General features: G+C 41.3%; 1 protein-coding gene and 1 long non-coding RNA gene across 2 annotated transcripts; one reads left to right on the top strand and one right to left on the bottom strand.

Annotated features, from left to right (window-relative positions):
- The first annotated feature begins 108,042 nt into the window (after positions 1-108,042).
- Positions 108,043-243,445, top strand: LOC132211001 (uncharacterized). The gene is made up of 3 exons (XR_009447276.1): positions 108,043-108,154; positions 155,037-155,149; positions 243,204-243,445. It is a non-coding gene; the product is annotated as an uncharacterized LOC132211001 (long non-coding RNA).
- Positions 175,064-178,173, bottom strand: LOC125464095 (frizzled-10-B-like). Its single transcript, XM_048556153.2, has one exon. The coding sequence runs from the start codon at positions 177,723-177,725 to the stop codon at positions 175,932-175,934; it is 1,794 nt and encodes a 597-aa protein (XP_048412110.1). The 5' UTR covers positions 177,726-178,173; the 3' UTR covers positions 175,064-175,931.
- Positions 243,446-263,700: the final 20,255 nt, after the last annotated feature.

Here is a 263,700-nt window from a genome sequence, read left to right on the forward strand (position 1 = left end):
GAATGAGAAGGACTCTTAAAGAAACATATGAACTTATGAAGGGAATAGAAGCAGGAAGCTTGTTTCCACCAGCTGGTGAAAGGAACTATGGGGCATAGCCTCGAATTAAGGGGAAGCAGATTTAGGACTGAATTGAGGAGAAACATCCTCGTGCAAAGGGTTGTGAATCTGTGGAATTCCCGGCCCAGTGAAGCAGTTGAGGCTACCTCATTGAATGTTTTTAAGGCAAAGATAGGTTTTTGAACAGCAAAGGAATTAAGGATTATGGTCAGATTTTGGCGGGTAAGTAGAGCTAAGTCCATGAAAAGATCAGCCATGATCTTATTAAATGGCAGAATAGACTCAAGGGCCCAGATGGCTTACTCCTACTCCTATTTCTTATGAATCAATTAATGGCTTTAACAGCAGTTAATGGGTATGATCTCATAGCCATTACAGAGATATGGTGATAAAGGGATCAAAACTGGGAACTAAATATTTTGGGTAAATGACTTTTTGAAAGGACATGCAGGAGGGAAATGTGATAGGTTAGCTTTGTTAGTATGGGATAGAATAAGTACTATGTCAAGAAATGACCTTGAGTCAGAAAATGAAGAATCCATATGAGTGAAGGTAATAAATAACTGGGGAAGAAGACACTGGTGGGCCACTAACAGTTGCTGTTCTGAAGGACAGAGAATAAATTGGGGAATAGTGAAGTGTGTAAGTAGTGTGTAAAGGCAGTGCATTAATCTTGGGTGGCTTTATCTTCATGTAGATTAGAAAAATCAAATTGGCCAAGGTAGCCACAAGGAAGAATTTATGGAACGTACTCAAGACAGTTTCAAGAACAATATGTTCTGGATTCAACCAGGTATCAGGCTGTTTTGCATGTGGTAATGTGCAATGAGACCTGTTTAATAAATGATCTCCAAGTAAAAGAAGCCTTAGGAAACAGGGATCTTAACATGATAGAATTACTCATTCAGTTTGAGTCTGCGAAATTTAGGTTGTAAACAACTGTGTTAAACTGAAATAAGAATAATTACCATTGAATGAGGGCAGAGTTGGTTGTATTGGACCGGGAGCAGAGATTAGCAGAAAGAACAGTTGATGCACAGTGGCAGAATGTTTAAGAAAGTAGTATATGACTGGCAACAAAGTTAAATCCTTGTGAGGAAGAAGGATGCTAGTAATGGGATAAACCGACAATGGTTAACTAATGACGTAAAGGATACCATCAAATTGGAAGAAAAAGTATACAATGTGGCCAAGATTAGTGGTAAACCAAGAGATTAGGAATGTTTTAAAATCCATCTGAAAATGATCAAAATAAAGGGGCAAAATAAGCTTTGAGGGAAAACTAGCAATTCTTATAGAAATGGATTATAAGACATTCTTTAAGTGTATAAAATGGAACAGATCAAAGTGAACACAGGAAACTCAGAGATAAATACCAAGTAATCAAGAGTCAAATGTTGGAGGAGGGGGAGGAATAAACACATTAACTTTAACTAGAGAAAAAAGTGTGATGGAAACTAATGGGCCTAAAGGCAGATTGATCCCTTGGGCCTGATGGCTTGTATCCTAACTAATGAAAGTAAGAAGCTTCAGAGAAAGCAGAAGCAATTGTAGTAATCTTCTAAGAATCCTTTCATTCTGGAAAAGTCCCAAAGGATTGGAAAATCGACAACCTAACACCCTAAATAAAACAAATGAGGGAGACAAAAAGCACTTAACCAAAGGCCAGTTAGCTTCACATCTATCAATGAGCAAATATAAGAGCCTATTATAAAGGATGTAAAACCAGAGCATTTAAAAAAACAATGCCATCAGCAGAGTCAGCATGGTTTTGTGAAAGGGAAATCATGCCTCTCAAATTTATTAGAATTCTTTGAAGAGATAACAAGCAAGATAGATAAATTGATAGATATAATATTTGCATTTCCAAAGGTTTTGATAAGGTGTCTCCCAGAGGGATAAGAGCCCATTGTGTTGGGGGTAGTACATTAATGTGGAGTGAAGATTGGCTAGATGGTAGAAGATAGAACATTAGGTTAATGGGACATTTTCAGGATGGTAACCTGTAATTAGAGTGATCATTGCTTGGGCCACAATTATTTACAATAGGCGTTGATGAATGGTTGATGGAAATGAATATACTATCACCAAGCTTGTCAGTGACACAAAAATAGATGTGAAGGCAAGTGATGAGGATCACATAGACAGTTTAAGTGGGACAGGGACATATTTAGTGAATGGGCAAATACTCAATTAATTTGGGAAAATGTGAGATTATGTACTTTGGCAGGAGGAGAAGAGGAGCTGTGTATTGTTTAAATGGAAAGATACTGCAGAAAACTGCAGCACAGAAAGATTTAGAAGTCCTCATGTGTAATTCATAAACAGCTAGCGACCAAGTTTAGTGACAAAAAGAAATAGGCAAATGGAAAGTGGGCCTTTATTTTAAAGTTAATAGAACATAAAAATAGGGAGGTCTTACCGAAACTTCACAAGACATTAATCAGGTAACACTTAGCGTATTGTGAACAGTTTTGTAGGGAAAGATATCCTGGCATTACAGGCAGCCCAGAAAGGGTTCATCAGGTTAATGCTGGAAATTGAAAAAAATTCTGACAAGGCAGGTCTGAGTAAGTTGAACTTGTACTCATTGAAGTTTAGAAGAATGAGGAGAAATCTCATTGTAAGATTTTTAGGGGGTTTGACAGGATAATTGCTGAGAGGTTGTTTCCCTTTTTGGGAGGATCTAGGACTTGAAGGCAGAATCTCAGAGTAAGGTGTCACCCTTTCATGATGATGAGGAGGAACCTCTTTTCTCAGATGGTGCTGAATCTGTGGAATTCTTTAATACAGAGGGCTGTTGAGGTCATATGGTGAAGAACATTCAAGACTGAGATAGATTTTAATCTGGAAAGAAGTCAAGAGTTATGCAGAAAAGGCAGGAAAGTAGAGTTGAGGATTATGGAATGGCAGAACATACACAATGATTGAATGGCCTACTTCTGCTTTGATATCCTACAGCCTTATGGCCTACTGTTTCTTTAAGCTGCTGAAGTGCCCATCATCATTCATGATGGGCTGTGACAGGACTTTGAGTTTAGATCTGATCTATTCATAATAGAATCAGTTGGCCCTGTCTGTCATTTGCTGTTTATGCCATTGGACACTGCAAAACGGCCTGGTATGGTAGCTTTACCAGGTTGACACTACCTTTTTAGGTATGCTTGGTGTTGTTCCTAGCACATTCTTCTGCGCTGTACATTGAAGCTAGGGTTGATTGTTGCTTGCCTTTCTGAGCAGTGTCCACCTGAGCTTCCTGACTTGCAGGCCCTCAGATTGGGAAGCAGCTTACATACAGGGTTGAGGGCTGTCCTGAACAAAATGGCAACTCTGGCAGCGGTTATTCGATTAGCTGGCACTGGGAAAATTGGGTGGGCACTCTGGCCAGACATCTGCACAAGTGGCCACCCCATTTTTCTGGTCAAGTCAGAAGCTCGATGATTTGGAGCAAATTCCTAGACAGATGTGACAGCCAGCAAATATGTTAATTTCTTTGCCTCACGCTGATCCCTGCCCAAAGCCAATGATGTCACCACCAATAGGCAGGAGTCACTATCATTGGGGTGTCAGACCATTGATGGGTGCCTTGGAAGCTATCCTCGGCAAGGTCAGTGAGCTGGGAAGCTGAGATCTAGGAAAAGAGTTGCTTCTGGAGGTTTGTGGCCAATGAGGATATGGTGCAAGGCATCCTTATGAAACTGGGAGGTGCACCCCTGATCCTGAAAACGTACAAGGCTCGTTTAGAATTTTTGAAAATAATTGAGCCTACATCATGCCAAGGAGGTCACACAGAATCATGAATTCAAATGTTCAATTTTTAACTTCATTGACTTTGCGCCCGAATAGCCCATCAGCAAATTACTGACATGGCTCACAGTTGACTGCTGGTCATTTTGTGAAATATCCATAGGAATCTGGTTCACAGACCTGTGCTCCAGACATCAGAAAAAAAGGGGAGGAAATCTGCTGGTGAGAATTAGCACAGTGGAAGAAAAACTGAATGGAAAAAAGCTTTGTAACAATAATAAAAGTTCAGTTTTGAACATTGAAGTTGACTGCTATGAAGTGTCAGAATAACTTGAACTTATTGGAACCATTCGATTTTAACCTGCTCCCATGCAGAGTTAAATCTCCCCCTGATGACAAGAGGAAGTAAAATTTGTGGGCAGAAAGTGTGCTTCCAATGCAGGGTGTATATGTATGTGCATGTTGTGTGTGTGCATGGGTGCATGCGTGTGCGCATGGCTCTTCCGTTGTCTGCAATTTTTTCCAGTTGCTGTAGATTGGTACAGAGGCCCTGTTAATATATGTATGCCACATAAATCAGACCGACACTTCAAAATTAAATAAGACATCGATATTATTGTATAACTGCCAAGTCAGATCCTTCAAAATTTCAGCCTCAAGCCATTCAGACAACTGTTCTACAGGTCTGCACACATTCAGCAGTCTGTTGTGTGTGCTGTTGTTCTTTCAATTTCAGTTGGGTGGCCCTCAGTCTTTATGGACATTGAAAGTAACGCACGTTGCATGGCCATACTCAAGAAAGTCTTATTATTGTTGCTAATGAATATCCTGAGAACACCTTTGTGCCAAACTAACATGTTTTGTGGAAAATGGGAGGGCTGTTGTACAGATTAGGCAAGCAACAGCTGACATAGACACAGTTCTGCTCCTTTATTATGTGAAGTGACTATGTCAGCTTGTGATTTTAAATAAACCTGTTGGACTATAGCCTGGTGTCATGTAAGTTCTAACTTTGTTCACTCCAGTCCAACACCAGCACCTCCACATCAAAATGCAGTTGAAAGGGGAGATAATGTTTTGTCCCCCTTGCAGTGCCCAATTCTCTCTAAAGGCATCAAGAGTATTGGTGGACAGCATATACTCCCTCTCCAAAGACAACTGGGTGCAAACATAGCCTTGAAAGGGGAAAAGAGAGTTAACAGCTATGTCTCCACTGATTACTAGCTCCCCATGTTAATACAACCAATTGAGACCCAACTAACCCTAAATTAATATATCCATCATGTATTCCTTCATTCCACTAGGTCTCAGGCATTCCTTCAGGCCATGTTAGATGATAACATCTCTCACCTAGCTGCTGTGGAATCCTGAGGTGGGAGGGGCTCGCTGTTGATTCTCCAGCTTTGTGATCCTGCCTGTCATCCTTATGGATGGGGAACCTGCTTTCTGGCCATGAATTGATCAGTTTGGGAGGAGTCATGTGTGAGTTACCATTTTCAACACAAAGAAAGCTTCTCATCCTTGTTTGAGCAGGAAAGAGGCCCACTGGGAAAATCTTATCCTAGTTTTTCATCTCAAAAGTGGTCTCTTTTACTGAAACAAACAGGGACTTTGGACAGCCAATAGTGCCACCTTTCAAAATTGAGTTGTCTGAATCAGTAATGGTAAGCTATTGACTCCATTTTGAAGCTGTTATTTTTGAAAGCCTATTAATGACACTTGTTGCTTAGTGAAAAGAATCCATCAAATGTGTGTGATATAACAAAACATTTGAATTCCTTCAATGTTATTTATTGAAAAGAGGGTAAGTTGTATCGAAAAAATAGCGTGTAACACAGGTCTCAGCAATAAAGCCCTGCAGGGGTTTCTTCTGTCATTTGATGCATTTGCTACTTCAAACATTTTCATTGGGCAAATTGTCTAAAATGTTTTTACTCAGAAGATCATCTAAATTATTATTCGTGGTTTGCTGATTCTTGGAAAGATTTAATTCTAAGCTACGACCAAATTGTTCCACATGTCCAGATGTGACATTATAAAATTCACAAGCAACATCTTGAAACAAACAGGAATGTGGAATTTATTTAGTCACTTCCAGATAAATTTATATTGCTATTTTAATTAGTACCAAACTTTCTGTGACATTTTTCTTTTACACACTCATGATTTCATGTAAATGCAGTAAGTGTTCTTATTTGGCAGGCATCCTATAGCATTTTTGCAATGTAATTAAATATGATGTGTGGTTCCGGCTGTTTCTAAACCATAATATGAAAAATTAAAGTATTTTGAGAAAGGTTATGTGGAAAATTAACTCATTTGTGACATAAAACCTATTTGGTTAAAAGTGAGTGCTGACAAGTTTGTCTTTTTTAAGTATATATTGTAGCAATGCACAGGAGACCGACTGGAAAGAAATAATGGACAGCAAGAAGATTGTTTCTCATTCTTCTAAGCTACTTGGAAGTTGAAATTCAGAAAAATCTCAATGAAGATAGAGTGAATGAAGCAATGGCAGATCGTTGAATAGCCATGACACTGCCCGTGGAAATTGGTTCATTGAACCACGATCCACAATATTTATACTCACCAGGCTAGATGCCAGACCATTGTGGAGTGTGAGAGACTGTCTGAATCAGAACTTGATGTAAGAGGCTGGATTTTGCAGTGAACAACCAAGCAACTATGAAGAATGTGACCCTTACAGATCAAATGATCTCTTTATCATGTTTTCTCCCTTTCGCAAAGGAAGTTCCCTGTCATGAACGTATCAAGTCATAGGGATCTGGAGGCATTTAAGACCAATGGTATCAGCAGGAAGGGTAAGCAGCCAATTACAGTGAAGTGCTTTCATTGTCAGCAAACCAGGAAATTAGAAGCAGTTAATCTGTACATTTTACATTTAATTTAAATTTTCTGATAATAAAATGTGACTAGATGAAGATAAATGTCACGAATAATTTATAAAGGCCACTTTATCATGTTGGACAAATTTGATTTCACAATTATCAATTTGAATTTTCAGGGCAAATTAGGGTATTTTGTATTAATTATTAATTTAGAACAATGCTGAAACTTCATTCAACAATTTGTAACTGTTCCAAGGGTTTTTACAATGAGACTAACAAAGTTAAAAGTAGATGTTTTCAGAAGTTCAGTGTATTGTTTAAAGGTTACATACAGGGAGATCTTAGCAGGCCTTTTCTCAAAATGAGACTAGATTAACTGATAGCAACTTCCAGACTTCTGCACTAATCTGTGCATGTGTGGACTCCTAAATTTGCAGGCAGTTTCCATGGAGCAATGGTACTGAATGTTCACAATTTCACTGTCACTACCTTGCAAAGTCTAAAGTAATTTAATTCACATCTCATAAGGAAGCCAGATATATATTGGTGGTACTGAATGATGTACTTAATTGCAGGATTAGGAATGAGCAGACCCAAGTAGTTGAACATTGGGAGGTTACATCGCTGGTTCTGTCAACCAAAAAGAAATAAATGCAGAGCATCAGCGCTGTAAGAGGGTCCTGCAAAGTCTTTTCTAACATGGGCATGTGAAAGGATAAAGAGTCCAATGCCTGTAATAAACAGCTTCTCCTCAAAACAGGGCATCTTGATATGAAGGCTTTCCTGCCAAAGTTACAGTGGAAGATGGACAGAACTCAAAGGAACTTTATGACTGGGATTCTAATGTTAATGGCTGTTCACCATTCACTTGAAATAATGCTTGTTCATGTTAAACAGACTAAACTCCTGGTTTTCAAAGTCTGGCAATACAGAACGGGTCTATCAGCTCTTCAAAGAGAAAAGGCAGCTTAATGTTTCAGTCTACGTACAGTGTCAAAATTTGAGAATTCTTTGTACTTCAAAAATAACACACATCATTTATATTCAGAGCAACACTCTTCTAACAAAACACTAAACTCACCCAAATCTGGGGCTTTTGTTTTCATTTCCTGCTAATTGTTAACGATTCAAGTATTCCTAAACCAGAATTTTGATGTTTTCATCTGGTTACCAATCCTCAGCAAAATCTACAGCTGTTTGCTTTGACTTTGAGTTAAACTGCATGGTGCTAATCGGTACTTCTCAGCTGTTTTTTTTCCCCAGAAAGTATTAAGTTCAATGTTAAACCAGTGAAGAATTAAATAATCACATCCTGAACATGAAACAACTCACACCCTTGTACATGCATGCATTCTCAAAGTACATGACAATAACTTACAAGTTAATGTTGCTCCAAAAGCAGGAAGCCACTGTTACCAATGCGATGTATGGGTTGTGTTGGGCTGGCATTTGGCCACTGTGATCTTGGTGAAGGCATTCAGAAATTTGAAAAGACCTGGTTAATGCTGGCATTACCACGTTTGATGAAGGAAAATCATTCAATTACCTGAAATACATTAATAGTAACACAACTTCCACCACAGACCATTCCAACTAATAAGACAAAGCAGGAAGATATCACGGCCAATGGCATTAACCATTTGCCAGTACCATTGATGTTAATTATAAAGGTTAAGTCAAGCTGAAAATTTCCAGCATACCTGCTGTTCAGTCCTGCTTCATCAGAAACAGGTATTTGTCCATCTCTCCTCCATGTCTCATCTTCCAGCAGATTCTTCAGAGTTCACTTTAGTTTTTGTCACTTTCCTCTCTTCAGCACTCTTTTGCTTGGGTGGGTAGTTAGGACAGTGTCACAGTTTCACAAAGCCACATGGTATCCTCCAGCGTTCCTGCTACTTGTTTCACCAATTACCACCGAAAGCAACCAACCACATTAATGCCACTGTGTATGTTGTAAATGGCAAGCTTATATCCCTAATGATTATTTCTGGACAATGCAGCTTCAGTTAGAAGGATGATTACCAGAAAGTGAATTCACATTCTGAAGTGGAATGCCTTATTCATTTTAACCACCAAAATTTGGAGGTTATTATTAATCAGAAATGTGAGTGGACCCAGCCATTCAAATATTAAGATTGCAAGAGCAGGTCAAAAATCAGGAATTTCTATGTTGGGTAACTCACATTGGCACTCATCAAAGCCTATCCATCGGATATTATGCACGGCAAGAATGAATTGCATTACTCTGTATTTGGTTGGATGAGTGCAGTTCCAACAACACTCAAGAAACCACATACCATCCAGTGTGAAATAGCCCAATTGATTGGCATTACCTCAACAACTCTAAACATTCACTCCATCCACCATCATATTCCAGTAACACACAGCACAGATACAGAGGTAATAAGACCATAAAAGCGTAGATACAAGAGTAGAACTAGGTCATTCAACCTACTGAGTCTGCTCTAACATTTGATGATAGCTGATAGGTTTCTCAACCCAATTCTCCTGTCTTCTCCCTGTAACCATTGATCCCCTTACTAATCAAAAATCTATCTATCTCTGTGTTAAAGACACTCAATAACTTGACCTTCACAACCCACTGCAGCAATGAATTCCATAGGTTGACCACTTTCTGGCTGAAGAAATTCTTCCTCATTTCAGTTATAAAGGGTCATCTCTTCACTCTGAGGCTGTGCCTTTGCGTCTAGTCTGTTTACTAGTGGAAACATTCTCCATGTCCATGCTATCCAGTTCTCTCAGTATTCTGTAGGTTTCAATCTCCCCTCATCCTTTTAAACTGCATCAAGTACCGACCCAATGTCCTCAACCACTCCTCACATGACAAGCCCTTCATCCACGGGATCATTCTTGCTAACCTGCTCTGGGCTCTCTCAAAGGGCAGCACGTCCTTCCTTAGATAGGGGGAACAAAACTGGTTGCAGTACTCGAAATGAGATCTGACAAGTCTTGTACAGCATCAGTAGTACATCTCTGCTCTTGTATTCTAGCCCTCTCAAAATGAATGTTAACATTTTATTTGTTTTCCTAACTGCTAACTATACCTGCATGTTAAACTTAAGAGAATCCTAAAGTAGAACTCCCAAGCCCCTTTATGCTTCAGATTTTTGAAGCCTTTCCCCATTTAGAAAATAGTCTAGACTTCCATTCTTCCTACCAAAGTGTATAACCTCACACTTTCCCATATTGTATTCCATCTGCTACTTTTTTGCCCTCTCTCTTAGCCTGTCCAAGTCCTTCTGCAGCCTTTTTGCTTTCTCGATCCTATCTGCCCTTCCATCTATCTTAATGTCATCTGTACAGTTAGTAATAATACCTTCAGTTCCTTTGTCCAGATCGCTAATGTATACCATGAATAGTTGTGGCCCCAACACTGACCTCTGTGGAACTCCAATAATCACCAGCTGCCATCCTAAAAAAGACACCTTTACTCCCATTCTCTGCCTTCTGCCAATCAGCCAATCCTCCAGTCATGCCAGTACCTTGCCCCAAAACCATGGGCTGTTATCTTATTTAGCACCCTCCTATGTGGCATCTTGACAAAAGCCTTTTGTAAATCCAAATAGATCACGTCCACAGGCACTCACTTGTCTAATTTGCTTGTTATCCCCTCAACACATTCTAACAGATTTGTTAGGCATGACCTCCTGTTGACGAAGCTGTTCTGATTCAGCCCGTTTTTACCACGAGTTTGCAAGTACTCCACAATCTTATCCTTGAGAATGGACTCTAGAATCTTACCATTGACCAAAGTCAGGCTAGTTGACTTATAATTTCCCATCTTGGCCTCCCTTCCATCTTAAACAAAGTGTTCACATAATAGTGGCGTTAAATCAATGAAGTTAGCAAATTTATTTTCTAGATTTCCTGTCATGAGCTTGAAAATTTATCTGGTCTGAAATGGAGCCAGTCAATTTCAACTATCTAGCTGGTCACAATGTAATTTTTAGTTGGAACAAGGTCCACTGGTCTCAACTGGTTGGAGAATCTGAATCAAGTCTACATTTATCTGATCATTAGCCTGCAGGACATACGCTTATTCTTTTCTACTCTTTCAAGATGCTCAAGTGGACCTGCGGTGCTTTTTGTGATATGAAGCAACAGCCAATTTTACCTTTAGCCTGTTGTCTATTCGTGCAACATTTCAAGTCTGCTTTAACAGCTAGCAATTGCTTCTGACTCTGGCTGCCAGGGGAGTTTAAGGGTGTAGACAAAATGGTAATGTTTGTGCATGAGACAACATCTGACCCATTTTTTGAGTCTATCTTTCTATTTTTGCCCCATACTGACCAACACTTGTTCTTGCGTAATTTTTGTTAAGGCTTGCAGGTAAACTGGAAACCATTTATTACTTCTCCCAACAATGTAAAAGCAAAGCTGAATTCTTTTCTGCCTTTGCATTTTGAATACATTGTTTGCAGAAAATTGTATTTTCCCGCATGCTAAGTGCTGATGACCTCAGAAACAGTTACTGCCAGAATCAAGGAAATCCAATTAAATCAATCGCTGTAGTCCAGGATTGTGGGAATGCTGCCCATAACTATTTTTCATCACAAATTAACCATTGGCAGCATTAAATCAGGTTTCAAATTATACCTAATAATGTCAGAGCGCTGTAAACCAGCTGATGGAAGCATATCCAAAGTAATATCTCTAATGCAATGGCAGCTTCACTGAAGAATTAAAGGCCCTTAGTTGTCACAGACTTATTAAAAGGAGAAACAAGGATAAGACTGAAACTGAGCCCAGAGGTTGCAATGCATGATTAACCCATCACTGTTGGTTGCAATATGGATATTACACACATCTCCTGCTGTCTTTTTATTGTAATGACAACACTGTGTAAGCTGGCACGACATACATATGTGACTTGCTGCACACCACAGCAAGGGGCCCTACCTCTGTGCGAAGCCAGAGCCACCTAAAGCTAGCCTGTACTTTAAAGACAGCCTGTGTATTAAAGCCAGCCCGTGTTATAAAGCCAGCCTGAGTTATAAAGCCAGCCTGTGTTATAAAGCCAGCCCGTGTTATAAAGCCAGCCTGAGTTATAAAGCTAGCCTGTGCTATAAATTCATCCTGTGCTGTAAAGCTAGCCTGTGCTATCTATCCAGCTTGCACTTCTTCCAGGGGAGGCGTATTCTTGCCAAAGCAGGTGCTGGAACTGTTTGTAGAAGAGTCTCTGGGCAGGAGGATGAGTGAAGTTGGTGCAAATAGGCCAGAAAGTGTGCTCCAAACTTCTCTGGTGTAGCATTGGAAAGTTTGGTGAAGGAATTGGACTGGAGGTGAGGCTCCCTCTGTACATAGTTAGCCATGCAATAAGCCCTAACACAGGCACTATGAAGATATTTAGAAAAAAATAGCCATCAGTCTCAAGGTCAGCAGAGCAACCCTGAAAAGCTGGATGCAGTGCAGGAAGATATTTAATGGCCTCACAAAAGTGATCACGGTCAATATATGGATTAGAAAATGCTATATCCATACACGGCAATTTATAGCCTCATACATTGCACTACACTCACCGATCCACTTGTGTTTGCAGAAGACATAGAAGACAATTTTGTTTCGGTGGCATTCTGAAAAACGCTGAAGGGTATGCTCATGTGAAACAAGGTGCATTTGCAGGTCATTCAGCAAATCTCCTGTTGCTGTCAAGAAGGATTGAATAGACCAACGGCAAATTGGTACAGAGCTTTGCACAGAGTTAGAACCCAATTTTTCAGAGTGTAAATGGAGACCAACTAAATTCAGGACAACACATGTGGACCCAATGATAGAGCACACTCAACTTCTAATGCAACATAATCAGAATTCTTTCAATATTGAAGTGTTGCGGTGGACATTGAGACTAAGGTCATGAGGCCTCAGGTTGTGGTTAAACAGGCTCAGGCTACTACTATCATGGCAGCAGGGTCACAGACTAGTCCAACAACTCATTCTTCAACATGGATTGCTGAGGTGCAGCCTCTGGGGAGTGAATGGCTCCATATGCCACAAAACTGCTGTCCTTCCTCAAAAGTCAGAATACAGGAAAGAAATAGAGAGCTTGTTGGCACAATGTAAAGAAACAAACTCTCCCCCAATGCCAGCAAAATGAAGAACCTGGTCATCAACTTCAGGAAGTGGAGTGCCCTGTCTATCAATAGTGCTGAGGTGGAGGTGGCTGAGATCTTCAAGTTCTGAGGAGTAAATATTACTAACAACCTGTCCTGGTCCACTCATGTTGACACTATGGTTAAGAAAGCACGCCAACGCCTCTAATTCCTCAGAAGGCTAAGGAATTTCAGCATGTCTGCAGGAACTCATACTAATTTTTGTAGACGTACCTCAGAAAGTATCCTATCTGGATGTGTCACAGTTTGTTATGGCAACTGCTCTGCCCAAGACTGCAAGAAATTACAGAGAGTTGTGAACACAGCCCAGTCCATCACCAAACCAAACTTCCATCCACTGACTCTGTCTGCACTTCCTGCTGCCTCGGGAAATCAGACAACGTAATCAAAGACCCCTCCCACCCCAGTTACACTCTCTCCCAAACTCTTCCATTGGGCAGAAGACACAAAAGTTTGGAAACACATACCAACAGATTCAAGAACAGACTATTCCCCATTGTTATCAGACTTTGAATGGATCTCTCATATATTAGTGTTGGTCTTTCTCTAGACTTTCTTTACAACTGTAGCACTATAGTCTATATTCTTTTATATTACCCTGATGTACATATGTATGTTACAATTTGCCTGGGTAGCACCTGAAACAAAACTGTTCACTGTATAAGGGTTCCCCTTATCCTCACCTACCATCCCACCAGCATCCACATCCTGAAGGTCATTAGACACCATTTTGCCACCTCCAGCAAGATGCCACCACCAGACACATATTCCCCTCCCCTCCCCGTCCGCCTTCCGCAGGGACCGTTCCCTCCGGGACACTCTGGCCCATACTTCCTTCACCCCCAACACCTCCCCACAGCCCTACAGCACCTTCCCCTGTAGCCGGCGAAGGTGCAACACCTGCCCATTTACCTCCTCCCTCCCCAGTATCCAAGGGCCCAAACATACCTTCCAGATGAAGCAACGCTTCACCTGCACTTCCAAGAATCTGGTCGACTGCATTCGCTGCCACAATGTGGTCTCCTCTACACTGGGCAAACAAAGTGTAGGCTTAGTGACGGCTTCGCTGAACATCTACGTTCTGCTCGCAAAAAAGACCCTGAACTACCTGTTGCCTGCCACTTCAATGCACCACCTTGCTCCCTGGCCAACATCTCTGTCTCTGGTTTGCTACAGAGTTCCAGTGAAGCCCAGCGCAAGCTGGAGGAACAACACCTCATTTTCCACATGGGGACCTTACAGCATTCTGGACTCAACATTGAGTTCAATAATTTTAGGGTCTAAATTCTCCCATGTCCCAGACCCCACCCAACACACTAGGCCTTGTTACCACACAGCCTGCCACTACATACCACCCTGTTGTTAGTTACTAACAGTCTCCATTAACAACTTTTCACCCTCCCAGCCTGATTGTCAGCAACTTGTTTGTCTGTCCAACTGCCTTTCCCTCTCTTTGGGCTCTGTCCTATCGTTTAATTCCTACGCCACCCACCTCCCTATTTTCTGCATATAAACTGACGTTTTCCCAGCCACCATCTGAGGAAGGGTCACCAGACCCTAAACGTTAACTCTGTTTTCTCCTCCACAAATGCTGCCAGACCTGCTGAGCTTTTCCAGCAACTTTGTTTTTGTTCCTGATTTACAGCATCCGCAGTTCTTTTTGTTCTTATCTACAGTTCCTTGTTTTATTTGTGAGAAGCACAGACTTTGATCCAGAAGGTGGTCACATGCTTTAGGATGGAGCAGTGCCATCCCATCTCTGGTAAGGGATAGGAGGACAGAGTAGCCATTAGTGAGGCAGATAAGCAGTTGGAGAATAAGGAAGTGCTAGAGCCTTAGTCTTTGCAATTATCCAACAGGTTCAAGTCGTGCAGAAGAAAGCAAGGTCTGGGGAGGAGCAGTGAACTGACCAGGGCACCTTGCTTCAGGATATTCATCAAGGTGGGGGGGGTGGGGGGGGGAGTACAGAAGAATGTAATGCTGGTATGGGGATAGTATAGAGAGTGGCATAGGTACTGTCCTGGATAACCCAGGAGCATGAATTTGGAAGGTTACCTTGCCAATCAGTGTCAGGGTTTGGGACATTTGCTGAGGGCTGGATAGTAACTTGGCGTGGGAGAAGGTAATTCCAGTTGGCGGGGCCAGTGTAGGTATCAATGGCATCGTTAGAACTAAAAAGATGTTCTTCCAGTCAGTATGAAGAGATACATAGCACACTGAAGCACAGAACATCAAGGGTAATCACCTCTGGATATTTACCTGAGCCATGTGCAAATTGGAAGACAGCACATAAGTTTTAGCGAAATTAACCCAGCTCAGAGACTGATATGGGAGAGACGGATTCCAGTTTGTTATGCTTTGGCATCAGTACTGGGAACTGTGGGGACTATACCTTTGGGATAGTTTAACCAAAAGATGTACTGTAGAAATTTACCAAGGATCCTCGGACAGCACCTTCCAAACACATGAACACATCCATCTAGAGGAACAAGGGCAGCTCATACACCTGCAATTTCCCCTCCAAGCTGCTCACTGTTCTAACTTGGAAATATATCAGCCATTCCTTCACTGTCTCTGAGTCAAAATCTTGGAACTCCCTGCACAGGTGGACTGCTGTGGTTCAAGAAAGCAGCTCAATACCACCTTTACAAAGGCAACTAGGGACAGGCAATAAATGCTGGCCCAGGCAGTGATGCTCCTATTCCACAAATGAACAAAAAAATGTTTTTAACTCTGACTCCGCGAATTTGGTCAGAGCACTTGCTCTGATACACAGGCATGGCAATTGCTATTCTCCTTGGGCTGCAGTTGAGAGGGAGTTCTAACAAAGCTGTACAGAAAAGGACAAGTTGGTCACAAAGGGATGTGGAGAAGAAGGAGGATGTAAGATCTCAGTGGGATCGACCTAAGGTCTTTCTTAGTCATTTCTCTCACCTCAACTTAAGGCACAAGTAGTGTTTGCATCATCTCCAATTTAAATGGGACATCCTCTCAGAAATCACCTCTTGCAGACAGACCTACAGAAATGGTAGAAAGGATAACATTGCCTGTGACTTTGAAGGTGGCTATTTTCCATTTCTGCATGTCAGAATCCTCCTAAGTGGGAACAGATAACTTCCATAACAACTCCTTATTCACTGTAATCTACTGCATTGATGTTCTTTGTGCCTGGAAATGTAGCCAGCAAGAAGCAGGCAGAATGCACACATAGTTTCATGAGGATACATAGCTTCCTATAGAGATGATGCCTTCAATGGCTAGGTTGTTCAGCTGATTGAGAGGTCTGACAATTGATTAGTGGCATCGGGTCTGGATTGAAAGTGTCAGATTTGTTGGTGTCTAAAATAAATTCTTCAACTTTAGGTTAGGCTATTGCAGAAGATCAGGATCTGCTATCACAATATCTATCCTCGGAAACAATTGACTGAGAGCGAGCTGTAACAGGACATCTGCATCTTTGCCCAACCATGGAACTGTACAATTCTGTCTTTCGTTCATTTAGTTTGTTGGATAATGTGCCATTCCACATTCAGGAGGCCAAATATATGACCTGTTCTCAGGCTTCTGTTGCGTAATCTTTGCCCCTCCCTTCCTCTCTCTCTCTCTCTCTGTGGAACGTTTAGCAGACTCACATCTGTCATGAGGCAGAGGTTGGGGGTGATGTGAGAGAATGTCTGTTTTTCTCAATAAGTTATCATCAAATAGTGAATGCAGATTCTCACCAATTGCACATTTTAAAATGTTGCTATGCTAGAATTTCATCACGAAGGTCACAAATGACCAAACACAGCAAACACTTCTACATCTTTGAGAGAATCAGAATTTAACTCCTGAGAGAGACAGAGATGGAACCACTGTACTCTCAAGGCAATGCAAGTACTTGAAATATGAAAATGCAATAAAGGCTCCAACAAAATAATTCTGAGTTATCTGATGTTTTTAATCCTTTAAGCAATACACTGGGCTCTACTCAACCAGCTCCCACAGTTGCCTGACTGAGATCAGAGAGAAACTCTGCGGGGAGGACAATTGTGAGCTTGAATCCAATCACTGCTGAAGCACCTCACCAAAATGGACAGTGCTGCTTTAATCAGTACCTGAATTGACAAAATGTACAAAACCTTCAAGTACAGTTTATGCGTTTTGAAGCAGCTGGGCTCTTGAATGCAACTGTGCCCCACACAACAACGTCACAGGGTTTGAGACAGAATGAACACAATGTTTCAAAGTACCTGACACTGTCGTAAGGAAATGAATGAAAATGTGATGGTTCATAACACTTTTAAAGAGTGAAATGTTAATGAAAAACTGACAGTGTAATCTGATAACAAATGATAAAACCAGTAGAAACAAAACAGTAATACTTGGAAATGAACACATTGGTCGGACTTGAGCTCCACTTTAAAGTACAGGCAATGAGTTGACCCAGTATGTATCATCTGCAAGCCTTACTGTTCATTTTCTTCTGGGGGAGAGCTGTGTATCCTTTTTCCTCATGGTGGTATCACATGCAGGATTCACAAAGACGTACTTCAGTGTTTAAAATGAACAATGCTTAACCTTGCCCGAAGGTAGTATGCCAGGGCACAACATGTTAATAAGCCTACACTGGGGAATCCATGATACTTTTAAAATTACCAATAACTCACCATTAATGTTAAGAGTCATCCTGAAAACTAATTCCATTTAACTAGGTTTGGCAAACTGGCTCTTGGCTTGTCCATTATGTTAACATGAATCTACTACTGGCTAGGACTTGTGTTTGGACCTCTTAAAGTCTTCACCTGGCTGGGGCTATATCTGAATCCAGATTCTACCCATTCACCCGCTAGTCAGAGAATTAGCTGCAATGGATTTTCATTGAGCTCTCAGCCTCAGCTGATAGCCTTTTGGATGATGACTACGTTATGGAGGTTGGGAAGCCAGCAGGTAGAGAATTAAATAGTCTGGTCTATAGCAATAAGGGTTTCTGCAGCTGATGAGCTGAAGCTATACCTCACTGCCCGCTCACTTGATCCATCTGCTAACCCTGATTTGTCCAATGATGCTTGTCTGTCATTCAATATTTGTATGAGGAGAAATTTTCTCCAATTAAATATGGGAAAACTATTGCCTTTAATGCTAAGGCCAAGCTCTAGCCCTTTTTCAGGTCACTGCCTAAGACTTAACCAGGCTATTTGTCACCACAACATTCTACTATTTCGACATCCATAAACATCACCTGTCTCTGCTTCTGCCCCAGTGCATTCACCACCAAAACACTAATTCATTCTCTTGATACCACTTATCTTGACTATCCTAACACTCCAGGCTGTCATGCCATCCTCCACCTCCTGTAGATTTGAGTTCATTCAAAAGACCGCCAACCATGTTCTGGTTACTCCCACCCAGCCCTGTTCATCTGGTAGGCTGTAATGAACTAACCTAATTGGCTCCAGATTTGGCAATGCCTAGATTTTAAAGTTCCCACTTTTTTTATGCTAAACCCTCCTCTCTCTATGAAACCTCCTCTTGTTCTGAAACCTGGGCTGAATGGTTGCTCAGTAGTTAGTGCTGCTGCCTCACAGAGCCAGGATCCTGGGTTTGAATCCAGCTTTGGGTGATTGTCTGTGTGGAGTTTGCACATTCTCCCTGTTTCTGCATGGGTTTGCTGCCATAGCCCGAAGCTGTGCAGATTAGGTGGATTGGCTATGCTGAATTGTCTTTCGTGTCCATCCATGGCTCGATGGATTAGCCATGGTAATTGTAGGGGTATGGAAATAGGGTGGGGGGCTTGATGTGTGTGGGATGTTCTTCACTGATTCAATGGGCTGAGTGATCTATTTCTGCACTGTTGGGATTCTATATACATTTCCAATTTTGTCCTCTTGTGCACTCCAGATTTTCTTGGGTTCCACCATCTTCCTAAAACTCCCTGCCTCTTTATCTCTTTCACCTCTGAGATGTTTCTTTAAACCTATCTCTTTTGTTGTATGTCCTAATTTCTGTTTAGTAGCTGTACAGTCAAATCTGGCTTAAGAATTGATTGAATGAAATACCTTGGGACATTTCACTATGGTAAAGGTGCAATGAAAATACAAGTTGCTGCTGCTACTCCAATGCAGAACCACAGGCAATCCACACAGGTAGGCACTGGAGGATTCCGCCAATGGCCAAAGTGATTTGGGAAGCTGTAGAATGTAGATCAAGGTGACCTAAGAAACATTCTTTGAAAATGGATCCAATTCTTGGTCCTCTGCCAATCCATTTACCACAACCTTCACTTATAACACACACTAAGTACCAGGGCACAAGTAGTTTAGTGATCAGGAAACAGAGGAAGGATACAGCACAGATGTCAGTAATGTTACCACCACACCCTAGATCCAGTACTAAAGCACTGTCCACAGCACCAGTCACTCACAAAAACTCAGTCACCAACCGGCAGAACTTCAGCAGCACTTCTGTTGTTGAAAATATGTTTGTAAAACTTGATCACTCAGATATCCCTCAATGCAGTTGAAATTAGTTATGTGTTGCACCTGTATTTTAGGTATAAAACAGATACAAAGTGTACCAATTGAAATGTGAGATAGCCTGCATTCAGTCTACTCTTGCATTTATCTCTGAATTATAAATGTGTCTGAAAGGGTTTATTCTGGATTAAATGCAGTTGGCACCACTCACTGTTGCGGTCTCATAGGGAGCTGGTCAGGGTAAAAAGGGGGCTTATAGGAGACAGAGCCCTGGGGCTAGTCTGCCTCTAACAGTATCTGTAGTTACATATAAAAACTGAAATTGCTGGAGAAACTCAACAGGTCTGGTAGCATCTGTGGTAAGAGAGCAGAGTTAATGTTTTGAGCCCAGTAACCCTACTTCAGAAGTCACTGGACTTGAAATATTCACTCTGCTTTTCCTCTACAGATGCTGCCAGAACTGCAGAGTTTCCCCAGCACTTCAGGTTTTTGTGTGTTTCAGATGTCCAACATCTGCTGTTCTTTGTTTTATTTTAAACCGTGTAGTAAAGTAGGTCAAATTCATGTAATCTGTAGATAGTTGCGGTTATGCAGTAAACTTGTTATTGTTTTCTCAATAAGACTGTTGCACTTGGACCAGCAATATGGATATCCTAATCCACATAAGACCATTTTGGGCTTAAAGGAACCCACATATGATAATCGCCACAATTGTGATTTTTAGCTGCTCAGGATCATTTCTATCCCAAGATCTCTGTAATAATATCACAAATTCTCCACTAGAACTGATAAAATGTTTAGTTGTCTTGAACTAGTCCTGAATAAATGCAATATAAATGCAGAATATATGCAGAGTGTGCTAATTTCAGCACAATGTGTGTGAAAAATGCTTGTATTACAGGATCCCAAGCCAGTAACGATAATAAACTTTCTACAAGGTGACACATAACTACAAGGTACAAGTTAGCAGCTAGAGAAGAAATAAACTTCAATGGAAACATTTGAACAGGAAAGCTCAGCAAAAAGATACAAGGAGAACTGTATAGATTATTTTTAAAAAGCAGGTCGTTGGGAATATGTTTGAGCATGTAGTATGTCTGGATTCAATTGACTGCACAAAGCAATTTTGCTCTTGTCTTTCACCAGTGTTGCAGCATTGGAACTCACTCCCAGCTAGGTTGTTATCCTCTACATAAATTAATTGCTTGCAAGCATTATCAGAAACATAGCACAATTTACAGTTATATATTGCCTTTCAAAACCTAAGGGCACTTCAAATTGCTTTGCACCTAATTAGATTCTTGAAGCATAGCCAGTTTTGTACTGTAGAAAACACAGCAGCCAATTTGCACAAAGCAAGCTCCCTCAAGCAGTGATAAATAAATGAATGTATCGAATACAACATTCGTTGGGACCCACATCCTTGCGGTTAGGTCTATTAATGCTGTTAGGAGGAGTTTAAGTGAGTTTGGCAGGGCAAGGGAACACAGAGCATGATTACAATAGGGGTACGGCATAACATATTAAAAGAACTAGGAAAGAGAGAATTTAGCCACATTGTAATTCAAGGGAGTAGGGCAAGGATAAATGGCCTTTGCTTTAATGCTTGGCGTATTATCTGTATGACAGATGATCTAACGGTGTGGATTGACGCATGGAATTATAATATTGTGGCCATCACATAGGCATGGCTGAGGGAGGTGGAGGACTGGCAACTCAACATTCCAGAGTATAGGATTTTTAGGGGGAGATAGAGCAGATGTAAAAGAGGTGGCTTTGCATTTTTAATTAAAGAGTCAGTTATTGCATTAAGGAGAGATGATATTTTGGGAGGGTGTTCATATAAGGCTTTTTGGGTACAGCTAGGGAATAGAAAGAGGGCAGCCACATTGCTAGGAGTGCATTATAGGCTACCAAACAATATATTTCAAAATGTAGTCAATTCATTGAAGTGTGCAACAATAAAAGGGTAATTACATGAGGGTAGTTCACTTCCCAAAAATCAATTGGCATAGTCATAGGGCAAAGATTGAGGATTTATTGAAATCATTCAAGTTTATAATATTTCAAATTATTCAAGTTCAGCTTTTTATGTCAATATGCAGAAGATCCAACGAGGGATGGTGCAGTGCTAGGAATTCTGGGAACAATACTAAGTTAGCGTCTGAGATGGCAATGGGGAAGCAGTTTAATGATAGAGATCACAACACCATACGATTTACATTTGTTATTGAAAAGGATAGGAAAAAAAATGATATTTGGATTAGAGAAAGGCAGATTCTGTTAAAATAAGGGAGGATCTGGCCAGACTAGACTGGAAACAGCTACTTGTGTGATAATCTACAGCAAGGGGAGGCAATGGCCTAGTGGTATTATCACAGGACTATTAATCTAGGGACTAAGGTGATATTCGGGGGCTCTGGGCTCAAATCCTGCCATGGCAGATGGTGAAATTTGAATTCAATAAAAAATCTGGAAATAAAAGTCTAATGATGACTGTGAATCCATTGCCAATTGTGGGAAAAGCCCATTTGGCTCACTAATAATGCCCTTTAGGAAAGGCGACTGCCATCCATACTGGCTTACATGCAACTTCAGATCCACTGCAATATGGGTGGCTGCCCTCTGGGCAATTAGGGATGGGCAATAAATGCTGACGGGTTTGACAATGTTTCTTATTGGAGACTGATAAAGAAGGTAAAAGCACATGGGATCCAGGGTAACTTGTCAAGATAAATCCAAAATTGACTTAGTGATAGGAGGCAGAGGAATGGTGGGAGAGACTGTGTGACTGGAAGCCAGTGTGCAGTGGCATGTCACAGCGATCAATGCAAAGTCTCTTATTGTTTGTGCTATATCCAAATGATACAGATTAGAATGTGGGGGATGATAGGTAGGTTTGCGGATGACACACTGATTGGTTGGGTGGTTAACAGGTCTAAGGTTACAGGAAGATATCGATGACTTGGTTAAATGGGTATTTGAATGGTAAATGGAATTTAACCCTGAAAAGTGTGAGGTGACACACTTTGAAGAAATAACAAAGTAAGAGAGTACTCAATAAATGGCAGAGCGCTAGGAAGCTTAGGGAAACAGAGGAATCTTATGGTGCTGATCTATAGATCCCTGAAGGTGGCAGGACAGTTTCAAAGAGTAGTTAAGAAGGCAAATAAGATGCTTGCCTTTATCAGTTATGGCATAGATTACAAAAGCAAGGAGATCACACTGGAACTGTATAGGACTCTGGTTAGGCCACAGCTGGAGTACTATGTACAGATCTAGTCACATCGCTATCAGAAGACATAATTGCACAGTAGTGTGGAAGAGATTCACAAGGATATTTCCTGGGATGGGAGTAGTTTAGCTATGAAGAGGAGCTGGATAGGCTCATGTTGTTTTCTTTATAGCAGGGAAGGTTGACTGGGGAGCTGGTAATGTGTATAAGATTATGAGGGGCATGGACAGGAAAGATAGGAGGCCAATGTTCCTCCGAGTTGAAGGGCCAATCATGGGGGTGAGGGTAGGGTATAATTTTAAGTGAATAACAGGAGGGTTAGAGGGGATTTGAGGAAAAGTATTTTTAGTCAGAAGGCAGTGAGAATCTGGAATGGACTGCCTGGAAGGGTAGTAGAGACAGGAACCTCACTACCTTTAAAAGGTATGTGGATGAGCACTTGAAATGTCATAACATTCAAGGTTATGGGTCAAGTGCTGGAAAGTGAGATTTATGTCGATAGTTAGACACAGATTAAATGGACCCAAAGGCTTCTTCTATGCAGTCTGACTCGATGATTGTATTTGCTTACCCTTCTACCTGGATGAGTCTGGAGCAAGTTGCTCAGTCTCCAGATTTCCCTCTTCTTCTTAAAGCTGTTACCAAGCTCTGTGGGGGCAGCACAAGGCCCAGGCAGCATTGCTACAGACCATGTGGTCCTGACAATCTCTGAACTGCACTGACATAAAGGGAGGCTGTTTATGAGGGGGACCAACAAGATACCTGCAAAACAAAGTCCCTGACTGAAGACCAGAGCAGACTGAAGGATCCATGATCATGAATGGAGCACTGCAGGCACTTATGCTTCAGGTAAGCAGCAATGCTGTGGTCCTCTGGGGGTTACAAGACAAGGATACCTGCCAAGGAAAACATTACTGTGGAAACGGTTCTCTACATGTTGCAGCAAACTTTGATAGCGCTCAAAGCATCCAGCATTGCAGAGAAAATCTTGCCTTATGCCATTTCTCAAATCCCAGACCATCCTCATTCTGCCATGTGGTGTGAACAGCTTTCTGCTGGTGGGGTGGTAACCTGGGGCCTCTTACTTTGTAAAGCATCTCCTTACCAAACAACACACTCCTCTACCTGGCTGTCTGCTTTTAGATACCCAGGAACTGTCGTCTGTCCAGTTAATGCAGGCCCAGGAGGAGGAGACAGAACAACATCACAGTACTGATGGAGAGGCTCCTTCCACTTGATTCGGCACTCTCTAACAACAGCTCAGACACCGTCATGGTACAGTACTAGAGGCTAGTCTTTTGTTAATAATCACGGTGGCACCAGCATGGTACGGAGTGTTATGTCTCTTGAGCCCTTATGCCCCAGGCCAGTCGCATCCTTCTATCACACTCTCCTTTTCTGCCTTTTTCTTTCTCTTTTCTTTTTCTTTTATCATCTGACACCGTGGGGAAAGTAAAGTGGTGTAGGAGGGTCATTGACAGCTGCAGTGATGCGATCGAGGACTCCCAGCTTCAGTCGGCCTGGAGCCTGGACTCATTAACTAAGTGGGCCATCATCTGTGGCAGATCTTGTGCCAGACTGGGGCTGCGATATGCCCACAGAGGGTACTTGATAGGTTGTGGAGACAATGTCCTGGTGCGGACTGGTGGTGAGGCCAGCTATGGTCCGGAAGTGAGGCCAGTGTGGATTGGTGGCAAGGCAAGGCCTAGCACCAAAGAACTGCAACACTGAACTTTTTTATTTTTCAAATTTATTCCTAAGATTCTCTACCTAGGTACCTTGGTACCTAAGATGGCACTGTAAGTGGTGATATTGCAAACTTTTCACTGCACTCAAGCGAGTACATGTGACAATAAACCTCATTCTAATTCTAGAACTGAGATTACCAAGTCGCTGGACACTGGTGAGCTGCAGGGTGTCCAGGGTGAAAGGATTGTTCATTTATCAGCTGCCTGGAGCTGAAGGCGGCAGATGAGCACTGCTGTTGAGGGCTCAATTGGGTGGTAAAGAAGAAAGCACTGAAGGGACATTTATACCAAGATGGTGGGTCCATCTGGAAAAAATCCTGTGGCTGTCAAAGAGTATGAGGAGGGGGAAGAGTACAGCCTTAAGTTTACCATCAATGAGGGTCTGCTCCATTTTCTGGTTTTGCTGCAGATTCTAAAGCAGTATTGTTACTGCTCTTTATCTGTTGATGTCTTTATGTGGATAAATTATCTATTCCTTTATCATCCCTGTAAACACAGGCAAAACTCAATGGCAAGTGCACCAAAATATGCCCAAAAAGGTGCAGAGAATTGTCCAACAGAAATTGCTCAAAAACGTTTAACCTACATGAAATTATCACTGAAAAGAATAGAAACCTCTATACAACGCACTGAGTTGCTTTGGATTTTCGAATGATATTTTAAGTCTGGCAGTAAAAACGCACACTACATTAAAGATGCTGAGAGAGTTGCTGTTGTAAGGCTCTTGTATGTCACAGGAAAGTCTTTCAAAGGAATAGTCTGGCCCCCAGCTGCCTCTCAAAAACAAGACACAAAGGCAACTCTGTGAAATTGATGCAATGAGAAGGTGTCCCAAAGAACACATGCGAATTTTGGACCCTGAATTCACTCCTGAATAAAAACTTTGTTGTGTCAGAGGCAAATTGTTCTGAAAAAAATCACACATTATTTTAACAAATATTTCAAAACACTTCACTAACAATGAGTTTCTTTGAAATACGGCGACTGACGTTGTGCAGGTAAACATGGGAATGTTTTGCAAGTAGCAAAACATCTTTCAAACACGAACAAGATGGATGGATAGCATTGTTTGGTGTAGGAAAGATAGTAAGATACCCAAGAAAGGACTGAAAATACTACTTTGAATAATGTCATGGCATCATTACCGTTCTGGTCCAAGTTAGATAGGGCGTCAATCGAAAGACACATCTACAGGAAAACATTTCCAACAGCACTGCAGAGTTGTTCAGCAAATCAATTTGAATCATGGAGTCGACTTGTGTCGTGTTGACTGAACCCACAAACTTCTGATCAGAGGCAAACATGCTATAAGTGAGACATACCGAGCAGTCTGAATAAATACTGACCTCAGGTTGATGACACAATCCATCCTTGGAGATTCTTTCAGATAAACATTTACTGCTGAGCATTGAGCTTTTCCTGGGTAGATGCAAAGAGGAATATCATGTGCCCATCATGAAACCCATTGAATTTTCTTTAAAGTTTATTGAACAGTTCTCTTACTGGTGTGCGATCCTCTCCAGCAGATACTCCTCTGTGCTCCATGAGGTGATGTGTACTGTCTATAGTTTTTTTTTAGCCATTTAAATATGCAAATAGTAGGAAGTGGGCAAATACAATGAAAGTGCATTACAGCATCGAAAATGATATGGGGTGGTGTGTAACATGATGCATAAATAGGGACACATACAGTTCACACAAAAGAGAAGCCTGCTAGGTGTTTTCCATGATTTATCATGAGTTTGAGTTTAGACATTTATACATGATCTACAGAAATAAATAAAATGATAAACACAATACAAGGCGCACGCTAAATTATCTATAATTCTATCATCTGTGTCTCTCAGTTACAATGAGAATCAATGTCATTCCTTTCCACATAAACCATTAAGGTCACATTATACTGCATTCCTGAAAAAGCAAGGGAGAACGTGTGAACTCCATGCAGGCAGGCTCCCGAGGCTGGGTCAAACCCCAATTTCTGGCACTGTGAGGCAGCAGTGCTAACCACTGTGCCACACTGCTACCTGAATTGTCAATTGACTTATAAGAAGCTAATGTTTCTTGCATGTCACTGTCTGTCATTCTGTCTCAAAATAAGTCTCACTGCTGGGGAACAGTTTACCCTGGAGATGATCAAACAATTCACATTTCATAGTTATGTCTGCATCTTGATATTTAAATAACTTGCATTTCCTGAAATTAATTTAACAAGAATGAATTTACCCACATCTCAAGTACAGGAGAGAGCAGACTTTAATTTGATCAGTTTAAATTGCAGTACTTCCCTACCTTGTTACAGAGTGATATGATGACATCAAACTGATGTCAGTCACCACAGCCATTCTGCAATTTCTAACATTATCCCAAATTTAGGTCTATTTAACAGCAGGAATCTAATCTCATGCCATTACAATAACATTGCTGCTGAAGAATCACCAAATACAGGTAACAGGGAAGGAGGCCAGCTGAATGAATCTGAGCATATGTGATGCGAGACATTTTAGCTACTTGTGTAAAATTGAAGGTGAATAATTGAAAGTAATCATTTTATTGTTGATAGAAATGTAATTTTTTTTGTAATACAGCATTGCCATGTGATTTAGAACACGCTTCCTCCCTCTATCAATATTATATGGATGTTTACATGCTTTCATTATAAGTTCTACAAAAAAAATGTCAATACAGGCGCAGTCTAACCAGCCAATATTTACCTGGCCTATGATTCTTCAATATATCTGCATAGATACACAAGAATGCATTTACATAGTAAGTTCCAATATATCTGTTGAGATTCACAAATGTGAGGCTTAAATGTACAAGGGATCATTCCTGCCCCACCGAACTCATCTCCACTTATTTTGACTCCATTAACTCCCCCTTAGTCCAGGAACTCCCCACCTACATCCATGACACCACCCACGTCCTCCACCTCCTCCAAAACTTCCGATTCCCTGGTCCTCAACCCCTGATCTTTACAATGGACATCCAGTCCCTAAACACTTGTATTCCCCATGCAGATGGCCAAAAGGCCCTCTGCTTCTTCCTGTCCCACCAGCCAACCAGTCTTCCTTCACTAACATTCTCATCTGCTTAGCTGAACTCGTCCTCACTCTTAACAACATCTCCTTCAATTCCTCCTACTCCCTACAGACAAAGGGGGTGGACATGGGTACCCACATGAACCCAAGCTATGCCAGCCTCTTTGTAGGTTACGTGGAACAATCCCTCTTCCGTAGCTACACTGACCCTATCCCCCAACTCTTCCTCCGTTATATCGATGACTGCATTGGCGCTGCCTCATGCTCTCACGAGGAGCTCAAGCAGTTCACCCACTTCACGAACACCTTCCACCACTGCCTTAAATTCACCTGGACCATCTCTGATACCTCTCTCACCTTCCTGGACCTCTCTGTCTCCATCTCTGGTAATCACCGGGAAACTGACATCTATTTCAAACCCACCGACTCCCACAGCTACCTAGGATACATCTCCTCTCATCCTCCTTCCTGCAAAAAGGCCATCCCCTATTCCCAATTCCTTCACCTCTGCTGCATCTGATCCCAAGATGAGGCATTCCACTCGCAGACATTCCAGATGTCCTCATAGTTCAAGAACAGCAACTTCCAACCCCCCACCAACTCAGTGGTCGAGACTGCCCTCGATCGTGTCTCCTGCATTTCCCGCAACTCATCCCTCACATCTCCTCCCCACAATAACAACCAAAACAGAACCCCCTCGTCCTCATATACCACACCACCAATCTCCAAATCCAATGCATTTCCCTCTGACACTTCCGCCATCTGCAATCCAACCCCACCACCAGAGAAACTTTTCCCTCCCACCCTTATCTGCTTTTCTGAGGAACCACTCTCTCCATGACTCCCTTGTCTGCTCCACACTCCCCTCCAGCCCCACCACACCCGGGACTTTTCCCTGCAACCACGGGAAGTGCTACACCTGTTCCTACAGCCCCCTTCTAACCTCCATCCCAGGCCCTAAGAATGCCTTCCACATCAAACAGATGTTCACCTGCACATCTGCTACTGCGGTATATTGTATCTGCTGTTCCCATTGCGGCCTCTTCAACATCGGGATAACCAGGCGGAGGTTTGAGGACTGCTTTGTGGAACACATGCTCAGTTCACAACAAACAACTACAACTCCCAGTTGTGAACCATTTCAACACCCCGTCCCATTCCTCAGATGACATGTGCTTCCTGGGCTTCCTGCATTGCCACGATGATGCCACCCAAAAGCTGCAGGAACAGCATCTCATATTTCGTTTGGGAACCCTGCACCCCAAGGATATCAATGTGGACTTCACAAGCTTCAAAATCTCCCCTCCCCGATTGCATATCAAAACCAGCCCAGCTTGTCCCTGCCTCCCTAACCACTCCTCCCACCTCAAGCCCCAACCCCATCTCCTACCCACTAACCTCATCCCACCTCCTTGACCTGCCCATCCGCTCTGGACCAAGCTATCCCTTCCCTAACTCCCCATGTACATTCACTTTTACTGGCTCCACCCTGCCTCTTTGACCGGTCTATCTCCTCTCCACCTATCTCTCCTTTATCCATCTTCTATCCGCCTCCCCCTCTCTCCCTATTTATTTCAGAATCCCCTTCACCTCCCCCATTTCTGAAGAAGGGCCTCAACCCAAAACATCAGCTTTTCTGCTTCTCTGATGTTGCTTGGCCCGTTGTGTTCATCCAACTCCACACCTTGTTATCTCATCATTTCACCATCTCCTGCTTCTAGTGGTAAACCACACTTTCAGAGAAATAGATTGGAAAATTAGGTCTACACCATTCTCTCTTCTTCATACAGCATTCCCTATGGGAGCATTACCCTGCTGGAAGTATGGTCTGATGCAATAATCTTTATAATTCCATGACCATTGGGAATATAACTGTTGCAAATATTTCATATTGGATTTTAAAGATTTTAAAAATATGCTTTTCATTCTTTTATGGGATGTTGGTGTCTCTGCTAAGGCTAAAATTTGTCCCCACTCCTGAGTGCCCTTGAGATCAGTTAAGAAACAATGGCATTGCTGGGAGTCTGGAGTCACATGGAGGCCAGACTAGGTAAGGATGGCAGATTTCCTTCCCAAAAGGACATTCAGGAACCAGATGGGTTTTTATGAGCTTGTCACAGGAAAAGTTGCAGTTTTACTCTGGTATCTTTGGGACCATAACTCCAGCATCTTTTGATGAAGTTGTATTTGTACTGAACTTGAGATTTGGAGCAGAAATAAAGGGAGAAAATGAGCTGAAATACAGAAGTGTGTATTTTTCTTTTGGAATACGGCCAATCTCAATGCCCTGTGGCCTTAAGTGTCTCTGTCCCATTTGGAAATTGTCATCAATTAATTTTGACACTAGAGCTGATTTATTTCATTTCAAATAGATTTGGATTAAACCGCAATCTAATTGAATTTATACTTACATAGTGTGAGCAGTCACAAAGCAGAGAAGCTTTCAGTATATTTGAAGATCGAGTCGGGGGAAAGATTACAAAGCCCAGGCAATGAGGTTTTGACACTTCTTGTGAAACACACTCTTTTTATGTGTCATGGGCAACATTTGTACTGTCACTGTAAACACAGACCACAAAGTACGTAATCAATTTCCATATTCAGACAAAATATTTTCTGAAGTAACTCCTCAGAGGCTAGTATCCCATCACCCTTTAGTTACACAGGCATAGTACTTGACACTGGTCTGGCTTCCTCAGAACCAGCTATCAGAGTGAACAGATACTCTGGCACTCCTCATCTGTCAGCCAGAGCTCCCTGATTGGACCAGACTAACAGCCCCAATGAGGGACCTCACATTCTTTTAGGTCCATCTGGCTGACCTCGTTACATTTGCTACATTTTCATTTTTCTAACATTGTTATTGATAAATGTCTTGGATTTTTTGTGAAATTAGTAATAGTTGAATGAGAAGATGACACTCTTCCACTTCAGTGTAACAGCCCTATCACATTGTGGCTTTACAGTGATCTGAACATGAAGCAGAGCAAATCACGCTGGAATCGCTCACACCCACACAAATCCACCACTTCTATTTCCCCAGTGAATAGTGGGCCCAAACTCCAGAAATGCAATCTCATAGCTGCCGCAATATTTTGTAGATATTTTGAATCAACCTGTTCAGGCATGTTATGACATAGCTCAGGAGCAGGTGGAAACAGAACCTGGGCCTTCAATGTCTTAAAATTTCTAAACCCCAACATCTGCTCCCTGTGCTGGAAAATCCAACTTGACATGACCCTCCCACTACTTTGTACAAATGTACTGCAAACATGTGCAGAGCTGTGGAATGCAATCTTCAGAACCCAGGAGAAAATTGACAATATAATGCTATATGGCTTATTTAGTCAATTGAATCAATGAATTAGACATTGCCTATCACATGACATTGCGTAACACCATTATCAAATGTTCTCTAACACCCAAAGAGCAACAAGAAATCTATTACAACACAAGTATTTCTTGCAGCTACTACTTCTCCCTCGTGAAAACACCATGTGGTTGAAGCTATTGTCACATTTTGATCTGATTGGGTGAACTATACTTTCAAAATAAAAACAAATCAAAAGTAGGTGAGGTTGGGAAACTATGAATGGAAACTCAGTGGGATTGGGGCTTCTGCTCTTGATCTTAATGTGCAAGCACCATAACCACATGGAAAACACATTTACATTCTATTCCTGGCTCTTGCTAGCCTTGAATTTGATGGGCTGGGTCATTGTGCAGGATTGAACTCCTTGTTGTGCTGGAAATTCAGGACTGAGGCATGTGGCTGTTGGACTGATCACTTACCTTCAGAATTTATGGCTGCTATTCTAAAAACAAGAAGCCTCAAGTTCCATTAAATTGATTGGACATTGTAATGTAAATTTCTTTGCCTTGCTGATTGAACCCTCAGATGCTCTACTGTAAGATATCTGAGACAGAATGTGCTCTGGCTGCTGCCTAGGACACCACTGACAAAACCATGAAAAAACTAATGCATGAGGTTAGGGTAATCCCCCACTTGACCAATTTCTATGGCAATGCTTGCTGTACTGTAGAGGGCATAAAACCCCCACCCCCACCCCCAACCCCACCCCTATCCCCATTTCTTTGTATGCCATCTGATCAGTCAGCTGCATACCCAACAGCTTCCACTTTTACAAACCAGGAAGCTCTGAACTGAGCCAAGCGTAAGGTCTTTGCTAATCAACATTTGCCCGATTCAGCCCACATTCAGGTTTCATCCTCAGGTTCATTGCTTTTTCTGTCTTGAAATTGTGAATTAATGAACATTACCTTTTATAAGACTGAAAAATGAATCTAATTAATATCCAATTAAGCTAAGTACTCGTTGCATTGCTAAATGATCCATTTTTATCAGTGGGACCATTACTATAGGCAGAATGTTTCAGCCAGACAATCTACACAAATCTGTCCTCAGTTTCAGTACAGTACATAAATGTAGAATCAAAGAGCTTACAGAGCACTAAGATTAGTGCTGCTGTATTCATTAGTCATGTTCATGACTATGCAACACAGCTCTTGAACTTTAAACACAATGGATACTTTGATTATTGCTAGTTAGTAAAACCTGATGGAAAGAATAAAGCTTGACCCATTTTCTGAAAGAAATGATTGTTTCTCTGTCCTGTTGTTGGCAGCCTTGGCTCAGTGGAAGCGCTCCTACCTTTCTGGGTCAGTAGACTGTGGGTTCACGTCGCTCTCCAGATGCATGGGTGCACAGTCCAGATTAACAGTTGAATGTAAACCTGACGGCGGGACACACCATAGGAGTGAATGTCCTTTGCATGAAATATTAACCAAACTGTGCTCCTTCTCATTTTGTAAATTTTTTTATAATATGCATTTAATGGAATTATTCCGATCACTTGAAAACCATTGGACGTAATAAGTGCAAATAGATCAAATTTGTGATCATAATGTCTAACAGTATTGCTTGTTTGAGTCTATTATTGCCTTATTCTGTAAACCCATGACTCATTTCAACATAGGTATTTGCCCGTACATTTATACTTCAGAGTCACTTTGAAGTGAGTCCTACATACTTCAGAGCTAGCAAGCAATCTGCTAATGCTAGTTTATTAATCTTTAGCAAGTTGCATCTCATTTAAAATTCCACAGATGTTTGACTGAAGGATTGACTGCCAGAATTGTACATCTGCTGACAAATAATAGCCACTTTTTCTTAAAGACTGATTGCTGTAAAACAGCAAAAGGTCTCTCCTTGGCACCAGAAGAGTTATAAAACATTAATTTTCTAGTTTGTTCTGATTTGGAACTGGAAGAGTTTGTTAGAAACTTTCCCTATATATGATTTGACATTCCAAGTATCAAATGCCCAAATCACTAGTCAGTGAACTATATTTACTTGTAATTTGTACTATATAAAATACCAAATTTATGTGAACATATAATTAAACTTAAAATCTTCAGTTGGCTGTAAGTTGGTACGTTGGAGCAGTAATGAAGAGAGGAGCATCTATTTTCTTTCTGCATAATGAAGTGTTTGATCTTCGTTGGTTAACTATCTCATCAAGAAACACGCATTTTACATTTTCCTGAGTTGTATCAATATGTTGCACTAGCCTCCAATGCTTACTATTCCTGATCCTTAAATGTGCCTTAGATCTGCAACATTCAGTAGGATTGCAGTTCTACCAACTCACTATACTGATGCACAAGTGTTTTCCTCAGATTCAAATTCATGAAATTTTCAAGTACTCCTGTGGGGATGTCTCTGAATTTGCATAATTGAGTTTTCCAATTCCATGCACTGATTGCCTCTAATAAGAACGTTGCAGGATTTCAGTTTTTGCACAATGTATGAAAGTTGCAAGTTCACTTAGAAGACAAGAGTTGTTGGCATTTAGTAGTCTGTCCTGCACTCCGAGCATTTGGACATTCACATTAGGTTTGATGAGCATCTGAATGAGCATCATTTGGATGAATTCAGATCCAGTGCAACTTAGTGATTGCATTTTAGATTTGTACGATATGGTCTGAATTCGATTATGGTCAATAAATAACACAATAGCATGACAGAACCATACAGCATGGGAAGAGACCATTCAGCCTATCACAACCATGCTGGCTCTTTGAAACAGTTGTCAAATTAGTCACACTTAAGACCATAAGACTATAAGACCTAGGAGTGGAAGTAAGGCCATTTGGCCCATCAAGTCCACTCCACCATTTAAATCATGGCTGATAGGCATTTCAACACCACTTCCCTGCACTCTCCCCGTAGCCCTTGATTCTTCCTGAGATCAAGAATTTGTTGATCTCTGCCTTGAAGGCATCCAACATCCCAGCCTCCACTGCACTCCATGGCAATGAATTCCACAAGCCTGCCACTCTCTGGCTGAAGAATTCCACAAGCCCACCACTCTCTGGCTGCTTGCTCTTTCCCCACAGCTCTGCAACATTACTCTTTCAAACTTATATCCAATTCACCTTTGAAAGCTCCTATTAATGTTACTTCCACTACTCATTCAGATTGTACATTCCAGATCACATTGACTGAGTGTGTAAAAAAAATCATGTTAGCTCACCTCCTCTTTGATTCTTAAATTAAATTTGTGTTCCGTTCTGACTGGAACATTTTCCTCTTATTTACTCTGTTTAAAAAAATCCCATAATTTTAAATATCTGATAAATCTTTCCTTAACTTTCTTTGCTCTAAGGAGAACACAATCAACTTCTCTTGCACCTGCCTATAATTTAAATCTCTCATCCCTGCTATTATTCTGGCAATTTTCCTTTGAACTTCTCCAAAGCCTTGACATCTTTATAACAGTGTGGTGTCATCAATTGGACACACTGCTACAGTTGGGGCCTGACCCATAATTCTCCACTTTTTGTATTGTATTCCTGAATTTATAAAACCATGGATTTTGTTTTCCCTTCTAACACTTTTATTGGCTTGTCCTGCCACCTCCCAGGATTTGTGAACGCAAAACCCGACAACTCCATGTTGCTCTACTCTTTGAAATTGTAGCAGCTAGCTTAAATTACATCTCCTCATTATTTCTCCTAAAACCCATCAGTTCACACCTTCCTGCATGACATTCTATCCATCACCTATCTGTGCATTTTAACAATCTGTCTGAAATCCACTGTTATCCCCTCACTTATTTACAATTATTCAAGTGGAACAAATTAAATTGAGGTGTGAATTACAAATTAATTGGTATGGATATTTTCATCAACGAACTTGGTTGGAGGCAAAAGAACTGCAGATGCTGGACGATGGCAGACAACAGGAGACTGGAAAAACAAAGCAAGCTAGTCAGCATTTGGAGGAGGAGAAGTGAATGTTTTGGGTATTGCCCTTCTTCATGACTGCATGAGGGGGTAGGAGGAGTTGCAGTAAAAAAGGGGGTGGGGAGGGCAGTGGAATGGTGGTGATAGCTGGACACTGGCAGTAGGGTGAATCTGGTTTGTAGCTGGACAGGAAGGGAGGAGGCGATAGGTGAAATGGAAGGGAGGAGGCGATAGGTGGAATGGAAGGGAGGAGACATTAGGTGAATGGAAGGGAGGAGGCGAGAGGTGGAATGGAAGGGAGGAGGCGAGAGGTGGAATGGAAGGGAGGAGGTGAGAGGTGGAATGGAAGGGAGGAGGCGAGAGGTGGAATGGAACAGAGGAGGCGATAGGTGGAATGGAAGGGAGGAGGCGAGAGGTGGAATGGAAGGGAGGAGGCGAGAGGTGGAATGGAAGGGAGGAGGCGATAGGTGGAATGGAAGGGAGGAGGCGATAGGTGAAATGGAAGGGAGGAGGCAATATGTGAAATGGAAGGGAGGAGGCGATAGGTGGAATGGAACGGAAGAGGTGATAGGTGGAATGGAACGGAGGAGGCGATAGGTGGAATGGAACGGAGGAGGCAGGGCTGTAAAGGGAGCCAGGGGATAGGTGGGAAGGTTATTTGAAATTAGAGACCTCAATTTCTCCAGCCCCACAACCCACCCCTCAACCACTCCAACCTCACCCCTCCTGAACATATGGCGCTCCACTCTTTTTGCACCAATACCCGATTCACGATCAAGCCCACTGACAAAGGTGGGGTGGTGGTAATCTGAAGGATGGATGTCTATGTTGCAGATGCCAAATGCCAACTCTCCAAGCCCATGTCCTAGCTCCGCCTTGACCACAACCCCATCATGGCCCATGAAGCGACCATCTTCTATACTGTCCATGACTTCATTGGCTCCAGTAATGTCCCCTCCACCACCTCCAGCCTTATAGTCCCTCAGCCCCACACTGCAGGGTTCTACCTGCTCCCCAAGTTCCATAAACCCAACCACCCTGGCCAACCCCTTGTCTCCACATACTCCTGCCCCACTGACTCATCTCTTCCTACCTCGACTCCATTCTCTCTCCCCTGGTCCAAGCACTGCCCACCTACATCCCGGACATAAACCACGCCCTCCACCTCTTCAGAAACTTCTAGTTCCCTGGTAACCAGCGTTTCATCTTTACCATGGACATGCAATCCCCACACATGCTCATGCCTCACAAGGACGGCCGACAAGCCCTCAGATTTTTTCCTCTCCGAAGGACCCATCCAGTATCCCCCACCTCCCAATCAATACCCTCTTCCGCCTCACCGAATTAGTCCTCACCTCAATAACTTTTCCTTCAATTCTTCCCACTTTCTCCAAATCCAGAGGATGGTCATGGGCATTCGCATGGGCCCAGCTATATCTGCTTCTTTGTTAGTTATGCTGAACAGTTCCCCTTTAGTATATGCACCATTACTGTTCCCCAATACTTTCGCTGTTACATCATTGACTGCATTGGTGCTGCGTCCTGCACCCTGGCTGAACAGGAGCAGTTCATCAACTTTGCTAACAACTTCCACCCCACCCTCAAATTCACTTGGCCTATCTCAGACACCTTCCTCCTCTTTCTTGACCTCTCTTTTTCCATTTCCAGCAACAGTTTATGAACCAACATTTACCCTAAACCCACAGACTCCCGTTGGTACCTAGACTACACCTCCCCCAACCCTGTATCCTGTAAAAACTCTATTCCATTTTCCCAATTCTCCGTCTCTGTTGATCTGCTCTGACGAGGAGATGTTTCACTCCCAAGCATCCTGGATGTCCTCTGAATTCAAACAATGCTCTTTAACCCCCTCTGTTATCCAGGTAGCCCTCCACTGCACCTCCTCCATTCCCCACTCCTCAGCTCTGAACCCCACCCACAAGCATAAAGATAGGGTCCCCCTAGTCTTCACTTTCCACCCCAACAGCTTTTGCATCCAAAGTATCATCCCCAAACACGTCCCCCAAATCCAATTAGACCCCACAACCAGAACATCCTCCATTCCACACCCCTGTCTGCCTTCTGCAAGGACCATTCTCTTTGGTGCTCCTTAGTTCATGCCACACTCACCACTCTAACTAACACCCCCCCTCCCCACCCCGTACCTTGTCTTGTAGCTGTAAAAGATGCAACACCTGCCCACACACCACCTCCCTCATCTCCATCCAGGGCCCTAAACAGTCTTTCCAGGCGCGTCAGAGTTTCACCTGCATCTCCTTCAACCTAGTCTACTGCATTCACTGCTCCCGATGTGGTCTTCTCTACACTGGTGAAACCTAATGTAGACTAGGTGACTGTTCGCTGAGCATCTTTGCCTGACCCAAAATGGCCAGCCTAACCTCCTGGGTCACTGCCCATTTCAACTCTCCACTGCCCCCCACTCCCCCTCTGACACGGAGTCTTGGCCTCCTCCAGGTTGCAATGAAGCAGATTGCAAATTTGAGGAAAAACACCTTTTCTTCTGCCTGGGCACCCTTCAGCCCAGAGCACTTAACACCGAGTTCTCTAATTTCAAGTAACCTTCCTACCCATCTTCTGGCTCCCTTTCAAGCCCTGCTTCTTCCCTTCCATTCCAGCTACTGCCTCCTCCCTTCCATTCCAGCTACAAACCAGATTCATCCCTCTCATTGACCAACTAGGTTATACCTACTACTGTTGTCCACTTATCACTGCCATTCCACTAACTTCCCCCACCACCCTTATCTGCAGCTCCCCCTACCCCTACATCCAGTCCTGAAGAAGGGTAATACCCAAAATGTTGACTTTTCCTTTCCTCCAGATGCTGCCTGGCTTGCTGTGTTTTTCTAGCCTCCTGTTTGTCTGTCATCAATGAACTGATTAGAGTATTAGCGTCTGTATTAGACTGAAACAATTATTTGGTCTTACGAATGGGATGGCTAATGTTGATGCTGAAATCTAACTTGCACTATGCTGTCACAATGCATGTAATTGGTGTTTTTTTGGGGATAAGTGGGATAAGATGCTAACGAGGATTGATATACAATATGAACCAATAGGCTGGTTTAAACAAAGGATGACATGTGTAGCGTGGGAGGTTGTTACCAGCTTTGTTACTGAAATCAAGGGCCCTTGCATGGACATGTGTGTGCTAGGTGTGTACTCTATCTGTTTGTGTGTGCATTACTTGTGGGTGAACTTACAAAGCATGCGCTGAAGAAATGTGCCTTGAGATCAGCATATCTGGGCATCGGTATTACTCATTCAAATGGTGATGTGTGAACAAAATGACTAATACTTAGCTTGAACAGGGTGTATGTGAGCTGTGGTTATTTGGGATCATATATAGAAATTTGAGAATACTACCTCAACACCCCTATCTTTTTAATTTGTATTTGAGAAAATGGAAACTTTAATTTTGAAGAAAATTGGAACTTGACCCTAAAGTTTCAGAATATGGCAAATGTTCTCAATGTGATGGCAAATTACAAAGTCCAGTCTTTTCATTTTACCAACTTGTCTCCTGAGAAGCTAATAAACTAATACAGGTTTCTTGAGAATCTATGAGTTCAGTATTTATGTTAATATACGTTATGTTGATATAATGTTATATAATTACTTCAACTGCAGTCAACTGAATAAACAGTAAATCAACAAGTGATTGCAGCTGCAATGTGGTACAAACTTATTGATGTGCCAGAAAGCTTTTGAATAATATCCAACATGCACACAGGTTCATAAAATGCAATGTCTTTAGAAAATTATTTTTTCTTTCCCAGTAAATCCACAGGGGATTTCTGTGAGCCATCCCTTTGAAATCCTAAACTGATGACACCCAGTCAGCAGTGCCAATCACTGTGTATTGACAAAATAATTTATTAAAAGAAAGGAAAGGAAACTTTTGAACTCCAATCCATCCACAGCAACACCACTGCTTCACAGCTGTTGCCAATACTGCTTTCAATTCTTTCAATGTAAATGCTCTGAATTCATCCTGTTTGGGTTAGCAGTGCACAATACAGGACATCTGTCCCACAGCAGCACTCTCTCCTAAATAACCACAGACTTCTTGGTTTCCGCAATTTTTCAAGATTGATGTGGATCTTAGCTTTGTGTGATCATGTAAAACAGGCGACAGTGAGCTGACAACCCTTTTATATCTGGCTGATATCGAGAACAAAAGAAATAGAAATTAGAAAGGATGCAAAATGGGCCCTCGATTCACTTGTTGCATTCCGTCTCACGAAATCAAGCTTTAACTCACTGAACCAATCAAAAAACAAATGGTGCTGGCATAACTGAAGTGAAATCTCTCTTGTTGGTAATTAGAGTGGGAAAAGTCATCTCCCGTTCTGTATCTGAGCCACCCTTTTCACAAAATGACACAAAGAATTTCACAGTGACCCACCACAAAGCATTAAACTGCTTCGGACCTTATCTAGAGATACTGGCCACTTGTACTCCTTCTGGTTTATCCCCTCTGCCTAGATTGCCTTGTTAAGCTCACGGTGCTTTCAGTGTAACTTTAATAGAACTCTGCAGAAAGAGAGGGACACAAATTAGACTGGGACTGTGACCACACATTCACCACAATTTCCAGGTGATCTTGTGGGGTGGGAGGTTGTCCACTTCAGCAAGGACATTGGTATACTAGGTGGGACTGGAATTGGGGCTGGGTGTTATAATCCTCTTGTCTCAGCCTTGAAAGGGATCCACCGTTAGAAGTAAATCTGTTAGTACAGACAGATCAACCTCCTGAAGGGAAGGCAAGGTTCACTGGAATTGTGGGGAAGAGCTTCAGCCTGGCGTCTTGGCTTGGACTTGCAAAGACAATACAACATTTAAGAAATATGTTATTTCATGGTGGATCCCCTTCACAAAGGAATTGTGGGCTGCTGAGAGAGATGCATTTACAGGTGTATTCTTCACCAGAATAGTTTCCCTATTCGGGCCTCTGGTTAAATTTGTAGTCAATGATATCATCATGTCAGTGACACCATTGTCTTACAGTGGTTTCTTGATCACTTACTCGGGTGAACAGGTTACAGTTACAGCCCAGGAGGAGATAGTGTGGTCACAGAACTACAGAATTGTCACAGAAGGAGGTCATTAGGCCCATTACACTTTTACTCAGAGAGTGGTAGGGGTGTGGAATGTATCGCCAGAGAGGGTAGTGGAGTTGGCCTCATTGGGGGCACTTAAGTGGCTTTTAGATAGCATACAGATTTAGGGTAAAAGTTTGGTGCAACATCATGGGGCGAAGGGTCCGTACTGTGCTGTACTGTTCTGAGTTCTATGTTTCATGCACCAGCTCTTCAAACAAATCCAGTGCCAATCTTCTGCATTTCCCCATATCCTCATACTCTATTTCCATGCATTCAGTGATCTTTGAAGCAAGTGTCACATGAAAAGCAGTGCACTTGGAAAACAGTGACACGATTGGACAGACCCAGAATTGATTAACGAAAGTGAAATCATCTTGGCAAAGTGCATTGGAATCTTTCGAGGGTGTAACTGTTAGGATTGCAGATGTGGTGTTCTTGGATTTTTAGAAGGCTTTTGATAAGATTCCATATAAAATATTAGCATGTAAAATTACAACACATGGGATTGGGGGTAGTGCACTGACATGGATAGAGAACTGGTTGCCAGGCAGGAAACAAAGAGTAGGGATAAATTGGTTGTATCCAGTGGCTGGGTGTGTATCACAGGGATCTGTGCTTGGACTCCTGCTATTTACAGTATATATTAATAACTAAATGAGGGAATTAAATGTAATATTTCTACATTTGTAGACAATACAAAGCTGGTTTGGGGAGGGTGAGTGGAAATGAGGATACAGGGAAGTTTCAGTGTGATTTGGACAAGTTGACTGAGTGGGCAAATGCAGGGCAGATAAAGTATAATTTGGATAAATGTGAGATTATCCACTTTGGTAGCAAACACGGTAAGACAGAATACTATCTGAATGGGAATAGATTGGGAAGGGGAGGCCCAATGAGACCTCGGTGTCCTTGTGTAGCTGAAAGTAAGCATGAAGATGCAGCAGGCAACAGGAAGGTAAGGGGCATGTTAGCCTTCAGTGAGAGAGATTTGAATACAGAAACAGTGGGGGGGGGGGGGGGTCTTGCTAATATTGTAGAATGTCTTTGTGTTACCACTCCTGGAGTATTCTGTCTACGTTTGGTCTCCTTCTCTGAAGAAGGATGTTCTGGCTATGAAAGGAGCACCACAAAGGTTTACCATCTTAGTTCTTCAGTTGGCAGGACTGATGTATGAAGACAGACTGAATCAGTTTGGCCTATCTTCACTGAAGACTAGAAGAATGAAGATCTTATAGAAACTTATAATGTCTTAACAGAAGGGTTCAGAAAAGATTTACAAGGTTTCGCAAGGTTTAGAAGGTTTGAGCTACAAGGAGAGGCTGAATAGACTGGAGCTATTTTCTCCTGGAGCGTCACAGGCTGAGGGGTGACCTTATAGAGGTTTATAAAATCTTGTCGGGCATGGATAGGGTAAATAACCAAGGTCTTTTCTCCAGGATAGTGAAATCCAAAACTAGATGGCATAGGTTTGAGGTGAAAAGGAAAAGAGTTAAAAGCGACCTGAGGGGCAACTTTTTCACACAGAGGGTGGTCCGTGGAATGAGCTGCCAGAGGAGGTGATGGAGGCTGGTAAAATTACAATATCTAAAAGGCATCTGGATGAGCATATAGATAGGGAAGGATTTGAGGAAATAAGGACCAAATGTTGGCAAATGGGATTGGGTTAATTTAGGATATCTGGTTGGAATGGATGGGTTGGACCAAAGGGTCCGTTTCCCTGCTGTACATATCCGTGACTCTATGACTAGACAAGGTGGATACAAGAAGGATGTTCCCGCTGTCTGGGGAGTCCAGAACCAGGGGTCACAGCCTAAGAATAAAGACTAGGCCATTTTGGACTGAGTTGAGGAGAAATTTCTTTGCTCACAGCGTTGGTGAGCCTGTGGAATTCTCTGCCACAGGAGTTAGATACAGTTCTTAGGGCTAAGAGGATCAAAGGGCATGGGGTGAAAGCAGGAACACGGTACTGAGTAGGATGATCAGCTATGGTCATATTGAATGTTGGGGGAGGCTGAAAGTACAAAATGGCTTACACTTGCTCTGTTCTTATGGAATGTAAGTTGGTTTAACAGCATGTGTGGGCTCAGCAATGTGGATGGGGCTAAAATTGAACTCAGAGTATTCCTTCAAATAGATAAAAATGAGGGTGGAATATGCTATCAGGTTTAAATTAAGAGGGCCTGTGGCCACTTACTCTGTTAGGGACTTAAAGATGTAGTGAGCGGTTGCAGAATGAACTGTAGAAAAAGATACAACAGTTCACAGGGCATTCCGAATGGGAAGACATGATTTAGTGATTGGAAAAGGTGGGAAGGTGAATGGGTAAGAGATACATAGACAGAGGAGTGCAAAGTGTGGGGAAATCGCTGATGATTTGAATAAAGAACCACTAATAACTAATAAGGTATATTTCCGTTTGTACCATACCCTGAAAACTGGCTATTACTCTAAATTGCCACCTTGCTGCTGAGCTCCACTCATGATATTGAAAGCATGGAGAGAAGCTGGCGAGGACAGAGAAACTAGCAAAGAGAAGAATAAAAAGGAAGGAAAAGGGAAGTGAAAGAGAACTAGAAACAAAAGAGAGGGAGAAAAGGAAACAGCTCCGTAATGAACTCAGAAATAAATAAGAGCAAGCACATTCTCTAACTTCCTCAGTACAAAGCTGTAGGAGGTTACCACATTGATTTAAAAAGCAAAACCAGGGCCCCTGCACAATTGGTATCAAATGCTGATGTGACAATAACATTGACACGTTATTCAGTGAGAAATATTTCATCAATTTTTTTTAGTTCAAGATGATTAATGCAAATCTCTTTGCTTCTCAAGTCACTTCACACAAGCAACAACTTGGATATTGTTAAGACTAGTAAGCCTTATTTTATGAAGACTTTCAACAATTGGTGCTGAAGGTCACTAACAAAGCATTTTATAGCCCCATGTGACTTCAAAGGTGTTTCAAAAGCTGATGATTCTTAAATCTGTCATAAATGTAAGGATCTTACACCTACCAGTTACTGTCGTCAGCCCAGAATTTTTTTTTAAACAGCCCTTACCTGCTTAGACCTGTACTCTTGCTCAGTCTTGTCATGCCAAAACTTCTTGAGCAAAGCCATCAGCACTTCCAACCCAATTTATGTAAACATTCCACGTATTTTCCATTTACATGTTTCATACCAAAAAAAGCATCATGTGGAGTCTTTTAACGTTAGAAGTTTGATTTGCATAGCTTTAAAAGAGCACTTACACTGAAGAATTTTACTTTTCCCAAACTGCTCAAAGTAATTATTGTAATACACCATCAAAATAAATAATAAATAATGGCCCAAGGCCTGTATCCTTGTTGTTCCTTTGGCTCTGCATTTCAAAGTTTTGGCCCCAGTGGGTGGGGTGAGGTAAAGCAGGCCCCCCTGAGGAGAAATACTCTTTGGTCTTTGGTGAAACTTTTTCGAAGCTCCACAGGCCTGTCATTCTTTTCTTTCTGGAGTTGTCTGATTTGTGCCCTTGCTGTTACTTTCAAGACTTTCGTATTTGCATATTTTGTAGTTGGCTCATATAGCCATTGAAAAGTTGGAGAATGCATACCCTGTGCCCTGAGCCCTGTACAGCTCCCCCATTTTGCCTTCACAGTGATTAAGCTGTAAACATCTGAGTGATAACAAACGATGCTATTGTACACTATTACAAGCGATCTAATCTTCTCCAAAAAGATTAAATGCATTTTTATCATGCATGATAATACACGAACTACAATGTACCTCAATGCTGCAGAGAATGATATGCTTATTGCAGCCTGGATGAAGGAATTCTCTGCTAGTAACATTTTTTTGACAGACTGAAACAAAATGTATGCAGCTGCTGGGAATAAAAGCTTGACTTTCACTGACACTGCTATTAAATTGTTACTAGTCCAAAACCATTTAAAACAACTGAAGGCAACATCTGGAAAAGTGGCACAGAGTCAAACCGTCCTGCAGAGAGACCAAAGGTTTGTTGGAGAGTTTGACCATGTGACGACCTCACTAAAAGCCTCCAAATGTTTGATTCACTGTGGAAACGAAGGGGGATTTTCCCTTTTTTTCATTGTAAAACATTAATTTTTCAGCATCCATTTTCAGGTTGAAAGCACTGTGCAGAATTTAGTTGGAAAAAGGAAAAGCTCCAGGGAAGTTATGAAAGGAGCAGAGGGATTTCCAAATGATCAGAATATGTCAGTTGTGTTAAATTCTTGCTTTTATTAAAGCTGCCCCTGAGGACATAACTCTATATAATAAACCCCATTTACTGTTTTGTAAAGAAATGCACCAAAATTTGGATGCGGATTTACCAAGCAATATTGACTTTGTTCAATTCAAAGATGATGCTATCCGCTTTGGCAATAATTTGTTGTAGAGCTCTTAATGAAATTTTGGTTGCTACAACCACTTAATATTTGATGCCATAACGGAGGAGCTTGAATTTGTCATGGAACTTGCTAGAAAATTGTTTTTTTTTTAACTGGCCTGACCTCTCCTGCCCTAGCTGGGTGTGTTGCTTCACTCTGTAGCTGTTCACAAAAGGAGATGAGGACTGGGCTTGATTTGAACAAATTAGCCACCAGCTATACACTCAGGCAGTAGGAGCCTGCTACTGGGATCTCATTGGGAAAGACCCCAGCACAGTGTCAGAGAGCACGTGGCACAGGAGATCCAAAGATACCTGTGAGGCCTGGTGAGCCAGGCTTCTTCCTTCTGATCCAACATCAAAAACCTGTAAATAGATTTTTAAAACAATCTCAATGAGATGTTTTGGACCCTGGCTGCTGTACCTGACAACTTTGGCTCAGCAGGGAAGCAGTTATCACTCAGACCTAGGTCCAGACTAACCTTTCATCAGGTTCAGCGAAAATAAAAATATAAGTTTTAAAGCCAGTGGAATGGGTTTGGGAGGAGGGGGGGTGCTAGGTAAGGGAAGTGGTGTGTGTAGAAAGATCAAAGGAGAAGATTAGTGTTAGGGTGAGGGCTGTAGAGACTGAATGAGAAAAAGATTTCAAAACGCATAGTCAAAAAATGGGTAATGGATATAGTGAGGAAACAAACGTCGTGTTGAAATGAATCATAAATTGTTGCATAGAAACCACCTGAAAACAACATGAAGTGGTAAAGAAAGAAACCAAACTAGCAGCTGGGAAGATAAACACTTAGAACAAGATTGAGGCAAAGGTGCCGATCCAAATTTGTTGAACTCTAGTAGGCTGAGTTGAAAGATAAGGAGTTTGCATTGAGCATCACTGGAACATTGTAACTGGCCACGGACACTGGGGCACAATGGTTTAGATTCTCCATGTGCTCTGTAAGTCAGAGAGGCTCCCGCTGGACGCACATGCTTTGGATAACTGGCTCCTGTGTTTGTGTTTGGGCTGCACAGTGTAAATGCAATGTAAATGCACTGCCAATATGTCTCCACAAGCAGTACCCCAATAAGTTTCATAACACAGCATAGGATTTTCAATACAAGTGTTTAAGAGCATTAGACCATAAAATATAGGAACAGTTAGGCCATTCAGCCCTTTAAGCCTGTTCTGCCATTTGATTATAGTTGATGTTTCTCAACCCTATTTTCTTACCTTCTCCCTGTAAGCCTTGATTCCCTTACTAATCAAGAATGTATCTATTTCTGTCTTAAATATACTCAATAACTTGACTTCCACAGCCTTCTGCGGCAATGATTCACCATCCTCTGATTGAAGAAATTCCTCCTTCTCTCAGTTCTAAAGAGTTGTCCCTTTACTCTGAGGCTGTGCCCTCAGGTCCTAGCCTCTCCTACTAGTAGAAGCATCATTTTCCCATCCACTCAATGCAGGCCTCTCAGCATTCTGTAAGTTTCAATCATGTTCCCCGTATCCTTCTAAACTCCATTGAGTACAGACCCAGACTTCCGAACTACCCAGCTCTTCTTCCAGTTCTCAATAGGGTCCCTGAATGGAAGAGGGACCTGATGAAGATCACTGGGACCACAATGTTACTTCTGCTTTCTTTCCACAGATGCTGCAAGACTTGCTGAGCTTTGCGAGCAATCTCTGTTTTTCTGTCAAATCTCCAGCATCTGCAGTTCTTTGTAAAAAGTACTGTTTGTTTTGCTTTTCAAAATTTGGGGGAGAGCTGGCGGGCAGTGTGGAAGACAGAGCAAGCTTCCAACTACAAAATATTATTGAACAAAGCAATTCACCTTCACTCTTCCAGGATGCTAATTAATTTCAGCACCCTGTTAAATGGAGGATCTCATTTTTCTCAAATGGTACTGTAAGTGTAAACATATGCCAAATCACTGTACTGCGTGTTCCATTGTGCCTGGTGCTGTTTAGCAGCATGCCTATCCCAAGATGTCATTTAAAAATATATCACAGAAACCATTTGTTTCTGTAAAACTAGAAGACAGCGTTGTGCCCCTAATATTGTTTCATTTCCTAGTTGCTACCTCTCTCTAAGAGTGACTTTCTGCAAAAGGATTGAGCTGTGCATTTTCCTCAGAGCACTGGCTGTGCAGTGATGTCATGTGAGTGCACTGGCACTTGGGTTACCGAGTTCTGGTCAAGCGTTTGTATGACATGGGCACCACAGATGTGTGACAGATGTGTGCTGTTTGTCATATGGGTCTTACAATCGAGAATTGAACTTATTCATCATTCACTCCAGAATTAAAACATAAGGGTGAATCTTCCCATTCTCTGAATGACAATGGGCTTGGATAAGAAATTTGGGCGAATTGTGTGAGATATTGAGTGAGGCCCTTTTCGATGTCAAGACCAACAAAGTTGCATTTTCCAAACCATTCCCAAGTGTTGAGGCAAAATTCCCACTATACAGCAGTGGGAGGCCTCTTAATGGGTAAGATATCACTCTCGTGAATCTCACCTCATTAATACCAGTCTCGCATTCTACCACCAAACAGACAAAAGCAACACAGTGAGAATTCCCAACACGTAAGTCTGAGGGGCTACCTGGTGACTCTCACTCACTGCTTGGCCACGGTCAACATGGAAACAGGCCCTTTAATCCAAACAGGTCCATGGTGACCATGGTGTCCACTCAGCTAGTTCCAACTGCCTGCATTTGGTCCATATCCCTTTAAACACTTCCCATCCATATACGCACCACTCTCTGGTGTGAAGAAGTTGCCCCTCAGGTCCTTCTTAAAGATTTCCCCTCTCACCTTAAAACTATGCCTTCTAGTTTTCATTTCCAATCTCTGGGAAAAAGACTACATGCAGTCATCCAATCTGTGCCCCTCATGATTTTATAGACTTCAATAAGGTCATTCCTATTCTCCAGTGTTCCAAGGAATAAAGCACCATCCCGACCAACCTTCCCTATAACTTAGGCCTACTGGTCCTAGCAACATCCCAATAAATCTTCTTTGCACACTTTCCAGTTTAACCTTGTCTTCCCTATAGCAGCGCGGCCAAAGCTATACACAATACTCCAAGTGCGGCCTCACCAACAATTTATATAACTGTAACGTAACGTTACAACTCTTATACTCATTGACTTGACCAATGAAGGCCAGCATGCTAAATGCCTTCTTCACCACCCTGTCTACCTGTGACACTGTTTTCAATGAATTATGTACTTGTATTCCTACATCCCTCCATTTCACAACACTCCTCAGGACCTTACCAATTTACTTTCCAAAGTGTAACATCTCACACTTATCTGTTTGGAATAGTATTTTCTAATCCTCAGGCCACTTCCCCAGCTGATCAAGAACCCTCGGTAACTTTTCAAACTTTCTTCGTAATTAACGATACCTCCTAGTTTTGTTTCATCCACAAACTTACTAATCATGCCTTGTGCATTCACATCCGGATCATTTATGTAAATAACAAATAACAACGGTCCCAGCACCGACCTCTGTGGCACACCACCAGTCACAGGCCTCCAGTCCGAGAAACAGTCTTCAACCATCATCCTCTGCTGCCAACCATTGAGCCAGTTTTGAATCCAATTAGCGAGCTCTCCCTGGATCCCATGCGACCTAATCTTTATGACTAACCTGCCATGTTGGCAACCTTTGTCAAAGGCCTTACTAAAGTCCATCTAGACAACATCCACTGCCTTACCTTCATCTATCCTCTTGGTTACCTCTTTGAAAAATTCTAAAAGATTTGTCAGACATGACTTCTCACACATAAATCCATGCTGACAATCCCTAATCAGATCAGGACTATCCAAATGTTGGTTGATCCTGTCCCTCGGTATCCTCTCCAATAACTCATGTCAGGCTCACTGGCCTATAGTTCTCTCGCTTGTCTTTGTTCCCTTTCTTAAATAATGGAACAACATTAACCACCCTCCAGTGTGCTGGAACTTTACCAGTGGCTACAGATGAAGGAAAAATCTCTGCAAGGGCTGTTAGCTCTGATTTCTTCCCTAGCATCCCTGAGGAGAAATATTGATTAAAAATCACCCCCATCTCCTGTGGCTCCACAAGTAGACGACCATGCTGATCTTTAAGGAGACTTATTTTCTCCCCAGACACCATCTTACTCTTAATATAGTTATAGAGCCTCTTGGGATTATCTCTAACCTTATCTGCTAGTTCCATCTCATACCTTCTTCTGGCTCTTCTGATTTCCCTCTTAAGTGTGCTATCACACTCTTTATAGTCACCTCGGGATTCACTTGAGCCCAATAGCTTAAACTCAATGTATCCCTTCTTCTTTTTCCTGACCTCAATATCCCTCATCAGCTAGCTTCCAGCTTTTCCCTTCACCCTAACAGGGACATAATGTCCCTGGACTCTTGATATCACACTTTTAAAAGCTTCCCCTTTGACAGTCATTCCTTTTCCTTCAAACAGACTCACCTGATCGATTGCTGCTAGATCCTGCCTAATGGCCCCAAAACTGGCCCTGCTCCAGTTCAGCATCTTATCCTGCGCACCTGTCCTATCTTTTTCCATTACTATGTTAAAAGTAAGAGAGTTATGGTCGCTGGACCCAAAGAAGTGCTCTCCAACTGACTCTTCAGTCACTTGCCTGACTCTGTTTCCCAGAAGGAGATCCAGTGTTACATGCTGCCATTAAACCATGCTGCTCACTTGCTGTCTTTACACTCACTCAGTATCTTCACCTTACCCCTTTGAGCTTTGTCCTATCAATCAGAGCTGACAGACTTTCAATACTTCTGACTTGCCTTGGCTTTTAGCACAGACACAAAGCCAAGCGGTTTGTTATGCTTGTCGGCAGTGATCAGGCAACGCTTTTTAAAAAAATTTATTTGTGGGATGTGGGCGTCATTAGCTGGCCAACATTTCTTGCCCATCACTAGTTGCCCTTGAGAAGGTAGTGGTGAGCTGCCTTTTTGAACTGCTGCAGTTCTCCTGCTATGGGTTGACCCACAATGCTATTAGGGAGGGAATTCCAGGATTTTGACCCAGTGACAGTGAAGGAATGTTGATGAATTTCCAAGTCAGCATGGTGAGTGACTTGGAGGGGAACTTGGAGGTGATGGTGTTCCCATATATCTGCTGCCCTGTCCTTCTGGATGGAAGTGGTCGTGGGTTTGGAAGGTGCTGTCTGAGGATCTTTGGCGAATTTCTGCAGTGCATCTTGTAGATAATACACAGTGCTGCTACTGGACAGCAGTGGTGGAGGGAGTGGATGCTTGCAGATGTAGTACCAATCAAGCGGGCTGCTTTGTCGTGGATAGTGTCAACCTTCTTGAGTTTTGTTGGGGCTGCACTCATCCAGGTAAGTGGAGAGTATTCTATCACATTCCTGACATGTGCCTTGTAGATGGTAGACAGGCTTTGAGGAGTCAGGAAATGAGTTACTTGCTGCAGTATTCCTATCTTCTGGCCTGCTGTTGTAGCCATTGTGTTTATGTGGTGAGGCCAGTTGAATTTCTAGTCAGTGGTAACCCCCAGGATGTTGATAGTGGGGGATTCAGTGACGGTAACACCATTGAATGTCATGGGACTGTGGTTAGATTTTCTCTTATTGGTGATGGTCATAGCCTGTCATTTGTGTGGCATGGATGTCACTTGCTACTTGTCAGCCAAAGCCTGGATATTGCCCAGATTTTGTTGCATGTGAACATGGATTGCTTCAGTATCTGAAGAGTCATAAATCGTGCTGGACATTGCCCAATCATCGGCAAACATCCCCAAATTTGACCTTATGATGAAGCAGCTGAAGATAGCTGGGCCTAGGACACAACCCTGAGGAACTTGTGCAGAGATACCCTGCGGCTGAGATGATTGACTTCACACAGCCATGACTGACTTCCTATGTGTCAAATATGACTCCAACTACCTGAGCATTTTCCCCCTGATACCCACTGATCCCAGTTTTGCCAGGGCTCCTTGATGCCATATTTGGTTGAATGCAGCCTTGATATCAAGGGCTGTCACTCTCACCCCACCTCTGGAATTCCGCTCTTTTGTCCATGTTTGAACCAAGGCAGTAATGAGATCAGGAACTGAGTAGGTCTGGCGGAACCCAAACTGGGTGTCCACTGAGCTTTGGACATGTTGCTCTGTGCCAGTGTCCTACGTCAATTGCAAACCTTCACCATTGTGCCAGCAGTTTTCATGGTAAACACACAGATGTTCTTCAACCAAATGTCATGGTTTAAGGTCTAAGAGGAATAGTCCTCAGGTAAGTCAATGCTGCCACCCTTCAGTCAGGGCCTCCCAGCACAGTAAGACAAGGGTTGTCTCTGCTATCCATCCAGGGGCTTGGGGATAATCAGTCAGCTGCTTGGGGTGATGTGTGTCAGGACCCTCTCCTCATTGAGTGTGAGGAGCCAAACATGAGGCATCCCACCATCTGCCTTGGCTCTTTCTTTCCTATTGTGTCAGGAATGAGAGGAGGAGAAGGATTAGCCAGATGAAATTGGGCACCACAGCTGCTAGTGCTAGTGCAGTTGGGGAAATGTTCCAATTGAGGGCAGCAGACAGCACATGTATGGTTAGCGGTCTTGGGGGTATTGGGATGGGTGAGAGTGAACGAGGGAAGATGGAGCTGACAATAGTAAAAGTAACAGAACCTGAGTCTTGGTAAGATGTTGTTGCAAAAGGAGAAATAGAGAATAACATAGCAGAAAGCAGATGGCGGCACTAATACTGGTGGAGCAGTGAAGGTCATTGACCTTGTGCCTACATTGCTGTGCATTCTGTTATGGACTAAAATCCTCTCAAAAATCAAAGAGATAGCCTAGACCCTAACCTTTATCCAACTTAAAGGCAAGTACAAGGTGCTTTGTTCCAGGTGTAATTCAACCAGTCAAACTATGAGGTTTTAAGTAAAACACAATTTATTCTTACACCACAGTTAAAATACAAGCAAAAAAAAATGAATTGGCTCAACTTTAGCTGTATTGAAATATTTAACAAAACAATATATATTTGAACAGCTACTCATGAACTGTTCCTGCCAACATCATTGTGCTGTTGAAATGTATTATTATTTGATCAATATTGAAATATAAATAAAACACTAATCCACATGGACTGAAATATGTAGCAGTACTGACTACTTACAATAGAAAGTTTCAGACACAGAAAGTTGCATTGAACTTTAAAGCTATTTTTTGCTAGATTAATTTTGTACGTTTTGAAAAGTGAATATCAACGCAATAATGCTAAGTACTGATGGTAAGTTGCTCCTCAGCATAAGGTCACAATTCGACAACTTGTTTTTACGTGTCACGCAGACCTCCTCCCACTCATCTCCATCTAATCCAACCAACATAAACATTCTCTTCACCTAACTCAATCAGCATAACCTTCTGTTCACCTAACTCTACCAATATAAACCTTTTCTTCACCTAACCCAACCAACATAAACTTCTCTTCACCTAACCCTACCAATATAAACATTCTCTTCACCTAACCCTACCAATATAAACATTCTCTTCACCTAACCCTACCAATATAAATGTTCTCTTCACCTAACTGTACCGATATAAACCTTCTCTTCACCTAACCCTACCAACATAACCTTCTCTTCACCTAACCCTACCAATATAAACATTCTCTTCGCCTAACCCAACCAACATAATCTTCTCTTCACCTAACCCAACCAACATAACCTTCTCTTCACCTAACCCTACTAATATAAATATTCTCTTCACCTAACCCTACCAATATAAACATTCTCTTCACCTAACCCAACCAACATAATCTTCTCTTCACCTAACCCAACCAATATAAATGTTCTCTTCACCTAACTGTACCGATATAAACCTTCTCTTCACCTAACCCAACCAACATAACTTTCTCTTCACCTAACCCAACCAACATAATCTTCTCTTAACCCAACCATACCAACATAACCTTTTCTTAACCTAACCATACCAATATAAACCTTCTCTTCACCTAACTGTACCGATATAAACTTTCTCTTCACCTAACCGTACCAACATAAACTTTCTCTTCACCTAACGCAACCAACATAACCTTCTCTTCACCTTACACAGCTAACATAAACCTTCTCTTCCTTTTTCCTTCATGCAGTTATTTAAATTTCCTTAAATACATCTATGTCACTGACCTCAATTACTGCAATAGGACAGTGTTTCACTTTCTAGAGATCCTATGGGTAAAATGGTTTCTCCTGAATTTCCAATTTACTCTTGGACCTTAAAGGTCCAATTTGTTCCTGTTTATTTTTAAATCATTGTGTTCCATTTTGTATCTTCTTTACGTTAAAGCTTGAGTAATTTATTTAAGTGCAATTGTGATTGAAACTAAGTAACATGCAAGTTATCAATTATTGCTTAACTGATAGGAAGCACATCTACAATTTGGAAATGTGGTCCCCTAATGGGGAAAGCTCCCTTCTGTGAATGTCCTTAAAGCTGAATTACTCTTGTAGATAAATATTATTCATACATCACCTAGCTTCTGCTGCATTAGGCAATAGGACATTAGTATGAGTAAGCATGGACCATGTGAACTTTTAAGCTGGTAAATTTTAGTACGTTCAAATGCCTGCTCTGAAGCATACCAACCTCAGAACTGTGTTTTTGGAAAGGCTTAGACAACATCAAGACTTCAAATCCAATTCAGGGACTGAAATGTCAAGGTGACCAAACAGGTAGATGAGAGTAAACCGGTTGATGTGGTGTATATGGATTTCAGCAAGGTGTTCGATAAGATTCCCCACAATAGGCTGTTGTACAAAATGCGGAGGAATGGGATTGTGGGAGATATAGCAGTTTGGATCGGAAATTGGCTTGCTGAAAGAAGACAGAGGGTGGCAGTTGATGGGAAATGTTCATCCTGGAGACCAGTTACTAGTGGTGTACCGCAAGGGTCGGTGTTGGGTCCACTGCTGTTTGTCATTTTTATAAATGACCTGGATGAGGGCGTAGAAGGATGAGTTAGTAAATTTGCAGACGACACTAAGGTTGGTGGAGTTGTGGACAGTGACGAAGGATGCTGTAGGTTGCAGAAAGACATAGAAAAGCTGCAGAGCTGGGGTGAGAGGTGGCAAATGGAGTTTAATGCAGACAAGTGTGAGGTGATGCACTTTGGTAGGAGTAACCGGAAGGCAAAGTACAGGGCTAATGGTAAGATTCTTAGCATTGTAGATGAGCAGAGAGATCTCGGTGTCCATGTACACAGATCCTTGAAAGTTGCCACCCAGGTTGACTGGGCTGTTAAGAAGGCATACAGTGTTTTAGCTTTTATAAATAGAGGAATGAGTTCCAGAACCAAGAGGTTATGGTGAAGCTGTACAAAACTCTGGTGTGGCCGCACTTGGAGTATTGTGTACAGTTCTGGTCACAGCATTATAAGAAGGATGTGGAAGCTTTGGAAAGGGTGCAGAGGAGATTTACTAGGATGTTGCCTGGTATGGAGGGAAGGCCTTATGAGGAAAGGCTGAGGGACTTGAGGCTGTTTTCATTAGAGAGTAGAAGGTTGAGAGGTGGCTTAATTGAAACATATAAAATAATCAGAAGGTTAGATAGGGTGGATAGGGAGAGCCTTTTTCCTAGGATGGTGACGGCGAGCACAAGGGGGCATAGCTTTAAATTGAGGGGTGAAAGATATAGGACAGATATCAGAGGTAGTTTCTTTACTCAGAGAGTAGTAAGTGAATGGAACGCTTTGCCTGCAATGGTAGTAGATTCGCCAACTTTAGGTACATTTAAGTTGTCATTGGACAAGGATCTGGATGTACATGGAATAGTGTAGGTTAGATGAGCTTGAGATCGGTATGACAGGTCGGCACAACATCGAGGGCCGAAGGGCCTGTACTGTGCTGTAATGTTCTATGTTCTATGTTCTATGTAACAAAAAAGTGCTAGGTATGAGGAGAAAGCCGGCTGCAGATAGTATTTTGATGAGTCAGAGCATGTGATGCATGAGCTTGTAGTTGAGTTCTCTACCTTTCAGAACAGATACATCCTAAATGCTGACAATGTTGCAAAATTGAATTTGAAGAACAAGTAGTGGAGTTGGTGGGGAATTAAAATAGCCAAACAAAAGGCTTTGTGTTTGCTTTCAGGGATGTGGCTGTTTCCTTTTATTTTGAATGGGCAGTTCCGATAGGTGGCGAGGTCTATACTGGGTAACTGTGAGTGCTTATGTGGTTTTGATAGGTGTCTTCTTGCTCAGTTTGAAATGTGAGTAAAACTGTCTGCTCCATACCCAACAGGCATCTTTTACAGGCGCAAATGGAATGCTCTCATTATATAAATGTGCAAGACTGTTAAAGATTTAAACCTTCTTCCCCTATTAGCGAAAATATTGTTCTTGTGCAAATGCATAGCAATATCACTATTTGTTATAAATTTTGTCTCTATTTTGAGCTGTCATGGAGTGTGCTGGAATATGCCTTGAAGATGGATTAGACTGATACAGGCTTTTGGGTATTTTACCTCTAATTAATTTTTCTTTTTTGAATGGGAATGTCAGGATGCTGATGCATGATCCAACTAAATGAAGTAGACATTTTCTCCTCAGATAATGTATCACAGGAGAGATTACAGGGTAGGAGGGTGGTGAGGGAGTGTGGAACAGGGGTGAAAGGGGGCAATATTCAAAACTGACAGCTTTGTTAAGGCATTCAAGTTGTTATTTCTTTAGTCATGACTTTTATTAAGGGCCCGTAGTTGCGGCATATTTTGATGATGAATGCAAGTCTTTCCAAGAAATGCAAACAGTGAAATGCTCCCACATTTGGGAGACATTTCCGCAATTGTACTTTCCTGTGATATTTTCAAAATCTGTGTTATTTTTGTGTAAATTGCAGCCTTAGAATCATTGAATCATGGAATAATGCATCACTGAATGAGGCCATTTGGCCCATTGCACCTATCTCAAAAAGCAATCTTGTTTGCTCCACTCCCATTCTTTCTCCTTTTTGAATTTAATTTAAAAGGACAGACGAACCAAGAGGTGTCTGTTCTTTTCAGTGAAAAACAAGGAGAATCATGGAATCCCAACAGTATGGAAGCAGGTCATTTGGCCCACTGAGTCCACACCGACCCTCCAAAGAGCATCCCACCCATACCCAACCTCCTAACCTATCCCTGTAACGCTGCATCTCCCATGGCTAATCCATCTCGCACACATCCCTGGACACTACGGACAAATGAGCATGATCAATGTACCTAACCTACATACGTTTGGTCTGCGAGAGGAAACCCAAGCAGACATAGGGAGAATGTGCAAACTCCATACAGACAGTCACCTGAAGGTGGAATCGAACCTGGGTCCCTGGAGCTATGAGACAACAAGTGTTAACCACTGAACCCCTGTGCAAAGGAGACATAAATTTGAGATTTACACTTATAAAATAGTCAGAAGCATAATTCTTACATAAGTAATCCAAAAACAGTTTAAAGAGTTGGGTGGGAATTGTGACTGAATAATAACCTGGAGCCAGGAGAAGTTAATGCTGGTTAAGGAAAGTGTGCTGTCACATTACACTGGGATTGTACTTGTTTGAGGGCTCAGCAGACATTGTACATCCCTGTGTGTAAGTCTGATAAGCACCTTGGTGGTCGAAGCTGGGTCTTTTTACATCTCACTCCAATGCAGTAACATCAAAATGCTACCTTTCCCTAATTGTCCCTGGCCTCTTCAAAGAAAGGAGGGAGGGGGCTGTAACTTCTACAATAGTTTTTTTCATTTTCCCATCACTTCTGTTGCCTTCTGTTGATTGCAACATTTACCTAATGCCATCAGTCAAAACTGCAAACTAAATCAAGAATGTGTCTTTCCGTTTGGGTGTCAAACTCTGTGCACATTGGTCATGACCGCCAGAGCAAGAACAACAAAGCTTTCTCACTCAAAGCACAGAGCAAATAATAATTGTAATGAGATAATTGTTATCAAGTATAGCATTATAAGCCCTCAACATAATCAACATAAGGCTACAGATGCTTTATTCTGGGTTATTTTCATTAAAAGAAGTTTAATTCTGTAGCAGAGAAATAATTCATTATATATCAGTAGTTTCAATTTGACATTATCAACACAAATTGTAGTAACAACTGGATGGATAGCTACATCTTTCACCTATAGGCCTGCAAGAAGAAAATCAATGGTAACTAATATTTTGACTGCAAACCCTTTACCATCCACCGGGGAGATAAGAGCCGCACACACAAAATTTGTTTTATAAATAAGCCATTATCTTATCTTCGAATCGATATGAGATGGTGGTGTATCTGGTGATACAGCAGGGGCATCAGCAGTCACTGAGAAGAGAGAAGGGGCAGTCTGTAACAGAAAGAGATGCACTTATCTGGGAATGTAGAATGACTATAGTTTAAATAAAGATGCTTTTTTTTCCAAAATCTGCCTTTCATTGCGATAAGGTAGAGTATCTCTACTAATCCTCCTTCCATGGATATTTTAAAGAGCCTGGCCAGAGATGTCACGACACACCAATGGAGCAGGCAGTGCTTAAAACCACACTTTCTAGCCCCAAGGCAAGGGTAGAGCACCAAGAGCTCAATTCACCGTTCTGTGCTGAGTTTCATGGCCTATCTAATTAGTGTAGTAGAAGATAATGCATTGTTGTCTTAATGAGAAAGGTCACTTTCTTACAGAATTAGATGCAGTTTATTGCACAATAGTCATAGACATAAGTTATATCAACAAGTGAGGTATAATATAAAGACTATCAGTAGCCACGGATAACACCACGGTCTCCATTGTAACTTCATGCTTAAGACTCAATGCAAGAGTATGTAACATCATCAGATTGGACATTGACATGGATAAAAGGACTGGCTGACTGACAGAAGAGAGAGGGTAGGGATGAAGATGTTTTTCTCAGGATGGCAGCTGGTGACTAGTGGAGTTCTGCAGGGATTAGTATTGGGACCCAGGACTATTCACACAATACATTAATGATTTGGACGAAGGAACTGAGGGTATTATTGCTAAGTCTGCAGATGAAACAAACATAGGTGAAGGGACTGATAGTTTTGAGGAAACAGGAAGGCTGCAGGAGGACTTGAACAGGCTAGGAGTTTGAGCAAAGAAGCGGCAGATGGAATACATTGCGTGAAGGTGTGAGTTTATACACTATGGCAGGAAGAACACATGCATAAACTATTTTTAAAATGTGGAATGGGGTCAAAAATTGGAAGTACAAAGGGACTAAGGAGCCCCAATTAAGGATTCTTTCAAAGTTAACATGCAGCTTCAGGTGCCAGCTAGAAAGGCAAATGCAATGTTAGCATTCATTTTGAGAGGGCTCGAACACAACAGCAGGGATGTACTGCTGAAGCTGTGTAAGGTTCTGGTGAGGCTGCATTCAGAATATTATGAACAGTTTTGGGTCCAAAAAGTAAGGAAGGATAAACTGTGTTGAAGAGAGTCCAGAGGATATTTACATGAATGATTGTGGGGATGAAGGACTTGTCATATGGGGGAGTTTGAGGATTCTAAGTTTGTACTTGATGGAGTTTAGAAGGGTGAGGGGGGATCTGATTGAAACTTATTGTATAGTGGGAGGCCTGGGTAGATTGGACGTGGAGAAGATGTTTCCACTTGTAGGAGAGACTAGGACTCGAGGGAACAGCCTTAGAGTGGAGTGATGACTCTTTAGAACAGAGTTGAGGAGGAATGCCTTCAACCAGAGGGTTATTAATCTGTGGAATTCATTCCTGCAGAAGACAGTGGAAGCCAAGTGATCGAGTGTATTTAAAACGGAGATAGATAGGTTCTTGATTGGTAAGGGAATAAAGAGTTACAGGGAGAAGGCAGGAGAATAGAGTTGTGAAACATATCAGCCATGATTGAATGGCAGAGCAGACCCATTGGGCCGGATGGCTTAATTTTGCTCCTATGCCTTAAAGTCTAATGGTCTGACTGTAACTCTTCCAGAACTGTGACATTATTAAAAAAAAACCTTCCAGAGTGAGATCTTAGTCAGTCTTGGATAAAAAAAATCTTCCTAATACAGAACAGACCACGAGTTACCCCAAGAGAAATCTAAATATTAATCAAAAGTGGAACCATACCATGCAACACCCTTGTCTTTCATTTACAATCATACTGGAGGCTCTCATCCATCAGAATCCATTTTCTCCCTCTGAATTTTCTCACCATCAATTTTAAATGTTTCTGTGCGGTGTCTGAATTAGCTCCAACTCTGACATTCATAACATGCCATTAAATAGTTCATCAGCACACTTACTCATACACCAAGTCTAGGTTTATTTTTCTGAACTTTGCAAATTACTTCACAAATCTCTCGAATGCACAGGACCTGCAAAAGAAACAGCAGGCTTGTGAAAAGACCTAAGCAACACAATTGGAATTCAGACTTCATGGTCTGGTTCTGGAGTAGGAAAAAGATTTTGATTCATAAGCTGAGAAAATGGGTTTTCTTCATGGTGTTTACTTATAATTCATTTTTATGTAAGATGTAACAGTAATTCAATGCAGGGATACAAGTAAATTGTGCTTGAAACAGATGGGTAATTATATCTGTTAAAATAGGAATCTGTGTGAATCTCAAAGGTGTCATTGTTTTAACAAACACACCTTTTCATTGAAAAATGATTAAAAAAAAACAAAACTCTCCTGTCTTAGGAAATGAAGCACACCCCAAGATTCTTTGCCCTATCTGTGACCCATTTGAAGAAATAGAAGGCTCTTCTGTGGTTGGAATATGAGCTTGTGTACATTCAAGTGACCTCTTGAAAAGTTTCTGAAAAGCCGAGAGCATTGCAGCGAGTAAGTGAGAGTGAGAGATGAACTCCTGCCGAGGGAGTTGATGAATAATCTGCAGACCACAAGCTGAGCTCTTAGCTCAGAGTTGCCAGTGTACAGCACTTACACTAATCAAACAGTGTGAAACATCCATCTTAATCGCAAATGAGGAGGGGGGGTGGTGGGTGTTCTCAAAAAAGAACCAAAGGGAGAGAAGCAGTTCAAAGCCTAAGTACTTTCTTTATATTAAGCCAGAAATAAGGATTATTATCTGTGGTAACTCACACCACAAAGTGTTCTGATATTAGAAGGGAAAGAAATATAATTAAAGAAATGCAGTAGTCTTTCATCAAAGACAAACAGTTCTGTTGACTAATTTCAACGATTTGAAGAAATACAAATGAATTTTATCATGTCTGAAAGCTTTATGTTCTTAAGTTTTGGGATTCAAATTTCTTCTGCATTTTAAGTGTCTCTGATCAAAATTAATCTTTGTTAAATGTCGGACTGAATTCCACGTGTTTAAATAAGGCTGTTCATTTAAGAAAAAGTTTTACTTTTAAGAGGCATCGGGAAATGTCCCATCATGTGAAACTGTGCGTTGAGCTTGCAACATTGTTGGCTAGTCAATGCTAGCTTGTTGACCCCTTCAACAAATCAGATTATTGTTGGGGGGGGGTGTCGGGGGCAATAATGTTAACCTGGCTTCAGCCACCATGACAATTCCCTGTTCACTCCTCTGTTGGAGTGTGTGCCCAGGGCTGGCAGTGGCACTGGATTGCAATCCTGGGGGTGTAAGAAATTGATACTTAGTTTCAGAGCAACTTTCCCCCAGACAGAACAAGTTATATTCCTGGCACGTTTGGTGGCACCCAGCAGCTTCTACCTCAATGTTCCTTACAAGTCTCTTTGTCCTCACTTGGTTTAAATGTTGCACGTCTCTTGGACTGATCCTTTTCATTCTGGATGGACTCCCAGTTATTTATAATGGTGGCATTGTTGTACTCAAATCATTCTGTCAGTTGCTTATTTACCTCTCAACTCTTTTGGAGAAATCCCATCCTTCCCCGCATACTGAAGGCGTAACCAGAGAACATTACTCTGGATCCCCTGCCTTTGAGGTTCGAGCCAATACTCATAAGAGCATTTTCAGTCCTGTCTCTTATTTCTCCCTGTTTCGTTTGTCCGTAAGTGGACTGCTACCACAGGGATGCCATCTGTCAACTTTGAAACCATTTCTAATCTTCCTTCAATAGGTAGCGCTCTAGCTGTGAGGGAGCCATCTCACCATCCTGTAACTATTGTCTCGTGATACACATGGCTGTTGCTTTCCTGCGCAAGGAAATATCGAAAACTACAAATCTCTATGTAATGTGTAAATTGCATCTTTTTCCATATTGTACACTCTGATTCCCAAAAACTTTTCATTTTGGGACCCTTTTACATTGTCTGGTATCTCTTGGTTAATATAATCCAGTGAGTTGTTTTGCAAGGTTTACTTACCTTTCTAGCTTATTTTGCTAACGGTTTGCATCTCTATTTTGCATGGTTTCTCCAGTATTTATACCTCTGTCAGCTCCTGCTTATAACGGTGGCAGGTTCTAATCCATAGAAGTTCAATCTTAACATCAGAAACTGGTCTGGTGTCTGTGACTTATTTGCTGAATTCAATGCTTTTTTATTCCTGCTCAAAATTTTCACTATTTAAGCAGTTCTTATTAGTTCTAGCATTGTGTTATCTAAGACCAGATTTTTTCCTTTAATACCATTGATTTACAAATAGGTTTTGCTACTCTTCATCCCTTTACTTCCACACATATCCCATAGGCTAAACACTTCATAATCCCAATTGGATACTTCTGTATATCCTGAACAAGGAACAAACAATGCCCTTTGGTGTACTTGAGTGTTATTCAAACAAATGGGTTTGGCTGTGACTGGAGGGAATATTGGGAAAAGGTGACACTTAATAAGTTTCTTTTGCTTTGTATGAGTGCTTTCTATTAGTTGTTTTCCTTTTAAAAGTGGATCCTTTGTTATGTTTTGTTGGGTGAGTTGACCAATATATATCTCTAAATCAGTGTGACAAAAACAGATCAGATGGTTAGTATTTCATTGCTATTTGTGAGAGCTTGCTATGTGCACGTTGGCAGCCCCAGCTCCTACATTACAGCAATGATGACATTTCAAAATTACTTAATTCACTGAAAAATACTTTGGATGACCTGTAATCACAACATGGGCTCTCTAAATACAAGTATTACTTCTCATTGTCTGATAACACTTCCTTATAGGTTTGAGAATGAAAGGCATGGGCTGGAACTTGGGCTGTGTGATGTTGCTAATGCCACCATGATGAAAGGCTCAAACTGGAATAAGAGTTAATCAGAATGTTTCCGTCCCTTGGAAGGGGCGTGTGGAGGCACAGACTGAAAATCTGCTTCTCCTATAACGTCATCCGAACATCGCAGTTGTCTCAAAATTTCCGACCTTCCAAACCATTTTCTGCTTGCCATTTGTGCATCCCTTTGGCCAAAATCCTGAAATAAAAACAACAGCCATACCATGGCGACCTTATCGAATGACATTTCCCATAGTAGGTATATAACTGAATGATTTACCCTTGCTCCTTCTCTCCAGAGCTGTCTCAGTGGTGTTTTATTCCTGACCTAGTCCTCCTATGTAGTGCTGTCCTAGGTGCTGCAACATGCAGTGGGCTATCCTGCTGTGCTGCAGTGGGACTTGGCTGGAGAGGAAAGTAAAGCTTTCACAATCACAGCCTGTGAACCTTATACCTGGCACGGTGCCTCAATGGTTAGCACTGCAGCCTCACAGCGCCAGGGACTCGGGTTCGATTCCAGCCTCGGGTAACTGTCTGTGTGGAGTTTGCACATTCTCCCCGTGTCTGCGTGGGTTTCCTCTGGGTGCTCTGGTTTCCGCCCACAGTCCAAAGATGTGCAGCCTAGGTGGATTGGCCATGCTAAATTGCCCGTAGTGTTCAGGGGTGTGTGGGTTATAAGGGGATGGGTCTGGGCGGGATGCTCCAAGGGTCGGTGTGGCCTTGTTGAGCCAAAGGGCCTGTTTCGACACTGTAGGGAATCTAATCTTACATTGTGCCAGATAGCAGGTTGAGGGTGGGATGGGAGTTGAGAAGGGGCATGAAACAGTAATTCATCACTGCTGCAAGGTACAATGGCCTAGCTAGCCACGTGCTGCAGATTCCTATCTCTCCTCCAGGAATTACAGGTATGTCTGTCCCTTGCCCCATCCTCCCCTGTTAGGGGGCAGCTGGCCCTGCAAGAGGAAGGAAAGGGTGTCAGCTAGTATGTTGTGATGTGTTTGGGTGATGTGCCAGGCATTATGGAATAGCTGGAGGCAAATTGGAAGCAACGGGAAGTGGATATCAAGCTGGTAGCATCAATACCTGTGCTTGGGAGTAGAGTATCCACTACTTGAATGTTTGACATGAGAAGTGATTCCTTGAGATCTCCCATGGCTGAGTGATGAGAGAGTCGTGCATTGAGCATTGTGATAGCTTGTTAGGGTTGTCCTTTCCTACATATTATTTGATATTGAACACCCAGGTAAGGTCAATGAACTGCTTTTGGCCCTGCTGCCATGGCCCTGGGGCTAGACTTCCTGCATTGAGGTCTTAGCCAGCTGCTCTCTTTCACTTGGCTATACCATGGAATCTTCATGTGGATACCTGCCATCTCTCCTCCCTTTGACCATTGGGCCATTGCCTCCAGTCCTCCATCAGTAATCCTGGGATCCCTTTCTTTTGCTTGGGTCTCCATTCTCTGCAATTTTTGTTCCTACATTTTCCAGTCTTCATCAGCTTCTCTTTAAGAGGTGCAGGCTAGAAATGCACTGTGCTCATCCCACCAAACAGTATGGTCCACTGTACGGTACACACTGGGTTGTATATGAAATCGTTTCAACAGAGGCAGGAGAAGGATTGCCTGCTGCCCTTCTCAGCAGGACCAGGCATGGGGTGGAGGTACATCATGCTCCTTACATCAGAAAAAAGGCATGGATAATTGAATACTTCCCCTATAGTCTATCAATTCATTTTATTTCACTCCACATTTTAATTTCTTGTTATAATTCTCCCATTTCACTTACGTATGGCTTAACATTTCCAATCATTTCCCCATGATATTATTTCAGTCTTGGAAAATCACATATTTATTTCCATTGAGCTTTTGGTTTGTTTCCCATTTTACTGCCCATGAATATTCCTGTTAATTTTGGCTTGTCTTGGGCAATGCCTTTGCCAGCTATTTCATGCAGATATTCTCTTTCACCTAAGTTTCTCTCCACTGTACTCGTCTAATCTTAACTGCTCAAGCAATCTCCCTTTAAATTAACTCTTGTCTGTGTAGCCCTTTATGTAAAAATTATATTGATCTCTTCTTCTTTCCTGCTCTTTGTTTTTCAGATTTCTGAAAATTCCTGCTGCCCCCAGGAGGCTTTTAAAAAAATCAGATCTTGCTGCAGTGAAATATTGCCTCATTATAGATTAGCTTCTTCCCAAATTTTGAGGCAAGGAGTAAAGATGAGTCCATGACCATTTGTCATAATCAGATAACAACTTCTGGCAATGTGTGATAGATTCTCATTAACCTTCTCACTAGGAAAGGTTCATGTTTGTCTATTACAGTGTGAGCACATTCTTAGGGGCAATGATAAGTCTACACTACTAACACAACCTCAAAGGGTGCTCATTCCTTCAAATCTGAATCATTGCTTGACATTTAAAAAATAATTTCTTTAACTTCTTCTTTCTGTTTGTTTAAAACATAGAAAATAGGAGCAGGATTGGCCGTTTGGCCCTTTCAGCCTGCTCCACATTATTCAATATGACCATGGCTGGTCATCCAACTCAGTATCCTCTACCTGCTTTTTGCCCATTTCCTTTGATCCCTTTAGCCTTAAGAACTGCATCCAACAGTTGTGGATAACAATAATCTTTCACTCTTACTGCTTTTATTCTGCATTTCTGTTCAAAGTTTGGAGTTCAAGTAAACATTCTAATTGATACTTTTGTGGTTTGGATTCTGCATGTTTCCTTAACAATAATTCTATCTGGTTTGTTAAGGAGATACAATTGATTTCTCAGTTCACACACATCCTTGATTCCCTGTAATGAGAGATGTGTTAAAAGCATTCTAATACTACAAGTTCCAGTACAAAATTACATGGAAAGTTCTATGGCCAACTGGGAACGTAGCTGGTACTGTTTATTTGTTCAACACCACATTATCTGGCTGATTCTGATTGTTGTGTAAGGTAATGCTTCTGAAGGAGTTAATTCTCATGTTACATTAAGCTCCATGCAAAATAATGATGTTAAACAATTTTTGGAAGAGATGGTGAGATTTGAATGAGGTCTTGAAAGGAGCAGATGTACTCTGTATTGTAATGTCATTTATTACTTTGTTACGTAAGACAAGTGACTCTTCTGCTAAGACTCACCAGGGGTCTATCATCTACCACTGACAATTAAACAAGCCTGAGAAACAGCATAGAAAAAGGATGATTGGTGGCAGAAAACCTCAGATAACCCCTGATAGGATCTCTCATACATCTTATTGTGGCATCCTATTGAACTGTTCAGTCTTCATCTTCAGTATTTCTGTCATGATATGCTATTTCTAATGTACCTCCATGGTATATGGATTATTTATTAACTTTACTTTTCTATTTCCCTTCAACATTAATATGTCTGTTAATTTATGCTGTCTATCTAATACTTTATAAACGTTGGGTAGTAAAATCCTTGAAGATCTGCCTCCTTCCCCTGGTTCTGCCACAACACTTTTGCTTTATTGCCTAAATAATGTCAAGCTGTCCTGTTACATCTCATTTAAAAAAAGAGAATTCCTGATGGAATCTGTGGTCCTTTTGATGTGCTTCTGCTGTGTAAATTCTGTGAGCCTTACTCAAATTTATCAGTGCTTTTGAGAATTTTCAGCCTTCTGCTGATGTAGCTACCATGTTGACTGAGTGGAAATTTTTACTCCCAGCCTCTGAGTTTTTATTCTAACGTTGCCTGGCAGAAGTCACTTGATTAGGTAGTAAAAATTGATGAAGAGACTTACTCATCGGGGTCTGGCCTGTAATCAACTCCTGTAATCTTAATCTGCTCTTCAGAGCAGGCACCGAGAAAAGGAAGCCAGCAGGGCCTTTTTCTAAATATCTCGATCAGGGTCCAATTACATATCCAGGCTCAGACAGTTTGTTTAACTCCAACCTGAATAGGAAATCTGACATGATTTGCCCTTTGAGAAGAGGATTGAAAGAAGAAAGAGATAGAGACAGCATTTCTTCTTGTAAGAAGAGCATAAGCCTTCAAGGAATCCAATTGGGAATTCAGGAGAAACATATTCACCCAAAGACTGGTCAGAGTGTCCAAAGTCCATAGATGGGCAGGCTAGGTGGATTGGCCATGCAAAATTGCCCATAGCGTCCAGGGATGAGTAGATTAGGTGGGGTACAGGGGGATGGGTCTGGGTGGGATGCTCTGAGGGTCGGTGTGGAATTGTTGGGCTGAAGGGCCTGTTCCCACTCTGTAGGGATTCCATGCTTTCTATGATTGTTGAATTCTCACTGCAACGGGGTGTGGTGAAACAAATAACATGAATGTATTTAGAGCGAAGCAAGACAAACATCCGAGGAAGGAGGAATTGGGTGATGCTATGAATCAGGACTTTACAAGATTGTCATATTTTAAAAAGTCCCATCTACCTTAAGGTAAAATTGAGAATTCTGGAAGCATCCCAACTTGGAAATGTGTCTGTGTGATTTGGGTGCCATTGGGGAAAATCTCAACCAGAAATTTATCACAATGTCAAATGATAGTTTTCTTGTTTTGCACCATAGAGCGGCTACACTGCTTTTAGAGAAAGAACAAGAAAGATAAAGCAGCCAATGCTGAGGAGAAGGAGAGATAATGTTTTAGGCAAACAACCCAGTGGGATGTTTTTGTGAGTTGCTGTCTGTTTGCTACTAATCTCCCCTACCTCCATTATAAAGGTCAGAAGTGGGGATGTTTGCTGATAATTGTGCAAAGTTTAACACCATTCACAACTTCTCAGATACCGAAGCTGTCCATTTTCAAACACAGCTGGGCCTGAACAAGTAACTTTCATGCCACACAAGTGCCAGGCAATGACAATCCCCAACAAGAGAGCTCCTGATAGGGGCACCTTGACATCAATGGCATTACCATCTCTGGATCCTCCACTACCAATGTCCCGGGGATTATCATTATCAGAAATGGAACTACCTAGCTATATAAATACCACAGCTACAAAACCAAGTCATAGGTTGGGAATCCTGCAACAATAAGTCACCTCTGGACCTCACAAAGCCTGTCCACCATCTATAAGGCTTAAGTCAGGAGTCACATGACATGACACTGTTATTGTCCAACTGGTTTATTTGAAAACACAAGCTTTTGGAGTCTTAATCCTTCAGGTATTAGTGCCTGTTGGACTATAACCCAGTGTCATGTGATTTCTGACCTTGACCACCCTATCCAACACTGGCACCTCCACATCAATTCAGGAGTACGATTCTTTCAACTTGCCTGGATGGGTGCAGCTCCAACAATGCTCAAGAAGCTTGACACCATCCAGGATAAAGCAGGCCACTTGATTGGCACCATATTCATACTCTCCAATGCTGACACTCAAAAGTAGCAGCGTGTACTGTCTACAGGATGTAATGCAGACATTAAACCAGGCTCCTTAAACAGTCCTGTCGAAACTCATGATTACTAGCATCTAGAAGGAAAAGGGCAGTGGATACAAGGGAACACCATTACCTGCAAGATACCTCCCCAAGCCACTCAGCATCGGATTTGGAAATATATCTTTGGAAATATATATAGAAAGTGACTGGTCTTGACACAGTTCCTGGCTGTGCAATTAGATCCTGTGTGGACCAACAATGGGTGGGTTTGTACATATCTTTAAGCTCTCCTTACTCCCATCTAAGTTTCCTACCTGAGTCAAGAAGCCCACTATCATCCTGGTGCCAAAGAAAAATCAGGCAGCATGCCTTAATCACCATCGCCCAGTGGCTCTGACATCTACCATTATGAAGTCCTTCAAGAGGTTAGTAAGAGCACATCACTTCTGGCCTCCCAGATTACTTTAATCCACTACAATTTGCCGACTGTTGCAACAGGTCCACGGTAGATGCATTCTCCCTGGTAGTACACTCATCCCTAGAACATCTAGATAAGAAGGACACCCACATCAGACTCTTATTTATTGACTTCAGGACACTGCTTCCCACCTCTGCAATTGGATCCTCAACTTGCTGACTGACAGACTGCATTCATTTAGGATAGGAGACGACACCTCCTCCACAATAATCCTCAACACCGGTGCCCCGCAAGGCTGATTACTCAGCCACTTACCATACTCGTTATACGCTCACGACTATGCGGCCAAATTCAGCTTCAACTGGATTCACAAATTTGCTGACTGCACTACCATAGCGGGTTGGATCTTAAACAGTGACAAGACAGAGTACAGGAAAGAGATGGAGAGCTTAGTGGCATGGTGTAAAGACAACAATTTCTCCCTCAATGTTAGAGCAATGTAGGAGCTGTCTTTTGACTTGGAAGCAGACTGGAGGGCATGCTGCTGCCTGTGACAATGGTGCTGAGGTGGAGGTGGTCAAGAGCTTCAGGTTCCTACGAGTGAATATCACCAGCAATCTGTCTCGGTCCATCCATGGCAATGCTGTGGTTTTGAAAGCACACCAATCGCTCTAATTCCTCAGAGGGCTAAGGAATTTCGGCATGCCCACAATGACTCATTACCAATTTTTACAGGTACACCGTAGCAAGTACCCTATCCAGATGCATCACAGCTTGGAATGGCAACTGCCCTGCCCAAGCCTGCAAGAAATTACAGAGAGTCGTGAACACAGCCCAGTCCATCACCAAACCAGCCTTCCATCCACTGACTCTGTCTGCACTTCCTGCTGCCCCGGGAAAGCAGCCAACGTAATCAAAGACCCCTCCCACCCCAGTTATCAGGCAGAATGCACAAAGGTTCAAAAACACATACCAACAGATTCAAGACAAGCTTCTTCCCTGTGATATCAGACTTTTGAACTCATCTCACACATATTGGAGTTGATTTTTCTTTGCACCTTCTCTGTAGCTGTAACACTATATTCTGCATTCTGTTCTATCACCCTGATGTACTGATATAAGACATGATTTTCTGGATAGCATACAAAACAATAAATTTTCAATATATGTGATAATAATAAATCAAATCAAATCAAATTACAATTCCTTTAGTGCTGCAGGGTCAAAAACTTGGAAAGACGCAGGCTAAGTGGAATGATTTTCAAATGGTGTGGTAGATGGGTGTGCTTTCTTCTTGTAATGCTACACATTTGCCAGAATGTTGGTGCGCAATGAAAACTGTTGTAAGGTATAACTCAATTGTGAAATTATCTATTTCCTAGTTTAGTGTATTAATTGTCTGTGAAGTAATGTTTGGTACACATAGATTTTTGTTTTTTTGTTACAGAGTGGAGGATAACTCTAAGGGTATGGGATAGTCCATTTAGGACTGAGATGAGGAGAGATTTTTCATCCAGCGAATGGTGAGCCTGTGGAATTCTCTGCCACAAAAAGCAGTTGGACATTTTCAAGAAGGAGCTAGATTTAGTTCTTAGGCACAAAGAGGATGAGAGAAAGCAGGAACATGGCACCAAATTGGATGGTCAGACATGAGCATATTGGATGGCAGAACAGGCTTGAAGGGCCAAATGGCTTACTTCTGCTCCTATTTTCCATGTTTCTATGCAAATATATTAAAATGTGAAATCTTACCGTTTTGTTATTTCAGTTGTTGGTAAATTAATCCCTTTTAAAAAGAGTTATTGGTCTATTTCAGGATTATAAGAATTCTTAGAATGATGTGCTTGGGTGGGAAAAGATGGAGGAACATAAACACCAACATTGTGTGGTGGAGACAAATGGTCTGTTTCTGTGTTGTATGTCGTATGTAACTGCATGGAAGAAGAAGCCATACAAAGTCAGTTGCTGAGATTCCTTTGTGGAAGCAGGAATGCATTGACATGCTCCTCCTTGTTTCTCCTTCTGGTGGTTCAAATCCCTGTGGTGTTACCTGGTAGGAATGAAGCTGAAACCCAGACTTTGTAGAGGAAACTGATTGGCAGTTAAAATCTCCCGTGTCCTCCACACCCCTTCCTCCTGCTGCCTAATAACATTATCCCCCACCAGGCCAGTTATTCAGTCTGAAAATCAAACAATAATCTACAACTAGATCTTTAAAAGCTACTTAGCCTACCAAACTCATTGTCAGCTCATATTAAAACTTTATTTCAATTGTTTGAATAATTGTTTTCAGGTTTGGAATGGAAGACCAAAATGTAACAATGTATTTCTTTTACCATTTACTTGGACTTTAAAAGCTTAAAGGTAGTCCAACTGTGTAACAAAAAACTAGAATTTAGAGGAAGAAGGTAGGGTAAAGTTACAACACTATCAGGCTGCTCCATCTTTGATGATGATGTTCCAATACATACTGAATTTCTATTTCCACTGTGTGTTTAGAACCATAGAATCAAAGAATGCCTATAGTGTGGAAAGGGGCCATTTGGCCCATCAACACTGTACTGACTCTTCAAAGACCATCATAGCCAGATCCAGCCCCCTACCATATCCCTGTAACCATGCATTCCTCAAAGCTAATCCACCTAGACTATACAACCCTGGACACTATGGGAAATTTATCATGGCTAATACATCCTACCTGCTCATCTTTGGACCCTGTTTCTTTTTATGAGATTCCTTGTATTGGTGGCTAAATGTTTTTTGTTAAGGTGCCTTTTGTTAAGGAAAATAAGATGACAGAGATTGGCTTGTTCACTATTATGCCCACTTCACTGTATTCCCTTAAGATTTAATTCAAATAAGCAGAAAGGCTTGATTTCCACCATGCCCTTCACAGCCTGAGGAAATTGCAGTGCACTTTAGTGCCATTAACTTTTGAAACATCATCCCGAATGAATATTAGGACCAAGGAGAAATATTTTGTCATTGATCCCATTGACAAAGCTACTTGTTATATAGAAACGTCAAACAGGACTAACAAACAGTTTATGTTATCTGCAGCATTTTTATTTAACAAAACTAAACTAGAGCTATGACAATAAATATTAAATATGGTATCTTACTGTTGCTATTTGAGAGGTTATTGCTGCAAAGTTCTCCTTTAGACTGGGTAACTTTGTACACAAAAGTGAATACATTTCTCAGTCTGCCAAACTCCTTCATCAGCTGCTGCTGTGGGTTAAAGTCTGACATTAACTGGGGGCAGGAGTGGGGCAGACAGCACTGAGACTGATGGCAGTTTATCCCACTCATGGACCATCACCAGAAAGTCCCTTCCTGTCTCTGTTCAATAATTTCCCTCATTGTGTACTGCTGTAAATATGACAGGGAGCATACCATCTTCTACTGGGTGGTGGCCTTAATAGGGTTTCTTCTTTATGGACTCGCCTCTGATTGGCTGCACACTTTCCTTCACTGTTGAGGGTTCCTCAAGGCTGACTGCCTTTACAGTGTCCCAGGTGTTCAGAAAGTTGGGCTTTTAATAATCTCAGACATTGCTTTAGTTGGTCTCCAATTCAGTGGTGGTCAGTTTGGAATGCTGCTGATGATTTAGTGGTGAAGACTGGCACATTGCAAAGTTCAGGACTAGGTGCTGAGGTACATACTAAAGCTTTGGATAGAGTCTGAAATTGCTATTGCAGTTCTGAAGAAGGGTCCCGACCCGAAACATCAATTTTCCAACTCCTTTGATGCCGCCTGGCCTGCTGTGTTCCTTCAGCTCCACACTGTGTTATCATTGACTCCAGCTTCAGCAGTTCTTACTATTTCTGAAATGCTCACTTGTGAAGTGCCTCAGAATAAGTCCTCCCTCAAACACACTGAGAAGCATGGACCCATGGAACACTCCTTAGATTGTAAATGCCAGAGGAAGTTTGATTTAAAAGTAGATGAATGCTGTAAATGTAAACTATAGTTTAAAGTGTAGTGAGCCATCTCGGCGTGCCATGTTCTGAAGAAGGATCACTGGGCTGGAATGGTAACTCGGATTTCTCTGTACAAAAGCTGCCAGACCTGATGAGATATTCCAGCAATTTCTGTTTTAGTTTCAGATTTCCAGCATCCGCAGTTCTTTTGGGTTTTTTTTGTCAGAGTGCCATTTTGAAATAAATTGAACTTTCTTACATTTTCTGCATTATCGAATTTGAACAGTTACATAGTGTAATTCTACAAATTTTGTGACTGAAGTATGCTTTTTGCCAAAAAAGACATCAGTTACAGAACACTGTCTTGTTGACTTTGTTTTTGTGGAAAAGGTCTCTTTATCTTCAGTGTTCAATCACTTTTGCTAACTAGTTACAACACTTACAGGAAGAACTCCAGACTTCAAACAACTTACATTTAATATGCAAAGATCTCCTTCAATATTTTGTTCTCAGCACTAATTCATTTTTGTCACTTCATCTACATGATAGAACAAGCCATGGACTCATGTTTCCCACATTCCTGATAAGTATTTAGCAGCTTTTGAAAGATCATTAGCAGACAGTCATCTTTTCCTTATCAGATGACAGTGACACTTTGCTGTCTGTAATACATTGAAGTACCAGGATGCCCCTGACTTAAATTATGTATCTTTTTCAATTGACTGCAAGACAGCCAGTAACATAGTCTCCCTCCTTTCTCATTGATCCACAGCCAACCCTTAATCTTTTCATTTTTAAAAAAATCACACTAATAAATCATTTCTAATAAATTCAGCTTTCTTTTTCGCGGCAAGCATTCAATTTTCCCTCAAAAGCATAATTCCAACCAACACTTAAATACTCATGCAATGTCCACCATAGTCACCACGCATAGGATTGACAGCCAATCTCTCAGTGGTTGGCTCAACCTCTTTCTGCTCTAATCCTTCTTTTCTCTAGGCTTTCTCTGGTTTAGTGATGCTGCTATGCTCAAAATCTGCAAGTGCCCTTCTTGTTTATCTGACAGGCTTCAGCAAGGTCAACTCTAGATAGAACATACTCAACGACCCTGGTACAATTACTGCGATCACGGCCCATAGATTTGTCACAGTCCAGATCTCTTCTCCTCTCACGATCATTTCTTCTTCTTAAAGTCTTTTAACATCAAAAGCTCAATCTTGATAACAATTGATCCCCAGGTTAAATTGAATACTGACCAAACAAGTTCCCCAGAACTCAGGACAAGCATAAACTAAGTGGAGATGGGACCAGCTGGATAGGACAGATATTCATTTGACAGTTCAACTATGCCTCCTACCTCCAAATGTAAGCCCCTGTTTTGGTTCCTTGTCAGCCCTACTTCTCCTTGCATCACCTTTTTATTATCTGTGTGTTATTGAAGGCTTTGGAATTTCTCTTTATCTTAGCTGCCCATCTCTTTTCATAATCTCTCATTTGCTTTTATCAACTTCCCTTTGAACATCTTATGTTAACCTTGGTTCTCAGCCTTTTTTCTACCTGACACCTGTCATTAGTACACTTCTTTTTAATTAATTTTTGTCTCATTTTTCATTTAGGGAGCTCTGCATTTGTTTGATCTACCCTTCGCTTTTCAAAGCATGTGCCTCAGCTATATCCAAAGCATCTCTTCGTTAAAGGTAACCCATTACTCAGCATAGATTTTCCCAGCATCCGTCTGATCCAGCTCCATTTTGCCCCATTGAACTGGGCTCCCTGTATTTAATTGTTCTTACTCTGGATGGACCATTGTCTATTTCACCATCACCCTCAACATGTTATAGCCATCCCTGTCACTTAACCGATCCCCCACTGTCACTTGATCTAATTGGCTCTCTTCATTCTCAAGAACAAAGTCTAGCAATGTCTCTTTCATTGTTGGATCTGACAGATACAGCTGTGAGAAATTCTTCTGAGGACAATCTAAGAGTGATCACTCCTTGCTTCTCTTTATATTTCTACTATTCCAGCCAATATCTGGGTAATTAAAATCCTCCATTGCAATTACTCTACAATGTTTTCACCTCGATGCAACTTCCATGCAGATTTATTCCTCTACATCCTTTTCACTAGTTACTGGTCTATAAACTACACCAAGCAATGCAATTCCTCCTTTTTGCTCTTTAGCCTTAGCTATATCAATTTTGTACTTCAGACTTTTCTCTTTCTCCAATACTGCAATGCCTTCCTTAAACAATACCAACATCCGTCCTCCTTATCATTCTTTTTGATCTTTCCTGAACACTTTGTATCCAAGAATATTTAACACCCGGTCCTGCTGTTCCTTGAAATTATCACCACAACACCATAATTCCACATGGCAATCTGTGCCGGTAATTCACCAAACTATTTACTATACATACATTCACATAGATTAGATTAGATTCCCTACAGAGTGGAAACAGGTTCTTCGGGCCAACCACCCTTTGGAGCATCCCACCCAAACCCATCCCCCAAAACCCACACACCCCTGAACACTACGGGCAATTTAGCATGGCCAATCCACCTAACCTGCACATCTTTGGACTGTGGGAGGAAATTGGAGCACCCGGAGGAAACCCACGCAGACATGGGGAGAATGTGCAAACTCCAGACAGACAGACACCCAAGGCTGGAATCGAAGCCGGGTCCCTGGTGCTGTGAGGCTGCAGTGCTAACCACTGAGACACCGTGCCACCCCAAATGCACTATATCCCTGATTTAGAATGTTTTAATTTCTTCCTTAACCTGGCTCCATCTATTACTTTATGATACTGTATTCTAGTGCTAATTTTCTCCCACAGCATTTTGTGCACATTTGTATTAGTTGCTAATGTTTTCTTCTAGTTCCCATAGCCCTGCAGAGTCAATTTAAATCCTCCCCAACAGCAGTGGTAAAACACCTATAAGGAACTCAGCCTCAACTTTGTTCAGCATTGCCCATCTGATGTGTACATGTGCCATCCCCTCCCTCCCCAGTGCCAGTCCCAACGCCCCGGAAATTTGAAGACCTTCCTCCTGTATTATCTTTTCAGCCACACATTCATTTTCTCATTCTCCCATTTCTGAACTCACAAGTGTGGTAGTCGTAGTATTTCAGATCTTGCTACATTTGTGGTAGCGCTTACAAATTTTCTACCAATCTCCTTACATACCTGTATCATTGGTATCAACATTGACCATGACGTCTGGCTGATTGCCCCTTCACAGGAAAGTGTCCTGCCGTCACTCTGTGATGTCCTTCAACCTGGCATCAAGGAGGCAACCTAACATATTGAAACACCTTCCTCTGGCCCATCACTGATTCCTCCCTTCCCATCTCCAATGTTTCTGTTTCCATTTCTGAGGACAGGCTGGCCATTGATACGGACTACAAACTCACCGATTCCCATATTAAATTGACTATTGATCCTCACACCCTGTTTTCTGTAAAGTCTCAGTTCCGTTCTGTCAGTTTCTCTATCCCCGCTACATTAGTTCTGATGATGCCACCATTCACAGTGGGTCTCAGATATGTGCACCCTTTTCCTTAACTGAGAATTCCCCATCACCTTGGTTGACAGGTCCCTTAGCCATGCCTGGTAGACAAATAGGAGGCTGGAATAACACAGCAGGCCAGGCAGCATCTGGAGGAATGGAGAAGTCAATTTTTTGAGTATTACCCGTCTTCAGGACTGATATCTGAAACATGACTTCTCCTTTCCTCCAGATGCTGCCTGGCCTGCTGTGTTATTCCAGCCTCCTGTTTGACTACCTTGGATTCCAGTGTCTGCAGTTTGTTTGTCTCTAACCTTAGTTGTGACTGACCCATTTCCCACATTTCTGCCCACACCCTTCTCTTCCCTCCCATAACAATATTAAGGTCCCTGCAGTCCTCATTTCCTGCTCCACCAGCACCCACAGCCATTAGCTACTATTTCTACCACTTCTAGTGGGATTCCACCATGAGACACATATTTACTTTCCCTGTCAGCCTTCTACAGGGACTATTCCCTCTGGGACACTCTGATCCACTCTTCCTTCAATCCCAACATCTCCCCAACCCCCATGGCACCTTCCCATGTAACTGCAGAAGATACAATACCAGATCATTTACTTCTTCTCTCCCCACCACCTAAGGCTTCAGACACATTTACCAGGTGAAGTGGCGCTTTACCTGTACTCTGCTCAATCCAGTCTACTGCATTCGCTACCCACAATGTGGTCTCCTCTACGGTGGGGAGACAAAACATATACTGGGCAACCATATTGCAGAACTTCTACATTCTATCCGTAATAATGACCTCATATTCCCAATTGTCTGCCACTTCAACAGTCCACTTTGTTCTCATGCTAACATCTCTGTCTTAGGCTTGCTGTAGTGTTCCGGTGAGGCTCAACACAAGCTGGAGGAACAACACCTCATCTTCTGTCTTGGTACCTCTGTAGCCTTCAGGACACAACATTGAGTTTAACAATTTCCGAACCTCAGCACTCCCCTTTACGTTCATTACCCTTACCCCACAGCCCTAGGTTCTGTTCTCTATGGGTTGCTGCCAGCAGTGCCAACCCATTTTCAACCATTAACACTTCTTGTTAGCACCCGAGCCAGGATTTATTTCTCTCTTGACTTATTGTCAGTAATCTCTTTGTTTGCCTATCCTTTTTTTTCTCTCTCTCTCTTTCTCTTTCTCTGGGCACAGTCACCATGTACTCTATTCAATACCCCTGCCTGACCATCAGTGTTCCTTTCCCAGCCATCTTCAGTTCTGATGAAGGATCACTGGATTTGAAGCAATAACTGTGTTCTTCTTACTACAGGTGCTGCTGAGTTTCTATACCACTTTCTGTTTTTGTGTCAGATATGCAGCATTCATGAATCTTTCTTTTTATGTTATTATATGTAGGCAATCTACCACCTACAATCATGTCTATCACCATAGAAACCCCATATGTTTCCCTAATGAATGAAGCTCATAACACCACAGCTTTTCCTCTGCTCTTCCATCCTTCCTGTACAGTTGGACCAGTTGTGCTGTTGAAGCTGGAACACGCTGCTATGAGAAGCCGTTGCTTTCACCAGTATCCAGAATGGAAAACCGTTTCTTGAGCAGCAGTTGAAGGGATTCCTGCACTACCTGCCCGATTCTCTCAGACTGTCTGGCAGTAACCCAGTCCCTATTTGCCTGCATTCCCCGAACCTGCAGTGTGATCTCATCTCCGAATGAGAATCCCACTTAACTCTCAGCCTCATGGATGCAACTGTTGTGACTTCAGTCATTGCTTGAGCTCCAAAATTGGGAGCAAATGTTTCTGCAGTTAGTGGTAGATCCTACATATGTTTATTGAGAGCACATGAAGTATGTACGATTCCCTAAGTGCTTGGGATGGGAATTTTACATGGTCGAGCTGACCTGCCATACTTAAACTTACCTAGGTATCATTAACTATAACCTGAAGGTTAATGAATTTACAGTTCTTTTGGGGTCACACCCTTTGGTTTTGCTTTCAATTCAATCCTCTCATGCAGCTTTTATCTCCTGGTCCTTTGATGGCCAGCAATGATAGTAAAAGAACAAGAACCCTTCTCTCCCTTTCTCACTCAACACTCAGAGAATCTATTGTGTCCGACTGCACTTTGGGCTCTGCTTTAAACCTGTCTTGTACATACTACTGAAATTCAGATGAGGCTACAATCTGACAGTTACAGGATTAGGGCAGTATGTTACCTGCTGACCTCTTCTCCGCCACCTTCAATAATTTTCAATTGTCTAACACTCTGCTGCATGGGTCATGCTGTACTCAGTCTGACACATCCATTGCTCTTGTTGGTCAACTTTGAATTGCTCTTCCACAATGCCTTATGTTTAAAGTTTTTGTATCCTTTTTAAATCCTTCCATGCTCTTTGTTTGAGTTTAGTTTGTTAATTTCCTCCCTTGACTTCCTGTTACACAGACAGCAATTTTACTGCTAAAAGTAAGTTTGGTTTGGATCAGGTGGGATGCTGAAGTTTTAAACCTCTGAAAACTAGCCTGAAAGCTGATGGGCATGACTAGGCAACTAGCCCATTCTCAGCATGCTGCTTACCCATTTAATATTATAACAAAGTTGTGTGCCTCACGTTATAAAGTTTAAAGGCATGGACATCCCTGAAACAGGCCATGTGGCTCAGCCTTTTCATGCTCATCACAATATCCGTTCCAAGAAGGGAAGTTGGGTGATGAGCAGTTTAGTGGTAAAAGAGTCAAGGAGAAGATTGGTGCCGTTCTTAATGAGGATGTGCTCAGAGAGTCCACAAAGAGAAAGAAATGAGAAACTTGAGAATGCTTTGAGCTCAGGAGTAGCAGCACGGGGAAGGTTTGAGGCAGCTTGGCTTGGTGGGCTCAGGGAAGTGAAGTGGCAAAGGTAGATGATTTCAGGATCTCAGTCATAGTGACAATGAGACTCAAGAGTTCCCCAACTTGTTGGATGTGAGGGTGGGGGAAGGTTGGAAAGGGAGGGATGGAGTAATGTAGTGATGGGGTCTGTAGGGACGTATAGAAATGGAAGGCGAGGGAGAGAAGGGCAGAAAGAGGAAAAGGAGGAAAGAAGACAAAGGAAGGTAGGGGCATTAGACTAGCGGAGAAGAGATTTCAGGAGGTAAAATAAATCAATGTTGTGAAGAAGAGTCATACTGAACTTGAAATGTTAAGCCCATTGACTTTTCCAGCATTTTCTAGTTTGGTTTTAATTAAAATTGGGGGCTATATTTGCATTTCGGGATGATCTTCAAATAGTGAGCAATTTTGACAAAGGGAAACTGCATATATTAGCGCATTTTGTGGTTTAGCCAATCTAGCAATTATTAACTAAACTGCATGGCTATCCAAGATAAGAGATAATGGGAACTGCAGATGCTGGAGAATTCCAAGATAATAAAATGTGAGGCTGGATGAACACAGCAGGCCAAGCAGCATCTCAGGAGCACAAAAGCTGACGTTTCGGGCCTAGACCCTTCATCAGAGAGGGGGATGGGGAGAGGGAACTGGAATAAATAGTGAGAGAGGGGGAGGCGGACCGAAGATGGAGAGTAAAGAAGATAGGTGGAGTTGCTCACTTGCTCAGTTCGCAACAAACAACTGCACCTCCCAGTCGCAAACCATTTCCACTCCCCCTCCCATTCTCTAGATGACATGTCCGTCATGGGCCTCCTGCAGTGCCACAATGATGCCACCCGAAGGTTGCAGGAACAGCAACTCATATTCCGCCTGGGAACCCTGCAGCCTAATGGTATCAATGTGGACTTCACCAGTTTCAAAATCTCCCCTTCCCCTACTGCATCCCTAAACCAGCCCAGTTCGTCCCCTCCCCCCACTGCACCACACAACCAGCCCAGCTCTTCCCCTCCACCCACTGCATCCCAAAACCAGTCCAACCTGTCTCTGCCTCCCTAACCTGTTCTTCCTCTCACCCATCCCTTCCTCCCACCCCAAGCCGCACCCCCATCTACCTACTAACCTCATCCCACCTCCTTGACCTGTCCGTCTTCCCTGGACTGACCTATCCCCTCCATACCTCCCCACCTATACTCTCTCCACCTATCTTCTTTTCTCTCCATCTTCGGTCCGCCTCCCCCTCTCTCCCTATTTATTCCAGTTCCCTCTCCCCATCCCCCTCTCTGATGAAGGGTCTAGGCCCGAAACGTCAGCTTTTGTGCTCCTGAGATGCTGCTTGGCCTGCTGTGTTCATCCAGCCTCACATTTTATTATCTTGCATGTCTATCCAGGTCTGTGTGCTTCAGTCTTAAGGGAGCAGAAAACTGAGTGTTCCGTCAGCACACAGGCAGAATGAGAGAAGAATAGTTTAAGTAGGGACCAGACTACTATAAATGTAGCTGAGCTTGTGGTTGAAGAGATCTGTAGCTGCACAAATGTTGGAGGTAATGGAATGCCAAAGATTAGGCTGCTGCCATTACAAATGCAAAATTGAGAGTGAAGACAGTAACATTTTGAAATAGCCGCTGAAGAAAATGGGTCACAACCTTGAAAACCTGTAACAGATCATCTGTCAGTTTCCCATTTCCTGGAGAAAAGAGCACTGGCCTGTTCAATCTTTGATGATAGATGTTAGCTGTCAGGTATGTGATTAATCTGGTAATTCCTTTTCACTCCTTCTCCAAGGGATCTGCAACTGTTTTTAAAATATGGAGACCAGAGTTTAACCTATTTCATTGGTTTAACCTTATGTGGTAGGGTTTCCCATGCCTCAGGAAATACAGTCACTGAAGCAAGGCAAGGATCGTTTTCTGGAAGAGGAAAGTGCCTTTCAAGAGCTTATGAACCAAAGGATGGCAGCAGAGACAAATTGAACACTTGTGGAATCTTAGAAAGAGGCCTATCAGCACACGGGCACGATCTTGAGAGTAAAATATGGTAAATGTGTGTTCACAAGCCTCTCCACCTATACAACACATGCTCCTGGGAGCAGAAAGTTCTTCCTCCAAGCCCTGGTAAGCATAAACTTCAACAGTAACTGGGCACCTTCAGAAACATGTCATTTCATTGTGCAAACACAGTATTAAGGAGCAGGAAGAGTGCACTTGTTGAAGTATACAATGCTATAAACAGTTTGAGGCTGGACGCCCCGAGCTTTGTTCATTGCAGCCTGTGACTTCAGCCAGGCCAATCTCAAGAACATGCTATCAAAATACCATCAACATGTCTCCTGCCCCACCAGAGGAATGAACATCCTTGACCATTGCTATACAACCAACAAAGATGCCTACTGCTCCATCCCCCATGGGTTTTTTGGAAAATCAGATCACATCATTGTGCTCCTCCTCCTGCCTTACAAGCTGAAATTGAAGCATGAGGATCCAGGACAGAAAGTGGAGCAGTGTGATGGTCTGAAGCAATGGCAGGACTTCGACACAACAGCATAGAGTCAGTGGACTGGACCATATTCAGTGGTCAACCTAAATGAAGATGCTACTGCTGTTACTGACTTCATTTGTGTGTGTCGAAGACTGCATGCTGAACAAGTTAATCTGAACGTTTCCCAACCGCAAACTATGAATGAACTGAACGTTCCATTCCCACTGAAGTCCAGGTCTGAGGTGTTCAAGTTGGATAACCAGTGACCTATCTAGGAAATTCGGGTGCAACCTTCATAAGGCCATCAGAGACACAAAGAAGCAATACCAAACTAACGGTGAGACCCAGGCTAACCACACAGAGAACTGTTGTTTGTGGGAAGGCTTAATAGGCTACAAAGCAAAGTCGAACAGAATCGCAGGCCATAATACATCACTACCCAATGAGATCAATGCACTCTACATTCACTTCGAACAGAAGGCTAGTGAAACAATGTCATCTATCCCAGCAGCCTCGGGTGCACCTGTATCCACAGTCACCGCTGCAGCATTAGATTGGCCTTTTTGAGAGTATAACTACGGAAAGTGACTGATCCAGATGGAGCGCCCAGCCGTGCACTCAGATCCTGTGTGGACCAGCAGGCGGGAGTATTCACTGACATCTTTAACCCCTCCTTGCTGTCATCTGAAGTCCCCACCTGCTTCAAGAAAACCACCATCATTTGGTGCCAAAGAAAATCATGCAGCATGCCTCAATGACTTTCACCAGTGGACTTGACCTCCATAATGATGAAGAGCCTAGAGAGGTTACTCATGGCTCAGAATTAATTCCAGTCTACCAAGTTGGCTTGATTCTTTGCAATTTTTTCTAACGATGGAACAGGTCTACTGCAGATACCATCTGCCTAAACCTATCCCTGGAACATCAGGATAACAAGGATACCCATGAGGTTGTAGACTTGCTTGCCGAGCTGATGCGTTTTGTTGCAGATGTTTTGTCATCCAGTTAGGTAACATCGTCAGTGCACCTCCAGTGAAGCGCTGGTGTGCTGTCTCGCTTATTATTTATGTCTTGATTTGCTGGGTAAGTTGGCACACTTATGTCAAGCTCCTATTTACTGACTACAATCCAGCCTTCAACACCGTAATTCCAACAAACTCATCTCTAAATTCTGAGTCCTAGGTCTTGGCTCCCACTTTCTGTAACTGGATCCTCAACTTCCTGAGCCATAGACGGCAATCAGTAAGGATAGGTGACAACATCTTGTCGCTGATAATCCTCAACACCGGTGATCCATAAGGCTGAGTACTCAGCCCCTGCTATACTTCTTATACACTCACGAATGCGTGGCCAAATTCTGCCCCAACTCCACTTACAAGTTTGCTGCTGACTCCACTGTTGTAGGTTCAATCTCAAACAATGATGAAACGGAATACAGGAAAGAGATTGAGTGCTTATCAACATTGTGTAAAGACAAAAATTTCTCCATCAATGTCAGTAAAACAAAAAAGCTGGTCATTGACTGCAGGAAGCGGAGCGGACGGCATGCCCCATCTGCATCAATGGTTCTCAGGTTGAAATGGTCGAGAGCGTCAAACTACTGGGAATGATGATCACCAACAATCTGTCCTGGTCCACCCACATCAATGCGACCGCCAAGAAAGCACGACAATCAGGAGATTAAGGAAATTTGGTATGTCCACAAGGACTCTTACCCATTTTTATAGATGCTCCATAGAAAGCATCCTGACTGGATGCATCACAATGTGGCAACTGCTGTTCTCAAGACCACAGAAAACTAAAGAGTATCATAAACGTAGTCCAGTTCTACACGAAAACCAGCTTTCCATCCATTGACTCCATCCATAGTTGCCACTGTCTCAGGAAAGCAACCAGCATTTTCAACCTTTTTCCACCCTTTTCCGTCGGGCAGAAGATATATAAGATTAAATATACGTATGAACAGATTAAAGAACAGCTTCTTCTCCACTGTTATCAGCCTTTTGAACAGACATTTCAAATGTTAAAATTGAATTCTCTCTCTCTCTTACACCTTCTCTGAGGCTGTAACAATATAATCTGCTCTCTGTTCTGCTATTCTGATGCATGTTGTATGGTAGGATCTGCCTGCAAAGCACACAAAGCAAGACTTTTCACTGTATTTTGGTTCGAGACAATAATCAATTAATCAATCAATGGCCTTTCCGTCAAGATCACAATAGCTTTTTTCAGCCTGACCAACATTCTGCACTCCTCTAATTCCAACCTTAAATGTGTCACCATTTTCATTGCTCCAGCTTTGCTGACTGTGCTTTCAACTGCCTTGATCCTAAGGTCTGGAACTTCATCCCATTATATCTCTGACTCGCCTTCATGTTTCAAACCTACCTTTAAGATGGTTTTTAAAATCACTTCTTTGACCAAACATTTGATCCTTGTCCTGATCTCTCCTTCTGTGTCAAAGATGATTTATGTTCAATGTCTTGAAAAGTTAAAGTGGCTATATAAATGGAAGTTGCTTGACATTGTTATTTTGGAACATATATGTATCAGTTTCGTTAATTGGATTATGCGTAATGCAGCTATTGAAAATACTGTAGAATATTTCTATGTTTGACACTATTTGAAATTTTTTATGTTATTGCAAAGTCTCTAGTTGTTGGAATACATTAATTTTCTGTCTCTTTAACTAAAGTTTAATTGAGAAGAATGTTAGCACAAAGGAAAGTCATGAACATCGAGTGGTGTCATGCTGTTTCTGCATCTCCCCTTGCAACATTTTATTTCATTGTACAGTAGACCATACAGAGGAAGTTGGTGAAATATTTTTATTTTCTTTTGCAATTGTCTAATTCATTAGCCGGACTCCATTGGGAATTTTATTCTTACGTATTTGTCTTTTTCATGTCGTTGAGTTTATCTGGAATGTGATTGGGAAGTACAAGAAATGCCAGAAAATCAGGAAATCAGAATTGTTAAATTTCATTCACTTCAATGGACCATTGCATAATTTCAAATATTACAATAATGCCATTTGATATTGCATAAGTTATAGTAAAAATGATTACCGACAGTGCAGTTAATTGAAACTGATTTAAACTCATTTGGTATAATTTATCACAATGATTAAATTTGCATTAATAAACCATTCAAATGACCATATTATGGATGAATAATATTTTAAGTATTAAAAAGGTTACAGGTATTTAGTTTGCTTTTAGTTAACATATGAAACTATATGAACATTCTGTCACTGATGTAGGCACCATGGTGGGGCGACTTATAAAGCTTGTCACACATTTTTCATGTAAAAGTACACTCAGCAATAAATTTCTATTGTGTTCTATTCTTATCCTGAGGTGACTGTGGCCATATCAGTTCTGTGAAGTGATGCACAATTTGCTCCGTATAAAGCAATATAACATTTGCTCCATTTGCCGAAGTCTGGAGCTGTCAGCTGACCATAGGGGTGTTAGCTCCAGTGACACTTACATGGCCATCTAACATTAAAAGCACCAAAACAAATGCATCGTCTTCAACAGGCACTGGTATAGTAACAGAAAACTAAGAGTTTTTTTCTCCAGTCAGTAAAGTGTGTGTTTATGTTCATTTTCAACAGTACTGATAACTTTCAAGTATTTTTCCCGAAGAATGTACTTACAAATGAATTACTTTGTTAATATTAGCAGATAGTAAATCCAACTTCTTTGCTTCCCTTTTATTGATGCTTCTTTTATTGAGACAAGAAGGTGTGAGTCTCAGGTTTTACATCATTGTCGGCACTGATTGATCTAAGGGCCAATCTAAACTTGAGACCAATACCAAGCAACATCACTGTCAGTATCAGTTCTCTTTCAGGAACCAATCTTCATAATTTCTCCTTTTTGTATCCTGGGGGAAACCTACCAGAATGCCATACAATTGGTCAAATCATTTAGAAATGTTGTCCTCTATGGAACAGTCTACTTTCACTTCTTAATGGATTCAAAATGTTGCCCTACATTTGACATGGTTATCAGAACATTCCACTTGCAGCATGTAGAAACCCCTTTCTACAAAGAGTAGGAAAGAAAAGGATTAAAGAAAGAAGAAATAGCAGGAGAAGATGCGTGCGCCATCCCCCCAACACTAATCTTGAAATACTGCCTTGCAAGAGGGTGACTGGCGTCCAAGGAATATACCTCAATGAGAAGTCACTGATGTCAGAGAGGAGGTAGGCATTGATGAGATTTCGTTTAAAAAATAAACGATCCTTTTATTATCTGTACATCTGCAGTGAGGGCATTGATGGGCTTTGTGTAACTGTAATTGTTTTTCACACCTCGAAATCACTTTGATTCTGGTGTGCTTACCAAGGTCACTTGGAGCATTTGCTGTTCTGTGACCCAGAGGCCCATACAGTACTGTTCTAAGGCAGGCAGCTATTGCCGCAAAAAAAAACAGACAATAAGTGGAAACCTCATAGGATCCCTGCTCGCATAAAAAATACCCAATAGGCTGGGGGAAGTGAGATGAGCAATCATCAAAGGCAGAGGCACACAGCATGACTGTCATGAGCCAAAAGTTACAATCACACACTGGCTGAAATTTCACTTCAAGCGCAAGCGTTACAGTAATTAAAAATGTGATTCCTGCTGATTTACCATCCAATTAGGACCAAGAGAGTCTTGCTTTCATCCTTGTTTCTCAAAGATAGCCTCAACTTGAAAGTAAAGTCTGTCAATTTTTATTACACTGTTCTATTTATTTGTTTCATATTTGTCTGCTTAACGTACGAACATAAAACTATTTTTGCTCGAGAATGCTTGATACAATGTGGATGGGTAACAAAGAACAAAAATAGAGGTACAACTAATCTGCTGTGTTCATGCTAGTTCTAGCCTTCCAAAGGTAACTTTAGGGCTACTGTGTGAATGTATGCAGTTGCATTTCTATATCAAACTAAGTATTATCTAAATGTTACTGTTCCCCTTTATCATCTTCTAGTGACTGTTTATATACTGTTCTGCAGTGTTTTCTAACTGTACGAGGGCAAAGGATTTAGTGCAGTCTACAGTGTAAGGCTTCAATAAGAAGAGTGTAAAAATTCCAGCTGAGAAAAATACATCAGCTCAAATCATACAGTCAAGGCATTAGCCGAACAATTATTATCTCAATGAACAGACCATTGTCCATTGTACTCCTCCTGCTGTAATAGTCAAAGCCTATTATTCATACTCAATAATTTCATAACCATGTTAAATATGTATGCATTGCAGCATTTTCTGTTACCATGGAACACATCCATCTTAATTACATGGCATATCATATTTTTGTTATGTGAATAAACCCCGGCCTTTCCAAAATAATTTATAACGCTTTACCATTTAAATCAAATTATTTGGTGCCTCAAAGTGGGCTGCTTTCATTTGAAATTATGACAGTCAGCTTCAACTAAATATGTTTACTGACTACCCAACTCAATATATGCATCTTTAATTATCATTACAAAATTCCTGGATCTCCCGTGGTATTGCTTACAGGTAGTCCGGGACCCGCAGTGTGGTTTTTGATGTTTATCCCAATTCTATTGATGTCGAAGCACAACTGCAGATTGCCTTTTACTGCATTGTAGCGAGTTGAGCAAAGAAAAATGTCATAACTGACACGGGGTAAAAATATCAGACACCTCTTTATCATTGAAAGATATAGGCATTACCAAAATTAATTGGAAAAGTGCATTTGCATGCATTGTACTGGCTGGCTTGTCGTATTCATATAACCTTTATCTCTGGTATAAGTACCTTTCTTCAGTTTATGCCAGCCATTAAACACGTTCCATGGAGTATGGTATCAGGAGTGTGAAGTTGGGATTAAATTAGTGAAACTTCAGAGCTGTAAGAGAGCCAGCTACTGTAAAAACAAAGCAAAGAAGAATTAAAATGCTGTCTCCAATACTGAGTTGATGGATGAGTCAGAAAGCCTTTGAAAGTTTCAATCCCTGCTGCTGTAGAGATGAAAGGAGAAATAACATAGAATTGGCAATTTTTGCGCAGCCAATGGCAAAATTGTGAAATAGCTGCAGAAAGACTGAGCAAATAAGTGTGGAAACCTGTTACCAGAGATGAAGAAAGAGTTAGACTTAACTATCTTGCAAAGGTTAGACCTAATTTCTCATCAAAGTGTGATCCTGGATGCAATCTCACAGCTATGGCTATGTAATGGCACAGAACAAGAAGTAACTTCCACTAGCATCAAACAACTAGTGATGACAATGCCAGTGCTGAAACAATATAACATTAATGGTAGAGTCATCTTGCATAATGATGTCAGTGAGACAGGACTTGGAGCAATCCTTAAGCAGTAAGGACAATCAGTAGGATTTGTATCCGGGGCATTAATACAAACTGAATGGCACTACACATAGTTTGAGAATGACAAAATAGCTATTGATTTTGTTTGTGAGCATTTCAATCAATATCTAGTAAATAATAGTGAGCGTGACCACAAGCCACTTGCTACCCACTCCAAAATGTCTGCAAAGAGTATTACTTTGTTTGCTAATATCACGCGAATGCAACTACTGAGCAAGGAAAACTAATGTACATTATTGACATGAGATCCCCTCACCTCCATTCAAAGCAAAAAAACAAACCTTTGACATGAGACAAAGGTTCACCAGCACATCTGTCACCTTGCTTTACTGCATCCGCTGCACTCGATGTGGTCTCTTCTACATCGGTGAGACCAAGTGGAGACTTGGAGATTGTTTTGTAGATCATCTGCGCTCTGTACGGAACAAACAACAACACCTTCCAGTCGCAAAACATTTTAACTCCTCCTCCTACTCCCTGGGTGACATGTCCATCCTGGGCCTCCTCCAGTGCCACAATGACACCACCCAGAAACTGGAAGAGCAGCACCTCATATTCTGCCTTGGGAGCTTACAGCCCGATGGCCAAAATGTGAATTTTACCAGTTTCAAAATCTCCCCCACCCCGGCCTCATCCCATGTCTAACCCTTCCTCTCATTCATGCCTCCTTGACCTGACACAAACTGTCCATCTTCTCTCCCACCTATCTGCTCTTCCCACCTCACTGACCAATCCCTATCATTCCCTACCTGCACTCCCCAATCACCATCCCACCAACCTTCCCCAGCCCCACCCCTCCTCTCTCTATTTATTTTCCAGCTCCCCTCCTCCTCCCCACTTCTGAAGAAGGGTCCCAACCTGAAATGTCAGCTTTCCTGTTTCTCTGATCCTGCCTGGCCTGCTGTGTTCCTCCAGCTCAATGCTGTGCTATCTCTACATGATTGACTTGCTGTTTTGAGTTTTATTTCACATGAAGATACTTCAGGACACTAATACAGAGAGAGAGATCTTCCAGGATCAAAGAGGGGCTACAGTTCCGCATGCTCTGGAAATCAATTCAAGACACTATCGGGCATAATGAGATGATGCTGTGGCACAAGGTGGCATCTTGTAGGAAAGGAACAGCGTTAATATCGCAGAGGAGATAGAGAAGGAAATGCTGAAGCGCATGCATGCAAGTCATAAGGAACTGAATCTATTCTACAAGTGGTCTAGTGGCCAAATACAAGCAATGATATTAAAGACTACTTCAGTCAGTGCAGTGTTTATAACAAATACCAGCTAAGCTAAAAAAAAGCTAAAGAGTCATTTCTCAATACATAATACCTGGCCCAGACCATGGATGAAGCTTGGAGTGCTCACTCCACGCTCACAGAAATTGGTCATCTTATCACCATTGACTGAAATTCTGACTGATAAGAGTTGGGCCGGTTGACATCAATGATGTTATAGAGCTAGGCAGAATACAAAGATTCAATGCCCTCAACAAGAATAAGCCAGTCTCTATTGCAACTTGTGTAAAGCAGCTGTTACCTTGATCATATGCAGTGAGTGTGAATGACCAAATATATTATTGTAACCGTAGACTTGTGTATAGAGAACCTGCTATTTCACCACCACCAGCTGATCAGGAGATGTGATCTCACCACCCACAGAGAGCAAAAGACAGGTCCCAGAAGTTCACCATGCTCCAATAACAGTCATAGATAAGCTACAGTAGCAGCCATGGCCATAGAACTTGTTGTGGGAATGATATTCATTGACAGTCCATGAGAAGGAACATCATCTGAGTAACAAGCTGATACCAGACAAACAGCCATCAATAATCTCCATGCATGCCATGGGAAGACCTATACAATTTCAAAATCAGTGCAGATGTTGACGAAAATAGGACTGACCAGAATTAATTAATAATTTTGTTAGTGAATGATCAAATTCTTTCTGTACCATAAATATTAAAAAGCTTATGCCCTTCAAATAATTAAGCGTGAAATTTTAAATGTTTTCATGAAGGGGGAGATGTTTGGAGAAATGCATTTTTGCAGTGTGAACTAGCTGGCTTGCTGTATGCATGTGACCACTACACCTGCTCTAAGTGGTAGCCACATTATGGGTAGTTCTGCTATAATGGGTAAGAAAGTGTGGAGCTAGATGAACACAGCAGGCCAAGCAGCATCTCAGGAGCACAAAAGCTGACGTTTCGGGCCTAGACCCTTCATCAGCGAGCTTTTGTGCTCCTGAGATGCTGCTTGGCCTGCTGTGTTCATCCAGCTCCACACTTTGTTATCTTGGATTCTCCAGCATCTGCAGTTCCCATTATCACTGCTATAATGGGTGTTTTGTTAACGCGAATTGGCTGTAGTGCAATTGAGGAATAGTGGCTGCTGTTTGTATAAAGCGAGCCTTTGGCTGTTAGCGATTTCCCTGTAACGCGATTTTCTACAGTGATTCTCCATAGCGCGAGGTTACACAAAAATGCAACTATCGCATTGTAGGAGAGCTACTTGTACATGAAACACCTCCCATCATACAAAACTTGCTTAAACATATTTTTCTACTCAAATGCCTCTTTTTACTGATGCTCTAGTTTTATTCCACTTTGCAGTGTTTGCCTAAGAGGAATATATTTTATTTGTCAATTCATCCTGCCTTTCTCCTTAAAACGTTTTTTGTTATTCTGCTGTTTATATTAATAGAAAATATATTTTTCTCCTATTCTGGAAATATACATCCTGCTGTGAGTGTTCCACTGCAGAGAAATGTTTACTCCACTAGAAAAGAAAAATGTTGCAGGAGCTGGAATACTAACAAAAACAGAAAACATTGGAAATACGGAGTGGTCAGGCAGCATCTGCGGAGAGCGAAGCAACATTAATATTTCAAGTCAATGAACTTCTGTGAGCTGATTGTCAGCCAATAGGTTTTTCTCAGCATTACAATATATTAATATCCACAAAGATTTTACAGATGACACTGAATTGAAGTGGGCAGGGAGTGCCTCAGTTTATGATGAGGAAAACCACACCAAAAAACAAGAGGTCACATGCTGCAGAAATGGCAAATAGATTTCAGTGTTGGTAAGTGTGAGGTGATACAGTAGGAGAAATAAAGATCCCATATACTAGTTAGGGATGAGAATCTTAATAGGTAAAGGAATAAGGAGATTTAGGTTTTGGAGATTCATAAGTCAATACAAGTAGCAACACAAAGGAACAACTTTTAAAAATGCAAACACTTTTAGAGGAACTGGACTGATTAAAAAAGAGGATTTTATAATAAACTTATACAAAATCTTGGTTCAAACATATCAGAATGCAGTGCAAAGTTCTGGTCTTTGTCTTACCAAAATCTCATAGAGGTATGAAAAGATGATACTGGAGTTGAAAGATCATTGTTTAAATGCTAACCTATTTTTCCAGTCAGCCTGTTATTACACACCCCTGGAACAGATTGGACTTGAACCTGAGTCTTCTAGTTTCAGAGGAGGGGCACTACCACTGCACCACAAGACGGCCCTGCCAGATCATTATAACCGTCAAGAAATGGTGATCAGGTGGGCACTCCATTTTCTATAAGAGAAAGCTAAGGAGTCACTTGATAGAAGCCATTAAGGTTATGCTAGCGTTGTTAGGGTGAATTTAGAGAAAATTTCTGCTTCTAGGGAATCTAAAGTAAGGGGTCATACTAGAAGTCAGTTGTGAATAAATCCAATAAGTAAAATAAAATAAGCAAGCCTTTACTCATATCTTTCAGAACCACTGAATACACCAAAACACAATATAGCCAATAAGGTACTTGAAGTCTAGGATAACAAAGTGTGAAGCTGGATGAAAACAGCAGGCCAAGCAGCATCTCAGGAGCACAAAAGCTGATGTTTCGGGCCTAGATCTAGTCACATTAGTAAAATAGGAAAGGCAGTTACAAATTTGCGGTCAGTAGACTTCCACAAGCAACAATGTGACAATCATAGAAGAATTATTTCTTGTGAAGTTGGTTAAGGAAAAATATTGGATGGGGATCTGGGGCTATTGCCTCTACTCTTCCTCAAAACAGTGTCAAGGGCTATTTTACATTGTGATGTAAGGTTTATGATTTCTATAAAGTTTGATAAGATCATGAGACCATAAGAAATAGGAACAAGGGTAGGCCATAATATTATTTGCTTTAGAGTTTGAATATTTGAATTTGAACTCATGGCATATGACTTTGCTATATGTCTGAAAGGGTTTAATGATTAACTTGTATTTCTGTAGCTATGGTGATTTATTTTAAAACATCCTATGAGACAAAAACTTTTTCGAGTTTCATGGGTTTTTTTTAATCTTTGGAGAATTTTATCAGTGAACAGAATAAAAGTTGTGCATTAGGCTCCAGTGTTGAAGGTCAGGGATTGATATTTTGCTTCTTTTGATTGTGGAAACACTCTAAGTTTGAAAACAAAAAGTTTGTTTTCAGTTTGAGAAGTTCTGCAGCCTTCCTTGATGAAGCTGGATGTATTAAGTAGTTGCTCCTGTGGAACACAGAAATGGTTTAGAATTGTTTTTAACAAAGGTTACCACAGTGTTAGGAGTTTTTGAGAAGTTCCAGACCAGAAGTGTTTGGTTAAAACCCTAAAAGATTTAATTGCTGAGAAGCTGAAAAAGTTTAAGTTCAGTTGTTCGAAGGCTCCAGGAAGAGGCTACCAGAAATTCAAGGCTGAAAGTTGAAGTCAGTCAATTTAGTCCCTACAAGGGTGATAGAGGAAGGATTGCTGTTTATTATGTGTACTCTAAAAAGGTGCTTTTGCACATGAATAGGATTGTGTTTGTAGCATGAATTTCACAATCATTAAAAATGTGTTATATGTAACTTATCTGGTTTATTCTATTTTCTCTTCACCCTGTACCAATAGCTATGAAAGTGATAGATAACTTGAACTTCTTTGTGACCTTCTGGGAGCCATGGGTGACCTGTGTAGGATTTCTCAGTCATCCACACACAATGCATCAAGACTGTGATCAGATCGCAACACGTCATTCTCTGTCCCCATGACCAGCTTCGTGCTGCAGTCCAGGCAGCAGAATTTGGCAACATAGTTACCTTTCCCAGCTGAAAGTTGTCATCAACTACACACACATCAGGCTGAGAGGACCATGTTACAGGTAACAGATTTTTTCAACAGGAAGACCTTCCATTCTCTCAATGTGTAAGTGATCTGTGATTATTGGTGTGTCCAGTACCCTGGGAGTTGTCATGATTCTTACATCCTTGATAACTGCTCTGTTCCTGTTGCATTTACAGCTCCGCACGCCTTGCAAGGCTGGTTACTGAGGGGGGTGTAGAGTAGGGGGAAACACTGACTATAGCTGCTGACTCCATTATGCCACCTTCTGACTGAGGCAGAGAGTAGATACAATGCAGCCCATATTTTGGCCAGAGAGTTAGGCACTAGGGTTCCTGAAGATGAGTTTCTGCTCCATGGACCGGTCTGGTGCAGGACTTCAGTACAGTCTGGACAAAGTATATTACATAATCCTAGCATGCTAGGTTTAGGTTCAACTTGTCCATGCTGATCAGATATCCTAAACTGATCTAGTCCCATTTGCCAGCACTTGAATCACATCTCTTTAGATCCTTCCTATTCATACACCCTTCCAGATGCCTTTTAAATGTTGTAAAAGTACCCACCCCTGCCACTTCCTCTGGCAGCTCGTTCCATACACCCACCACCCTCTGCATGAAAAAGTAACTCCTCAGGTCCCTTTTAAATCTTTCCCTTCTCGCCTTAAACCTATGCCCTCTAGCTTTGGACTGCCCTACCCCGGGAAAAAGTTTGCTGTTCACCCTCACGATTTTATTAACTTCTATTGGTCAGCCCTTAGCCTCTGATGCTCCGTGGGGGTGAAAGCCCAGCCTAATCAGCCTCTCCCTATAACTCAAACGTCCATGTAAATCTTTTCAGCAGCCTCTCAAGCTTGACAATATGCTTCCGATAGAAGGGTGACCAGAATTGAACACATTATTCTACATGTGGCCTCACCAGAATCCTGTACAGCTGTGACATGACATTCCAACTGTTACACTCAGTGTTTTGATCAATGTAGGCAGGTGTGCCAAATGTTTTCTTCACCCTGTCTACCTGTGACTCCATTTTCAAGGAAGTATGTACCTGCACCCTTAGGTCTCTTTATTTGGCAAGACTCCCCAGGGCCCTACCATTAAATATATAAATCCTGCCTTGACTTGCCTTACCAAAATGCAACACCTCACATTTATCTAAATTAAACTCCATCTGCCCTTCCATGACCCATTTGCTCACCTGATCAACCATAACCTTCTTCTCTGCAGACAATTGAAAGTGTGACTGAATGCCAGGCTCAGAGGTTACAGGGTATAAAATGTCATTGATCAGGAGCAGCGCAATATCATGTTATTCTGCAGCTGTACTGAGGACACAAGGAAGCAGAAAGGGCAGCTTGGTCCTGGAGCTCATGGTTATTCTTTCAATGCCGCACTGCCAAGGAGACTGCACAAAATCTCAGCAGGGGGACTCCACTCACGTTTTGCTAATAATGGACAATAGGGGAAAACTGACACCTTGAAAACCTGGTAACACCCTCAGTCTCATCTGCAGATATCACAGCTTTAGTAGCGTAGACCAATATTAGTGAGGACCAAAACTAACTTCAGTCCTTCATACTGTCTGTTGACTTCAGGATCACTCTCAAAAACCTCTGACCACAATGACAGTTTACTCAATTATTAACTGCAGTATCACAGGATCAACTTAAGTAGATGTCTAGAGACCTTCGCAACTGTCTACCAAATTCAGCACATTCACACCAGGATGAACATTTAGCAAGATATATGCAACTTATCCTTTATCATTACAGAATTGTGTTACAGGAGCTCTGTGGAACCTCCTTAACACGAGAGGAAAAAAGAACTCCCTCCTTCATGTAATTAGAAATCAGAGCAAATTAGGAGAAAGAAACAGCTGCTCCCTTGGTATATAATGTGTAGCTGCCTGGAAATATCTGCAATCAATGTTCAATATAATTGATGTTTTCTCTTGGCAACTCTCTGCCTTTATTCCATAAAGATACAGGAACATCTATAACTCAAATCCATTCTTTTGCCTGCTCATTATTTCAAGGGATCAGAAAGTAATTTTCATGACATATTATATATTACCTATCTTAACCACAAAAAATTATGCTTAAGTGGTTGATAAAATACCAGGTGTTTGGCATTGAGGCATCTTTGCTGTTATCTTCTATCTCGACTATTTTTGCTTGGTGCACTGAAACAACAAGTAAAAACAAAGCTCCGTGACTCTACAACAGAGACAGCACAGGGCTCCTACCGTGCTGTATCCTTCCATAATTCTATAATTCCGTGCATCAATGTCTGTTTTACTCCTTTAAAGACTGAAAAATATGCTTACCACAGGAAAAGAAAGAAAAACGTTATGATTTATTGATGGTAAAATTCCTCAATATGTCCCACTGATGATCCAGTTGATGTTTTTGGAATAGTCAGCAATGATGGACCTACTGATCTGGGTTTGAGCTGCTGCTGAGGAACAAATCATCCTTTGGATGATATTCACATGGTATTTTAATTTGCAAATTTCACTTGCTTACTAACTAAGGATTGCAAAATGAAGCCAAACTTGGGACAAATGCTTGCATGATATCTTTTCTAAAAATTAGTAATTCATTAAATGAGGCAAGTGAAATCATATCTGACTGAATTGTTTCAGGTGAGTTCAACTGGATCAAGTTAATATCATTGATAATTAAATGAAACAAAAATACCTGAATGGATCTGAAAACATCCTTAGCTCAAAGTGTTTTTGTTGTGGTTACAAAAAGAAAATCCCAAACTAGGTGGAAGGAATATGCTCACACTCATTTCAAACACCCTGAAGATGGAATTATTAATTAGATCAATGTGGTTTGTGTCAGTAAGCTACTCCCTTCATTTTCCTGTGGTTATGGTTTCAGGCTCCATCTCTACCTGTTATGACTGATTCTGCAGCTTCCAAGATGAGTTGTAGTGCTTTCTGTTGTCGCTTGCACTTTTCCTGCCAAAGGAAGGACAATAAGAGCAATGATCACAAAGTTTTACATTAATGCATTTCAGCTTGTCTCAGCTTGAATAGTTCTTCAATAGAAGCAAATCTTTTACAGTAACCATGAGGGGAATGCAGGAGAGATTTTGTTTCAATTATATTGACCAGATAAGAAGATTTTTAGCTGATTCTACCTGACTAATGTGATGCTAAACTTTATAATGTTAATGCAGTACATTGTAATGTTTCAGAGCCTTGCCTGGAGAAGAATGTGACTCTCTCTCCCATTTTAATTGGGATAATTTCTTTAAGTTTTTCTGTTGCATGCAACATGCCCCTCTGGTCAGGAGGTGCTGACTACTCTCTGGCTTTTGTCAACATCGTTGCGAATGGATTCTGCCTCCACCTTTGTGAGGTACCAATAATTTAATTGGTTCCTGCTTGCACTGGCACAATTCAAATTAATAACTCAACACCTAAAGGTGACTCATGTGTTGCACAAGACAACAAGACAGCCTGGTGGTGATTGGTAAAAGGAAAGTAACATTCATTATTATATCAGATGAGGTGATTGCAAAGAATTAGGAATTCAGGAAATTGGGCCAACAAATGAAACACATTAATAGAACAAGATAGCCTATGGAATTGTTCTCAATGAGACTTTGGATTGGGATACCTAACAAGGAATGGGTTTTGTGTGAGGATGAAGTGGACAACTTCATCACCTTGCTTTTCATTCTGTAGATATTCTATCAAGTTAACCACAGAAGAACCACAAAAGCATGTGGGTGAAATTTGACCTCGGGGCACATAACAAGCTGGAGCACATCTGCTGCCTGTTACACATTCAGTCTAATATGCAGCTCTGTTTACTTCAATGAAACTAATTTTCTGGTGGAGTTTGCTGTTGAAATATTGCATATACTGTCTCCCGCTCCAAACTAACTTCCACCATCTGTCTCCTGGGATCTGTTTTAACCTTAGATGTAGACAGCTTGCATGGTTGTTGCCAAACTACAGTGCCTGCACATATCCAGCTCATATGAAGCCTTAGAAAGTCACCCTAGAAAAATGGTTTAAAAAAAGCTATTCACTTGCATTGACTTTTAAAGTTGATTGAATTAAATACTGTGTTTGATCATCGTAACTGACTTGAACTGCATTGCCTTTTAGAATATATTATCCTTGGGGAAATTATGTAATATGCCATATTGACAAGGAAATATAATGGATATTGTCTTCTTTTTCAATTCTCTGCCCAAAGGCAGGTCCAATGCACAGCGCCACATCCTCAAAGGTAGGGCAAGGGGGCAGGTCCCAAATCCACCAGGAATCAATCTGGATCAGGGATTGAATTTATTTCATATTGCAAAACTACATAAGAATAGCAGAGTGAAGTGATTTTGCTACCAGTGACGTGATTTACCTAATGAAACAATGTATATATTATAAATTGTAATATAAGAAACTAGATGTGTATTTTATGGTTTTGAAGAACCTAGCAGATGTCTATTACAGTGAACTGCATACACAATCATTACATTCCTCATGACCAAAGTGTCAAGGCTATCAACAAGCTATGAAGTTACACAGAGGAGTATGCTTCTGGTAGCATGTCACATTTCGAGTGACCCACAGGGTAAGATGGAGTATGAGACCATAATATACTCTCAAATCCATCAATATTTTGTGGCAGTGCATTCCAGATTTCCACCGCTCTATGTGGGAAAATGAGTTTCGTTGTGCCTAAATCACTGAATTCTAGCTTCTTTACTACATCCACCTTGGTGAATCCTATAATCATTTTAAATGCTTCAATTGGACCATACCCTCAAACTTACAAACTGAAAGAAATATAGGCCATGCTTGTGAAGTCTGACCCTATCAGTTACCCCTTCAATTTACAGTGTAATTCACATAAATCTGTGTTACATTCATTCCAAGACAAGTATATCTTTCCTGAGGTGATGTCCAAAAACTAAATGGTCTCCCTGCTATAGAAAAATATTAAACTTGAGAGAGTGTAGAAAAGATTTACAAGGATGTTGCTAGGACTGGATGGTTTGAGTTATAGGGAGAGGCTGAATAGGCTGGATTTTTCCCCCTGGTGTGTCAAAGGCTGAGAGGTGACTTGTTGAAGTTTATAAAATCATGAGGGGCATTAATAGGGTGAATAACCAAGGTCTTTTTCCCAGAGTAGGGGAGTCCAAAACCAGAGAGCATAGCTTTAAGGTGAAAAGGGAAAGATTCAAAAGGGACCTGAAGGACAACCTTTTCATGCAGAGGGTGGTTCTTGTGTGGAATAAATTGCCAGAGGAGGTGATGGAGGCAGAATTACAACATTTAAAAGACATCTGGGTGGATATGTGTGTAGAAAGGATTTAGAGGGATATTGGCCTGATCACATCTCAACATCTGAATTACCGCATCCTCATTCTTGAAATTCCAACTCCTCTTTCTACTACTTTTACTAGCTGTGATTCACTAATTTGTACATGTAGGCATCTTAAATCCCTGTACACCTCCACAGCTCCTGGTCTCAGTATTAACATAATGTGATTTACCTATAAACATTTCTTCGATCATCACATTCTCACCTTGCAATCAGAAATGTACAGTCTAAGCTGACATTTTAGTGCAGAGGTGTTACTACATTGATGGGATGGTCAATATCCTATGTGCCCTTCCTGGAAAGTGTGAAAAGTTCCTATGATGCTATTTGAAGATGACTGGGACATTCTTCCTGGCAAACACTGATCAATAACACAATAAGGGGCTCTTACTGGGGAAAAAAAACATCCAGGCCATGCATCCTATTGAATGTCTATTACTTGCGTTTTATACCGTAAAGATTAGCTCGATCAGCCATTAACCTTATCGCCCATCTAAACAGTTCGGAGACCTCAAACAAGTTTATGGTGTTTATATAGGGTCTTTTTCTCTTGCAGCTAACCGTTGAAAAGGCCAGTTTTCCCAACACTTGCCTTTTAGCTTGTGCATGAGAAGAAACCCCATCCATGGAACATTTATTATCAAGCCTCTCCACTCAATAATTGACACAGTGAAAAAAATGGGTTTCTCAAGAGTAGAAAACATTCCACTTGAGTTTCACAATAGAGGAAAATTACATAATTCGTGTGGGTGGGAGATGGTTAAGTGAATGAATCTCATTGCAAAGGCATTCCCACTTCCTTTTTGGATACATTGATAGCTTTGACTATAAATGGATTCATTTTCAAGGGTTATCAGTAGCTTGCTCATATATTTAAAAGAAAACTCCATTAGCGTTACTACTTCTTAACAAGTTAAAACTGCTTGACAAACTGCAGTATATTAATCAACTAAGTCTGGGCAGAGACTGTCAGAGTCACATAACTCAAAAGACCAGATATGAGGCCAGACCTAAAATGTGCTCTTCCATGGTTCTCTTGAATGTAGCAGAGGCTCTGATTCTAAAATGGCAATTGAGGTTCTGTGCATTGGACCTCAATCTGCAGGTTAACAAGAGTACATTGTTTCTACATCATCTTTTGTTGCCAAAATGCTTACCTTTCAATTTTCAGTTCTGACTAAAGATTATTCCCAAAATATAAAACTCCTTATAGATGATGACCAACCCGTTTTGATTATGCAGTGTGTAACTTGCAATGTTCATTTCTTCCTTGCTGTATAACTGTTACTCGCTGACTTGGCAAACCAAGCCATTTGAAATCTCATAGCATCTTGACAAAATATTGTTTGGATCTTTTTGCTCACTTACTGGGTGTTGTATATGAATTGCTTGTGGGGATGGAAATCATTCCCTGAGGTTAAATGAGAGCTAAATGTGCATGACATCTGTGTATTGTGGTAAAATTATTTATCTTTTTTCATGGATGATGGAAGTCACTTCATTTTTGACGTGGTCGTTTGTTTAAAGTCTTGGTTACAGTTTTGAAATCTCTTCATTGCCCAGTTTATTTCCTAAATCAGTATTTGTACAACAATTGTCACTTTGATGACAAAATTAGAGCTAAGCTTTAAGTTTTATTTAAAGAAAATAGTTAATTCATCTAATTCCTATTAATTTTTCTAAATCATTTTATTCATGTGGCATAAATCTGGGTCAGTGTATTCTCCTGGATTGATTTCAATCACATAAGAGGATTGGAGAGGAATTTTCCAGACATTTCTCTCTCATTGTATGTGGGTGTCTTTATTTGTCACAGGATGTGGGCGTCACCAGCAAGGCCAGCATTTCATGAGAATTTGATGGCGAGCAGCCTTCTTAAATTATGAGCTTCCTTGGGGTGTAGGTACCCCCACAGTGCCATTGGGGAGAGAATTTCCATTTTTGATCCAGTGACGGTGAGGGAACAGCAATATAGTCCTCAGTCAGGATAGATGTGTGGTTTCAAGGAGAACCTGCATATGATTGAGTTTTCATACATCTGGTTTCACTTTTCTTCCAGTTGGTAGAAGTGGCAGCTTTGTTGAAGGAGCCTTAATTAGTTATTGTAGTGTATCATGTAGATGGTGCACATTGTTGTCACTGCTTGCTGATGGTGGAGAGAGAAAATTTAAGGCAGTGACCAGAATGTCAATCTAGCGGGTGACTTTGTCTTGGATATCATTGTGTTTGGGTTATGGCTGTTGGACTGTGCTCATATAAACAAGTGGTGATTATTCCATCATACTCCCGACTGGCATCTTGTGGGTGGAAGAAAGGGTCCAAGAAGTGGGGCAGCACAGTTGTTCAGCGGTTAGTGCTGTTGCCTCACAGTGCTAGGGTCCGGGGTTCCATCCCACCTTTGGGTGACTGCCTGTGTGGAGTTTGCACATTCTCCCTGTGTCTGTGGGGGTTTCCTCCCACCGTGCAAAGATATGCAGGATAGGTGGATTGGCCATGCTAAATTGCCCATAGTGTTCAGGGATTAGTGGATTAGGTGAGTTATAGGGGGGGATGGGTCTGGGTGAGATGCTTGAGACTTGGTGTGTACTTATTGGGCCAAAAGGCCTATTTCCTACAGTAGGGATTCTTTAAAAATAAAACTTCTGTCAAGAGTTGAATTTCTTGCCTTTGTAGCCATAGTATTTATATGGAGGATCCCTTTTAAAAAGTTTCTGGTCAATAATGACTATGGCAGCTCCCCAGCAAATTGGGAATTACCTACATCAATGACATGTCCATAAAAAGGGTAACGATTCCAGTCTAGGTAATTAACATCCCATCAGTCTGTTCTCAATGATCAGGCATCGTTGACAGTGTTATCAAATGGCTCTTACTCAGCAAAGGCACTGGGAATGCGTCATAAGAGCTGGTCCAGCCAGCAATGCCTACTTCTCATGAATGAATAAATTTAAAATACCCTACACACTGATTCAGTTTAGATTCTGCCAGGACCATTTGGCTCCTGAATTGAACTTGTCCAGTTTGGTCAGTAGTGAGGCTACTGAGCCATTCTTGAAGACAGTTGTTGAAATACACCAAACCAACACTTTTGGGGCATTGATGCCCTCAGTGCCTCTTCCAAGTGGTAGTGAACATTGAGGATTTCTGATTTAGGAGAGGTTGGTAGCTGTTAAGCAGCAAGATATTTATTGCCCTAATTGGAACTAGTGCCATGAAACTGTAGCACCTTCTCTGGTGAGTCTATTGGGCCATTGGCATTATACAGGTCCAGAGATAATGATGGAGAAAGTCTGGGAGTTTGGCTGAAGAGCATTGTTATGATTGTTGGACTGTAGTGAGCTGTTGTTAAATGTTAGTGAGAGGGACTTTGCAGGGTTAACTTATCTTATTTCATTAACTGCATTTAAATTCCTCAGCTGCCATGTTAAGTATTGAAATAAATGGGTGGAATCTTCAGGATTTAGTCCCTGCAGCAAGTTGGTTCACCTCTGGGTTGCCTCACCAATGAAGAAAAGCAGGTGATATGATGTGTTCATTCTATCATTCGATAACTTCTAATTAAAACAGCCGCAAGGGCTGAAGCCACAGGAATAGACAGAAGACCTGGGAAGGCTGCCTCTGGGTGTCTCATTCTTCCCTGAAAGTCCTGCGACAGGATCTGAGATGCTGCAATGAGGTGAGATTAACTCCAGCCAGGAAAACCATGGCCATCACTCCAATCATGCAGTAGATGGAAGTGGCTGAGGAATTTCAAAGAAAACGAGTGCTCCCTCCAACATAGGAACAGGGTACCAAGAGGATACAGGATCTTGAATTTTTCTGGTGAAGTCAATGTGGACTTCACAAACTTCAAAATCTACCCCCCCCCCCCGCATCCCAAAACTGGCCCAGCTTGTCCCCACCTCCCTAACCTGTCCTTCCTCCCACCTATCCCCTCCTCCCACCTCAAACTCCACCCCCATCTCCTACCTACTAACCTCATTCCGCCCCTTGACCTTCCCGTCCTCCCTGGACTGACCTATCTCCTCCCTACCTCCCCACCTACACTCACCTCTACTGGCTCCATCCCTGCCTCTTTGACTTGTCTGTCTCCTCTCCACCTATCTTCTCCTCTATCCATCTCCTATCCGCCTCCCCCTCTCTACCTATTTATTTCAGAACCCCCTTCCCTTCCGCCATTTCTGAAGAAGGGTCTAGGCCCGAAACGTCAGCCTTCCTGCTCGGCCTGCTGTGTTCATCCAGCTCTACACCTTGTTATCTCAGATTCTCCAGCATCTGCAGTTCCTACTATCTCTGAACCTCTTTAGTGTGATTTAATTTACTTCTAGTTTATTATTGGTGTTGACATCAAAGCAATAGTTTTCATTTGAGTTCAAGTGTTGTTCCTAATACAATGCTCAAAAATAGCCCATTTCAGATATCAGTTGAGAACAATATGAACTGTCAGAGTTGCAAATATCCTCCTTAGTTTTGTGAAATTGTCATGTTATATCACCATTTTGACAGTTGGTGGAAATTAGAGAAAGATAACCACTTTCACATGTGCTTACGGGTCAAATGTATGAGTTGACCAGTAAGGTGCTCAGTAAGCTTCAGAGTATGGTGGAATCATCTTCACTGGTGACAGAAGGCCAAGGGTTTGTTCCCAATGGCTTTACTGCAACTCTCTGCATGGTTGGACACTGAGAATTTGCTTTTATTTTGTTCCTGTTTCTGTTGCAGTCCCTAATACAAAATAATACAGTAGTTGCACACATTTTTAAGAACAATTGAGTAACCTTTGTAGAGTGGCCTCAAGTGCAGACCATTGCCTAGATTGGAAAAACTAAGAAGTTGAAGTGAGTTGCGAATTAATGGATCGATAAGATAAATGGTTTTACTGAATTCATGTTACCTAATCTACTGTGTGTTTGAACAAACATCAAAGAAAAAGAGCCATGGTAGACTCGCAAAGCCATCAACCTATCTTGTTCACATGTGAGAATATGTGTAAATATTCTATCATTTTATGTTATTTGCTGTAGGATCTTATACCACTTAGAAGGCAGAGCACTATGAGGCAAATTAATAATTTCACCTTTACATCAGACGTTGAATAAAGAACTGTTCTTTCCTTATCCATTTCACATCACTAATTGACCCATAAATTTAAGCATAAGATAGGATAACATAAGTTACTTTAATAAGCAAAAACTAGTTAAAGAGAAGAGGTAGGTACAAACACTAAGAACAATCTATAGCTTTCGTTCCATCCAAATTGGAAGGAATACTTGAAATTTTGAGATTTATGGTCAAGTCTAGTATGAAGGGATTTATAGGCACCCTCTATCATGTTGTCCTATTTATTGGAAAACGTACAAAGTTAGCAATGTTTTTTGATCTAAACACATCTCTGGGATGACAGTGTCCACTCTGAGAGGTACTTCTACTCTAGTTATCACAGGTTTCATCAAATTAATCTGTAAAATGATGTACAACTTGGAACAGATCCAGAACATTCCTGGCTCAGTTCTTGTGTTGTGCTTAGAAATGTTTAAGCAAACATCAAAACATTTTTAGATCCGCTTCAATCAAGCGAGCACATTGCAATATTTTCATGCTTTGCACCTGAAGGCAAGAATTGTGAATGAATCTAGTTAACTTGGAACAAATTGTGCTGTTTGTCCTGGATATATTTTTTCATATTGTACTAACTTGCCAAGAACGTCAGAAATTTAATCAAAGAAGGAAACATAGAGGAGGAAATGTTTATGATCCCCTAAATCTGGGCCTTGCACAGACTATATGTCCTATCATGGATTCGGGCTTATTTACATGGCTGCCAAAGGGAAGGTTCTATAAAGTCTCTGTTTGACTCTACAGCAAAGCAAACAGTGCAAGGCCTACCACGCTTACCTAATTGCCTTCCAACCAATGGTATTGTCACTTGCCATTGTCCAAGCAGAGCACGTACAATTATAATCCAGGGTGTCCTAAATAATTTCTGCTTATATTTATCAATATGTTCTTTAATCTCATTTCTGGTCAGGTATTTACTTGATACTTTCTTCCAAACATTTATCAGCATTAATTATTAACTCCATTATGTAGGATTCTGTTTTACATATTCACTGCTGACTGGAAAAGTGTTTACTAATCTCATCTTGCTTGAGGCTCATTAATGTTATATTTGATTTCTCTGGATAGGAATGTAGAGTCTAAATTTTTAAAAAAACCTATTTACTTTTACATTATTCATGCAATTTGGCATTTTAAAAATTTGGATTTTATTATATCTCTAGTCTTCTTTTCCCTGAAGAAAACAAACTCAGTTTTATTAGCATCGCTTCCTAACTTAAAAGCTCTGAGCCTCAAACTTGTTACCATACCTACACATGATGTTTTAACTATGGAAAAAGTAAATCATTTACACAGGGTTGTGATAACCTCTTTTTAACAATAAACCACATTCGACCTGTTGATAACAACTTTACATCTGTTGAAAATGCTTCTTTCTTCATTAATCAATGATTAAAAAAATCTCATCTTTGTAAATGGGCCTGATTAAGTCTGCTTGTCACAAAATAATATTATTTTTACTTATACAGTTTGCACAGGCTGCATTTTACATTTCCCAGCAGGATGACAGATGCAGAATGGAAATGGAATGGTTCACTTACTCCTGCCCCTGTCAGTTTGGCTTGTCCCAGAAAGTGCCAATTAATGGTCATTCAACAGGAAAGAAGAAACTTAGGAGGTGCAAAGTATGTTCCACACATATGAGGTTCTTGACCATTGTGCAGTTCTTGGAACTTGAGAACAGCTAGACACAGACCAGTAAATTAAAACTGCACAACAAACAACAAGATAACAAAGTGTGAAGCTGGATGAACACAGCAGGCCAAGCAGCATCTCAGGAGCACAAAAGCTGACGTTTCGGGCCTAGACCCTTCATCAGAGAGGGGGATGGGGAGAGGGTTCTGGAATAAATAGGGAGAGAGGGGGAGGCGGACCGAAGATGGAGAGTAAAGAAGATAGGTGGAGAGGAGAGTATAGGTGGGGAGGTAGGGAGGGGATAGGTCTGTCCAGGGAAGATGGACAGGTCAAAGAGGTGGGGTGAGGTTAGTAGGTAGGAGATGGAGGTGCGCCTTGGGGTGGGAGGAAGGGATGGGTGAGAGGAAGAACAGGTGAGGGAGGCAGAGACAGGTTGGACTGGTTTTGGGATGCCATTGGGCTGCAGGGTTCCCAAGCGGAATATGAGTTGCTGTTCCTGCAACCTTCGGGTGGCATCATTGTGGCACTGCAGGAGGCCCATGATGGTCATGTCATCTAAAGAATGGGAGGGGGAGTTGAAATGGTTGAAATTCCATCCCCTATTCCCAATTCCTCCGCCTCCGCTGCATCTGCTCCCACGATAAGACATTCCACTCCCGCACATCCCAGATGTCCAAGTTCTTCAAGGACCGCAAATTTCCCCCCACAGTGGTCGAGAACGCCGTTGACCGTGTCTCCCTCAATTCCCGCAACACATCCCTCACACCCCGCCCCCGCCACAACCGCCCAAAGAGGATCCCCCTCCTTCTCACACACCACCCCACCAACCTCCGACACTTCCGCCATCTACAATCCGACCCCACCACCCAAGACATTTTTCCATCCCCACCCTTGTCTGCTTTCCAGAGAGACCACTCTCTCCGTGACTCACTTGTCTGCTCCACACTGCCCTCCAACCCCACCACACCCAGCACCTTCCCCTGCAACCGCAGGAAATGCTACACTTGCCCCCACACCTCCTCCCTCACCCCTATCCCAGGCCCCAAGATGACTTTTCATATTAAGCAGAGGTTCACCTGCATATCTGCCAATGTGGTATACTGTATCCATTGTACCCGGTGTGGCTTCCTCTACATTGGGGAAACCAAGCGGAGGCTTGGGGACCGCTTTGCAGAACACCTCCGCTCGGTTCGCAATAAACAACTGAACCTCCCAGTCGCAAACCATTTCAACCTCCCTCCCATTCTTTAGATGACATGTCCATCATGGGCCTCCTGCAGTGCCACAATGATGCCACCCGAAGGTTGCAGGAGCAGCAACTCGTATTCCGCTTGGGAACCCTGCAGCCTAATGGCATCAATGTGGACTTCACCAGTTTCAAAATCTCCCCTTCCCCAACTGCATCCCTAAACCAGCCCAGTTCGTCCCCTCCCCCCACTGCACCACACTACCAGCCCAGCTCTTCCCCTCCCCCGACTGCATCCTAAAACCAGCCCAGCCTGTCTCTGCCTCCCTAACCTGTTCTTCCTCTCACCCGTCCCTTCCTCCCACCCCAAGCTGCACCTCTATTTCCTACCTACTAACCTCATCCCATCTCCTTGACCTGTCCATCTTCCCTGGACTGGCCTATCCCCTCCCTACCTCCCCACCTATACTCTCCTCCCCACCTATCTTCTTTTCTCTCCATCTTCGGTCCACCTCCCCCTCTCTCCCTATTTATTCCACAGCCCTCACCCCATCCCCCTCTCTGATGAAGGGTCTAGGCCCGAAACGTCAGCTTTTGTGCTCCTGAGATGCTCCTGTTCATCCAGCGTCACACTTTCTTATCTTGGATTCTCCAGCATCCGAAGTTCCCATTATCACTCAACAAACAACAATGCTGTCTTTTTCCAAAACGATCCTACACAGGGCAACACATGTGGCAGTAGTTAGCACTGCTGTTTCACAATGCCAGGAACTCAGGTTCAATTCCAGCCTCTGGCAACTGTTTCTGGTCGTTACAAATTCTCCCCGTGTCTGTGTGGGTTTCCTCCCACAGCCCAAAGATGTGCCGTTTATGTGGATTGACTGTACTAAATTGCCTCTAGTATCCAGGGATATGCAGGCTCGGTGGATTAGCCCATGGGAAATGTAGAGGTGGGGGAGGGGGTTGTTGGACACAATGCTCTTTGGAGGGTTGGAGTGGACTCGATGGGCTGAATAGCCTGCTTTCATACTATAGGGATCCAAATGCTTTTTTTCCTCTTCCACCTGCCATTTATTTGTATTACTCTATTTGTATGGCATCTTTAAGTGGACAATATTTACAAATTACAATTTCAAAATAGTACAACGCCACGGTCACCAGTGAGGATTGTGGGTCAGGGTGTCACGTGGCAGAGAGGCAATACTGTGAGCAGGAAGTCAATCACAGCCATGAACCTAAAGGCTCCCTGGCTCTCTGAATCTTTTAGAATTTGTTCTGCCAGGTTCAGTAAAGTTAAAAGAAGAGATAAAAACATCACACAAGTATTGCCAATTTCCTTAGCAGAATCTGCTGATATACTCAATGATGTTGAAATATTGAAACATAGTAAAAAGGAGCAAGTACAGGCTGTTTGGCACTTTGAGTCAGCACTGCCATTCAGTATGGTCATGGCTAATCATCCAACTCAACAGCCTGTTCCCGCTTTTCCCTCATATCACCTAATCCCTGTAGCCCTCGTGCTGTGTGTAACTCTTTCTTGAAATCATACAATATTTTGGCCTCACCAGTTTTTCATTGTAGTGAATCCCACAGGCTCACCACTCTGAGTGAAGGAAGTTCTTCACATCTCAGTCCTAGAAGGTTTACCCCGTGCCTTTAGACAGTGGCAGACCTTTTCTTCCACCTCATATACTGTCTCATTGTATCCGTTGTAAATCATTTCCAAATGTTTTTACATCTGACTATTAAAAGAATACCCAATGAAAATTGCAGATGATTGTGTTGTTATCAAGTTCAATAGCTTGTTAATTAGATGCTTCAAAAAGCGGGTAGATTTCCAACCATTCCCAATCCCTGCACCCGTTGGAATTCTGTGATTTGGAGATTGGCACAATGACATGTTATTGCCAACCCAATATGATCATGGCCTATTTTATATATGATGACCCACCCAATCACCACCTGTAAAATCCAAACTTGTGTTTCTTTTTGAATGTGGATGACCTGCAGTTATTTCCATTAAAATCTATTGCCAGCTTTAGACTATTTGTTAAAGTCCTAAAATTCTGAACATTAGAGTCCTCTATAAGCGCACTACATGAGAAATCAACACCAAATAAAAGGTTTACAACAAATCTGGTGATTTTCTGAAGAAGGGTCCAGACCTGAAACGTCTGCTTTCCTGCTCCTCTGATGCTGCTTGGCCTGCTGTGTTCATCCAGCTCTACACCTTGTTATCTCAGATTCTCCAGCATCGGCAGTTCCCACTATCTCTAATTAGGTAACTTATCTGATTACCCATATTTAGACATCTTGGCTTGCATACAAAAAAGATAGTTAATTAATTTTGTATTGGAGGAGCGGTTAATGCCTGTAATTATCAAACATTTTCATTATCTATTTACTTCCAGTGGACAATATTCTCATGTCAGCAGCATTACTGAGAGAAAACAAAACTTCCTCCTACATTCATATTTAGAAATGTTTATCGCACAAAGGAATTGTAAAATATTAAACAACGTCATATAATAACAATGCTAGTTACTTGTCAGAAACATTCCTTCCTACTCGGGGTAGACAAAGTAAATGATTATATTATGTGAAACCAGAAGAGGTAGTTCGATGACTCAAGGATTTAGAATACTTTCTTCTAGTTTTATTTCCTTCAAAAAAATAAATTTGCACTGAAACAAAGTGCAATGTTGAGCACAAGGGCTTATTTTTACATTCTCATTCATTTTATTCCCTCTGTTCTTTAACCTTATGCAATTCAATTAGATCACTCTCCTCAACTAATGGGCCTGAACTTGTCTTGCGACTGTCGTGCTTAGTCCTAGTTCCGTGAAAGTTTGGTATCCAATGTTTCAGGTATTATAGAATTCAGATGATGTGTTCAATCACAAACCCATCATCTCTCATCAACTAAAATTATAAGTAATTAAAAACAACAGCTTAAAACAAAGAGAAATGCTTTCACCTCTGAAATGATCATTTTTAAATGAGGTAGGCTATTCATAACTTGCCATTATCCAAGTTAGAAGTTTAGACATACATCCTGGCAGAAGTATAACACAAACATTATTGTATTGGCTGTCCAATATATATCATGTCCAATGTTCAGTTCCATTGACTTTAATAAAAGTGGCCATCAGATTCCTGAATATATGGGTGGCTCATTCAAAACACCTTGATTTGTGCTGAAGACAAATTTCCACATAAACCGTACCCTGGGATGTTTACAGGTAATGCCATTATTATTACATTCCTGTTAGTTTGGTTGCAAATTTTACTACAGGTTTGTATATACATAAATCTTCAAAAGTTTCAAATCTAATATTCACCTCTATTGTGCAGAAACATTAAAACATTAAAAAGGTACATTATCACAGGGATCACTACACAGTGAGACCAAATGGAAAATTCAGCTTGTCTTGCATATCTGGTAACTGTTATTTAGTTACATAAATGAACATTAATACTCATCTTAAGGCAACCTAGTATGCAGGAGTTTAAATTGTAAACAGGAAGTTGACTGCTGGTAGCAACCGTTTCTAAGGAAACAAGCAATAAGTAAAAGACAGATAAGTTTTCATTGTAAACTTGACCACATAAAGATTTTAGACAGGACACAGACCAGTTCCTACAAACATTGACAATGTGCTTGGCTTTTTCCAAAATTAAGGTAAGACAATAAAGGGGGAATGCTGTCCCCAGCAAAAGGTCCCTTGCTTTAGTGTCAGGGCTGAAACTTCAAATGGCTCAGCCTTCTAGTGTTCTTCTGTGAGTCATTGAAATCAGGCTAACCGCAAGCTGGTTCATAGCCAACAGTGTAAGTGCTTTCTGTGCAGTGCCTTTGAAGTGAATGGGGGTGTGCATGCTTGTGGTGATAGCAAAGAGCGATACTGAAAGCAAGTCTTTTTATCCAGTAAGTTAAAGATTGATGGTTTTGTTATTTTTGTTTATAATTTCTAAAGCAATAGTCTTTGGCTCTTGTTAAAAGCTAGATTTAAATTACTAATGATTTTTTATGGGTCACTGAAGCCAAATGTGAATTTCAGTGCATGCCTGCTCATAACTATGGCATGTGCAAATAAACAATGTGTTTAATATACAAAAGAGTGAGAAAGGTGTTGGTGATGGGGTGCTGAAACCCACTTGAACTGAAATCACTTTCAGTGCTATTGTTATTAAGGCATCTTTGTGTGAACAGTAGCAATGTCATAGCATGAACATTCAGAGATTAGTTAATTACATGAAGGAATACCCTACAGTGTTGCATCACCTATCACATTTTTCAATCAGGCTCTGTGGTCTCGAAAATTCCAGCTTTCTTTCTGCTCTTATTCATTTGAATGATGAGTTGCTCCCTTCATTATTGGTGAAGGGAATTCAGAACAGGCCCTAGGAATGAATCAAGTGATGTATTTCAGGTTTGAACTTTCCTCAGGCTAGGCTTACAAATTGCTAGTTAAATTGTATCAATGTGATAGCTACTTGAACAATTCACCATCAATCTCCATTGCACCTCAGTTCAGATAATATTGTGGACAGCATATGTTAAACTTACCATTTCTGAAGAAGAGTCTAGGCCCGAAATGTCAGCTTTCCTGCTCCTCTGCTGCTGCTTGGCCTGCTGTGTTCCTCCAGCTCTACACCTTGTTTTCTCACATTACGCTGAATGTTTGGAATAGAGAGGTTAATTATGAAAACATACAGCAGTACTTAACCTAGTCGTGAGCTATACTGACAGACCTAAGTAGCATAGATCAATGACTGTGCTCGTTATGTAAGAGTCAAGTTTACAGGATACCAATATTGAATTGATACCAGCAGCTCATTAGCGGAGGGGTTTTCTTGGCATGGTTCTCTGTAGAATCCCTACAGTGCGAAAGCAGGCCATTCAGCCTGCTGAGTCCATACAACCCTCCAAAGAGCATCCCACCTAGACCCACCCCCTACCCTATCCTATCCCTGCATTTCCTGCCCTAGACACTATGGGCAATGCTCCTAACTTGTTCATCTTTGAACTGGAGGAGGAAACGGGAGCACCTGTAAGAAGCTGACAGAGACACATGGAGAATGTGCAAAATCCACACAACAGTCACCCAAGGCTAGAATCGAACCCAGGTGCCTGACTGTGAGGCAGCAATGCTAACCACTGAACCACTGAGGCACCATGCCACATTATGTCTTCAGTTCAATTCATACCATACTGACTGAGTCTTGCAATGTAACATCAATGTGACCTAAAGAGGACAAAGGTGAAATAATGTTCAAAATTTCCATAGTTTAGGATTTCAACACAATAGTTAACAGTCTTTCTCACAGACAAACCTATCACGTAACACATTTCACAATGCTTCATAAAAGGTACCGGCAGCTCTGTGGAATGGGCAGCAACATTCCACCAGAAACTTGTAATTTACTTTTCAGTTTAACCAGTTTTAATGCAATTCCATCTGCCTGTTCATAAGTATTGCTATTTAGACAATGTTATGACATTAAAGTGTAAAAAGCAAAGTGAAGAAGGTACAAACTTCCCTGAAGGACATGGGTGGATTACTTTTCTGTGACATTCTGCCAGCTCATAGTTTCATACCTCTTACAGATGCACTGCTCTTTAAATGAACCCTTTTAAACAAACATTCTCTTTTCATTGCTTAATCTAATTTTATGCATTTAATTTAAACCAATTAGTGATTTGTGGATGGGCTAGCTGAGGTTAAATCAAACTGCTGGTTAATAATATTGAGTAATATATGCAATAACTTGCCAAAAGTAAAATTTGGTCAAATTTAAAAACATCAAGAAGTTCAAATGGAGTAAAATCTTGTTATTGAAGATTATCACAGATTTCTAAAACATTCTAAACAGCCCTTATAAAGAAAATAAAATCTATTATTGTATAAGTTATAGAGCAGCGTAGGGAAAAAAAACAAATTGTAATTTGCCATTTTAAATAATGTGATAAGTGAAAGATTGAATGTTTCTATGAATCCAGTCTTAACAACAATGGCTTACCACTGCTGATGTGTTACTGAGTGGAAGGGCTCCCAAAATATGCAAAACTCCAATGTATCGGAAATATACATTATTAAACAGGAATGTGCACATTGCAGCCCCACAGGATAGAAGTCAGAGCAAGCATTTCCGATAAGAAAAGATCCTATACTGTGTAAAGAATCTTGAGGCTTCACCCTCTGGAAAGACTGGCAGACAGCCATGCTCTTTTATCCATGGATGTCAGCTGCTGCTGTGGTAACAGTCCACACCCCTCAGCAGGGACAAAAAGGTGGTGTGTGACAAGAGTCAGACAAAATTGGCCTAGCGTTGCTTTTCATCACTTATACACAAAGGTGTGACCTGCAGCTGCATTAACCTTGATGCCTGTGCTATTGTTACGAGGTCAAACCACTGAATATAAAGTGACTTTCCTCCATTCATTCCCTACCCCTATCTAGGCAGAAGGTGAACTCCTCTATTTTCTTGTATGAACTGAGGAGTGAATGGGCTCGAGCAATTCAAAACCAGTAACACATACATTTCTAGATGTGATGAATCAGGGCAGATTGAACGATCAGAATTAACCTCTGATCATGGTCTACGATATAACATGCACTGGCTACAACAGATAGCATTTTACTTTGACAAAGCACTGGCACAAGTTAGAGTTTAAGTAGCTGAAACATTCAGGAATGGCTGCAAAACATATGAGTTCATGCAATGCTTGAACTGAGAATTACATGCCCTTTTACTTTGTTAATATATAGAATAGAATTATTTAGTGTGTACCAAGCACAATGGAGGAGGTTGCCAGGGGCATACAGAGGCAAAGTTAATGCATTAGAGAGTGTGTACAAATCTCCAAACATTTCATCAGCTTGACCCTTTGAGTGCTCCGAGCCTGAATGAGGCAAAGTCTATAGATTGCATATTGGACATAACAGTCATATCAGAACTTATGAAACAGAGTGGCAGCAAATCATCTTTAATCTGAAGAAACTGTGAAAAGGGAAACAACAATGTCAAATGGACTGTTAGTTTCTGCCCCTTTTGGTTATCACTGTGTTAACATTCATCACAAAAAGAATTGATGATTTTTTGGTACAGTGGTCACCATTAATGGGTGTACATATTTTGGTCACCCATTCACATAGCGGAGGAATCATACTGTTATTAATCCGTATCGTTTTGATGGGCCAGTAATGGCACGTTTCAGTAACTTGATATATTTAATTGGTTCATAAACATTTGTGTTCCAGGATTCAGGCTACTACATAACTACATTTTTCATATAACTGAGCTTATCTCTGTGACCAAGTATAGTCTCTCACACCCTGAAAAACCAGATCACAAAGCAAAGATTAACAGAGTTTGATAAGTGGTATTCGACCTGCAGAATCGTAAACTGCCAATACCTGACAGAAACACACATATATTTGCTGGTGTTGTCTTTGGAACTTAAAAGTACATCAACATTCTCACACAATCTTTTTACAGTCATTAACGGCGGGTGGGAAGCTGCACAAGGGTTAGCAAATCGTCTTCAAGTGCAGTGATCCATTCAGAAACTTGTTTCCTTTAAATCCATAGTACTTCCTGTCACAAAACTATAAATAAGTCATAAATAATAAAGCTATTGGTAAATCTTAGAGACTGTAACTTTCAGGTATTTGCAGGAGACCCTTTGCTGCAGTTAATGGTGTTCCCAGTGGTTGGCAGTATCAGGCTGGCAGCATCTGTTCACATAAACTAAAGCTCCTAAACAAAGTGACATATTTACAGGGAGATTCTTTCCATGCTCTGCTAATCCCTTAATCATCGATGGTCCATTTTAATTTTAAAACATGAGAGTTTTCAGCTAGTATTGGTGGAACTGTTTTGCTAAAATGTTCCTAATTATTGAGCAGTGTGAGAACATTATAATTATTATAGATATTTTACATTGGAGCTGTGGTGCAGCACATGTGCTCTTAAAGGGTTTGCATTGTACGTTGAAAATTCATTGTTTTGTTTCCATTGCAAATGGACCAGGAAGACATGAGGATAAGTGACGATGGGAATAGTAGCAAGTGGAGGCCAGGTGCTTCCTGAAGAGAAAGGATAGAAAATTGGAGAATGAATCATTAGAATAGCACTTATGCACCACCCATCTGGTTCACACCAGCTTTAATAGACACATATAAGCCTGCGATTTAATTACTGTATCAGAGATATGTGGTAACTGGGGACAGGAACCTACAAAAGGAACAGATAATAACTTTGGTGGGAAAACTCAATATTTTTAGATGTTATTGCTTTAATTATAAATTAATCAAACTTCTAATTCAGGAAAAAGTAGGGATGTAGGTTCTTTTTTATTTCTGATTCCAGGCACTTTGTGGTGCAATATGTATGAAATTAAATTCATTAAAATATGCCCCATGTCCAGCTGTTTCACACCTTGCTGAGGGCAAATAAACAGATCGATTCAGAAGAAGCTTATGCAATCATACCATGCAAATTTGGCACAAGACTGGCATAGTGTGTGCGCGCTGTGGCCAAGGCTACTGATCTTATCTGCTGAATCTTTATCCGGAGGCATTTTCATCAATGGCTATGTACCATTGGCTTCCAGTCTGAGGCAGGGCATGGGCACAGGCCCGGAGTCTACCTCAGTAGGAAGAGGAATTGAACCATGCTGTTGGTATTATTCTGAGCTACAGGCTAGCCAACTTGCCAATTACTGCCTTTGGTACCAGATCTGTGACCTAAAGTACACTGATCTCTTTTCAGAATGAACAGTGCATTGCAGTGGGAAGACTTTTGATCTTATGATGCCAAATTCTACAGTTTTTCTTGAGATATTAGGAAATTTTCTATTCTGTCTTTCTCGAAGCTGCCTCTGGGTGCTACATTGCCTTAGCCAACCCTACTGGCCCTGATTTGCATGCTAAGGTGAGTTCTGAGCTGTGCTGAGTGAGGTGGATTGAGGTGCAAAATAAATTTAATGGATCAAATTCTCCAATTTCAGGAATTGTGGAGAAAGTGGGTGTGGAAGTGGGAACTCGTACTTCATACCTTTTGAGCTCCATTCAACCTTGCCTTCCACTGGCTGAGTCTGCACTTGTGGAGCAGCATTTGGTGGGGCCCCCAGGAGGGCCAAGGTCCCACAGTACCTCAGCAGCAAGGGCAGAGTACTGGGCAACCACCCTCAACCTCTGCTGGAGGCACTCCATGATGTACCATGTGAAAACAGTAGGATGCTTGTGTTAAAGCAATTGTAATGCACAAAGACTGTGCACAGGAGCACGTCCCAAAATATTAAGTGATGAAGTTGCCCTCTTTAACAACAAATAAAATTTATCAATTAGCACCGCTATCAGGTCTTGGCTATGACTGCCTCCTGAGTACTAATTAGTTTTAGACTAAGACTATAAGATAGAGGAGCAGAACTTGGCCATTCAGCTCATCAAGTCTATTCTTTGTAACCCTTGCTCCCCCTACTAATTAAGAACCTATCTATTCTGACTTAAATACACTGAATGGCTTGGCCTCCACAGCCCTCTGTGGCAATGAGTTCCATAGATTCACCACCCTCTAGATGAAGAAATTCTTCCTAATTTCAGTTCTGAAAGGTTAATCCCTTCACTCTGAGCTTGTGCTGTCGCATTCAAGTCTCTCCTATTAGTGGAAACATTTTCTCCACATTCACTTCATCTAGGCTTCTCACCATTCCATAAGTTTCAATCATATTCTCCCTCATCTGTGTAAACTTCAAGTACAGACCCAAACTCCTCGACCACTCCTCATACGGCAAGTTGTTCATTCACAAGATAATTCTTGTAAACCTCCTCGATACCCTCACTGATGTCAGCACATCCTTCCTTTCATCACTGCTTTTTATAACAGTTGGTAACTTGTTTCCTGTTGGATAGCTTGCTGATCTGAGCAAGGTGTTTGTCTGTTATAGTTAGCATCTCTGATGTTTTCCAGAGGATGACAAACTATTGTTTCATATTTAATCTGAGAAATTTCACACTCTGTTATAACATCCTAATTAATCTCCTTGTGGAACTTGAGTGGCCCACCCATCTGGAACTCATCGCCTGAGCCCTTTAAAAAGCAGGCTGGGACTAACATTTGTAGGCCTTGAGTGGTGGCTTAGTTTGGTTCAACAACAAACAATGCTCCTTTCCATTTGGGCTTCCTGAGTTATTACATTGGTGACTAGAGTGAAGGCAAGGTCCGAACAGCCTTGCCTTTCAACAAATTCAGTATGACTGTGACAGGAAAATATTGTAAATGCTGCTGTTGTAGAACTGTAAAACCTTATGACGTAGATATGAAAGATTGGTCTCAGTATGCCAAAAGAATAAGAGTTTCTTTCAGACAAATGGGATAGAAAGAGATCATTGACAAAATGTCATTCTCCTGATCATTTGTGGGGCCTGGACTTTCAGCATCAAGAAGAGTTTAACCTAGCTGGCAGTCCTGGAGGCAAAATGTTTTGTTGAACTAATACCTATGGCAGTGGAACACTGATCCCAAGCCAACTGTTATATTGCAGGTTACAGGTTTAATATGGCAAACAGACTTTCTGGGAAACCAGTTACTGAATTTTTGATGCTACTGTGGAAATTGGCAGAAAACGGCGTATGGGTCAGCCCTTCAGGAAATGTTAAGGCATCACTCAGTTTATGGAATTAATAATATTGTGACCCATAGGAAGGTAGTGACTGAACCAGCTCTGGAACTCTAGTCCCAGAAGTGGCCCTTCCCTGTGAAATCATGAAGAAAGGAGCTCAGGAGCTTCAGGAGTCCATTGGTAATCTCATCCTCAACCTTGGGTGACCCCACACTGTGGAGCCAATTCCCAGCAGGCATACACATGGCTCCTATTTGCTGCCAAGGACATGTGGAGTCTGCAAGGCTACTTCTGCAAGGTACGTTTCTCCACAATACAGACAGGAGCAGCAAAGTCCATTTGTGGTCATAGAGTTCGTCCCAGGCAACATACTGAAACAGGCAAAATGTGTACCGCCCAGGTCAAAGTGCAAAGCCACCTCAAGACAGGGCTTTGTAAATTAATCAGCATGAGGATGAGGAATTGATAGATCTACATTATATCACTGCTCTCAAAGTGGGGCCCAAGTAAGATAGAATTCCAGGTAAATGGCCATCCCCTAGACCCAGAAGTAGACCCAGTTACCATTATGTCGATTGTTGTGGACAAAACCTTTAGGAAACTGGGATGGGGAATAGGGACTACTGTAACCTCAGTTACACATTGCAACAGACAGTGCAAATCCCCTTGAAGTGGTACAAGAACCAGGCCTCAGCCTTTTGGGAAGGGACTAGCTGCAAAAAAATTGCCCCAATTGGCAACAGATCTTTAAAATGGGGACTGGTGATCTATATAGAGTACTTGGGAAGTATCCCAAAATAATTAAAGAGGATTTCAGGAAGATAAAAGGTGCCAGGTGTGATACATCCAGATATAAAAGAAAAAAAATGAAGCAGACCCAAGGATGGATCTGCAGAACTGTCTGACTTGGGCTTGTGGTTAGACTCAACTGTCACTTTGTGTCTTTCTAGAAAATATTGAAGAAAATATTCACCAGCAAAGGCAATGGCCAGGCTTTCTTTTGAGACCTGGTCTTAACACCTTTGTGTTTGTGTTGCTGCCCACACTCTGTCATTGTATTCTCAAGGTTCTTCTTAAGGATTGTTGCTCTCCCCAACATGTCAACAATGTACATTTACTTATGCTATTTGTGTGTCACATCCTGCTTCTATCTACCTAACCAGAGTAACTTTCGTTGCAGACGTTTTGGAGCTGATAGCAGTTGTTTAAGGACTGGGCAAACTGTCAATTTATCTCTCCCAAGTATATGTTAATGAAAATGTTCACAGGCACAAAGACAGCAGCCAGGCTCTTTCCCTGATCTGAGTGGGGCATTATTCTGTCTGATTTAATGCCGTGGATGCGACAATGCAACTAGTTGGCCGTCCTACATTTGGGTGCTCCAGGTCCTTATTGCTGGCTTCACACTGCAGGGTGTCTTCAATGTCAGATATTTTAGTACTGGCATTGCATCATCTGTTAGTGAATATTACTTCACGGCACATCCTTAGCAGTGAGTTCAGATAATAGTTCACACGCTGCCTCCATCTTGATATTGAGGCTGGCTTTGAGGACAGCTGGGATGTTTCTGGGTCGATGCTGAATTGGTTGCAAACCACCATTTACTTTGTGATAATATTCCACAGGAAAGTACCCTAAATCTGGAAACACATTATTGTACTCCTCCAGGATTGTTCCACAGCCAATGGTTTTGCGTGCTGTAACGCATCACAAACTTCTTTGAACACGTTGATGGCTACTAGTTCATGTTTTAGGCTTGCTCTGGCTGAGCAATGAGTGATTGTTGCTTGTCGTCAATGATTTGGAATTCCACAACTTTGTTTGTGTGATTACATGGGGTTGGCAGACTAATTTGTCCTCTCAACATTGTGGTGCCATCACAAACCTTACTTTTGAGGGCTTCATTTTTGAATTGAAACTTTGACCCATTTCTCACAGGTCTGTAAAGCTCATGTTGTTGAAAGACACACCAGTGACTATCTGGCACTTTATATCTTGTTCTCCTTCTGCAACAGTCACAACAGCTTAACACTTATTGACCTGACCTGTTGCATGAAGTATAGTGATCCGTCAGATCTTTAGCTTACATCTCTCCAGTGGCATGTTGCACTTCTTTCTAGCCATACACATGTAAAAAAGTGCTTGGTTTCTTAAAGTGAGAGGACTGCTTTCTCCCATTGGATACACTTTCTTTTCTTTCATGTCATGTCTTCCACTATATCAGCATTCTGCCATTAATCCATGATCATTCTGCCCTTTCAGTCTGGAATATCTATCAGCATAATGCAAGCCCTGGTCTAGCTGGTTTTACACAACTTAAGACTGTCTGCACATGTTGACCTGAGAAAGAATTTCTCATCTTTTAATAAGTGTGCTCTAACTACAGGATCCCTTATGCCTAATACAATCCTGTCCTTAATTAGATTGTCTTTTCATTGGGCATGCTATGAACCTGGAGAGGTGATGGCATTGTGGTAATGTCACTGGAATCTCACCTTGGCAGATGGAATTTGAATTCAATAGAATTTGGAATAGTGAGCTGGGTTAATGGTGACAATGTAACTACTGTCGATTTCATCTAATCCCATCTGGTTCACCAATGCCGTTTAATTAAGGAAATCTGCTAGACTGGCCTATATTTGCCTCCAGAGGCACAGCAACGTGATTGACTCTTAATTGTTCTCTGGACTATAAATTCTGGCCCATTCAGAAACATCCCATCCCATGAACAAATAAATAAAAAAACTTCCATCACTCATTGACTGTTTTCCCCTTGGCTCCTAATTTTGAACACATACGATTTATAAGTTATGTTCACTTAGAATTCAAAGTGTACCTTCAAGGCTTCCAAGCCTTCTACCATCTGTTTTTTTTCCCACTTTTTTAGAGAGAGATTAAGGGTGGAATACACTTTGAAAACAGCCCCTGTCCAAAAGGAAAAAGAATGCAGTTACACGGGGCTGCTCTAACTTGTTAAGCGGTTCATTCGTAAATTTTGTAATTTTGCCTTTGGTGTATGGAAAATGTGCCGGCTCTATTTCATATACCTTTAATTTTGACCAGAGGAAAAGTTGCACCTGTGGTGTCTTACCCAGTGTTCTGACTGTGACTTACTTCATTCTTTTTTTTCATGTCTTTCAGCTGCTTACAGTAGCTGTCACAGTTCTGAACATTGAGTCTTTCTGTCACTAGCTATGCTTTTTCTTTACAATACTTGAACTTAGTTCAACTTCTGACACCATGTCACAAGTTCTCAAGACAACGATCTGGCCTGTACTGTCATTTTATTGATTTTGGCTGCAAGACAAATGGCCCCCATGGTGGTAGAGGTCACAAGACTATGGCAAGGTCGAAGGCATATTGGTAGAGCATTGCATTTTATCCTAAAAAATTTGAAAAGGAATTGAAAAACTTACCTCTTAAGCTGGTTCTGAATTCAGCCACAATCTGGGAACATTTAACCTTGTAACAACTCTCAGTGAAGATAAAGTCCTCATGGCCTTACTAGACCACAGGACTGCTCGCTCTTTGAGAAAGAGAGAGACAGCTGATGGTGATTAACCTGAGGATCCTCAGGCGAGGTTGTTGAGTGGTTGAGACAGAGAGACACTTGTGGTAACATCAGCCAGTGTAGGAACAGAACTCACACTGTTGATGTGTACTCTGCACTATAAACCAGCTGTCCTGCCAAATGAGCTAACCTACTCCCTAACTATTAACAGCCCACGCACTGTTCACATGTGATGAACCTGCTTGCCCATATCAACATAATGGATTCCATGACATTGAAGCCTGTAGGTATATACATAAGCTGTGATGGAAATCCAATGCGGCATTTTAAAACTGAAGACTTTCTTGTGGATCATGCCATATCTCAAAAAAGGAATAAATCAGTTTAGAGGAACAGAGAAAAAGCCAATTAGCATCAGGATTTTATTGAAGTCTTATCAAGTTATCTGGACCAGAGTGCTCTTTAGTGCATTGATCCCTTGGCTTTAATTATTTAACTGTATACATTTAATTGAGGAGATTAGATCTTTAAAAAAAAAAGGTAATGGATTAAAAATGTCTCTTTCCTCATCAGTAATTAATAAAGAAAAGAACTACATCAGTAATTTATCTCTATATTGATGATCCCAATTGTTGCTAGCCCCCGTCAAAGAAGAATGCTCATTGATCGAACACAGATGGGATAAGCATAAATTAAATATTTAAATAATTCACACCACTTTTCTTATTCAGACTTGCACCTTTTGATTGAAATATAATCTGCTGTAATTCTGAACTATGAAAAAAGGCTGTTGCAAAGCATTTGCCTCATTGTAGCTGAATTTAAACTGTACTCCAAAGCATTTTTAAACATTGCTTAAATCATTGTTAGCACATATAACAGCTTTCAGATCTAGTTTGAGGCATTTCAAATGCAATTAGTCTTGTGGTACATTCAACACATACCTTTTGAGGTGACACAAGCTGGTATTAAGTGCAGAATGGTTTGAAGCTGCTTTAGGATTTCCCATCATGGCTTAACAGGTGAGACTACTACCTGGTGGATAAGATACATATCAGAGCTTTAATCTTTGATTGGACGTCAGGGGTGGAAAACAGTGCAGTGATAATGTCACTGGACTAGTAATCAAGAGGCAGCTGATGGGATTTAAATTCAATTAATAAAATCTGGAGTTGAAAGCTAGCCTCAGTAATGGTGAACATGGCATCCATCATGGGTTAAAATTGTATCAGAGATAATGGGAACTGCAGATGCTGGAGAATCCAAGATAACAAAGTGTGGAGCTGGATGAACACAGCAGGCCAAGCAGCATTTTAGGAGCACAAAAGCTGACGTTTCAGGCCTAGACTGATGAAGGGTCTAGGTCTGAAACATCAGGTCTTGTGCTCCTGAGATGCTGCTTGGCCTGCTGTGTTCATCCAGCTCCACACTTTGTTATTCATCATGGTTGTTGTAATCTGGCTCACTAATGTGCTTTATGGAAGCGAATCTGAATTCCTTACCCGCACTGACCTCCACAAGACTCCAGTCCGTACAATGTGGGTGACTGTTAACTTCCCTCTGGAATAACACTGGAAAGCCATTCAGTTCAAGGGCAATGAGCAATGGGCAACAAATACTGACCTTGCTAGCAATGTCCACATCCCAGCAACGAAAACTTTTCGTGCAGATCTGATCTCTTCTAAAGTCACAATTAGAGTTTTAAAATTGGCTTCAATGCAGTTGAGCTAAGCTGAGAAAAGTTATTGTTTTCAAAGAAAGGGTAATAACAAACTAGAGTTCTCTCCCAAAAACAATCTGCAGATTCTAAGGCAAGGCTATCTAGGTAGATGGGACAATGGAGTAGAGACACGGATCAATGATGATCTATTTGAATGGGTAAAGCAAGTTTCTAAGTCATTGCTGCATAAGCCTTTTCCTACTACAACCCAATTTGAAAATTGTCACGACCCTTCGGTGAGCAGCAGACTCGGGCTGGGGGTGGAAGAGGTGACCTATGGGAAGAGGAGAATGAGGATCAATCATCACAACCCAAAGCTCATGACTTCACTAGAGTTCCCTACTCCTACTTTGGGAAGCTCTACTCAAAGTACTGAATATCCTCCTTCCATTGCTATATTAACTGTTGCTGAATTATACCCAGTAATTTTATTTTCATTCTACAGGCTTTCAAAATCACAGTGTTGACACTGTCCCTGAGAGTGCCACAAAATGCAAAGCAACTCCAAAATCTCCTAGTTTATTAGTAGAGATACCACTGAAAACAACTCCTCCTCATGCCGTATAATACTTTATGCATTCTTTCACAATTGCCAAAAATAGTATCCTAAAGCGGGATGGGGAATTTGTAAATGTAGTGACTAGGAACCAGACTGGAGTAAATTGGGTCAAGGTTATCAGCTTTAATTGACCACATGTTGCTGACTAAAGTGCAGCACCTATTGCATCCCAGGCATGGGAAAGTGGGAATTTCTGTCGCTCCAGCATCACTAATCGCTTAACACATTAATATTTTGCAGATAATACATCCTAGTTAAATTCAACAAATCAATATTTCACCATAAACTTTCATTAATTCAAAGTCATCTCCTTTGAATTACCGTCTAGTCTGATATCTTCCACAAACACAATTTAGTTCACCGCAGTCGTAGATTGATTGATGTTTGATTTCTTTCCTTCACGTCATGTTGCTAAAGCTTAGAATTTGTGTGTAATCGAAATAAGATGCAATGAGGATAATATTGTTACCTGGATCACAGACATATTAACCAAATTTTGAATTAGCAGTGCTTATCCATCTTAGCAAAATGTATGACTCCAGCATTATTTCCTGTACCAAATGATTAGTTCAAGCAATGAATTGATAACTGAGAGCCACTTTAATCTCAGCATGTAGTGAAAATAGATTTATATTTGATGTTTGAAATGAAGCCTAAATAATGATCTTTCAACCTGCAGCCTCTTTTGGGATTAATACTGGTATTTTATTTAAATTCCACTACCTCAGTTTTCTTTTGGACACTTTTAGCTAGTTCGACTTTGAAGTTGCCTCTGTGTGAGTGAAATGGTGGATGTAACATCGTTAAGCAGAGGAGCAAGCCGTTCACTCTTCCATGATTTGCTTATCTCATTCTTGAAATGCTCTTTCCCAAAGAAAAGTTCATTTTGAAGGGCGGCACGGTGGTTCAGTGGTTAGCACTGCAGCCTCACAGCGCCAGGGACCCGGGTTCGATTCCAGGCTCAGGCGACTGTCTGTGTGGAGTTTGCACATTCTCCCCGTGTCTGCATGGGTTTCCTCCAGGTGCTGCAGTTTCCTCCCACAGTCCAAAGATGTGCAGGCTAGGTGGATTGGCCATGCTAAATTGCCCATAGTGTTCAGGGGTGTGTGGGTTATAGGGGGATGGGTCTGGGTGGGATGCTTCAAGTGGCAGTGTGGACTTGTTGGGCTGAAGGGCCTGTTTCCACTCTGTATGTAATCTAAAAAAAAGTTACCTGTTTAATTCAGTTTTGAGTTACCCCTCATTCCTGATAGAACAATGTCTCACTCGCCCAGTGTTCCACCCAATGTGACAGAGATGAGCAACTTAAATGGAAAGCTATAGCATTGAGCACCATCTTATTCTATGTACCACAACACATTAGCAACTCATATCAACAAGCCTCTTAAGTATTATTGGAAATCTATTGTTTTACTAAGTTACAGCAAGCTTGATTTTAATGTTGGATGTGAGAAGTGAGCCTAGCCAAGCTGTGAAAGTGTAGCCATTCAAGTTTCTAATAAGCATTTTCATTTCGCCCCCCAACCGTTTCACATGTTTATTCATATTCTACATGAAGGTGAAAATTCCTTGATTTTATAATGAAAGGAAATAACAATGCAAACTAAAATTTACATCAGTCCTTTGAGTTCCTTGCAGCTTTGAAAGGCTACACATGCTTTCTGTCAAATAAGATCTACAGCAATTTTATTCTATAAATGTTTTGTTGGTTGAAAACTCAAGTGGTTTAATATCTGATGCTCAAACAGAAGATGTCAGGGGAGCAACCTGACACTTAAATTTATATTCTTACTGGAAGAGTTTCATTGTAACATCATGCAAATGTGATTAATTCCAATTCAGGGGAAAGGAAAGGTGGCAATGTAATATAGCAACACTGATCATTGGAAGGAATCTTGCTTAATCTCTTTCTCTCGTCTTTCAATTTCCTGATGTGGAAAACCATTGGAAAAGGTGAGGGATAAAATAGCAGTCTGTGATTCATCCAAAAGCAGCCCATTCACCTTCATGTTAATGAACAACCAAGGTACTTGAAGCAGATCTCTGGCATTAACTTAACTGAGTCGCTTCTGAAATGAAAGTCATGAAACATTAGTGAGCATGAGTAAGATTCTGAGCGGTCTTGTCAGAGTAGAAGTAGGAAGGGTATGTGAGAGACCAGTGCAAGGGGACACAGGTTAAAAATGAGGCGTTTAGTCAGAAATGAAAAGAATTTTGTTCCATCAGCAGGTTGCGAGTCTGTAGAATTCCCTTCCATAGAAAGGGATAGAGACAGGATCATTGAACATTTTGAACACAGAGGTAGGTAGATGCTCAACAAACAAGGGAATCAAAGATTATTGGATTCGGTAGGAAAATGGAGTTGAGGCCACATTCAGAACAGCCTTAATGTTATTGAATGGCTGAGCAGGCTCGGGGGTAGGAGTCGAATGGTCTACTCATACTCCTATTTCATAGTATGTATGCTCAGATGACGTGTCCTTTGAAAAAAAACAAAAAAAATGTGAATGCTGTAAATCAGGAATGAAAGCAGAAGCTGCTGGAAAAGCTCAGCTGCCTGGTAGCATCTGCTGCCAGATCTGCTGAGCTTTTCCAGCAACTTCTGAATTGTCCTTTGAACCTAACTTGTAAAATATAATTATTGCAACATGTATTAAGGATTATCTAGGACTATGTCATTGACATTTAACAACAGGTAAGCATTTACAATTCACATTTACAAAGGTCTCTTCAGATACAAAATGTTGAAGTTGTTTCTCAAAAGGGAAATATGGGAAACCGATCAGGGAGGATGGGCATTGGCAAGGGAGAAGGGCTGAAGGAAGAGAAGGATATTGTGGTGAAAAAGATGGTATCATTAGAAATGTTTACAATTGGCATTATTTAAAATAGATTATTGGCGTAACAGAGTCAACTAAGGACTTCAAATTGAATCCCTCTAAAGACTTGCTGGATAATAGGTAACCTGTATCATTCCTGAACTGGTCAGGCTGGAAGATCTCAGTTGTACTCCCTCTGTGCTGTGATAAAACAAAACAAAGAACTGTGAAAGCTGGAGATCTGAAACAGAAACACAAATTGCTGCCAAAACTCAGCAGGTCTGGCAGCACCTGTGGGAAGAAGGCAGAGTTAACATTTCCAGTCTGGTGACTTGTCATTAGAACTGAACTCAGCTGAGAGAGAAATTCATGTGGGCTGCTTGTGGGCTCATCACTCCTGCCCTAGGGCTGAATTTCAGCAGTAAATTCCTGTTAATTATTCACTCTTATCTAATGGGCATTAGGAGAGCAAAATCCTGTGCTGGGCTGCAATATTTTCCATAACTTACTGATACATGTCATCAGAACTCAGATGTTACTGGGGACCTGCCAGTGTCTACAGAACTTTCGATGCATTTAAATAAGGAGTGCAAGAGCCAAAAACAATTCCATCCAGAAACAACATTCATATAGTATTCTAAAAGCAAAAAGGTTGGATGAAGTACTTTTGGAAGAATGCTCCAGAAGACAGTCCTGAAAGAACACTCTATTTGTAGAAAAAATGACTTGCATTTATTGTGCGTTTTTATTTATTTGTATTTATTCACGATGTGAGGCCATTTTATTGCTAATTTCTAACTACCTTTTGAGAAGTTGGTGGTGAGCCCTCTTCTTGAATCATTGCAGTCCACATTGTGTGTGTACACCAGTGGCACTGTTAGGAAAGCAGATTTGACCCAGTGACAATGAAAGAATCGCAATACGGTTTCCAGTCAGGATAGCGTGTGGCGTGGAGGCAAACTTTCAAATGGTGGCGCTCCCATGTTGCTGCTTCCCTCGTTCTTCTGGTGGTACAAGTCACAGATTTGGAAGGTGTTGTAAAGGGTTGAGTTTATGACCTCAGTAAGACTTAAGGCACCTTTTAGCCAATGAAGTGCATGTAAAATGCAGTAACTGTTGCAATGTAAGAAATGAGCAAACAACTGAGAGTAGCTAGAGGTTATTGAGCGGCCATTCAGAGATTAGGAAGTATATTTGGCAAATACTTAGAGATTTCAGAGGTTTTGTAAAATTTGTGAATGCGGATTAGACACAGTATAAAGAATGTTCACCTGTCAGATTCCTGGGATGAGGAGGGTATTGTATGAGGGATTTTTAGAAATTAAGTCTGGGATGAGAGAAATATTTTCATGTGTCATGTATCTTTAGAACTTTCTTCCCCATTGAATAATGAGGAAGGGTCATCGAATACCTTTTAAGGCAGATAGCTGGATTGTTGGCTCGTGAGGGGAACAAAGGGTACTAGGGGCAGGTAGCTAATTGGGATTAATGCTCCAATCAGGTCAGTTACTCTCCTATTAAATGGTGGAGCAAGCTGTAAGGCACAAAGTAGCCTACTCTTGCTTCTAATTTGTGTTACGACAATAGGTTGGACAGTTCGGGCTTGCATCCGTTTGAGTTTCAAAGAGTGAAAGGTGATCTTATTGAGGGGACTTGACAAGGTGGGTGCCAGAAGGATATTTCCCTTTGGGAGACAGACTAGAACTGAGCGATACTGCTTAAAAATACAGGGTCTCCTATTTAAGACAGGGATGATTAGATTGTTTTTCTCTCAGAGGACAGTGAGTCTATGAAATTCTCTTCTCCAGAAAGCAGCTCAGGGAGATGTAGATAGATTACTGAAAAAACAAAGGAGCCAAGCAGTAAAGAATGGGCATGGGTGCAGGGGGTGATTGGGTAGGAAGATAGGGGTCAGATCATAATCAAGTCAACCACAATCCGATGGCAGGGAAAGCTGAAAATGCTGAGCAGTCTACTACTGTTCCTAATTCATACATAGGGGCTTGAATTAGTCAGGCTGGGATAGTGGATGCCTGGGGAGTAATGTGATAACGCAGGAGGGGTCTGTGCCTGGGAAGGTGCGGCACTGACATTCTTGCATAGGCAAGTGTGGTAGAGTGAACGGCCAGTGAGAAAACTGATCATTGAGGGGACGACGATCTAGATGATGATTTCAGAAGAGGAGGGGAACAAATTGGACAGGAAGAGGGAGGCAGTGTTCTGCAACTACAGGATAACTCATTAGTTTTCATGCTGAGTCTCCAAACATATGAATATTTCACATTATCCACCAACAAATTTGATTTGATAATTCTGTTCCTTTGATCTGAAAAGAGTGCAAATTTTATTGGAAAAGTGGAATTAATGTAATCTTCAATTAGCTGCCAGTTCTCTTCAGCTCTTCCCATTTAATTATAAACATTTTTAAGAGACAAAGCTATAGATGGGGGTTAAACTCCATGCAGATTTTCTGTAAACAGAATGAACATCACAAGTGGAAGGTACAGGTCACACTCCCACAGTTCAGTGGCTTTAATATTTATAGTCGAATAATCATAAGCCACAGCAATCAGTTAGACCCTAGTTCAGAAAAGGAATTCCTAATGAAACCCATCCCTGTAAACACAAGGAAAATAATTTCGTAATTTTCTTTTGGTGCCCCTATTCTTCGTGATAATTGCTCTCATGCTTCTGTCCTTATCTCCCTTTCTGAGGCTAATCTTTTAAAGTCTGCCTTTCAGTCTTTTTTTTGTATCGTTTTGATCTTGGTACACCTGTCTCCTGACAATCTCTCCCTCTTTGCTCAGCGTGTGGTTTGCCTTTCTAGATGTGTAAGCTCCATCACTGTAACAACCTCAGCCTTTCCCTTAAGCAGTTTGAAAGCAAGGTGATGTCCTTGAATGTCATTACTGACATGGAGTTAGATAAATTGACTCAAGTATACAGACTCGCTGTGCTTTGCACCAGCCAATAAGTGTGTGGTGTTATGGGGGTGGGGGTAGGGTGCGGGGAGTTGGAGGGGAAGCTGAGAAAGCCTTGATGAACAATTTGAAAAACCATTCCTCCCAGTTAAAGTTAGGGAGGGAATGAGTGCCATGTGCAAACAATATTGTGGAATTCTGGATAAAACAAACACACAAGATTTGCTAACTGAATATGAGCAAGATGAGAATAGGATTGACAGGAAGACTAAGGTTGCAGACAACCTGAGAGAGAGACAGCAGCGAGGATGGTACTGCTGGTGGAAGTACTGAGTGATTTGTTTAAGAAGCCTTCAGCCCTATAGCCTGGTGAGACTATAGTGACTTGACCATCCTACTGGACGATAGACCCACTCTCCCATTAGAGAGAGATGATAGTCACCATGCCTCAGGCAGGTAGAGGTGAGAAGGAAAGTCCTTTGTGGTAACTTCATTCTGAGGAATGAATTGAACCCATACTATTGTCATTGCGCTGTATTACCAAAGCAGCCAAGTGAAGTAACTGACCCCTAATGCTGACTCAGAATTGATTGCGGGCATTATTCATACTTCAACTTTTGGGAAAAATTTGTACTAAGAAATTTTTCTGCCTTTTCATGATAGAATTCTAATTGTTCATTTCACAATTGCATCCCCACTGATCTCTGTTTCATTTTCAAGCAGTGTAAACAATGCCTGATTTCCAGCTTGCTTTGCGTGTTTCCCAAAGATGTCAGTTGGGAAAGGGGCGGCTTTTCCTGGCTGCTGTTCTTTCAGCCACACACCAACGGATTTGCATGAGAAAGGTGACAAACAGTCAGGGAAGAGAGAGAACCAAGGCAGGCAGAAGGTGACTGATGCTAATGATCCTCTTTCACTGTTTGGAAGTTATTGCAAGAAAGCTGCATGAAGAAGAAATAAAAGATACCACCTGCAGTTACACGAATGAGGAATATAATTTGATGTGACGACAAGCCGAAGACTGAGGAAATTGGGCAGAGAGTACAACCATGAAAACTAATATCAGATGCAAAGGTCATTAAAACTGATCGCCAAGCAAAGTGGTTTTGTCGAATCTTTCTGTTGTTCTCTGAACCTCTTTTGTTTTATTTTTTCATTGGACGGGTGCTCAGTGGTGAACTGACATTCATTTCCTATTCCTAACTGCCCTGGAGAAGGGGTGCTGAGCTGCCTTCTTGAAGTGTCACAATCCATATGATTATAGTTACCCCCACAGTGCTGTAAGGAAAGAGGCATCAGGATTTTGACCTAGCCACGGGGAAAAAAAATGGGGATATTGTTCCAAGTCACCATGGTCTTCACCATGGGAAGAGGAACTTACAGTTGTTGGTGTTCTCATGCAACTGTTAATCCTGTCCTTCAAGGTGCTAGAGGATTGGAATGGGCTTGAGTGATTTTCTTACTTTTGGACACTCTACCCATTACACATGGACAGTAAGTGTCACCAGGACTGTGGAAACATCACAGCGGAGCTTGGTCTTTGTTTCACCTGCCATCTACACACACTCGCTTTCCAGGATCTCATTGTTGACTTTACATGGTGTGGCGAGTTGTGCTGTGGAAGCTGGTTTGAAGAGGGCATCAGGTCTCTAGGTGTGCCAAGAAAGGGTAACTTTCTCACCTTCATCAAAGAAGAAGTTGAAAATAACTGAAAGCTCGGTTTCTGAATGAGTGTACACACAAATGCCATTGCATACTGCAACTTAATGACTAAATTTCGAGTGATTTTGGTTTCAGATTGAAGGTAATGTAAGTAGAAGAGTCCCCCATCTGCCCTGGAAATTTGCCGGGGGTGGTGGAGTTGGCGGGGGAAGCTGCGGTGTTGCAGCAAGGAGAATGGAATGTAGAGTTGGTGCAAAGACACAGCCTTGTTTGACCCCAGTTTTCACACAGGTGGGGCCTGCTGCTGAGAATAACAATTTGTCACATCTTCAGATGGAGATGATGAAATTCCTCATCGCCTTCAGTATACCAGCTCAGCCTCCTGCTGATAGCGAAGGAAATATTTGAGGACCAGGATCTCAAAGTCATGGTTTGCTGGGTGTCAGTGATCCCCATGATTCCTTCAGAGACATGAACAGCAAGTACCGAAAAACATTGGACAAGTGCCAAAGTGGTGCCTTCACAGAATCCTCAAAATCCTGTAGCAAGAAAATAGGGTCCAACAACAGTGTCTTCTCCCAAGACAACACTATCCAGCAGTGAGGTTCTAATTATCACAATTATCTCCATCATTTGTACGCTTGACACGAGGCTCTCAAAGCATTTCTCTGTTCAGAAGTAATTCATGGAAGAGATCTCCCAGACAGACAATAAAAAAAACACTTGAAGCATATCCTCATCCTGAAGAAGTCAAATATATCACCCTCTCAGGGCAATCCATGATTTGTGACCATCAAAATAGAGTGGGTTAATTCAAGAAGATGCAGAACACCTAGAGAGACTTCATCGGGGACACAGAGGTGATGCTGAGGTGTTAGAGAGGGCTCATGAACCGCCAGGTTCCCGAAGGTCTGCCTAGCCTTTTAAACACCACCTGCCTCATACATGGCACAGCCTGCAGACACAGCGCATTAGCCTGATCAGTCATCTCAGTCCATTGAAGAGCAACTGATGCAGACCCATCTCTAATGATGAAGGTCTGCCAAAACACACTCAATCATAAAAAATCTCATCAGAGTGGCTCGACATTACATCAAGTCATTAATTGGGTGGAGATGGTGGTGCACTGATAATGTCACTGGACTAGTGATTCAGAACCAGGTTAATTAAGGCCATAGACTCAACTTTCACCATGGCAGAAGGTCAAATTTGGATTCAATATATATCTGGAGTAAAAGATGAGTCGATGGCAACCACGTAACCAATGACCATTGTCGTGACAACCAATTTGTTTCGCAAATATCCTTTCAGGGAAGGAAATCCGTCATTGTAGTCAAATTTGGACAAGTTCAGATTGACAGTAATATGTTAACTCTTAACTGCCCTCAAGGCAATTAGGGATGGGTCATAAATGCCGGCTTAGACAGTGAATGTATTTAAAACAACATAATAATTGAACTCTCCAGTGATGTTGCCAAGTGCCAACCAACCACAACTCCACCATCCCATCCCTCTGCCATAACCAGCCCCTCAGGATCTCATCTCTGTGCATCCCCTGCCAATCTGCCTCTGATGTCCATCCCTCCCCAATCGCAAGGCTGGCAATGATCACTTAAATCTCCAGCCCCACTCCAACCACAATAGTGGGAGACTTGTTTCAGGGCAGTCGTCTTTGCTGCAGCTTTCCCCACACAATAGGGAGCCTATCCTTTCAATTAGCTGGCTTCCGGCCAGGGACTCTCCTGAAAAAGAATCACACAAAAATACACAAACTGCTGTGGTGTTAAATCTCAAAGGGAAACCTGACCAGAAGACCTCCCACCAAGCTTGCACAGCACCCCTTCCTTCCCATCTCTGTAAAAACAGGGACCCGGACGTTCAGCCTAGCGTAAGCCTTGTTGTTTCTTTGTTAGTGTTGTGTGTAGTTTTCAAATCATTTCCGCACAAATAAATTCTTCCACGTCACCTTGTAATCTCAACAATGGAATAGCAGGCAAGTTATTGATGGCTTTCTGCTGCTGTAGCACCAGGAAATATGAAATGAAACAGTATGAGACCATTGTAAATGAACTTGGCCATTGATTCTGCCTTCAAACACCTCTTTGAGTGAGTCATGTGGGTGGAGGAGTGCGGGAGGGAACTCATGGTTTACGTATGAGTAACACAGTGGATGTGAGCACTCATGTTCTGCCCAACTGGCTGCTTAACTAGATTTTTGTTTTAAACATCTAACTGGAGAAGAAAAGTAGAACACAAGCACCCAGCCTGGCGCACATTACTCAACACCTATTCCTTTCCAAAAATCTGAATATATTTTGTCTGCTCCATTCTCCCATACCTACTGATACATAAGATACATCAGTGACATGGAAGTAGGTGCCTTGTCCCCTCGAGCCTGTTCTGCCATTTAATAGAACTGTGACTGTTTTCAACATTACCTTGTCTGCCTGATCACCAATTCACTCAATTTCTTCAGAGTCTGAATTATATTGGTCTCATCCCTAACATGCTCAATGATGGAGCATCATCAACTCACTAGCATAGAGAATTACTGGGGTTCACAGTGCAGTGAGCTCTTCACTGAAAATGTGCATGCCACCCAAAAATATTCCAACACTTCCATTGACTCTCTTCCTTCTTTTTTGCGGGACAAGATGATACATAACAGGAGACAACAGCAATGAAATGGCAGGGGGCTGTATGTCCCCAACTGCTTGTAGGAATTGGCATTTTTAGTGTAGCTGTCATAGAGGTCATGCCAATCAGTGTTTCTGACGTTATCCAGATGTTCTTGTCCTAAACACTTCTGTGAATCCCATTACACTCTTTTCATGCAGTATGGTACAATGTGCAAACTGCAGGTGATCCAACCTGGAACCTCTTACATTCAGGAAAAGACTGATGGGCTTGCATCCCAAAATCCTTGCGGCATTGGTGTGTCGGTGAGTTTTCCACAAGGCCACTTGACACTCTCAAGGGCATGTATGGGGCTGGCTCCAACTTCACAAAAGGCTTTGCACAGAGTTCAGAGACTACTTTTTCCAGTGTAGATATTGGCTCTCACCTCCATGAGAATGCTCATGGACCGCGCTATGATATAGCAGCTGATCACCAGTGTACCTCCATTTCCACGGCAGCACAAGAAGAAGTTTAGCACTGTCTGAGTGCTAGTCTGGGACTTCAATCTGAGAACATGAGATCACTGATTGTTGCCAAGTTGGTACCATGCCTTTTCGGACTGCAGTCCTGATAGCTGCATATATAGAGCGGTATAGCAACCAGTGCTTGGGGAGGGTGAAAATGGTTTTGCACAGCCTGAATCTGCTCTCTTGTCTCAGAATGGCAGCTTTCATGCTCCTAACTGTGCTGACTTCGTCTGTGCCTCAGATGTTGCTTGCCAGTGTGATGCAATCTGAACTTCGGCACTCAAACCCCAGAATTGCTTCTTGTCACCCTCCAAGATCATCTGCAGTTTTTCCCACTGGGTCGCCAACCTTCCAGAAGCCACGCAGTAGAGCTGTGTCACAGCATTAGTGCAGTCCAAAATAACTCATAGGTCTGAATAGTTGAGCAATGCATAAATTATTGGAGGTAGTGCTAGATAAAATTAGTGTGAAATGGTTGTTTCGTGAAATCTTTTATTTCAGGTTTGATCATCATGAACAAATGGATGATAAGTAGAGGACATTAAAAAATAAAGCGCTGCAAAAACTCAATATTTCGGTCAGCATCTGTGGAGAGAGAAGCAGAGTTAATGTTTCATTGCAACTGAAGAGAGGCAGAAAATGAATGGATTTTATGCTGTTGAGACGGAGGAGGGGGAAGGTGGTACAGAAGAGCAGGCTTGTGCCTTCCCCTCTTTTAATAGCTCTGTCTTCAGTTCTGAAGAAGAGTCATGCTGGGTTTGAAACATTACCTCTCTTTTCTGAAGCTGGCTGTGTCTAAATGCAGCAAGACCTGGGTAATAGTGATAATGGGAATTGCAGAGGCTGGAGAATCCAGATAATAAAATGTGAGGCTGGATGAACACAGCAGGCCCAGCAGCATCTCAGGAGCACAAAAGCTGACATTTCGGGCCGAGACCCTTCATCAGAGAGGGGGATGGGGTGAGGGTTCTGGAACAAATAGGGAGAGAGGGGGAGGTGGACCGAAGATGGAGAGAAAAGAAGATAGGTGGAGAGGAGAGTATAGGTGGGGAGGTAGGGAGGGATAGGTCAGTCCAGGGAAGACGGACAGGTTAAGGAGGTGGGATGAGGTTAGTAGGTAGGAGATGGAGGTGCGGCTTGGGGTGGGAAGAAGGGATGGGTGAGAGGAAGAACAGGTTAGGGAGGCAGAGACAGGCTGGACTGGTTTTGGGATGCAGTGGGTGGAGGGGAAGAGCTGGGCTGGTTGTGTGGTGCTGTGGGGGGAGGGGACGAACTGGGCTGGTTTTGGGATGCAGTGGGAGAAGGGGAGATTTTGAAACTGGTGAAGTCCACATTGATACCATTGGACTGCAGGGTTCTCAAGCGGAATATGAGTTGCTGTTCCTGCAACCTTCGGGTGGCATCATTGTGGCACTGCAGGAGACCAATGATGGACATGTCATCTAAAGAATGGGAGGGGGAGTTGAAATGGTTCACGACTGGGAGGTGCAGTTGTTTGTTGCGAACCGAGCGGAGGTGTTCTGCAAAGCGGTCCCCAAGCCTCCGTTTGGTTTCCCCAATGTAGAAGAAGCCACACCAGGTACAATGGATACAATATACCACATTGGCAGATGTGCAGGTGAACCTCTGCTTAATATGGAAAGTCATCTTGGGGCCTGGGATAGGGGTGAGGGAGGAGGTGTGGGGGCAAGTGTAGCATTTCCGGCGGTTGCAGGGGAAGGTGCCGGGTGTGGTGGGGTTGGAGGGCAGTGTGGAGCGAACAAGGGAGTCACGGAGAGAGTGGTCTCTCCGGAAAGCAGACAAGGGTAGGGATGGAAAAATGTCTTGGGTGGTGGGGTTGGATTGTAGATGGCGGAAGTGTCGGAGGATGATGCATTGTATCCGGAGGTTGGTGGGGTGGTGTATGAGAATGACGGGGATCCTCTTTGGGCGATTGTGGCGGGGGCGGGGTGTGAGAGATGTGTTGTGGGAAATGCGGGAGACGCGGTCAAGGGCGTTCTTGACCACCGAAAGACCTGGCTAATATCCAGGTTTGGGTTAACAACTGGCCAGTAACATGCACGCCACAGGTGCCAAGCAATGGCCATCTCCAACAATAGAGAATCTAACCATCACCGCCTTGACATTCCATGGCATTACTACCACTATACCCCACTATTAACATCCTGGGGGCTACCATTGACCATCAACTGGACTAGCCAAATAAATACATTTCTACAAGTATAGATCAGAGGCTGAGAATCCTGGGCAAGTGACTCATCTCCTGGCTCCCTAAAGCCTCTCCATCACGTACAAGGCATAAGTCAGGAGCAGGATGGAATATAGGTAAATTGGCTTAGATGGCTGGTTTACAATGCAGAGTGATGTCAACAGTGTGCGTTTAATTCCTGCACCAGCTGAGGTTACTATGAAGGGGTTTCCTTTTCAACCTCTCCCCATGCCTGTCATGCGGTGATCCTTTGATTAAACCATTACCTGTAATGTGTAATGAGAAAGCACCCTAAGGGTAGGACTGCAGAGACTTTACCTTTTACTCCCCACGTGCCTGGATGTCCAACAACACTCAAGAAGCTTGACACCATTCATGACAAAACACATTGACAACTCCACAACTGACGTTCAATAGCAGCAGTGTGTTCTGTCCACAAGATGCACTGCAGCAATTCACAAAGGCTCCTTGGAGAGTACCTTCCAAATTTGTGACTGCGTCTACCTGGAAGGACAAGGGAAGCAGATACTTGGGAACTCTAGCACCTCAAGCTGCAATTTCCCTCCAAGTCACTCACCACCCTGAAGTATATCATCATTCCTTCAGTGTTGCTTGGTGAAAATCCTGGAAGCCTCTCCCTAAAGGCATTCAGGATCTGTCTACAGCAGGTGGACTGTAGTAGTTCAAGAAGACAGCTCACCACCACCTTTGCAAGGGCAACTAGGGATGGCCTGTAACTGTTGGCCAAACGAATGATGCCCAAATCCGATTTGCTGAGCTTCTCCTGCAGTTTCTATTTTTTTCAAAATTTCAGATCTTCAGCATGCACAGTGTTTTTCTTTACGTAAGATTGGGAAACACTGAGCAATGGAGATCTGGGTTTTTTTTAGATATATAGAATCCCTACAGTGTGGAAACAGGCCCTTTGACCCAACAAGTCCACAATGACACTCACTGCATCAAACCAAGACCCATTCCCCTATAACCCAATTAATCTACGCATCTCTGCACACTACGGGCAATTTAGAATGGCCAATCCACCTAACCTGCACACCTTTGGACTGTGGGAGGAAGCCAGAGCAACTGAAGGAAATCTAAGCAAACATGGGGTGAATATGCAAACTCCACATGGACAGTCACCCGAGGCTGGAATTGAACCTGGGTCCCTGGTTATATGAGGTAGCAGTGCTAACCACTGAGCCACCATGCTACCCCAAATTCTTTGAGGTAAACCAGGAATCTGAAACCCTACAGCTGTGGTTATGCCACCTGCCTCCTCACTTCCCTCTCTTCAACTTTTTCTGTTGGAAAGGATGGACGCACGTGACTCGTTAGATTGCCTTTGCAGACTTAATGGGCAGAGCTGACTCCTTGTGTACTGGGATCATTCTATAGTTTGATGAGTGATGTGATAACCAAAGCTTGGGCAACAAGCGTTACTTCATAATGATTATGTTATGAAGGATACAACACTCCAACAAATCAGGAGACATGCTCTATTAAAGGAGATGAAGGATTTCCTTGTGACACCTAGGCCAGAGAACCAAAGCTTCAGGACACTGACTTCCTGCCCTAGTTGTATCGTTGCTCTCTGTACCCATCTCATCTATAAAGCTAGGATATAGTCCACCCAGCTCAGGGGATATTTATCTTTTGGTCCAATGTTACCTGTTTTGGGATGCAAGTGAAATGTCAGGAGGAGAATCAAATGACTCTGGGAGGTGAACTATTGGCTGTATTTCTTGTTGCAATGGCACAAAGTCTTGGCTTTTTTCTAACACACAGACTAACCCACGGCTGGGAAATGCACCCGTTTTTATAAATCCATAACTGAGTTTATTGGCACATTCTTCATTGAAAATCATCAATATAAAGCATTGCATTTAGCTTATCAATACTGTCTCATCTTCGAAGCGTCATTTGTTTGTGATGTAATAAAAAAATTAGCCAGTCACATTTATTGGTTATTAACAATACAATAGACAATGATTAAATGTGATTACACCCTGAAATTATAAAATATGTCACTGAGGAATGAGATAACAGGAGAAAAATAAGCAATCAAATAGTCAAACAGTAAATCAGTCAAGGCTATGTGCTTTGTGCTGGAAAGTGGGACTAGTGTAGATTTAGTGTATTTGTTGGCAGCGTAGGCTCAATGGGCTGAAGCGTGTCTATTGTACTGTTTGGTTCTATGAAATGTTTTGCTGCATCTAAGCAGCACATTACATAAAACTAACCAAATAACTTGAATCAAATTATCTCATTGTTTTCACCATCATTTGTGTCACTAAGGCTAAAATACTGATTGTAAAATTCTGAGTGGAAACAATTAGCAATTATACCTATGACATATAAATTACACCATTGTGAACTTGATTTATGTCAACATCCTTGCATAGTTTCTACCCTAGGAGGGTTTACATTTGTTTGAGCAGCCAAGGGTAGGGATTGGAACTGGACTGCATTGAGAAATATGGAAGATAATTCACTTCAGTGAGCCATCTCAACCTCTTTGACCAAAGAAGTAGTTGGCTAACCAACTGGCACCAAAAGCTGCAAATAAGATAAATAGAGTTAGAATATGAGAGGGAGAGAGCCCACATGCTGGAGAGTGGGGGGGTGAAAAGAATTATGGAAGCAGTCACTGCTTCTGTAGGACTATGGCAACCAGAGTCCTCTAGGCTGACAGCTATCACCAGCAAAGAATCAGAAAGGACATGTTTGTTCAAGTTCCTGTGGTGGAGCTAATTGTATGAACATGAGATAGTGAGTGATGCGTCATGGAACTTTAATTTACATCTGCTCTCTGACATAATACTGAAATCAGTTGTGGCTCAAGCAGAAAATTAACTAACAGTTCCTAGACACCAATAATGAAAAGAAAAATAACTTTTTAACACACTTACACTATCATGACCATGGATCACTTGTGGAGATACTGAACTTTTAATTACATATTTTTTTAAAAGATTATATACAGCACAATGTATAAGAATGTAAATTCAAGCTATGTAATTGAGTGACTGTCTGGAGGCTTATGTAGGTTATCCTTAGCCTCAGTGGGGAGCCCTGGAGTTTCACACCTCACTGGTATCAAGGACTCTTTAAAGAGAAGGCTACAAAAGGGAGAAATGGGCTAGAAACTGAACTATAATCTCTGTGAGATAGTAAGATGCTGGAGTCAGAGATTACACAACATGGAGCTGGAGGAACATAGCAGGCCAGGCAGCATCAGAGGAGCAGGAAAGTTGACATTTCGGGTCGGGACCCTTCTTCAGAAATCCTGACCTGAAACATTAACTTTCCAGCTCCTCTCATGCGGCCTGACATGCTGTGTTCCTCCAGCTCCACACTGTGTTATCTCTAACCTCTGTGAGTCATCTCAGGCCATTAACATGATGGCAACAAGGAATGTCCTGGGTGAGAAATCACATTTGTGATTTTCCCTTTCACAAATTCACACAAACATTATTTAACAAGAAAGGTTCACTCCTAATCGGCATGTGCTAGTGGGTGAAGATATTTGCTTTGATCACTGCAGCTAAGATATCCTCTAGCCACACCTGCACTGCAGTTTAAAACTAAAGGTCTCTCACCCCTTGCTGGAAGCCAGAAATCAAGCAAAATTACAGCCGTAAGAAAACCATACAAAGGCCTTTCAGTTGCTATAGGAAGGATGTTATTAAACTGGAAAAAGTGCAGAAGAAATTTACGATAATGTTGCCAAAAATGAAGGGACTGAGTTATAGATGACCAAAACTGAACACAATATTCCAAGTCTGGCCTCATCAATGTCATGTTCAGTTGCATTGTAACTTCCCAACTCTATACTCAGTACCCTGATTGATGAAGGCCAGTGTACCAAACACCTTCTTCACTGCCATGTCTACCTATGACTCCATTTTCAGAGAACTGTGCACCTGAACTCCAAGGTCCCTCTGTTCCACCACACTCCCTATGGCCCTACTATTCACTAAATTTAACCAGGCTTTTTTGATTTTCAAATGAGTGAATTCATTATTACTAAATGCACAACTTTATGCATTGTTTTTGACAGTTTGTAAAAAATGTCTGTTTGAAAGCTAAGATAATAAAATGTGAGGCTGGATGAACACAGCAGGCCAAGCAGCATCTCAGGAGCACTAAAGCTGACGTTTCGGGCCTAGACCCTTCATCAGAGAGGCTCTCTGATGAAGGGTCTAGGCCCGAAACGTCAGCTTTTGTGCTCCTGAGATGCTGCTTGGCCTGCTGTGTTCATCCAGCCTCACATTTTATTATCTTGGATTCTCCAGCATCTGCAGTTCCCATTATCTCTGTTTGAAAGCTATCAGTTTTAGTGTTCATTGCAGGAATATTTGACGATATTTTCCTTCAAGATCTTCCCTCATGTGACTCAAACTTTGCAATATATACCATAGTCAGAATACTATCACACAATGTGCTTCAAAGGAACACAAAACTCCAGAGATGTTTGTTAAATATCTGAACTCATTACAGCTTTGTAGGAAGGTTACATCAAATATAGGGGAGGTTTTATGTAGATAACTTCAGACCATTTTAAACTAAGCAGTATCCTTTTTCTTAATCTACATGCAGCATTTCATAACCAAACAATGTTATCATCCCAAGGACATTGAAAGGAATTTGTAGCCTTGAAGCAAAGACCTCAGTGTTAAGGCTTCCTATATTATCCAGAGAATAAACTAAACAAATCTACAGCCTGGCCTCTTTTCCTTTTTTAAGGGTCTTGTACGATTTTAAATGTATCTTATAGGATGATTCCAAAGGCAAGTGAATATATTACCAAATATTTAATTGCCATGGAAGCATTTTCCTCTGTGACCAATATGAATAGAGACCTTGAAAGATGAAATGGGATGACAAATAAGAAATTGACACAAACAAAAAGCAAGTTATTTAATATTGGAGAAAACTGATTCACCAGACACAGAATTTTATATTCTGTGGAGTAATATGCCTGTCTCTCAGAAGCAGTGCTGGAGAATGTTGCCATTTGTTCATTGTCTTTGTATTTGTTCCTAAATGTGAGGGATGCAGATTTTTAAGGTTTGGCATGCAAATTGTTTTCTCATCCTTCGCCATACCGAGTTGGACCATTTAAAACACAACTCGGCTCTACTCTCACCTGTTAAGACTACCTGGAAAGCAAAGATAACCCTGGCATATTTTGTACACTGCAAATTCTCTCCTAAAGCCTTGTCCCAACTTCACTCAACTCCAATAATTGTAAAGAGCTCATGGATTGCTTTCTCTCTAAGATTGAGACAATCCAGTCGGCCTGCCAATACTGTGTTTCTCCGTTCCATTAGCCCATCTTGTCAAACTTCCTTTAATGCTCCTCCATGCCATTACCCTGGACTTATGTCTTTCGCTAGCTTATCACCTAACTCCTCTCACGCCTTCTCCTAGTTAATATTGCCATCCATCCCTGCAAACTACCACTTTGTCATTAACTTCCCTTGCCTCTCCAGAGTCCTTGAATCTGACACTGCCTCCCAAATCCTTCTTTCCCACAATTTCGTTGTTTAATCCCTCCGATCAGAATCCACACTGAATTGGCTCTTTACAAAGTGACAAATTACATCCTCTGTATTGTGTTCACTGGAAACTTTCCTCTTCATCTTTTGCAGCCTTTGACCACATCATTCAAATAAGGAGATTGGTTCAGCTTGGATGGCTAGTTTGTGATGTGGAATGATTCCAACAGTGTGGGTTTAATTCCTGCACTGACTGAGGTTATCATGAAGGATTCTCCTTCTGAACCTCTCCTCTTGCCTGACGTGTGGTGACCCTCAAGTTAGGCCACCACCAGTCATCTCTCCCAAAGAGAGGGCAGGTCTATGGCCAGGCAAGACACTGGTTACTTAATATCCTTCAATGCCCCTTCAAGAATGTCCAGCTAGGTAGGACTGCACTTGCCCTGATTCCATTCTTATCTATCTCATTATAGTCAGTGAATTTCAACTTTTGTGGTGCAGTGCTAGCATCCCTACCTCTGAACCAGGAGGCCCAGGTTCAAGTCCTGCTGCTCCAGAGATGTGTAATGTCATCAGTTGACAGATTGATTAGAAAAAATGATGATCAGAGAATCAGAAAATTCTTGCGCATTCCTGATTTTGACCATTCCACATCGGTGGCTATGTTTTCAGCTGCCTGAACACTGAGCGCTCTATAAGTCCCTCCCTAAGCCTCTGCCTCTCAACTTCTGTCTTAAAACTCTCTCCTTAAAGCCTACTATTGTGATTCATGCCTTCCCTAATATGTCCTGTCTTGAGGTTGTTAAAGATACTACATGAATGCAAACCTTTGCTTTGAATGCCTTTAGTGAATAAACTTTGCAGAACATAAGTGGTTAAAGATGAACAAATTGAAAGGAGGAATACAGCTAGGGATAAATGTGGGTGGGAAATCAAAATAATTGGCCTGTGATTGGACAGTGGACAGGGACAGAAGCGATAAAGGCATGAGGCAAAAGGAGACAATAATGAGAGAAATTAGAGAAATAAATCTGGTAATGTGTAAATGGGTGCTGATTGCTATGGAGAGACCCAATAAACTCTCACCTCCTTGTAAAACACATTCATGGAAAGTAAGAGCAAAGGCCTGAAGAACATAGACAAAAAAAAGTTGGTTTGTGAAGTGATTATTTGAAACAAGTCTTTTTAAACAATAAAATTGGTGATGACAAGAAGTACAACATTAAATCAATAATATTACATGGTAACGAATATGTTTCAGTGTTGTATTAAAAATGAAACATATGTGAAGGTTTAGATTTTTAGCAGCAACCAGTGAAATCCTTAAACAAAAACAGAAAATGCTGGAAATACTCAGCAGCTCAGTCAGCACCTGTTTGTCACTGATTAACCCTGAGATGAGATTGCAACCAGATATCTGCTGTATCACTGGGTCACCCACTTCCACCTCTGTACTATCGCTGAACTCCCCCTCTGTCTCAATTAATCTGCAGCTAAAAACATTGACTTATGTCTTTGTTATCTTTCGGAGTGACTATGAGACTCTCTTGGCTATCCTCCCAACTATTTCTAAGCTTAAAACGTCCAAAAAACACCGCTATTCCTATCTTTACACGAAAGTCCTATTCACACTTTACCCCTGTGCTTACTGACCTGCAATGGCAATTCTTCAAATTGTTCAATTCTCATCTTTGTTTTCAAATCCCTAACTGGCCTCACCTATTCCTACATCCCTCATTTCCTCCAGTCCTACAATCTTCTGTGATCTCCAAGCTTCCCCAGTTCTACCCTTTTGAACATTCCTGATTGAATCTTCCACTGTTGATGTTGTGCTTTCAGTAGCCTTAATTCCAAATATTTATTGAATCAAAATCTCCCCTCCCCCGACCGCATCCCCAATCCAGCCCAGCTTGTCCCCACCTCCCTAACCTATCCTTCCTCCCACCTATCCCCTCCTCCACCTCAAGTCCCACCCCCCTCTCCTACCTACCAGCCTCATCCTGCCCCCTTGACCTGTTCATCCTTCGTAGGCTGACCTGCCCACTAACTCCACACCTACACTCATCTTTACCGGCTCCATCCCACCTCTTTGAGCTGTCTGTCTCCTCTCTGCCTGTCTTCTCCTTTATCCATCTTCTATCTGCCTCTCCTTCTCTCCCTATTTATTTCGGAATCCCCTTCCCTTCCCACATTTCTGAAGAAGGGTCCAGACCCAAAACGTCAGCTTTCCTGCTCCTCTGATGCTGCTTAGTCTGCTGTGTTCGTCCACCTCTAGACCTTGTTATCCCACCATCTGCCATGGTGGGATTCGAACTTGGGTCCCCAGAACATTATCTGGGTCTCTGGGTTAACAGTTCAATGAGGAGGCATTTATGAGTTAACAGCATTGCTGTTGTCTTGGAGTCTCTTGTAGGCCAGACCAGGTAAGGAAAGAAAAGATCAAACAACTGCAGGTGCTGGCAGTCAGAAACGACCACAGAAATTGTTGGAAAAGCTCAGGAGGTCTGACAGCCTGTCTGGAGAAAAAGCAGACTTAATTTTTCAGCTCCCATGACGCTTCTTCAGAATTGATTGTAGCTGGGAAAAAAGTTGGTATATTCACTGAAGATAGGGTGAGGAGTAAACAATAGGTGGAGATTGAGCCCAGGGAGAGAGAAAAATAGTTGTGCAGATGAAAGAATAGGTAAAGGTCAGCCTGGGAGGATCAATAGCTGCTAATTTGTAGCTGAAAATGGGATTGTTGTGACAGCAGCCCATGTGATGACAAGGCCTGCTGTGTGGTGGTTAAGGTGACGTCATGGCAGAAGGTGCTCAGGCCCTAAAATTATTGAACTGAATATTGAGTGTGAGCGCTGCAGGGTTCCCAAGGAAAATGATGTGCTGTTCTTCCAGCTTGCGCTGAACTTTGCTGGAGCATTGCAGCAAGCCATGTTGGCCAGGGAACGATGGTGTCAAAGTGGCAGGCAAGAGAAACTCAGAGTCATTTTTGTGAACAGAATGTAGGCCCACGGAGCAGTCTCCCAGTCTGTGTTTCATCTCCCCATTGTAGAGGAGACCACATTGTGAGCAGTGAATTCAACAGACTAGATTGTGTGCTTCACCTGGAAGTTGTGTCTGGAACCTTGGTGGGAAGGGAGGAAGTAAACGGGCAGGAGTTACAGCTTCTATGATTGAAAAGCAAAGTGCCATGGGAATGTGGGGAGGTATTGGAAGTAGAGGAGGAGTGGACCAGGCTGTCCCAGAGGGAATGGTCCCCGAGAAAGGCTGACAAGGGAGGGGAATATGTACCTGGTTGTGGCATCCTGCTGGAGATGTTATTGAGATCCTATTGGTTTTGTGGGGAGGACAACAAGGGGTGAGGGCCAAAGTGCAAGAGATGGGTCAGACCTGGCTGACGGTCCTATCAATCCTGCTGGCAGGGAGCCCTCAGCTGAGGAAGAAGGCGGACACTTCAAGGCCCCCCCTTTTAGAAGCTGGCATCATCAAAACAGATGCTTTGGAAATAGAGAAACTGGAAAGTGGAATGGATTTCTTACAGAGAGCCGGGTGCGAGAATGTATAGTTGAAGTAACAGTGGGGTTCGGAGGGTTTGTACTGGATATTGGTGGCCAGTCTATCCCCACAAATGGAAACAGATGTCACAGAAGAGAAGGCAGGAGTCAGAGATTGACCCGGTGAAGCATGAGCAGGGTGGAAATTGGAAGTGAAGTAGGTAAATTTTTCCATTCCGGATGAGAGAGGGAAGCAGCACTAACATTGTCATCGTTATATTGGAGAAAGAGTTGTGGGTGGGGGCTGGAGTAGGACTGGAAGTAGAAACGTTCCATGTACTTCACAAAGAGACAGGCCCAACTGGGGATCATGCTGGTAACCATGGCCACCCCTTTGAAGAGTGTGAGTCAAGTTAAAGAAGAAGTTGTTCAAAGTGAGGACAAGCTTGGCTAGGCAGAGGAGGGTGATGGTGGGCAGCGTTGGTCAGAATTTTTTTTCCAAGAGGAAGTGGAGAGCCCTGAGACCAACCTGATTTTGGATGGATGTGTAAAGGGATTGCATGTCCATGGTGAAGAGGAGGTGACTGGGGCTGCAAACTGGAAATTCTGAAACTGATGCAAAGCACCAGAGGATTCATAGATATAAGTGGGAAGGGACTGGATAGGGGAGGAACAAAACCAAGTTGACATAGAAAGACATGAGTTTTGTGGGGTAGTGGGCTGTGGGTATTCGCAGTCTATGATCTTGGATTGTAATGAAGCAGATCAAACCCCCTCAAAATATATGAAGAGAATAGCCTAGACCGTGACATTTTCTTATTTTAAAGCTAAGTGTAAGGCATTGTGTTTCAGGTAAAATTTAATTGGTCAAACTACTTGACTTTAAGCAAAACACAGTTTATTTTTAAACTACAGTTTATACAGACAAAATGTACAGAATAAAAAAGAATTGGCTTAGCTGAAACTCTATTGAAATGCTTAACAAAACAATAGATATATTAACTACTACAAATTAACTGTTCCAATGGAGTAGCAGCCCATAAACACACCTTTGGCAAAGGTAAATTCAGTAAAATAGATTGTCTCACACGCAATTCTAGCAGCAGGAAGTAAACACAAGTTCTTAGGTGTAACAGAGAGAAGACTAAAAGTTTCCACATCCAGCTTCAAGACCCCAGCAACTGTTGAAAGCCAGAACTAAAAATCCTGGTTCTATGGGAGTTTGAACCACCCATTCAGGCTGCTTCTATTGTTTCAACTTTAAAAAAATAACAAAGCCTCACAAGCTGTTTATTGACTTTGAGCAGACTGCTCTCACCTCTGCGTCAACCTTTCTTCATTAAACAAAAATCAGACAAAATACCAGACAATATCAGCATAGGAGGTGGTGGAAGGAGATCACCAGGTGAAATGAGATTAATGACTGTTGTGGACACAATAACCTGCTGTTCAATGGTGGGGTCATGCTCCAGAGAGAGACAGGAGGAGGTGTCTGAGAGCTGGCACTCAGTCTCCGTAGTGTAGAGGTCAGTACGCCAGACAAGAACAGCACCACCCATTTGTCAGGAATAGTTACAAAGTCAGGGTTGGATCTGAGAGTGCAATGAGTTCAGAGGGAGATAGGCTCGAATGGATATGAATCAGATAGAGAAACTATGGTAACATTAAGGGAGGCAGAGTTTCTTCCCGAGAGAATGTTAGTGAACTTTGTAGCTTTTGTACAAAAGTCACCAGTAGTTACATGGTTGCCATTAAGCTAGTTTTAAAAAAATTCTGAATTCAGGTTTCACGATCTGCCATGTGATAATGGGAACTGCAGATGCTGGAGAATCCAAGATAATAAAGTGTGAAGCTGGATGAAAACAGCAGGCCCAGCAGCATCTCAGGAGCACAAAAGCTGACGTTTCGGGCCGACACCCTTCACCAGAGAGGGGGATGGGGAGAGAGTTCTGGAATAAATAGGGAGAGAGGGGGAGGCGGACCAAAGATGGAGAGAAAAGAAGATAGATGGAGAGGAGAGTATAGGTGGGGAGGTGGGGAGGGGATAGGTCAGTCCAGGGAAGACGGACAGGTCAAGGAGGTGGGATGAGGTTAGTAGGTAGGAAATGGAGGTGCGGCTTGGGGTGGGAGGAAGGGATGGGTGAGAGGAAGAACAGGTTAGGGAGGCAGAGACAGGCTGGGCTGCATTTGGGATGCAGTGGGGGGAGGGGAAGAGCTGAGCTGGTGGTGTGGTGTAGTGGGGGGTGGGAACGAACTGGGCTGGTTTTGGGATGCAGTGGGAGAAGGGGAGATTTTGAAGCTGGTGAAGTCCACATTGATACCATTGGGCTGCAGGGTTCTCAAGCAGATTATGAGTTGCTGTTCCTGCAACCTTCGGGTGGCATCATTGTGGCACTGCAGGAGGCCCATGATGGACATGTCATCTAAAGAATGGGAGGGGGTGTTGAAATGGTTTGTGACTGGGAGGTGCAGTTGTTTATTGCGAACCGAGTGGAGGTGTTCTGCAAAGCGGTCCCCAAGCCTCCGCTTGGTTTCCCCAATGTAGAGGTAGCCACACCAGGTACAATGGATACAGTATACCACATTGGTAGATGTGCAGGTGAACCTCTGCTTAATATGGAAAGTCATCTCGGGGCCTGGGATAGGGGTGAGGGAGGAGGTGTGGGGGCAAGTGTAGCATTTCCTGCGGTTGCAGGGGAAGGTGCCAGGTGTGGTGGGGTTGGAGGGCAGTGTGGAGCGAACAAGGGAGTCATGGAGAGAGTGGACTCTCCAGAAAGCAGACAAGGGTGGGGATGGAAAAATAGCTTGGGTGGTGGGGTTGGATTGTAGGTGGCGGAAGTGTCGGAGGATGATGCGTTGTATCCGGAGGTTGGTGGGGTGGTGTGTGAGAACGAGGGGGATCCTCTTTGGGTGGTTGTGGCGGCGTGGGGTGTGAGGGATGTGTTGCGGGAAATGCGGGAGATGTGGTCAAGGGTGTTCTCGACCACTGTGGGGGGACAGTTGCGGTCCTTGAAGAACTTGGACATCTGGGATGTGCAGGAGTGGAATGCCTCATCGTGGGAGCAGATGTGGTGGAGGCAGAGGAATTGGGAATAGGGGATGGAATTTTTGCAGGAGCGTGGGTGGGAGTAGGTGTATTCTAGGTAGCTGTGGGAGTCGGTGGGCTTGAAATGGACATCAGTTACAAGCTGGTTGCCTGAGATGGAGACTGAGAGGTCCAGGAAGGTGAGGGATGTGCTGGAGATGGCCCAGGTGAACTGAAGGTTGGGGTGGAAGGTGTTGGTGAAGTGGATGAACTGTTCGAGCTCCACTGGGGAGCAAGAGGCGGCGCCGATATAGTCATCAATGTACCGGAGGAAGAGGTGGGGTCTGGGGCCTGTGTAGGTGCGGAAGAGGGACTGTTCCACGTAACCTACAAAGAGGCAGGCATAGCTGGGGCCCATGCGGGTGCCCATGGCCACCCCCTTTGTCTGTAGGAAGTGGGAGGAATCGAAAGAGAAGTTGTTGAGGGTGAGGACAACTCTCCAACACCTCCTCCTACCGCCCCCTTGATCATGACCCCACCCCTGAGCACCAGACCATCAGCTCCAACACCATTCATGACCTCATCACCTCAGGGGGCCTCCCACCCACAGCCACCAACCTCATTGTTCCCCGACCCCGCACGGCCCGTTTCTATCTCCTTCCCAAAATCGACAAACCTGCCTGCCCTCGTCGACCCATTGTCTCAGCCTGTTCCTGCCCACCGAACTCCATTTTCTCCCCTTTGGTCCAGGAACTCCCTACCTACATCAGTGACACCACCCACACCCTCCACTTCCTCCAGGACATCCAATTCCCTGCCCCCCAACACCTCATTTTCACAATGGACGTCCAGTCCCTATACACCTGTATTCCGCATGCAGATGGCCTCAAGGCCCTCCGCTTCTTCCTGTCCTGCAAGCCCGACCAGTCCCCCTCCACCAACACCCTCATCCGCCTAGCCAAACTCGTCCTCACCCTCAACAACTTCTCTTTCAATTACTCCCACTTCCTACAGACATAGGGGGTGGCCATGGGCACCCGCATGGGCCCCAGCTATGCCTGCCTCTTTGTAGGTTACGTGGAACAGTCCCTCTTCCGCACCTACACAGGCCCCAGACCCCACCTCTTCCTCCGGTACATTGATGACTATATCGGCGCCGCCTCTTGCTCCCCAGTGGAGCTCGAACAGTTCATCCACTTCACCAACACCTTCCACCCCAACCTTCAGTTCACCTGGGCCATCTCCAGCACATCCCTCTCCTTCCTGGACCTCTCAGTCTCCATCTCAGGCAACCAGCTTGTAACTGATGTCCATTTCAAGCCCACCGGCACCCACAGCTACCTAGAATACACTTCCTCCCACCCAGCCTCCTGCAAAAATTCCATCCCCTATTCCCAATTCCTCTGCCGCCGCCACATTTGCTCCCACGATGAGGCATTCCACTCACGCACATCCCAGATGTCCAAGTTCTTCAAGGACCACAACTTTCCCCCCACAGTGGTCGAGAAAGCCCTTGACCGCGTCTCCCGCATTTCCCGCAACACCCCGCCCCAACCACAACCGCCCAAAGAGGATCCCCCTCGTTCTCACACACCACCCCACCAACCTCCGGATACAATGCATCATCCTCCGACACTTCCGCCATCTACAATCCGACCCCACCACACAAGACATTTTTCCATCCCCACCCTTGTCTGCCTTCCGGAGAGACCACTCTCTCCGTGACTCCCTTGTTCGCTCCACACTACCCTCCAACCCCACCACACCCGGCACCTTCCCCTGCAACCGCAGGAAATGCTACACTTGCCCCCACACCTCCTCCCTCACCCCTATCCCAGGCCCCAAGATGACTTTCCATATTAAGCAGAGGTTCACCTGCACATCTACCAATGTGGTATACTGTCTCCATTATACCCGGTGTGGCTTCCTCTACATTGGGGAAACCAAGCGGAGGCTTGGGGACCGCTTTGCAGAACACCTCCACTCGGTTCGCAATAAACAACTGCACCTCCCAGTCGCAAACCATTTCCACTCCCCCTCCTATTCTTTCGATGACATGTCCATCATGGGCCTCCTGCAGTGCCACAATGATGCCACCCGAAGGTTGCAGGAACAGCAACTCATATTCCGCTTGGGAACCCTGCAGCCCAATGGTATCAATGTGGACTTCACCAGCTTCAAAATCTCCCCTTCTCCCACTGCATCCCAAAACCAGCCCAGTTCGTCCCCTCCCCACACTGCATCCCAAAACCAGCCCAGCTCTTCCCCTCCACCCACTGCATCCCAAAACCAGTCCAACCTGTCTCTGCCTCCCTAACCTGTTCTTCCTCTCACCCATCCCTTCCTCCCACCCCAAGCCGCACCTCCATCTCCTGCCTATTAACCTCATCCCACCTCCTTGACCTGTCCATCTTCCCTGGATTGACCTATCCCCTCCCCACCTCCTCACCTATACTCTCCTCTCCACCTATCTTCTTTTCTCTCCATCTTTGGTCCGCCTCCCCCTCTCTCCCTATTTATTCCAGAACCCTCACCCCGTCCCCCCTCTCTGATGAAGGGTATAGGACCGAAACGTCAGCTTTTGTGCTCCTGAGATGCTGCTTGGCCTGCTGTGTTCATCCAGCCTCCCGCTTTATTATTCACGTTCTGCCATGGTGGGTTTTGAAGCCATGACCCCTGACTTTGGGTTAATAATATAGTGACATTGTTTCTACACTATCCCCTTCCACTAAAGATTGCATACCAAAGTAACAAACAATATTCCGGACTTCAACTGTAAGCCCTTCTTCAACTGCGTAGCTTACATCAGCAACTGTTCACAGCCAGATTCCCTGGCCAGGTTTGTCAACTCTGATTGCAAGCTTGATCAGATGCTGTTCTCATTTTGTTCCATTTGATCAGCGTTCTTGCATTTTCTGTATAGGTTTACATCCCTTGTCACTTTTCCGATTTATTTTTTGCATTTTCTTCCACCATGTCAGACCTTCCCTCCTGTTCTTCCCTTCCTCAGCCCCTTTTTCCTGCCTCTGTATTTGCTTATATCCCCGCTATGTCTCTAAAACCTGTCAGCTGTGATGAGTGATCATTAACTTGGTGTTAATGCTGTTTCTGCCCCCACAGATGTGCCTGACCTGCTAAGCATTTCTAGCACTTTTAATTTTAATTTCAGTCGTAATATTATCCGATATAATCAAGTTCAGGCCCAGTGCCAACGAGCTCATTAAATTGTTTTACCTATCTCTTTCCCCTTCGCAAAGATATTGAGGCAAGTGCATATTATCCAATACGGGTCCTCATCATGAATTATGTGACTGACAGTGTAATAAGGGCATACATTGATTCTGACAATACCATTCAAAGTAATGAAGAAATTGCTAACATAAAAGGAGAAGATTTCTATTAGTTTGGGGGCATTATATTTTGCTGGTACTCCCAATGAACAATGTATGAAGCTGAAAACTTTCTTTTCAACCCTTTTGACAATGGAATATACCACATTGTACACAGTTTTACTGACGAGATATGTAGGGGACTTACCCCTGACCAATGAGGTATCTACTGTGTATCTCCGGCAAAGCTTGTGCAACATTCAAAGCAATAGCTGATTGGACTTGTGATAGCCCAAGTCTGTACGGCGATTGTAAATGGTGCAGTAAAGTGGGCAATCCTTCCCCTTGACTAAAGGACATGCCTCATTTGTTCTTGAGTAGCATCGGCTCATTTCTCACCACATTTGTACATTTCAATGTTGGGTTATTGAATGCTTGAATGTTTTGACTGGTTCAGACTCTCTTTAATTGCTTGAAGAGTGTTAAAGGATCATATTGAAAGCACACAGTGAGTGACTGCTGTTTTTCTTCTAGAGCAACAAAACAACACTTTCAGGAATCAATCATATTGAAATTTCACCTTCCTGCTATTTCCTTAACTACAATCAAGACATTCGGCATTGCATTGCATTTTACAAGAACAGAAGAAAATATATCACTGAGCTGCTGAAAAAGTATAAAAGTTAGAATTTTCCAGACAATAAAACTTCACGAATAGCAATTTAATTATATTTTGCAAACATTTCAAGGTAGAAACCTTAGTGAAAAGCTTGTTAAAACTGAATACCTGAAAACCTGGTGTATACACTCCACATGGTTATTACAACATAATCTAACCACACACCCCCATTACAACACCTGGTGTTTACTACACCATTTACAATCGATCTTAGAACCAGCAGCCAACTTGAGAGTGTAAAAAGAAAATTATGTCACATAGGACCCAAAATAAGTGTTTATTCTAGTCTGTCCTTGCTGCCTTTAATCACTTCTTGAGCACGACAGCTCAGAAAGCTCCATGCAAAACAGACTAATCTCTGTCCAGTGTACAGCTGTATATGATCACTTCACTGTCCATTCTATCTGTTAAATTGGAAGCAAAAAGGTACATCAAATATTTGTGAGGCCCCATGACTTTAAGATTAAGGTATAATAAATCAGATTGCTTGTTTTGCTTTCTGGCTGTTATGAATTTTTAACTTAACAGACGTGAGTTGTTTTGACTGTATTCTGCACTGGAATTTTAAAAATTAATTCATTGGTTGTGGATGTCTCAGCCTAGGCCAGCATTTATGACGAATCCACCACTGCCCACAGAGCAATAAAGAGTCAACCACACTGTTGTGGGTCTGGAGTCACACGTAGGCCAGACCAGGAAGGTGGATTTCCTTCCCTAGAGGGCATTACAACAATAGCAGTGGTTACATCATCATTATTAGGCTAACTTCTTATTCCAGACTTTGAAAAATTCAGTGCAAATTTCCAGCATCTGTCCTCGTGAGATTTGATCCCACGTCCTCAGAACAATGACCTGGGGGAAGGTTCCAGACTACTAGTCTCATGCTTTTAACACCATGCAGCTATCTTGCTTTAGATAGTCTAGAAACATCTTTTAGAAGATTGACTCACATGCAAGACCATGAGTTAGTATGGACAGAACAGGACTCCACTCTGAGGCCTTCATCGTCCCATGGCATGCTGAAAGTTGCTGTCAATGCTTGTGAATGAAGCAATAGTGACTAGAAGGGAATGGTCATAGAATCACATGGCATTTACAGTACAGAAATAGACCGTTGGGTCCAAAAGGCTGATGCTGTGGTTTATACTCCGCACTGGCCTCTTTGTACACTACTTCTTCTCAGCCTGTCAATAGAACCTTCTTTTCCTTTCGCACAAATGTGTCTATCCAGCTTCCCTTTAAATGCATCAACTGTCCCATTAGCAACTGTATCCTGCCAATGAGTTACCATCTTTAGGAGGGAAGGGGAGAAAATTAGTGTGGACGATAGATAAAATGTTTTTCTTGAATTTTCCAAGGACATATACATCTTATTTAAACTGGGGATCACATGGCCTCAGTTAAAAACATCTCCTTTGTTATATCTGAACTGGATCTTCCTGATCCTGCCCTCACCATAAGCCGAGTATGTTCTTTTGCTCAAGGGTCACAATCTATTATGCTGTTGGCAGAATCCCCATCTGCCAAGAAACAGGCCTCAATAGCCTCCAGACAAATGGAAGTTCTGTATCAGGACAACTACTGACAAGGAGACATCCTGTCTAATCTAACCACACACCCCCAACTCACCCATTTCCAGCTCTTGGTCCATAACCTCATTGGTTATGGCCCTTCAAGCATTTTTCTTTTACCTCTACCATCTTTCAGACAGTGGATTCCAGAACCCTATGACCCTCTGGGTGAAAAGGATTCTCTTCAAACCCCCTCCAGCATCTTATCCAATCTGGTTATGGACCCCTCAGCCAAGACAAATAGGACCTTCCTCTCCAATCTATTGAAATCCCTTGAGATTTTATACTCTTCAAGTAGGATATTTCTCTGTCTCCTCTGTACCTCAGCAAACAACCCAGCCTGTTCAATCTTTCCGAAACACAAAAATTGTACAATGCAGGCAATATCCTTGTAAATTGTCTCTGAGCATAATTACACCTTTCCTGGCATGCAGTAACCAGAACTACAAATTCAACTATGGCCTAACTCATGTTTTACACAGTTGCAGAATAACCTCCTAGCCGATGCTATTCTGTGCATTGACTTAATAAAGACAAGTATCCCATATGCATTCATAATCCCCTGATCTATCTGTCCAGCCACTTTCATCGAGCAGGGAAAGCTAGCCCTACTCTGCCAGTGCTTGGGACGAACTGATAGAGAATAAAGCTGCTACAGCAGTCTGGCTAGGGGCCAGGATAGGGAAGGGGATACAACATGTTATAATTGGCAGACACAACACTGCCACTTCTGAAAGCACACAATACCTTATACATTTGAAACGTTTTCAGTTTTATGATTCAATTATTTATTTCAGCTTTTTCATAAAATACTTTGTGAGATTGTATTTGGAAATAAATTAAGAAACAATTCTGTACAAATTAATGCCTGTCTAAATATTTCAGCAATTGCTAAAGAAAAATCTTTTAAAACCACACCGATTTTTGTTCACAAATAGCAGTTTGTAACAAATAGTTAAAGAAAATCCAGAGAAAATTACAAAAAATATGCATCCTGATGAGTGCTATATAAAGAGTGTATCCTTCCTGTTTTAGGCCTAGGGCCAGATTTACAGTGAAGTAACCAAACTATACTAATATTTATAGTGACCTCCAATTAGTGACCTTCTGTCATGGCTTGTTAGTGATGTACTTTCAACAGTTCTACCCAAAGCTGCTTAGAACCATCACTGAATCATTAATATTTAAGGTGACTTGGTTAAAATGAAGAAGTTAAATAGAACAATCTTCACAGCACTTCCTCATTGTTCTTGCAAACTTACTTCACATTAATTATGTGGAAAGTTACAGTGGCCATTCTGAAAAGGATGCTACACTCACCTGCTCTCATTTTCTCTCTTCCTCACTGGGAGGCAGTGTTTCAGGTTCTGAGATAATAAAATGTGAGGCTGGATGAACACAGCAGGCCAAGCAGCATCTCAGGAGCACAAAAGCTGACGTTTCGGGCCTAGACCCTTCATCAGAGAGGGGGATGGGGGGAGGGAACTGGAATAAATAGGGAGAGAGGGGGAGGCGGACCGAAGATGGAGAGTAAAGAAGATAGGTGGAGAGGGTGTAGGTGGGGAGGTAGGGAGGGGATAGGTCAGTCCAGGGAAGACGGACAGGTCAAGGAGGTGGGATGAGGTTAGTAGGTAGCTGGGGGTGCGGCTTGGGGTGGGAGGAAGGGATGGGTGAGAGGAAGAACCGGTTAGGGAGGCAGAGACAGGTTGGACTGGTTTTGGGATGCAGTGGGTGGGGGGGAAGAGCTGGGCTGGTTGTGTGGTGCAGTGGGGGGAGGGGATGAACTGGGCTGGTTTAGGGATGCAGTGGGGGAAGGGGAGATTTTGAAACTGGTGAAGTCCACATTGATACCATATGGCTGCAGGGTTCCCAGGCGGAATATGAGTTGCTGTTCCTGCAACCTTCGGGTGGCATCATTGTGGCACTGCAGGAGGCCCATGATGGACATGTCATCAAGAGAATGGGAGGGGGAGTGGAAATGGTTTGCGACTGGGAGGTGCAGTTGTTTGTTGCGAACTGAGCGGAGGTGTTCTGCAAAGCGGTCCCCAAGCCTCCGCTTGGTTTCCCCAATGTAGAGAAAGCCGCACCGGGTACAGTGGATGCAGTATACCACATTGGCAGATGTGCAGGTGAACCTCTGCTTAATGTGGAATGTCGTCTTGGGGCCTGGGATGGGGGTGAGGGAGGAGGTGTGGGGACAAGTGTAGCATTTCCTGCGGTTGCAGGGGAAGGTGCCGGGTGTGGTGGGGTTGGAGGGCAGTGTGGAGCGAACAAGGGAGTCACGGAGAGAGTGGTCTCTCCGGAAAGCAGACAGGGGTGGGGATGGAAAAATGTCTTGGGTGGTGGGGTCGGATTGTAAATGGCGGAAGTGTCGGAGGATAATGCGTGGTATCCGGAGGTTGGTAGGGTGGTGTGTGAGAACGAGGGGGATCCTCTTGGGGCGGTTGTGGCGGGGGCGGGGTGTGAGGGATGTGTCGCGGGAAATGCGGGAGACGCGGTCAAGGGCGTTCTCAATCACCGTGGGGGGGAAGTTGCGGTCCTTAAAGAACTTGGACATCTGGGATGTGCGGGAGTGGAATGTCTTATCGTGGGAGCAGATGCGGCGGAGGCGGAGGAATTGGGAATAGGGGATGGAATTTTTGCAGGAGGGTGGGTGGGAGGAGGTGTATTCTAGGTAGCTGTGGGAGTCGGTGGGCTTGAAATGGACATCAGTTACAAGCTGGTTGCCTGAGATGGAGACTGAGAGGTCCAGGAAGGTGAGGGATGTGCTGGAGATGGCCCAGGTGAACTGAAGGTTGGGGTGGAAGGTGTTGGTGAAGTGGATGAACTGTTCGAGCTCCTCTGGGGAGCAAGAGGCGGCGCCGATACAGTCATCGATGTTCTGACATAGTTTTGTACCCAGCAATAGTTGACACATCCGATCCTCTTTTGAGAATGAAACTATAAAGTCTGAGCTAACGACTTTATTCAACTGTAGAGTGCACCACAGGGAAGCATGGTCCTGTCTTAATGCACAGTTCACGTGTGTACTTCTTACTAAGAGGTGTCTGGAGTGGGGATTTTGGCAGATAATTTCCTTACATTGACTCCAAGGTGTGCTGCAGAGAATTGTTGCATGCACAGCATTAGGTCACATGTGACTTAGGGCTGAACCTGGGGTATTCTTGTGCTGAAAGTTTCAACACTAAACATTTCCTGTTCACGTTGAAATTGAATACCTGATGAGGATGGGGTTGAGCACAATATGAGACTGAGTAATCTGGGAGTATATTCTTTAGAGTGTATAAATCTGAGATATGATCTCAATGAGGAAAGAACAAGACTCTAAAAGGGTCTGATAGAGTAGATGCTGATAACCTGTTTCTGCCAGTCAGGGAATCTAAAACACAGGGGCACAGTCCTAGGAAAAGAGACCAATTGTTGAGGACACAGTTGAGAAAAAGCTTACTTCACTCAAAGGGTTGTCAATCTATGGAATTCTCCAGCTCAGAGGGTTGTGGATGCTCCTTCATTAAGTATATTCAAGGCTGGGCTAGACAGCATTTATGGTCTTTTAAGGAATCTGGGGAAATGGGGGAGCAGGCAGTAAGGTGGAGTTGAACCCCAAGGTCATCCATGATTGTACTGAGTGATAGAGGAGGATCAATGGGATCTCATTTGATCTACTATTGTTCCTATTTCTTCTGTTACATTCTTATAATCGTCCATAGAAGCTGGAAGATGCTTTTACATTACTGAACATTCTCATGAGCATGATAGCTTTCCTCTAATGCTTTTTTAAAATTCATTCACAGGATGAGGATGTCACCGACCAGGCAGCATTTATTGTCCCTTCCTAATTGCCCAGAGGGCAGTTAAGAGTCAACCACATTGCTGTGAGTCTGGAGTCACATGTAGGCCAAACCAGGTAAGGATGGCAGTTTCCTTCCCTAAAGGACATTAGTGAACCAGATGGGTTTTTCATGACAATCAACAAAGGGTTCATGGTCATCATTAAATTCATAATTCCAGATATTTTATTGAATTCAAATTCCACCATCTGCTGTGGTAGGTTTTGAACCTGGGTCTCCAGAACCTTATCTGGGTCTCTGGATTAAAAGTCTAGTGATAATACCACTGAACCATTGCCTCCCCTGCAATAATAGGAGTTTCACTCTGTTTATTCCATGCTGTTTTCATGCAGCACTCTGCTGTTTTACTCTTTATTCCAGCCATCAATTTGGCAGTAAGTTGATAGCCCATATTTCAATGGCAAAAATTACAGTTTTGCAGACTTGGTCAGAGATTGGGGCAGGTCCCTTTAGCTCAAATATAGGAACCATCCAGAATAACCTCTTCCATGGTTAGACCTAAATTCAAAGTGAATTCAAATAGCACTGACAAGAACTGTTTGCAATTGTCATCATTAACCTTTTTGGCTGGAAGAAATGAGTGAAACTTTCTCCTGTAAAAAGTTCTACAGCTTTTCGATGGCAAGGAAATCAAGTCATTTAATCTGAGACTGTCCAAGTGAAACATATAAGCATGAAAGCTCACATGAAAGGAATCAGCAGGAGTTGGATAGACTAGAAACTAAATGAAACTCACCAGTGTTTTACATAATTTATGATAGAATAAAATACTTATTAGCTTTAATATTGCGATAACTCCAATATTGTCTTCGATGTGTTTCTTCATATCAGTTTCATTTGAAAATATTTATCTGAATAAAAACTGCATATAATCTGTATCACACTGATAAATCCTTTCCACTGAGTTTCGCCAATTGAGAATGATGTTATTAATTCTACATTGTATTAAACCTAAGCACTAAGTAGGATTCGTAAATTTAGTTTCAATAGTGTGGGTGGCATGGTGGCTCAGTTGTTAGCACTACTGCCTCACAGTGTTAGGGACCTGTGTTCAATTTGAACCTTGAGTGACTGTCTCAGTGGAGTTTTTGTGTTGCCCCTGTGTCTGTGCTGATTTCATCCAGGTGCTCTGGTTTCCTCCTGTAGTCCAATGACGTACAGGTTAGGTAGATTGGCCATGCTAAATTGTACTGTAGCATGCAGGGATTTCAATCTATGAATAGTCCTGGCCCTTAGAGTTGATATCAGTACCATTATTTCATCTGCAGTCTGTGTGTGCATCGCAGATAACTGGAACCTCTTTTTCTTGAGCAAACAGATTTAGTAACTTCAGGAGCAGCAGGATTGGATGTCAGGGTTAATGCAGATTGCAGGATTCTCTCAAATCCATGCGATTGCTGACTGCATCGATTCATGAGGCATTGGCACATGCCAGTACTGGGGAAAGTGGAAGCTATATTTTTGGGACAGTCTTCATCTGATCCATGGGGAGTTCAGTGTTCTGTAAAGTTATAATATTTGGGTGGTCGAGAAAGCTTCAAATTAAACAACGGAAGCAAGAGATCAAGTGTCACAATCACAGATCAGAAACCCAAAATATCATGGACATTCTTAACCTGAAATTTCAAAATTTCATTTTTTAAAAAGAAGATTGATAGAGCCCAGAGTGGCATTAGATGTAAAGTAAGTGGCTGTCTGGAGGAAGAGTGATCTATGGAATGTCACACCTAAAGATGCAAAGAGAACTTCAAACAACAACCCATCAAAGGGGGTAAAGCTTGGACTGTGATCTCTTGTAAATACAAAGATAAGGAGGGATGATGTTGTGTAACAAGGTACAAGCCACTCCCCTGTGGATTATGTCCCAAACTGCAGATACATCTAGTGCTTTTCTCTTTGAAGAATACACAAGTAAAATAGTTTTTAAAAGGCCATATTCAACTCTATTGCAATTTACTAGTAGGACTGAAGTTCTCATCTGTGCTAATGGGCCAAAGTGTGTACTAGCTTGAATTCAAGTGTTGGCATGATGTGAATGTCATAGTCAAAGCACTCTGTCTTTGTTATACCTATGTTACAGGTAAGGAGATTCTGTTATTCTGAGTCCTAGAAGTCAGTAAAAGACAGCACAATGAAAAGACCATCTCTGATCCTGAATGTTGGAATCCAGTTGCATTAAAAAGGAATTGGAATAATCTAACTTCAACCTGCAAAACTAAGGATCTTGAAATTGACAATTTAACTACAATGTCAATGCTACTACTAATCTGCACTTCAATAACCATAATGTTTAACCATGATTCACAAACAGTTCAGAGACTGGGCTGTTCATTTATTTTTTAGTATTTATCTTTATTGGATTCACCTCACATTTCTGATATGTCAGTATATGTGCTGTGTTACTAATTCTCATGTTTAATAATTAAATAAATCTACACTTTGTTAACTCACTAAAGGCTATCTAAATTTGCACCATTTAAAACACAAGTTAATGTGGGTCTGGGAGAGAGATATCCACTAAAAAGGATCTGCTTTAAAATTAACCTTGTAGTGACCAAAGAGGGGCCAGGTAAATAAAGAATAAATTTATCTCTCCTCACCCGGGAGTTTAATGATTTGGGCTATCCCATCTGGCACTGTAACAATTTCGGGAAACCTGCTCAGGGTCTGGATATAAAACTATTTTGGGAAGATGTAATAAAGAGACAGGGCAATGTATAAGATCAAAGCACAATAAGAAAAATGATGATCTGTGTTTTGCAGCGAGGAACAGAGCATGCAAATATATTAGTGCACTAGCAGAAAAGACTACGGATCACAAAACTGCAAAAAGACACAACCAAAGGCTCTGTATCTGAATGCACATAACATTCATAACAAACCATGTGAATCGACAGTGCAAATAGAAATAATTATGTATGATCTGGCAGTGATTACTGAGACATGGCTATGAAATGACAAAGAAAAGGGTACATGACATTTAGGCAGGAAAGAAGTCAGCAAAACATTTAAGGGGTAGTCTTGATAATTAAGGATGACATTGGTAAATAGAGAGTAGTTCTGAACCGTAGATCATAAGATTGAAGAGAACAGAAAGAACAGAAAAGAATGACTAAAATATTAATAATGAGGGGAGAAATTAAGGAGATTATAGTAGTGGAATCAACTAATATACTAGAATTCTTCTAGGAAGTAATGAGCAATGTGAATTGAGGGACAGTTATGGATGTGCTGTACTTTGGAAGGGAGGTAGATATGAACTCATAATAGAAAATATTGTTCAGCATGCCAGCCAGCATCTGTGGAGGGGAGAAACGGGGGTATCGGAATGAATTTAACAACATCCCTCGTTCAGAGATACTTAGTCCCAAACTTAGTTCCTCAAATTTCCCCTCCCCTCACTGTCCAACCTCTCCCAGGGCCCCCATCCCACATTCATTTACCTTTGTTCACTGGCTGGGCAGCAATCACTGAACTCAATACTAAGAAACCCAAGGCATCTGGCTCTGTCCTGGTGCTTAGCCTGACAACACTGAGGATATCCTAAAATACATTATAGACAATGAATTTTGTTTAAAAATAGTTGCTATGAAAACACAATGGCCAATGCCAAGATCCCACAAACAGGTGTACCAGGAATAATTAGCTACACTGTTTGTTGATGCTGGTTGAGTGATAAATGTTAGTTAGGAGTACAGCTCTTCAAGTACTTCTGTAGTTTACATCCACTAGATAGGGCAGATTGTCTCAGTTTAATATAAAAAATAGCACCTCCAGCAGTGCAGCACCTCCTCAGCACTGCACTGAAATATGAAGCAAAATTCTTCAACAAATATGGGGAGCTTCAATCAATTGATTTTCTAACTCAGAAATGAGACATGTTTCAGCCAAGAATGGAATCAAAGAGCTGTGAGAGATATAGCAGCTTTTGAGGGTGAGGGGAACATTAAGATGATGAACAAAGTTTGCTTGGCTGAATTATGAACAACTATGGAACATGGGAAGGGGGAAAAGAAACTGATTGAAGCAAAGGTGAAGCCATGCAGTGTTGTGAGGAAGAATGAGAGTGAAGAACAGTTAGATCATGACATTTCTTTTTGCATTGTTGCCAGGTCTTGCAGTTAATGCAGCTTACAGCTGTCGGCTGTACCACTTTTCACCATGCCCAGTCCTCAGTCCATTTTAATGCGTACTGATCATCTGAAACCAACTGGAATCTTCTCCCTCTCATGATCTCTGTACACATATATCTCCACGGCAAAATCAAAGCCTCTTGTAGCCCTTCTTCACTCCAAACATCTTCCTCTTCATCCCTGTTGTCTTGTTCCTGTTTGATCACAAGAAAAGAATCTCCCTTTAACTTTATGGAACATTCAACAGTAGCTGATTTCCTCAGCAATGAGCTACCTCAGGGAAAGGTATTTTGCAGTAACAGGTTGTCAACTACGTGCTAATGGGGGAGAAACAAAGATTGGGGTAGTACCTGCATCTCCACTCTCTGTCCCTTGCCCTTTCTATCACTTGGCACTTGGCCAAATTCATGGCGGAAGACCAGAGTTGGCCCACTTTGGCACTGAACTGCAGCATCGTGATGGAAATATAACCTCAATGTGAGGACAATATCAAGCACAATTGCATTGGACTTTGGTGAAAAGAATAGGGGCTTAATTATCTAATATGTCCATTTTTTTCCCCTTCACAGTATAGTGCTGCAATCTCCAAGCAATATAACTGAGAGCAGAGCAGGAGTGCGGAAGAATTTAAAGCTGCTCCTGATTTCAGTCATGTAACTTTTAGTGCCGCATTTACACAGATGATCAGAGGTCAGAGTGAGCTTTTCTTGTCCCTGTATCTATTTCCTTCTGCCTCCTTCATTCACCCACCATCTGTTCTGTCCACCACATGTAACAGAGGGGGAGGGGAATCACCCAGACACATGAACACAGAGCATCTTCCGCTGCACTCTTACATACACAACATCTGACGCACACTGTAGCCTCTATGTTTGACTGCAAATCTTGCAGCCGTCCTGCTGAGAAGCATCTGTGTGAGCTAGGCAACTCCTCTCATGTCAACATTCCTCTGTGGCCATGCAGAAATTGTGTCCGACAAAGGCAGTTCAAAACTTGCATCAGGAAGCGGAAGTTTATCCTCTGATCAAACATGAAGATAGACGATAACGTTTTTTATTGTTTACGTTCTATGAGCGTACTTGAAATAATTCTTAAATTTCTGCCCTTGAAGGTGATGCATTTATAATGATTCTGGTTGGGGCTGATTTTGAAAGCATTTATACCACGGCCTGCCAATATTGTAAATCCAATTTCACAGCTGTGGAGGCAGGATCTCAGTACAGTAATATCAAGTCAGCACATTGGTGTCTCCCGTTGCTTGGAGATATATAAAGCATGTTTAGAGGCTTTCTCTAGAACCAGGCGAGGCCTTTATTTACATTGTGCATGATATGGGTAATAGCTACGTCTATGCATTTCAGAGAAAGGGTGCTGCATTTTGTTCCTTAAGACAATCATAAATAGCCAGTCAGAAAATATGTCAGCGGCTCACAATCAAACAACCATTTTATCAGGGATGTGGTGAGTCTGAGTATTTAATAAACTTCAGTTTAGTCTTCTGCTTCAACCATAGACTTTAAGTAAAAACTATAACATGTAATCTGCTGGAAACCAGATTTGCACCTGGCCAGGGAAGACAGGAACAGTTGACAATTACAGGAAAATGTTGATCTGTTTATGGAGATAGATAGGGAAAAAAAATTCACTGTTTTTCCTGACTCTATCATGTACAGTGGACTTACACTATTATGCAGCAAAATTTCTTGTACCTGACTTGGCTCGACAGGCTGTTGGAAATTCATCTATCATGAGAGTGAAAACTTCCTGCATTTGTATGTTTAGAGTTTAACCTTCTTTCAGATAAGTAACATGATTTTTTTTTGGGAGGGAGGGAGCCAAAGTACCCAATCAGAGCCAGCTGGTTCATCGAATCTGTCCCTGAGGTACCTGTCACTTCAGAAGAGCAACTCCAGGCAAACATACACCTCTTTCTTCATTTGCTTCATTCCAGAGTAAAATACCCTCCAAATTCACAAACCAAAAACAACAGACAATCACAAAGATTTAGGTAAAAGGAGGCTTTTCCAGTGCTGCAGGTACAATGAGATCCAACATGCAGCAGTAGTATTATACAGTGAAGCCCAAGTGTCACCACTAACTGAAGGAAATCATAAAGGGAAAGAATGAAGTGTGCATGTTACCTTTCACAACAGGCACAGTGAGAAATAGAACATACAACCCTATCTTTCCTAAATAAGATTCCCAACTGTTTTGCCCCATAGAAGATGACCTCTAACACATCTAGGTCAGATGGGGTTTGAAAGTCAGCGAGAATTGGGTGGGTATGCTAGAAAACAAATGCAATGCTCATTTTGAACAATCAATGATGCATCAGGCTTGCAAACAACATGAGATTTATTTTAATTCATTAGTCATCTTTGGACCAAGGTCATCTTTTAAAGAGATTTAGCAATCGGGATTTGTTGATTTAGGAAAGGGAACTGATATAAAATTAAGGAAGTTGATGGAATGCACAGCACATCCAGCAGAAAATCAGCTCTATTGGTATCGGCTGTTGTTAACATTGGCATGGTCAGTCTTTGCCTTCATAAGGTGCCCACCAACAATGTTGGAGAAGTTACTACTTGTTCCTTTGAGGACTGCAGCAACAACTTTGCCATGGGCTACAAACAGAATTAGAATTAGATTTTATTGTGATGTGTACCCAAGTACAGGGATATAGGAGGACAGTGAGAAGTTTATAATGTCGCCATTCGTGGTGCCATCTTAGCTACAAGGTACCTAGTACCAAATGTTAGGTAAAAATTAGAAAACTAAAGATATAAGAAATATTGCAGTGCAACATAAATTCCCCATTTTCTTTCCAGTACACTATTTATAGATTCTGCCTGAAATTCAGTGGTCAGTTTTTACATATTTTTGCCATCTGCAAAAATCTGCCTTTTCAGTTCATTAGTCTTCAAAAAAAATGAAATGGAAGACCTGTAACCAGAAAGACACTGACATTAAACTGTGACACAAAATTCATGATAACTGCTTAATATTTTAAAACATCACAATAAGGAAACACATTATTCAGCAAACAGATTTGGCTTTATATATAATTAACATTATTTAATAGAATCATAGTAAATGACCCTTTTGAAGTATTTAGTAATCTAGTAGAAAGTCTGAGTGTCAAATGCTTGTGAGGTCCCTTTTGAACACTTTTACTAATTGAAGAATTCTTCTGTTCATTAAAAAAATTCCAATCTTCACTTTGTATTTGCTAAATATAACTATAAACTATTTACTGAATGAAATTGTGGGTTATTAAGTAGTTTATTTTTAGAGTATTATAGCATTACGTTCTTTATGGTCTTTGTCAGCAAAGATTGTCAATGATATTGTCCCATGAGGAAGCAAAGAATCTATGAGAATAATAAACTATCCATGGCTAAATAAGGAAGTTAGAGATACTGTGGTACCAAATTGAAAGAAGATAACTACAATGCTATAATAGAACATAGAACATAGAACATTACAGCACAATACAGGCCCTTCAGCCCTCGATGTTGTGCCAACCTGTCATACCGATCTCAAGCCCATCTAACCTACACTATTCCACGTAAGTCCATATGCTTATCCAATGACGCCTTAAATGTACCTAAAGTTGGTGAATCTAATACCGTTGTTGGCAAAGCGTTCCATTCCCTTACTACTCTCTGAGTAAAGAAACTACCTCTGACATCTGTCCTATATCTCTCACCCCTCAATTTAAAGCTATGCCCCCTCGTGCTCGCCGTCACCATCCTAGGAAAAAGGCTCTCCCTATCCACCCTATCTAACCCTCTGATTATTTTATATGTTTCAATTAAGTCACCTCTCAACCTTCCTCTCTCTAATGAAAACAGCCTCAAGTCCCTCAGCCTTTCCTCGTAAGATAACTATCAGACAGGAACATTTTAGAAACCAGCAAAGCATGACTAAAAAAAGATAAAGAGAACAAAGTTAGAATTTGAGAATAAACTAGCAAGAAATATAAAAATAGACGATAAGAGCTTCTAATATGATATTGGAAGGAACAGACTAGCTAAAGTAAATATCGATCCCTTTAGAGGATGAGACTTGGGAACTGGACAAGCCATATAAATACTCTGGCTATAAGAGTAGGTCAGAGACTAGGAAGCCCACAGTAGGTAATTCACCTCTTGAATCCTCAAAGCCTGTCCATCATTTACAAGGCACAAATGAAAAGTGTAATAGAATATTTCCCACTTGCCTGGAAGTTGTAGCTCCAACAACATTCAAGACCCTTGACACAACAGCCGGACTAAAGCAGGCCATTTGTTTGGCACCACAGCCATAGACAATCACTCCCTCCACAACCAACATTCAGTAGCAGCAGTGTGTACCATCAACAAAATGCACCACGAAAATTCTCCAGTGCTCCTTAGACATCATCTTCTATGACCATTACCATCTAGAGGGACCAGTTGGAGCAGAGCAAATTAAGAAGTGGCCTTATTGAGGTGTATGAACAACGCTGACAGGGTAAAGAAGAATATTCTGTTTCCACTAGTTGGTATGTCATTAATTAGGGGCTGCAAGTTCCATTCCAAGCACTCACCATCCTAACTTGAAAATATATCACCATTCCTTCAGTGTCACTTGGTTAAAATCCGTGAAGTCCCACCCAAAAAACATTGAAAGGCCAATGTGCACCACACAGACTGCAGCAGTTAAAGAAGGCAGCTCACCACCACTTTGTTACAGGTTATGAAAGATGAGAAATAAATACGGGCCCAGCCCATGACATCAGCATCCTATGAGTGAATAAATAAAACAACAATAATAATAATGGAAAACAAGGAATTAGCATATTTTGAACAGACATTTTTTATCTGTTTTCAAGGTAGAAGACCTTAAAGCATCTTAAGAATAGTAGAAAATCAAGGAGCAAAGGTTAGAGAGGAACCTGAAACAGTCACTATCACAGGGTAAACTAATGGAATTGAGGACTGACAAATGATGGTACATGATGGTGTGCATCCCAGGGAATTAAATGTAGTGCTCATGGAGATAGTAAATACATTGTTTGCAATCCCCCAGGATTTGTTGGATTCTGAGTTGGACTGATATTTGACAAGCAAGTCCAGAGTTAGAAGGACAAGTAGGGACAATGGAACTGAGACCAAAATCAAATCAGCCATTGTCTGTGATAATAAGTGCAGCAGCTTCAAGGAGCTAAAAGACCTGCTCCTGTTCCTAATTTTTACAACTTGTAAGAGCTACATTCCAGTGCCTAGGCTTAGGGTCATCTGAAGTCAAGAGGACTGATACACTTAAAAACAGTGATGTAAGCATAGGACAGACATTCTGAATAGAGAGTGCTAGCAATGATAGAAGCATGAGAGGCAAAATGGAATCCATCTGTGGTATTACTCTAATTATTCTACATTCTATGTCAGTGTTTATTCTCTCCTGTAGGACATGTGACCAGGTTATGTGTAGTCATTACAAAAGCAGCACAATCTGACTGAACCTGATTTCCATGACAACTTCAGCATAATGGATAATTGTCGTCTCATGACATGCTATATCAGTAAAAGAGCTACATGCATTGCCAAAAACAATGCTTCTTGCTTCCCTAAAATTACTGATGACCCAAGAAGTTTATTGTTTTATTAGCTAAGCCAGATCAACTGGTATGAGTTAATCACAAACTGACAATTAGTCACAGACATTATAGTTGGATAAATGCTTGCTGGCAAAGAGCTTATACATTGCTTAAAGGAGACTGGACTTTGAAGCTTTGCTTCTTGCACTCATCAGAACTAGGACGCAAAAAACGAGAAAGAGACACCATTTTATTACAACATGAGAAGAAGTTACTGAGCAACAATACAATTCCTAGAGATACTAGGAACTGCAGATGCTGGAGAATACGAGATAACAAAGTGCGGAGCTGGATGAACACAGCAGGCTAAGTAGCATCTTAGGAGCAGGAAAGCTGGCGTTTCGGGCCTAGACCCTTGCATTTCTGATGAAGGGTCCAGGCCCAAAACGCCAGCTTTCCTGCTCCTAAGATGCTGCTTGGCCTGCTGTGTTCATCCAGCTCCACACCTCATTAACACAGTTACTGCCAATGTCAGAGCAGGAAAATCAGTTGGAATTCCCTGCCGACTGTTTTCTAACAATTCTAGCTGGAAGTGTATATGTGTGATCATGTGTACGTGTGGGCATGAGATAAAGATAGAGTTTGACTTGCCTCGCAATTTCCCACTGAGTGAATTAACCCACCAATGTTCACAGTCAGCGCTCAGAGGTGAAGTACTGAAGGACGTAATTGAATCTCAGCAAGGAATCACTATTTTCAGAAACTTGAAGAATTCTCACTTAAACAGTCAGCTAACCTATGACGAGAGGGATTTAATGTAAGGTTAACTAGAATATATATTTACAGAAAACAAAATGATGAGTTTTTATAGGCACACGTGTGCAATGTATTTCTGTGTTAACAGCAGTCGTTAAGGTAAAGTTCTTGTGATATTACTGCCTATCAATGGCACACAAGGTACTAAAAAGATGGCAAAGTTGAAAACTGCAAAGTTTGTCCTGTAGGCTGTTGTACCTACAGAACATACTTTACCATTCACAGTCATGTAAACAATGTTACCCAACCGTAGAATTATACAGGCATGTTTGTAAAACATTCCTGATGGAGCACTGAGCTAAAATAATTAAAGACCGATGTATTAGATCACGATAAACTAATACAGTGAGTTAGAAATGTGTGTGAACCCAGCTTAAAACAAAATGACAAATTGTTACTTGAACACAGCTCAGAACTGCACAATGTAAGACAGATAAGGTTCATAATACTTCACAAAATCATGACTGAGTCTGCATTTTGGAATGTAGGACGTTCCCTGTAAGTACAGGTTCTGATTTAAGGAATGTCATTGAGAGCATCTAATTCCACTGTGGGACAACATATTTTACGCACAAAGCCTTATTTTTAAACATACTTACAAAGTAAGATTTGTCTCTATCAATATTCTTGCATCAGCCAAGAAAACACATCCATGATTCAAATTCATATAAGTGTAATGGGGCAATCTGCATATATAAAGAAATGCATCTATTGTACATTACTTTAACTGCATTTGGAATGCTATCTATGAATCTCCATTAACAGCTAAAACAATTAATCCTCCTTGTGCCAGTTTAAATAATGATACAGTTTTGACAACTCTAACAAAGAACAATGTTTCATTTAAATCTTTACTTTTTAAAGCAGAAAAACATTCAATGCTCTCCTATGGCTAGTCAGAGACATTTAGAATAACTAAAAACTGCTGGTAAATGATCTAGCGAAAAACTAAATGATTTGAATTATATTATAAAGCTCAAAGGTAAATTTCTTGGATTATAAGGAATTGAGAGAGTGAATTCTTCTGACCTTTAGATCATTGGTAGATGCTACTCTTAAAGTGTATTTTCAATATTCTTTTACAAAAACATAACTTTGGTGAAATGGACAGTAAGCATGTAAACATACAATTTAGAAATAGGAGTTGGCCATTCAGCCCTTTGAACTCACTATACTATTAAATAGGATCATGACTGATCTGACTGTGGCCTTGACTCTAAATGGCTGCCCCTAAAATAACTCAAGTGCAAGATATATATTGTATGATTGTATCCCTCTCAATCCCACAATTCTGCATGATGTACATAATCATTTCCGGGTACAAAATTTGAGTATTGCTGAAAAAGACACATTTTGCTGAAGTTTCTCGTCTTGCACTCTTCAGGACAATTTTCAAAAACACCAAAGAAAACAACATTCATGTAGCAAGGGGTCGAAAAGTGGACTCTGACTATTTGTTGTGGAGAATGCACCAGTCAATAATGATTAATAGTTAACTGCCAAGATTCTTCACGACACCTTTACCAATCAGACTTGACGTGTTTATCAAATAGAAACTGAAAAAACTGTGGATGCTCTAAATCAGAAACAAAAACAGAAATTGCTGGAAAAATTCAGCAGGTCTGACAGCATCTGTGGAGAGAAATCAGAGTTAACGTTTTGGTTTGAGTGACCCTTCCTCAGAACTCAATCAGCATGTCCTCCAACACAGTATAAATGTTGCTTACTCTTTGCTTTCATATTTATTGTGAATTGTCCTCATGAACGCAAGATAGAAAGCTTCAACAAAATATATCTTTTCTTCAGCACTGACCGAGTTCTTTTGAGAGATTTAAATTCATTTAAGTCTGGGCCCTTAAGCATCTTCATGGACACAACCAGTTATTGTGCTGTCAGTTGCCTCACCTGAGCTCCTGAATTCTGCCCTAAATATCTTCATTTCTCTTTCCTCGTTCAAAACACTATTTAAAACTTACTTCTTTGACCAAATTATTTATTATACCCAGTCGTATGGTCTTTTGTGGCTCAGTGCCATATTTTGTTTTACCACAAGAAATGTCTTGGAATATTTTATCATGCTATACTATATTAAAAGCTAATGAATGGTGATATATTTTAATGCCAGTGTACTGTTGTGAATTTAATTTCCACCCCAGAGTCTTGAAGACTTGACCACTCCAATGGACTACTGGGGTTAACAGTACAACTGCAGGTGTTCCTTAAATCTAAAAGATTCCATGCCACCATTCTGAAAGGGAGCAGGGCTGTTGGTCCTATCACCCTATCTCTTAATCTTTATCGCTCAATCAACATTATTAAAACATCATGGAAACCCATTGTAGAAAATGCAGACTTAGGTAAAACTCTGCCAAGACTGCATTTCAGCTTTCCACCTGGGCAACTCATTTCTGCTTCTGTGCACTGATCCAAAACCAAAATACCATCAAAACTAGACAGTAATTGACTGGCAACACCTCCAGAACATTGGAAATAAGGTCAAAACAAGAGTGAACCTCAAATGTAAACTGGTAGGTACCAGCCAGGGTAGAACAGCCTCAGAGATAATGGGAACTGCAGATGCTGGAGATTCCAAGATAATAAAATGTGAGGCTGGATGAACACAGCAGGCCAAGCAGCATCTCAGGAGCACAAAAGCTGACGTTTCGGGCCTAGACCCTTCATCAGAGAGGGGGATGGGGGGAGGGAACTGGAATAAATAGGGAGAGAGGGGGAGGCGGACCGAAGATGGAGAGTAAAGAAGATAGGTGGAGAGGGTGTAGGTGGGGAGGTAGGGAGGGGATAGGTCAGTCCAGGGAAGACGGACAGGTCAAGGAGGTGGGATGAGGTTAGTAGGTAGCTGGGGGTGCGGCTTGGGGTGGGAGGAAGGGATGGGTGAGAGGAAGAACCGGTTAGGGAGGCAGAGACAGGTTGGACTGGTTTTGGGATGCAGTGGGTGGGGGGGGAAGAGCTGGGCTGGTTGTGTGGTGCAGTGGGGGGAGGGGATGAACTGGGCTGGTTTAGGGATGCAGTGGGGGAAGGGGAGATTTTGAAACTGGTGAAGTCCACATTGATACCATATGGCTGCAGGGTTCCCAGGCGGAATATGAGTTGCTGTTCCTGCAACCTTCGGGTGGCATCATTGTGGCACTGCAGGAGGCCCATGATGGACATGTCATCAAGAGAATGGGAGGGGGAGTGGAAATGGTTTGCGACTGGGAGGTGCAGTTGTTTGTTGCGAACTGAGCGGAGGTGTTCTGCAAAGCGGTCCCCAAGCCTCCAGCCTCCCCACTTTACACATCCTGGTCTATGCAACACATAAGTCAATAAATGTGGAGCTGGAAAAGCACAGCAGGTCAGACAGCATCCAAGAAGCAGGGAAGTCAGGAGTGGAGAGGGGGAGAGGAGCCCAGACATAAATAGAGGGAGCGGTGTGGGGCAGGAGGAGGGTAGGTGGGATGGAGACAGGTGAATGCAGGTAGGGGGTTACTGTGGTTGGTCAATGGTAAGGGTGGAGCAGATAGTTGCGAGGAGCTCAAACAGTTTATCAACTTCACCAATATTTTCCACTGTGCATTCAAATTCACCTGAATCATTTCTAACACCTTCCCCCCTCTTCCATGACCTCTCTGTTTCTATCTCCAGTAACCAACTCACCACTGACATCCATTTCAAATTCACTAACTCCCACAATTACCTCCACTATTCCTCCTCTCACCCAACCTCCTGCAGAAATGCTATTCCATACTCACAATTCCATTGCCTCCACTGTATCTGCTCCCTGGATGAGGGGTTCTACTCAAGGACTTTCCAGATATCCTCCTACTTTAGGGATTGTAGTTTTCCCTCCTCTGTTATTAAGGATGACCTCAACAGCATCTCCCCCATTTCCTGTGCTTCTGCCCTCAAACCCCCTCCCCCCAACAAGGATAGAGCCCCCTTAGTCCTCACACACTACCTCCCCAACCTCCAGTACAATACTTTATCCCCCAACATTTCCACCACCTTCAATCAGACTCCACCAGCAAAAAGATATTTCCCTCCCCACTCCTGTCCGCTTTCTGCAGGGACCGTTCACTCCACAACTCGCTCGTCAGCTCCACAATTCCCCACTGACGTCTCACCACATGCACCTTTCCTGCAGGGGGTGCTACACCTCCCCTCTCGCCTCTGTCACAGGTCCCACACAATTTTTCCAAATCCGGCAGAGATTCACCTGCACTTCATCTATCCTCAACTACTGTATCTGTTGCTCCCGGTGTTGTCTCCCCTATATCAGGGAGACCAAATGCAGATTCAGGGACCGGTTTGTGGAAGATCTGTGCCCTGCACACACCAACCAACCCAAGCTTCTGGTTGCCATCCATTTTTATGCCCCCTCCCATTCTCCTGGTGAAATGTCCATCCTTGGCCTCGTCCATTGTCAGAGTGAGGCCAAACGTAAGCTGGAGGAACAACATCTGACATTTCATCTTGGGAGTTTACAGCCCAAAAACCTGAGTATTGGTTTCACCGGCTTCAAAATCTCTCCACCCCAATCTGTCCATTTTCCTATTCACCTATCCACTCCATCCTTCCTACTGACCAACCACAATAGCCTGCATCATCCTATCTCCATCCCACCTACCCTCACCCCAGCCTCACACCCCACCCTCTATTTATTTCTGGGCTGCCCACCCCCTCTCCAGTCTTGATGAAGGGTTTTGGCCTGAAAAGTTGGCCTTCCTGCTTCTCAGATGCTGTTTGACCTGCTGAGCTTTTCCAGCTCCACATTTATTGATTCTAGCTTCCAGCATCTGCAGTCCTTACTGTCTCTGACGCAACACGGGTCATCACACAGAAACAGTTAATATCCAGCTCCAGGAAGTCATGAAAATTATTTGTGGGGAACTAAGACCAACACAGCTTGTGTGGTTTCAAGCCCTAATCCACCTGAACCTTAGATGTCTGTTGGGAAAACATCCTTCACAAAGACATCACTGGCTGACAACTAACGGAACACTCTCACTAACATCAAGAAAGAAACCCATGCAGCCATGTGAAATACTGTCGCCCCTTAGTGCAACACATTCATCCCCTTACAAGCTGTTGTCAGCCTGCATTTTGATGGCATACTTCTAGTATAGCTGCAAACATCAATTGTCAGCTAGTAACTAGCTTTGAGTAGCGAACACATAGGCTTTAACCTTCCACAGAATATCCGGATAAAGATTTGGTGACAGGAACGGGTCAAATTGTGAATACAGCTATCCAAATTAGACTGTCGTCCTGATACTGAACCTTTGCTCTGAAAGATCTATTCCTAACTACATCACAGACATTTAACTGTGCAAGCTGAACCCTTTCAATGGATTACTCACCTCAGCATCAAATTGTAACTACTTCTCCAGTCATGTGAACAAAGTAAAATTAAAACAGGTTATGTGGTCATTTAATTTGTGCAACCCTACCGTGTACAAATTTCTGTTGCATTTCCTACATTTAACCTGTGAATACTCTTCAAAACGACTTTATCACTGTAAAGCACTCAACGACTTCCCAAGGCCAAGAGAGTTGCTATATAAATTCTTGTTCTGTCCGGTTTTGTTTCTACCCATTTTTTTCAAGCAGTTTAACGAAAGATGCATTTTCCCATTGATTCGAGATAATTAGAGTGATGCAATTGGTATTCTTTGTAAATCTCTTGTTTGCTATTTCACTTGGTCTTGCTAACACTGACCTAACACTAGCATTTTTGTTAAATACATTCATTAAGCTACTATTCACAGGTTATAAACAGTAATTGCAAACATATTTCCTTGCTTAACACCAATAGGACTAAGTATAACCTGATGTGGGTAGATGCACAGCAAAAGCAATTTAATATTAAACTTAAAGAAAGTCGGAAAAGCATTACATTAACTTTACTGTGGAGCAATCCTGAATCTGTTGTATTAATACCATTGCCTATATTTCAATTATGGAAATAAATATTTGTTTCACATTTCAAAATAAAATTTCAACCTTGTGGAAAAATATTAAAAGTGCACAAGATTTGTAAGCGCCAATTTGATCAGAACAAATGATTTAATAACCAGCGAACAGGCAAAAATTTGTTGCTGCACAACCCCCAAAAGTAAAATGGCATAGATATTTTAAATCTGCGTAAATAGTGATAACGTGAGAAATCAACTGTGGCTTGCATTCTTCATTGTCCCTGTAGGACAATATGGACACAAAGGAATATTGGGCTTCATTCATAACAAGGACCCTCAAGTCCAAATTATCTGCTGATATCCACTGCCTAGACTTCACATGAGCAATGTCCAACATAATGTCCGCTCAGGGTATCTTATCATCGCATTAGGTATATTCACCAGTAGAGATGGGAGTATTCAAAAACGCCACATTAAAAAACACATGGAAGCTAAAAACACAGTCAAGAATGTCTTTATACCCTGTGATATTTGTTCTGGGCATCCTGGCGGAATGGCTGTAACACTGGAGTAACAACCAGAGGTTATAAGTGCAATCTGTAAAACTGAACATGTTCAGTACAGTTGTTTCTGTACATGCATTAGACAAGTATGACATGAGTCCAACTGATTCACTAATGCCCTTCAGGGAAGGAAATATTTCCCTCTACTTTATATAGCCTGCGTGATTTAGTCCCATTTAATGCAGTTAACCTTTAGTGCTTGATGAAGTGGGCGAAACATTTGCTGTATACTTAGGGCATCCAGGGTTGGGCCATTAACACTCACTCTCTATGCATCTCAGCTCAAAGGAAAATGTTTAATTTGATCTGCTCTGAAGAAACATCAAAACTTTGATTTGCGTTCTTGAACAAACTGAAAATTGGAACTTTAATTCATATTTACTCTATTTTAACGACATTTAATCTTACATGAAAATAATTTCAATTCCCTCCTCAGAAGTATGTTGTAGCAGTCATAAATAAAATTACACTTAGCAGTCCAACCACGTTGAAGTGTACATAATGACTATAGCTTGATATTCTATTTTTAAAACTTACTTTCATATCGATGGCTGTAAAATTTTTCAATTTTAAAGGTACCAATAAAATTGAAAGAGCAGAAAAAACACAATTTCAAGTGGATATGCATCCAATTTTCAATCCAAGCTTTGGAATTGTGATTTGCAATTTGCATTTACAAGAAACATAAAAACAATTGTTTTGTGATCAGCTTTGTTAGTGCAAAAATCATCGGATGTGATCACAAAACAGTATACCTCACAAGGTTAGCAAAAGAAACCTGCACTTGTCTGTTATTCTTGGAACATTCTCCATCTGAGGAAGAACTGTGGCAACAAACATTGAAGGGGAAGGTCAAAGATTGTTAACATTTTGATTGCATTAAAAGTCATTTGCAATGATCTGCTTCATTCGAATTTCTCTCAAATGACTAATCATTTGTAGAGAAGCAAAAGAAATAGCTGTTTATTTTGTGTATGTAGCCACTGACCTTATCTTTGGAGAATGCTTGCAAAAACTGTGACTTCCTAATGGATTAATCCAATTCTGAGAAGAATGACTCCCTTCCTTTTCTGTTGTAAAATCAATTGTTTAAAGTTAAATTTTAATTGAGCTTACGATTCTTGTTTAAAAATTGGGATCTTGCTGCAAGGTCTGAACAAGATGGTAAAAATTACTGAACTGCAAACAAGCAAGCTGCTTGCTGAGGTAATCAGAACCTGCTTGAAGTTGCACCAAAAAGATTTTTTCTTCCAGACAGGATCTGGCAGTGCTGGGAGGGAGGCAGCTGGCTTCTGGCAGATCTGGATTTCCAAACAGGTGTTGCAGTGAGCCTTCAGGCCACAGGGCTGGGGTGATCTACTGAACCTGTCAGGTCTGATCAAAGGAAGCAGAAATACTGTCTAATCACGATCACTGGCCTCCAAAAGGCTGGCTGTTTACAGCACGCAACGTGGAACAGATTTTTGCCTCTTTAAAGCTCTGTACATAATTTGTTAACATTGAGTGATAATTAATAGACTGCACATACCACTGGGGTTGGAGAAATACAAACAGGCCCAGCAATGGTGGAAATAATCTACAACCGGTACTGCCGCTGAAAATCAAACTTTCTTTGCGGGCTGGTTAGAGTATTGGCTGGAACTTTCTGTTTATAGTGTTCTGGCTACCTTGTCAATTCCAAACGTCTTTCTGCAAAATAATCCCGTCCCTAAATCATCCATGTGAACAGTGATATTTTTAAAAGGACACAGGTCAGACTAAGGTAAGTTAATTGATCCAAACAAACCAGAAGGTAAAAAAAAGGGCTCAAAACAAATTCAGACAACAGTCTCTTTGATTCAGTCCAACTACCTTGACAAGTTCAATGTATATATTTACATAGGCGAGAAATATAAAGACAGTACTCTTGGGAAGTAGGGTAGGAATTTGGTGAGAGATAGGGCTATCATTAGTCCTCTCCCTTAACCTGCTATCTGTAACCTCATATAGTCCTTTGTTTCAGGAAAACCTGCAATGTCACAGTTGCCCCTCACTCCTCTGGGTTCCTATTTTTGATTTCTCCTCCATCAAGTGACAAGTCTAAGATTGAAGGAGCAAAGTCTAAATCGATGATTTGCCATTGATTCTTCCTAACAGTCTGTAACTCTGGTATTTTAAACTGTTTTTGAATTATATGACATGTCAGCTCTTTAATTACAAGGACTTCACAGAGGTTTGTATTTTCTGCAGATTAAATCAAGATGTTCCTTGTTGACCATTCACTGTTCCCTTGTTACAAATCCAATTAAAATAATACATGTGAGTTTTGTTACTGTGTTATTGTGTGAGGCACTCAACCAACCAAACACAGTTAAACACAATAAGCCCTCCCAGTGGATATGATAATCTTCAGTCCTCTCAAACTGATTGTATTTTAAGCAATAGTTTATATATTCAAAAAAAAGTCATTCTTAGGGAATTTGTTTTTTTAAAAAAGTTGGCTATATCCTGGTGTTTCAAGCTTTCTGACAATATACTAATGGATAATTTGTTAAGGCTGTTCTTTACTGAAATAAATATTTGTTGTTGAAGTGACAGAATCTGCAGTTTCTGAGTGCTAAGTTACTGTATTTTGCTCTAAGCAACCCGGTAGGATTGGTAATATAAATCAGCACAGATTAATTAACCTTACAGCTGGGCTGACTATGGCATTTAGTAAAACACTATCCCTTTTTAAATATTTTAAATTATGCCATTATGTTATAGACAATATAAAATGGAACATCACAGCAGCTCCAATTACTTACAACTTCAATTAACTAACGTCACGCAAATTCTGTTCACAACAGGTCTGACCTGCCCTTTTCTTTAATATTCTGCCTTCACGTAGCAGCAATAAATCAAGTTTAGCAGGCAGTAGCTTTGCATTTTAACCCCAGGCACTGCCTTTTTAGATGGTCTGCCGTGAAACCAATTGCTTTTTAAGAATTGTCACATATTCAGCAGATTTCTTGCCAAACTAAAGAAACATTTTATTTTATAAAATAGACAAACTTGACAACAATTATATTTTACAAATATATACAAAAGTCTCAATGTGCTTCACAAAGCAACTGAAGAGCTACAAGATCACAGGGGTTCCCTGTCCACACAAACTCTTTGTTTTATCTAGTGCTTGTTGATCTATTCATGGCTAGAATTAGCTTTACAATAAGACGAGTCGATAAGCTTCGTGGGTCTCTTTGAATCGCCCGTTTACAAATCAGTTCAACTTGTCTGACACTGGCCTGATTTCCATCAGAAAGCAAAATGTGTCATTAAAGAACTTCTGTCGCCCATACCTCTAAGTTCTTTCGTCAGAAGAAGATTCTTTGTAAGCCTTTTATCTGCAGCTGATTGTTGAAAAGGGAGAGAAAAAGAAACTATTGCACATTGTTAAAACTGCCCATCTTCAGCAGAATATTGCTTATCCACAAGATACTGAACCTTTTGAAGAGACCCTACTTATCCCTGAAGGCTTCATGCTAAAAGGTAAATAGTTGCTGAGCTGGTCAAAATATGATGATTGAACTGTTAAATCAATCCAGAATTACAGCAGAACACATACTGTGGGAGCACACACATCTCTAATGATTTCGAGCTCCGAATGTTTTAGACGTCACTGGTTCCTCCAATAGTTTAACCTTTATTTGAACTCCCAGCCCAAGTGAACACTGCTGCCAGCAACGGAATCTATTTCTCCTTAACATTGTTACTGTAGGCAAGTTGTCTTCAGGTTCCCCATTTTGGTTCATTCGCCTTCTGGTCCAGCCCTGTACACAAACTAAGAAGGGGAAAAAGAGAGGAACAAACCCATGTTCGAGGCAATACTCATTTCAAACACAAGTTGGTGGGAGCGCAGGTTCATAATTCCCATGTGCTTTCAAAGGAGGTTGAGCTTTTCCATAGGAAGTCCCACCACTACTGGTAATAACGCTGGCAGGTTTCCTCCGGACCCTTCTTCTGAATCTTCTGCTGCAAATGTTCTGCCAAGACTGCAGGGTCTTGGAACTCCAAATCCACATGCCGCTGGTGATCCCAACAACCAAAAGCATGAATATCTTGACCATAAAAATCTCCACTGCTGGGATGGAGCTGCTCATGGTGCAGTCCAGAGGTTTTGAATTGTTGCCCCCTTTGCATTTCTCCCTTGTTGCTAAGAGCTTCCAATAGTCCATATTGAGGCGCTCATAGAAATAACAGGCGATGACACAGGTGGCAGGGACAGTGTACAATACTGAGAAGACACCTATCCTCACCATCAGCTTTTCCAGTTTATCCGTGTTCTCCCCGCCTGTCTTCATGATCCTCCTGATGTGGAAAAGTGCCACGAAGCCAGACAAAATGAATGAGGTGCCAATGATCAAGTAACAAGCAAGGGGGATGAGCACAAAGCCAGTCAATGCATTGACATCCATGCTTCCCACGTAACAGATGCCAGTCAGCTCGTCGCCGGCCACGCGCCTCATCACCAGGATGATGATGGTTTTGATGGCAGGGATCGCCCAGGCAGCCAGGTGGAAATAACTGCTGTTAGCTTCAATGGCTTCATGGCCCCATTTCTTGCCAGCAGCCAGGAACCATGTGAGTGTCAGAATAACCCACCAAAGGGAACTGGCCATGCCGAAGTAGTAGAGGACCAGGAAGACGATGGTGCAGCCCGTGCTCTCCAGGCCCTCCTGGATAACATAGAGGTGGCCACTGTCCCTGTCACAGGCGATGCTGTCCCCTCCAGCGAACAGGCGGATGATGTAGCCCACAGAGTAGACACAGTAACACATGGACAGGAAGATGATGGGCCTCTCCGGGTACTTGAAGCGCTGAGGGTCGATCAGGAAGGTGAGGACGGTGAAGGCGCTGGAGAAGAAGCAGACCAGCGACCAGACGGCGATCCAGACGAAGGCGAACCTCTTGTCCTGAGCGGCCCAGTAAACATCCACAGACGGGGAGCAGAGAGGGGCGCACGACGCGCTCTTCTCCACCCGGTGGAACTTGTCGTAGTTCTCGCAGGCCGCCTTGGCGGGGCTCTCGTGGGAGAAGGGGAAGAGGTCCTGGGGGCCGCCGCTGCTGCCTGCCCGGAGGTGGGGCCGGTAGACGGGCGGCAGGACGCTGGGCCCCCGGGGGGCATCGTCCGAGCCGTTCCTGGGCGCCTCCATGCAGAGGTAGTTGGGGTCGTTCTTGTTGGGCAGCTTGCTGCAGTCCAGGGAGTCGGGCCAGCGGAAGCTGAACTGCTCCATGATGGGCGAGCACTTGAGCCGGGCCTGCTCGCACATCACCCGGCAGGCGGGGATCGGCATGGACACCTCCTCGGTGCACATGGGCGCGTAGAGCGAGCACAGGAAGAACTTGAGGTGAGTGTGGCAGCCGTACTCCACCAGCGGCGCGAACTCGTGCAGTTTGATGGCCGCTTCGCGCTGGTCCTCATGGCCCATCAGGTTGGGCATGCGGGTCATGTTGTAGCCAATGTCCCGGCACATGGGGATGTCAATGGCCTGGCATCTGCTCTCTCTCTCGGACCGTTCCGACTCGATCGAGCTGATAGCCAGGCTGCCCAGGATCAACCACCACCAGGTCAGGGCGGAGAGGCAACTCACTCTGACCAGCCGTCCCATCTCAAACTTCTTCAACATCTCCCCCACTCCCCGACCCTCACTCCCTTCAAAACAATTAATAAAACCAGCCTCTCCAAACGTCTCTTTCGCTCAAACGTCTTCTCCCATTCAAACTTGTCCCAGTAGCTGGATCTTGAGGCAAAACCTTGGAGAGGAGGGCGAGTTCGCTGAGCACAAGCTTCCAACGTCAACAATTTGTACATAAAAGAAATCCGGGGGAAAGAAAATCGGGCTGTTTCGGCGCACACCCCCCCCCCCCCACACACACACACACACACACACACACACCTCTGCCCCAAGCAAAGACAAAACCGCACAAACAGTCCCAACGATCCGCCGTGTGTCTTCTAGCTTTCACTTGCAGGGGCTGGTTTCCGAATGCTGTTCCCTGTGCGCTGGTGGAACACAGGTACGGAGGAAGTAAACACTCTCTCTCACACACACACACGCTCACTGAAGCAACTCCCTGACTGGCAACTGCAAAGTGAGCTAAGAGTGGGCGGACCCTGTGTTAGACTCCGGCGGAAAAAAAGAGCAGCAAACAGAGAGGGAGGGAGAGCGTTGTGGGGGGTTGGGGGGAGGTGGAGGGTTGATCATCAAAAGATTGGCCAAACAAGCACTCGGGCGCCTGCCATTCATCTGATACTGACTGGATTTCCGCCACTTCTGCTTTGGTTTAGGGAAATGTAGAAGCAGATATTCTCTCACTTTCTATCTATCTCCCCCCGCCCACCCACCACAACTCCTCTCCGTAACCACTCAAGTTATTTTACAGCTTCCTTGCGCGAAAGTGCATTCCTATCACCCGGAGATGGGTCGTTTAAACAGACAACGTGCACTTAAAAGGCGATAGAGCCAGTGAAAACAGAACGTTCAAGACCAGAACCCTATCGCACAACTCCCAATGACCTGACATTTAACTTTGAGAAAGTTTGAAATGCTGGAAGCACAGACCTTGCTCCCAACCGCAGCTCCATAAATGCAAAGGAATAAAACATCAAGATGAGTTTGCAAACTTAACACCTTGGATCTAAGTTCACATTTTGCTAATAAAAGTTATTAATCAAAGACCTAACCCTGGGCAAAATCTTAGAATCCTCGGTTCTCGCTGTTATGAAAAAGTTGCTGACTGTAGCCCTTTGTTATTGTGCTTTTTAAAGAAATCATGTTTATTCAGGCATTGTTACATTTGCAAAGCTGCATATTCCCCCAGTGTATTTATCTTTCTCTTAACAGCTTCCTATCTAAGCAAGTCAATTCAACTGGAAAACCATCGGCTGCCTACAGCACAGCAGCACCTCAGAGAGAGAGGTGGAAATCAGCCACTGACTAAGATAATTCTGTTGCTAATAAATGAAAAGGCTCTTTGATGCCTGAAGCTGAAAAGATATTTTTTTGGGTCGGGATTCTGAAACCTTTGCCTTTATGCAAATAGCAGGATCCCCGCTGGATCACTCCGACAGAGACGGACCCCCGGCGGCTGGTGTTACGGAGAATTGCAGGAATTTTATGGCTGTCGGTCGCTGATCTTTTCTTCTTTTGTGTTCTTTGAAGAATGACTTTAGACATTTTATTTACATATTTAACCGTGGATAAAAAAGTTGTTTCTTTTTGGAAGGGGGAGATTTTGAATGACTGGGAATCTTATTAAAATCTGTGGTGTTTCATCATGTTGCCGAGAAAAATCTGACTTTGTCAGATTGGATCATAATTGCGGCGCAGTTTAAGATTAGAAAATGGATGGACTTGCTTAAGGTTTATTTAACATTGTTTTTCTGCACACGGAGAGGTCCAAGGATTGGCCGAGGTGTGTTTGCGAAATGCTTTTTTTCTAAGCTCGGTAGTTTACAATGTCACCCCGACTAGGGGGTTACGGTTCGGTTGGCATGGCGGGGTGAAAACAACCGCCTCCCTTCTCCTATAAACCCACAAGTTACAACTGGAATTGATAGATGCTGCACCCAGGCTGTGGAAATGTTACAAAGTTGCAACACATCACAGAAAGGAGTTGTTGCCGTTTCAGACAAAGGGAATGTGTCCAAATAAAAAGGGGGGAAAGTAGCAGAGCGCTGACACAATGGAAGGAGTCCCCCCTCAACAAAAAAAATCTGTTTTGAAATATTACGAGCGGTTCAACAGGGTGCATCTCTGTGAATTGCAAATAAGAACATTTCTTAATCCCCTTTTCATTCACTGGCTTCGGATCAGTGGCATCTAAGCGGCTCCCCACTGCTCCTGGCCCAGGAGGCTGCATTCAATGCTCCTGCTTCTCACTTCTATTCCCACACTCCAGAAGGTTGGGGGGGGGGGTGCGGAAAAAGAAACCTAGGCACAGCCACACTTTTTTACATTAAACTCATTCCACAATCTCTGGAGAAAGTGAGAAACCCAGCACTTTCCCTGTCGCCTGCCAGTCTGTCATTATAAGAGATGAGCAGGTTCTAAAAGCTCCACGACTTTGTTACTACTTCTGACAATTGCCAGGTAACTTTGCCTCCCACAGCTTCCCCCGCATCCCCCCTCCTACCTCATAGCTTTTCAATATCCACTGCATTCAAATGTCAACTTCTTTGTCTGAAAGCACTGAAGGGTCAATATCTAAGTATTGTAATTGTGTGTATCAATCTTGCAGTAAATTGCAGGATTATAAAAAAAAATACGGAAGCAATAATTCAAGCATGCAGGTTGATAAACTCCCAGGGCCTGCTATTTCCTTCGTATTTACAGGCACAGGGTCCAAACTAAATCCTTGTCCTTTCAAAAACAAACAGGCGTAATTGATTAGCACACGTTTACAGCGTGTTCACTTTAGTCCATCTCTCATTAGTCTATTCGTCTCCCCGCCCTCAAATCTATTCTACCCCCAAACTACACAGTCAGGGGTTCTTCAAGTGCACTTGTTTGGGGCTTTTTATGGTCAGACTTACAGGTGCTGTAGCAAAAAAAATCTTAATTTTCTGCTACATTCCAGTGCATTTCTTGAGTATTTAATATACTTATTCTCTCCTGCATTTTCTGGTTGGATTAATGCAATTTCAAAGCACGAGTACCAGTCGCATTAGAACATTTAACGCCCTCCTGATTTTCGGTTATTAAACATGCTGGGTCTGAACTGATGGCTAGATGGGTTGGTAGTCTCATTTTTCCCAGCATTTTCCTGGGGCACCCGTTATTCACGGCGATTTGCGCCGATTTTATGTCTGCCTTTGATCTGATGAGTTTCACGGGACATCTAGGCGCAGTTTAAATATCAAGGTGTAATTTTTTCACTTCCCACTGGAGCCCGTGGAGGAAACTCCAGTACAACAACAACTTACGTTGCACTAGCAAGGTTTGTACAACCCCAACATCCCAAGCCGCTATTGCGGAATGCCCGAGGAAAATGCACACGGACCAAAAATGTTTTAAAAGTGACAATGTGGAGCAGAGAAACAAAAGAACGCACATCACTTCTGAAAAGAACGATCACTGGGCTCCGAAAGTTAACTCTGCTGTCGCTCCACAGATGTTGCCAGACCTGCCAAGTTTCTCTAGTAATTTCTGTTTTTGTTTCCGATTTCCAGCATTCACAGTTTTTTTGGTTTTATTTGTAAAATATATCGTACGACCGAATATCGAAACACTTGCAACAAATAAATCAGACTGTAGTGTCACGAAGGGTCTAGGCCCGAAACGTCAGCTTTTGTGCTCCTGAGATGCTGCTTGGCCTGCTGTGTTCATCCTGCCTCACATTTTATTATCTTGTAGTGTCACGCACCTTACATAAATGGATTCCTTGACAATCCTTTAGGTAAAGTTTTAAAACGTGTATAGCTAAATGGATACCGTTATTATTTGTAGGTGGCCAAGCCTGGTGATGTTTAAAAATAATTGTGCAGTGATATGACAGCATTATATAATAATATAATACATCATCACACTTCAATACCACGGAGTACAGTAGCTGCTAGCACCTGCACAAAGAAAGCTGCTGTCAGGAAGAAAATGGACCCCAAATTGGATAAAAACAGCATACTAAGTTCACAGGAAAAGTTCACATTAGTAGCTGCTGTTGACTCAGTACAACGCAAAGAAGTTACAACTTCGAGATTGTGAGGCTGCTATCTCATTTTGGATTCAAATGAGTTATGGATTGTTTTACTGTTCAGCTATGATCTGAGTCCCAATTAACTGGAATCCTGCTTTGTAATCATTGCGGGATATTTATTATTATTCTGTTTTGATATGAGCACCTAGTATAGTATCAGCAAACCAATGTCCGTGATACTTAATTGGCTACATGTAACATTTGGAGCCAAGAACTGCAACATTGAATTTATATTTACGCTATATAAATACCTCCACAGAAGTAAAGGGAATGTAGCTCCAAATCTAATTATTTGGTTGAGGGAGTTTACTAGCCCTTTGCCACTCTAATGAGGTCATGCATCTTGCTGTAGGCTGCAATATATGGGTAACAAATGACAACATTATACTGTTGAAGTGAAACTGTACAGTAGGATGTAGGGATTTCCATAGCTTTGGAACTGACCCCACTGTAACTGCAGGATTCTTTTTCTAGCTTGTTACTGATGCTGAGTTGGGGGTCAGTTAGCTCAGCACAGACTGGAGTTTGAAGATGCCCCTTTCGTGCTTACTCTGCTAATTGAATAAACTTAGTGCTTTTAAGGGAACAAGCAAAAGTCTAGCTTTATGAAAATTTCAGAATAGATTTGTACATTTCTCTAGAATGTCTTAATTCTTACTGGAACACAAACCCATAAGTATTTACTGCTTTTCTGGAATCGAGCTCTTGTGCAGATTCTTCATGTGTGAGAATAGATCATGAAGTAATCATTCCTTAAGCTATTCCAATATGTAATATTTATGAACCATGCCTCATCCTGTTCTTTTCTAATGTCCACACAAGCAAAATGACAGCAGATGGATAGACTGGATAACACAAGTAATGTAAATCTTAAATAACCTTCTGCACTTCCGCACCCCAGAGGCACTGGAACCAGTTGAAACAATTGCAATCGCAACTGTTGTCCTTACTGAAATGAACTAATTTACTATGGACTAGAGAGTCCAACTGGAGATCTTCACCTCTTTATGGAGGTGTCTTTATGCACAGAGGACTAGCAGAACTATTTATATTTATTTATTAATATTGCCCTCCAAGAGTGTATTAGTTGCAACTAATTACTTTAACCAAAGGTGACTGTCAGCATTGCTAGGGGATGTCTTTTTCTCTTTGTATAGTCATCTGTAACTAAGAGATGTTAATCACAGCTCAGTGATGCCATGCGATGAAACAGGCCCCATTATCACCTCAACCAGAACAGGAAATAACTCCACAATATTGGTTTCATTCAGCACCACACATTTAGCCAGCACAGCTGGTTGGAGTATTGGGAACATTTGGAAAGAGAAATGAAATTATGCTTCAAATGAACTTTTGAGACCTCGTGTGATAATATGGTTGAAGCAGTTACCATGATGAATGAGTTAAGAGTTGATTTAAAGTCTTTGGACTGTGAAGAGTTTATTTGGGGTTGGTGTGTTAAGCTGAAGATTGAAGAGAAAAAGGAGACAACTGATGAGAATATGAGGACAATAAAAGGAGCAAATTGATTTAGCTACAAATTTTACAGGGCTTTAGGTATTGGTTATATATGTGTCAGAAGTGAAAACAGTTCATCAAGGTCTTCAGAAACTGGAATGAAAACAGACGCTGTTAGGACGTTCATTTTAAAGACCTTAACTCTCTCATCCAATGATACCAAAGAAATTGATTATTGCTAAGATTGGGGGCAAATAAAAGGCATAGACTACAGTTTAGAGACTGTCAGTAGATTCTACAATTAAAAAGAAAACTTAGTTCTTCGTAGTCAACTGTGGATCTAGCCAAAGATTTGTGGGTTTCACAATTCATATTTGAACAAATGTATTTCAACCCATTTTAGCCAGATCTGTAACCGGTGTCCTCAACTTAATCAAATGAAAGTCTCTTCTCACTACATTAACAGTTTCATGTAGAAATACATTTTGAAGTTTATGGCCAAAGCCAAGGCTAGGCCCAAAGGACATAACTGGCTCTTATTCATTGTACATTGCCAGTTGCATTTGGACATACCAAAGAATACCTTGTGTGGTAATGAAAGAAATACTACTTAGTGCAGAGGGTTGGAGGAGGGGAGGAAGGGAGATAGTTTTGTTCTCCAAACTCAAACTCAAAACCAAGGAATACTACGGAAGGTACAATATTTTAATTAAAAATTATAATGTGTTTTTCAATGTCAGTTATGCATGGTGACAAGAAGCTGAGAAGCTTATATTTTAGAATTAGAATTAGAATTAGAATCCCTACAGGATGGAAACAGGCCCTTCAGCCCAACAAGTCCACACTGAACCTCAGAACATCCCACCCAGACCCATCTCCCTATAACCCACCTAATCTACACCCCCCTGAACCTATGGGGAATTTTGCATGGCCAATCCACCTAGCCTGCCCATCTTTGGACTGTGGGAGGAAACCGGAGTACCCAGAGGAAACCCACGCAGACACAGGGAGAATGTGCAAACTCCACACAGACAGTTGACAGAGGCGAGAATCGAGCCTAGGTCCCTGGCGCTGTGAGGCAGCAGTGCTAACCACTGAGCCACTGTGCCGCCCTTGGTTTCATAAAGATAAAGCATAGCTCGATCAAAAAAGTGCTATTGTTCTGCCCGATTGGTATTCTTCAACTTTTACTTTAGAAGAAGAGTAGGCTCTCCTTTATCAGTGTGGCATTTTCCCTCATTTTCCACTCTCACAATTCTTAAGCCAAAGTTAAATTTTAGTTTAGGGATCATTTATGCCATAGACCCATAAAATTTCAATATTCACAATTTTCAAATCATTGGATCTTATCAAACTCACTTTTATAGTGAGATGAGAGTTTCATGCATAGGCTAGAGGTAAAGCTAGAAAAGAAAGTCTTTTAGCTAATCCATTCTGTCTCATTGTGCTAAATCTGACCCAAGTCTGTGCTATGGTTGTTGGGTTTCCAAGAACGCTCCATACCATGGCACTAACAACCTTTCATGAATACAAAGTCTACATTAATTCATTGACTTGAAAAGGAAAAGAAAATGTAAAAACTGGTGTATTAGACATGAATGCTGCCACCTGATTTCTCCCTCTCCACCATTTCAGTGCTGGCTGAACTTAATTTGGGCTGCCTCTTTCATATACTGAAGCAGATAAGATTTATTTTCATGGGTCTGGCTTCCATCATTCCTGTATCTAAATGCATCTAAATTGGGCTGTTGGCTTTCTGTTCACAGAATAATGACTTCAGTGAAAAAAAACGTAGCATTTCCCCTTCTTCATATTCATATCTAACTTTTCATTGAAGTTAAAGAACAGAAAAATTACAGTTGAGTCTGATGTAAGTATAAACTTGTGTAATGTTAATTGGACTCTTTTGGTTGGATCAATTCAAGCACATTTCATCGTGTTTGAAGTATTTTTATTTTCTTTAATGTAGATGTAATTGATTCTGTGTTGTATAGAATACAACACTCGGCAAAGTCTTTTCTTAGTGCTTGATTTGTTCTGTCTGTTTAATGTTTTAATTTGCTTTGTTTCATTAATCATTGTGTTTCGTAAAAAAATTATAATAAATAAACACAAATAAATAATAATCCTTATGGTGTAGTTCCTAAATTTTATTTAGGAAATAATTTTTTCCCATTAATTACAATAATTTGTACCATCCACAAACTCCTCAACACCTATTTATAAAATTAGTTGCCAACTCTGTAGGATGGTAAAAGATTAAGAACAGATTGATTGCTCATTTTGATTTAATTAAAAAATTAAGTCACAATAAATGTTTTTCGAATATCTAAACAGTAAATTGTCAAACTGAATTAATTAACGTTATTCGACTTTCCCTGAATCCGACCTTTTAGATAAGCATGATTTTTGCACTAATCAAGTAAATTCAAAGCCATATAACATCTGCATTCACAATTTTACTAGCTCTTGGATTGTAGGTAAGGTGAACCCCATGTGGAAGGAGATTATGTGGGTGTTTGGGCTCAGTCACAGAGGGTCTACTTTAATTTTATCAACTCCATGTGTTCAGGAACCTCCCAATGTTTTGTCACTAACTGACTTGGAGATAGATAATATGTAGTTAAGTGAACGGCTTTCTTTATGTATATGAAACAGGGAAAGAAAAGATAATATCTCTTGCAAAATAGTAAAAAGATGAAACAGGAACTGGAAAGCCCAGTCCTTTAGTGAAGGGAGGAGGAAGAGTTTAGTCACACTATGGATTTTAGCAATAATCAAGATTGGGATTATCACCTAACATATTTGTGGTTCTTTGACATGAGATACTATTGTTTCTTAAGATTGTCAAGCTGTTTAGAGATCTTGAGTTGCATCATGTTTCATGTAGACACTGAAGGACGCTGTAGATAGATGATTTTAGAATGATAAATATTTTGCCTTCCAATACGGACTATTTTAGTGCACTTTTTTATGAATTCTCCTCTGAATTGCAAAGGAAGTGCAAAATATAATCAGGTCATTTGACCCAACCAGTCTGTTTTGGTGGTAATCCCCCACATAAGCAGTAGTGGACTGCAGACTGTGGTCATGAACTGCAGTGGTTCAAGATGGAGGCCAAGCAGCAACTTCTCAAAGACAATTAGCAAAGAGCAATAAATGCTAGCTCACCCTACGGCGGTCATACCTCATGAAGGAAAAAATAAAAAATGCTTGATCTATTTCTCTATTCCTTTGTTTCCTAATTCATTTCAAACTTTTAAGGATAAATTAGATACGTGGCTATAGCAACTCTTTCAATCACTAACCATGTTAGTGCATTCCACATCCTCATGATACTCTCACACTAAATTACTTATTATTGAATCTTGTAACATCATCTCAAATCAATGTCCATGTCTTTCTATTTTATGCCAAATTTTCATTGTTTTACAAATAAAACAATTAATATAGAGAATTACTGGCGAGCCAATTTATTTGAAGTTGTCATTGCCACAAAGAAAATGGACTACTCATGGATCATAGAATCCCTAGAGTATGGAAACAGGTCCTTCGGCCCAACAAATCCACACTGACCCTCAGAGCATCCCACCCAAACCTACCCTACTATTACCCACCTAATCTACACATCCCTGAATACTATGGGCAATTTACCATGGCCAATCCACCTAGCCTGCACATCTTTGTACTGTGAAAGGAAACCGGAACACCCGGAGGAAATCCACACAGACATAGGGAGAATGTGCAAGCTTCACACAGTCAGTCGGCTGAGGGTGGAATCAAACCTGGGTCCCTGGCGTTGTGAGGGAGCAGTGCCAACCATTGAGACAGTGCACTGTCCCCTTCCTTCATGCACACCAGTTCTTCATGTATTACGGGTTTAATTTTCAAAACCAATAGTTATAGCCATGAAGGAGCAAAAAGAATAGCAACCTTAATCTTGTAATAAAATGAATTTATTGGCGAAGCAGCCTTTAAAAAAAATTTCAGTGATTTGTTTTCCTCAGTTTTGTACTTCCATCTCCCAAAGTCGATACCATGGCATGGTAGAAACAGTAATTGAAAAAGAAGTTTCTCACTTTCCGGCTTTCACCACTAACTCCATCACATCTCTTACTGATCCACAATTTAAACATCTTTACTGCAACTAACTTTGCTGTGCACTTGCCCCTCTCAACCATTGCTGTCACAAATGATATGAATGGAACTGAGTAAGTAGCAATAATCTTCCCACCTAACTGAAATCAAATTTTCTCTGAGTGTGCACTATGAAATTGAGCATGCTGTCACTGCAAAAGCACAAGGTGAGAGATGAAATTATTGCTATTTATAGTATTGTGAAGTGACTAAATAAGGTAGCCCAACACAAAATGTTGTTCCTTGTCTTGTTCTGGAAGAACCAAAGGAAACTGAGTGGCACAGTGGTTAGCACTGCTGCCTTACAGTACCACAGACCCAGGTTTAATCCCAGCCTTGGGCGACTGTTTATGTAGTGTTTGCAAATTATTTATGTGGGTTTCCTCCCATAGTCCAAAGATGTGTGGATTAGCTGTGGAAAATGCAGGGTTGTGGGGTAGGGGGTAGGTCTGAGTGGGATGATGTTTGGATGGTGAGTGAGTACTTGATGGGCCAAATGGCCTGCTTCCACACTGTATGGTTTCTATGACTCTAGATGGTTTGAGATTGAAGAGAAATAGTTTCAAAATAATCAGTGGAAAAATGAGGCAATGTTTTCCAACAGGCTTCTGGATCCTAATGTTGGGATTAAATAGGGGTCTTGAGCCAAAAACCAGGTTCAGGAGCTCACTTTCCAAGATACCTTATCTAGATTTGCCACCTCTGAGCTCAGCATCCAACTAAGGATGGTGTGAGCATTCCCAGTCAGAGAGCTGCAAACTCTGGAACTTTGAGAGTGATAGGTGCAGCTGAGGTAGGTAGGATACTGCAAGAGCAATAGCATCTCAAATGGTTTCATCGTAGAGAAAATTAAGACATCATTTTAGGGGAGTCAAGCAGGAACTTGTAGTGCATGTGACATACTACACACCAGAGTTGTGCTGACTATTACAGAAACCACAGGCTGGTTCGAGCTAACATTATCTTGAGAATCAAACAATCACTCAAAAGGAAAGACCCTCAAACATGGAAACCACAAGTCTATAGATTCTTGCAACAGTTTTTCCAGACAAAGCTTGAAGGCAGACTCCATATGGACCAGACTCTGGGCAGTGCTATTAATCCAGCAATCAGTGATAACTCTTGAAATTCATCCTAAAATACATAGCTTCAGAAATGGTTTTCTCAACAAGAACCTCAAGTTCTATAACCCGCATGGTTATAGAGCAAATACAGAAATGTGGGATTCGGCTGGGTGGCTTGTTTTTGGTTGGTGTGTGCCCCATGGATCAAATTGCCACTTTCTTTGCCGATAACTTCCTATGATTCCTATAAAACGAGACTGCTTGGATGAAAATCCTTCTACCAGTTGGATGACTTGCATGCCTGACTAACAAGAAGTCTGCAGCACCCTGAAATTAACCTGCAGGTTATCCAAAACAGTTCTTGTGAGAGGATGAATGCAGAACTGGGAGGTAGGACATCCTCCTACAATCCTTGAATTAGAAGTGTTTGAAGGGGTATGGGTCAAGCGCTGGCAGGCGGGACTAGTTTAGTTGGGTATTATGGTCGGCATGGACTGGTTTGACCAAAGGGTCTGTTTCCAAGACTCTATGACTCAATCTTATGTGGGCATCCCTACCAGGTGCAAGTAACTTTATCTAGGGGCAGAGATATGCTTTCTAAAGAAATCAATGGCCAGAACATTTTGACTATTTCATTGGTGACTGTTGATTGGCTCTGGAGATGTCCATCACAAAGATCTTCCAGAGAACCTCAGTGAACCACCAATCTGTGAAATGATCAAGATCACAATAGCACAGCTAAAATTAGACCCTAGAACAGATGGAAGTCCAACCGCAGCGTGTTAATAGTGAGGAAATGTCATTCTTGACAGGCTTACAGATCTGTTTACACAGACAACATTTTGGGAGAAAGGGATCCTAATGTATAACAAACAGTTCTGGATTCTGTCTGAATCTAAGGATGCAAATTCTTTTAAGAAACAATTTTGTTTCAATGATGTGGCTTATTCTATAAATATCTGTTCAGTTTTTACTAAATTAAATCCAGCAACAAGAAGTGCCAAACTATAATTTAATTCATGGCATAATATCCAATGCATCTTCAATATTGTGGAACAAGTAAAGGTTTTTATTTGATAAGCTTAAAGCATTCAGAAACACAAATCTAAAATATCTTTTCTTGGCAAAACTTGTTGAAATCTCTTCCTAATAATGTTTGCCCTTGACTGAAAGTTATCCCTTCTACAGTTCGCATATGACTTGGTGAGGGGAATCCAATTCACATAAAAACAATGGGTTAAGAGTCAGCCTTGGCTCAGTAGAAGAAGCCTTGGTCCTGAGCCAGAAACATAGGGAGACAAGCCTCACTAAAAAGCCATGAGCAGGTGATTTTGACCAGTGCTATACTATTGCAGGTACTCTCTTTCTGATTAGGTGTTAAAATAAGGATATCTTCCTACAATCCTTGAATTAGAAATGTTTGGAGGGATATGGGTCAAGCGCTGGCAGGCGGGACTAATTTAGTTTGGTATTATGGTCGGCATGGACTGGTTTGACCAAAGGGTCTGTTTGCATGATTATATCATATGTGGGCCTCTCAAGCAGTGATAAAAGATCTGTATTTGATGAAGAGCAATGGAGGTCTCCCGTTCAAAACTTGAAACTGTTTGTTTACTTCCTAGCAGTTGATGGAATCTTGCTGTGCACAAGTTAGCTAACCTTTTACCATCCAACAGTGACAGTATTTCAAGAGTATTTGATTGGCTGTTCTATGTGTGTGAAAAGTACTATATATATATGCAGGTCCTTCATTTTACCTGTAATAAGCAAGGCAGCATAGGAAGCTCTGTCTCTTAGACTTCCAAGGATGGCAGTGGTTTCTCCAAAGCTTTGGTTGGAGGGGACATGGATTATGTTATTCTTTGCAGTCACATTATTACTGTAGCCGTGAAGGCTGTTAACCTTAACAGCGTGTGTACAGCTTCCTTTTGGTAGAAAGCTGTCTTCTAATTTCATTTGCAAATTATGTACCATCACTTGCGGGAGCCAAAAGATAATGAGATTTTCTTTCGGGTCTGAAAATATAACATAATTATATTTCATATGAGTGGCAGCAAAAATACCTGGGACTTACTGGATAGATTTTCAGCACTTTCATCACAGCATGTTCCTGCACTGCTCAAGACGTTTGCAGAATTGACTCTGCTCCAGTAATCCACTCACAGCAATACAGAGGAGTTAAGTAGCTGCTCATAGAATGCTCTTTCCTTCATATTAAAAACTGCAAAATAATGTAACAACATGTTAATCAATTGCTTTTAAATTCACTTCTCACATTTTGCAGGATCAGAGTTACATTTTACAGGCAGGGACTGGCAACAATTTGTAATGACGATGTAATTGAGCTGGACTAGACTTGGACGCTTATAAAAATTGAACAATTATAAAGGTCAAAATATTTTTGGAAACTGCAGCCCAGCCACAACAATAGGTCTGCATTGCATCCACCCCAGCAACACACTTGCCACTGTACACTCTGTCAGTCATCACTATTCATGTACTCGCTTTTGCATTTGGGTTGGCAAACTCCCGAATTTTCAAACTTCAAGGTGAAATAAAGTAAACCAGAACATTCTCATGCTTTGAAAAATCCACAGCTCAAAGGAACTGTTTACCTTAGAGACATGCAGCAAGTTCCAAACTGGCTTGCGTGCTGTTTGGGTTAGATAATGAAGAGAAACTAGAATTGTGAAAGTAAATTAGTAAAAGCAGTAATGTCACTATTACATGTTAAAGGGGAAAATGAAACAGATTTTCTTTGTGTCTTTCTTAGAGAGATTCCACTGAACTGACAAACAGAATCACAATAGAGGGAAACATTCAGAAATAGATCTACAAGATTTTATTTTCAAAAGTTTTGCTTCTGAACTGTGCGTTGCTATTTCTGCCCAGTATCAGGAAGACATGGTATAAACAAAATCTGGATTATTGAATTTTACTTGGCACAAGATGCAGTATGAAGAAGCACAAGTCTTTGATGTTTCAAAAGCTCAGTCACACAATTCTCTGATTATTTCTTTCAGTGGCCCTACACAATTTCCAGGAAGTGAGACATTAATGCCAGCAGACACACAAGATGATAAAGTATGCCAGTAATAGAAAACGATAACAAAAGTGCAAGCTTCTTTTGATTAATACTTTTTCTTAATCCCCCCTATATTGAGAGTTGAGGTTGTTAGGAATATATGGTTAATGCATTTTTCAATTCAAAAGCTCACATTTCTTATATTAGAAAACATTCTGTAAAAGATAACTGGAGACTGATCCAACTGTAGTCTGTGGACTTGCTCCTGCCCCTGACCCAATTTCACTCATTAGAGGAGCAGCTCTTCATTGTTGAGAGAAAGCTCAACCTTTTCTCTGTGTGTGTCTTAGTCAAAAGCCTGCTGATATAAGTCCAGCCCCAGAGCCTTAGCCTCATCTAAAGACAACAGCACTGCAAAGTCTGTACTGAGGAAGTGCTGTTTTCTTTAAATGAGGCCCTCTCAGGTGGATGTCAAAGATTCCACGGTACAATTTGGAAAAAGAGCAATGGAGTTTTCTCAATATTTATCCTGCAACTAACAATATTACATTAGTTGATCTGAACATTGTCATTTGAGAGACCTTGCCGTGTGCAAATTAGCTAGCAAAAATACATTTCTGTAAAAGTGTGGCTGATGAATTCCAGTGTAGGTAAAGATGAGAACATCCATTTTGGGCTAAGAACAACGAAGATGGTCGAGATATAGCAAATCTCTAACCTGGCTATGTTGGTGTTTAAGTTTCACTCTAGTCCCCTCCGAACTTTTCTAGTCCAAATCTAGCATCATAATCCTCTTTTCCCTTCTACCTCATAGGCTTCACTTTCAAAGCATCTATACTATTCCGTTCAACTACTCATTGTGGTGAATTCCCCATTCTCACCACTCCTTGAGTAAAAAAGTTTCTTCATTGACAAGTAGAATACTAAAATAAATGTACATTTGCATCACTGTTGCATAATGACTTTGATTGCTTTTTAAAATAAAATCTTCACAGGACTAATCCACATCCAACATGCCTCTCTTTTTAAAACAATCCAAATTCCAAAAATGATTAAAAAATTTACAACCCTTTCATCAAACCAGGAGGTCAATCAGTCATGTTGACCATGGTCGATAGCTACATGTTCAAGAGCTAACCACAGGTGGATTGATTGTGACAGTAATCTTCCCTCTTCAGCATGACCCTGACAGCAGCTTGAGCAGATTGAGTTACACATACAAACTAGGATGGTAAGGAAAGGAAAAGTAGAGAATACTTTAACTCGAATAAAGATAGAAGGTTCTATGGAAGGAGAATAAAGGAACAAATACATGAATAAAATATTTTCGTCTTAAGTAACACTGATAAGTAACAGGCTTACACCAAGAAACAAGATTTTATAGGTTGAAAAGAACAAAATTATGTACCTCTACAGCAAGCTTTTTCAAGTGGTCATTAGACTGGAATTTAGGAACTACATTTTTCACAAAACTATGAACTGCCGATGCTGGAGAACTGAAACAGCAACAGAAATTGCTGGAAAAACTCAACATGTCTTGTAGCATGTGTGGGAAGAAAATAGAGTTAATGTTTCACGCCTGGTGACTTAATCAGATCTAATTTCTTGAGATTTTTTAATTTCAGCATTTTTGTTCCAGCATAGTGTGTGAGTAATGCTGACAATATTAGCATTTGTTGCCCATCCTAGTTGCCATTGAGAAGGTAGTGCTAGGCTGCCATCATGAGGGGCAAATTCCATATATTGTAGGTATTCTCGCAAATTAGGGTCTAGAATTTTGATTCAGTGACAGTGAAGGAGGGGTGATATCCTTCCAAGTCAAGATGGTGTTTGGCACGTCACTTGAAATCATTGTCTAAATACTGAAGTTAGTTGTAACAATACTTCAATTTGCTGCTTTCCCTTCTCTTCAAATCAGATTCAGATCTGCAATTGATTCATGATTCATCTCTTGATGTAGTCAAAATCTCATTACGATTTATTTTTGAGAGAAACAAAATTTGTCATCGAAAAGGATTCTCTATTACTGTATTATGCCATTGCAATTTACTATGTTATTAGAAAACTGTATTACAACCCATCTATTCCCAACATTGTAACATTGACTTCATGTTGCTTCAACACAGTTCAAACCTTAGCATGGAGTAATAGACCATGCATGAACAGTGAGGATAGTCAATGCTAACCTGGGCCCTTTATTCTGCAGCAACTTAACCAATCCTAAAACTTTTAGAAAATTAGATGAGGAATCATATAGGGTTCTGAGTGATGTGGCTATGGTGTGATGAGTGGCAGAATCAGGTGATAATGTGGAAGGCTCATCCTAATGTTGGCAGCAACTGCACCATGTTTTATGCTATCTAAAAGGGACCTGAGGGGTAACTTTTTCATGCAGAGGATGGCGCATGTATGGAATAAGCTGCCAGATGAAGTAGTAGAGCCTGGTACAATTACAATATTTAACAGGCATTAGGATAGGTATATAAATAGGAAAGGTTTGGAGGGATATGGGCCCAATGCTGGCAAAAGGGAATAGATCACATTGGGATGACTGGCAGGCTGTGCATGAGTTGGACCAAAGGATCTGTTTCTGTGCTGTATGACTCTATGACTCAACAAACAGTGTGGTGAGATTTTCACATGGCAGCATCAAGACTGGAAATAACGCTTATTAAACACCTTGTTATAGCACAACTCACTTCATTAATATTCAGCCTCTAATTTTATCAAACTTGCCAAACAAGCTCGTCATCAGGAAACCTCAACTCAGAAACCAGGCCAAGTACCTGGTAGACTCAGTTCATAGCTTGCTCTGAACAACCTCCATGTTGGAAACTAAACATCAACATCTCAGACAAGCTGCATGGGCACATGGCTACACCTACCCTGAGTCCTCAGGCAGTGGCATCTTTTAAGAATGCTCTTGGCACATCTCCAATCCACTTATAGAGTGCTTCTACATTTCAGTGAAGCACTTTGGTCTGCACACGTAACTATCATTACGATCCTGGACCAGGATGTATCTTTGAGTTCTTTGCTTTCTCACTCACTTTGACCTTACTTGGATGCTTGCAGCGTCCAGACCTTCTGTTTCCTTATTGGGTCCTTTTTTGCTTTGCTTCCTCAGACAGAGATATCAGACTCATGTTACTGCTGTCTTGTCATACCATTTACTGCAGATGAAAAGCCCGTTAAAATGCCAGATATTGTGTTATAGTTGTCAGAAGGCCTCAGTTCCTCCAGGGGCGTAGCCTTCATGCAAAGGATTCTGACACAGAAAGCCAAGGTGGCCTGTTGTATCAGACTAGGCCCTGCTTTGGGGCAGTCGGAGTCAGGATCCTCTCATCATTAAGGGATAAGAGAAAATGACAGGCAACACACTATTGGGGGCCCCCTACTGGGAGCTGTTTTCCTCATGGAAGGGGTTATGGAAAACATAAGTGGGATGCACATATATTACTATCAACATAGAGTGGAGCTGGAACACAGCAGGTCAGGCAGCATCAGAGGAGTAGAAAGGTTGACATTTTGGATCGGGATACTTCTTCAGAACTCCAGTTGCTGCCTGGCCCACTATGTTCCTCCTGCTCCACTTTGTGTTGACTCTGTTTCCAGCACCTGCAGTTATTGCTATCTCTGAGTGCACATATATTACTATTGCTGCAGTCAGGGAGATGGGCCAAATGGTTGAGTAAGTAATGCACAAGGCATGCATGCAATGGTTGAGGTGGGTGTGAGCGAGTGAGGGTGGATGTTGCATGCGAATGAGAATGAGTAGAATGAGAATGCTAGGGTATATGCTTTGGTAGGACATGGGTGTAGTGAGTGTCAGATACTGGGGAGAAGATGATGGCATTTACACTGGTGGTGTGACAAAGAACTCTGACTTTCTTCCTCAACAAAAAGAAATGAAGGACAAGAATTCTAAAGAATGGTCACTGGACCTGAAACATTAACTCTACTTTGTCTCCACAGAAGCTACCAGACCTGCTGAGCTTTTTCAGCAATTTATGTTTTTGTGTTGACATTCTTCCTATGTGCTGGATGGCTGCTTCAAACTGAGACAACTTCAACCTGGGTGGCAATCTCAGACCGGACTGGGATGGTCTGGTATTTTGTCATCTACTGCTGGTCCTGGGGAAAGATAAAGATGGTCCTGTGCACCATCCTGAACAGCAGGACTTCCAGATCCCTGCCCGTCAAGAGGGTTCCAATTTCCACTTGTTTGCCATGTGCCAGGGAAGTGTCAGGAAACATGATGGGCATCTCCAGGCTGACAGTGTGTGAGTGGGTCCACAGCAAGTTTTGAAGATGACCAGGGGTGTGTGAGGGATGCTGGTGATTTCCAGAATATCCTGAGTGGCAAGTTGTTCCAAGAACAATGTGGTACAATGAGGTGGAAATCAGACACAAAAGACATCATAGAAATTTGATAAGATATGGCGAAAAACCCTCCAAGAAATCAATGCAACTTGGGCTGAGCCAAAAAGCCATAACATTCAACCCACAAAGTCTTTCGCTATGTAATGCACGTCTCATCTCAATGTTGATTTACCTGTATATTTCTGTCTTTAGAGTATAGTCTATTCTTAAACACTTCATATTATGAATTCAATGCAGAAAAAAGAAGCAACACTTAGACTGTGAAGCATGTAAGAGATACTTCGTTTTACATAATTTGTCAGTTTGCTATTCCACTGTGGCCACAGCTCTGGAATCTGTTAACATCGCAATCTGTTAATAAAAAGTCCTAACAGTTTTAAAGTATGATTTTAATGCTCACATTGCAACTTAGTTTTGAATTTGAAATATGATTTGCTGGTTACTTCGTTTTAAACATAAATTCATTTTGTTTACAGCACCCTGTCCTACGATAACACACCCTTCTTCCTTATCTCGTTCTCTTTAGAGTCTTGGTTATACTTAAGTATTGTTAGGGACTGCATTTTTAAGAAAACCCCTGAGCAGTAATAATAAAAGGCTGGTTTACAAGAAAGTAACCTCTCTGAAACCAGGCAGAAAGATAAAAAATGTCACTACCTAAGCAAGACAACAGTGCCAATTAAAGTTAAAGGTCAAGGGAAATGTAACAATAAAAGCAGGGTGAGAATTGCAATTCTGATCCACTTAGTTTAGTTCAGGTTCACTGAGACATTTGGTTCAAAAGCAATATTTTCCTGCATGGATCTGTAAACCTGAAGATATCTCATCCAAAAGCATTTGTCAGATTAACTTCAAAACAAAACTTTAAAAGAAAGTTTCAAAACCGAGGTTGAAAGATTTTGTTGGGCAATGGTTACATTAAGGGTTACACAAGCAAGGTCAGAGGATAGAGCTGAGAATGAATCGTGGAAAAGGTTCGAGAGGCTGAATGGTCTACTCTTGTTCCCATGCTCCACTAAAGTATCACTCATACATGTGGTTTTTGAAGAATGTTGGTGTTTTCTCATGTTTTGATTCATAAATATAACAGACAATACATCTGTACTTCGTACAAAATTATTCCAATTATCATTTAAATCATACTTCAAAGTCAGTACAGCTCACTGCAACAATAATGCAACCTCTTCATGAAGGAATACGAAAAAATAAAGTTCATAGTTTGTGTTCCCCAGGGTTGTGCATCAATTAGAGATAGCAAGGTGTAGAGCTGGATGAACACAGCAGGCCAAACAGCATCAGAGGAGCAGGAAAGCTAACGTTTTGGGTCTGGACTCTTCTTCAGAAGGCATTAATTATTTGTTTTTTGTTACAGTTTCACTAAGGTCGTAGAAATTTGTATGTTTCAGCTCACAAAGGCAAAGCCAAATTACAAAGGTACAGACTGAGTAGCTGAAGCTACAGACTAAAACTGTGGTGTCACAGACACAAAACATTGACAGTGAAGCAAAAAGGTGAATGGAAAGCTAATGTTCATCTTAATGGGGTTGGCTTGAAAAAGAAGCAGCAGTATGTTAGTTATCCATAGTCTTGACTGAATTTAAAAACTGGAGGGGTGATTTAGTTAATAATTTATAATAAGGGGACATCAAAAGAAACTATTACCTTTGGAAGTGAAATACAATGTGAGAAAACATCATCAAACTTACAGCTAGGCCATTTGTTCTTTGTTGTTCTTTTTCAGAGTGAGATCAAGAACTTTTCCAAGCAAACCTGAGACTCAATCACTTGAAAGACAATGGAGGTCAAGTCCATTGAAATGCCTAACTTGTTAGGTAAAGAAGTCAAGGGAAATGGGTAACCATGAATCAATGGAACAGCTCAGCATGATTTAACTGAATGATGCACCAGGTTTAAAAGGTTGAATGTCTTTTTCATGTTCTTATGTTCCTATTTAAGGATAAACACCAGGTGGATGCATTTTTGTTGTATAATTAATTATTACAGGATAAAGATACTAGAGAATTACATGAAAATTAGACTGCGTGACCTAAAGGTAAGAAACTTTATTACATGATTTGACCCTATAACCAGGTTGTCTAGCTATTGATTAACTCAGCATTGAGAAACACTTGTAACTGAAGTTATAGTTGTGTCTGAGAGACATTTTATTGTTTGCTTCCTCTTCAGTTCAGGGACAAATATGGACATGTTCAATTCAGTACGAAGTGATCATCTTGGGAAATTTATTTGTTCACAACATAACAATGCTGACAACCTAGATGCTATACAGATCAGACACAAAATCTCACTTTTTAATCCTGGCTCTAAAAATGACCATACCAAGGAAGTTCTTATTGCACAACTACCACATTTTTATTCCTTCTTTCTTCTCGCATCTAAATTTCAAAGTAATTTTGATGTGGTGAGCTTAAATCCACTGGGAAAACAAACTCACATAGCTTTATTTACAGGTTTAAAATAACCTGAGGAAGACACACCCAATGATGGAATGTTATAGGCTGAAAAATAAACCATTTTGTATATTGAATCTGTATCTCTATATGCAAACATACTAAACAGGCTAAGCAAGTTCAAAGTTCTAAAATTAATTTACCAAATTAAATCATTTCCCAGCTGGGTTTCAGTGTTAGGAGAGAGATCCCAATATACATATTGAAGCTTGCCTGTTAGAATGGAAATGGGCCTTTCATTCACATGCAATACATTTTGCTTTCTTGACGTTAGCAATTCCTCATTATGAGAAAATTACAAGCTTGAAGTAAGATAAGGCGAACCTACAAACAAATGTGAAGAGAGGAAGTTGATCATCATTTGGCAAAGCCAAATGCGATTTTTTTCTAATCAATGTTACATGAAGGCCTACTTGTGTTCGAATGCTGCAAATGTGCAGTGAGAAGTTTAACATTAGCATAACTCAACAACAGATCTTCCGTTTCAAATGTTTCATAAAATTCACTGGAAGAGCTGGAGATAATTATTCTAGCAAGCACACAAACACTAGGTAGATTATATTCCCTACAGTGTGGAAACAGGCCCTTCGGCCCAACAAGTCCACACCGCCCTTTGAAGCATCCCACCCAGACCCACGCACCCTTGAACGCTGCGGGCAATTTAGCATAGTCAATCCACCTAACCTGCACATCTTTGGACTGTGGGAGGAAACTGGAGCACCCGGAGGAAACCCATGCAGACACGGGGAGAATGTGCAAACTCCACACAGACAGTCGCCCGAGGCGGGAATTGAACCCGGGTCCCTGGCGCTGTGAGGCTGCAGTGCTAACCACTAAGCAACCGTGCCGCCCCAAATAGATTAGATTCCCTGCAGTGTGGAAAAAGACCCTTCAGCCCAACAAGTCCACACTGCTCCTTGAAGCATCCCACCCAGACACATCCCCCTATAACCCACACAGCCCTGAACACTATGGGCAATTTAGCATGGCTGATCCACCTAGCCTGCACATCTTTGGACTGTGGGAGGAAACTGGAGCACCTGGAGGAAACCCACGCAGACATGGGGAGAATGTTCAAGCTTCACACAGACGGTAGCCTGCGACTGGAATTGAACGCGGGTCCCTGGTGCTATAAGACTGCAGCGCTAACCACTGAGCCACCGTGCTGCCCTGTAGGTAACATGCAATCTCTGCTGCCTATTTTTACCTACCCTAGGATGCACATCCCACACCTGATTGGTGACCTCTGCTGAGCTGAACAACTATGTTTAATGCTCAATCTGTGAATCTGGCCAGAGAGACAACATGAGTGACACCCTTCAATGTCTATGACAAAGTAGTGGGAAATCCAAAGGAAATCCAACCAACAACATAAATGCTTAATATTCACCACCTTGACTCATATATGACCAATGATGACATGATTAATGTAACAGAGGACTAACAAACAGTGTCTGTGGAACCATTGAAAACACCTTGTCAATGGTATTTCAACTAATTGTAAAAATTGTTATTAGATAAGCAGAACTGCCAGTTCTAAGACAAGATTTAGGTCCAATGTTAAATCCTTATTATAAACCGCTTCTGCTAAATCAACCAATGAACGAGGAACAAGGCTGATTCTAATGGGAAAGTTTCAGTCATTAATTCCCAGGATCAGCCTTTGAGGTGGCTGTATCCTGTGTCAAAGCTGATTCAAAAACTTAATTTTGTTTTCTGACTCGGTACACATAGAAAATTCATTTAGAAAGTGAGTGCAGACTATAATTAATCTTTACCATGTTCCTCAGCCATTAATAAAGTTTAGGTGATTGGCCTTTTCCTTTTTTCTGAAGCAGTGTTGTAAACTGATTACAAAAATTAAGATTAAGTAACTAACCACTTAGATTTCACAACATGCCTGATAAATCCATCCCTACGCCACGGGGAGTGAGACCTGGTTGTGGTATCTACACATGCACCAGGGATGAGATTAACTAACTCAGTGCCAATGAGGATTTAACATGAAACACTGAAGGAGTATGGCATTTTTTCATCATATAACTAGAAGTCCAAAACATTGAATAAAGACTGTACAATAGGCACATCAGATACATTTAAATACAATCATTAGCAATTTATGATCAAAACTGCATTGATTTGAAGTGGGTTAGGGTTAGGGTTAGGGTGGGCTGAGCTTTGATTCCACTAAACTAAACCACTTTTGACCTGGCACATTTTTTGCTGGGAAAATGGTGGGGTGGGTGACGGTGGTGTTTAGCCGGGTACAATGAGTACTTCATATTGCTGTGTGCCCATGTTTACAGCCTTGGAAAGTGCTGCAGCATTGAAAAGGGCTGCAGCAGTACAAAGAAAAGTAAAAGGCTATTACAAACACTTCCAATTTATCCCTTTATAGCCTCATCCATGTTATGAATACATAAATATTTATTCAATAGAGCGCAAATGCATATTCACAGACATAATTTGCATATGGGTGCCAGTCTTTATTTACTGGTGGCATGTTACTCCCAAAATCAGAAGTCTTGTGGTTCAAATGTCACTACAAAGATTTTTCCCCATTTGATGTGGGAAAAACCGAGGCCCCATCTGTTATGCAGGATGTAAAAAATTTTCTGGCATTGTTTGAAAAAGAGAATGGAAGTTGTACTGACTAATATTTATCTGTCTTCCAATTTCACTGAAAATAGAGGGATGAAATTGGCGAGTGAAAACCTTCTATTGTGGACTGGCTGCAAACTGATTACTGCACGGGAACTGGTTTGCCTGAGCATAATCAACATCAAATTTGTTCCACCATTATAAATTTTGGCTTGGTGTTTTACTAATGACTTCCTTATCTCTCTAACTCAGCTGGTCGTTTTGGTGAATGACCTATTACTAATCTTGGAGATCTCCAAAATCTTTGTGATTTCCTTACATCTGGACTGTTAGAATCACAGGATCTCTATAATGCAAATAGAGGCCATTCAATCTACACTGACCCTCTGAAGAGCATATACCCTATGCCCATAACTCAAATTTACCCCAGTTAATCCACCTAGTCAGCACAAAATGGGGCAATTTAGCATGCACATCTTTGGACTGTGAGAGGAAACCAGAGGAACCCCATGAAGATATGGGGATAATGTGCAAACTCAACACACACAGTGGCCCAAGGATAGAAGTGAACCTGGATCCCTTGGGCTGTAAACCAGCTGTACTAGACATGCCATCTTGAGCAATTAATCATCATATTGTCTCCAACCAACGTGATGAGTCATTGGTTTTTCCACTTAAATCACTCTGTACCATAGATCATTTTTCATTAAACTACAGATATTCTGTGATTCAATCTTCTGACTCAGCTTGGTTTTTTGCTCATCCATTCATTATTCAAATGTTTCTGATTGTTTCAAAATGAATTCATTGGAAGTTCATCCATTTTCTGTGTATTACATTTTTCAATATTTGAATTTTTCATTTTTCAAACAATATGTGGTATAGTTGCCATGCCACCACAATTTGAGTTCTTTTAATATTTCTTTGATGGGCCACAGCAATCTTGGCTATTTTAAATCTTCACAGCCACATCATCTTCATGCATTTCAGAAGTCCATCCATCAGATGGCAGTTTTACTTGCGATGGTTACACTGCGGTTTTTTTTATCTATTGATCTCTTTGGATGCCAGGAGAATGATGTTGAAAACATATCAGCAAGGATCAAGTGGAAGAACATATTCAATAGGCTAAATGGTCTAATTCTGCTCCTATATCTTGTGGCCTTATGGTCTCTACACATTAGCTGCTCCAACTTTCGCCAGAATTGCAGTATTTTCTTCAACCTAAAGATACCTCCCATAGGGTAGATTATATGATGAACACAGCTTCTGCTCTCAAATCCCTAACTCTCTATAAAATCCACCAGCATTCTAAAAAGGTTACTGAAATAAGAACCAGAGATGCTCTGTGGGCAGCTTTGTTTAATCAGGGCTCATTTCCAGAAAACATTTTTACATCTCTAATATTCATTCCGTTTCTCTTAGCACTGGATTTCCAATGTTTCTTATTAACACTGCTATCATAGTTGTTTTTATGTTTTATGTTTTCTTTCTGAAGATGCCATCCTTTCACTGCTTTCTTCTTGCATAGCCATGGTCTGGAGATCAAATCTTCTTACACAAATTTCCACTGACACCAAAATGATGGGACTTAATGTTCCTCATTGCTTCTTTCTTCCTCCAATCTTCAGCCTTTTGGTACACACATTTGACATCGGTTAACCTGTGTCACTTGATCCACCTTATCTTCACAAACTAGGCTCCCCATTTCCATTTCAATTTTGCAGAATACCAACTCAGCTGTTCTTAGTACAGGGTACAGTTTGGTAAACGAGGGATTTCCTTGGTCTCACTCGCATGGCAGCCCATTTTCCTACAAGTCTCGCTCTTCTACTTGCCACTTGTTAAAAGCTTTACTTTGTCTATTCTGTTGAGTAACTTGACTCAGTAAGACCTCTTCTGAGACATCACCATACAAAGTTGAAAAGACTTACTTCACCCTCATAGCTGCTCCTGCACAATGAGGATTAATGTCATGGCTTTCCTTGGTATCACATGTAGGGCTTGAATGAATGGTATGATCACGATATCATAGTGATCAGAGTCCTACAGCCCACCAGGTACTGTTAATTGTTGACATTTTGTGGCTTCGGCTGTGAATTCCATTGGTCTCTGTCATCCACAGACTTATTGAAAAAATTGAAAAAGTTTACTGTAGTGAGTATCATCCTTCTTTTTACCAGTACCTTTGTTATTGTTCACCATCCTCACCAAGAATTACCACTCCAATCTCTCACTGCAACTTCAACAAAAATTCAGCTGAAACCCCAGGGAAATTACATAAATGAACGAACATGGACCGTGGGGAGAGATGATGGGAACTGCAGATGCTGGAGAATCCAAGATAACAAAGTGTGGAGCTGGATGAACACAGCAGGCCAAGCAGCATCTTAGGAGCACAAAAGTTGACGTTTCCGGCCTAGACCCTGAAACATCAGCTTTTGTGCTCCTAAGATGCTGCTTGGCCTGCTGTGTTCATCCAGCTCCACACTTTGAATATAAACTTGGTCCTTTTTAGAGGTAACAGTGTTCAACAACATGTTTATAATTTGGTGGTCAAACTGTCAAAATAATTTCATACAGAACGGATTTGACTGCACTTAAGTACTTGATTAAGTTTTATTATCGTGAAGGTGACATAACAAAGTTGCAGATGGTTTAAGTGAGTCGGCAAAAATCTGGCAGAATTAGTATAATGTAGGAAAATGTGATTTGTCCACTTCAGCAGGATGCATGAAATAGTTGAGTATTACTTTAGGTGAAGAACAATTGCAGAATTCAGTTTCACGTGTCTTTTGCATGAGCCACTAAAGGTCAGTATGCAGGCACAGCATGTAACTAAGAAGGCTGACGGGATACCTGCCTCAATTACAAGAGGAAATGACCGTACAACTGAGGATAAATTCAAAGAAAAAAACTGTGGATTTTGGAGATCTAAAACAAAAACATAATTTGCTGGCGAAAAATTGGTAGATCTGACAGCATCTCTGGAAGGAAAGCAAAGTTAACATTTCGGACCTGATAACTGTTTGGATGAAGAGTCACTGGACTCGAAACATTAACTCTGCTTCTTTGCTGCAGATGGCTGCCAGACCAGCTGAGTTCCTCCAATGATTTCTGTTTTTGTTATACAAGTTAGGATGTCATGGCCAGCCATATAGGGCATCGGTGGAATCATATATTGAATCCCTACAGTCTGGAAGCAGGCCATTGGGACAATTTAGTCCACACCAACTCTTCAAAGATCATCCCAACCAGATCTATCCCATCTCTGCATTTTCCATGGCTATTCCAACTAGCTTGCACACTATGGACAATTTAGCACAGCCAATCCACCTAACCTGCACATCTTTGGATTGTGTGAGGAAGCCCATGCAGATATAGAGGGAATGTGCATTGGATGGGATTGAACCCAGGTCCCTGGTGCTGTGAGGCAACTGTGCTAACCACTGCGCCACATACTTGAAGCTTGAGTACTGTGTACGGTTTTGGTCTCCTTATTTAAGGAAGAATGTAAGTGGAAGCAGAGTGGTACCTGGAATAAGTGGGTTGGTTTATGAGTGAAGATTTGATAGACTGCACTTGATTGAATAACGGTTCAGAAGACGATTTGAATGCAGTTTAATGGTCTTGAAAATGTGGGTGTGGAAGGGATGTTTACTCTTGTGGTTGAACTCAGTTGTGGAACACTGTTCTAATTTTAAAACAGATCTTTTCTCTCAAGACAATTATGCATCTTTAGAAATCTGCAATAGAAGGTGATGAAGGCAGAGTCATTGAATTTTTTTTAAAGTGAAGGTAAATAGATTATTGTTACGTAAAGAAACCAAAGGTTACTGGGGTGGATGGCATTGCGGAATTTGGATGACAGACAGATTAGCCTTGATCTTATTGAATGGCAGAGCAACTGGAAGAGTGGAATGCTGTCCTTCTGTCCCAGCTCATATGTATGTTATTATATAATGTTCATGAACCTTAGACCAGTGACAAATTTGGCTTAAAAGTTTGTCACAGAGCTACAGAACTTGAATTTAACCAACTTCATGCTGGGAGCTGGGTTATGAGTCTCAGGCAGTTGAATTATAGAAACGGCGATTAATAAAAACATGATGCACGGTGCTTGGCAGTAAGGCTTCTACTTGAGATCGTATCAGAGATAATGGGAACTGCAGATGCTGGAGTTGTTACATGGAAGCATCTTCAAATTACGGCTGTCACTTTGAAAGCCAGGTGTAAACTCTCTGCCTGAAAGCAAACAGACAATAACCCTGAGTGTCCTTTGACAGCACCTAACATAACAAACAGTGTTGTTAAACTTAATCCCAAACAAATGCTTTTAACTGGAGGCAGTGTGAAACAATGCAAGAATGCATGTCATTGGCCAGGGTGATGATGTCCTTTTAAGTGTAAAACAGAGAATTCAGGGTGAAATCTAACACCATGCTTACTTACACAGAGGTGAAATATTTTTGTCACCAGTCACTGTATGTGACAGTGGAATCAGTTCCCTGCTGTAAACTGATACTTTAGCATTTGCAACGTAAGACAATCTTTCCTTGGGGCATGTTCACCGTGAAGCAAAAACAACAAATGTTGTAGCTGAGCTGGTTAACCAGTCTTGTATAATTAAATCACATAAAGTAAATGTGGACCCTGATCACTGGACACAATCCAAAGAAACATTTGTGGACTGCAGAATTATTGCAATACATGTGGAAATATCCAAATGCAAACTGGTCCTAGCACAGGGACGTGGGAGTGACCTGGATATACAGAGAAAATTGGAATCAATTGAAAGTCACTTTTTTGGTGGTGTTCTGACTGTGGGTGACATTCCTTTTTTTCAGGAAGCAGGCGGAATAAGCCTGTTCCTTTCCGTAACTAATGAATTACTGACATAATTGTAGACCCAGAAACTGCACATCATTAATTACTGAGCCAAACAGACACTCTCCTGGTCTTTGTTACAAAAAGATTTCATCGCCTTCAGATGAATGGGTGGGAGAATTGGTGTGTGGTATAAAACTGAGGTATTTTAGAAGCTAACCACAGATAATGGATGCAATAGGAGACTGAGAATCAAACAGGAATATGCTTAAAGAAATGACATATGGGAAAGAGGACAGTGTCTATGAACTTGTTTACTTTATATTCAAAGAAGGAAGAATAGGGAAATAAGATTCAAGTTTTAGGAACAGATGTGACCTGACTCAGTTCACTGTCAATTACTAGTTCAGTTTCAGCAGTATGCCTCAGAAACTACTATGATATATTCAGCTGGTGGCAAAAGTACAATTTGTAAAACTTTTAATACTTTGGGTAAAAGTGAGAATGTCACAATTAAAAACTAAAATGCGGCAGGTTCAGATTTTGCACTCAAATTCACTGTTTACTTTGCTAAACTTATGCCAGAAAAACCCCATAAATCACAAGCATAAAAGTTTGGAAGTTAAATTGTGCCCTTGAATTCTTTGTTGGAATGAAAAGCAGTTCCTTTAAGGATTGGTTTCACAAGTTTGGAGATACTGTGGTGGAAAGCCCACAAAATGCAAAGCTAGTTTTACTATTCCAAAAACCCATGTGCATTGGCAAACAGCAATGTGATTTAAACACATAACCCTTCTGATATCCACTGAGGACAATGTTGCAAAACATGTGGAGAAATATATCATGGAACACATGCAGACTGCATTAAAACATAATTAATTCCACCGGGCTGCAGTAAATCCGGGGACAAACTATCACTATATAATTTTGGTAGTAGGATTTATGCCTCACTACCATCGTATGCAATGTTGGCATCTACACAACAGTGTGGAAAATTGCCCTGCCCAAAGATTTCCAATGCGGTTAATTACCACATTAACTACTGATTCCAAAACATCAGTAAAGGAGTAGAAGAAATTGTTAACAATGCTGTCAATAGCACTTGCTCATAATAACCTGCTCATTGCTGCATGGTCTGTTCTTGGGAAAATTTTGCAGGATCCATATGGCTCCCATTTATTCTATGGCTCCTAACTCCACTATAACCTGTTTCCATCATTTTCATCCTCCCTTGATGTAAGATGATGATTATACGGCAAATGCTTTGGACATAACAGAGCTACACTTTTGCTGATGGCTGAAGAGGCCAAGCCCGGTGAGGCATATTCTACGACAAGCGCCACACAAGACATGATAATCATTTCATTCTGGGTGGCTTGGCCCAAAGATTGATATGACAGCTGAATTCCAGAGGAGAGGTGAAAATGGCTGTACTTGACATCAAGGCAGCTCGTGACTGAGCGTGATATTAAAGTGCCCTTGGGGAAATGATGTCAATGGGAAGTGGGGCAACAGTCAGTCACATGACCTGCCAGAAATGTTTGTGGTTTTTGGAGGCCAATCACAACAGCCAGAAACATGGCCCCTTGGGGCAATCTCCTGTCCCCAATGACCTTAGCTGCTTCAGTGACCTTTTCTTGTAAAACAATTTACTTGTGATTGTACACTGCAGTCCCTGACAGTATGGACCAAATTTTAACCTTGTGCAAATGGATGGCTTTTGAATGAGTTAAAACTTTGCCCAATGAAGCAGTTCATGCCCATTGAGCAAGCCTCGAATAAAATGCAGATTTATCTTGCTGGGCGGCAAGAAACATTTGTGCTACATAAATGCTGGGGGCCTCCCACTTAATAGCACTGCCAATGTCGAATTCTCCACTATTAATTTCCCAGGAGTGACAACTGGACAGGAATTAAGCTGAACTATCCACATAGACAAATACCGCCCTGTGCCTATAACTCCAAATCAGAGGCTGGTCATTCTGTCACAAGTAACTCACCTCCTGTGCTCCTGAGATGCTGCTTGGCCTGCTGTGTTCATCCAGCCTCACATTTTATTATCTTGGAATTCTCCAGCATCTGCAGTTCCCATTATCTCTAACTCACCTCCTGCCTCCTCAGAAACTTTCCACCATTCAAGCCACTAGTCAGGCGTGTAATGGAACGCTTTCCATTTTCTCCGATGGGTATAACTACAACAAGGCTCAATGGCGCTCAATATCATACAGACCAAACTAGGTCACTTTAATATACAGCACCTATTAGCCTGACCACCCGATCCATCCACCACTGTTCTACTGTGACTGCATATTTATAATATTCAGTTTCAATTCACCAAGGTGAATTCTTCTGCAACATCTCTAAACCTACAATCACCCTTCAGGAAAAGAGCAACAGTTAGATAATGCAATGTAAATATACATTCCTTCAGGATGAGAAAAGCCTGAGCGAAAAATGTCTTCGCATCAGGTCTGCATGGCCTGGGGTGAAGGAGGGCAGAAACTGAATGCTGCAAACAGGTTTGAAAGAAGCTGGACACAATGCAGAAAAGGATGATTGCTTTCTCCTTCAGGGTAAATGTCACTGTTTTTTCAGAGCAACCTCACACATACACAGCCATGTCACATTGGCCTGCCAACCTCATGATCAGATGCGTGGTGTACATTAACCCATCCTACTTGGCCAATCTTCTACCGCCCCCAGGCACCCTGCTTTCTTCTCACCTATGGGCAAGAAATCACCACCTGGTTTTATCCAGTGCTCACACATACTCTCACATCACACTCAGTTCTTCCCTTTGTCTCATTTCGGGGCATGCTGGCTGAAGAGTGAACTGAAACAGGCAGAGGAGTTCTGGATCTCTGTCATCTTAATATGTACAATGGTGAGGCTATCCTGCTAGTGCGTGAGGACCAAGACCACTCTGTGCCATTGGAAAGATAGCAAAGACAGAAAAAGCTATTGATGAACAGTGCGTGTACTCATTTCAAATATTTAGATAAGGCAGAGGCAGTGCATGGAGCTATTGTCATTGGAACTGTTTTCAATGGGTTCCAATCATTATTTCTTCACAGCAGAGAAGTAAAATTTAAATTCCATTATAGAACTGAAATTGAAAGCCAGTCTAATGGGGACCCAAGCCATTGCTGATTGTTACCAAAACCCATCTGGTTCACAAATGTTCTTCAGGAAAGGAGAATCTGCCATCTACACCTGGCTTGGCATCCAGAGCCACAGCAATGTCATTGACTCTTAGTGACCCTCTGAAATGGTCTAGCAAGCCATTCAGTTGTTTTATTCTACTACAAAAAGTCTGGTAAAGTAAATGAAACTGGATGGATCAGCCAGCAATGACCAAGACACCAAGAAATGACATACATAAAATAACCCTATTAACCTTGCCGTACATGGGAGAGTAGTCCCACAGATCGGTCTAAGCACATACTGACAGAATCATTCTAATGGAATTGAACCTTTCAGACAATGTTTCAAGCATCAACAACACCAGGCCTGGCTATGTCCTGTCCCACATGGTATAGTAGGACAGACACATCAAAGGTGACACACTATGATAAATAGTCGGGAAGACGTTGTTTTGGGAATCTTAAACACTGATTCTAGACCCATGAAATCTGAGGGCATCAAATCCATCAAGGACAGGAAACCATCCTGTGGATTACCACCTACTAGTAGGAGTGAATACCACACAGTTCTTGTGAAAATGAACTCCTGTGTTCACGTTTAAGATACTTCCATTGGGTTGTGTGACATTACCACTGTGCTGAATGGGATGGATTTTGAACAGATTTAGCAACACAGGACTAGGAAACCATCAATGTTGTAGGTCCTATCCCTCGCTCTACCATTGCCATCAGGCCAGGGACTCAACCCTGGTTGAATAAAGACTATTTGGAAGGTGTGACAGGAGCAGCATCAGGGGTACATAAAACTGAGGTGGCATCCTAGTGAAGCTGCAACATAGGACTACTTGCACAGCAAACAGGGCAAGCAGCATGCAATAGACAGAGCTAAGTAATTCCACAATCAATGGATCAATCTAGGCTCTGCAGCCCAGCTAAATTCAATTATGAATGCTGGGGGAGGATTAAACAACATACTCCACAAACGTCCTCATTCTCAATGATGGGGAGCCCAGCTCTGCTATGTGAAAGATAAGGCTGAACCATTTGCAACAATCTTCTGCCAGAAATAACAAGTGTCAGTTTTTGATTCAATCCATGTGACATTAAACATTAACTGCATCTAACTGGCTATGTGGAAAATTGTCCAGAGATATCCTGTCCACAGGAGGACTGCAGCAGTCCAAGAAGGCAGCTCACCAACATCTTCTCAAGGGAAACTAGGGATGGGCAAGAAATGTTGGCCAGCCAGTGATGCCCACGTCCTTCACAAAAAAATGAACAGGAAAAGAAATCCAACCCAGGCAGTTATCCCCTCATCAGTCTTACTCTTAATCATCAAAGAATTGATGGAAAATGGCATTGACAGTGCTATCAAGTGACACTCGACAATAATCTGCTCACTGACTCTCAATTTGGGTTCAATGTGCCCCACTGAGTTCCTGATCTCTTTCAGCTTTAGTTCAAACATTGTCAAAAGAACTGAGCTCAAGAAGGAAAGTGAGGATGACTTTCCTTGCATCAAGCAAGTTTTGGCTGAATATGAAATCAAGAAGCTCTCGTAAAACTGGAGTCCGTTGGAATCAGCAGGAAAATCCTCCAGTGGTTGGAGTCATACAAAACAGATGGGAAAGTGGCTGTGATTGTTGGAGGGCAGTCATCAAGTCATCTCTGCAAGAATTCCTCAGAGTAGGCCCAACTACGTTCAATTGCATCATCAATGACATTTTCCCCCATCAGGATGGAGAAATGGGATGTTTGCGGATGAATGCACAATGTTCAGCACCATTTGCGACTCCTCAGATACTGAAGTAGTCTGTATTTACATGCAGGGAGACCTGGACAACGTTTAGGCATGAGTGGCAAATAGCATTCATGCCACACACAAACCAGGCAATGGCCAACTCCAACAAGAAAGAATTTAACCATTGACCCTTGATATTAAATGGCATCACCATCACCGAAATGTCCACCATCATGACCATTGAACAGACACTGATCTGGACCAGTTCTATAGAGACCGTGGCTACAACACCAAGTCAGAAGCTGGGGTTTCTGTGACAAACAGCCTCTTTCTGCACTGTAGGTATTCTAAACTGCTTCCTGTATAGCTTCAAAGGATGGAACAAAAAACAGAAATTGCTGGAGAGCATCAGCAGGTCTCACAGCATGTGCTCAGAGAAAGCAGAGTAAGTGTTTCAAGTCCAGTGACTCTCCTTCAGAATGTACAGGACCTAAAATATTATCTCGTTTTCTTTCCACAAATTCTGAATTTCTCTTCCAGTTTCTGTTTTCTTTTCAGATTTCCACCATCCACAGGTCTTTGTTTAATTCAAAGGATAGACTCTTGCAAGCAATGTGACACACACATGGTGGTAGAGTGTGTGTTAAGCATGCTGGTGTATGGTCCCACACACAATAAGTAGCTTGCTTTCCAGGAGGCTGTAGGATATGCCATCTCATGGGAACCTTAGCATGAAGGTGCTTCCAGCAACAGCATTCCACACCCCCCCGAGTTAACCCAAGTTTTTGCCACTCTTCCCTTTTGCGACCCTGCCACTCAGCCAGGATGCCAGAATGTGAGGTGTTTGCGGAGGCTGGCTTGTGCCAATGGGGCCGCTTCCACACTGTATTTGTCTCCTGAAATAACTGCAGAGGCTGTTATCCCATCACCCTTTATTTACCATTGCACAGTAGACTGTCTATGACTAGCCAGCTTAGAGTCAGTCCTCAACTGAGGAGATTCTAATCTCCTCGTTATGTTGATAGCCAGGGCTTTCCTGATTGGCCCAGGTTAACAAGCCCAATCAACAACCTCATAGTCGACAAGGACCACCTGTTCTCAATCGTTACATTTCCCTTGCTGCTTTTCCACTTCATGATCGTTCATGTAAGCACAATAAAGCAAAGATGTCCTTTGACTCCCTGAGTTCATGAGTTCATTTTGGAATATAATGATGTGTACCATTGAAATGTTCACAATGCAATGCTTGAGGGCAGCCAGAGCTGATTGTCCATCTGGAAACTTCAGTTAGCCAAATAACGGAAGATGTTAGTCCACTCCTCACTCATTTCGAGCTGAAGAGTGCGATAGGGTGCAGCTACCTGGAATGAAGAATGGTGAGATTCAGCCAGAAACTGACCCCATTGCCATGTGCCAGTCGGATTTTGGCAATACCCAGAGAGGCAGTGAGCATTGCTCCACTTTGGCACATTGATGGCACTTGGTGAAGTAACAGGCAAGTTAATCATCATTTAAAGCTGTATCTTTCTCAGGATGGGGCAACAAGTACTCATCCTGAAGTGCTGAGAAAATCCAAATCGCATGGTACACACCTGATATTGGCTGTCAGGGTTCAGAAGCATTCTGTTTCTTGATTGGGTAGAAATGAGTTGAGAAGGCAAAGTCGATGCTGTTTGAACTGTGTGTTCAATAAGATGCAAATGTTGCAAATAGGCTTCTCGCCACCTGAAGGGGCAGAACTAAATTGCTGAAGACTTTCTCGATGATGAGAATCTAATTGATTGGCTTCTTGCCCAAATAAGTTCACCCATTTGCCATTGATCTCAATGTGGGGATTGAAAACTCCTGCCTGTTGTTTGCAATATTTTGGGAGATTCTGAGAATGAGTGTGATGCCATGGAAATGCAAGCTCCCTTTTCTTTTACATTCCCACTATCATGTTCCCTGCAACAATTTCAGCATAGAACAAAATACTTGTGCTATATTCATTATTAGTTTGTGTCATAACAGCTTAAAAAGTATTTGTATTCAATATGTTTTTGGTTGCCTTTTATATACTGAACATGAGAAAGCAAATCCATTGGTAAACCTTCTAACTAATTCTCCTTCTTATAAGCAGCATCATTAGTCTTTTTCTCTCATTTTCAGTCCTTACTTGCTTGTGCTCCTTTTCAGTCTTCAAAACTTTTAATTCACACATTATTCACTCCAAGGATTGGAAAATCATCAATCTTCTCTTTCCTTTAATCAATAGTTTAGGCAAAAAAAAAATCCAATTTAACAGTTTTAACAGAGAACTTTCAAAGTTTCCTGAAGCATATGTTTGGGACAATAAAATAACCTTGAACAATGCAGGATTTGGGAATCACTAACTATCCAGTTTGTCACGGATGGAATGTAATGCTTTCAGGCTCTGACATAGCAGATCTGGAATCCTGTGTGGGAAATAATAGGAGAAGGGGCCTCTGCTTGATAAGAAGATAAGAGCTGGCTGACAGAGATAAAGGCATCAGAGCAAAACTCAGCAAATCAAAGGCTGATTGTAGGAAATAGCTGAAGGAAACTCAGTCCTTGTCTCAGAGAAGAAGCTGAGAAAAAAGGGGAACTTTGCAATCGGATGCAGCAAGGGTGAGATGGATAATTGCTATTGACTACAATGGCATGGTGAGGAGGAGGAAAGAAAGACACTTTCTTGCAATGTTTTCATTGCTTTACAGTATAGCACTGGGAGTTTTCTGAAAGAGGTCATGACGATATAATGAAAAAGGAACGAGAAAACACTTGCTGGTTTCTGAATATGCTATTACCTTTCTATGGATTCTTACCCAATATAAAATGCAAAGCTCAGATTCATCAAACCTGGCTTCTGTCCTTCCCACAGCACTGAGATGGCCCAGGCCGAAATGGTGTATGACAATCTCTGCGATTGTAGTCTATTAGTCCATGCTCTTTGTCCTTCTATATCTCATTGTAGCTGTACGTAGTTCTGTTCACACCTAAACTACACATCTTTTGCAATGTTTTCACTTGCCTTTCTATCGATTTTCATTTCTTCCTTATACTCTTACCTTTTTATTACATCATTTAGTAACAGAACTAAAGGCAAGAGGTTGGTTGATCCAGATAGGGTCTGAAGAGCTAAATTCCAGAGTAAGGGAAGAATGACTGCCCTTGACATTAAGGTCGCATTTGACCGAGTGTGGCATCAAAGAATCCTAGCAAAACTTCAGTCAAAGAGAATCAAGCCTGGAATAAAGGAAAATACTTGCAGTTGTTTGAGGTCAATCATCTCAGTTCCAGGACATCACAGGGTAGACCGTCTATCCATCATAAGGTCGAAAGTGGTGATGTGCAATCACCAGAGTGCAATGTTCAGTAGCATCCATGAGCACTCAGATACTGAAGCAGTCCACATCCATATGCAGTAAGACCTGGACTAAAGCCAGGCCAGGACTAATAAGTGGTAAGTAACACTCACACCACACATACCTCAGACAATGACTATCTCCAGCTAGAGAGAATCTAACCATCTTCCTTTGATTTTCAATGACATTCAATAGCAGCAGCTCATATTACCTCCAAGATGGCCATTCAGCCATGCACCAAGGCTGCTTGATGGCACTTTTCAAATCCATGACATCTTTCAAATAGAAGGACAAAGACAGCAGATGCAGGGGAACAGCACCATTTCCCCGAAAACCTCTCACCATCCTGACTTCGAACTATATCGCTGTTCCTTCAGTGTTGCTGGGTCAAAATCCTAGTGTTCCCTTCCTACAACAGCACTGTGAATGTACCTACCCTCTGTGGACAAAATTATTAAAGAAGGCGGCTCACATATACCTTCTCAAGGGTAACAGTGACTCAGTAGTTAGCACAACTTCATCACAGCGCCAAGGACCTGAATTCGATTCCAACCTCATTTGACTGTCACTCTGAAGTTTGTACATTCTCTCAGTGTCTGTGTGGGTTTCCTCTGGGTGCTCTGGTTTCCTCCCATGGTCCAAAAATGTGCAGGTTAGGTGGATTAGCCCTGGGAAATGCAAGGTTACAGGGGTAGGGTAGGGAGGTGAGTCTGGATGGGATGTCCTTTGGAGGGTCAGCGTGGACTCGATGGATTGAATGTCCGGCTTCCATACTTTAGGGATTCTATGAATTAAAGAGATACAATAAATGATCTTGTGAACAAATAACTAAGTAATATTGTTTTCCTCCATTCCTATTTCAACTCTGTCACTGAAACCTTTGTATATGCTTTACCATGTTCACATTGAATTTTCCCAAAGTTTGGTTCGGTGGTTTTCCAACTCTCCACTCCCCATAAATTCAAAACTGGAATATACATGTGTGCAAGTATATGTCCCTGTATATATTATACCTACACATGGATATGTTTGAAAAATGTTAGTACATTTACACTTTAAGGGCACTATATCAATTCAAGTGGTTTTTCTTAGGGTGTGATAAAATTTGGTCAGAAGTATAAAACTAGCATCAGGCATAACACGTCGCCAAGAGTCTCTCAAAAGTGCAAAGTGGCTACATCACTACCAAACTGTCCCTCCGAAGCCTACTTCTCCAGATGCAAAAAATAAATTATTGCTAGGGACTGGCTGTAAGAGGAGGTTTTTCTATTATTCCAAGGCCTGGAGATCATCTTTTAAAAGAAGTGGAGCCTCCAGATATATGTCCATCTGGTAGATGCCCATTATCAGAGTTTCACTATTTATTTTTAAATGATCTATAGAGAAATTCCTCCCAAGATTCCTGCCATTGTCAGTGTATGTGCTTGAATCGTAAGATATATCAATCAGTGATCTGGAAATCCGTGCCTCGCCCACTCTGCTTTTGTGTTCGTAGGCCTTTTTTTATTCATGTGAACCATACATTGGCTGTGTAAAGTTAAATTAATTTTTTAGGAGGGACAGCCTTTTCAGGATTTGATTAAAATAGTTTGCATTCCAGTGTTTTGAGCAGCCACTATGTAAGGACTGAAACCAGTAGCATCCTTAAAAAAGGAAAAGCCCCCCCACATAGCTCACACTACTAATAGTTCAGTCAGGACAACTGTGTGCAAATAGAGAGCAGAGAGATCTAAATTCCAATGCTGAACTCCTGGTCTGTGCTGACATAACTGATCTCAGACAAATTAACAGTTGAGATGTTACAGCTCTGGGGATCTCTGCCTATTACCTGGGCACTTCTAAGAACAAATCTTAATTTTCTCACACCCCAAGAAACCATTTGAATTGATATAGTGTAAATGGACCAATAACTTTCAAACATATCCGTGTGTAGGTATAATATGTACGTGGGCATGTACTTGCACACGTGCATATTCCAGTTTTTTAATTTATGGGGTGTGGAGAGTTGGAAAGCCATCACAACAAACCTGGGAAAAATTCGACCTGACCTCTGCTAGAAGGAATGCAACTGAGAGCATCAGGCTAGATAAGAATTGGCAAAATTGCCTGTTAGCCCCAACTCTGTAGACTCACCTATAAAATATATCTGCATAGCTCCAGTGCTAAAGGATATCAGGAGCCATGCTCACTTCAGAGGTACAGGAGGAGAGGAGTTGTGACAAATAATTTTAAAGATAGATCAAAATTTGTATTAAGTTCTACATTTCAGTGCTTTTAAATTCTTTCGGTTTGGCAATAAACACTGATGTGCCATCAGATATTTCACGACATTCAGTCACTACATCTGTACAACATATTATTGCTATTGACTTGAAAGGCTGGATAGTGCAGAACTGCAGATTCATTATCAGAAGGTACACATTAAACCTGAGTAGGTTCAAACTTACATGATCAAAAACCTTTTCTCTGCCTCTTTTTGTCCCCCTCCCCCTTCCGAATTGCTCAAAATTCGTTCCATTTTTAACTTTTCCCAGTTGAGATGCAAGGTCACAGATCTGAAACATGAACTCTGTTCTCTTCACATTTGATGATTATTTCCAGCATTTTCTGTTTTTATGTCAGAGTATCTTCATTTGTGGGAATTACATTGGCTGCCTCACATTATCACGGCAATGAATTCTCTCCCAAGCAAAATAACTATTTTTAAGAAAATGCTAGAAGCGAGGACTAATGTTTGAAAATGCATGTCACTTTTTGCAATTGGTTGGAGAAATGCAGGTACAGTAGCAATGTCACCAGGAAGTCTGGTAATCCAGATGCCTGGGCTAATTGTCTGGAACATGGATTCAAATTTCACCATTGCGATTGGTGGAGTTGAAATGTAATTAATAAATCTGTGATTGCCTTTTAGTCTCAGTATTGACAATCGTGACAACCATCACTGATTATTGTAAAAACCCATCTAATTCGCAAATGCCCTTCAGGGAGAGGTATCAGCCACCCTTACCTACTCTGACTTACAAGTCACTCCAGGCCACTCACAGCAACATGGCTGACTCTTAACTGTCTTCTGAAAAGCCAAAATTTAAGCCACTCAGATCAAAGGAATTTAAGGATGGATAAGAAATGCAAAACAAAATCGCAACCTAAAAATTTGCACCTTCCTCTTGAAGCTGCTAGCAAAATTATTTTAAATGTTTCACTTAATTGGGTGCTGAACAAAATTGAGAACGAAATGTGTTCAACTTTAGTTAGTTTAAAATAAAACTTGAGTGGGATGACATGGTGGCTCAGTGGTTAGTATTACTACCTCACAGCACCAGGGACCCGAATTCAATTCCAGCCTTTGGTGATTGCGTGGAGTCTGCATGTTCTCCCCATACCTGTATGGGTTCCCATTGGGTGCTCTGGTTTCGTCCCACTGTCCTGAAGTGTGCAGTTTAGGTAAAGGAGGGGGGTATGGGGATGGTGTATGGATCTTTGAAGAGCTGGTGCAGACCTGTTGGGCCAAATGACATCTAATCTGCACTCTAACGGTTCCAGGGCATTCAATATTTGTCAATACAGTTTATAGAGAAGACTGATCTGTGAAAAGCATTCCTGGCTTCAGTCAGCTTTCTCACCTACAGCCACCTAGAAAATTAGGTTTCTTGTGAATCAAATCAGATCAAATGTGATTGATTGGCCCAAACCTCAAATGTGGTTAGCTTTCAGAATCAAAGTTTAAAAAAATGAGGCTACGTGTGACTCTTTCCCAACTTTGCTAATCAGGCTATATAAAAGTAAATACCCATTGATGAGATAGATTTTAATGGAGTTTACTGGTCATCTAACATGGTGGCAGCTATTCTTCTAGTACTCTTAATGAATAGTATCATGAATGTATCAAATACAACTTTAGCTGGGTGAGTTCCATTTAAATAATAATCTCTGGGATGCTCTGTCTTCTATGAATATAAATTTGAATATGTTTCACCTTCATTTTGCATGCAAAGTTGAATGCTCAGTGCCAAGGATTTTTTAAAAAATATGGCCCTTGCAAGAAGTTGTAATGAAGCTTAATCAGCTTTGTGGCCATCAGCACCATGGCATACTTTTAGAAGAAACAATAAATATATTAACTTATATTAGAAAAGGCTAAAAAATACATCAGAAAATCTAACACTATTGAGCAATGTGGACAGAATTAGTGAATAAAGGCTTGCTATTCATACTTCGACTCTTTGAAATATTATTTAGACATCACTTGTGTCCCAGGCCCAACCACCCATGGCTGCTTCATCAATGACCTAACTTCCATCATACTGTCAGAAATGGGATGTACACTAATGATGGAGCAGTGTTGAACCACATCCATGACTCTGCAGAAACTGTAGCAGCCCATGTCTGTATTCAGCAAGATTCAGACAACATCAGCCTTGGGGTTGAAAGTGGTAAGTAACAGAAAAACCACATAAGTGACTATCTCCAAAAGAAAGAATCTAACCAATGCCCCTTGACACTCAATAGCATTACCATTGCTAAAACCTCAACTATCAACAGCCTGGGGGTTACCATTGACCAAAAACTGAAATGAGCCAGCCATATATATACTCCAGCTACATGAGGTCAGAAATGAGGCATTCTGTGCTGAATAACTCACCTCCTGGCTCCACTAAATCCGTCTGCCACCTGCAAGCACAAGTCAGGAATGTGACGGATTACTCTCCCCTTGCCAGGATGAGTGCATCTCAAGAACTTTGGCAACATTCAGGATAAATCTAGCACAACAAGCTTTCACTGTATCTACCATAATGCGCAGTTGTTGTCCTAGTGGTATTATCGCTGGACTGTTAATCCAGAGACCCGGATAACATTCTGGGGACCTGGGTTCAAATCCTGTGGTAGAATTTGAATTCAATAAAATAGCTGGAATTAAGGATCTAATGATGACCATCAATCCATTCTCAATTGTAGGAAAAACTCACCTGGTTCACTAATATCCTTTAGGGAAGGAAACTGCCATCCTTACCTGGTCTGGCCTACATGTGACTCCAGGCCCACAGCAATGTGGTTGACTCTTAACTGCCATCTGGGCAACTAATGCTGCCTGGCCAGAGACGCTCTCATCCCGTGAAAGAATGAAGGAAAAAAATTCTACAAGATGAACTGCAACAACTCACTAAGGCTCCTGAGATAGTACCTCGCAAACTTGGGTCATCCACCATCCAGAGGAAAAGGGCAGAAGATACATGGGACCATCATTAACTGCAAGTTCTACCAAGCTGCTCTCTATTCTGACTAGAAAATGTAGCGTTGTTCCTTCAACATCATTGAATCAAAATCTCGGTGATTCAGTGGTTCACACTGCCAGCAACCTGGGTTCAATTCTACCCATGGGTGGCCGTCTGTGTGGAGTTTGCACATTCTCCCCATGTCTGCACAGGTTTCCTCCCACAGCCCAGAGGTGCGCACATTAGGTAAATTGGACATCCTAAATTGCCTGTAGTGTTCAGGTATGTGTAGATTATGTGGGTTACAGCGGAATGGGTCTGGGTGGGATGTTCTGAGGTTCGTGTGAAGGACCTCTTTCCATACTGTAGGGATTTTATGAAAACCCTGGAAGTCCCTTCCTAACATTACTGAGCATGTACCAGAAGGACAATTAGAGAAGGGCAATAAATGCTGGCCTAGGTAGTAATGCTCACATGGCAAGAATTAATTAAAAATTGCATCAACACTGCATGATATTTGTAATGGTCACACCAATGTATTTTCATAGGTTAGTTTACTTTCTGTTGAAACAAGAAGACATAAACACTATTAAAAGTTATCTTGACTTGCATGAATATAATTTCTTAACCTATTTGAGCACAGGATATGATTTCATGGATGTTTCAGTGAAGAACTTCAGACTAAGTTTGTTAGTTCACCTTCTGTTTTTATATTATTAGAGATGAGGTTGAATGAAACGCACAAAGTGCAGGGTATTTACTGCTGACTGCTGCACTCAGCAGTCTGTGTTGTTAACTGCCTGTTTGTACTTTTACTGGCTGTGGTCTAATTTCCCAGAATACCAAAGGAGATTATTGCTACTCTTGTTCTTATATCAGGGATCCAGATAATTTAGTATTCCAAATGTTAAAAAAAATTGCTGGAGAAACTCAGCAAGTGTGGCAACATCTTCAGAACTCAGCATCCACAAGTCTTTGTTTTATTTTAGTAATTCATTCCCAGAAATTACTTTCAATCAAACAATGTAAAAATAATTACTTCAAATGATTTTACAAACGCAGAACTTCCTTTCTCATTTACATAATATATAAATGTGTTCACATTATGTGGCTATGTTCAAAATTGTTAATTCTAAAAATCAGTGAGTTCTTTATTGCTTTATTTCTGGTTTACATCTTCCACCTTGCATCCCAACACCTGTAGCTGTTGCAGGAATCAAGCCATAAAATCCTGTTTTTCATTAGAAAAGTCATTGATTACCAGTATCCAAATTTACAAAGAAGTGCTGACTTTGTGAAGTGTTCAAGGATCAGAGTAGGAATGGAACAGTGTTTAAATGAAATCATTGAAACTGTAAGTAAGTAATTAGTTTGTCAGTGTGAAGCCATCAGACTCATTGCTAAATTTCACCTCTAAACACCAAGAGAACCAGAGTGGCCTTCTGGCATACTCAATGGGACAGACCACGGGTAACCTCACTGCTAAACACTGCTGGAAATTATAGCATTTTATTACCAGCAACTTCAACAAAAATCATGCTTATTTCTCAAGTTTTACTCTTGTACAGGGAGTTGCAAGGTATTTGAAACGGAATAGTTTTGTTGCTATGTTCTTGCAATGTCATAGCTCAGTTTGAAATTCAATCCCATTAAAATGGACACAGACTGTATGTATCCTTAGCTCTAGTCAATCTTCACAAATGCACTTGAGAAACTTGAGTCTGCTCTGCTGAAGTGTGAGGTACATGGGCCTCTGTTACCTGATCTTCTCCTCTTGGCTCACAGCAGGGGGAAGGTGATGACAGTCGATCGTGTAAAGCGGTTTTGGGTGTGTGACAGTGAAGGCTGCTCTTGGTTCATGCAGCTGGACAGGGTGTGACAGATGTGAGGAAGCCTGCTTTCAGTGAGGATGATACAGGCCACTTTGATCCGGCATAGAAGGGAAGCGAAAGGATATCTTCAGCAAATTCCAACAGTTTATCTTGGAAGGTGTGAACAAGAAGACGAGAGAGAGAGAGAGAGAGAGAGAGAGGGAGAGAGGGAGAGAGAAGCATTTCAAAAAGATTTGCAAAGATTAAGGATGTTAGAAAGGCCATTTATTTTGCAGGTGGAATTTTTGGTTTTCAATCTAAATGATCCAGGTTATTTGTCTCCACTGTCAGTTTCAGAAACTGATTAGGTATCAGGAACTGTTAGTAGATTAATGTTAAGTACAACTGAAATATAATGCATAGTTTTGAAATGTCAAGTCTGGAACTAAAAGTTGTGGATCAAATATGACAAGATGAAGAGAAAATGCTGTATCTATCCAGGTCTCACTTAAATGGTTTCTGTAACTCTAGAATCAATCCAGAATTGTTTCGACTCCAGAGTATTAAGCCTGTACATGTTATTAGTATTTAAATCTTCTTTTCTGGGTGTACATCCTTGGAAAGGTGACTTTTAATCTATCTGACATTATAATCTTCAGTTTGTATTTCAGTGCTTTTTTTAACAGAAAAGTGTGCAATATTTTAAGAGATTTGATAGTTCTGCCTGGGGTGACCATGAAGGTAATGTAAACATTCTCAGTTTCACTCAAGCTAGTGGATTTTCTTTTTCTGTCAATGAAAAAATTGGAAGATTAGAAAAATGTTTCTGAAATATTTCATTTTAAATGATTGGCATTTCCTTAACAGTAAAAAAAATCTAAAACATTGGTAATACCAGCAGGCAAGAAGCAATCTTCTGAACTATTGCAGGACTCTCAATGTTAATATGCATAAATGAACACCAATGACCATTCCTTAAAACAAAATGCTTTTTGCAATGCCGGTTTCAGTTGTCGCAAATTTTGGATTTAAAAGCCATGAAAGTTGACAGCAGCCAACATAATGCAAAGATAGTAATGCAAGATTCTCTTCATGTCCCGAGTAATTGAAATGGCTGCAGTGTGCAGCCAGTTCTATGTACTGCACTCCTGAGTGGCTGCACCCTGAGCAGGGGAGTTCAAAGCTATGAGATGCTTGCACAAGTTATTAGACTGAGCTGCTTAAAGACCCAGTGTCCCTTTTTGAGAAGAACTCCACTGTGGCTGGAGCAGTTGCTGAAGTCAGAGAGGGAGTCTGATGAGGAGAAGGATCAGTAATGCCACATGGCAGATACCAGCTTCCAAATCTTCCCGAGGCTACACTAGAGACTGTGGCTAGGAGGAGAAGAAGAGGAAAGCTGCCACCTATCAACAGGAAACAAGACGCTCGAGCTAACTATTAAGGCAGTAGGATTAGATGGCTGTGGTGGTTCATGCCAGGGGTCCATCCCCAAAGGCCTGATGTGGTGCCTCAAAAGGCTCAAGTACCTTCCACAAATGGTCAATATCAGTGAAGATAACTTCCAATGCCATATCTTTCCAATCATACCACATTTCAATGCAACGCACTTTGAATACTCACCAAACAATAATCTCTCTCAATCATAATTTATAGCTAAGTCACTTTGGTTCACCTGACTCTTACAGATGTAGCACTGTTGTAAACCTCACACCCACATCCAACAGCTGGACATACTGCTAACTATTCAACCATGACAGGCACATCACCAAACACATTGCATTACAATTATTGACATACTCCCCTCTGTGTTTCAGGACAAGGTGCTTCATAACTGTAAACATTAGTATCTAACAGCAGTTATGCACAGCCTGACCCTGATTGCCGTTCCCAACATTGCTGGGTCCAAAGCTCAGTCCGTACTCAGTGATGGAGATGAAACAGTCAAAGATAGCTTATTTCTAATCCGCCTTGTCACATCTCATTTTCCCCCTCCTCCCATAATCTCTTTTGAGTTGAGGAAGCAGATGGTGCCTCCTGTTTGTACCTCTTACTTTCTCCATCCACCCTCAACCACAACCCTATCCTGGCGAATTTGCCTTTCAGATACTCAAAACCTGAAAGATCAGGCATTGGTGGAAAAGCAAGATTTGGAAGAGTGAGAAGATAGTATGAAGAAGAAACAATGTAATTTGCTGTCAGACTCACAGCATGAAGATCAGATACTGACAATGTGCATAATTTAAAGGATGGCTTCAAGCCAAAATCTGTACCTAATAGTCAGCAGGCAGGGTGGGGCAGGCAAGGGACAAGAAGAGCAAAAATGCAGCTCATTGAATGTCACAGATGAGTCCTGAAGCTGAGGACTCAGATTAGGATTTTGATGGGGCAGTCTATAGAAGAAGACTAACGGGTGTGTGCAGTGAAATGCTCAGTGCGTTGACAAGTCAGCCAGAAAGCCTGCAGATAGTAACATAGTATATGGGAGATTCCAGCAGAAACTTGGCATATGGCATAGCACAGAGATTTGAGCCCATCATTCTAATATGGAAGGAGACCCTCATTAACCCTCTTGGGGACTCAGCCATGGTGCTGATGAGTTAACTTCCATCATCATACAAGCAGTGTCACCTAATATTGGGACGTTGCTCTAATGACCATGTTGATGATGATGTAATATGAGCATTTATAGATGTTCCTTTCCTTAGTACATATTAAAATTTCAGCTCAGCTTGTGTGTAGGTTCTAGAGAGATTTTCTTACAATTGATATCTAATAACATTTCAGAAAAGTGGCAGTTCTAACCTGGTTACCCCACCAAGGACTGAACATGGAGCTTTGTAAGCAGAAACTGGCAATAATAGCATTAAAATAAGATTTTTCATTTAAACTTGGAATTCAAGTGACTCTCCAAGAAGCTCAATGTAAGTATATTGCTGCAGGGAAGTTGCTGAAAACTGTCCCTAAATTACCAATCATGTTATTTGATATCATGAGCTGCAAAGGCTGACAATTTATATCATTCAACATGAGTCTACAGCACTCATGCAGCACAGATAATAGCTGGTAATACAGGTAAAAATGCCATACACACAGATTCAGCAAACTGATCTTATGAACAAGATTCAAAATAAAAATGATAACAGTGTAACATATTCTTGGTGCTCCTTGACAAACACTGTGGCTGAACAATGCCTCGATTTTAAGGCTTTGAACCTGGTTTTAAAGTCCTTCCAGGGCCATGCCCTCACTTTTTCAGCAGCTCTTTATTGCCCTTTAACTCTTTCAGATATCTGTGTTCCTCCAATGCTGGCCTGTGCTTGTGCTCATTTTTAATTGTTAAGCATTAAAGGCTAAATGCTGGTCAGACAGAATCTAACACACGACAGAAAATCCAACACACCAATTACCTTTTCTTCATCCTTATAAATGCCATATTCCCCCAATTATTCTTTGATTAGCACATTATAATTACGTGTTCCCTTGTTCCGTTTGGCCTCAGCCATTCCTGCCTGACCTTATGAGATGATGACATTAACTGCTCCATCATTCCTTTAGTTGCTGGGCCCTACACCAGAGTCTCTCCATGAATGTTGCTGCTTCTTATCGTTTAAGATGCTCTTTAAAGCCTTCTCTTTGACCAAGCTTTTGGGCATTGTCTTATTTTGTTATATTTTGTTGGATAATGCTCCTGAGAAATATCTTGGGATATTTGACTACTTTAATGGTGATATATAAATGTTGATGCTTTGCAAACCAAGTCTGTTGTTTAGCTTATGACATAACCCAATCATCACATCTCCTGGTAAAGTGTTTGCTGCATTCAATACATATTTGAATTATTTCAATGAAATTGAGCTTTTTGATGCGCTGATCCACTTGCATTTCAACTGGTGATAAGGTCACTTACAGCAACTATTTGAAACATTACCAGACTGATTAGTGCATCTAGAATGCCAGCTGCAATCATATGGCCATCAATGGAATTTTTGCTTCACATCATTTACGATTGTTAAGAAGTCATCATTGATGATACCAAACATCATCAGCCTCGCAATATTGAGAACACAATCTTTGTAACAATGTCTAATATCACATTAGAATAACTTTACATTACATTGTTGTGAAAAATTCTTTTGACAAGTTGTTTTTTAAAATTTAATGAACATTTAAAATTTACAAAGAATGAGAGATTTCTCCATCATCATAATAATGCACTGTTTACTTCATTACGAAAAGGAAGCAAGTTGGGTAAGATACAAAGCAGCTGATAACTAGTAGGCCACCTCTTGGCATTGCTTATGTTGGAGGCTGAACAATCTGAAATAATCATCATAATGGATTGAGCCTTCCTTGCGATCTGTTCTCAGGATCGCCGGAAAGGTGGGTCTTAAACCCATATTTCTGGGCCAGAGTTATGGACAGTATCACTGATCACAACTCTGTACCAACTCAGTGAATTGTATGTTGACAATCAGCTCCGATGTCTAAGCCAATGCTTTTATTTTAAAAGGCTGTTGGAGAGGGATGTGAGAATTGTGAGTATTACTTCATTCCTCGTCTCTCTATAGAATACCAAATAGCTTTCCTTGGTGATCCTCTGCAAACCGAGGCTTGGTCATCAGGGTCTCTGTGGGAAATTGTACTGTCCATACAAGCAGAGTTGTAGCATTTCATTGGAGAGGCAATGGCCGAGTGATATAATTACTGGACTGTTAATCCAGAGATCCAGATAATGTTCTGGGGACCAGGGTGTAAATCCTGCCACCGCAAATGGTGGAATTTAAATTCAATAAAATACCTGGAATTAAGAATCTAATGATGAACATGAATCCATAAGACCATAAGACATAGGAGTGGAAGTAAGGCCATTCAGCCCATCAAGTCCACTCCGCCATTTAAATCATGGCTGATGGGCATTTCAACTCCACTTCCCTGCACTCTCCCCGTAGCCCTTGATTCCTTGTGAGATCAAGAATTTGTTGATCTCTGCCTTGAAGGCATCCAATGTCCCGGCCTCCACGGCACTCCATGGCAATGAATTCCACAAGCCCACCACTTCCTGGCTGAAGAAATGTCATCTCATTTCAGTCTTAAATTTTCCCCCTCTAATTTTAAGGCTGTGCCCACGGGTCCTAGTCTCCCCGCCTAACGGAAACAACTTCCTAGCATCCACCCCCTTCTAAACCATACATTATCTTGTAAGTTTCTATTAGATCTCCCCTCAGCCTTCTAAACTCTAATGAGTACAATCCCAGGATCCTTAGCCGTTCATCATACGTTAAACCTACCATTCCAGGGATCATCCGTGTGAATCTCTGCTGGACACGCTCCAGGGCTAGTATGTCCTTCCTGAGGTGAGGGGCCCAAAATTGGACACAGTATTCTAAATGGGGCCTAACTAGAGCTTTATAAAGCCTCAGAAGCACATCGCTGCTTTTATATTCCAACCCTCTTGAGATAAACGACAACATTACATTCGCTTTCTTAATTACGGACTCTACCTGCAAGTTAACCTTTAGAGAATCCTGGACCAACACTCCCAGATCCCTTTGTACTTCTACAATCCATTGGTGATTGTGGGGAAAAACCCAGATGGTTCACTAATCTCCTTTAGGGAAGAAAACTGCCACCTTTACCTAGTCTGGCCTACATGAAACTCCAGACCCACAGCAATGTGGTTGACTCAGAATTGCCCTCTGAGCAATTAGGTATGGGCAATAAATGCTGCTTAGCCAGCGATGCCCTAATGCTGTTAATGAATAAAGGAAAAAAATTGTTTCTGAGCAATACCAAATCCAGCTTTGCAACGATGATTGCAGCCACCTTTTCTTCCTTCCTCCTTTTCCTGAATGCATTATCCAATTATTGATGTGTGATTCCACAGAGTACCTGTGTATTAAGCCAGTATGGGGCAGCACAGTGGCTCAGTTATTAGCACCTCTGCCTCACAGTGCCAGTGACCTGGGTTTGATTCCACCCTCAGGTGTGTGTGTGTGTGTGTGTCTGTCTGTCTGTCTGTGTGTGTCTGCATGTGCGTGTGTCTGTGTGTGTGTGTCTCTGTCTGTCTGGTGTGGGTTTCCTCTCAGATGCTCTGGTCTTCTTCTGCAGTCACAAACATGTGCAGGTTGGGTGGATTGGCCATGGGAAATGCAAAGTTTTAAGTCCGGGTGGGGTGGTCTTCAGAGGAGCAGTGTTGACTTGATGGGTTGAATGACCTGCTTCCCTGTTGTATGATTCTAATTTCCACTTTCCCAAAGACTTTACTATTTATATATAAGCCAAGTTAGACTCTTACATTGTCTTCATTCAGTATTTATAACAGTGAATCACCAAAGGAGACCCTAGAAGGTACCAGCTGAGAGACCATGGCACATGTTGTCCTCTGCAACTCAAGGACATGAGGTAATTGAGGCAACATCTCACTGAGGTGGCTGAGATTAGCAATCTAGCAGAGAGCAGTGCTCAAAGCTGAGACTCTCCTGGCCTATGTGGCTGGGATTAGTCACTGTCTAATCTCACAAAGTGATTGAGAGAGCCCAATAAATTCAATTCTATTTTCATTCACATCATTTACCCCATTACAAAAGCTATAGTACTTTAAAGGGGATTCGAAGGGTGTTGTTATTAATTACAAACTGGTCTGTTACATTTATTCTTGCCCTGCCCCGCTGCTCCAATCAGTAGACCTATTGCCTACCATGCATCCTCCTCATGTATCCGTTCTAGCTTGTTTACAATCACTCTGTGAAACCCATCACCCATCTAGGTCCAGGTCTAGCCCTCTTTCAGTATTCTCCACTTTGCTTTATTTATTCACAGATAGCTGTATGATCGATCTTGTAAATAACAAAGCTTGCCTGTAACATTTTTTCCAGTTAGAAGCCTGAGTTGATCTATTTTATTGCAGAAATGGCCATGCAGTCCGCTGCTATGTACATATTAAAACAGTTAGCACGCAAACAATGGTGCCTTACAGCTTTGTTAACAGTTTGGACATTGGTGCAGCCAATCCATCTTAAAGACATTTGTTATTTACAGCTACTTTTCTCTGCAACACAGTGATACATGAAACCCTCCGTTGCCTTCTATTAGGTCAGAAATCACACGATACCAGGTTATAGTCCAATGGGTCTATTTAAAAACACAAGCTGATGAAGGGCATATGCTCCAAGAACTTGTGTTTCCAAAGAAACCTGTGGGACTATAACCTGGTGCTGTGTGATTTCTGACTTTGTCCACCCTGTACACCACCGGCACCTCCAACGGCTCCTGTTGAACAACTTAGGCTGGAGTCCTGCTATCAAGACCATCAATTATTCATCGTGACACAAAATTTTGCATGCTGCTTGATTAGAACTTGTAAAAGTATTTCATAAACAGATTTATTCCATGAATCCCTGGAGTCTAATAGTTGGAAATGTGCTGTAAACTACTGATAAAAATCTGATGCTCACTATCTTGGACATTTTAATGATGGCTTATCTGACAGTGTCTCCCGATTTATTCCTGCAGTAAAGCTCCCCTGCAAGGTACAGTTTGACGTCCACATTGATAAGAGAATGTACTGTTGAGTAGGTAAATCTTGTAATGATCACATATCACGGAATCAACAATGAAAGCTGTCATGGGCGGACGAGGCAAGACATGTAAATTCCTACTTAATGAGTACATTGGCCAAAACCAAATGCCAACCCTTAACAACCTGAAAGAATCTTTAATGTACTTAAAGAACAGCCACAACAAACTCTTGATTCATTGATTCCTGCCTTTAACAACCAGTGTTCATGGAAGTCCACTTTCTCTTCCCTCTTTGTAGAAATATGATGTATTTTCTCATTGTAGTTAATACAATTTTAGTTTAGTTTGTCACACTGGATCCTAGCATGCTTTGGGCCATGAGATACTTTTCAGGAAGATCTCAATAAGATCAATACATTGAGCTGTCCTCCAGTGAATACACAATCAGTTCAGACAGAGACTTGCCCACTTGCTGGTTCCATGTTCTGGAGGAGGTACTGTCACTGCTGGCAATCCAGTACCCAAGGCTAATGTTCTAGGGACATAGGTTCAAATTCAACCATGGTAGTTGCTGAACTTTGAATTCAATAAAAACTGGAATTAAAGGCAAGTCTCACAGTAACTATAACCACTGTCAGTTGTCATAAAAGTAAAGCGCCAAAGATGCTGGAAATCTAAAATAAAAACAGAAAGTACTGGAGCAACTTTTGAATGGGCTTCTTAGATGTTAACGTTGATCTCTCTGCACCTTCTTGGTTGCTGTAACACAAAAGGAGCTGGAGAAACTCAACAGTGTTCTTCAGATGAAGAGTTATATTGGTCTTGAAACATCACCTCTGCTTCTCTCTCCATGATGCTGCCAGATCTGCTGAGTTTTGATTTGATTTGGTTTGATTTAATATGAATTATTATTGTGATGTGCACTGAGATACAGCAAAATGTGTTGCCTTGAATGCTTTACAGGCAGATCATTCTGTACAAGTGCATTAGGGTAACAGACCAGAGTGCAGGATACAGTGTTAAAGCAGCCGTGAAGGTGCAGAGAGAGATCAACATTAACATTTAAGAAGTCCATTCAAAAGTTACTCCAGTGCTTTCTGTTTTTATTTCAGATTTCCAGCTTCTTTGGCGCTTTACTTTTATGATAATTGACAGTGGTTACAGTCACTATTGGACTTGTCTTTAATTCCAATTTTTATTGAATTCAAATTTCAGCAACTACCATGGTTGAATTTGAACCTATGCTGGATTCACTGATTTTTCTAACTGCAGTAGGTATGTAGAGATGTAAATTCTCCACAATTATCATTGCATACAGTACTCTGAAAATGTAAATACTTTGAGATTCAGGATTCTGTATATGCAACACACACCATAAACCTAATGCCGTTTAATGCCTGTGACTGAGTGGGCAGCATCCATCACACTTGACTATGTTTATCCCTCTTGGACAGACCCAAATCTAGAAACCGTAGCTCCATTAGCTGTTTAAACACACTAAATTCTGCTAGGAGGTCAGCTGTGTCCCAATTTAAACTAAAGACCTTTGTGAACTTCCAGTCTAGAATGAGAGTCATTCTGGTCAGAAGGTAGGAGGTCTAATTGCTGAACTGTAGTGGGTCTCACACTTTTTGGTAGTGTTTGTGTGGCTACAACCTATAGCAGTGAACTTGGAAAAGAATTCAAAAATAAAAATCAGCTTTGGGCTATTTTTTCTGTTTGTTGAAAATTGGTGAACCATTATCTGCTGAAAGACTTACCTTTGTAAATATTCTATCATGGCTTCCCATGTCTTTTTTATAATCACAGGGGTAATATTTACCCCTGTCTCAACCTTAACCAATAATAAATCGTCACTAGTTTTCTGATGACGGATAATTTGAATTTTTACAAACACTTTAGATGGCTCGATGTGATTGATCTTTTATATGCAATTAACAGTGTGAAGCATAAATTCATCATTCTTAGTCTCATCATGTACTTTGTTAGATTCTGGTTTGTTGATCACTTCATGTAAACGCTCTGGCAGGTTAGTGTTTATGGATTTTGAAGGTATTCCTCGTGTGCGGTCAGTTTGAGTCAATTCATGGTTCTTCATAAGCCTTTACATTGGAGCACTGTCACAGCCAATCGCCTTTTCTGACATACACCTTGCAAAAACTGATTGAAAACTGAGTGATTCATTGATGCATGCAGAAGGATGTTGCTTTCACATGTTTTGCTCATTTGGGTGTTCTAGTGATTATGTCAATAATTATGTTTATACTTTGAATCTATAAGCTTCATTGATCAGAAAGAATTGCATCATACTCACATCTTTCAGCAACTCCTTGATGCATTAAGTCTTTGGGTTGTGTAGCAAATCTTTCTAGAAAGCTTCTGGGAATAGATGAGAATACCAACACAAAATTCTATTTGCTAGTTCCCCATCTGAAAAATCCTTTAACGAGCTTTTTTCTCAGCATCTTCTCACAAAGTTGACTACGGATTCTCTTCATTTCTCTCTGAAAGACATGAATTCTGGCCAATGATTGTGGAAGTTTAGTTTGACTCTGAAATAGTGTGGGCTATAATTTTTGAGGAGCTTTCAGCTTTTTGGCTGTTAATCCTGACAGGTTATATTGGCTTAAAACTTTATTTCCAATTTCTCATGTTACAAAGCAGAGATTGACCCCCTCCTCCCTGAAAACTAAAACTGAAACACCCAAAGAGTCCCTTGTTCTATAATCTGAAAAAGGAGTGTGAAAAGTGTTGTCACCTGCCTTCCAACAACATCCAGTGGTTAACTAAAACAAACCCTGACACTTGTCTTTCAAACAAGTAATGATTTATTTATCTAATTCTAACTGTGAACAAATTAACTAAATTATTAATAAACTGAATAAATCCCTTCTTACTGCTAACTATTCCTGAGGATAACAAGATTTTAGTAGTATGCTGTTCCAATAAATATAAGTCCCACTTCTATAAAATAAAATGTAAAAATAGAATTTAGTCTCTCAAAATTACAGCAAGATTACATGTCTTCCAGAATGCTATGTGCCTTTTCTGTTAAATGTTCTGCTCCCTCCATTGATTCTTCTGTCAGAAATATTATCTAATTGTGCCATTGGTACCTTGGATTTTTCTTCGGTGGTGTTTTCTCTAATACTTATAGAAACTAGTGATTCTGTCTTGATAGCTGAGAGCTGTTAACTCCGGCAGATGGTAGTTAGTTTTCCCATCTTTGCCCAGCTGCCCCTTCTTTTATACCCTTGATGGCACATCAGTTTCTTACAATAGGATTGGTCCCTTGTTGTCAAAACCATCAGATTTAAATTTAATTGGTTTTTGGAATGTACTTGCCTGGTTCAAATTGATTGGCTAAATTCAAAACTTGTCGCCTTAGTATCGATACGCTGCTTGGCCTGCTAACCGTATGGCCTTTTGATACAAATATTTCAATTTGGGTGTTCTCTGTACCTGCAGACTTTCAACCTACATGCAGACATTTTTTAAAAATTTCTAAGCGTAGAAAAAGCACTTCATCTTTTAAAGGAAACGTGCAATGCTTTCCCCCCTAGCATTTTATAAACACCAAGTTCTAACTTCCTGCCTCCCAATCCACAAGTACTCTGCCCAACTTCACAACACTAAGGAAATCTGATTTGCTTAATATTCTGCATTGGACAGACCCAAATCTAGAAACTGGACCTCTAAGCTGTTTAAACTTATTAAATTCTGTTAAGAGGTTTGTTGCATCCCAAATTAAACTATGGAACTCTTTCAGCATTTGGTAATATGTCTTCAATCTTTGCTTGCTTTCTATCAATCCAGCATAAACCTTGATATCTTGCCTTTTTTAATAGAGACTTTTTTGCAGTCCAGCAAGCTGTGTTTTCAACATGCTCTGACACTGTAATAAACAAAGCCATTGAGATTTGCCTCATGCACTTTAGCACAACCCAAGACTGCTGACCGTGTGTTTCACCTGTAGTTCAACTCACATGGTTCAACCACAACAGGTCTCATCAGCCTTATATTTCCCATGCTGCTCAAATAATCAATCACTCACTGGGGATTGAGTAACTCTGTGCATTAGTTTATTTAAAACAGTAAAACATACACAAATATAAATTAGATATGACAGCAAACAACTGGCAGGCAGAATCGTAACATTGCATACACACAACACATGGAGTCATCAAATCATTCAGCATAGATACAGACTCTTTCTTCCAACTTGTCCATGTTGATTAAACATCCCAATCTGACCTAATGTTATTTACCAGAATTTGGCCAATTTTCCTCTAAACTCTTCAGATTCATTTAGTCATCCAGATGCCTTTTAAATGTTGGAATTGTAGCCATTTTCACCAGTTCCTCTGACAGCTTGCTCCATACATGTACCACCCACTGCATGAAAGTGTTACCCCTCAGGTCCTTTCTGTATCTTTCTCCTCTCACCTTAAACCTATGCCTTCCAGTATTAGGCTCCCAATCCAAGGGAAAAGGCCTTAGCTGTTCACTCTATCTATGTCTCTCATGGTTTTATAAGTATTTATAAGGTCATCTGCCAGCCTCAGATGCTCCAGGGAAAAAAAATCCCAGCCTATTCAGCATCTCCCTATAACTCAAAACTCTCCAGTCCCAGCAACATCCTTGTAAATCTTTTCTGTACAAGTTTAACAACATTTTTCCTATAGAAGGGTGATCAGAATTGTACACAAGTATTCTAACAATGGCCTCACTAATGTCCTGTGCAGCCACAACATGACATCCCAACGCCTATAAGCAATGCCTTGACCAACGGAGGCAAGCGTGCTAAATGCCTTCACCATCCTGACTACCTGTGAATCCACTTTCAAGGAATTGTGCACCTGTACCTCTAGGCCTCTTTGTTTGGTGACACACCCCAGGCCACTACCATTAATTATGTAAGTTCTGCCCTGATTTAGCTTACCAAAATGAACCAACCTACATTTATCTGAATTAAACTCCATTTGCCATGCCTCAGCCCATTGACCCATCTGATCAAGATCCCATTGTACTCTGATATAATCTTCTTCACAATCCACTACACTACCTAATTTGGTGTCATCTACAAACTTACTAACCATACGTCCTACATTCACATCCAAATCTTTTATATAAGTAATGAAAAGAAGGGGACCCAGTACTGAGCTCTGTGATACACCAGTAGTCACAGACCTCCAGTCCAAAAGGCAAACGTCCACCACCAACCTCTATCTCCTAACTGCATGTCAATTTTGTATTCAACTGGCTAACTCCCCCAGATCCCATGTGATCTATCCTTACTAACTAATGAGGAACTTTGTCAAATTCTTTGCTGAAGTCCATGTTGACAATATTTATCACTCTGGCTTCATCAATCGTCTCTGTCACACCTTCAAAAATCTCAATCCAGTCAGTGAGACACAATTCCCACACATAAAGCCATATTGACTATCCCCAATCAGTCTTAGCCTTTCCAAACGCAAATAAATCCATCTCTTAGAATCCCCTCCAATAACTTACCCACCACTAAAGCTCACCGGATCATAGTTCATTGGATTTTCCTTAAAGCCTTTATGAAATAATGGCACCACATTAGCCAATCTCCATTCTTTTGGTTCCTCATCCACAGCTGTTGATGATATAAATATCTCAGCAAGGGGCCCAGCAGTCCCTTCCCCAGCTTCCCACATTTTTTTTTGGGAACACCTGATCAAGTCATGGGGATTTATCAACCTTTATGCATTTTAAAACCTCCAGCACCACCTCTTCTTTAATGTGAATTCTTTTCAAGACATCACTATTTATTTCCCCAAGTTCTCTAGCTTCCATGACTTTTCCAACAGTAAATACTGACATGAAATATTCATTTAGTATCTCATCCATCTCCTGTGGTTCCACTCAGAGACCGACATGTTGATCTTTCTCTCCCCAGTTACTGTTTTGCCTTCAATGTACTTACAGAATCTCTTTGGATTCTCCATAACTCAGTTTACCAAAGCCATCTCATGTCTCTTTTCTGCCCTTTTAAATATACTCCTACTGCCTTTACACTCCTCTAGGGATTGACTTGATCCCAGCTGTCTATGCTGAGATATGCCTCCTCCTTTTTCTTGACCAGAGCCTCAACTTTTCAAGTTATCTAGTATTCCCTACACCTACCAGCATGGCCCTTCAAACTGACAGGAACATAATGAATCTGAACTCTCATTGTCTCATATTTAAAGGCCTCCCACTTCCCAAACATCCCGTTACCGGTTCTTAGTTTCCCCCAATAGCTGTTGAAAATTCATCTCCAATACAGTCAAAATTTGCCTTACTCCAATTTAACATTTTGATTCGTTCAAGCCTGATGTCTCAACAGAAGGTCATGTATTGCTCCTTCTCTAGTAGGTACACATACATATTGAATAAGAAAGTTTTCTTGTACGACCTCAAAAATTCCTTCCCGTCCAAGCCCTTAACATTATGTCCCAATCTTTCTTCAAAGTTTATCCTTAAAGTTTGCTACTGCAAAGACAAGGTAGACTTACAAGATAATAAAATGTGAGGCTGGATGAACACAGCAGGCCCAGCAGCATCTCAGGAGCACAAAAGCTGACGTTTCGGGCCTAGACCCTTCATCAGAGAGGTAGACTTACAAGAGTTGGCATTCACTCTGTGTAGGCTTATGCACAAAGAATGATAAAATGAAACAAGGTGCCGCAGTGTTGGCAGTATCAACGGAACACTCCCAATCAAAATCAGGACCTCCTGCAGAGAGGAACATTGACAAAAATGCCTCTAATTTTGATTTCATTTAAATATAAAAGAATGTCATAAATTTTTCAACTGAATAAATGCGTTGCAGTGAAAAATTGGCAACCGTACTTACTTGGTACAGGTAAATCACTTTGTTTTTCTATAAGCTGCTTAATTTACAAAGTATTATCACTAAATACCATAAACAATAGAGGACTTTTAAGAAATGCTTTAGCTGTCATTTAAACCCCTGAAAGTGAAAAAAGTGCGTCAGGTTATTGAGTATCTGCCCAATTTTTAAAGCAAGGACAATGACTGTATTATGGAAAATATAGAAGCCACCATTAATGAGAGCAATGCAGTTTATCACATCGCAAGCATTAGCTGCAGGGCCAGGAAGAAAGAAAGCACGGAAAAAGACAACATTAAGACAGCAGCCAGCTTTGTGCTAGTGCAGTAGCACTAGGTAAAGCTGAGGGTGGGTGTTTATCAGCTGAAGATTGTCAAGAAGAATGTTGTACTGTTCATGTAATAGGTGTGGCAACCTTACCTGTAGGCAGTTCTACTCAGCTTTCTGTCACATTTTCAGTACATAGGACTTAAGATCCTTTGGATAACATTCTTTGGAAAGTGTCTCCTGATACATTTTAAACTTATTAAACTGCTGTATTACCTTTAGTCTAATTTCACAGTAAAGCAATGGATTTGCTTTGCATCCAGTTACAGCATTAAGTCAGCATTTGAGGTCACATGTTGTCATCAGCTGCTGGAATTTTAAACGGAAAACATCAGTGCTTTTAGAACTGGCAGAACCAAAATAAAAGCCCATATGGTGAAAAACCATAAATTTGCAAATGAAAAACAGAATGTATTGCAAATGCAGAGATCAGTCAGCATTTGCAAAAAAATGAAATTATAAGTGTTCTGGGTGTATCCCTTTGTCAGCTAAGGGCCCATGTTATTTTGCTAATAGTATCACAGTGACTAACAGCTCCAATACAAAATAAGGGCATGCTGTTACCAAAATGTACCTGTTTGATCCAGTCTTTGAGCCCATATCTGTTGGCAATGCTTCAGTAGCAGTGCCAATTAAGAATGTAATAAGTGGGGGAAATTTGCAGCAATCTCTCAGTTGGCCCTTCGTTGAACATAACTAATCCCATTCCCCCTCCTTACTGCTAGGCAGAGCTAGATGAAAAAGGCTCCAAAACTTTAAATACAGATGTGAATAGGACTGAATTAAATTTAATTTGATCATTTCACAGTTGTACGATTTCTTTTATTAAAAGTACACTGTAAATCAAACTTCAGATATTTGTTAGACTGTTCTATAACTATCTTTAATTAGCCAACTTTGTAGCATATGAACCTTAAACAAAACAAGCAGTGCATATAACATATTTTAAAAACAAAAATGATTTACATTGGTAAAGCATGTCACACATCTTTAAGTGGTATTATAGTATTTTTGAAATATAGCTACTGTTGTAATGTCATGGGTTGAGGAACGATTAACAAAGTGTAGGACATCTTGATCATTTTCAGGATGCAGGGTTTTTGTAAGTAATAGATTCATGCAAGGATCAGTTCTTAAGCCTGAACTCCACCCCTGATTCTCACAACAGCAGTGTGCACTGTCTACAAGATACACTGCAGGAACTCACAAAGGATCCTTTGACAGTGCTTTCTAAACCCGCAACTTTACCTGCAAATTCTCCTCCAATCCACATGCCATACTGACTTGGAACTTTGGTGCTCTTCCTTCACTGTCACTGGATCATAATTGCGGAAATCTTTTCCTAACAGCATTGTGAATGTCACTGCACCACATGGATTGCAAAGGTTCAAAAAGATGCCTTTCCATAACCCCTCAAGGACAATTAGGGGTGGACAATAAAAGCTGGCATACCAGTGCTGTTCAAACCCTGTGGAATTATATAAATAATCTGTATCAATTACTTTGATGATGGGCCTTGGTGGATCTTAATCATGTTTGCCCATTAAGCAAAGAAATAGAAAAGTAAGCAGCAAGGAAGGCACAGAGAGGTTGCAAATGGAGATGGACAGATAACAATGAGGGCACTTTAGTGGAAAAAATATGAAAGCAAAATATTTTCTAGAAAGTGAGAGACTAATAAATACTGGTACACAAAAAAACTTGGGTGTCCTTGTATATGAATCACAGAAAGTTAAAGTTAGTACAGAAATTATTTACTCAGGCAAAAGGTACAGTAATATTTTGCAAGGGGCTTTGATTATAAGAACAAACATATTTTACTTCAATTTCATAGGGCTTTGGTGAGATCACACCTGCAATACAGTGTAAAGTTTGGTTTCCTTACCTTAGCAAGGATATACTTGCTTTAGAGACATGACACAAAGGCTTAGATGTGAAGTTTGTCCTTGGAGAGAGATTGTCTATAATGGGTCAATGGTCTCTAGAGTTCAGAATGATGCGAGGCAACTTAAGGACATTATTCACAGACTTGGCAAGATAGATATGGGGAGGCTGCTTTGTTTGGTAAGACAGACTGGAACTACGAGACATCAGATAAGTGGTCAGCTATATTGGGCTAAGAACAAGATAACTTTTTACACACAAAAGTGGATTCTTTATGCCAGACAGCCGTGGATTTTCAGTCATTGATTACATTCAAGACAAGTATTAATAAATTTTTGATAATAACAGAATCAATGGGGATATAGTGGGGAAGCATTTGTGGTCATATTGAATGGTGAAAGAGGGTTGAAGGGCTGTTTGTTTGACTCCTGCTCCTAATATGTTCTTATGAAACATATCAGCCAATTTGCACAGAGCAAACATTGGTGAGATAAATGACCAGATCATCTATGTGTGTGATATTGGTTGAGGGATAATTGTGATCTGAAAACAAACTTGCTCTTCATTCAAGAGCACCCATTGAAATTTTCATTTGTGAGGGGAGACAAGCATCTGTTTAATATCTAAAGGATGACATCTCTGATAGTGCAGCATTACTCTCTTCATGAAGTGTCACCCTAAATGTCTCCTCCAGTTTCTAGAATGTGTCATCGCAATGGATCACAATCCCAAATTACTAATGGACTTATGAACTTTTAGGTAAGACAGATGTTTTGGTTAAAAAAAACTAAATAAAAAGGATAATACAAGCCAAAGATGGTGGGAATGTAAATTTTGAAAATTCAATATAGTGACTATCTGGAAGATTGCTGAGCAGATTATGCCTAGTCCCAAAAGAATCCAGGAAATGATGCACCTGGAGAGTGCCAAGAACCTTCAAATAGAGATACTTCAAATGAAGGTGATACACTGCAAAAACTGAATTGTAATCTTCTGTGGATGCAGAAATTATGGGAGATGATTACCTCCTCAATAGAAACTATCTCCTATGAGTTGCATCTGAGACTGTGGACATGATGTGAGGTAAAAGAATGTTCTGGGTAACAATACGTTTGTGTTTTCCCTTCTCAGGACTACACAGCAGAAGGGTTAAATAAAACAAACCACAACCTGACGGTCTAGTGTTGGGGCTGGTATGTGCTGCATAGATCACAGCAGAGGAACATCTACTATGCACCCCTGCTCATGCAGGTAATAGAAAAAAATCGCTTGCTCTGATTGATTGCTAGAAGCAAATTGCAAAACTTGCAAACCTGCTATTGACAAGAAAGCAGGGTAACTCCCTTTGGCTACCTCACAGAACTAAGAATTGCCAGACAAATTGCTTAACTGCAGAGATCAATGCTACTGGAATCGCTTAAGTTACCAGTCATAAAGTCTCACAATTTAGTCCCCTTAAACGAACCAAGTCTGATTGGTATGTCCATAGTTCTAATCATTAAGTATTTCCTCCCTTCTCTTTCTGATCTGTGAGCATATGTGTTGTGCTTTATTATTACTCCTCACATTTTAATAACTAATAAGCTCACTCTTTCCTTAATCCAAGAGAGTCTGGTTAAGTTAGCTCCTAATAACACATAAAGACATTGGAAATAGAAAATGTATCCAGGAGGGAAGGAATCCTTTATGTTAAGTTAACCTTGTTGTGACTAACTGAGGTAAGAGGAGGAGTTTGAATAAAGAAAGGGATCTAATTCCAGCCGACCTTATCCAGGAGTGTAACGAATTGGGGGTGTCTCCTCTGGAATCATACAACTGAAGCACAGGGACTATCGGTATTAAATGGGATTTCAGCCCATGATCCACTGACTCAGAAGTGAAAGAGATAACCCTGAGTAATCTGAGCTTAAGTTAGTACTGTTAGCACAGCACATATAGTCCCATTGGAAGCATCATTTTGCCCAAAAAAATGTGAAACAGGTGGCAAAATGAGCTTGTGACTGGTGTTTGAATAAGAATTGCCACAAATACACCCTGATCTCTCACTCATATGAGAAGATTTACTTCAGCTCACAATCCAAGGCACTTCCAGCGCTCTCTATAGGTGACAGAAACTCACTTAGGGCTTGCAGAGAGATTGTGGTGTATACGGGAGGCTAAGGAGCAGGTTGTTAGCCTGAAATCTTTGTTTCCACAACCATAAATGTTTGAAACCTCAATGATTGTGAAAATCATGAGTAACAGATCAGTTTTTCCATGGAGTCAGGGTGTCTGCTGTTTATCAGTGGTAAAGTTTGATTGGTTTTGATTGCTTTGCAATAACTAACTGCAAGTTCTAATATTAATTTCTTGTCTTGTAGTTGTTCAATGATTTATGAACTCATCTTCTCTGTAGCTATAACACTATATTCTGCATTCTGTTCTATTACCCTGATATATTTACGTAAGGTGTGATTTGTTTAGATAGCATGCAAAACAATACTTTTCACTGTATCTCTGTGCAGGGGATATGGTAAATCACATCAAATCAAATCAGCTGTCCCAAGAGCAAGTGGTTATAATTAAGCCGGAGAGTTTTAAGAACTTCCAGTTAAAGAGATCTGATACAAGGGTTAATGGTTTTGCCTGTCACAAAGAAAATGCAAACAAGCCTCAGAGAAGAAACAGAAGCATCAAATAAAAATTGGGTGTGTGTAACAAATAGGTTCTTTCATCTGGTGTAAAACAATCATTTAGAATTGAAACGTCTGTTGTCCTAGAAATTAATATTATATGCTACATTTCTAGAAATGGACAATGGAAAACAATCTCCCATCAACCACCCAATTTGAAGTAGCATGATTGTGCTAAGGAGAGAACCATCATGGCTAGTCACTTCTTTTGCTTAGATTCTTGATTCAGATAGCAATCTCAAAAGATGAATTGTTTCTGCAGAAATGTGACTGTTTGTATGCAGAAAAGACAGACATGCACTTATATTGCTTCTTTCACAATTCCATGACATCTCAAAGCACTTCACAGCCAATGGAGTATTTCATTTTACTAATGTGTACTCACTGGCGAATTGCAGGAATTGTAGCAGTCAATTAGTGCATTTCAAGATGCCACAACAAACTTCAAAAACAATGAACTGAATCAAGCGTGAGGAAGCTCAAAGATGAGCTTCATACTGAGTTATCCTAAAGATCAGCGTGAAAATCTTCAGACAGCAACTTTTCAAATGGGAACTGATAGACAGTCTATGTTGTTGGGAATCTGCTTCCTATTGTCATTAAATTGTTGATGGATGAATCTTCTGAATCCTAATTTTGTAAGATACTGGTTCATTTTCACTAATGTCCTCTATTATTCTAGTCACTAAAGTTAGCAATCCACCTATTTTCGTACACTTCTCATCATTTGTAATAACTGGATAACATTTACTTTGACATCATATTCAGAATAAAAGAGTGCCATTTCGGTAGAACTGTGTTCATATTGCTTGACAGGAACATGTTCACAAAAGAGTTGTGAACAGGCCAGGACATGTGGGCTCTGACCCCGAAGTTAATATTTTAATGTAGAGTGCGTTGGCAAGATTTCTGCTGTCTGAGCATTCAATACCTGAACATTACATTAGGGATTGTATTTTCTTCTGCATATAAAGCAGACGGAGATTACCCACCTTGAGAAGTCTCCCTCAGTTCTGTGAGGAGGAAGGGCAGTCAGTGAATGTAAAACTGTGAGCTTAACTATAGGTGAGAGTGATTTGGATCAAAGTAATCTGATTGATCCCTGAAACCAGGATTAGATGATGGAATGATTCAAATGGCTTTAGTGCCTCGCATTTTTTGGAATACAAGGAACATGAGTCAGTACCTAGGGAAGAGATTTGAAGTAAAAAGGAGTTAGTGAGAGTCATGAACAATGCACTGCAATACAATCAGGTCTGTTCAAATGTCTGTGAAGCATTCAGGAAGAGTTATACCTGGACCTTTGCCCCTATGTTTGGGTTATTCTGAGTGCCAATGAAGCACATTGACTATTGAAGTTCAACATTAAAGACTGGAAATATTTTCACTCATGTAAATAAAAGGTTGTTACAAATGTGCCGATGTATAGTGCAGATACTGAGGCACTTCAAACATTGTTTATAGTTGCAAATAGACAGTTTGAGTCTGACTCAACTATTAGTGGTTGAAACAAGCTGACCTGGATTTCCATTTGTGGGCGGGTGTTTTAATTTATATCAGTGTCTCCATCAATAAATCGCCAAGTGTGGATTCTTTCCATCGCCAATGAGATGGGGCTCTTTTTAATCAGCATCTTGAAAAATCAGACTGCATTTCACTGGCTCCTTTTTAACAAGGCTTTAGATCTTGCACATGGGGCAAAGCAGCTAGAGAACAAAGTGAGTGAGATAAAAGAGAGCTGCAAGTCAAAAAATTTATCGACTTACCTGTTCAGCATTAAGTTGAGAAGCGGGGAATATGTTTTTGCTTGGGTTTTTGGCTTTGAAACATAATATTCCTCATTTCAATCTCAGATGTATTTTCATTAAAATGCCTATCATTACATGCATGTAACTAATGTTGAAGGAAATGTCAAAGTTAACTCCCTTGTTTAACGCAGCCTCTCACACTCTCATTTCACTCATTCTCACTTAATTGTCGATACCGATTTGGGAACACCCAACAAAGATATTGATTTTCTTCACATAAAAGGTCCACTGAATTCCTGGCAGCCCATTTTACATCATTCATCATAACTGAGAATCAATATTACAAGGCATTGCTGAAATATTTATGAGACATAGTGTTTGGTAACATGAAAATAGAGGCCACATTTTGATTACTAACTGCTTGTCCCTATCATTGTTGTTTAATGTTGGGTGGATAATGTATAAAGATGCACTCAGTATCAGACTTCCATACTCGAGAAGTATCACCTATCTGCTGATACGTCACGTTCATTCCATGTGTTTCTTCTTTAAAAAGATATTTATGTAACATGTGGAGATCATGCCAATTTGAGGTAAGCATTCTGTACATTGATAGCTTTAAGGTTCAAACTTACCCTAAGGCATAAAAGCTAAGTACAGGCAAAGCTGGTTCCAAAGCAAATTAACGTGGTACTTTGGTTGGAAATGAATACCGATGTAATCTTCTAATTCGCCTTTATGTTGGCATTCATGTTTTTACAAGTTTCCTGTAACTTGGAAGCACCCGGAATCTTTGTCCTTTTGTATGATGCAGGACTCATTGTTTACCCACACAGCCAGCAGTGGAGGCTCACAGGCACAAAATATTTAAGGCATCTCAGTATTTAAATTAGACAACATAAATAAGATCTTACGTGAAATAAGTCAGAAACAATGTCAGGGACCTTTTTTTTGCTGCCGTTGTTGCACCATAGTCTGGAAGTTCTATAAAAGAGCCCAAGGTTTGATATTAATACAATCAACTAAAGAAGATCTGGAGATTTGAAAAAGAAATAACCTCAGTAAGCAGAAAATGACAATGAAAGACAATTCTTGGAACTCCTGTAGTATTACAGCACTTCACAGTATTCTCAGAAGTTATTTATTTCCTTTACAGGTGGGCAATTCGCCTTCATGTGACGAATTGAAAACTCCTATCAAAAATCACCACGGAACAGCGTTCACTCCGGGTACATGAAAATCAGAACAGACATCAAAGAACCTGCCTACAGTCAATGCCCCTTAAAGAGACATGTCAGAACCATACCTCTCTTCTAATCCCTTGTGATGGGTTTTGCAAAGTCTCAGTCAAGTTACTAAAACAAGTCATGTGACCATAGAGAAATAGAACCTGTCTCCTTCATCGTCATTGTTGTGTGCCACATATCTGCACAGGACAGTAAATACAATAAATGATATGCGGAGACCTACAGCCTGCTGAGCAAAGTAACTGGTTATTGACTGTAAGCAGAGAAAATAGGAAACAGTTATGGGGAATATAAGGGTGGCATTCTAATTATAAAGTCAACTTTATTAATTCAAGAATTCCTCCTTTACTTGATTTCTATTCTTAAATCGCAGGTTCACTCCATGTGGGAGACTGAACAGCTTCTATTAATTGATTTGGCCTTTGTGAAATCATTTCTCAGAAAGAGCTAAGTGTAGATTTTAATGGGTGCAGTGAAGGAAGAGCTCTTGTTGTTCACCTCGTGGATGGTTTCCCACTGGCTTTTTGCCGAGATTCCCAATCATCCACAATATATTTGAATTTGACATCCTTTAAAGAGGCATTTGTGAGCAGGGAGCACAGCCGGGAACCTGTCCAACCAAACAGATTGAAGGATCCTCACAGAGCTTCGCAAGGCTAAATCCGAATGCTCAAAAATGGTGAGGTCACAATCATCTCCAAGCATAAATATCTGGAACAGAAGCTCAACCTTTCTACCTCGTGTCTTAACAGAGGCAGGACGATGTAAGAAGTGGATTCATCATTTTCATATTACTTTGAAGTCGTTGCCTTCATTTTAACAGTTATTCTATATTTAACCCCAGGTACCCATTACTCCTTGACGTTGAAATACTCTGTAGCTTAAGGGATGCAAGATATACTCAGTCTATAAGGTGAATGTCTTTACAGCACTGCTTGAGGGCTAGGTAGACTATAAATGCTTATTCTATGCCCCAAAACTAATCAGTAAAGCCTGCCAATATGATTTACCTGCTTTAACCTGTCTACCAGATGACCTCCCCTACCCCACCCCACACACAACCCTTGCCTCTACAATTTGGACACTCTGAACCATCGTGGGATCCACCTTCCAAAGATTGAGTCCCACCACCATGAGACTGCCAAAGTGATTGAGGGCTTTGCTTCACCATCCTGCTCTCTGTCCCATACACTGCACATGTAGGCTTCAAGTCCACCAAGTAGGTCTTCCATTGAAAGGACTCTGGTCTGTGAATCCTGCTGCCCTTGGACAGGAACCCCTTTGTAAAGAGCCCCACAGTTAAGCTCTCCAGGGCATTCGAGAATGATATCCTGACATTAAAACAATTCCACCTCCTCTGCCAAAGACCTCACTGCCAGAGTGAAACCTAGGCCAAAGAACCAAAAAGCAAACAAGGCAAGATATAAACTGCATTTAAAATATTGTGCAGGAAGCAAAATAAAGATTAGGCCACTCACATGGGGTTAACAAAGAGAGAAAATGTAAAGGCAGAAACACTTCCTAAAAAAAATCTGCAACGTTAATTTTCTTCTTAGAATGAGACTGCAGACTTACAAAACCTTTAGGGCCACAGAGGTTGACCATTTGTACAAATAACTGTTACACCATTAAAAACATAGCCACTATTGATTCTTCCAACTTCGTCTTTTCAAATCTGCCTTTAAAGTGAGAAAGGTGGGCAATTAGGTCAAGTTGAATCTATAACATGAATTTAGTTCAGATTCCATTAGCAAAGACTGTAACAGCCCATCCATTGGAGGAGTAGGATATCACTGACTTTGCTTCTAGTTTTCTATTTAACTATGTAGGCATGGATATCAGTGTCACTATCAATTTCACACAGTAATAATGGCATTATTACAGCAAATTTCAAACTAATGAGCTGTTTCCTTTTTTATGGGATTGCAGTATCTTTCCATGATCCTGTTAATTTAAGCTCAGTCTCCACAGAGCAAAAGCTATTGATTATCTTCATCAGTTCAAAAGAAGAGGTTATTGGATAGTATTATGCTATTACATACAGCTAATGCAGATGGGGCATTTTGTTCTTGTGGTTTTCTGAGTCTATCAGTACAAGCAATTACTGGTGTTGTGAAAGGTAATACAGTTTATGCTCACTGACAGAATGGAAATGGTGCCCTTCCTTTAAGTTAGTTAAGAACCTTTCTAAAATGGTTTTTCCTTTACAATATCCACTCATGCCAATCTCATTGGGAAAACTGTAATACTTTCCCACATCTCTGTCACTGGAATTCCTGTGAACAAGACTTTGTTGAATTAGCACAAAATTCAATCTCAGTTTTTCTTCATCTCATCTGTGTGTTTGGACTCTGATCCAGGTATTAACCAGGTATTAATTCTATCTTGCTTTATACTCTATCTCCAATAAGACCAATTTTCAATTGAATCTTACAAAGTTAACCACAAGAAAGACAAATGAAATTTAACAAATTATTCAAAGTTTGGCCAATGCAATATTTTTAACAGTTAATTCTGCATCCTAGGCGCATGAATTGTAAAGGTTATTTAAGCTCTTCTGATGCAGTGGTAGTGTCCCTACTTCAGGAGCTAAGGGTTTGGGTTTATATCCCACCTGCTTCAGAGGCATGTGATAACATCTCTGAACTGGTTGATAAGAAAATGTTATGTAAAGGTTAGTTTCTACACCAAAACGGCCTAACCCTGATCATAGTAGGGATGTCTCCAATTCAATAATCAATGTTCTAGTCAAGAACTTTGAGCCTCAGGCAATTAATGTTGCCAGCCCATTTAGTTCAACTGTACCTTTTGTTGGTGGATCATGAAATAGTAGAGGTGGGATCGAGAGAGTTTGTGATTACTTTTAGTGGCAATAACATCACAGAAACCAAATTGGCCTTTTCATGCATACGATATCAAACCGTACCTCTTCTCCACTTCTCTTGATTGGTTCAGGAATTCATATTTCTTGTTTTCAGTCATTGATTTCCCTATATCATTACTAGGAAGACCATTGTCAACACCTTCAGACACAACATTGACTATGTCCTGTTGCAAATGATATCTTTTACCTTGCTGGCCATTGTCAGTTTCCATTTGAGACAATGTGCAACCTTGCTTTCTTAAGCTAAATTTCAGACTGCTTTTCCTCTCTATCAGGAAAGGCACCTATTTCCATCCCTGCAGTATTACTGGGCTTTGTCTTCAGTCTCTAAGCCAGCAAGCATTCTCATTGACCTACAAGATCCACTGTAGCAACTCTACTTTCACAGAAATTCTGTGATCTCTGCCACCTAGAAGCACAAAGGACATTAAAGCATGCACACACCATCGCACATAGAGGCATAGAGTCATACAGCATTGAAACATCTATTCTCACTTGACCATAAATAGTCATTTCTGTGAAACCCTGTCATACCAGGCACCCTGTCTGATTCTCCACTGCTACCTCGATCGTCATTAACCTGCACTGACTTCCTGTTCACCAAAACCTTACACGTCAGCCAATAAATCCATCTCCAGATTCATTCTGTTCCTGTCTCGGGATTCTCAGCATCCTGTATTCCTTGAACACCTTAATCCTCCAAATTTGATATTTTATGAAAATCCCTTTTTTGACCAATTCAATGGGATTGGAAGAAGGAAGGAGTCTCTAAGCCCCTTCACATATCTTATTATCTTCCTGAACCTCCCTGGGTGGAAATTAATGAAAGGGACACAGCTCCTGAGGTGGAGTTGGAAGGGAGAGGGAGCCATGTGCTAGGAGCAATAGTGTGAACAGTCTCAATGCAAATTGTCAGTGTATATGAAAATGACTATTACAAGGGGGCATGATTTTAGGGTGATTGGAGAAAAGTATAGGGGAGGTATCAGAGGTAGGTTCTTTACACAGAGAGTGGTGGGTGTGTGGAATGTGTTTTGCCGGCAGTGGTAATGGAGTCAGAGTCTTTCGAGACTTTTAAGCTACGCTTGGATAGGCACATGTAGGATAGTAAAATGTAGGGTATGCAGGGTAGTTTGACCTTAGCAGGATAATCAGTCAGCACAACTTCATGGGCCAAATGGCCTGTACTGTGCTGTATAGTTCAATGTTCTATATAGTGACCATGTATTCCAAATCTTCCCAAAACTTGCTAATTCCATGTGTAAGTCTGTATAAGAATAGGTGTTAGCTTGAAAACAGAACCTCCATTTGCAAGACCATCCAGCAATATGACTCGTAGTCTTCTGCCTCCTTTAAACTTTCCTGCAGCTTCCCAGCATCACAATTCCTGCCATCTGGAACTTTATCTTCTTGAAGCCCTAGCACCTCCCATACCTTGCCCCATCACTCCACTTTGCTATTCATGAAGGTGCCTGAAGACAGATAAAGACCGACCTCCATTGAGCAGTCTCTCCCTGCAGCCTATTCCCCAGGCTGTCTGGAAGTGACAGGAACCTCTCCTCTTCTCAGTGGCAATAGGAGTCCTTGCAGGAAATGACCTGGAGAGACAGTGCAGTGGCACTCATCAGCAGCTTTACCTGAGGAAAGTTAGTGGACAAAATGGGAAAGACGTTTAAACTGAATGATTTAGATTCTCTACACCAGAGTTGTGGAGGCCAGAGAAGTAGATAGATGTTTGCAACATAGGGGAGTTGACAGCTATGTTGAGTCAGTAGAAAGGAAGAGTTAAGGCCTGGGGCAGATTGGCCATGATCTTGCTGAATGGTGGAGGAGGCTTGAGGCGCTGAATAGCCTCTTCCTGCTCTTATTTCTTATGTTCCTAAAGAGAATCCGTATGATGTCTCAATGTATTGAAGTTGTTCAGCTTATAAGACAGATTAAAACTAATCAAACACAGTTGGAATGAGCTAACAAGAATTGGTGAGAAATAAATACGATTCCAGTAAATCTGGACCTGTTCATTTTCGACAGCACTATATCTCCAATGTACTGGTGGGGAAATGATTCTTCAGTGAAAACTCTGCAGAATCAGCTGGCTAACTCCACGTCCCATTTCCTTTCACATTGGAGCCAATGACCACAGCGTGAAAATGAGCTGGCCGCTCACCATAGACTGCCTTGCCTTATCGCCAAGGAGCAACTTCACCTGCATTATGTGTTCCCAACTATCAGCAACAGTAAAAGGCTAAAATATTGGCCCTGGTTACAGCTGACTGCAGCTGCACCCTGTGCTGTAATTCAAAAACACATCCAGATGGAGATGGAAGCAGGACAATCTTTAACACAGGATGTGAGTGCACTGCTTCAAATGCTCATGTTTGCTTCATGAACAGGAATAGGATTTACTCGATGATAAACAAAAGCCATTGCTAGGTGTAACAACTAAATGTTGCATGTCCCATTTTGAGCTTCAGTATACAGTGTTCTCATTGTTTAGTGATCAACATTATATCGTCATATAGAACACTTGATCTAACCACAAAATACAATCTCTTATTTCATGCCAACAGGCACATTTTAATTGTTTGGCTAATATGCAAGTCTCTCAGCTAGATTAACATTCAAATCATTCAGATCTGGACTCAAAACCAGCATTAAATCTAGTGGAAGCTGTGCGCTCACCGTAGACTTTTTATCTTTTTCAAGTTTACCTCTCAGATTACTGCAGGCACAGTAGGACTGCATCTGCTAATATAGCCACAAAGCACTAGTGCTGTCTCTACCCGTTATGGACAAGTCATTGAATTATCAGTCAATTATACTGTGCTTAGACCTAGCCTAGCAAAAGTTATGTAATTCCCACTTGTGAAGCTTCTGAAGACAAAGCACAGTGCTTCTAAGCAAAGTATTTTTCAGTGAAATCATCCCTAATTGCACTCTCTAGATTTTAAAATAAAGCAGTTGATAGTCAAATCTTTTCAACTTTTAAGTTATGTAAATTGTCCACATTTGTACCACTTGATCATTGTACAATGTGGTAATAGGCTGCTGATTTCAGAACTGGTATTCAACAGATGCTCATTTCTCATGAAACATGAGTCACTTCATTCATTCAAATATATTAAAATTATTTATTCAGACAATAGAACTTCCTGCTGTTCAACTACAAATCATTTCTCAATTTGCTTGTGATGTTAACATCAGAGCAACTGATCTTGATGGATGAACATCTTTGTCCACCAATTTTGAGCATATTTCTGTTTGTACTGACTCTCCTATTGTTGACTTTAGGAACCACAATTGAATATCACCGATCATCCTGACTACAAATAAACAGATTACAGGTAGAACATGGAATGATTTTAAGTTAGTAATGTTAATGGTAGTTCGAGTCTATCTGGCGCTGTCTCTTGTATAATTTGGCCCTCACAGTAATCACTATTATTGTATTTCCATATTTAAATGATGTGTTTTGAAGACTGACCACTTCTGTGTTTCCAATTTACATAATTAGTTAAACAAATTATTCCTATTCCATTTTTTTACTAGTGTAATATATGTCCTATGTGAAAGAGCTAATGCATGTGAATAGTTTGTTTCTAAACATTTATGTGACAGGATTATTTGTGTATAACATTAAATATATGTTCAAGAGGCTGAATAGTTGTAAACTCATCCTCTTCCTATGGGACAGCAGTAGTACTGCAACTGTGTACCTTGCCAACATTTCACACTGTCACAGAGTGAAGGACACATATGGTCTCCAGATAGAGGTCCTAGAGACAAAAAAAAGCAATAAAAAAATGAAGTCCACAGAATATCCTACTGTTTGGCTACAGTTTTGACAAAAATTTTAGTCACAAATTCCAAAGTACTGTAAGAATATCAGCAATCTCCTTGAGAAAATGTCATTTTGATGCAGGGAGGATTTCATCATAACTCATGTCCTGAAATGGATTAGCCGTTTACGATATGAAATCGTAACTAATCTAACATAAATCATTACAAAATCTCCACAGATGTCAGTATGAGAAGGATAAAATATAATCATAGAATCCCACCAGATGCAAGCAGGCCATTTGGCCCATGAAGTCACTGAAGAACATCCCAATCAGACCCATACTGCCTACCTTATTCCCGCATTTCCCAAGGCCAATCCATCTAGCCTGCACATCCCTAGACACTATGGGCAATTTAGCATGGCCATCTTTGGACTTTGGGAGGAAACCATGGGGACAACATGCAAACTCCACACAGGCAAGCTTTTACACAAAATAAAAAAAACAAACAAAGCTTTATACATGACAGCTTAGAAAGATCTTAACTCAAACAGCTAAACTAAGTTTCAGAGATAGTAGGAATTTCAGATACTGGAGAATCTGAGATAACAAGGTGTTGAGCCGGATGAACATTATAAAGTTTCATCTGTTTCCCATCAATAGCTTTTTACTCAATCTCAGTGAAATATCACTCATAGAATCCATTTCATAGAATTCCTATAGTGTGGAAACAGGCCCTTTGGCCCAACAAGTCCACACCAAACCTCAGAGCATCCCACCCAGACCCATCCCCCTATAACCCACCTAATCTACACATCCCTATGGGCAATTTAGCATGGGCAATCCACCTAAACTGCACATCATATCTCAACTTTTAATTTCTCATTTAACTGATTCTTTCCAGTTCTCATTCTTTGAGTACTGAGACTGTTTTGCAGCTTCTTTCCATTACTCTCAGTCCAAACCTCCTTCATTCTGACAATTTGAAAATTTCTATGCAAATGCTAATTGACTGGGGACTTCACAAATTGTTTCCCTTCTGTTATGACAAATCTGGATGTCCTGAGCTGAATTCCTGGTTCTTCTGAACTGAAGTCAAAACATGCACTGGTGACCCCTGGCCTATTTTCCCTGTGCATCGTAAAACTGAGGAAAATAAGTTATAAATTAACTTTACAGGTTTCTGCTATGCAATTAACTGAATCACATCCTTTCTTGGAAATTGAGAATAGGTCATTGATCCAGGTGGCTGTCTGATTTCTTTAAAAAAAATGCTCACAGAACTGACACAAAATCCATCTGCCTCTATTTTAAAATTCAAATTCACGCATTTATCACATCTCCACTTGAAGAAAAAACTAATAGGTTTCTTAAATAATTATTTCCATTTTCTAGCAAAATTCCTTCTGTTTAGTATTTCAATTTATATTGATATGAATGATATATTTGTATGATGTGTTTTCATGACAAGTACATTCTACACTGTCCATTTTGATCATGGCATTCATTTTCATTTATATTGGCATTCACTATAACAGTGTCTTTGGCAACAGCATAGAACATAGAACATAGAACTGTACAGCACATTACAGGCCCTTTGGCCCACAGTGTTGTGCCGAACTTTTATCCAAAGCCTAAGGTCTATCTAACCTCCACCCCTAGCTTATACTATCATCCATATGCCGATCTAATAGCCACTTAAATGACCCTAATGAGGCCAACTCCACTAACCTCTCTGGCAATGCATTCCCTACCCTGACCACTCTCTGAGTAAAGAAGGCATTAAGGCTTTTTAAATTGTATGGTTATAGCATTAAACTCAAATGAAACAAACTTAGATTTTTTTTTCACAGAGTCCTTCTAAAGTAAGTCAAAGGTTTGTGGTCCATAAATATAACAGTCTCTATGGTGTTGTTAGTATGAAAGCATCAAATTCTGTATGGTGCAGACCAAGCTCTGTCTCTTTTTCTACCAATGAATATTGATATTGGCAAGCAGTCAATTTTCTATAAAAACAACTCACTGGCCATTCAATCTCCATCTTCCTATGGTTGAACACTCACACTATCAACAGCCAGTTTGAATGGTTTCTCATTATTCAGAGCTACTGAGACCAGCCTGGTTGTCAGTGCGGCTTTCACAAGGTGAAAGCACATTCTGATATTTTATCTATTTAAATCCCTTGTCTTTTTTTAAGAAACTTGTCAAAGGAGTCCCTACAATGCTGAAATTTGGAATAAACTTCTTTTAGAATTTGCCTGTGCTAACCTATTGTAGAAATTCATGTTTTGACTTAAGTCTGGGAAAATCCAAGATAACCATTATTGGAATAGGAGTGGGCCTTTTGACCCTTTGAACTGGCTCCACCATTCAAGAGATTATTGCTGATCTATGGCCTGTCTCCACATACCTACCTCCATATATATGTTCAATTCCAATGCATTCTCAAAACATTCTGATATTTTTACTTCACTCCCTATTTCTTTCCCCATTGTAAATACACTTTTCCCTGACTATCATTCCTGTCTTTTACATTGCATCATGACACACCTACTGATTTTTATCCTGTCTGGGGTACATATCTCCAGTCTGGAATAAATCATCTCCTGACTCCCCACAGCCTGTTCACTATCTACAAGGCACAAGGCAGGAGTGTGATGGAATGCTCCCCACTTGTATGGGTGGGTGCAGCTCCAACAACACTCAAGAAACTTGACACCCAATTTAGGACAAAGCAGCCTGCTTGATTGGCACCACATACACAGACATCCACTCTCTCCACCACTGATGCTCAGCAGCTGCAGTGTGTACTATCTACAAGATGCACTGCAGAAATTCATCAAAGATCCCCAGCTAGCACCTTCCAAACCTGTGATCACTTCCACGTAGAAGGACAAGAGCAGCTTATGCATCTGCAGTTTCCCCTCCAAGCCACTCATCATCTGTCCCTTCATTGTTGATGGCTCAAAGTCCTGGAATTAACTCCCTAGAGGCATTGTTGTTCTACCTACAACATATGGATCACAGTAGTTCTAGAGGGCAGTTCACTATTATCTTTGTGTGGGCAATTAGAGATGGGCAATAAATGCTGGCCAATCAGTGATATCCACATCCCAGTAGTGAATAAAAGAAACCATGCTTCGTAATTCACATAATTGTTTATTTTGATTTGATAAGGTTTATTGAAACTCACTGTTAATGGTTCCTCATCTTAGGTAATAATATTAACTTCTTGTTGCCAGCAACAAAGCCATTTTGCTTTGCAATCTGATGAAGCGTCGAGGCCCGAAACATCAGCTTTTGTGCTCCTGAGATGCTGCTTGGCCTGCTGTGTTCATCTAGCTTCACACTTTGTTATCTTGGATTCTCTAGCATCTGCAGTTCCCATTATCATTGCTTTGCAATCCTATTTGACCATTTCATCTGTCGTAGTTTTCATTGGTTGTCCGGCACTTTTCAAATGTTTTTGGTCCAACTATATGCATTGGTTAGTTTCTCTCAGCAACTTGAAACAAAGGCTAGAATGTGGATTCTGAGCTTTGATTTATGAATTTCTCTTCAATCATTTAATGGCATCTTCTTGTCTCACTTTCAAAAAGCAGTTCAAAAAGACTAAATCTGGTAGACTCATTAGGGGCATTGCTAATGGAAAATAATAACAAGAAAATTCCCTCACCCCACTCATTACTATATTCCTGATAGTAAACTTGAATTATATCTTAAATGGGTGATACTAGTTTTCCAATGCTGTATGAGATTAAGGATGACTACACGAAGACACAATTTGTTTTATTCCCAAGGCATTCATTATACCTTTGAATATTTGCGGCATAAAATTTGAAACTTGATCTCATTGTATTTCTTTAAGTGATCCATATCTTGTTAAACAATTGATCTAACTTCTCTACTATTTTTGCTGTAATTTTTCTCAAAGGCACTGTTTTAGGTAATCGTGTTAAGATGCCCATAATTATTAAAAGATGCTGATGCCACGACTAGTTTTAATTGAGGCTTTACACAATTTATTAGGAACCTGCTAAATATTTCTTCAAAACCTAGTATCGGAATTAAAAGTGCATATTTAATTGATATTTTGGGCTTTCTAACAACAAAATATGTGTGGCATGTCTTCCAAAATTTGACCACATTTTAATATAATCCTGATCACTAGAAATGTGTTCGTATTTTAGCTGTGTTTTTTCGTATCTAAGTGCCCTGTCATTGGAATTTTGTGAGCCAGTTAAAAAACTTAATTGTGATACTCAGATGGGACTCCCACCTGATGGATTATTGCCCATTCCTGATCATCTGGTATTTGAGGTGGTCTCCATTTCCTCATTAGCACATTGTCTTTCAATTGATAACACAAACATACTGGCACTCGTTCAATTTTGGACTAAGTTGTTTGGTGTAACTCGCTCAGTTCAGTATCTGAATGTTATGTTTATATCGAGAGGATGGACTGAACATGTCAGCCTCATTATTTTTCCCTTCATACCTTTTAATTAAATGTTTTTCCATGTTATTTGGTGTTGGAGATTGAGGGATAGAGGGTGTGTGAGCAGAGGCGAGGTTGCTGGTTGTTACTGGGAGGTTTGAGACTGAGTGTGGGAAGATTTTGCAAGAGTGACAGAGCATGAGCCTTTGTGAGAGGAGTGTGGCATTTACTCTGGCAAAGTGGAGATGGTCATTGATCTTCTAAGGTGGTGCTGGCTGTTCCTCCATACTATGGGGGTGGCTCTAACATTGGTGGCAGCCTCAGACCAAGCTGCCAGGGTCTGCCACTACTGCAGCTCCAGGAAGAAGGCACCTTTTGCTCTGTACCACCTCTCCACCAGGACATTTAGCTCACTGTCTGAGAATCATGGTGTCATTTTCCACTTCTATATTATCGGGCTGAATGTCCATCCCTGAGCAAGGCACCTTCAGAATGCCATTGTTTGACCAGGTGCACTTGGAATAACACATGTTTGTGTTATTCCAAGATAACACGGTGTGAAGCTGGATGAACACAGCAGGCCAAACAGCATCAGAGGAGCAGGAAAGTTGATGTTTTGGGTTGAGACTCTTCTTCCTGCTCCTCTGATGCTGCTTGGCCTGCTGTGTTCATCCAGCTTCACACCTTGTTATCTCAGATTCACCAGCATCGGCAGTTCCTACTATCTCTGTAACAGATGAGTTTCCAACCTTCCAGCTATCTCTCCTGCCCATTTTTATAACTTGTTCATGGGATATGGGCATTGGTGGCTTGATCATTATTTATTTCAACAGGCATTTCACTGTGCTATATAGGGAGCTCTTGTTGTATGAAAGTCCCACCTACATGAGCTCATACTTACGAATGGAATCCTACATAAAAGTTTAATTTTAGAGATTGGACATATGAACGTTTCCTGCACCTATGAATGCCCATATTCTATTGTCCTGTATCGCGTTCTCACTTGTGTACAAACCAGTTTGCGATTGGACTCAAGAATGGAACCTGTTTACACCCTGAGGACAGCCTGTAAAGCACTACAAGTCAAAATGAAACATCTTTCATTTACACTACATGACCCAAAAGCAAGTCTTTCACTCAAAAATTTCAAGAACTAAGGCCTAATACAATGTTGCTGATGAGCTTCAATGTGTTTGCTTAAATTTGGATGTCGATAAAAGTAAATTTGCTGTAAAACATATTTCAGCAGATCAGAACAATATTGCAAATTAGACTAAATAGAAAAATCCTTGATGTTAAACTGGAAGGCTAAATTAAATATGAAGCTTAAGATAATTAATGCATGATGCAAATTCATATTTTTGAACTGTGGATCCCAGTGGGGTTTGGCTTTGCCCAAGCATTAATACGGAAGCAGAAAAATGTTGCCAATACTGGCATTTTCAGGAATCTGTCTTGTAGTGCCACCAGGTGGCAAGAATATCCAAGTTCTGTCACGAGGCTCTGCATGTTACAAACTGACCTGGAATTAAAGATACCTAGTGTGTTACAGTCCATACTACAAATCATCACCTTGCATATTGTTGCAGAATTTGGAAAAGTGCTGTGATTTGTGCAGGCACACCGAAGACCAGGGACAGGAATTTGCTCAGAGGTGCTCCTGTTCAAACAGCACTGCTTTACCAGAAGTTCTGGGGACAATCTGACGAAGTTCTGGAGCTGGAGCAGGATCAGCTCAGGGGAATTCCAGGCTTAATTTCGAATTATTATCCAGTGCAATGGAGTAAAGGGATGTATCATTCGACCTATTGCCTTTCAGAGACCCAGCACAGACAGAGCAGGCTGATGTGCTGGATTTATTCTATGAATATCTTGCAAAACAACATCTTTAACTTTGCCTGATAAAATGGATTGAGAAACAGTGTTGGAAGAACCAATTTTGTTCCAACAACTGAAGAATGGTGATACTTTGCAATCCAACTGTTCTACTGTCCAACTGCTCCCTAAATTGCTGCTAGGTTTGTGTAGATGAACTGCACTCCAGGTGAACAGCCACTTAGAGTGCAGCATAGTTATAACCAAAGAAAGTATCCCCAATCTGGAGTTAACTTTCAGTTAGGGACGGGACCATCCAAGCTAGCTCAATAGTCCTGTTTGTAATCTATCTGCTATCAATAAATACGGCAACAAGTGACAAGATCATAAGAAATAGGAACAGGAGTAGGCCATTTGGCCCTCGAGCCTGCTCCACCATTTAATAGCCTCATGGCTGATTGAACGTTCCTCATGTTGACTTTCCAGCATTTTCCCATAATTGTTGATTCCCTGACTGATCAAGAGCCTTAAATATGCAAAAGGACTCTATTCCCATAACTGTCAGTGGCAAGGAGTTCCAAAGACTCACAACCCTATGAGAGAAGAATTTTCTCCTCATCTCAGTCTTAAAATGAGACTATGCGCTCTGGTTCTAAACTATCCCAAGAGATGAAACGTCCTCTAAACATTTGCCCTTTCAAACACTTTAAGAATGCTACATGTTACAATGTGATCACCTCTCATTCTCCTAAACTGTAGACAATAGAGTGCCAACCTGTTTAGCCTTTGCTCTTAATACAACCCTTCATATCAGAGATCACCCTTGTGAGCCTTCTCAAACTGCCTCAAGTAAACAATGTATTTTCTTAAATAAGGGGCCCCATGACTGCTCACAGTATTTTAATGTGGTCTCACCAGCACCTTATATAATTGCAGTAAAACTTCCCTATTCTTCTACTCCATTCCCCTTGATATAAGGGCCAACATTCCAAGTGCCTTCCTGATTACCTGCTGTACCTGTGTGATAGCTTTCTGCGTTTTGGGCATGTGTGCCCCCAAGTCCTTTTGTGTTGCAGAATTCTGCAATTTCTCTCCATTTAAATAGTACTGTTTTTTGTTTGTCCTTCCTTCCAAAATTAACAACCCCATATTCTACTACATTATACTCCGTTTGTCAACATTTGACCCATTTATTCAACCTATCAGTATGTCTGTAAACTGTATCCCTCTTGCAACCTGACATTCCACCCTTTTCTATAATCATCTACAGACTTGAATACAATACATTTACCTCCTTCTTGCAAGTCATTTATGTTATTGTAAACAGTTGTGGACCCAGCACTGATCCTTGTGGAATCCCTCTAGTTACAGCTTGCCAATCTGAAAAATACCGCTTAACCCAACTCACTATTTTCTGCCCATTAGCCAATTCTCTATCCATGCCAATATACGACTCCAACACCGCACACTCTGATTTGACAAGTGTATGTCAGGGGAAGCGGGGAGCAATTTTATATAATTTGCTGACTTTCATTAAAATGGGGAAAATGGCATTCAGCTGAAGTATCCAAAACAAGTGATGCTGGTAGAACCGTATCCAACTTGAGCTACTATCTTTAGGACAGATAGGGTGAGAATTTATTGAGCTATGGGCAAAAGCCACATTGGATCAGAAACGCTAACCGTGCTTCTCTCTGTATGGATTCTGCCGAAGCTGCTGAGTTTCTCCCACACTTTCTGTTTTTATTTCAGAATCTAAAGCATCTACAGTATTTATTTCTGATCACTTATGCAAGCTTGTTAGTCATTTAAAGAAATGGGATAGAAAATCTAGAAAAGGTTGTTATGAAGGGATAGTCCCTGTGTTGTATTATCTTGTATGAACGCCTATTGATTTTTGCAATGGAAGATGATGCTAGGCTGTACATATGTGGATTTACTTTTTGATACCTGAGAGAGTTATTGGGATTTCCTTGCTTTTCGATGTAAATCAGCAGTAATTTTGACAAGACATGTCTTCAGCATCCACAGTACTTTGGTTTTATGAGAATTTATTTGCTGCAGCAGAAAAGGCATCAGCATTTCTTGCATATCAGTAAAGAAAACTGTTCTTTAATTGAGATGAAGTGTTAACATAAATCCATGTAATAGAAGGTAATGAAATCATCCCATATTGTGTGAAGATAGAAAGAAAATGGCAAATGTGCAGACACCGTAACAGCTGAGTAATCATGGCCCAGTGACAGTAGCTCCATCTTCTGAATGAGGAAAGTTGTAGAGTCAAGCCCCACATTACCTTCTGGGAGTGCTGAAGGCAATTGTAGTTGCCTAAATGAAATATTACACTGAGACCCCATTTCCATGTTCAGTTAGATGCAAGAGGTATTATGACACTATTCAAAGAAGAGCAGAAGACATTTATCGGCAATATTTTCATTTCAAACAACATGTGAACCAATCATTTGTTTCTTGACTGTCGGTTGTTTGTTATACACACAGCCCTTTGAAATGGTCTGTGAATTGAGGGTTTTTTTAGGAGTGAATATCTAGTAGCCTCTCTATTCTCCTAATTTTATTTTCCTAACAGTCACCATTTTCATTTTTTACACTCAAAACTATTCTGGCTTTTTGTCCATTTTTAGCTGGTCCTAATGTTTTGTGAGCAAATTGCTAATATATTTGATTTATCAGCCTGTTCTTTCATGAATCATAATCAAATAATAATGGGCAGTGCCAGAAACTTACAACCATGTACACATTATCCATCATTGGTTAAATACAAGATTCTATTTCCTTATATGAGAAATAGTGAGTACTATTAAAGGGAGGGAAAAGTGAGAAATTGACAAATCACCAAATGACATTCCATAACTTTGGACCCAAATTCTAGGGTGTAAGTTTGCATAGACTGATATTAAATATAAATTTGGACAGACTGAAATAAAGTATATTAGTAGCTTAGGACATAATCTACAGAGAACACGAGGGCACTATGCATGTCATATCTATTATTGAACCTTAACTGTACCTTTACTTTGATCTTTCTGACAATCCATTTAACCCTTTATTCCTGCATACCACACTTTCATATTAGATGCTTTATCAAAGGCTTTCTGTAATGCAATGAGAAGGTTGCAAATACATTCCTAAACACACCTGAAATGCTGTGTAGCCTATTGGAACTCTGAGAATACACATTACCCAACACTCACTGAGTCATTCAGACTGACTATACAGCATCAGTTTAGAAAGCTTTTGGATGTTGATTCATATACAGAATGGATGATTTGGTGCAGAAAATATTTGTCTTATTTGATGCCGAATCTAATGGTTCTTAATGCTTTGTCCAAGCTGATTGGTGTAGAAGGACTTGTCTGGGGAAGGATTGAATAGCTCTAGATCTAAAGAAGGACATACCTGCCAACCAGATTTCTGCATTGTTATTGTCACAATTTTTACCTTGCTAATGTATTACGATCATGAATTAATATTAAGGCAAGAGCTACCTCTTGTTAAACTACCCAATGGCTTTCATCTACCACTTTAGATCAAGTAGACCCCTTAGACACAGGAGAAAATAATCTGGGCAATTTCTAGCTTTGGACTGGTGAGTAGCAAGTAACATTTACAGGTCACAATCACAAGTGATATTCACCTCCGCGCACTTGCCATTTATTTTTAATTGAAGTCAGCTTTTAAATTTGATGACTGAGAGTGAAGATAGCAAAACATCACAGGAACTGTTTAAGAAACCCTGCTCCCAAATCATACAAAGTAAAAAATGCTGCATGAAGATAACTTTGTTTCTTATCAAGATATACTGGTCAATAACTAGAGGGATACTCTTTGTGATATTTCATTTTGAAGATCTATGATGAGGAATGAGATATTGTATGGCTCAATACCATAGTTTGGAGTATTTATTATGCACAATTCTATAAAAATTCCAGATTAAATAACAAAGCAAAGCAATTTTTCACATACTGTTGTAATTAAACTGAAAAGCCTGAAAACTGATGAAAAATAATTGTGAATGATAGTTGCAGTATAGTGAGCTACTGCAGATGATTTTGAGTTACAGCCAGAATCAATAGGAGTTAATAATGGTATCTTTCATTGGTATGTACGAATCAGGGAGTGATTGGCCTTTTAAGTAAGTGAGAGCAATTCCAAGATTGAAGAAAAAAAATCCAAAAACTGCTCCTTCCCCCAATTCACTGCTGCCCCCAAGGAAAATAAATGACCCCTCAAACATAATCAGTCTGAAATCTCTGTAATTAGGGCAGAGGATCAATACAACACAATAAAGGCTAAAAATAAGGCATGTTTTATGCAATATAGCACTGTATTGAAAATAAACATTCTCAAAAACTAAATGTAAAGGCCTGAGCTGTTCCACCTTCCACAGCCCACAGTGCAGGGTAAGAATGGTGCAGCCAGTGCACTGTGGTTCTCAATTTCAGTCTCAGTGGATCCTGTCAGACAGGAGCAGGGAATGTTGCCAATTCCTCACAATTTGCCAGACTCCCCTGCATCAGGGAGGTTAGACCCTGCTTCCATAGAAGGAGGTGGGATTTGTAGACTTCTGGAGAGAACCAGGAGAATGGGGCACTTGGCTTTGCCACAATAGTGGGATTCCCGTTGCTGCAGGGAACTGCTAATTGCATATGTGCAGCTTTGCATATCCATCCCAAAATGTACCAGGACCAGGCTCCCTGTATGTTCGGGTGGCATGTGGCAGAGGATCATGTTAGTGAATGTCCACTGTTGTGGTATGCTCCATGGCCCATTTATCTTGCACCATTCACCTTATCCCAACCTATTCAGCATGACTAGTTGCTTGGCATCAAGAACTACTCACTTCACATGTGGTTCATAAACTGCGTTGTCTGATGAGCGCATGCAGAGTGACCATGGCAGCCATCTTTATTGGTGGAAGCTTGGTTGCAGTTGTGGCAACAGGCACATTAATGCTTCATAAATTTCAATCCAACACCCAAACACAGCCCAGTGCACTAATTTTGGGAACTGCTAGGAATTCGGTAGAGCAATTCTTGATGAACAGTCCCACTGCCTGGATTGCGTAGGGAAGCCCAATGTTACTCCAAATTGATGATGGTCTGCTGGATAATCCACAACATGGCTGCCTGGAGAATGCCGTCCTCACTGCCAAACATACATGGTGCAGTAGAGGGGATACTGTTAACCCTTTCACTTTGAATAGTGATATTTGAAGCCACCACTCAGACTCCAATTTCAATTCAAAAAATCCTTATGTCACTGCAGCTCCGTGTCTCCCCATCTTTCCAGTCTTTTGTTATCTACAATCATCACACCCTCTTGTCTTAAATTCTGAAATAATGACTCAGTACAATTTCTTAACAACTTTATCTAACAACACTTCTGATAAGACATTCATGCCATTTAAGGCCTAGCCTTTGCCTGCCTGAGGGTTAGTATTTGATGCTGTGAGTTTCAGCAGCTGGGCATAGGAGAACAGTGCTAACTGACAATGGGGAAGGTTTCAGATAGCTTCACAGAATCATCTGCAGCAGCCTCGGGATTTGAGGACTAGGCTTCAGACTGCACCACTTCAGAATATGCAACTGCATTCTGGGATGTCTGGCTAATAGGTAACAACAGGGGCTCTAATAAGGACAATTTTTAGGCTCTGTAGGATGATTTGTGCCCAGTTTGACCCTCCATACTCCTTGGCAGTGATGACAGGATTTGTGCCAAGTCCGTCAGCCTTCTCTTGTAGGTCACTCCATTGACATCTTCATTTGAGCCCACTATAACCAAATCCATCTGCAAACACACCCTCTAGGGAGTTGGCACAGAGCTATCCTTTCCTCCAGCCTGATTGAAACTTAGTCTTGCTGGATGAGTCACCGCATTCTGATCCTGCCATGACATCCTCTAAATTTGCCAATTTCTGAGCTGGTGGTGGTAACTGTTAAATCAAGTGACTATGTTTTTTTTTAAACATTTGTGTTCTCCAGCTCTCATACTTCATCATGAGGCTCCAATGACTGCTCAGGTGATAGTACTCAGTTTCCTGAAAGTATGAACACAGAAGAGGGATTGAAAAAGAGTTGCACGGTCGCAATATCTACTCAGGTCACGTAGCAAGGCAAGGGTGACATTATGTTTGAGAGTGGGCATGAAGGTAGGAATATACTATGATCCTGATGTTCTTAACAATGTCTGGTCCAGTGGACTCTGGTACCAATATCCCGATAAGGCACACCACTGTCTCCTCCCAGGGGCTTGGGGATGAAGGCATGCTTTTCCCCAACAGCTCTATGCTAAATGTGATGAATGACCTTGTCACACAAGAGAAAAAGAAGAGCATCAATTGATTTATTGCAAGATGTTTGAGTCATACATTTATCATAGCTGAATCCTGACCAACAGTGATATAACTCCACTTGATGACATTACTGGGCCGCACGGTGGCTCATTGGTTGGCACTGCGGCCTCACAGCACCAGGGACCAGGATCAATTCCACCCTTGGGCAACTGTCTGTGTGGAGTTTACTCATTCTCCCTGTGTCAAGGCGAGTTTCCTCCCACAGTGCAAAGATATTCAGAAGTTAGGCGGATTGACCATGCTAAATTGCCCATATGTCGAGGGATGTGCAGGATAAGTGGATTAGCCACGGGAAATGGGTTACAGGGAATAGTTATGGGGTGGGTCTGGATGGGATGCTGTTTGGAGGGTCAATGCATACTTGATGGGCCATATAGCCTGCTTCTGCACTGTAGGGATCCTATGCTCCTATGATACTGAACAAGCCAGATCCCAGAATTAAAGCTGACCTGATAGATCATATTTCATTTGCTTTAAGTAAATTAAAACAATATTCTTTTGGATCAGGCTGCAGATTTGGTTTTGGCAACAAACAGAAGTTAAACACATTCAAAAGAAAGTGAACTAAAATGAGACAAACCAAGTTATCTGCTTATACCACAATTTAAAAGATTTCAAGTTCCTGACAAAAAAGAATCTCATCCATTTCCCAACATTATCCCTTTTGAGTTAATCAAAATCCAGATAAGTTTTACTTCACTATCAAATCTGTACACCGAATTAACTGCTTCTTTTCAGATCCTGTCCTATGAGCTCTGAGACATTTTTCTTTGACTCACACATCTGAGATCTTAGACTTTCTTAGCTTTGAATACACAATGCAGATTTTTAGCCAGGTATTCCTGGTCTGAACAGTTTTGCAAAACAAAATCTTATGCTCGATGTGTTATTTCCTTCACTGCTCTGAACAAACTCTTCTTCAAGGAGAAGCTATTCTCACATTAAATTTTAGTCAGGTCTTTTTTGAAATGAGTTTAAAAGCTTTTAAATAATGTTCCTTAATTAATTAATTAAGCTTCCTTAATTAAGTGGCTTAATTTTGTGTTTTTGTCCAGTAGTAAACTTACATTATTAACAAACTTCCATTAACACTCCATGGTGCATTCAGTCTTCTCTC

This window comes from Stegostoma tigrinum, chromosome 26, assembly GCF_030684315.1.
Source record: "Stegostoma tigrinum isolate sSteTig4 chromosome 26, sSteTig4.hap1, whole genome shotgun sequence".
Taxonomy (NCBI): Eukaryota; Metazoa; Chordata; class Chondrichthyes; order Orectolobiformes; family Stegostomatidae; genus Stegostoma; species Stegostoma tigrinum.

Excerpts from the sequence above, each read along its gene's own strand:
- LOC125464095 (XM_048556153.2), bottom strand. The coding sequence starts at position 177,725 with ATGTTGAAGAAGTTTGAGATGGGACGGCTGGTCAGAGTGAGTTGCCTC.